This window comes from Bos indicus x Bos taurus, chromosome 8 (genome assembly GCF_003369695.1).
Source record: "Bos indicus x Bos taurus breed Angus x Brahman F1 hybrid chromosome 8, Bos_hybrid_MaternalHap_v2.0, whole genome shotgun sequence".
In the NCBI taxonomy this organism is placed as follows: domain Eukaryota; kingdom Metazoa; phylum Chordata; class Mammalia; order Artiodactyla; family Bovidae; genus Bos; species Bos indicus x Bos taurus.
Window position 1 is genome coordinate 103,060,828 of NC_040083.1, and position 243,793 is coordinate 103,304,620.

At 46.3% G+C, this 243,793-nt stretch overlaps 1 protein-coding gene across 12 annotated transcripts; it reads left to right on the forward strand.

Moving 5' to 3' along the window:
• Positions 1 to 37,466: 37,466 nt before the first annotated feature.
• Positions 37,467 to 242,793, forward strand: ZNF618 (zinc finger protein 618). Of its 12 annotated transcripts, none has more exons than XM_027550583.1 (16): positions 37,487 to 37,607; positions 148,967 to 149,010; positions 166,906 to 167,168; positions 179,947 to 180,024; positions 180,635 to 180,673; positions 185,190 to 185,279; positions 186,178 to 186,213; positions 186,305 to 186,382; positions 196,517 to 196,576; positions 197,116 to 197,205; positions 206,625 to 206,864; positions 210,598 to 210,681; positions 212,741 to 212,785; positions 213,692 to 213,769; positions 234,220 to 234,321; positions 235,018 to 242,793. In XM_027550583.1, the coding sequence occupies exons 1-16, from the start codon at positions 37,575 to 37,577 to the stop codon at positions 236,532 to 236,534; spliced, it is 2,877 nt and encodes a 958-aa protein (XP_027406384.1). In that variant the 5' UTR covers positions 37,487 to 37,574; the 3' UTR covers positions 236,535 to 242,793. The 12 variants fall into 12 exon arrangements, with proteins under 12 accessions (XP_027406389.1, XP_027406387.1, XP_027406384.1 ...); XM_027550584.1 differs by having other exon boundaries at positions 210,601 to 210,681; XM_027550588.1 differs by lacking the exon at positions 196,517 to 196,576 and having other exon boundaries at positions 37,467 to 37,607.
• The last annotated feature ends 1,000 nt before the right edge of the window (positions 242,794 to 243,793 follow it).

Below are 243,793 nucleotides of genomic sequence, written 5' to 3' on the forward strand. Positions count from 1 at the left end.
AAAACAGACTGGTTCCAAATGGGAAAAGGATTACGTCAAAGGTGTTTATTGTCGCCCTGCTTATTTAACTTCTATGCAGAGTACATCATGAGAAACGCTGGGCTGGAAGAAGCACAAGCGGAATCAAGATTGATGGACAGGGAGGCCTGGAGTGTAGTTCATGGGGTCGCAAAGAGTCGGACACGACTGAGCAACTGAACTGAGTGAGTGACGGGAAATGCATCTCTTAAGGTCCAAAATATTGTTCATAGTGCTGACTCATCTCTCAGCTTCTGCTGAGCTTCTTGCAATTAACCTGGAATTTTTATATCCCTTGAAATATTTGGATTTTTATATATTTAATTTTTATTATCAAAATTGTTTACTTATTATATTGTATTTAATCACAACAATCATTTATTTATGTTCATTTACTTTCAATCCATGGCTTTTCATAAATACTATTGTGTTTATAAACATAACTTAATAAATGAAAGGCCATGTTTTATTAAAGAAAGATAAAATAAAAATAAAAATTACTATTTGTTTCCCCTTTAGTCATTAAACAACAAATATATTCCTGATAATCTATCATTTAATATATTTTTCTCTGAATTAAAACTTTATCTTATTTGAAAGGGTATACTTTTAAAATTTCTGGAAAATCTCCATTTTCTTCTGGTTTTACATGCTCAAACATTTTTAATTTGGGGGCACTAATTGTACTCTATACTCAGTAAAGCTTTCTATTAAGCTAAATATATTATTGATGTCTTAATAAATTAGCTTAATGTAAAATGTCCTGTTTAAAATGGTTAATTTTTAAATTATTTGCTTCTATTACATAATTTTTGCTCAAATGATAAATCTGACATAATTTTTAAACTGCTTTTGTACTTATAGCATCATAGCCCAAGCATTCTACTTTTTATTGTCTCAATTGCCACATTTTCAGTTATAAATTTTTCCTGATGTTATTTGATGATAAATTAAGAAAATGTTTATAATCACTTACTTGCTTTATGCATTTTACTGCATCATCTGGGGTAATTAAATTCAGTGACTTGGATAGTGCCAAACTGAAACATCCAAAAATTTTCCTAAATTTTGGCTGAAACTGCAGACACTCCCTAACTATGCACCGGCAGTGTTTGTGTAAAATCCAATAAGATTTTCATGGAAATGGTTCCATTGAAACCATTTTTCTCATTGTCAACAATAAATTTTGATAAATTATTTCAGATGTTGTTACTTTCTGCTTCATGAGATCAACAAAACCATTAAATTATCTCCAAAGTCTTGAATTTCACATTTTAAGTAAATTATTAAAACTATTTTATATGAAATAATTGAGGCTACATCAATAATAATTGAAATTTTACTGCTTTGATTTATATATTTTCCAAAAAGTTATTTTCTCATATCAGTAGATAAATATTTGGCAACAAGCAAGTCCATAAATTTAGACTGCTACAATAAGCCCATGTAAGCAATACTAATATTGCTCTTTTTCTGAAGAACAAACTTAAAAAAAAAAAAAGTATTTTATATTTGATAATGGAAAGACTGATGCTGAAACTGAAGCTCCAATACTTTGGCCACCTGATGTGAAGAGCTGACTCCTTGGAAAAGACCCTGGTGCTGGGAAAGGTTGAGGGCAGAAGGAGAAGGAGGCAACAGAGGATGAGACGGTTGGACGGCAACACTGACTCAACGGCCATGAGTTGAGCGAACTCTGGGAGATAGTGAAGGACAGACAAACCCATGCGGTCCATGATGTCCCAGACAGCTGGACACGACTGAGCAACTGAACAGCAACAATTATTTTTAACCATATGAGTGGAATTTCTAGATGTTTTTTGTTTGTTTTATCAACATTCTGATTATTTTTTTCTGGAAGTTTTTATACTGCTAATGTTTTTACATGAAACTGATTTAAAATGTACTTATAATTTTCATCATTGATGAGAGAAATTTTTCTTTATTTAAACCATCAGTTTTAACAGAATGTAATTGCCATTTTGATGAAATATGGACCTATGATTAATTGTATACAAATTTTGCACTCTGATTATTTGAGTCACATGTACACACTGACTATAAAAAGTCACTCATTATTTTTACTGAAATAACTGGGTTGTTTTCATCTCACATATACAAGTTATTTATTTTATTTTGCATTGTTTCTACACTGTTTCAAAAGATATCCTGGGTTCTGGTTTGTATATAACGTAAGAAGCTATTCCTGGCAGAGTTCATTATTAAATAGCATTTCTTCTCTGTTCTTCCACAGTCATAAGATTTATGTTTACAATATTTAAAAAGAACATTAAGAAATTTATCCAAACTCTGCTGTATCTTCATTCTGGATTTCATCTTTAATATTTTATTATAAATCCTTAAATTTATAAACATCAGAATATTGCACAATTACTACTCACACAAAGAATTACAGCACATTAACTACAAAACCAAAGCATAAACTAAACTCAGTATTTAGTCCTCAGATGCTCAGTTGTGTCTGTGTCTTCCGCCTGCCAATGCAGGAGACGCAGGAGACATGGGTTCAATTCCTAGGTGGGGAAGATCCCCTGGAGTAGGAAATGGTACCCCTCTCCAGTATTCTTGCCTGGAAAATTCCACAGGCAGAGGAGACTCGCAGGCTACAGTCCATGGGGCTGCAAAAAGTCTGACACAACTGAGCAACTGAGCATGGAATAAGTTGTGAATTTTCCTAAAGCAGTGGTTTTCAATCTTTTGGTCTCATAATCTTTTCACAGTGTGAAGAATTACTTAAGACAGCTCTAGATCTTTTGTTTATGGCAATTACATCTATTGATACTTTTACACTATTAGAATTTATAACTGAAAATTTTTAATCCTTTGTTTTTATTCAGTTAAAAATAGCAATACTAAGCCTATTAAATATTAACATAAATAACATTTTTGTGAAAATTACTTTATTTTCCAAAATGGAAAAAATAGTGAAAAAGCATCATTGTTTTACATTTTTCAAATCTCTTTAATGTCTGGCTTAATAGAATTCAGCTGGACTCTGAAATCTGCTTCTGCATTTAATCTCTTGATATCACACATCCCGTAGCCTCAGGAAAACACTTACACTCCTGGGAGAATAAGAGTGAAAAAGGCAAAGATGTCTTGGTATTATTCTTGAAAGTTTTGTGAAGACACCATGAAGTGAGTCTCAGAGGCTCCCCCAGAGGTCAGCAACCCACAAGTTGAGAACCACTGTCCTATAGATTGTCCTAAAGTATGCGCCATGAAGCCAAGCTGCCTTCTATGAAATGGGCCACGCTGCCTGGAAATGCTGCAAAAGTGCTCGGATGTCATTCTGGTGGGAGGTTCATTTATTGGCAGTTGTTGTCACATGCTACAGCCATTAGCTTGAACTAATGGATTTATATTAGGACCCAAATTATTAACTCATCTTGCTGTATCTTGCTGCTGCACACGTGTGGTCAGTTGTGGCCAAATCTTTGCGACCCTACGGACTATAGCCCACCAGGCTCCTCTGTTCATGGGATTTTCCAGACAAGAACACTGGAGTGGGTTGCCATGCCCTTCTTCAGGGGATCTTACCCACTCAGGGCCTGAACCCACGTCTCCTGCATTACAGGCGAATTCTTTACCAATGAGACACCAGGGAAGCCCACCTTATCCGTACTGGTACACTATTTACAAACTCATATGGACATTTTTCAATATTTAAAGACCAGTAAATCACATCGGTAAGTACCACGGAATATCAGCTTTGTTGAGACTATAATATTTTAAATGGAGAGTTATATGAATAATTGTCATTATTTGTCAGTGAGGTATTGACAGAAGAAAGCCAAGAAGATAAAAAAAAATTCAAAGTAATTAGGGCACTTAGTAAAAAAAAATCTATTGCAAAATAAAAATGTATATGCTTATTTATCAACATCTGTATCCAGCTTAACTATATAGCAAGGATATTCAAACTTAATAAAAAAATATGCAGAACATGTATGGAGAAGAAACGACTCAGAATATAAAAGGAGATATAGTATTATCCTAGATGAAAGGATTTGATAATGTAACTCTCCCCAAGTTAATCTATATATTTAATATTATCTCTATCAAAATAATGCTATTATTTTTGAAGTTGATAAAATTATTTTAGAGGTTTTCATATAGTATTAAATTTGATTAAAAAAATAAATATGTAAGAATAACAAAACAAAATCTGGCAAAAAGGGTAGGGCAAAGAATATAGGGTTTGTTTTATTAAATGTTAACATGTGTTAAACATTTGCAGAATGAAAATAATGTGGTTTTAAGACCAAATAAATAGACACCTTAATGAAACAGAATAGAAAGTTCCCAAAAGACCCAAGGTGTATACCAGTTTAATATGTAACAAGTAGAGCATCTCAAATTCAAAGGAAAAAATTATTCTTCAATAAACAGTGGTGCAACTGGCTAGCCACTGTGAAAAAAATAAGTTGAATGCCTAACTCTCATCATGCTGCTGTTGTTGTTTAGTCACTAAGTTGTGTCCGACTCTTGTGACCGCATGGACTGTAGTCTGCCAGGCTCCTTTGTCCGTGGGATTTCCCAGGCAAGAAAACCGGAATGGGTTGCCATTTTCTTCTCCGGAGGATCTTCCCAACCCAGGGATCAAACCCGCATCTCCTGCATTGGTAGGCGGATTCTTTATCAATGAGTCGCCAGGGAAGCCCAAACACCAAAGCAAATCCCAGTAGTATTAAAGATTTAACTATCAGTGAGATATTCATAGAGTAATTAGACAAAAATAAAGAGAAATACAGAATCTTGAAATAGTACCAACTCTTCAAAGCATAAGAAAAAAAAAGATTTGATCACATAATGCAAAATTGCATAAAAATAATGAAGAATTGATGCTTTTGAACTGTGGTGTTGGAGAAGACTCTTGAGAGTCCCTTGGACTGCAAGGAGATCCAACCAGTCCATCCTAAAGGAGATCAGTCCTGGGTGTTCATTGGAAGGAATGATGCTAAAGCTGAAACTCCAATACTTTGGCCACCTGATGCGAAGAGTTGACTCATTGGAAAAGACCCTGATGCTAGGAGGGATTGGGGGCAAGAGGAGAAGGGGACGACAGAGGATGAGACGCCTTGATGGCATCACCAACTCAATGGACATGAGTTTTGGTAAACGCTGGGAGTTGGTGATGGACAGGGAGGCCTGGCCTGCTGCAATTCATGGAGTCACAAAGAGTCGGACATGATTGAGTGACTGAACTGAACTGAATGAATAAAGTAAAAAAAGAAAGAGGAAACAACCAATAATAAAGTTGACCATTCCAACAGAAAAGTAGACAGGAGCATATTTATGAATGAACACAGGTGGTCTAGAAAGCACAAAAAAAGAAGCTCAACTCAGTTGTAATCAAAGAATAAACATAAAAATAGCATATCCATTTTCACCTATCACATTCAGATCAGATCAGATCAGTCGCTCAGTCACGTCCGACTCTTTGTGACCCCATGAATCGCAGCACGCCGGGCCTCCCTGTCCATCACCAACTCCCGGAGTTCACTCAGACTCACGTCCATCGAGTCAGTGATGCCATCCAGCCATCTCATCCTCTGTCTTCCCCTTCTCCTCCTGCTCCCAATCCCTCCCAGCATCAGAGTCTTTTCCAATGAGGCAACTCTTCACATGAGGTGGCCAAAGTACTGGAGTTTCAGCTCTAGCATCATTTCTTCCAAAGAAAGGGCTGATCTCCTTCAGAATGGACTGGTTGGATCTCCTTGCAGTCCAAGGGACTCTCAAGAGTCTTCTCCAACACCACAGTTCAAAAGCATCAATTCTTCGGCGCTCAGCCTTCTTCACAGTCCAACTCTCACATCCATACATGACCACAGGAAAAACCATAGCCTTGACTAGCCTATCACATTAGTCAAGAGTAAAAAGAATCATGCCAACTATTGGTTAGTATATGGAGAAAGGAAAGTGTAAGCTGGAGCAATGGTTTTGGATAAGATGGAGGTAGATTTGCAAGTGTTTGGTTAAGTTGTTAAAATACCCCATAAACTTTGATGCAGCAGTTCCATTTTTAAGGAAATATTCAGGAAGTTTCCTAACAAAGGATTTCCCAGAAGCTCTTCATAATATTGTCTCTATCAGTAAAAATATCAGAAACACCTAACTGGTCAATAATAAGAATTTGCTATATTCATACATTCTCTATAATAACGGTATGGTATATTCATATGATGAACTATTATGCATTCTCTATAGTAACGGTATGGTATAGTCATATGATGAACTATTATGCTATCATTAAATATGTTATAAATACATATCTATTGACTTGGAGACAGGTTCGTGATACAGTTATAAAAAGCACCATCCCAGGAAGCACAAAGACTCTGATTTCACAGTTCTTAAAGGTTATTATTCCCATATCTGTATTATGAAATGTAGAAAGTGTCAGGCTTTGTAGTAATGACACTCATTAGCTTTTGTGGTAAGCTTAAAGATGATTTTACTTTTTTGCTGTTTGGGCTGATGTATAATTTTTTCAACACTAGGCAGGACCTTCACCAGCAATAAGTATTTTTAAATCTTGCTTAGGCTACTACCCAACTAAGTTTGGTCTTTAATACTTCGGATACATACGCTGTGTCAGCTCCACATGTGGGGAAATGGAGGGCGTTGTTCACAAAAGGACTAGATGCAGCTTTTGGAGACTGTGTTATTGGCCAATATTGATGGTATAAATGTACTAGGAGGGGAGATTGCCAAGCCACCTGGGTGCTGGGTGTTAGAGCTCAAGTGTATCCTCCTCAGGCTGGAGGCAGAACACCCTGGCAACCCCAGACTCACAGATAGCTAGGAGTGATCTGTGTGTTGAGTTGCTCCATCTCATGGATCTGTGACTTCTATCCCTTCTACCAGAAGACCAGACATCAGTCCCCTAGAGCATGGGCTCTGCATACCACTCTGGTTGCATTCTCTGTTTTCGTGATGACCAACCACCATTCCCCGTCAGATCCCACAGAGCTACTGAGAAGGGCAAATATGACCATGCTCAGTTCACCAGTCAAATCTTCCACCCTCACCAAGTGCTTTGCACAGAACACAGCCAAGTGACTTGAGTTCAGTTCAGTTGCTCAGTCATGTTCGACTATTTGTGACCCCATGGACTGCAGCACGCCAGGCTTCCCTGTCCATTACCAACTCCCAGAGTTTACTCAAACTCATGTCCATCGAGTCGGTGATGCCATCCAACCATCTCATTCTCTGTTGTCCCCTTCTCCTCCTGCCCTCAATCTTTCCCAGCATCAGGGTCTTTTCAAATGAGTCAGCTCTTCGCATCAGGTGGCCGAAGTATTGGAGTTTCCGTTTCAACACCAGTCCTTCCAATGAATATTCAGGACTGATCTCCTTTAGGATGGACTGGGTGGATCTCCTTGCAGTCCAAGGGACTCTCAAGAGTCTTCTCCAACACCACAGTTCAAAAGCATCAATTCTTCCGGCACTCAGCTTTCTTTATAGTCCAACTCTTACATCCATACATGACTACTGGAAAAACCATAGCCTTGACTAGATGGACCTTTGTTGGCAAAGTAATGTCTCTATTTTTTAATATGCTGTCTAGGTTGGTCATAACTTTTCTTCCAAAGAGAAAGTGTTTTTTAATTTCATGGCTTCAGTCACCATCTACAGTGATTTTGGAGCGCAAAAAAAAATAAAGTCAGCCACTGTTTTCACTGTTTCCCCATCTATTTGCCGTGAAGTGATGGGACCAGATGCCATGATCTTCGTTTTCTGAATGTTAAGCTTTAAGCCAACTTTTTCACTCTCCTCTTTCACCTTCATCAAGAAGCTCTTTAGTTCTTCTTTGCTTTCTGCCATAAGGGTGGTGTCATCTGCGTATCTGAGGTTATTGATATCTCCCAGCAATCTTGATTCCAGCTTGTGCTTCCTCCAGCCCAGTGTTTCTCATGATGTACTCTGTATATAAGTTAAATAAGCAGGGTGACAATATACAGCCTTGATGTACTCCTTTTCCTATTTGGAACCAGTCTGTTTTTCCATGTCCAGTTCTAATTGTTGCTTCCTGACCTGCATACAGATTTCTCAAGAGGCAGGTCAGATGGTCTGGTATTCCTGTCTCTTTCAGAATTTTCCACAGTTTGTGGTGATCCACACAGTCAAAGGCTTTGGCATAGTCAGTAAAGCAGAAATAGATATTTATCTGCAACTTTCTTGCTTTTTCAATGATTCAGTGGATGTTGGCAATTTGATCTCTGGTTCCTCTGTCTTTTCTAAAACCAGCTTGAACATCTGGAAGTTCACAGTTCACATACTGCTGAAGCCTGGCTTGGAGAATTTTGAGCATTAGTTTACTAGCGTGTGAGATGAGTGCAATTGTGTGGTAGTTTGAACATTCTTTGGCACTGCCTTTCTTTGGGATTGGAATGAAAACTGACCTTTTCCAGTCCTGTGGCCACTGCTGTGTTTTCCAAATGCTGACATATTGAGTTCAGCACTTTCACAGCATCATCTTTTAGGATTTGAAATAGCTCAACTGGAATTCCATCACCTCCACTAGCTTTGTTCGTAGTGATGCTTCCTAAGGCCCACTTGACTTCACATTCCAGGTTGTCTGGCTCTAGGTGAGTGGTCACACCATGGTGATTATCTGGGTCATGAAGATCTTTTTTGTGTATTTCTTCTGTGTATTCTTGCCATCTCTTCTTCATATCTTCTGCTTCTGTTAGGTCCATACCATTTCTGTCCTTTATTGAGCCCATCTTTGCATGAAATGCTCCGTTGGTATCTCTAATTTTCTTGAAGAGATCTAGTCTTTCCCATTCTATTGTTTTCCTCTATTTCTTTGCACTGATCACTGAAGGCTTTCTTATCTCTCCTTGCTATTCTTTGGAACTCTGCATTGGAACTCAGTCAGAGCCAAGTGACTTACCACCCCACATTACTATCTGGTTATGGACTGTGTAGGCATTACAGGTGTCCCTGGCGGCTCATATGGTAAAGAATCTGCCTACAGTGCAAGAGACCCAGGTTCAATCCCTGTCAGGAAGATCCCCTGGAGAAGGAAATGGCTACCCACTCCCGTATTCTTGCCTGGAGAATTCCCTGGACAGAGGAACCTGGTTAGCTACAGTCCATGGGCTCACAAAGAGTCCCATGACTAAATGACTAAGACTTTCACTTTCAAGTCTTACCTAAATCCAGTAACTCATTGACTACATCTGTATCTTGCATCAGACTCTGGCTTCCACCATCCCAGGAACCCACCTGATTTGTGTCTGAGGCCCTGCTGCTGCTGCTGCCGCCAAGTCACTTCAGTCGTGTCCGACTCTGTGTGACCCCATAAACGGCAGCCCACCAGGCTCCCCCGTCCTTGGGATTCTCCAGGCAAGAACACTGGAGTGGGTTGCCATTTCCTTCTCCAATGCATGAAAGTGAAAAGTGAAAGTGAAGTTGCTCAGTCGTGTCTGACTCCTAGCGACCCCATGGACTACAGCCTACCAGGCTCCTCCATCCATCGGATTTTCCAGGCAAGAGTACTGGAGTGGGGTGCCATTGTCTTCTCCGATCTGAGGCCCTAGCGCTTGGCTAAATGCAGTAACTTGTTACCAATCCTTGGATATTTGGGATAAAATTTTATTTGCCTGCTGTTCCTGAATACCACTTACCAATCAACAAGTGTTCATCCAGGAACATCTCTGTGCCTGATGCATACCTGCCTTTCTGTCTAACTAGTGCCAACCAGCAGCTGGCAAAAACCTTCCTTTTCAGTGACTGGTGAGAAACCAGAATGACTAGAGTCTTGGCACAGGCTGAGAATGAGCTGGCTGCCTTTCTCTTGCTCCTTCTGCCTGGCTCCCTCAACAAGAGAGATGAGCCAAGGCTTTGCAGAGTGTTCCAAGAGCACAGGATTGGGGGATCAAAAACAACTCAAGTGCTTAAGAGCTGTGTGACCTCAGGAAACTAACTTTACCTCTCTGAGCCTGCTTCCTCCCCTGCAAGCTTGGGTCTGATAATAATGCATGCCTCACAGAATAGTTTGGAATACAGTATTGCATGAAATAATGTATGTAAAGTTCATAGGCTCCGTAAGTGGAGCTTTCCTTGTTGCTGTTATTTTCCTCATGGTTACGATATATATTCGATGTATCAGCTCTGATGGGCCTGATGGACTTCCTGAGACCCCACCACTACCTTGCATTCCTGTCAACCTGGGTCATGGTGAAACCTGAGAACTCCCATATGACAGACAAGGCTACTGAGGCTGGAGGAGACGTGACTTGCCCAAGATGTACCAGGGAGCCTGTTGCCATGGCCATCAAGATCTAGGTCTTTTTGCCTCCCAGGCTCTTGCCTTCCACCAAACCACATGTTTTCTCTGAGGAAGAGTCGAGCCTTTAAAAAACATTAAGTTCCAAAAAGAAGAGAGGGATTGCCCCCATTCTCTTGCCTTGAGTTTCTCTGGTACAGCCAACTTTGCGCCATTCATGGGTGTGAAGCCAGGTTGCTCTTTTCTGATGTATTTTGCGCTTGCTAACTTCAGCTCAGCCGCTGTGCACTTGCATATCCTGAACAGGCTCACTAAGAAGAGCTGGCAGAGACAGGCTCTCCTCTTCAGGAAAAAAATGCCTCTTGGCTGGAAGCTGCCATTAGCCTCTTGTGGCTTATGAACCATAGCACTGCGTGCTGGGGTGTTGGATGCCAGCACCTGTTCTCAACAAGACCACTCCACCAGTTGGTAAGGATCATTGTTTCCCATCCTCTGAGGTTCCCGATCCAGCATCCTCTATCCCTTGGTGCTGAGATAGAGGATGACGTGATCAGAGTAGTTGGGAAGAAGTCAAACCACATTTCCCTTCTGGAGATGCTCGTTGAAAATTGGCGTAATAGTCCCTGAAGAATGCTCAGAAAGGGATCTGAAAACTCACACTGAACTCACTTTTTCCAAATGTATTTGATCACTTTTAAAAGTGCAAGTGTTAGTTGCTCAGTTATGTCCGACTCTTTGTGACCCAGGGACGGTAGCCCACCAGGCTCCTCTGTGCATGGAATTCTCCAGGTAAGAATACTGGAGTGGGTTTCCATTTCCTTTTCCAGGGGATCTTTCTGACCCAGGGATTGAACCCAGGTCTCCCACATTGCAGGCAAATTCTTTACTGTCTGAACCATCAGGGAAGCCCTTAAAAGTGCAAAATAACCGTTAACTTAGTTGGCTTCTTCACTTCTTTCTGGTCTCTGATGAAATGTCTTCTTAGAAAAACTTCCTGGCCCCCTGGCTAAGACAACACCCCCCAACTCTGTAAATTCACCTTGCTTTCTGTTTCTCCATAGCACTTATCATGCGACACACAGTTTGTGTCACGTGATCATTTGTCTCCTTCTTGAGAACGTGAGCTCCATGGTGGAAAATGGTGCCATTTTATGGTTATACTTCCAGTCTCCAGCACATAGCAGGGCTCCATAGATGCTGTTGAACAAATGAACAGCCCTGCAAAAGACTTCAGTGCCCAACCTCTCCGTAAGAAACTTTTCTTGGATGTCAACCAAAAAGTGGTCCGGGATAACTTCTTTAATCTCAGACAGGAATTTCTTAGGCAGTTGGTGTTAACTTTGACTTGGTTGTACAAATTAAAACGAGCTCTGTGAAAACGGAAATTAATACAGTCTGTTAAAATTTAGTAAGAGCAAACGCTGTTGTTAAAATTGAAACAGAAATACAGTCAATTTCTTTCTGTTTCCATTTTAACAACAGCATTTGCTTTTGCTAAATTTTAGCAGACTGTATTATACCTGTGGTGGATTCATGTTGATGTATGGCAAAACCAATACAATATTGTAAAGTAATTAACCTCCAATTAAAATAAATAAATTTGTATTAAAAAAAAAAGAAATGCAGTCAACTTCTTAAAATAGCTCACACCTTCATCAGAAGTCCCACCTGCATATCCCTGACTTTCTCTTCCCATTTATTGAGCTCTTGTGTGCATGCATTTTGGTCATGTCCAACTCTTTGTGACCCCGTGGACTGTAGCCCACCATGCTCCTCTGTTTGTGGAAATCTCCAGGCAAGAATAGAGGAGTGGGTTGCGGTACCCTCCTCCAGGGGATTTTCCCAACCCAGGGATTGAACCCGAGTCTTTCACGTCTCCTGCATTGGTATGTGGATTTGTTAACACTAGCGCCACCTTGGAAACTATTGAGCTTTTATTTGGTGCTAGATACTATGTCAATCACTTACTATGACATCTCTTACCTCATTTAATCCACACAGTCACTTTGTGAGGAAGAGATTATTGTGTCCATTTTGCAGATGAGGAACTAGGCCCAAAGGTTATTTGGGGAACAGGCCCAAAGGAAGAGGATGAATTTGTAGATCAATTAGGGGAGAATTGCCATGCTGACAGAATTGAGATTTCCAATCCATGAACATGGAATGTCTCAATTTATTTAGCTCTTCTTGAATTTCATCAATGATTTGTAGTCTTTCATTTACACATCTAACACTTCTTTCGTTAAATTCATTACTAGGTATTTTATTCGTTTGCATTTTATTGTAAATGAAACCACGTAATTGAATGGTTTAAGTATTTGGAAATATAATTAATTTTCATATATTGAACTTGTATTCTGTATTCTCAACTTGTTTCTTACTTGTAGTGGGGTTCTTTTGTGGAGTTCTGAGAATTCCTGGGATTCATGTCACCTGTAAATAAAGGTAACTTTACTTTTCCTTCCTAATTTCTATGTCTGATATAGGCATTTAAAGTTATACATTTCCCTCTTTTATGTAGTTACATCCTATGAATTTTGATATATTATTCCTTCATTTTCAATCAGTTAAAATCCTTTTTAATTTCCCTTGTGATTTCTGGTTTAACCAATTTGTTGTTTAGAAGTGTGTCATTTAATTTCCAACTATATGTTAATTTTCCAAATTTCCCTGTATTGTTGATTTCTAATGTAACTCCAATGTAATTAGAGAGCATACTTTCTATGATCTCAATCCTTTTAAGTTGACTGAGACTTTTTTTAATGGCCCAGCTTATGGTCTGTCTTGGAAAATGTTTCACGTGTGCTTGAAAAGCAGGCAAATTATACTGTTGTTGGTGGACTGCTCTCTACATGTTAGTAACATCAAGTTAGACGATGTTCTTGTTGTTGCTGTGTTGTTAGTCTCTCAGTCATGTCCAACCCTTTGCAACTCCATGGACTGCAGTCTGCCAGACTCCTCTGTCCATGGTTCTCCAGGCAAGAATGCTGGAGTGGGTTGCCATTTCCTTCTCCAGGAGATCTTCCCGACACAGAGATGGAACCTGTGTCTCTTTCGTCTCTTGCATTGGCAGGCAGGTTCTTTACCACTATGCCCGAGGAAGTCCTATTGTTTTGGTTACCCTGTATACCCAAGGTCTCTTATTTTAACTCATGACATATTTATCATTTCTGATGGCTTTTATTTCTTCCAATAGATTCAAATTGCCATCTGGTGTCAATTCTTTTAAGCCCAAAGGACTTCTTGTAATATCTGGTAATGTTGGTCTGATAAGCATGAATGCATGAATTCTCTCAGTCTTTTTCTTAAAAAGAAAAAGCTGAGTACATCTTTATTTAGCTTACATTCTTGAAGGAGTTTTGTTTAATATGGAATTCTTAGTTGACAGATTTTTCCCCAGTACTTTCAGTATGTCCTTCTAGGTCTCCATTATTTTACATGAAAAGTCAGTAAAGGTATTGATGCTTTCTATACATGATGAATGGAGAAGGCAATGGCACCCCACTCCAGTACTCTTGCCTAGAAAATCCCATGGATGGAGGAGCCTGGTAGGCTGTAGTCCATGGGGTCGCTAAGAGTCCAACACAACTGAGTGTGAATTTCACTTTCATGCACTGGAGAAGGAAATGGCAACCCACTCCAGTGTTCTTGCCTGGAGAATCCCAGGGATGGGGGAGCCTAGTGGGCTGCCGTCTATGGGGTCACACAGAGTCGGACATGACTGAGGCGACTTCGCAGCAGCAGCAGCATACATGATGAATCATTTCTCTCTTGTCTTGAAAACAAAAAGATCTTGTTTTCAAGATCTTCTCTTTGTCTTTGTACAGTTCAACTATGATGTGTCTAGGTATGGATCTTTTTTATATTTAAAGATTATTTATTTCAGGTTCATTGAATCTCTAGAATGTCTAAATTGATGTTTTCCTCAAATAGAGGGTATTTTGCCATTGTTATTTCAATTTTTTTTCTGCTTTCTTTCTCTTCTCATTCTGGCACTACCGTTGCATGTGTGTTAGTATGTCTGATGTTGCACCACAGGCCTCCATTCACTTTTCAGCAATCTTTTTTCTCTCTCTTCTTCAAAATGGATCATTTCTACTAGCCAGTCTTCAAGTTCACTGATCCTTTCTTTGTCCATTTTGAGTCTTCTGTTAAAGCCCTCTTGCTGATTTCTCACTCCAGTTATTATACTTTCAATTTCAGAATTTCCTTTTGGTTCCTTGCAATAATTCTTATCTCTTTATTGAGATTATTTTTTTCATTGTTGCTATACTTTAATGTTTTAAACATTATTTTCTTTAGGTCTCTGACTATATTTAAATAACTGCTACATATTAAAAAGCAAAGACATCACTTTGTCGACGAAGGCCTATATAGTCAAAGTTTTTCCAGTAGTCATGTATGGATGGGAGAGTTGGACCATAAAGAAAGCTAAGCACTGAAGAATTGATGCTTTCAAATAGTGGTGCTAGAGAAGACTCTTGAGAGTCCCTTGTACAGAAAGATCATCAAACCAGTCAATCCTAAAGGAAATCAACCCCAAATATTCATTGGAAGGACTGATCCTGAAGCTGAAGCTTCAATACTTTGGCCACCTGGTGTGAAAAGCTGCCCCACTGGAAAAGACCCTGATGCTGGGAAAGACTGAGAGTAGGAGAAGGGTACAACTGAGGATGAGATAGTTGGATGGCATCACCAAGTCAATGGACATGAGTTTGAACAAGATCTGGGAGACTGAAGGCCAGGGAAGCCTGGCATGCTGCAGTCCATGGGATGGCAAGGAGTTGGACATGACTTAGCGATTGAATGACAACATGAGATCTTTAGGGGTTCCCAGATGGCTCTAGTGGTAAAGAACCTGCCTGCTAATGCAGGGGACACAAAAAGACACAGGTTTGGTCCCTGGGTTGGGGAGATCCCCTGGAGGAGGGCATGGAAACCCATTCCACTACTCTTGCCTGGAGAATCCCATGGACAGAGGAGTCTGACAGGCTACAGTCCATAGAGTCACAAAGAGCTGGACACGACTGAAGTGACTTCGCACACATCTATGAAGTTTTTATCTGCCAAACCAGATACCTGGAGGCACTCGGAACTGATTCTTTTTGTTTTTTTGTTGCTGTTGAAACCTGAACATTCTACATAATGTATTTAACAAGTCTGGATTCTGTATTTCCCCTCTGAAAGTTATTATTGTTATTTTTGTTTTGTTTTGTTTAATAATCTGCCTGAGCTAAATCTGTCTCCCTAGTGATATGCAGCTACTGCTGCTATCTCTGCCCAGGTTTTTGGTTTTTGTTGTTTCTTTCTAAGCCTGGCTTCCTAAGGGCCATCCTGTATCTGTGTAGCTTAGTAGTCAGTCAATGATTGAACAGAGGCTGTGCTAAAATACTCAAGCTAGTCAAGGTTCTGTCTTCTGTTGAAATCTATGTGTGGGTAAAGGAGCACATTCAAAGCCAGGTCATTTTACTTTCTGTGGACCCCTTTTGGTCTCTTAAACACATGTGTGTAGCCTCAGGGTCAGTCAGGATTGTGTGATTAGCTTGTGCCCTCAGCTGCTCATAGGTGCGGGCTCAGCCAGGAATATGCTTGGCCTAACCATGACTATAATCTCACACTACTGGAGCCATTGGCCCTCTCTGCTCACTTACCACCAAAATAATCACTTTCACCAGTGTTGCTGGACTAACTACCCAAATTGAGTACGTCCTCTTTGATTTCAGCAATGCTGCTGCCTAGACTCACTGCACAGCATCTCCTGGTAGAATCTCTGCGCCAACTAACTAGGAGGACGCTGAGAGTTAGGAGCAGCTGCAGGCAGGAAGACCATACTGCCACGCTTCTCATCCAAAGTTCAGTATTTTTTCAACATAAATGCTTCTCAGACTGGTGTAGGTCTTTAGCTGGTTTCTATAGGATTGAAAAGGTTGTTTTCATCAATTGAAAAGGTTGTTTTTGTCTGTCTTTATGGTTTCTCTGTGGGAGAATACTTGCTAATCTCTTACTTGGCCATTTCAAAGCCTAAAAGATGATGCTGTTAAAGGGGTGCACTCAATATGCCAGCAAATGTGGAAAACTCAGCAGTGGCCACAGGACTGGAAAAGGTCAGTTTTCATTCCAATCCTAAAGAAGGCCAATGCCAAAGAATGTTCAAACTACCACACAATTGTACTCATCTCACACAAAGTAATGCTGAAAATTCTCCAAGCTAGGCTTCAATAGTACATAAACCGAGAACTTCCAGATGTTCAAGCTGGATTTAGAAAAAGCAGACAAACCAGAGATCAAATTGCCAACATCTGTTGGATCATTGAAAAAGCAAGAGAATTCCAGAAAAAAATCTACTTCTGCTTCATTGACTATGTTAAAGCCTTTGACTGTGTGAATCACCTCAAACTATGGAAAATACTTCAAGAGTTGGGAATACCAGACCACCTGACCTGCCTCCTGAGAAATCTGTATGCAGGTCAAGAAGCAACAGTTAGAACTGGACATGGAACAACAGACTGGTTCCAAATTGGGAAAGTAGAATGTCAAGGCTGTATATCGTCACCCTGCTTATTCAATTTATATGCAGAGTACATCATGAGAAATGCCAGACTGGATGAAGCACAAGCTGGAATCAAGACTGCTGGGAGAAATAGCAATAACCTCAGATATGCAGATGACACCACCCTTATGGCAGAAAGCAAAGAAGAACTAAAGAGCCTCTTGATGAAGGTGAAAGAGGCGAGTGAAAAAGCTGGCTTAAAACTCAACCGTTAGGAAAAGAAGATAATGGCATCTGGTCCCATCACTTCATGGCAAATAGATGGGGAAACAATAGAAACAGTGAGAGGCTTTATTTTTGGGGGCTCCAAAATCATTGCAGATGGTGACTGAAGCCATGAAGTTAAAAGATGCTTGCTCCAGCTATGACCAACCTAGACAGCATATTAAAGAGCAGAGACATTACTTTGCCAAGAAAGATCTGTCTAGTCAAAGCTTTGGTTTCTCCAGTAGTCATGTATGGATGGGAGAGTTGCACCAAAAAGAAAGTTGACCATAAAGAATTGATGCTTTTGAACTGTGGTGTTGGAGAAGACTCTTGAGAGTCCCTTGGACTTCAAGGAGATCCAAAGAAAATCAGTCCTGAATATTCACTGGAAGGACTGATGCTGGAGCTGAAGCTCCAATCCTTTGGCCACCTGAGGCAAAGAACTGACTCATTGGAAAAGACCCTGATATTGGAAAAGATTGAAGGTGGGAGGAGAAGGGGATGACAGAGGATGAGATGATTGGAAGGCATCACTGATTCGATGGACATGAGTCTGAGCAAGCTCTGGGAGTTGGTGATGGACAGGGAAGCCTGGAAAGCTGCAGTCCACAGGGTCGCAAAGTCAGACAGGACTGAGTGACTGAACTGAACTAAACTACTTGGTCATAGCCAAAATCTGTGATTAGAGGCTATAATTTTAAAGCTGAGTTAACTGATCCTGCGCATGTGTTCTTTCTATAGTACGATGTGGCTGTCATTATTTTGGTTTAGCACTCAACAGCCTTTTTTTCTTTTTTTTTTTTACGAGTATTAACTTTATGTAGTGTCCAGGAAAATTCTGTAAAAAGCTTATTTTAATTATTCTACTGTTGGAACTAAGGCAGTTGAGGTGTAAGAGATATTGCAATTAATATTTACAGGTGAGAAAGCGCAGATCAGAGAGAGGAATATAGCCAAGCATATCCAGTTGAGTCAATGACCACGAGGCCTAGAACCTGGGTCTTCCATCTCCCAGCTGAGGGTCTTTGTGTATCACCCAACTCTTTTCCTTTGGGGGATGATTTGGAACAAGACTACCCCTTCTCACCCCCCACTTCTCTTATCCACTCTACTCCACCTCACTCCCTCTGTGACTTACTCCTGTGAATAAAAAGGACAGGTCAAAGGGCATTAGATCACTGGAGATCACCGCCCCTAGAGGGCGCTGCTCTTTCTAGAACAGGCACACAGGTTACCTAGAAAGGTAATTCAAATGTTCAAGCATTTTGGATTATGTCAATTGCAAGCATTCATTCAATCTAATTATATAGGACTAATCTGTCCTTAACAGATACTATTAATAATTTATATTGTTATCTTTAATAATGTAGTTCTGTTTAAAATGTCCATTTGCCAGTTACTTTTCTCAGGAACTTCCTCTTAATTCCTGAGTTTTACTAGGCGTTTGTAGCAGTCTCTGAAAGCATCCATGAGTGGGGATTTAGCAAGGCACTTTTAGAGAAATAAAGATCAGTTTCCAATGAAAGGAGATGCCAAAAATATTATAGTATTAAAACAAGAAGATATATGTGTATCAATGTTACAATATGAAAAATAAAAATCCTTTTAAAGTGCTCTGAAATTTCTCCTAACTCATACACACAAGCTTTTGTTTTTTTTTAAATTGTTCTAAAAAACAATTCTTTTTAGATTCTTTTTAATGTTAACGGGCTTTGTTTGTTTGTTGGCTTTTGGCTTTTGGATTCCTCTGAGGGGATGATCTCTTTAGTTTGCTGCGGCTTACCTTGACTCGAAAGCCAAGTCTTTTTGTTTAAATACAAATGTCAAGTTCAAAATGGAAAGTGTAGTGGATGTTTCTGGTCCTCTCTCCAGATCTACCCTCTCTCCTTCTGTATTTTGCTCTACGCCAATGAGGTTGATCTCTGAGGAGTATATTAACCAGCTTCCTTGCCCTCTGGCTTCTGGGAGACTTGACCAATGGGAAGAACCAGCAGGAAAACCACACGGAAGAAGAGAGAAGTTGTGTTTACTCCCCAGCATTCTCCTTGCTGGCTGTGGCTTGACAGCGGCCCTGTTGCTCTGTTTGGGGCACGCTCCTCCTGTTGGTGAAAGTGTTAGTCACTCAGTCCTGTGTGATACTCTGCGACCCCATGGACTGTAGCCCACCAGACTCCTCTGTCCCTGGGATTCTCCAGGCAGGAATACTGGAGTGGGGTGCCATTCCCTTCTCCAGGGGATCTTCCCCACTCCAGGGATCGAACCCTGGGTCTCCTGCATTGCAGGCAGATTCTTTATTGTCTGAGCCACCAGGGAAGTCCTCCTGTTGGTGGCCCTCTCCTACAACTACAGTCTCACAGAGTCCAGAAAGGGTTATTTCTCTTTGCCCCTTCGACCCAGGGGTGGAAATGGCTTTACACCTTTGCTAGTCCCTGTTGCTTTTCCTTAACCCTGTCCTTACCTCTGTAAATGGACACGTGATTAACTTTCCTGCTTTTTATCTTTTGGAGTGCTGGGAACTGCTGTGACTCTGACTGATACAGAAAGCCAGCATGGTTAAGAAAAGAGGGCCAAATCGGGAGTCCTGCAGCTTTACTTCTGTGCCAAGCTCAGTTACTATTTCGCTATGTGACCTTGGGTAAATCCACCTTACTCTCTGGATTGCAAATGCCTCGTCTATAAAGAGTGGTTGGACAAAATCAGAGAACATAGCACATTTTTTTTTTTTTTTGCTCATGTACCTCCAGAAGAATTCTGAAAAACCACATAATCACATATTTTAAAAATTTGTCATCACAATTTTAAATAGTTGTAAAGGGCATAATGTCCTGCGTATTGTAAATATTAGTGTTTAAAAATAAAACTGTTACTTCACTCTTTAAAATATGTCTAATGGAATTTAAATATCCTACTGATTTTATGTCCACCATCATCCATTTAAAAAAAAATAGATGAACAAACTCTTAACAGTTAGAAATCTTACAATGTTCTTCTTTCTCCTTTAAATCATCTTTTTCCATTCCACTCCCCTCACAGAGTTTTATAGGAATGTAATATATTCTTCTGCTTGTAAGCCTCATATGGATCATCTTGGCATGGTCTCTAAATCAAAAATATATTTGTAGATGAAAATTGAAAAATATTTATATTTCCTATGATCCTAAGGCTCTAAGTGTTAAGCACTCTTCTGAATTAAGTCATCAACACAATTAATTTTAGGATACAGTTGATCAAAATTTTGATAATTGTTAAACAAAAATGAAATTAATGGAAATCCGTCTCTTAGTGGGCTGGATAGAGGAGGGACTGTAATATTGGGATTAAAGGAAACTCTCAGCATTTGGAAGCAGGCCTCTTTCTGGTGTCCTCTCCCCATCCACTCCCAACCCAGGGTGATCCACCCAGGGCAATACCCCACAGTAAGACTGGATGCAAAAGGAATGCACCTTTATTTTGTCAAATAGAAGGGCAACCAATAAAGGGAAGGTGAGCAAGGAAAACCAGACTCATGTCTTCATATTGGAGCTCTCAGGCAGGTCGGTGACAGGATGCCATACAGGCAGCAGTTGAGAATCTAGTTAGCCACGCTTTAAAAACTCTCTGTGTCGACTACTCTTTCAAAATTGGATCCCCAATAGATGTGTCCCCTACTTTACAAGACATCCCTCGATGGGAGCTTTCACAGCAAAGTCAGTTCTACTGTCAGATAGCCTCAACACTATGTGCTGTGTGATTTGGGTAAATTTTTTGCCTCAGTTTCCTCATCTCTAAAATGGGAGTACATATCAATCTACCTCATGGGGATTCTTTAAGAATTAAATGAGGTAATGTGTAAAGCTGGAGAAGGCAATGGCACCCCACTCCAGTACTCTTGCCTGGAGAATCCCATGGATGGAGGAGCCTGGTGGGCTGCAATCCATGGGGTCGCTAGGAGTCGGACACGACTGAGCGACTTCACTTTCACTTTTCACTTTCATGCATTGGAGAAGGAAATGGCAACCCACTCCAGTGTTCTTGCCTGGAGAATCCCAGGGACGGAGGAGCCTGGTGAGCTGCCATCTATGGGGTCACACAGAGTCGGACATGACTGAAGCGACTTAGCAGCAGCAGCAATGTGTAAAGCACCTGAAATAAGGTAAATGATTTATCCGGAAAGGATTCATAGGATTGCAGAAGTTCCTTCCAGCTCTGACATAGTCTAGGACGGGCCTGGGACCCATTGCATGTGATCCGTGACCTTCCGTTAAGCCTCCCACTTTAAGGCAATGAGCTATCATTGTCAATGTCCTGATGTCGCTGAACGGAAAGCGGAATACTCTAGGCTTGTCAGCTCTGCTTTGGGGGTAAGTTTTACTGTCTACTGAGGCTTTTCCAGTATTTCCAAAAAAGCATCAGTCGATATATATATCCCTAGGTCTTGACCTTTGCCCTCTCGAGGAGGGTGATATTTCCAGTTTATTCTCATGGTAGAAGAATGGGGCCATGGGGCTGTAGGTTACAGACTCATTTGACTGTCTTAATCTGTTGTTGTTTAGTTGTTAAATCATGTCTGACTCTTGCAACCCCATGGATTGCAGCCCGCCAGGCTCCTCTGTCCATAAGATTCTCCAGGCAAGAATACTGGAGTGGGTTGCCATTTCCTTCTCCAGGGGATCTTCCAGACCCAGGGATTGAATCCCTGTCTCTTGCATTGGTAGGAAGATTCTTTACCACTGAGCCACCTTAACAAGGCTCCCCTATTTCTCAGAGACATAATCATAACCCAGAAAATGTCAGCTCCTGCTTTCCAGGAGTGAGAATAAAGTATATATTCCCTCATTCCCTCCTAGAGAAATGGGTTGCTCGGGGGCCACTTTTGTAGCAGGCAGGCCAATATCTGAGCTTTCTGCCAGAGAAATAGACAGAAACACTGATATGTTAAAAAGTTGCTAACGGAGTCAGCTTCGCTGTCACCTGCTCTGATGTGACTTGGGCACTAATATTACTGCTCAGACACGGGGCCTGCAAGATGCCTACCCTGCTGACTGCCACTCTGCCACCAGAACGTGGGCCTCCCTGACGCATGGGCGGGCTGAGTTCTGAATTCTCAGTTTCATTTCCCACTGATCCAGAGGAACGCTGCTGTTTTCCCTTTAGATAGAAACTGTTTGTATTGGTGGCTCCCGGTTTGGCTTTCTTCTTTACCATCTCTCAGAGCACAGCTTTAATGTATAGAGTCTTGGGCAGCTTTATCTTAATGTTTTTTTATTTTGAAATTTAATTTTTTCTAACATTTTTGGAAAAGAAAGAAAATTGGTGATAAGTATGGTAGATTGATTGCATTGAGTTCAGTTCAGTTCAGTCGCTCAGTCGTGTCCGACTCTTTGCGACCCGATGAACCGCAGCACGCCAGGCCTCCCTGTCCATCACCAACTAAGGGCCCCAATTCTTTATTCCTGCCTGTACCCCTGTCTGGCACCATGTGACTGTGAAGTGTTCTCCTGCTTGGACTCTGGGCCCAGCTGCATGACTTGTTTGGTCCATAGGATGCTCACGGATGTGACTTAAACAGGAGTTTGCAATGTGCCTGTGCAGTTGGGCTTGTCTGCCATGGCCAAGTGAACACACATAGACTAGGCTGCTACAGGATGAGAAATGTGTGGACCGGAATCACGTGGCCCTAGTTGTCCCAGCCGTGGCCAACAGAGATCAGCCAAGAGTCAGCCCACCCCAGGTATGTGGACAAGCCCACCCAAGATTACAGGAACCTTTCAACTGATCAGCAGGCTCACAAATTAAATTCATGGAAATTATTTGAAGCCATTGAGTCTTGGGGCTGTTTACTAGGTAACATTGTTGTAATAGATAGCTTATGGCTTCCCCAGTGGCTCAGACAGTGAAGAATCCACCTGCACTGGAGGAGACCTGGGTTCGATCCCTGGGTTGGGAAGATCCCCTGGAGAAGGACGTGGCAACCCACTCCAGTTCCCTTGCCTAGGAAATCCCATGGACAGAGGAGTCCATGGGGTGGCAAAAGAGTTGGACATGACTTAGCAACAATAGATAGCTTACAGAATAAGCAGACTTGCCCTCCAGGGAAAATATTCAAGGGAGCACCCCGTCCACATGCAGCAGCTCTCAAGGACTCTGGAAATTGTGAGATTTAAAGGAAAGAGGGGCTTTTACCAGGGAGGCTCAAATGCCTCCACCTGGCAGGTAGGGCTGCACATTAGTGAGATTCAGGCTAGCAAAGGGAAGATGAGCACAGGCTCTGCAGCTGGACACCCGAGTCTAAAACTCAGATCCATGTAGGAGATCTGTGTCCTTGGGCAAGTGTCTTCACCTCTTTGTGCCTCAGTTTCATCATTTATAAAGCAGGGAAGATAATAAATAGTACCTACCTCATCAAACTGTTAAAAGAATTGACGGTTTTAATGCACTTAGAACAGCTCATTGCAAGCCCTGGGTAAGTATTTGTTAAATAAATAAATAAAACGTGACCTCATTTATACCCACAGGCTAGGAAGGCCTGGGAGACTTCCGGATTACGTTTGTCCTTCAGTAGGAAGGATACATTTAGATCATGGAGGACTGTTTTTCATTTCATATAGTCAAACATTGACTTCTGCAAAGTTGAATGCATACTCAACAGCTCTCTTCTTTGGAAAAATTCACTCTATTGCGTGAATATCCTTGGCTCAGTCAATTCCCCTAAATTCTTACTAAGATGGCATAAGTTCTGGGGCAGTGCTCAATGTCAGATTTCAGGAAGGAGAGCAGAGATGATGCTATCCACTGTTAAAGAGTCTGTGAAGGATTTCCATTCCAAAGTATTGAAATAAAAATATTGGCACATAGAGAAGTAATCTTCAACACACATTTATTATCTCACAATTTCCGTGGGTCAAGAATCTGCTTTGGGGTCTCTCATGAGGCTGCAAGCAGTGGCCGGTGTCCCACTGAAGGCTCAGCGGCAGAAGGATCTGCTTCCAGGCTTGCTTACCTGGTTGTTCACAGGAGTCAGTTCTTTCTGGGTTGTTGGACAAAGTGCTACATTTCCTGAGTGGTGTTGGCCAGAAACTATTCTCAGTTCCTTGCCACATGGAACTCCTCAATACAGCAAACTTGCTTTATCAAAGCCAGCAAGTTTGAGTCTACTGAACAGAAAGAGGTTATAGTCTTAAGTAACATAACCATGGAAGTGAGAACCCATAATTTGCAGTATTCTGCTGATTAGAAGCAAGTCTCAGCTTCACTCAGTGTGAAGGTATTATGCAAGGGCATGGATACCAGGAGGTGGGGATAAGTGAGGGCCACCTTAGAGTCTGCCTGCCTGGCTGCCTACCAGAAAGACTACAGGGCAGCTTGCATGCACGCATGCTGAGTTAATTCAGTTGTGTCTGACTCTTTGTGACCTATGGACTGTAACTTGCCAGGTTCCTCTGACCATGGAGATTCTCCAGGTAAGAATACTGGAGTGGGTTGCCATGACCTCCTCCAGGGGATCTTCCCAACCCAGGGATGGAACCTGTGTCTCTTATGTCTCCTGCATTGGCAGGTGGGTTCTTTACCACTAGAGCCACCTGGGAAGTACTCCCAGTGCAGCTTAGCTTCCTCAAAAGATGGTGGCCTCAGGGAATTTGGGTTTCCTGCAAGATGGTTCAGGGCTCCAAGTGTGAACATTCTAATGACTAAAGCTACTTCGTCTTTCATACTTCAGTCTAGAAAGCCAGTCAACATGACTTCCACAGTGGTGTATTGGTTGAAGCAGTCACAAGTTCACCTAAATTAAGAAGAGAATTAGACTCCAGCCCTTAGGAGTAGAGGCAAAGACATTGTAGAAGAGCAGTGGGATGGGAGATATGGTTGCAGCCATCTTCGAGCTCTGTCACGCCTCTGATGCTCTTCTTCTAACCCTTTAGTAAAGTCTGGAACTACTGTTCAACTTTAAGTGTGTGTGGGTGGGGGTGGGGGAGGGGAGTGGAGAATCAAGGGATGACACAGTAATCTAAGTGGAAAGAGAAACTTTGCAATCCATATTCTTGAAAGTGATCTCATTGACTTGACCTGCCATGTGATTCTTCCTGAATCAATTTGGGGCAAAGGGGATGAAATGCATGGATTAGCTAGGCCTGAGTCATTTGCTGATGGTACTCAGGTGAGTAGAGAGACTCCACCCAGGATACAGAAACTAAGCATGGTGGAGATCTTCTTCTCCAAGGAACATAACATTGAGATTTTGTCACTAAAATATGTTACAATAAAAAACAGGTGACCTCTACAGCCCTCGTTCCACCAGAAAAAAAAAAAAAAAAAGTGTGTGTGTGGGGGGGTGTTGCGTAACTTTCAAAAGAGAAGAGAGAAATAGAACTTCAGATTGTAACTGGCAGTTGCCAGACCTGGCCAGTTCTGGCATTTGTGTTAAGTCACTTCAGTCGTGTCCGACTCTTTGAGACCCTATGGACTGAAGCTCACCAGGTTCCTCTGCCCAAGGGGATTCTCCAGGCAAGAACCCTGGAGTGGGTTGCCATTCCCTTCTCTAGGAATTCTGGCATTTACTTCTCATGGTATCTCTGTAAATTCAGTGAAATCAGTCACTTCATCACTCTTCAACAGATGCAGAAACTGCAACAGATTGGCAGAGGAAGGAAGGTGTATCAGGTATCTGTTGCCACAGTAAGTCTGTATAACATACCACCCAAAACTCAGTGATATAAAACAATAAGCATTTATTTAACTCATGAAACTGTGGCTTGGGGATTTCATCTGAATGGTTCTTCTAATCTAAGTCTGGGTATGGCATTTTGTGGTCAGCTGGGAAAACCAAACTATTTGACTTTATTCTCCTAGTGTTCCAGAAGTCCAGCTTGGGGATATTCTTATGACAAAGGCAGAAATGCAAGAGCTAGTGCAAATCAGTCATATAAGCACCTTTAAAGCCTCTGCTTATGTGGGATTTGCTAATATCCCATTGACCAAAGCGAGTCGCGTGAGCAAACTCAACATCAAGGGATGGGGAAATAGACCCCACCTTTTTAGGCAGAAGAGCTGCAAGGTCATGTGTCAAAGAGGGAGAGATGCAAGGAGGCGCGCAGAATTGAGGATTTTAATGCAATCAGTCCCCCACAGAACAAAAGGGCAAGTATACGATCCTTCCAGGTTGCTAAAGATAAATTTATTAATTGTTTTCTCAATAAGCTTGGGGTAAAAGTCATAAAAGATAATCATCTTTCTACCTTTATTAAAGCAACTTTTAAAAATAGTGCTTCCTCAGCTGCTGAAGAGAACATTATAGTGGTTCCTCAAAATATTAAACATAGCATTACCATGTGATCCAACAATTCCACTTCTGGGTATACACCCAAAAGAAGTGAAAGCAGGGATTTGAACAGAAACTTGCACAATCATGTTTATAGCAGCATTATTCACATTAGCCAAAAGGTGGAAACAAACCAATATCTGTTGATGAATAAATGAATAAACAAAATGTGGTATATGTATATGATGGAACATTATTTATCCATAAAAAGAAATGAAATTCTGATACATTTGTTGTTGTTCAGTCACTCAGTCATGTCTGACTCTTTGAGACCCCATGGACTACAGTACATTAGGCTTCCCTGTCCTTCACCATCTCCCTTAGCTCGCTCAAACTCATATCCCTTGCGTCAGTGATGCCATCCAACCATCCAGTCCTCTGTCATCCCCTTCTCCTCCTGCCTTCAATCTTTCCCAGCAACAGAGTCTTTTCCATTGAGTCAGGTCTTCACATCAGGTGGCCAAAGTACTGGAGCTTCAGCTTCAGCATCAGTCCTTTCAGTGAAAATTTGGGTTGATCTCCTTTAGGATTGACTGGTTTGATCTCCTTCCAGTCCAAGGGACTCTCAAGAGTCTTCTCCAGCACCACAGTTCAAAAGCATCAATTCTTCAGTCCTCAGCTTTCTTTATGGTCCAACTCTCCCATCCATACATGACTACTGGAAAACCATAGCTTTGACTACACAGACCTTTGTTGGCAAAGTAATGTCTCTGCTTTTTAGTATGCTGTCTAGGTTTGTCATTGCTTTTCTTCCAAGAAGCAAGCATCTTTTAATTTCGTGGCCGCAGTCACCATCCATAGTAATCTTATAGCCCCCCAAAATAAAGGCTGTCACTGTTTCCATTGTTTTCCCATCTATTTGCCGCGAAGTGATGGGAGCAGATCCCGTGACCATCATTTTTTGAATGTTGAGTTTTAAGCCAACTTTTTCACTCTCCTCTTTCACCTTCATCTGCCATAAGTGTGGTATTATCTGCATATATGAGGTTATTGATATTTCTCCCTGCAATCTTGATTCCAGATTGTGCTTCATCCAGCCCAACATTTTGCATGATGAACTCTACATATAAGTTACATCAGCTGGGTGACAATATACAGCCTTGTCGTATTCCTTTCTTAATTTTGAACTAGTTCATTGTTCCATGTTCATTTCTGTTACTTCTTATACAGGTTTCTCAGGAGGCAGGTAAGGTGGTCTGGTATTCCCATCTCCTGAAGAATTTTCCACAGTTGTGATCTATACACACGCAAAGGTTCTAGCATAGTCAATAAAGAAGTGGATTTTTTTTCTGGAATTCCCTTGCTTTTCCTATGATTCAACAGATATTGGCAATTTGATTTCTAGTTCCTCTGCCTTTTCTAAATCCAGTTTGTATATCTGGAATTTCTCGGTTCACATATTGTTGAAAACTAGCTTGAAGGATTTTGAGCATTACTTTGCTAGCATGTGAATTTATGATAAAGCATCTGATACATCCTATGTCATAAATGAACCAGGTCCATAAATGAACATGGAATGTTTTCCATTCCAATACTGGAATACAGAAGCCATTCCCTTCCGCAGGGTTGAAGACATTATGCTGAGTGAAATCAGAAGGACAAAAAAGGATAAACATAGCATGACTCCTACTTATATGAGGTCCCTGAAACAGTCAACTGCACAGCGACAGAGAGGAGAAGAGTGGCTACCAGGGCTGGGAGCGGGTAACAGAGAGTTATTGCTTAATGGGTACATAGTTTCAGTCTGGGATGACGAAAAATCCTTGTGATGAGTAGCAGCGATTCACAGCAATGTGAATGCACATAATGTCACTAAACTGTACACTTAAAAGTGGTTCAAATAATAAATTACAGGTTTGTACATTTTACCACAAAAAAAAAAGTCATTCCTTCGTTTGACACTGATACTCAAGGTGTTGAATGAACCAACAGCCAATCAGCTTACATTTTTGCCTCCTAACCTAACAAATGGGTATGCTGGCCATATAGAAACCATGAACTTGGTCCTCTCCTCACAAATCTCATAGTCAAATGGGGAACTGAAATATTAAAATCATAAGGATAACAAAGCCCAGAGAGTTTACAATATTTCTTACCAATAACACAAGGCAAGTTGGGCTCCACATCAAGCAATGGCCAATAACTGCTACAGAACTTGAAGAGCTAGTTAAAAATACAGATATGGATCCCTCCTGGCCTATTAATTCAGAGTCTTAGAGGCATTGGCAGTGGGAAACATATCTTTTTCACAAGCCTCATAGGTAATTCAGAAGTATAGCCAGGTTGAAAACCCTTCTAAACTATATATGGATTAATATCAGGGGAAAAAACTAAAGAATTAAATCTTATTGGTAACATTGAAAATCGAAAAAATTTTTACTTGGTAGAAATAAGCAACAGAAAATGAAACTGACAAAGACTAATATTGCATGTAGTAAAGATTATTATTGACTAAAAATGGAAGGAAGACCCTAAATCTTCTCGACAAAATTTAGATCACAAAATTGGCCTGGGAAAATTGAACCTGGTAGGAATAAGAGTCACAAAAGAAAACTATGTTATTAGGAAAAATACCAGCAATTTTTGATGGGGTCAAGCCACTGATCAGTGAATCAAATTTTGTTGTCAGACATACATTAAAATGAGACAGTTCTGATTTTAAAAAAATGCCACTGTAGGCTTCTAATGCATTTGAACATTTCAAATGTATTACTTTTATTAATTTTTAATTTTGAAATAATTTCAAAATTATATGGAAGAGTTGAAAGAATAGTGCCAATAATTCTTGCATATCCTTTACCAAGATTTGTAATTGTTAAATGCAGTCACATATTACTACGTTATCTTAAATATATATGTGATATATGCACACATATAGGATTAGGGTAGATAGGTGTATACATATATAGATAATTTGTTCTCTTTAACCATTTGAGAGTTGCAGACACCATGTCCCTTTGTGTCAAAAGTTTGTACTTTCTAAGGGCAAGAAATCATCTTATACAACCCAGAGAACATCTATCAAGTCAAAAATTTAACATGAACAAATATTCTATCTAATAATCTTACCATATCCATATTTCACCAATTGCCCCATAATGTCCTTTATAGCAATTTTTTAAAAACTATGATCTAGGGTCCAATTCCAGATCACTCTTTGCCTTTAGTGGTCATATGACTTTATTCTCCTTTAATTTGAAACAGTTCCTCAGCCTTTCTTCGTCTTTCATAACAATGACATTTTTGAGGGAGAGGCCAGTTGTTTGGTAGAATCCTGCCTCTACCTGGGTTTGTGTGACATTTGCTCATGTTTAGATTTGGAGAAGGCAATGGCACCCCACTCCAGTACTCTTGCCTGGGAAATCCCATGGACGGAGGAGCCTGGTAGGCTGCAGTCCATGGGGTCACTAAGAGTCGGACATGACTGAGCGACTTCACCTTCACTTTTCACTTTCATGCTTTGGAGAGGAAATGGCAACCTGCTCCAGTGTTCTTGCCTGGAGAATCCCAGGGACAGGTGAGCCTGGTGGGCTGCCGTCTATGGGGTCGCACAGAGTCGGACACGACTGATGCGACTTAGCAGCAGCAGCAGCAGATTTGGGTTATGCGTTTCTTGGCAGGAACTCTATGTGAGTGCCGTTGGTTCTTGCTGCCTCACATAGGAAGAGTACATCAAGTCCATTTGTCCATTTACTGGTGAAAGATAGATTTCATTTTACTGTCTGTGCCTCACTCTCCTCATCTGTTCCTGGAGATAACTCAGGAGCATAACTGAACAGAGCCACAGCTGAATGGTCATTTCGGACATGGTCCACCCACTGGACACCTTTTGCAAATACAAGTCGTTGAGTTCGTGCCACGATTAGTTATGATCATTGTTAACATCTAGGGTAGCTAATGTGTGCTGGCACTTGTCATTTTTTTCGAACCTTCATGCAAAATATGAATATGTATGTTATTAGTCCCCTTTAACAGTTAAGGAAACTGAGGCTCGGAAACAGCTGAGTTGGGCTTTGAGCCCAGCATGATCTAGTCCAGAGTCTAAGCGACACACCATGCCACGTGCGTGCATGCATGACAAGTTGTTTCCGTCGTGTCCAACTCTTTGTGACTCTATGGACTGTAGCCTGCCAGTCTCCTCTGTCCACACTGTCAGTTAATCCCATTCACAAATGTACCTGATGGCAGAAAGGACAAATTAAAGACTCCTTTGGGGACGTCCCGGTAGCATAAGGAAAAACAGAATGGGCCAGCTCCTGCCATCTTTGTTCCTCTCCCTCCTTCCCCTGGCCTGGGTCCTTTCCCTTCTGAGATCAAACAGAACTAAGGTCAGGATTGCTCCAGAGTCAGGGGCATACCTGCTGGACACGGCGCAGCTGTCTTGAAAGTTGATTTTATTCCCTTGACTGGATAGCAAGAAGAAAGTAGAAAGTATCAGCTGCTCAATCGTGTCCAACTCTTGGCGACCCATGGACTATAGCCTGCCAGGTTATAGATGTTAGGTGAGATCTTCACCAGCATGCTAGACTTTGTCTAGGCTTCATAAGATGGCAGGCACATGGAGTAAGTTTTTGAAACATGGGGTATATTTTAATGCATTGTTTGAATCCACGGATGGGCTACTCAGATTTGGCTTTAATTCTGATTCTTGCTCTGGGCTGTCAGCTTGATCTCTTCCCTCTTGATTTGCCAGCCGCATGTCTTGGACCTTTGTTCTTTCTGGCTTTTCCTCCCAGGGGGACTGCTAGACCTCAAGTATCTGTGTCTCTGGAGACTTTATCATGACTAGGAAGGACCACTCTTAAAGAAATAAGTTGATGCCACATCTTCTCAACTTCTTCCTTTGTAGGAAGGGGGATGAAGAGGCGGGAGAGGAAGGAAAAGAAGAAAATTCTTCAGTCAGAGCAAGACGATTTAGTCAATCTGTTGATTTTGTTTTTGTTTTGTTTGGCCACACCTTGAGGCTTGTGGGATCTTATTTCCCTGACTAGAGATTGAACCCGGGTCTCAACAGTGAAAGCGCTTTGTCCTAACCACAGGACTGCCAGGGAATTCCTGGATGATTTCAATCTCCAGAAACTTTCATGGGGGCAGCCAGAGCAGAGCCTTGCCCGAGAGTCAGATGGGGCTGCCACTGGCTGGTTTGGCCAAGTACTTGAGCCTCACATTCCTCATCTTTAAAATACGGATGACTGTACCCTCTCCACCCATCTCAGAGAAATAGTGGATCAAATAAGAAAATGGTACCATCTTGTTTGGTAGATTGCTAAGAGAGTGTATAAGACTGGATTGTGTGGTTCTCTCTTGTTGTGCAGATTCAGGCAGCCCAAGTCTCCCTGACCGGGGTTTCATTGAGGATTGTTTGGGCTTAGAAAAGAAACTCAGCTTGAGGAAGAAGGCATCATTTGGTGAAGTCCTTACTTTCTGTTCCACACCCCTGAGAACCTACTGTTTCACTCTAAAGGCATTTTCTTCACCAGGATCTACCCACAAGATTTTAGCCAAGACCCAAGTTCTGTTTCAGATCCAAAGGCTATTTTTGGAGCAATTCCTATCTCCTGGTTCCCCTCACCTGCTCGTGACACAAGCTTCATCTAGCTTGCACCTCCTGACAAAATGTCAAAATCTCACCATTCTCATCCCTGATTACCTTGAAATCTCCCGATTCCACCAGGAGGAAATGTATCTTTTCATGCCAGGTCCTGAACTAAGTCCTTTAAACCCCTAATCTCAGCCAATCCTCACCATCCTCAATGACGTTCAACGTTTGAGGGGGCTGCCCACCCTACAACACCCCCTTCCGTCAGGGTTGGGTTTCCGAAGTCTCTGCACATTATGTGATGGCAGATGCCTTGTTCTTCAGTGATTGGCTCCTGGTGGCGTGAGAGTCAAGCTCTGCCAACCACATTCTCTATCCCCAAAATTCAGATTGGAACACAGAGACACCAGGCTACTGAGGAACTGAGGCTATTTTGACTGTGTGCCCGGAGAGGTAGAGAACACCCACCTGGAGAAAGGAAAGGCAGAGAGGCATGGGGGCAGAGAGAGAGAATGAATTGGAGCTGAGACGTCCAGAGACCGGTGGCACAGAGTCATGGAGACAGCAAGCCTGTTCCTGATGATTTTCTAGTTCCTGGCTCCAAACCTCTGGAGGCCTCATTTCATTTCTGCCTTTGGGTACCATGATTTTGCTTAATAAAATAACACTTTAAAAAAAAAGCAAGATTTTGTTCCTATTGATTATAACTAAAAGAGTGTTGATAAGACTTTAGTGTCTCCATTTTGCAGAGACAGAAACTAAGAAACTGAAGCTCTAATAATTTGGCCACCTGATGCAAAGAATTGACTCACTGGAAAAGACCCTGATGCTGGGAAAGATTGAAGGCGGGAGGAGAAGGGGACGATAGAGGATGAGATGGTTGGATGGCATCACCGACTCGATGGACATGAGTTTGAGCAAGCTCCAGGAGTTGGTGATGGACAGGGAACCGTGCAGTGCATGGGGTCACAAACAGTCTGACACGACTGAGCAACTGAACTGAACTGAAAACAGAAATTAAGCCAGGAGCCCAGCGTCACACAGCTAGTCCATGCAGAGGAGGGAAACACATGTCTCATAGCTGATTCCCATAGCTGATGTATATGGAGCGCTTTCTCTATTCTAGGCACTTTCTCTATATTCATTTTATATGGCTGTTCTGGGTCTTAGTTATGGCACGAGGGATCTTTAGTTTCAGGATATGGGCTTTAATTCCCCAACCAGGGATGGAACCTGGGCCCCCTGCATTGGGAGTGCAGAGTTTTAGCCTCTGGGCCACCAGGGAAGTCCCATGTACTAGGCACTTTTTCAGAAGCTTTATATGTATTATCTCATTTTATCCTCAAATCACCCCTCCTATCAGCATCATTTGAAGGACGGGGAAATTGAAACAAGGGGATATTGAGTTGTCTGCTCAAGATCAGGTAGCATTCAAGGGCCAGAGCCGGGGTAGGGACCCAGACGGCTGACTCCACTGTCTGAAGTGAAGTGAAGTGAAGTTGCTCAGTCATGTCCGACTCTTTGCGACTCCATGGACTGTAGCCTACCAGGCTCCTCCATCCGTGGGATTTTCCAGGCAAGAGTGCTGGAGTGGGTTACCATTTGGGCTCTTAGTAAACAAAGCTGGTTCTGGGGATAGAAGGGGTCAGAGGTCTCTAGAATTTGATAAACACTGGTATGTTGAATTCAATCACGAACCCTTAGGGGATGGGTAAGCCCTTGGAGGTCCCTACTGGGTTATGCTTCCACCTAATGCGTCTGTTGTCAGCAGCTCTGACAGATGGGCATCCCGCCCCTGTGATATTGTATTGCCTCTCCCATCATTGAGCAGGTCTTGCCTTGCTCACTAAATACTCCCTGTCCCCACTGCCCCCAAACTCCACTGCTGCTTGTGGTGAGTCTACTCTTAGTTAACCTCCTGAACAGGGATAAATCACAGCTGTGGGTGACTGTGTCGTATCCACTATGATTTTGGGATATATGCGAGTTCATTTAGAACCTGGATTTTGTCAGGAAGATACCAAGCCCAGTCTTCATCCCCTGAACCTATCTATATCCTTCATGACCCAGGAGAGAGAGACTAAAGAAGGGACAAATGACTCTCCAGGTCAGGACGCCTGTTGTGAACTTGCCTCCGTGTCCCAGGTGGTGCTAAATGCACTCTATGCTCACTCTGTCCAGATGTCCTCACAGAAGAGAAGGCCCGCTTCTTGTGGCCGTGGGTGGTAGAGATGCAGAAAAGGCTGGCAGTGATTCCAGAAAGAGAGGCTGAGAAGGACCCGAAGGATTTTCCAGGCCAGAGGTGCCTGGAAACAGGCGGGAAATCAGTCTAGGTTGGGGTCACTGACCATTTAGGGAAATCGGTGAAAGTCAGAGATTTTCTTTCCCAAAATGCACATGTAGAGATAAATTTGCTTAAGACGTAAAATTTCTTACTTTGTGGATCCGAAAACCTACTAAGGACACTACTGAAGAATCCCTTGATCTAGAGAGACTGCCATCCGATGTAGACCTAGAGGGGAAGGATGCCTCTATCCCGCCTTCCTGCAGGATGCTACTCCTCTCGGAATCTTTGCCGACCCCGTTGGAGCTGGGGTGGGTCCTTTCTCTTTCTCGTATGCCTGTGCACTTTCGCTGTTAACACTATGACAACAGCTTTTATTATTTTTTTAATATTTTTATTTATTTATTTGGCTGTGCTGGGTCTTAGCTGCTGCACGCAGTATCTTTGATCTTTGTTGCGGCATGGGGAATCTTCAGCTGAGGCATGCAAACTCAGTTGTGGCATGCGGGATCTAGTTCCCTGAGCAAGCTAGAACCCCAGGCCCCCTGCATTGGGAGTCTTGGCCACTGGACCACTAGCGAAGTCCTGACAATGGCTTTTAAAATGTGGTCCTCTGACCAGCAGCATTAGCATCACCTGAGAACTTGGTAGAAATGCAAATTCTTGCTCCCTGCCCCTGACCGGTTAAATTGGAAGTCTGGATGGGGCTCAGAGATCAGTGTTGGAATGGGCCCTTACCATGATGCTGAGGATCGCTCAGGGTTGAGAGGGCTGCTACAGCCAGTCCTCTTCTCGATGGCGTGGCTGCCCTACTAGACACAACACGCCTGGCACATATTAAGTCCTCATAGAATATTTATTGCATCATGTTTTCCTGACTCCCAGGGCAAGATTCCTCTTCCCCCTTGGTACCCGATAGCTCTCAGCCGTGGTGACTGAGATCTAATGTTATTTTGGATCCAGTTTCTTTCTACTCCATGGCGTTAAGTCAGGCGTGGCTCCGCTAGGCAGAGTAGGGGGTCTGGTCTTGAGACAGGTGCCTAGAAACTTTCACATAGGGATGGAGCCAGAGAGACACCAAACCAGAGCATTTCTCTGGGTAACGGGGCCTCAGCCATCTGATGGCTGAGGGGCAGATGGGCAGGGGGCTGCCTGGCCTGTACGTATGTCCCGGGTCCCTGAGAGCCCAACACTGCCAAACTCCACAGGCTGCCCTGCTCCCCTCAGTGCCTGCCCTACACCAGCCTTGGCAGAGGCTGCCAAACCCTGGCCAGGGACACACCTGCCAGGCTGGCAGGGAGAGAGAAATGGCCACTTTTTATTTTCAACGATTCTCCAGTTTTGGGGTGGTAGGGAAATGGTTTGAAGGTTCCTCTTAATCTCATGCGTGTATTTAGTCTGGAGAAGAATGTGCCTCAATTCTCTGCTAAATTCTCACTTTCATCCTTTAGGGAGAGACAGTGTCTTCTATACAATCTTTTAGTTTCTGAATATTTAAAAAATAACTTTGCTAGAGGGTGCACGGAAAAAACTTCTGTAACTCTTCCTGTCTCATATTAACCCAACTCCTTAAACATTCAAACAAACAAACAAAAAAACCCTATTTAATTTTTTAAGGTGGGTGTAGAGAAATGACACCTGTTTGCCCTTAATTTCCAATGGTTTTATTTTAAAAAAGTATTCTTCTGACGGCTTCCCAGGTGGCTCAGTGGTAAAGAATCCACCTGCCAAGGCAGGAGACACAGGTTCAATCCCTGACCCTGGAAGACCCTACATGCCAGGGAGCAGCCAAGTACATGTGCCATAATCATTGAACCTGTGCTCTAGAGCCTGGGAGCTGCACCTACTGAAGCCCCTGAGCCCTAGAGCCCATGCTCGGGAAATAAGAGAAGTCATTGCAGTGGGAAGCCAGTGCACCACAGCTAGAGAGTAGCCCTCAATTGCGGCAACTAGAGAATCGCTTGTGCAGCAATGAAGACCTGGCACAACCAAAATAAATAAATACATAAATAAATTTAAAAAATTAACATGGACAAGTGACACCAATAAAAAAAGTATCCTATTTTTCTACTAGGGAGGGGTAAACAAAGATTTCTTTCATCTCAGAGACTCGCAGTTTTTCAAATTTTTATTCTAAAAAACAATCAATTGTGGGAGATGCAGGATGGATCCATTAATCCCTTCTGTCTCTACATGGGGCAAGTCCTTCACACATAAATTTTAAAAAAATCTGGTATTTTTGGAGGGTGAGGAGGAAGGGGGGAATTCCCTTTAAATCTTACCAAGTTATAAGGATGCCCGTTCCTCAAATTTAAAAATAATCTGATTTTTTAGGGTGTTGAATAGAAATATCCTTGTTCACCATTTACTTCACCCAGAGTTTCACAAATTTTTCTTTTTAAAATCAATTTGGGGCATGTGGATGGGTGGGTGGGGGTGTTTAACCTTTCACCCTTCTTGTCCAACATGGGACCAGTTCTTCAAACTTTAATTTTTAAAATAAATATATTCTTTAAAAAATTGAGAGGCATAAAGAGAAACATTCTCTTTATCTTGCATTTCACATAAAAGCAGCTCAGATATTTATTTTTAAATCAATCTGACCGGGGGGGGGGGGGGGGGGCTAGAAAGAGTCCCCTTAACCCCTCTTGTCTGACATAGGGCTAGTTCTTCAAACTTTTATTCTTCAGTTACATTAGATTTTTTTGGAAGGGTGGCAGGGGCAATGATAATATCCCCATTGAGTCTTCCGATTCTTCCATAAGGCCAGCTCTTCAAACTTTATTTAAAAAAATCAATCTGATTTTTTTTTTGGGGGGGTGGGGGGAGCCAAAGAGTTCCCATTAACCCCTTGTGTTCCGCCCAGAGAAGGCTCCCCAAACTTTTTTTCCAACGTGAAAATGACCTCTCGGAGGGGCTGGGGAGCGGGGGCAGGGCAGGAAGGCTCTGAGGGGCGGGCGCGGGGGGCGCGGGGCGCGCGGGGCGCGGCGCGGGAAAGTTTGGGGGGCGGGTGCGCCTCGGCCCGGGGGCAGGCGGGCGGGCGGGAGCCGCGCGCCCGGGGGCCGGCCGGCTTTGTGTGCGGCGCGGAGGCCGGTGGCGCGGAGGCCGAGGCCGAGGCCCGGAGCTCGCGGGCCGCACGGCGAGGCCGGCCCGGGGGCGGGCAGGGCGGCGGGGGGCGGCCGCAGCCCCGAGAGGGGCGGCTCGGCGGCGGCGGCGGCGGCGGCGGCCGGTGCGGGCCGGGGGTGGGGGCGAGGGCCGGGCGCCCCCCCCGCGCGCCCCCAGCGCCCCCGCCCCCCCGGCCTGAGCGGGGCGGGCGGAGGAGGGAGCGGCGGCGGCGGCGGCGGCGGCATTGTGCGCGCACCAGCAGCCCGGCCCGGGAGGAGCAGGACGCGCCGGGGCCGCCTCCTCCCGCACGGACCCATGAACCAGCCGGGCGGCGCGGCGGCTCCGCAGGTACGACGGGGGGCCGGGGGCATGCACCGCGCGGGGGACCCCGGGGGGCCGGGGCCCGGGGCGCTGCGCCACTTCATTGCAAGATTTGCAAAATGCAAAGTGCCTGGGCACGTTTGCGGGCTTTTTTGTGGGCGCAAACGGGAGAGTCGGGGTCTGGTGAGCCCCCCCGGGCGCAACGGGGTGTGCGGAGGGTGGGGGTGACGCGGGGGTCTTTTCGGGCCCCCACCTGGCGCCCCCTCCAGCCCCGGGCTCGGACCGGAGCCCAGAAAACAAAGCGGCGAGAGAACAGAGCAGCCATTTCAGTTTGGACAATTCACATTTTGCAAAAATGCAACCCCTTCCAGATCTCCCCCCTCCCCTCTAAATTTACAATTTCCCCCTGACCCTCTGTGCGCTCGGGGTCCCCGATGACCCCTCGGGAGGTCTTTCCCCCCTGGCTTCCTATCTTTGCAACAATCTTTTTTTTTTTTAGGCCATATTTCCTTTTCTCAATTTTTTTTCTAATTTTTCTTCAAACGGTAGTTTTTTCCCATTAAAACGACGCCACCTAGAGGATACTATTTTGTAAATAAAAAAGAAATTAAAATTGAAAAGAAATATTTTTTATTTCTTATTTTTTCAAAAGTTTCCTCTCTAAGGCAGCGGAGAGGACAGAGATTCTTTTTTTTTCTTTTTGAGGGTGACAATTTTCACTTTGATCTTTCCAGGAGCACAGAGACAATTTTTATTTCTGAAGCCAAATCCAGATAATATGTAAATGAAAATTAAGCTAGAATTTGAATGAATTCAGGTTTTGAAGGGGAGAAGGCAAAAAGCCTTCTAAAACCAAAGTCGATTTGGCTGCCCAACTCATTTTAGTTTGAGAAAAAACTATTTGGAATGAGGAAAGGAGGGAAATTGTTGAGTTTAGGAAAAACTGGGAGAATTGGCTTTATTGAAGCAATTAGAAATTGTACTTCATTGTAATTTGGAACTTGTTTAGCTCAGTGGGCAAAAAAGACTAATTTTGCCATTTGGCAATATTTAAAGTTTTTCTATTTCCAAGAAGGAAGGATTTAAAAGAGAAATAGAGCCTAAAATGTTGGCTTTGGACACACCCAAAAATTGTAGGTCTTATTTTTTTAATTTTTCATTTACATTTTACTGTGTTTAAATCCCAAGGTTCTAAAGAAAAGCAGAAACTGGAAAAGTTAGAGTGAAATCCATTTTTTCCCTGCATTTGTTGGGTTGTGTGTTGTTATTTTTTTTTTGTTTTTTGCTTTGATGGAATAATTAAGACTGTTTTCTGATTTTGTTTGCTGAAAGGTCTAGGCATTTCTTTTTTTGTTGTTGTTTTATACAGAAAATGTCAGCAACCTTTTCTGAGCAGTATTCAGTGGGAAAAAAATGTAAATTCATTACATTATACAAATTGAGTAGTCCACAGATTTGTAGGAGAGACCGCCATTAAAATAAGATATGCATAATTAACATTATTATGAAAAAACTAACAGTGGATTCACAGAAGCTCATTTTTTATGACATGCAAGTGAATCAGTTGGTAAAGACAAGGGTTGAAGAATCCTTGGTAAGAAGAAAATTTTCCTTTCTGTGTGCTTGTTCAATCTTTCAATTTGAAAATTTTATTATTAAAAAATATATATCCAGTTTGGTTTCAGGCCTCTTTGATTGTGCTGTGGGGTTGATAGTTTACTAACATTTGGTATTTTTCACAAATTTGATTACTTTCAAAGGGGGAAAAATCCATTAAGCTTGATCATTTAGTTGGGGGGGTCTAATTTTTTTTTTTCAAAAGCACAAATTTTACTGACTTAGGAAGGAAAGATAAAAAAGGAAAGGACAGAGAAGAGATGAAAATGCTGATTTTTATCCATCTTCTGTAGTGGAATACTTACTTTGCTGAAAAAAATGGGGTAAAACACCAATTCAACTTGATTCTAGCATCAAATTTTAAATTTTTTTTTAAGGGAAAAAAATCAAAATATAAACAAAAGCCAAAACCCAAAGAGACTTGTCTTTGGATCATGAAAGCATATGTGCACATATTATTTGATGGTTTTTGGCCTTCAAAAAAGTCAAGGTGAAGCCAAAAAAAATTTTTTTTTTCTTTTGGGAAGACAAATATTGGCCAAATTGAAATTTAACAAAGGAAGATAAGGTACCTACCCAAAGTTGAAGGGTTATTTGTGATAAATTACTATCTGAACTTGCTGGGGATTTTGCATCAAAACAGAAAGTTCCAATTTTTCTCTCCAAAAGGAGGGGGAAATGTTAGCATTTGAGGAGTGGTTTCTTGGATGGGACCTGGTGGTGGGTTACACAGGGCCAGGACAGAAAATCCTATTCCCTTTCACCAGCCACCAGCTGGTCTTGGAAGAAATGATGGCCCTGGTCCATGAATTCCCAACGCCGTTTTGGGGAAATACACATTTCTAAGGGGATACAAATTCTGTGAAATATATTTGACAGTGCAGAGGTTTGACATTTCCCATCACCGCCATTGCATTTGGGAGATTTTTACTTTTTTAGTAACAAAATCCTTCAGGGCTGACTGGCCACATTCTGACATATTTGGAATGAGCTTTTTTTTTTTTTTTTTTAAAGTAGCGTAATTAATTTTTTTTCTATTGAATTATTTAGGCCGATGCCGAGGACAGCCAAAGAATTTATAATTTCCAAGGGCTCAGGAGGTCTCACGAGACAGGAGAGCCAGTTTAGCAGGTGATGGGAGGAGAACCGTGTCCTGCATTGGGGAGGGGTGGGTGGGCACCCCTACCGGGCATCTGAGAAAGACTCAGGGTTGTTGATAACAGGTTATTTCTGGTGCAAGGAATAAAAATATTGCAGCATGTTCCTTTGTGTGCCCTGGATCTCCTGACACACAACTCAAATTCCTTCATTCCATTCTCTTGAAATTTTGTTGTGTTGTTTAACAGTTTAAAGGGAACCCCTGACTAGAAATGGAAAATCATCTCTGTTCTGTAGGCTTGTTTTTTCTTTTTTTTTTTTTAAATTGGTTATTCTGATCATGTTTGTTTTAAAGGAAATAGAGGTGCATGATGGTACTGTTGGGGGCGGGGTCAGTTTTCTTTTGTTTCTATTGGCGTCTCTCAGGATTGAGACAGTGACCTGGGCCTTGCCTTTCTCACCTCCTATGGTGGATGGAAGTGTGACCAGAAATGGATATATATCAGCTGATTTTTATTAGGCCATGTCTTTTCACCAAACTCTTTTGTGGTCTTGGGCGAAAAATCTGGCAAATTGGACTTGAGTGGTAATTTGATGATGGACTGAGTTATTTTGGTGAAAGATCATTTATGCTCAGTTTCACAGAGGAGACTCTTATTAATGCTTTGCTTTTCTGCCTAAGGAGTTTTTTTTTTTTTTTTTTTTTTAATTTTCTAATAACGTTTGAAATTTCAAGGGCTTGCTTTATTGCTTGACTTCAGACCAAGCTAAGAAAAAGGGTTTGCTTATATTTTCAGCCCTGCACAGAGGTGAACTTGAACAAGGGCTCTTGCTGTTGCAGAAGGAAAACAACAAAGATGGCTGGTCAGTATGAGTGTGACCTCTCCCTGGTCCTAGGAAATAAACAACCAATGGTTTGTTTTGTTTGAGAAACAGTTTAAAAACTCCTGCATTGTCAGATACCATTCTCCCCCTCTACCTTTGACTCAGCTGTTGGCATACTGCTTCCTCTGACCTCAGAAGGCTCATGTTGTCTCCTTGGAAGGGTGATAAGAACTTCCTTGCGTGTTTCATTGGATGTATAAGCAGACTTTTCATGATCACGGTGAAATTTTGAAATTTTTCCGTGTTCTTGTAATGTTGCATGTCAGTTGCGTCTCCTCCCTGGTGATGGAAGGTGAAGAGGCTTTGTGGGTACACAGGAGGCTTAGTTTGCCCACGGTCTTGCTGTATGATCTTGGACAAACCACTTTTTTCCTTCTGAGCCCTCAGTCTTTGTGTTTGTCGTATGAGAGCTTTGGAACAGAGCAGTGATCCTAATAAGTCGTTTTCTTCTCTGATTCTGACTCCATGCGATGGGCTGTAGCTGCCTGGATCTCTGTGTTGAGAAGGATTCTGAGGTCACATCCGGACTCCGACATTGTGGAGGATGGGGTGCAGTGGTCACGTAGCAGTGCCCATCACAGGATAGGGAGTGTGCCTGTACTCGCCATACCCAGGCTAGGTTGTGAGTCACGACTCATTAGTGGGTTGTAAGATCAGTTCAGTGGATCACAGTCAGCACACACACAAAAAGAACAGAGTAGGATACAGGGGAACACACACTAGCAGAGGCATAGCTATGTATCCCAGGGAAGTGTTGTCTTAACGAAACTCTAGTTTTATTTACATATGCTGATGGGTGTGCACGATTAAGTCCTACTGTGAGGTATGGTTAAAAGAATTTGACAGTTGCTGGTCCAGATGATCGACGATGATGTGCTCCAGGAATCCTGCATATTGCTGCTTATACTTCATTTTCTTATTACCCCAGTAGACTTTCACGTGAACCCTTTGGGATCAGTGTCCTGGGTCACATTTTTTTTTTTTATTCTCTGGTTGAGCTTACCTGAAGGGCCAGCTGTGAAGAAGTCTCAACCACGTAGCTGGCAGTCAGGCACGTACCCCAGCTTGTTGGCCTTGGATGAGACGGGAAGGGCAGGTGCTGTTAGCTTGTCCTTCCAGAGTGAAGTGGCATCTTGGCCAGGTCCTCTGGCTGGGAAGGAGACTGTATAAGTAGTGTGGGATCCCAGTCTTGGTCACTGGGAGAGCAGCCCCAGTTACTTTTATTCCTCACTTACTTCACATTGCCAGAGGACTTTTTTTGGAGTTAAGAAAGTTCATGTCTGTGCTATATTTAAATACCTATCAGACTCTGAGTGAATGTCTGTGTTTTTGTGTGTATGCGCTTCCTAAAAAACTCCAGAATTGCTGTCTTGGTCTTCTCATCTTTTAAATGTGTCAGGCCAGTGCTGTCCAATCGAAATAAAATTCAAGTCACAAATGTGAGCCACATATGTCATTTAAAATTTTCTAGTCACGCTTTAGAAAAACCAAGAAGAAACAGATGAAATTAATTTTAATACTATGGATTATGTAACAGTATATCCACAGTGCTATCATTTCAGTATTCATTAATATAAAAATTATTAATGTGCAGGTTTACATTCTTTCTTTGGAGATGGATACTGAGTCTTTTCTGACTAGCCACATTTCACGTGCTAGTAGCCATGTGTGGCTAGTGGCTTCTGTATTGGACAGCATAGAACCAGACCAGTGTTCCATTTTGTTGTTACTGGGTGGCCTCAGAAGGTTAGAACACATCTTTGAAAGCCCTTGGTTTTGTTTGTGGGACTTCCTTTCTGAACTCTACGCACTGAGGCGTTTCATCCGTATAGCCTCTTCTGGCCAAAGTGGTCCATGCCTCCCTTGTATTTGCCCTAAAGCAGTCTTCTGCCAACGTTAGGCCGGAATGCTTTAGACGGAAGGACAGATGATGGCTAGAAACTCCAAGATATTGTGTCTCAGTATGTGTGCCGTTGAAGTTGAGAAGTGGAGGAGTCTGTCCTAGGAGGTTGGTTTAAAAAGTATTTCTTGAGAAAAGGATGAAGATGGAAGAAGACAGCAGGTGCGTAGGACCAGGATTGGGGGTCTGAGGGGTGGGAGGAGATCTGGATGCAAAGATGATCAGTCAGTGCAATTCATTTCTGAACTGAACATGGAACCACCAGGAAATTCCCCCCAGGGGAGGCCTTAAACACGAAGCATAGAAAATTTCTAACAGCCACCCAATTGGTGAAATGGAAAGGTGGATGTGAGGTCAGCCAGACCAGAGTTTGAAACCCAACCTCATTGCGTGGTTAGCCTTGTGTTACTTTGGAAAAGTCTCCTTTGGTTTTGGAACCACAACTTCTGCATCTGGAAGAAGGGGTGAAATAATCTTGACCTTGAAAGGTTGTTTTATGATTAAATGAAGCAATTCACGTGTTCTATCCAGCCACTCCTTAGAAGGTGGTCAGTACATGTTAGTAATCTCTTGATCCAGTGGTCTCCATTTGTGGAGGTTGAATGCCAGTGACGGCAATTTCGGTTGTTCTGCAAACTTGCTGACTTATCTTTAATAGGTAGAATTAAGTAACAACAGAAAATGTGCATTTTTTGTGTGTTGTGTTAAAACAGACTAGGATGAGACATCTCCTGGGCCCTACATGTCTTTCCTGTCCAAAGCGTTGTCAGTGCTTTCATTCCAAGGATGCTCTGGCGCCTCCAGATATTCCTGGGTTTGTTTCAAAGCCTGTGGCACACTGTTTAAAGGGATAAATCTTAATTCGTGGTGAACCGTCTACCTTTTTTTTTTGAGGATTTATTTTATTTTCTGGCTGTGCTGAGTCTTCGTTGCTGCACTCGGGTTTTCTCTAGTTGTGGTGAGTGGGGCTACTCTCTAATTGTGGTGCGTGGGCTTCTCCTTGAAGTGGCTTCTCTTGCTGTGGGGCACGGGCTCCAGGTACGTGGACTCAGTAACTCTGGCTTAGTTGCTCCTTTGCATGTGGGATCCTCCTGGACCAGAGATCGAACTGGTGTCCCTTGCATTGCAAGGCAGGTTCTTAACCACTGGATCACCAGGGAAGCCCTAAACTGTCTACCTTTGAGAGTCTGTTCACACCAGGCCTTCTGTCTCTCATGACCTTTCCCTCATTTTCCTCTGTCCCATGAGAAACCAGACCCCCTTGAGACCCACCTGCATGTTCTCTTCTCTGGAGTCCCCTGGACCTTTGTAGCCTGCAGGACTTTCCAGGTAGTCTGGACTCACAGATGGGAGTTGGTTGTTCGCATTTCTGACTCACCAGCCAGCTTGCGAGTTCCTTGAGGGCAGAGATCATGGGTTATTCAGTTTAGGGTCTGGCACAGAGCAGCAGCTCAATAAATGTTTGATGACTTAATCTTATTTTTTGGAAAGAGCTCAGATCATCTGGATTTGGGGCTAATGAAGAGTAGGTGACCAATTTGGGTTTGGCCATTTGGTCAACACCTGTATTTTGTTAGGAAGCCATAAATAGATTTCTTAGGACTGGCTCCAAAGCCCATGGCTCCCTGGGAATAATAATAAATAAATAATAATAATAAATCAGAGAGGGCTCCCTGGATGAGACTAATGCTCCTTTGACTTCGCATGTTGTGGAGATTTTTCAAAAGTTCCCCACCCCTTTTCTCTCCTGTTGTATGAACCATTTCCTTAAAATAGATGGAGAGATCCAGATTTGCATGTATTGAGAATGGGGCCCAGCATGTCCAAGGAGGTGGAAGAGGGGGAGTGCCTTGGGGTGGAGGGGACTTGATAATTCCCTGTCCTTACTCCCGGAGCTGGTCTTGGCCGTAGGCCCTGGAATTGGATGTCAGAGGATTATTTGTAGATACACGGGCCCCTTAAATGTGAAGTAGCTTAATGTGTGATTTGATGTTCAACCAGACCCCACCTTTGGTCAGATTCCCGTTTGCACCTGCTAAAGATTCAGGGAAAATTTATGGAGGATAACTGAGAATATTCTGTTTATTTGCTTAATTGTTTTTCCCTATAAGTTTTAGAAAGTGCTGTCATTGTTAACACTGTATAGCCCAGCTCAGTAAGTGAGCACAGACTCCCATATTTCCTCCATGGTCAAGTTCCCACATTTTCTTATTTCTGAAATTGGGATGTGTTTTACAGTAGATGTGTGTGTTCTGTTGCAGCACTGTTTCTCCCTTATTTTTTTTTTTTTTGGTCTCAGAAAGCTATTATAAAATCGATGGTGTATCTGACAGTCTAAGGCACCTTGGAATTGAGGATATAGAGTGTCCTGTTCCTGGTGGGTGAACTGTGACAATTAGGGACTTCCAATTCTGCCCTTTTATTTTAACCTCACTTATCTCTGGGCTTGGCGTCTCCACCTATAAGTGAGGCTGGAACTTTGCCTTTGGAAGAAGCATCTGGAACTCTGAATTAGCCTCACTTTCCTTCTGTGTCTTGCTCTGGTCCCTTTTCTGAAAGGCTGAAGCAGCCCGTGGGAGGAAGGTGAAGCCTTGGAAACAGGTGGTCCCTTCTGTATGGCCATGTGGACGAACTGTCCTGCCAGTGGCAGAACAACACCAGCTGGACATTTCCAAGGGTAGAACAAACAGATGGAAGTTGGGGGGCAAGGCTCCGCTCCCCTCCCTGCTCTGCTCCTTAATCATATTGTGAGCTTTGTCCAGGTTTTCTGCATCTGTAAAGTGGTGATGATAACAGTGATGATGATGAAGGCAGTAACAAGTGTGGCACAGGGTTCTGCTGAAAAGTTGCGAGGGGTGTGAGAAAAAAGTTACTTTTCACTTGCAGTGTGTTATTTGTGCATCTAATCCAGGGATGGTAAATAAGTAATATACATGCCACCACTCCCTATTTTTAAGCCTGTGGCAGACATTGCTAATCAGTCATGGCAGTCTTTTCCATGGAGCCTGGCCAGTGGCCTTAGAGTCCTTCTTAGTATGAAGCTACCATATGAAACCAGTTTGTCATTTCTGATTTAGGCACACACGCACGCATGCACACACGCCTGGGGGGAGAGGTGGAGTTACTTGCCCAGAACCTGAGTGGATAGGCGGAGCCACTTCAAGCCTCAGATTTCTTAACACGCACACACACACACACAGACACACGTAGACATGCACACGGACACGCACCCACCTGGGAAGAGAGGTGGAATTACTTGCCCAGAACCTCAGTGGATAGGCGGAGCCACTTCAAACCTCAGATTTCTTAACTCCTCAACCAGTGCTTTTCCTACTATTTGCACAAACACTCTGTCAAAAGGAATTAGAGTTAATTTGGTCTTGAGAAATTGTGAGAGGGTCTTGACTCCTCCCTTCCCTGTTATAATTAGATCCCCTTGGGGTTGTCATCAAAGCAGGGCTGGATGACCTGCTTCTCTGTCTGATCCCTGCGTGATCAGGTTTCAAAGGGAAGATGTGGTGGCTGGGCCACTGGGTTGGGTGGTGTTGCCCGCTTGCTCACTCGTATTGTACAGATGACGTGGCTGGCGGGGGGCGGGCAGGTGGGGTTCCTACATGAGCACCTGGGTTTGCTGTTTACACACCAGCCGTTCCTGGGAATCTTATTTTCTGCATCTGGGACCTGAGATGGACACAGTCCTTCACAGGAATGATGTGAGGTAGCATATTTGAAAATGTTTTTTAAACTCTGAAGCCCTGTGTATGGTTTATTTTGTTTTGTTTTCTACATGTTAATTTTTATAGCTAGAGCCAATTCCTGATCATCAGTGCCCTGTTGGGTAAATTGTACAAACCCAGAGTCACAGATGGGTGCACGCAAGGTGAATTGGCCCCTTAAATCTTGTTTTATTTTATTTGATTTGCCAGCCTAAGATTTAAAAAATTCAGAACTTTCAGGCCTTTGCAGTGTATGTGTTCTCCTGTTTGAGTCAGTTGCCAGCCTCCTCCCATTTCAGCCTTGTATGTGACCTGCTGCAACCCGGAAGGCACTGGCATCTGGGTGCCCCGATGCACCTCTGTTGATCTGCTACGTGGCAGAACAGTCCACTCGTATACCCCTCACAGGCTTCCTGCAAGCATCCCTTGAGTTAACAGAACTCAAAAGTGCTTCATAAACAGGGAAACGTATTGGCGACAACTCCTTTCTTTTCTTAAAAAGGAGAGGAGGGAGGCCAAGGTGAGGATGGTATTGAGTCGACAGAAAAATGATATAAATATTTTGGCTGACGAAGCAGGAGGCGGCTTCAAATATAAGCTGTGCTGTGCTTAGTCGCTCAGTCGTGTCCGACTCTTTGCAACCCGCCAGGCACCTCTGTCCATGCGATTTCCCAGGCAAAAATGCTGGAGTGGGTTGCCATTTCCTTCCCCACATATATAAGCTAAAGAGAAAAAAATGGAGTCAGGTGATGCTCCGCTCTCCAGTATGCTGTGGAAACCACACGAACACTTGCTTTCTAGTGAAGTGACGTTCTGTGTTAGGGATGGAACCTCTGATTCCCAGGGCCAGTCCTGCTCGTGGAGGGGAGGGGGATCCAGGGAGAAACCAAATCTGATGTCTCCCCCGTGGGTGGAAATGACTCCTAACAGGTGGAGGAGGTCCGAGTGGCCCTCAGCAAGCCCCTGGCTTGCAGTTTACTGGTAACATTAAAAATCAGAAGCTGTTTTGGCTCTTTTTCTGGATGTATTATTGCCTAAGACAGTATGCCCGAGGGGCCAGCCCTTCTCAGTTCAATTCAGTCCCTCAGTCATGTCTGACTCTTTGTGACCCCATGGACTGCACCACGCCAGGCTTCCCTGTCCATCACCAACTACCAGAGCTTGCTCAAACTCATGTCCATCGAGTCAGTGATGCCATCCAACCATCTCATCCTCAGTTGTCCCCTTCTCCTCCTGTCTTCAATCTTTCCCAGCATCAGAGTGTTTTCTAATCAGTCAGTTCTTCGCCACAGGTGGCCAAAGTATTGGAGTTTCAGCTTCAGCTTCAGTCCTTCCAATGAATATTCAGGACTGATTTCCTTTAGGATTGACTGCTTTGATCTCCTTGCAGTCCAAGGGACCCTCAAGGGTCTTCACACATACAGTTCAAAAGCAACCAGTTATTCGGAGCTCAGCTTTCTTTATGTTCCAGCTCTCCCATCCATACATGACTACTGGAAAAACCATAGATTTGACTAGATGGACCTTTGTTGGCAAAGTAATGTCTCTACTTTTTAATATGCTGTCTAGGTTTGTCATAACTTTTCTTCCAAGGAGCAAGCGTTTTTTAATTCCATGGCTGCAGTCACCATCCACAGTGATTTTGGAGCCCAAGAAAATACAGCCTGTCCCTGTCTCCATTGTTTCCCCATCTGTTTGCCATGAAGTGATGGGATGATCACTTTGAACGAAGATAGATCTTCATTTTTTGAATGTTGAGTTTTAAGCCATCTTTTTCACTTCTCCTCTTTTATTTTCATCAAGTGGCTCTTTAGTTTTTCTTTGCTTTCTTCGATAAGGGTGGGGTCATCTGCATATTCCGCTTTGAGCTGCCTTCTGGTCAAATTCCCACCAGCCCCAATATTCTTAAAGAGAATTGAGAATGGGAATTTTCATCTGGTGAAATTTTGCCGAGAATTTGTTTGGGCTCAGAGTTTTGCGAGATGAGGGGACATAACCAGAGCCCTTGGAATACCCAGAGACAATAATTAAAGGCATTTTGGATGCTGGAGACTTTAAAAAAAAATTTCATCAACTGGGGAAAAAATAACTATAAAAATTTCAGTGTATTTATGTGGGTTTTTTTTTTTTTAATATATGCTAGAAAAGCAGAAAATGAAACTGATCTGAAGTAAAACTGAAACTGTCCTGAAAATGAGGCCTCAGGGAAGGGAAACTTCCCTGGGGCTGCTAGCTTGAGGTGGAATTTGTTGTGAGGCTCGTCTTTTTGGATCACAGGAGTCTAGAGCTAACAAGCTCGTGGAGATGATTGAAGTCTGTGCCATCCAATACGTACTGGTAACCACCAGCCACATGTGGCTGTTGAGCAGTTGAAATGTGGCTGACCTGAACTGAGATGTGCTGTAAGTGTAAAAATTCACACTGGGTTTGTTTTATTTATTTATTTATTTTTGTTGAATTGTCATTTTTCTCTTCTCTAGATCCAGATCTTAAAGAATCAGTAGGAAAAATAAGAAATGACTGTAGAAGATCTCAGTCATCATTTTTAAAAATAAGATTAAAATGATAGTATTTTGTATGTTGTGTTAAATAAGATATTAAACATTTCACTTGCTTTTATTTTCAGTTTTTTACACGTGACCACTAGAAAATTTGAAATTACCTAATGACTTATATTCCGTTTCTCTTGGACCATACCAATCTAAGGCAACCTGAACACCCCAGACAGAACGAGTAACTTGTTCTCGAGGGTTAGGTCACAGGGCAGCTTCATTGGCTCATTGGACGGACGACAAGACTGAAGAGTTTGGGATGGAGAAGGGAAGATGATGTCGTGGTATGCTGCTAAGTCACTTTGGTCGTGTCTGACTCTGTGCGACCCCATAGACAGCAGCCCACCAGGTTCCCCCATCCCTGGGATTCTCCAGGCAAGAACACTGGAGTGGGTTGCCATTTCCTTCTCCAGTGTGTGAAAGTGAAAAGTGAAAGGGAAGTTGCTTAGTCTTGTCCGACTCTTAGTGACCCCATGGACTGCAGCCCACCAGGCTCCTCCGCCCATGGGATTTTCCAGGCACGAGTACTGGAGTGGGGTGCCACTGCCTTCTCTGGATGTAGTGGTATAGGAATCAGCATAACTGGGTGGTTAAAATGGAGGGGTCATGGGAACTTGAGAGAGGCACAGAGTGAGATACTAGTAATTTGGGGGAGGGAATTAAAATGCTTGCCACTTTCCTTATCCATTCCCCTAAACATTAATTAAACACTTTGGAAGAAAGTAAACCTAACAAGATGAGCAATAACAAATCTAAAAGACCATCCCTGACAGTTTTTCTGATTGCCAAAAGAATTTCAATCTATTTAGTCTTCTAGGGTCTTTTTGAATCAGAGTACACAATTCAGGACTGGTTTGGGCATAGAAATCCAGGTCCCATTCGGGTCTGTGGGTTTTGGGTTCCCCGGGGGCTGGAAGCCATTCTCTTACTAAGTTGGATCTGCTCCCTGTAATGATTTGGGAAGCAAGGCTTCTAGAAAACCTGGAGGGCATATTGCCTAGTGGACAGAGCTGGCAGGGTGAGAAGGTCACCTAGCTCCCCTGACTTAGGGACCTGGAGGAAGGTGACTGACCTTGTGGGAAGCAGTGAAGCTAAACTTGAACCTGGGCCCACCTTTCCAACCTGCTTCTCCCACTGTTAGTGTTTTGAAAGGAGTTTGAGCAATGCATTGGAAATTCAGCCTTACAAGTTTTTGTTCTTTCATTAAGAACTCTTTCTGTCAAAAGGCTGAAGTTCAGCATTCTATCTCACTTGATTTTTGCAAAGTAGAATTTGTCTGCCTTGAACTGTAATCACTGCACATTTATTGACTTCTTATATGCCAGGCACTGGGTTAAGCATTGAACATCTATTATCTCATTTAATACCACCACCCTGGAAAGCAGGGATTTTTCTTTTCTTTCTTTTAATATATGAGAGAATTGAGATTGCAGTAAATGGAATTGCCCAGTGCTTAGCTGTCAGTCGCGTTCTACTCATTGCAACCCCACGGACTGTGTGGCCCACCAGGCTCCTTTCTCCATAGGATTTTCCAGGCAAGATTACTGGAGTGGGTTGCCATTTCTTTCTCTAGAGGATCTTCTCAACCTAGGAACTGAACCTGAGTCTCTGGTATCTCCTGCATTGCAGACTGTTCTTTACCCGCTGAGCCATCGTTGATTCAAATTCAGATGGATGCCAGATTCCAGGCTCACAACATTCCTTTGAGGAAAGTGAAGTAACGTGGCCAAAATGTGGAGTTGGTGACTGGCTGGAACCTGAACCCCATTAGATGCTCTGCCCATGCCCTGCCCCAGACCTTACCGTGGGGGGTTGTCTGAACTCTGCTGTCATGGGAAGTTGCCCTCCCTACTCCGAGGACCTCGTATGGCACTTGCCGTCTCCTATTCCTCAGCTCCCAGCTCGCCTCGGTGGACCTGGGCTGTGTGTTTCATGCGCACAGAGCCTTTAATACCGCGTTTGAAAACAGTTGCAGAAGGTTTGCTGTAATTAATTACATTTGACATACTTGGAATCGAGGCCTCCTGGATTCAGAATGCAAATTTATGCCCAGACAGATGTAAGGTATGCTTGGAGCCAAGAGCTCTGGCACGTCCCTGCCAGGGCCCACAGCATTGCTCACTGCCCTGATGGGAATGTCATCACAGGCGGTGAGTGGGAGAGGCAGGACTCAAACTCAGGGGTACCAGGAGCCCACAGGCTTTTGGAGGAGAAATAGCGCTGAGCTTCAAGGCAGGAATTGTGGTCTCTAGTCTGAGCCCTGCTCCTAATTCAGCCGTGGTTGGGGGGATCTCTTTTCCCTCTTTGGGCCTCAGTTTCCCCCACTATACAATATAAAGACTTAGGCTAGGTGGTCCATTGGGTGCCTTCAGAAAGTATGTGCTGTTAGTTTGTTCAGGGGCAAGCAGGCAATTAATCAGAAAGTCAGAGCTTGGGATGCTCCCTTTTGAGAGTATTAACCATCGAGGTGAGAAAGGCTTGTAATTGGTAGGTAAGCAGGAGGCTGGTGGAGCAGAGCGGTGTACAAGACAAGGCACATAGAGAAGTTACTTATTCCACATCAGTGCCTCCTCCTACCCATATACGCTTATCTCACCATCTGTATTAGATAGATATCTATTACTGTATAACACATCAGCTCAAAGCTTAGTGGCTTAACAGAACAGTGGTCTCTCACGGTTTCTGTGGGTTGAGAAAGTGGAAGTGACTCAGTTGGTCAGTCTGGTTCAGGGTCTCTCAGTGGTTGTGGCCAGATGGCTGGGGCTGGGGTCATCTTAAAGGGCTCTCCACTGTCCTGTTTGGTGCCAGGGCTTGGAAGACTCAGAACGGCTGGGGCTCCTGGAGTATCCCTCCATCTATGCATCATCCCTTCACCTTCCCACCCACTGATCTCTCTATCTATCTATTTATATATGTCTTTCTCTCCATCCATCTACTTCATATATGTATATCTTTCTAATCTGTCTATCTGTGTATCCAATCTATATCTATCTAATCCATCTTTCTGCCTTTCCGTGTATCTCTGTGTGGTCTCTCTAGCATAGAGATACTTGACCAGACTTCTACATGGCACCCTGAGGCCCCGAAGGCGCATGTCCTATGAAGGCATAGAGTCAAGCAGTTGCAGCATCTCCTTGAATGATCTAGCCTCAGACCTCATGCAGCACAACTTCCATGTCAGTCTTTTGGTTGAAGCGATTGTAAAAGTGTGCCCCAGTTCAAGAGGAGAGACATAAACTCCGCCTCTCCATGGAGTTGTGTCAGCATCACGCTGAGTATGTAGGATGGGATATATATCGATGTGGCTCTTTGGAAAACACAGACTGACATTCTATCTCACCAACCCATCTGTCTGGCTGTTCACCTATCCATCCTTCTCTCCACAGACCCATTCATCCACCCATTTCATCTTTCCATCCTTCAGATGTCTGTCCTTCCTTAAGACTATCTGCTTATCCATCCATCCCATTCAGTCACCAGACAAATCTCCAGCAACCTGGTATGAGCCAGGGACAGCTCAGTTCAGTTCAGTTGCTCAGTCGTGTCCGACTCTTTGAGACCCCATGGACTGCAGCACACCAGGCCTCCCTGTCCAATACCCACTCCTGGAGCTTACTCAAATTCATGTCCATCGAATCGGTGATGCCATCCACCCATCTCATCCTCTCGTCCCCTTCTCCTCCCGCCTTCAATCTTTCCCAGCATCAGGGTCTTTTCCAATGAGTCAGTTCTTCGCATCAAGTGGACACAGTATTGGAGTTTCAGCTTCAACATCAATCCTTCCAATGAACCCAGGACTGATCTCCTTTAGGATGGACTGGGTGGATCTCCTTGCAGTCCAAGAGACTCTCAAGAATCTTCTCCAGCACCACAGTTCAAAAGCATCAATTCTTCGGTGCTCAGCTTTCCTTATAGTCCAACTCTCACATCCATACCTGACTACTGGAAAAATCATAACTTTGACTAGACGGACCTTTGTTGGCAAAGTAATGTCTCTGCTTTTTAATATGCTGTCTAGGTTTCTCATAGCTTTTCTTCCAAGGAGCAAGCGTCTTATAATTTCATGGCTGCAGTCACCATCTGCAGTGATTTTGGAGCCCCCCAAAATAAAGTCTCTCACTGTTTCCATTGTTTCCCCATCTAGTTGCCATGAAGTGATGGGACCAGATGCCATGATCTTCGTTTTCTGAATGTTGAGCTTTAAGCCAACTTTTTCACTCTCCTCTTTCACTTTCATCAAGAGGCTCTTTAGGCATTACTGACAGTTCTTCTTTGCTTTCTGCCATAAGGGTGGTGTCATCTGCATATCTGAGGTTATTGATATTTCTCCCAGCAATCTTGATTCCAGCTAATCAGCTGAATGATCTTGGGCAAGTTACTTCTTTGTGCCTTCATTTCCTCACCAGTAAATAAACATGACAGGGACAGCTAGGTACTTTCAATAATGAACTAAAGGAGAGAATGAAACTAACGTTTATTGAGACTTACTCAGCGTTAGTCCTGTCCTCAAAGTAATGCCATTACGTAGAATTATTATCATGTTTATTTACTGGTGAAGAAACCAAGGCACAAAGAACTAATTTGCCGAAGGTCATTCAGGTGATTAGTGTCTGAGCCAGAGTGTAAACCCAGGACTTCCTCATCACCCTGTCCCACATTATTTCCATTCTGAGTATGAAATGGCTGTCCAAGAGTTGGTTTTACTCTTCTTTTTTTTTTCCTAAGTAAAAATAGGTTCTTTTCCCCCCTGCTTATAGAAAAATATGTTCATTACAAAAACATTCAGGCATACAGAAAAACAAGATTATTATTTTTTTTAAAAAACCACCCCAAATCCTACCACTGTTTACATTTTGATGAACATTATTTAAATACATATGTAAATATTTATAGAAGTGAGACTATATTCTTCATGCTGTTCAGTAGCCTGCTTTCTTTTTTCATTTTAAAACTCACTGATACCTTTTTCATCAGTAAATTTGTTCTTAATTTACTGCCTGCATTGTGTTTCTACTGTGTATATGTCCTCAAAACCAGTGCCTGCAGGATTTTGGTTATTTCTGACCCTTTTGGATTTGATTTTACCTTCGTCTGTATGGTACTCTCCTTGGCATCACTTGTGAAGCGGTCAACAGCTGAATCTCAGCATGTTCACGTTTTACAGGTCGTATCGGTTTGCGTCTCTACCAGGAGATTGTGAGCGCTCTCTATGCACGCTGTGGCCGTCGCCTTCTGTTGCTAAATACCTTTGATGTCCCAGTGGACGAATTAATGAAGCTGAACATCTATTGGTGTATTTTATTAGCTGCTCGTGTTTCTTCTTTTGTGAATTGCCTGTTCAAGCATTTTGCCCTTTTTTCTTTTGGGGTATTTGTCCCCCCCCCCTTTTTTTTAAAAAAAAAAAAACTCTTTGGATTTTAGAGATATTGACTCTTTGCTATTTAAATTCTAAGTTTTTCTTTTTTGAAAAAGGTATTATTTAGTGATGGTTAAAGAAAATGTTCAGTTTTTAATATTTACATGTTGGTGTTTGGGACTCCATTTTTTGTGTATGTCACACTTGAAAAGACATTAAGATTAAGAATCTAATGAATATGGCTAAATGAATTTTATTTTAATGCATTTAACATTAATTAATTTAATTAAAAGACATTAAGAATTCATAGTGAAAAGGCAGCCTGCAGAATGGAAGAAAGTATTTGTAAATTCAATATCTGGTAATGGGTTAGTTTCCAAGATACATAAAGAACTCCTACAACTTAGCAACCACAGCAATAACAAAATCCAACTTTGGTAAAAGACTTGAGTAGACATTTCTCCAAAGAAGATATGCAGATGGCCACCAAGCATATGAAAATGTGTTCAGTATCACTAATCATTAGAGAAACACAATTTAAAAACAATGAGATATCATTTCACGCCCATTAGGATGGCCACTATCAGAAAACAGAAAAGTGTTGGTGAAAATGTTGAGAAATTGGTAACCCTCATGTATTGTTGATGTTGCTGCTATGAAAAACAACATGGGAGTTCCTTAAAAAGTAAAAATAGAATTACCGTATGGTCTAGTAATCCTACTCCTGGGTATCTATCTGAAAGAATTTAAAGCAGGATCTCATAGAAGTACTTGTACATCCATTTATTGCCACATTATTCACAGTAGTCAAGAGGTGGAAGGAACTCATCTGTTCTTTAATGAATGGATAAATAAAATGTAGGATAGACATACAGTGGAACATTATTCAGCCTTTAAAAAGAAGGAAACCCTGTCATATACTACGGTATGGATAAACCTTGAGGACATTATGTTAAAGGAAATAAGCCAGTCTCTAAAAAATAAATCTTGTATGATTCCACTCATGGGAGGCATCTAAAGCGGTGGAGCTCATAGAAACAGAAAGTAGATGGTGGTTGACAGGGGTGGGGGAAGGGGAAAATGCAGAGGGGCTGTGTAGTGGGTACAGACTTTCAGTTTTGCAAGTTGAAAAAGTTCTAGACGTCTGTTGCACAACACTGGGGATGTACTTAGCTCGACTGGACTACACACTTTACAATGTTTAAGATGGTTTTAGAAAAAATTAACATTTATTTAACAAATAAGCAATTTGTCTTGTTGGAACATACACACAAGAAATACTTGTACCTCTCTACCACTGGGAATGTGCATAAGTGCTCGCAGTAGAATTGTGTGTAATATCAAATACCTGGAAACAACACAAAAAGATTTTATAGAAATAGTCTCCATTTTTTACATTAATTTTTATTGGCGTATAGTTGCCTTACAATATCGTGTTAGTTTCTACTGTGCAGCAAAAAGAATCAGCAGAATGTGTACATGCGTGCCTGTGTGCTGAGTTGCCTCAGCCCTGTCTGACTCTTGGTGACCCCATGGACTGTAGCCCGCCAGGCTCCTCTGTCCGTGGGATTCTCCAGGCACAATATTGGAGTGGGTTGCCCTACGCTCCTGCAGGGGATCTTCCTGACTCAGGGGTCAAACCAGTGCTCTTCTGTCTTCTGCATTGACAGCAGGGTTCTTTACCACTAGCGCCACCCGGGAAGCCCGTATGTATACATATGTCCCTTCTTTTTTGGATTTCCTTCCCATTTAGGTCCCAACAGAGCACTGAGTAGACTTCCCTGTGCTATATAGTAGGCTCTCATTAGTTTCCTATTTTATACATATTATTGGGAGTTGGTGATGGACAGGGAGGCCTGACGTGCTGCGATTCATGGGGTCGCAAAGATCGGACACGACTGAGCGACTGATCTGATCTGATGTATGTCAGTCCCAGTGTCCCAGTTCCTCCCACCCTGCCTTTCCCCTTTGATAGCCAAAGGGTTCTAAGTCTGTCTCTAGAAATAGTCACCCTTATTTTTTCTATTATTTCATGTAAGTTTTGTTTTCTTACATATAAATTGTCCATCTGGAATGTATTTGTTTTAATACATTAAAGGGCATAGAGAGGGGCATAAGGATCAGGCTGTATATTTTTTTTCCAAATGGTGAGCTGCTTGCTGCAACATCAGTAATTGAATGATCCATCTTTTCCTCCCCGATGTGAAATGCCATTTTAGTCTTATATTAAATTTCCGTATACTTAGGTCTACTTCTGGACCCTTATGTTCTCTGGCTGTACAGGTATCGCACTGTTTTAATTTGATCACTTTAAAATAAACGTGAATCATATTTTAAGAACAGACTTATAAACTAGCATATAAATTGCCACCTGCAGTGCTTACCATATTGGGACAGCTTTCTGGTGGGCTGTTTGATTGGACAGGCTCTCATTGATACCCACGCTGGCATCAGTGCCATTATAGATATGGAAACTGTGGTTCATAAGGTTAGGTAACTTACCATAGGTAGGTAATTGGCTCTTTCGTTCACCACGGGGGCGTGGCAGAGTGAGGATTGGAGCCTGAGTTTGAACAACTTTAGAGCCTGTGGAGTTCTTTAACAACGTTCTGTGTCTTCGGATGCACAGATAACTTCCCTTAGAGCTCATACATACCTTGATCCCCATCGTGCCTGGCATAGAGTGGTGCTAGTATGTGCTTCTTGAATTGAAAGGGAAGCAATTCATGGCTTATCTGAAACAGGTATTATTAAACAGATTATTCCCTGGCTGCAGTTAGATGTATGCTAATGTTTGTTTTAATAAATTAGTTTTTAAATAATTAAAGTAACCTAATGATATTACAGATAAATCAGAAAGTAGAGAAAAAAAAATTGTGCTAAATATATTCCAGCCCCCATATAGTCACTGTTTTGGTACATTTCCTTCTAATTACTTAATAAGCATGTTTTTATTGTTTGAATAATAATAAATTAGAGTTCTGCCTCCGTTTTTTCCTTCTCCCAGTTTTTCTTTGTCTTCATAATCCATCATTTTTCAAGATTGCACAGTACTCACAGAAGAGAGCAAAAATAGTTTACTTAACCCATAGGCTGTTGGTGAACATTTAGGTTGGTCCTTTTTTTTTGTCTTTTATAAAATTACACTGTAGAAGGTGCTTTCCTGGTGGTCCAGTGGTTGGGATTCCACCTTGCAGTGCAGGGGATGCTAGGTTGATCCCTGGTCCTGGAAGATCTCACATGCCTCAGGGCAGCTAAGCTCATGGGCCGCAAACTGCTGAGCCCAGGTGTTGCGGCTGCTGAGGCCTGTGCGCCTTGGAGCCTGCGCTCCATAACAAGAGAAGCCACTGCAGTGAGAAACCCTTGCGCTACGACTGGAGAGTAACCCCCACTTGCTGCAGCTAAAGAAAGTCTGTAGGCAACAGCAAAGCCCTAGCACAGCCATGAATAAATAAAATTTTAAAATTGCATTGTAATAAACATATTAAATATTCTTATATTTTAAAGCCATCCCTTTTGAATATATTCCCAAAGAGAGGTTACTGGGTCAAAGGTAGATATTAGTTTTGGGTATTTATTGTCTCTAAGCTTTAGGAGCCTCTGATAATTTGGAAAAGAACCACAGTAAATTCTTCAAACACATGTTTTGTTGACCTTATTATGATAAAAGGAATTCCTGTTCAATGAGGAAACCTAGGATATATATATACAAAAAAGAAAGGATTCCATAATTTCGTACTTTTCCAAGATGATCTCTGATAATTTCATGTTTATCCTTGTTTATTTATATCAACATGTATTTTTTAGTAAATTATTTTAAATTTCATTTTATTAGCCAGAATTCTCTACTAATTATTTTTTTCTGCGTTTATGTTGATAATCCATTTTTGGATGAGATCCTTCGTCTTTTGACATCCTAAATATCTTCTGAATTATTTCAACCATCCATTAAATATTTGTTCCACCTATGGTGTTGAATCAATATGGATTCCCTTCACAGCCATCTGTAATGTGCTGTGGAAAGTGCTTAGGGCTCTGAAACTGGATACTGAGGACGTTTGGTAGAGGGAAGGATGAATCCTGTTAAAACCCTGGGCAGCTTTCTGGAGGAAGTGGCATTTGTGCTTGGCTGTGAAGGATAGATAGGGCTTTCAAGTCTAAAAAGGAATCTGTAGGAAAAAGGATAGAACAGTACATTCTGGGCCAGTGAAATAGTATGAATCACCAAAGAAGGATGAACTTAACTTTCAGTGAATTTTTAGTGTCAAGTATGGTGGTGGTTTTGGAGAAGGCAATGGCACCCCACTCCGGTACTCTTGCCTGGAAACTCCCATGGACGGAGGAGCCTGGTAGGCTGCAGTCTATGGGGTCGCTAAGGGTCAGACACAACTGAGCGACTTCATTTTCACTTTTCACTTTCATGCACTGGAGAAGGAAATGGCAACCCACTCCAGTGTTCTTGCCTGGAGAATCCCAGGGACGGGGGAGCCTGGTGGGCTGCCGTCTATGGGGTCGCACAGAGTCGGACACGACTGAAGCGACTTAGCAGCAGCAGCAGCAGGGAACAGTATTTACACTTAACCACTTGTGGTACATTGTGGTAATTCCTATTCTGTTTTTTTTTTTTTTTTTTAATTCTGGCTGTGACTCATTAAATTGATTTCGAGACCCAACAGTGGGTCATGACCTGCTGTTTGAAAACTGCTTCCATTGTGGCTCAGCTGGTAAAGAATCCTCCTGCAATGCGGGAGATCTGGGTTCGATCCCTGAGTTGGGAAGATCCCCTGGAGAAGGGAAAGGCTACCCACTCCAGTATTCTGGCCTGGAGAATTCCATGGACTGTATAGTCCATGGGATTGCAAAGAGTTGGACACGACTGATCAACTTTCACTTTTTCACTTTCACTTACATACACATATGTACTCATAGAAATAAAGCAAAAGCAGGGAACAGTATTTGTACTTAACCACTTGCAGTACATTGTGATAATTCCTATTCTGTTTTTAAAAAATACTGGCTGTGACTCGTTAAATTGATTTCAAGACCCCACAGTGGGTCACGACCTGCTGTTTGAAAACTGCTAGTCTGAAGGACCCTGAAAACCTGGCTTCAGATTCTCCTGCCGTGACCTCCCAGCTGTCCTGAGGAAGTGGAACCCAGAGCTTCTTTCCCCCTCCTGTCCAGCAGGTGAGGAATAAATCAGGTATGTCCTGCCTGCCTGGCTCACCTGTCCTCATGATGAATGGTGATTTTTGTCACTTCTCATTGAAGATGTGAATGCATGAAGCAGGCAGCTGTAGAGCTCCTGAGTTGGTGAGCTGAACTTGGTGATGAGCTTGGAGCAGTTTCCAACACTGATTAGAAGGCTCAGGGGTTCCAGTGAGCCACAAGGAGCAAAATCATTAATGGGGATTATCTCAGAGGGGTATAGGAGTATAGGTCTAGTTCTCTTCATTGAACTTGAATCTCTTTCATAATAATAGAGTGAGCTGACAAAACGCTTTTTGAAGAATTTACTATATTTCTTTTCCAAATCAACAGATTCCCAAAGCATAGTAGCAGTAATCACCTATGTAAGGAATGACCAAAACTCTGGGTGTGTGTATATATTATGGAACTGTGTTGAACTAATATCGCTCCTTGGCCCAATAATCCATCTTTGGGAATATATCCAAAGGAGAGGATTTTAAAATATCAAAATATTTTGTGTACGAAGATGTTCCTTGCAGTGTAATTTTACATAAGCCCAGCATTAGGTCTGGTAGGAGTACGCAGTGTGGGACCAAGCACAGCTCCTGGTGCTGCTCCGGTCCCAGAAGAAACAGTCATAGGTGACTGCTCTGAGAAGCAGAGTGACTAAGGATGTGCACTTTATAGTCAGGCTGTGCTGTGTTCATTAGTCCCTCAGTCGTGTCCGACTTTGCAGCCCCATGTACTGTACCAACCAGGTTCCTCTGTCCATGGGATTCTCCAGGCAAGAATACTGGAGTGGGTTGCCATGCCCTCCTCCAGGGGATCTTCCCAACCCAGGGATCAATTCCAGGTCTCCCGCATTGCACGTGGATGCTTTAACATCTGAGCTGCCAGGGAAGCCCATAGTGAGGCTACCTGGATGCAAAACCCAGATCTGCCCCTTCTGGACCACAGGCCTCTGGGAAAATTACTTAACCTTCTTTGTGTCAGTTTCCTCACCTGTAAAATGGGTCTGGTGAGAATTAGATGAGGAAATACTGACAACACTAGAACAGTGCTTGACACACACTAAGTCCCGCATAAGGCTAAGCTTGGCTAATTAATTCTGTTTGTTTGTTTGTTTGTTTCCCTTGCACAGAGGATGGAAACTTTGTATAGGCTCACTGCGTCCATTTGGGGAGTAGGACATAGTGGAAGAACCATAGGACTGGATATGAAAGATGGAACGTTGAGGGCTCTGCCCCTTATCAGACTTTAGCTGAGTTTAGGGTATTATTTTCCCTGTTGGAAACATTGTTGTCTAAAATAAAAGATAACAAGCCTTTTTCTGCTCTGCTCGGCAGAATTGTCATGAGGATTGGTGGGGGGGGGTGGTGGGGTTGGGGGGACACATCCATCAAATGAAGAGATTGAACTTTAGAGATGTCCAGTGGGCTTACTGTGAATTCTGTCTCTGGTTGGTAATGGGTTCCGTGGATAGCCCATAGTGGGAAAGAGGTGCTGAGATGGATTGGTGATGTCTGCCACTGGAAGGCAGTGTGGTGAAGGTTTAGCTTACCTTTGCTACCTCAGGGCTGCATGGCTTCCTGGGCCCCACCTAATCTGTGGCTGGGTGGTTCTGTGGTTATTGAGGAATTGAATTAACTGTATAGTGCTGTAACCAGGAGATGGGAGGCCATCTTTTCCAATTATATACATTAAAATATCTTAAAGCTGTGATAATGAAATGTGGGTGGAACTGGCATAGACATTGAACAGGGAGATAAATAGAACAGATTACAGTCCAGGAACAGACCCAATGGATCCTGCTGTGTATAAACTTTAGTTCTTGTACCACCTTATTTCGGATAACGTTGCTTTTAAAATAATTTAGTAAACATCTCTCCCAGTTGTCTCGTTTTCAAAATTCTCATTTGTCTCTCTTATATTCTACCACATGAACTTGAGAATCACTTTCTTCAAGGTAAAAATTGCCTTGTTACTTGAATCTCATTAAATATGTGTGTGCACTAAACTGAGTGGGAAGGGCGTACTCCTAGTACTGTGCTCTTCTGCCCAGTAACAGGGTCTCTATGCGTTCATGTTCCTTTATACGACCCTCAGTAAAAGCCTGTAGTTTGCCACATACGTTTTGAACTTTTATTTCTAAGTATATTCCTAGGTATTTGATACTCTTGACTACATTTATAAGTGGGGTAATTTCCCTCATTGTATATTTTACCTAATTAACGCAAGTAATAGAAAAGCTACCAGTTTTTATGTGCTGGTTTTTTTGTTGTAATGTATAATGTACTGTATTGTCTTCTTAGTTCCAGTGGTTTCTTGTGGTTTCTAGGTAGGCGATACTATATGCAAACAATACTCATTTCTCTTCTTATTCTACAATATTGTCCTTTTTTCCCCCCCAAATAGTATGCGTTGACTAGATCTTCTAGAGCCATTTACATAATTGTGGGGATAGCAGGTATTCTTGTATTCTTATTTCTTATTTTAGTGGGAAGCATTCTAGCGTTTCATAATCAAGTTTGAAGTTTTATTTTGGTTTCCGATGTATATTCTTTATCACTGAGTAAGTATCTTTCTGAGTTGCTAAGAGTTAGTTTCTCTTTCTTTCTCTTCTCTCTGTCTCTCCCTCTCCCTCCGTCCTTCTCTCTCCTCCTTTTTAAAGTTGTTTCAAGATGATGGTGAGTGGTATGATTTAGGAGTGATTTTTACTTTTCTGTGTTTGAATTTTTCCTTTGCAGTGGAGTGTGAATCATCCCCTCCCCCACTATAAAGCTATTTAGTAATAAGGGGGGAGGGGAGGGATGATGAATTTTTAACAAATGTCTTTTCATTATGTACCCAGATGGCCATATGTTTTTCTTACTTTGATCTGCTGATGTGATGAATTATATTAATAGATTTCCTAATATTAAACCATCCTAGAAGGAACCCATTTTGTTCATGGTGTTTCATTATTTTAATACATCCTGAGTCCATTTTGCAGTGTTTTGTGTCTATATTCATTGGTGAGATTGTCCTGCAGTTTTATTTTTAGTGTCTGTTTTTGGCATTTTTTTTATGCGAGATTTCCTAGTACAGTGGGTTGTAAATTGGAAAGCTTTCCATCATTTTCAATGATCTGAAACAGGAGGATAAATACATTTCAGGTTGTGTTCCTATTGGTGGTGGCTGCTGAGACTGCTGTGTTGAGAAGGATTCTGAGTCCCTGTCATGTGTAAACAATTTAGTGTTTTGGAAGAGTGTAGGAAATGAGAGTTTAAGCATGCATGCCAGATGTTTATTTGTAGTCCTTGCCAGGAATGATTTATATTGCACGGGAATTATCTATCTTTTGAAAGTTTAAAAAGACTTGTCTTTAAAACTTTCTGTCTTTTTAGGCTTTAGAGATAATTATTTTCCACTGTTTCCCTTTCTTTAATAACTTTTTGGCTTTTGCTCTTGTTGAAATAGTTTGGGTCATTTATATTTTCTTAGAAATTTATTTATTTCATCAAGAATTTGAATTATATTTGCATAGACCAGAATGTGTATGTACATATATATATATATATATATAGTGTTCTCTGTTTATATTTCTTCATTTGATTTTCTTGCATTTTTTTTCTCTTTAGTTTTTGGTTGAATACTAATATCCAGGCCTCCTTATTATTTTTGTATCCTGCCTCTTAAAATTTTAAAGTTATTTATCAATTCTAGCTACTTAAAATATTTCTAAATTATTATATACATGTGAAATAAATCCACCCTTCTACTTTCTTTAGATTTTTAAAATATGGAATCCTTAGCTCTTTATTTTTTTCTGTTTATTAATAAAAGTATTTAATCAATGAATTTTCCTCTGAGTATATTTTTGGTCACATTCCATAGTCCTTACTGTGAAGTATTCTTACTATTTTTTCCTCTAAATATTCTGTAATTTTAGTTTTGATGCTCTTTAGCCTGTAGATTATTTCAAAGTATAATTTGAATTTTTGTGTGATTCCCTTTTTTACACTGCTGTTTGTTTTGGTTCATTTTTAGTTTATTGTAAGAGAATGTTGCTAGTGCTAGTTCTGCTTTTGGTAATTTATGGACATTATGGATTCCTTTCTAAGTATTAGTTTGTGTAAATATTTCATTTGCTTGTAAAAATAATAATTTCCAGTTTTTTTGTTGTTCAGTCTCTAAGTCATGTCCGACTGTTTGTGACCCCATGGACTGCAGCACACCAGACTTCCCTGTCCTCCATTATCTCCTGGAGTTTGCTCAAATTCACGTCCATTGAGTTGGTAATACTATCTAACCATCTCATCCTCTGCCGCCACCTTCTCCTTTTGCCTTCAATCTTTCCCATCATCAGGGTCTTTTCCAATGAGTCGGCTCTTTGCACCAGGTGGCCAAAGCATTGGAGCTTCAGCTTCAGCATCAGTCCTTCCAATGAAAATTCAGTGTTGATTTTTTTTAGGATTGACTGGTTTGATCTCTTTGCTGTCCACTTTAAGGGTTTATTATTTGCCATGTTCATATATTTCTCAATTTTATATGGCATCAGCATTATTAATTACATTTTTCAGATTCCTTGTAGTGCCCCAGTCATGTTGCTTTTCTATTTATATTTTAAGAATTTGAGAATTTCTTACTGTCGTTCCTTACTATGTTTCTTTTGATTTTACTTTTTTTTTCTTTATATTTTACTTTATATTTTTATTGGTTAGATTAGGTTAACAGAAATTTACCTGCTTACTACATTTTATTAGGGATTGTACCCTTAATCTGTAAAAATCAGCCCTCCTTGACCTATTTTATAGGGCTTTACTGATAGCTCAGTTGGTAAAGAAACTACCTGCAATACAGGAGACCCTGGTTCGATTCCTGGGTTGGGAAGATTCGCTGGAGAAAGGACAGGCTACCCACTCCAGTATTCTCGGGCTTCTGTTGTGGCTCAGCTGGTAAAGAATCCACCCTCAATGCAGGAGACCTGGGTTCAGTCCCTGTGTTGGGAAGATCCCCCAGAGAAGGGAAAGGCTAGCCACTTCAGTATTCTGGTCTAGAGAATTCCATGAACTGTATAGTCCATGGGGTCGCAAAGAGTCAGACACGGCTGAGCGACTTTCACTTTCACTTTGACTATTTTATGCTTTCTACTTTCAGTTCTAGTTTTTCTGATTTTTATAATGCTTTTTCTGTTTTCACCTTTAACTTGAGCGAAATTTATAAAGCACTTCCTACTTTGTGTTGTTGGAATTTACCTCATAAAATTTTATATATTTATTTCACTTTTAACCTTTCTATGCCCTTTCAGTTCAGTTCAGTCGCTCAGTCACGTCTGACTCTTTGTGACCCCATGAATCACAGCATGCCAGGCCTCCCTGTCCATCACCAACTCCCGGAGTTCACCCAAACTCATGTCCATTGAGTCGGTGATGGCATCCAGCCATCTCATCCTCTGTCGTCCCCTTCTCCTCCCGCCCCCAATCCCTCCCAGCATCAAGGTCTTTTCCAATGAGTCAACTCTTCGCATGAGATGGCCAAAGTATTGGAGTTTGAGCTTCAGAATCATTCCTTCCAAAGAACACCCAGGTCTGATCTCCTTTAGAATGGACTGGTTGGATCTCCTTGCAGTCCATGGGACTCTCAAGACTCTTCCTCAACACCACAGTTCAAAAGCATCGATTCTTTTGTGCTCAGCTTTCTTCACAATCCAACTCTCACATCTATACACTGAAAAAACCATAGCCTTGACTAGACGGACCTTTGTTGGCAAAGTAATATCTCTGCTTTTGAATATACTATCTAGGTTGGTCATAACTTTCCTTCCAAGGAGTAAGCGTCTTTTAATTTCATGGCTGCAATCACCATCTGTAGTGATTTTGCAGCCCCCCAAAATAAAGTCTGCCACTGTTTCCACTGTTGCCCCATCTATCTGCCATGAAGTGATGGGACCAGATGCTATGATCTTAGTTTTCTGAACGTTGAACTTTAAGCCAACTTTTTCACTCTCCTCTTTCACTTTGATCAAGAGGCTTTTTAGTTCCTCTTCACTTTCTGCCATAAGGGTGGTGTCATCTGCATATCTGAGGTTATTGATATTTCTCCCAGAAATCTTGATTCCAGCTTGTGCTTCCTCCAGCCCAGTGTTTCTCATAATGTACTCTGCATATAAGTTAAATAAGCAGGGTGCCCTTTAACAGTTGCTATATTTCTGTCAGATTGCTTGTAGTTTTTACATTTAAAAACTCAGAGTCTGAATATCTGTATCTTTTGGAACTTACCCCTGTTTCTATTTATTATAATACTTAATGTGGTTTTTTAAACATCTTTTTTCTAACTATAGTTTTCTTTTTGCTAAGTATTTGTGTAACTAAGAAGACATTTTTGATTCTTTTTTATGTAAATGGCATCTTTTAGTGAATAGGGCATTTGGTATTACGTATTTTTTCTCTTAGTACTCTACGGATGTTCTGTAGTCTTATGCTGTTAATATTGAAGAAGGTAATTCAGAGGCCACGTGGTATTTCATTTTTGTGGTTGATTTCTGCACCCCATCCCCGACCTTCCTGAATGCCTGTCCTATTCTTTTTCACCCTTGAAATCCCAGGGTTATTTTGGGCAATATCTGTGTTTGGTGTCTTTTAAATCATTTGCTGGGCTTCCCTGGTGGCTCAGTGGTGAAGAATCTGCCTGCAATGCAGGAGCCACAGGAGATGCAGGTTTGATCCCTGGATTTAGAAGATCCCCTGGAGGAGAGTGTGGCAATCCACTCCAGTATTCTTGCATGGAGAATCCCATGGACAGAGGAGCCTGGCGAGCTACACTCCATGCGGTCGCAGAGAGTCGGACACGACTGGAGAGACTTAGTGTGCACACAAGCAATTCGTTAGCTAAATGCATGGTATGTACATTCAGTCTACAGACTTAGGTCTTAATAATAGAGAAATTTTTGTTCGACATGTTCCCCTGGTCTCATCTTTTTTTGAAATGACATTTAATCATTTATATCTATATATCACTGTTGTTTGTTTTCCATAGTGACCTCTTCTTTTGATGATTTTAACCTCTCTCTATTTCCTCTGAGTTTTATGAGTGCTTCTCAAGCTTATCCTTTGCATCACATACTCAGTTTTCTGTGCTGATAGTTTGTTTATTACTTCTGATGCTGGTTTTAATTCTTCAGTGGCATTATTTGGTTCCTTGTTCTTTCTTCTTAATTTGTTGAGCTTTCTTTTCATTTCACTCTGCCATTACTTTCTTTAATTTTATTGAGGGGACAAAAGAGAGTGTATCTCAAGTTTATTTCTGTTTCCTGGAGTAAAACTATGTTTTATATGTCCCGTTTCTGCGTCTTGAGTGGAAGGCTTATCTCCTCCTTTTTGTTAACACAGTTTTGTTTCATTTGCCATCCCCCATTTGTGTCATTTATTCATGTTAAATAAGGAAAGGTGTGTCTTGGTCTGGTATGTACTTTAAAATGATCTCGGTAACTGCTTCCTCAGATCTTGAGGTGAAAGGGGAGGGCCAGATGGTGAAAGCTGGTATGAAGGATGAGTGATGCGGCAGCCTGAAGTTGACGGAGCTGTAGGTTTTCTCAGTCTGGGTACCATCGTTTGGTTGAATGGAGCAACACTGTGATGTACCCAGTGGGCTATGCCCAGATTCTTTCCTGATGGGATTGGGGTTGAGTTGAAAAGCTCTACCTGGAAGAAGCTTAGCTGCCACTGGGATTTCTCTGTGGAAATGCCATCAAGGAGGGTTTTCAGTAGCTTCTGTCACAGCCCCTCCATCTAGCCCCCACCTGCCTTTGGCTTTCGTCTTAGCAGTTCTGGGTTGGAATCTCAAGGAGGGTGGCTGTGAGATGATCTGCTGGGATGCTCTGTGATTTGTTCCCACGTCCCTAACATCTAGCACAGAGTCTTCAGTAGGCAGCTTGTGTGTGTGAAATCATCTTCTAAATTTTAGGATCTCCTTTTAGTTTTTAACTGTGGTAAAATACTCATGAAATTTATCATCGTCACCGTTTTTGTGTGTGCTGTTCAGTAGTGTTAGGTACATTCACACTGCTGTGCTGTCAATCTCTGGAACTTTCTCATCTTGCAAAACTGAAACTCGATTCATTAGCCAGCTCCTCATCGCCCACTTCTCCTGGCCCCTGGCAACCCCCATTCTGCTTTTTGTCTATGAATTTGACTACTCTGAGTGTCTTATATGAAAGGAATCATACAGCGTGTGTCTTTTTGTGACTGGCTTATTTCACTTAGCAGAATGTTCTCAAAAGTTCATTCACATTGTAGCATGTGTCAGAATTTCCTTCCTTTTTCAGGCTGAGTAATATCCCATTGCATGTATATACCAAATTTTGTTTGTCTGTATATCTGTGGACCCTTGGGTTGCTTCCCCATTTTGACTGTCTTGAATAATGCATCAGTGAACATGAGTATAATATTCTCTGTTTGAGATTCTGTTTTCAGTTCTTTGGTGTATATACCCAGAAGTGAAATTGCCAGATCACATAGTAATTCCATGTTTAATTTTTTGAGAAAACCACCATACTATTTTCCTCCTATTTAAAAACATGATTATGGAAAGTTTCAAAAGTATGCAGAGCAAACGTTGTATAATGACGCTCTGTGCCCAATTGTCCAGCTTCGACGCCATCAGCATGTATTGCTATTCTTCCATCATGCGTACCGCCATCTACTCTCCCCACTCAGTGACGATGGTGGTTATTAAACTATTACAGCTGATTCAGGAAAAATTCTCATAAGTAAAATGGACATAAGTAAGTGAGAGTTTTGATAAAGGGATTTGTTGTTCAGTTGCTCAGTCATGTCTGACTCTTTGTGACTCCATGGACTGCAGCACGCCAGACTTCCCTGTCCTTCACCATCTCCCAGAGCTTGCTCAAGCTCATGTCTGTTGAGCTGGTAATGCCGTCCAACCATCTTATCCTTTGTCATCCCCTTCTCCTCCTGCCTTCAGTCTTTCCCAACATCAGGGTCTTTTCTAATGAGTTGGCTCTTCGCATCAGGTGGCCAAAGTATTGGAACTTCAGCTTCAGCATCAGTCCTTCCAATGATTATTCAGGGTTGATTTCCTTTAGGATTGACGGGTTTGATCTCCTTGCTGTCCAAGGGACTCTCAAGAGTCTTTTCAGACCCCACAGTTCAAAAGCATCAATCCTTCGGTGTCCAGCCTTCTTTATGGTCCAACTCTCACATCCATACACTCGTGTAACTCATATCCCTACTGCAGTATAGAACCTTTCCGCCTCCCAGAAGGTGTCCTTTGTCAGTTGCCACCTCCTCTCCCAGAGGCAACTGGTGTTCTAATTGCCTTCATGTTAGACTAATTCACCTGGTCTAGGTATAAAGTTTATACAAACAGTGCCTCCTGTTTTTATATCCCTGTGGTCCCTCTGTGAGTGTGTTGGTGGTCCTGTGTCACTTGCCTTGCAGGACTCTCTTCTTTCACCTTTTTGCAGGTTTGGGGTTCAAGGTCATGTTAGGTAATCACTGCCTTTGGTTTTTGTTTTTATTCTGTCTTGCTAGTGTTATAACTTAGGAACCCAATGAAAAAGCCCCAGCATTTCCCCCGCATTTAAAACTCATTGTATTTTACTCCTCTTTTACCTATAAAAACAGTTATTCATATATTAAAAACTTGAGAATTAAAGGAAAATAAATCCATCAGTGTTAACATCACTTCATAATCATGATTAGTGGTTCTCTGTTAAATTTGTCTTTTTTCTAGGTGTACTTTTTTAAAGCTATCATCATAGTGCATACAATTTTATATCCTGCTTTTTTCACCTAACACTGAAACAGCAGTAATTTTAGCCAGCTACATGGACGTCAGTAATTGTGTTTTATTGGCTCCATGGTTGCTGCAGGGGGTCTGTCATTTGAGCTCTTACACTGTCTTGCGCTGTACTAAGTCTTATTAACTCATTGGATCCTCACAACGTACCTGTGAAGTACTTACTGTTCCTCTCAATTCATGGGTTTGAAATTAGTCACACATTGGTTGAGCAGGGAAGCCAGGAACCAAACCCAGGCATTCTGGCTCCTATCCCCAACACTGAGGCACAGTAATTAACTTCATCATTCCTTTGAGTGGACTGTATAGGGGTCCTTTGCTCCATTTTACAGATGACTAAACTGAGGTACCGAAAAGTGACTTAACTGAGCTGATGCGGCAAGGAAGTGACAGAGCTGAGGCTGGAACCCAGGCTCCTACCTCCTAGCATCATCCTTTCCCACTTTTTCTGGAAATCCTCTGCTATGCTTGGGTGGGGGTAGGTTCTGCCTTGTGTCCAGTACTGCTGCACGGCAGGATCACCACCTGTTCTTCAAGCTTCTGGTTTTCCTTTCATCCTCATTCTCTGTCGTCCTTCCAGCAGCCTCCAGGTCCTCTTGCCTCTCTGGGCCTCACTTTCTTCATCTTTAAAATGGGCATCTCCTTTCTCCTTCTGCTCTCTGGGCCCTGTTGCTTCAGCCCTCCTCTCCTGCACTTGGCCGGCCCGGCGCGTTCCCAGACACTTGCAGGGAACTGTACTTGCGGCTGAGCGAGCATCTGCTTCCCCATCTGGTCCCAACTTTTTCCTTAATTACCCACTGAATTGGCTCTAACAAAACGCTGACAACTTGAATGAGACATTAGCTGATACATCAGCAGCCGTGCCAGGGCCTCACGGGCTTTTCCGGGACGTGAGGAACCCAGGCCCAGCAAAGCCCCTTGTTCCCTGGCCCGAGTCCCCATCCCAGCTGAGAGACAGGCCCAGCCAAGGCGCAGGGCCTCCCCGGGGTCCTGCCGCTCGTCAGCGCCGCCTTGTCGTGGCGGGACCCCAGGCTTTCTTGCCATCCTCTTTGGGGCTGGGTCACGAGCCTGGAGGCGAGATTTGTCCTCCCTGGCATCGCTCCCTTGGTCCCTAGCCCTTCATGTCTTTTGTTCCAAGTTACTGTTTTTCAGATTATTTTTGTTTTGTTCCTAACTAGTCTTGAAGCAGCTGGACTAAGTGTACCGCCGAGCGAGGGACGTTGGCTTGGGTTTTCTCGGCCTCAGGGTGCCTCCTGCAGAGCCTTTTTGGGCTTGCTTTTCACATTCGAGGACTTCCCAGGTGGCACTAGTGGTAAGGAGCCCCCCTGCCAATCCAGGAGAGTAAGAGACAAGGGTTTGATCCCTGGGTCAGGGAGATTCCCTGGAGGAGGAAATGGCAACCCACTCCAGTATTCTTGCCTGGAGAGTCCCATGGACAAAGGAGCCTGCAGGGCTACAGTCCATGAGGTTGAAAGAGTCAGGCATAACTGAAGTGACTTAACACGCTCATTTGCATTCAGATAAGAGGTCTGAGGGGGTGTAATATAGACATCCTATATAGTTAGAATGTATATCACATTCTAACTTCCTGAGAAGAAAAGGCAGAGCTGCCATTTTTTCATTGTAAGAAGGATAGGTAGTCAGCTACCCTGGCGGGGGTGAAGAGCGCAAGTTTGGGGGCCAACCAACCTGGATTCAGGTCTTGCTTTCACCCTGTGTGACCTTGGGCAAGTTGCTAGACCTTTCTGGGCCTTAGTTTCCTCTTCAGAAACTGGAGATCAGAGAACCCCATGAGAGCTAATTATGCAGATTAAATGAGGTAACACATATAATGCACAAACGCATAATAAGTATTCAAATGGTGCCTGTTTTTACTTTGTCCTTTTTAAACTCATGTGCAACAGGTGAAGTTTATTATGCTCAGTTTAGGGTGCATGATCATTTTTGGCTCATTATAACCTTTCCTTGCTTTATTTAGTTACTTCTTTTTATTCTCATCGGCCCCCTCCTGTTTCTCCCCTATCTCCAAGCTATTAATTCTACGTTTTTAACATTCTTTTTTGTTTTGTTTCTGTGTGTTCTTAAAAAAATGTGTGCTATTGTTTCCTGTGCGTGTTTCAAAAATTGATGTCAGTGCTTTAGTGTCTGGATCTCATTCTGTTTCTCACTTTTGTCCCTCAGCTCTGAGTTTTTGAAATCCATCACATTATTTCTAGCTGCTGGGTGCAACCACCACATTTTTCCCAACGAAGATTCCTTAACTGCCCCCTCCCCACCCCAAATAGAGTGGTGGTGAACTTCCTGTGCGTGTTCCCATGTGGATCCCCGTAAGACCTGCCATGTGTGCCCAGGGGTGGAATGTAGTATAGAATAAAATGGAGAATAGTTGAAGGAGGCAAATAGAATGGATATTCTCATGCCCTGAATTGAATAAAATCTTAATAATTGGCCAGTTAAGTTAACCATCTACTGAGTTTGCTTTGAACCCCAGCAAAGGACTCTTGTTTTTAAAGTTTTTAATTAGAAATCACATGAATACATATTCTTTGAAAACAGTTTAGATGACACAGAGCTAAGTAGAAGAAAGACTAAAAATGGAAAGGTCTCATACACCATGCCTCCCATCCTCCTGAGCCCCATATCAAGGAGTTAAGCACTGGTGATAGTGGACTAAAGCCAACTCACCGGAAAAGACGCTGATGCTGGGACAGACTGAGGGCCGGGGAGAAGGGGACGGCAGAGGATGAGATGGTTGGATGGCACCATCTACTCAGTGGATGTGAGTTTGAGCGAACTCTGGGAAGTAGTGAAGGCCTCCTTCACCAGGGAAGCCTGGTGTGCTGCAGTCCACGGGGGCCCAGATTCAGACACGACTTAGTGACTGAACGACAAATACAGGCACAAATGTGAACCTTTATACCGTTTTACAGCTTACTTTTCGCACTTAATAGGACGTCATGAGGGCATTCCACCTTAGCCGCAGCAGATCTACTTTAGTTTTTATCGTGCTCTGTATTCCATGTTAAGGATCTGTCATAGTTTATGTGGCTAGTCCCCTCCTGATTGGCATCTGGGATGTAGCCAGTTTTCTGGCTATTTAATAAAGAACCAGTGCTGCTTGTGTTAGTCTGCTGGTGATGAATTCCTTTAGCTTTGTACATTTATATTTCTGAAAGCTATTTTTGCTAGGTATTTGCTAGGTTGACAGAGATTTTTTTTTCCTTTTAGTACCTTAAGGAAGTCCTGCAGCGTGTAGATGCTGTGCTTATTTCTGTCCATCTTTTTTCCTCTCTTTGTTTTATTACTTTTAGTTTCTATGGCTGTGTCTTCAAGTATGTCAGTCATTTCTTCTTCAGTATCTAATCTCTCCTTCATGCCAGGCATTGTATTCTTTGTCTGGAGAAGTTTGATTTGTGTCTTTTAAATCAGAAGCTTGGTCACTCACATGCTCATGTTCTTCCCTTCCTTCTTGAATTTATGGAGTATGTTTATGACAGCAGTCTTAATGTTCTTAAAGTCTAACAAGCATGCTATTTTTCGGTCTCTTCCTGTTAACTGGTTTTTCTGCTTCTTTGAGGCCTAGTGAGTTTTGATTGACAGATGCTGTGACTTTTACATTGTTAAGTGCTGGATGTATTAACTTCCCTTTATCTTGTACTTTATTCTGTTATCATTTTTGTATTAGTTTACTCTTGCTGCTGTAACAAATTATCACGATTTTAGTGGTTGAAAGCCACTCAGATTTATTATCTTATAGCCCTGGGGATCAGAAGTCCAAGGTCTCACTGGGCTAAAATCGAGGTGTTGGCAAGGCTCTGTTCCTTCTGAGAGCTGTAAGAGTCAATGTGTTTCCTTTTCCATCTTCTCGAGGCTACCTGCATTCCTTGGCCCGTGGCTCCCTTTCTCCATCTTCAAAGCCAGCAATGTTGGACGAAGTCCTTCTTACGCTGCCATTTCTCTTCTTCTTCCCTCTTCTCTTTAGAAGGACTCCTTTATTGAGCCCATCCAGATAATCCAGATAATCTCTCCATCTCAAGGTCATCTGACCAGCAAGCCTCATCTCCTTTGCGTGTATCCTCACATATTCACAGGTTCTGGGGATTAGGATGCGGACATCTTTGGGAGGCCTCTCTGCCTCCCAGATGCCTTTTCTGGTGGCTCAGATGGTAAAGAATCCGCCTGCAGTGCCAGAGACCCGGCTTTGATCCCTGGGTTGGGAAGATCCCCTGGAGAAGGGAATGGCTACCCACTCCCGTATTCATGCCTGGAAAATCTCATGGACGGAGGAGCCTGGTGGGCTTCAGTCCATGGAGTTCCTAAGAGTTGGACATGACTCAGCGACTAAAACACACACATTCTGCCTACCCCGCAGTTAAATTGTTGTGAAGGACAAGAGCTGGGTTTAAAATAGAGGACCGTTTGGCAGACTCTGGTCCCGGGGGCACGTCTGACCTTTTTTGGTGGGGCCACTGGGTCTTAGTTGCAGCATATGAGGTCTTATTCCCTGACCAGGGATTGAACCTGGGCCCCCTGCATTGGGAGTTGAAGTCTTAGCCATTGGATCACCAGGGAAGCCCTTGGCCTGTTTTGGTAAATACAATTTTATTGGAACACAGGTATGCTCTTTGGTTAGCTATTGTCCATGGCTGCTTTCATTCTGCAGTGGCCCACAAAGGCTGAAATATTGACTTTCTGGACCTTTATAGACAAAGTGTTCTGAATCCTGGTCTCGTGCTAATTTTTCCTCGCTGTTGTTGTTAATGCTGTTCAGTCGCTAAGTCATGTCTGACTCTTTGCCACCCCATGGGCTGCAGCACACCAAACTTCCCTGTTCTTCACCATCTCCCAGTTTGCTCAAACTCATGTCCATGAATTGGTGATGCCATTCAACCATCTCATCCTCTGTCGTCCCCTTCTCCTCCTGCCTTCAATCTTTCCCAGTATCAGGGTCTTTTCCAGTGAGTCAGTTCTTTGCATCAGGTGGCCAAAGTATTGGGAGTTTCAGCGTCAGCATCAGTCCTTCCAGTGAATATTCAGGGTTGGTTTCCTTTAGGATTGACTGGTTTGATCTGCTGTCCAAGGACTCTCAAGAGTCTTCTCCCCACTGTTGAGGACATACCTTTCTGAGTACCCTCCCCAATGCCCTTGTGTATTGGGAGATTTCTCCCCTTTGGCTAGTGGGACCAAGACCTATTCTTCGCCTTGTTGTGAGTTCTGAGAATTGTTCAGCTGGGTTCTCTCTGTTTCTTGCTCCAGCCTTAGGTCGTTTCCTTATATGCATGTGTGATCAGCGCTAAAACAGCTGGAGAACTGGAGCTCGTTCTCTGGGCCCCTCTCTCTGCTCTGACTCTATTCTTTCTAGCTTTCTGGGCCTCCCCTGTTTTAAGCTGTCTGCTCAACTCAGGGGAACCCTTGAACTCTGCTTGAGCGCCTCCTCTCTGCACTGCAGTTGAGAAATTCTCTGAGCAGTCACCTGGGACAATTGTAGGACCCAGCCTGTTTGCTTTCCTCTCTTAGGGGCTACTGTCCTGTAAGCCTGCTGCCCAGTGTCTAGAAATAATTGTTTCAAATGTTTTGTCCAGTGTCTTGGTTGTTTAAGGTGGGTGGCAAATCTGGTTCTGCGGACTCCTTCATGAGCAGAATCCATCAGCACTTCTTATATCAATGTTATTTTACATCTGTGAGAGTACTTTGAAAAGATAGAGTACTGGAAGAGGCATCGTGGTGTCAGAGACTGTGCATTTTAAACGATATTACCAAATTGGCCCTTGTAAAGGGTGTGCCACTTTATACTTTGAGAGTCTCATTCTAATAGCAGAGGTTGTGGGAATAGAAGATGATATGAAATTGCTTTGAGTCCTCTAAAGTGCTGGGAACTTGCCAGGGCTCATGCTTCTTAAGAAAGGGCTTCTCCTAGCTGTTTCTCTTTTCACTTGTGTCCCTGGTGGCCATTTTGCCTTGCCAGACTCTCCACCAGCTTGGCATCGTAGGACTAATATCATTTCTGTAGCAAATGGGGATGCCTGCGGGGATCTACTGTTAGGCTGAGACTTGCTTTCCTGACATCTGTTGAGCACCTACAAATGCTAAATCATGTCCTAACTGTTTCCTGTAGTTATGTGATGTAATTTAAATGTCCACCACAACCTTGGGAGCTTAGGATGAAACGGAAACTGAGAGAGGTGGCATGGCTTGCTCCAGGTCCCAGGAAAGTGAGGATTTTTTCTGCCTTTAAACCAAATCTACTGGTTCATACAACTGACTATCCATTTTTTCTAAAAAAGGTCTTTAGGTACTCAAAGTGTAATCTAAAACTTGATAGCATGAAACGGGATATTTGTTGATGTTGTTGTTGTTTAGTTGTTAAATTGTGTCTGACTGTTTTGTGACTGCATGGACTGTAGCCCGCCAGACCCCTCTGTCCATGGGATTTCCTAGGCAAGAATACTGGAATGGGTTGCCGTTTCCTTCTCCAGGGATCTTCCTGGCCCAGGGATCGAACCTGTGTCTCCCAAAGTGGCAGGTGGATTCTTCACCACTGTGCCGCCAGGGGAGCTCATTTGTTGACATACTGAAAAGTCCAGGGCTGGACTCAGGTAACTTAGTTGGGGTTATCAGAAGTGTGTTGCTCTCCATCTCTCAGCTCTTGTTTGCTTGTATTGATTTGCTCTTCTTGCAGGCGTTCCCCAAGTGGTGGCAGAAATGGCTGTAGTGTCCCCAGCCTTATTTCTCACCCCACTGGAGTAGTTAATCCCAGTGAAAAGAGAGAACTTGTTTCCCAAGGGTTTCAACCAAGTCCTAAGGAAGGCTCACATTGGCCCAGCTTGAATCACAGGCATATCCCTGAACCAATCACAGTGCAGGAGGGTGTGTTGTTCTAATTGATGGACGTAGGTCATTTGACTCTTGGTGCTGGGGACTGGGACTGTAGATTCCTGAAAGGACAAGAAAGTTCTTTGTTGGAACCAGGGATGCTGAATAGGCAGAAATGAAAGTGTCCATCATCCATGGTGCTCCGTGGTCTTATTGGGCACCTGCTGAGCAACTTCTCTCATCTGGCCTTGGTTTGACAATGGCATTCCTCCTTCCAGTTTCTGTCAGTTGTTCTCTCTCACCACCTGGAGCAAGTGAGGCTTCCAGGCCATCACTCCCTCTGCCATGGGTCGGCTTTCGCCCAGAACTGTACCACATTGACACTGAGCAGATGGAGGGAGATGTCGGGCCTTGACTTTTCAGTGCTGGAGCCCCTGTTCTTCAGCCACCTGGGTGGAGGTGAGCCGCTCCCAGGGAAGGTAAAGCTGGGAGAGCAGAGGCAGTGTGTGTGTGTGTTTTGCATGTTGAGAGAAGCTCACCGTGTGTGTGTGTGTGTGTGTGTGTGTGTAGGGAGGGTGGGTGTTGCGTGTTGAGAGAAGCTCACCGTGTGTGTGTGTGTGTGTGTGTGTGTGTGTGTGTGTAGGGCGGGTGGGTGTTGCGTGTTGAGAGGAGCTCACCGTGTGTGTGTGTGTGTGTGTGTGTGTGTGTGTGTGTGTGTAGGGAGGGTGGGTGTTGCGTGTTGAGAGGAGCTCACCGTGTGTGTGTGTGTGTGTGTGTGTGTGTAGGGAGGGTGGGTGTTGCGTGTTGAGAGAAGCTCACCGTGTGTGTGTGTGTGTGTGTGTGTGTGTGTGTGTGTAGGGAGGGTGGGTGTTGCGTGTTGAGAGGAGCTCACCGTGTGTGTGTGTGTGTGTGTGTGTGTGTAGGGAGGGTGGGTGTTGCGTGTTGAGAGAAGCTCACCGTGTGTGTGTGTGTGTGTGTGTGTGTGTGTGTGTGTGTGTGTGTGTGTGTGTGTGTGTGTGTGTAGGGCGGGTGGGTGTTGCGTGTTGAGAGGAGCTCACCATGCTGTTGCCGTTCCACTCTGAGGCTACGAAACAAGAGGTCCCCTGGGGGCCTTACCCTCTAATTGACACCAGGAAACAAGAGCCCAACAGGCTGGGGACTCCCCCAAATTCTCTCTTTCATCTTTAGTAGATGAGCTCTTTTCCGAGGGAGGTCTGGGACCTCCTGCACTAAAAGCAGCTGGGACATTCAGCTTCCCCCTGCTGTTTCTGAATCATCGGGGGTGGGGGAGGTGGAGAATCTGAGGGGTTTTTGTTTTATTTTGTTTTTTTTGTTTTTTTTTTTTTTTTGGCTGCACTGTGCAGCCTGTGGTATCTTAGTTCCCCAACCAGGGATGGAACCTAAGCCCCCTGCACTGGGAGCAAGGAGCCTTAACCACTAGATTGCCAGGGATGTCCCAGAATCTGAGATTTTAACCAACTGCCCGAGTATTGCTTTCACATGCTGTGGGTTGAGGTCCTAAGGCTGATGACTGTCTTTGAATTGGCTGAGTTTCCCGCTGCCTTAGGTTTTTCTTTAAAGGATTCTCCTTTCTCCTGATGGGACTATTCACCTGGCTTATCCAGCTCAGGGATTTCCCTCCTTCAGATTTGAACTGTTCCTTCCCTGATAGCTCAGCTGGAAAAGAATCCGCCTGCAATGCAGGAGACCCCAGTTCAGTTTCTGGGTCTGGAAGTTCCACTGGAGAAGGGATAGGCTACCCACTCCAGTACCCTGACCTGGACAATTCCATGGACTGTATAGTCCACAGGGTCGCAAAGAGTCGGACACGACTGAGCAACTTTCACTTCACTTCCAGAGTGAGGAGGTGTCACTGAGCTTGGGAGTGAGTCTGAAGTGTGGAATCCCTTGTTGAAGAGATCAGCATTATTATTCTCCATCTAAAACGTTCTGTGTCTCACGACATACATTGGAAATAGCATGAAAAGGGGGAGTAATGCACGGTGAGCCCGCATTACTAAGAACCACTGCCGCCTAAAGCCTGTGGCACAGGATTGGTCGTGAGAACTGGAAAAACTCAGCGACTAACATGGCACCACATTTCATTGGTTCATAAATTAAGATCCCAACCCCTGGTTGAGGAAAATACTACTTTTACTCACTTCGAGATCTCAAAAATCTTTTTAGCCAAAGAACCTTTTCACAAATGAAGTCTTACAGAGGAGCTCAGTATATCAAATAGATAAAAGTGTTTTGTTTTTTTTAATTGGAGAGGGACAGCCACATTATGACTTTCGTGGTCCCCAGGTACTTTTGCCTTCGTGATCGGCTTCCTTCATTAAAATATATTTAAAATCTGAGGACTTCTCTGTCCATCCTGTGGTTGAGAATTTGCTTTCCAATGCAGGGGGTGTGGGTTCAATTCCTGGTTGGGGAGCTAAGATCCTACATGTCTCTTGGCCATAAAAACAAAACTTAAATCAGAAACAATATTGTAACAAATTCAATAAAGACTTTAAAAATGGTCCACATTAAAAAAAAAATCTAAAAAAGAGAGTTTAGATTACTTTTTATGACTTCATTGGTATAAATGATGATTGTGTTAATATTACATGGCAAGCATTTTCTCTGACCTGAAAGTTCAGTGCTTTATTCTGGTTTTAAAGAAATCAAAGCTTTTTTTTGTGGACCCTGAACACTGTATCTCCTCTGTCCAGTGGGGAGGTGTGTGTGGGCCCTGAGGGGACCTGGCCTGGCCACCTCCTGGGTGGCTCCTGAAGCAGGCTGGAGGACAGGGACCCATTTGGAAGACCCTTGCACAGATTCATTGCTCAAACCTTATCAGATGCTCGTCTGCCTTGGGAAGAATCAGAACATATCACAGTAAGCATGGAATGTCAAAGTCATTCTCCTCTTTGCCCCCTGCCCCCAGCTCAGTCTCTTAAGCATCATTCATACCAAGAGGTCAGCTCTCCAGCCTCTGCTTGAATCTCTCTAGGGACAGGGAGCTCCTTACTGAGCTCGCCTTCTTTCCGATCCAGTTCTGTAGGAGATCATGGTACCCAGCAGACCTCTGGGTCGATCACCATCTGCCCTCTAATCCTGTAGTGCCCATTCCCACTGCTGAACCCAGGTAGGAGTCTAGGGTTTAAGGTGCAACTTTTGCCCCTCTCCTCTCTGCTGTTGTGTGATGGTAAAGGAGACCAAGGCTTGTCCTGGGCAGGGATTGCCTGTAGCCCAGGTTCTTCTGGGATGTAGAGGGCTTGTTGGCTTTTACTCAGAGGTCAGGGGCCAGAGACTCTGTGTGTCCCTGTGCCCCTGGGTTCGGGTGGGGCACGGTTATACCACAGGAGAAAATTTGGATAAGAGGGGAAGGGTCAGGTGGTTTAGGATGACCATTCCACTCCTGGGCTCTCTGTCTGGTTGCCTTTTTCCTGAGATTTCGGGACATATGGCCACCTCAAAACCCAGTGGGCCCCCGTCCAGTGCCTCATGGTGCCAAGCGCTTGTCCGCTTGGGCTGAGGGAGAGGAGAACAAGAATGGTGATTTCTTCCCTGAGGCCTGCTGGCCTCAAAGCCTGGACTTGCCTAGAGACAAGCAGTAACTTGGCAGCGTGGGATATTTCTTTTCATCCCACCTTTCCCTCCTGGTGTCTCCTGTTTCCTGGTGCTTGGAAGAGGGGTGCGCCCCAGCCCCTATCCACAGTCCTCATGGCCCAGCATATCTTTATGAGCCCCTGATCCACCCCTCATCCCTGCCACACCAAACGGCTCTTCTGGACCCACCTATGGTTTCTCAACCTCCACGCTTGGTTCTCACTGTCCATCCCGCCAGGGCAGTTGGTATGGTGGGTGCCCACGGAGAGTGGGGTGCGGGGTGAGTCCCCACCCTGGCTTCCAAGTAGGGGAGCATCCTGCCCAGCCTGGTGTTTGCTCACCTGGCTCCTGCTCTGCCCTTTGTAATTATTGATTCCTGCCGCGTCTGCTTACCGTGAGTCAGCTGGGGTGGACTGGCCGTCCAGCTTAGAAGTTCCTGGAAACAGTGACTTATTACTCCCCTAATGAGCGTGTCTCTGCCAGCCAGGTGTGTCCAGGAAAAAGCATGAGCGTGTGAGCCGCTGGACAGGACATTTTCGTGGGCACTGGGTGAATTTTCTCCTTTCTCTTGGGTCTGGCTCTTCAGGGCTATATTCTCTCTTGCCATTACATCTTGACATTTGTACTTAAATACCTCCTCTGATTATATGCCAAGGGAAAGCCAGTCTCATAGGGCGGTTCGCCCGAAGCCACTTTTCTCTATCCCTCCATCCCCCCTCCCTCCCTGCCTCTCTCCCTTCACACCTTCTGTGAGCAGGGTGGTCCTGTCCTCTGTCCCAGGCGGCAGGGACCTCGTGGTTCCAGTGGGAGACTTAGGAAGCCAGACACAGAGAGTTTCAAGTTAGTGCAGAACTTCCTGCTTCGTCGGTAGTAACTTCTCTCAGCAACTTTCTGTTTTATTTAAAACAAAGTTTGTTTTTCCTTCCTGACAAAAAGTAGCAAATGTTTGTATAGAAAAAGTTGGGAAACACAGAGAAGTCTGAGGAAGAAAGAAGATCACCTATGGATTCCTACCTGAAGTTTACATCTTGGGCGTTTTGACTGTTTTCCTTTTTTTTTTTTTAAACCAATGAGTGCAATAGGTTCAGCTTCTTTCCGCTTAGAAGAAAAAACAGGCTCAGCTCACAGGATTTGCATTTCCCAGTTTTATTGTAAAGCCCGTGGTTTTGGCTGTACGGTGTTCCGTGAAGTGGCCGTATCCTAGTTCACACAGCAGTGCCCAGGTTGGGGATGTTGTGTAATATCCCCTGTTATAAATAATGCTGTGAAGAATATCTCGTAAGTGAATTGGTTTTCACATTTGGATCGTTTCCCAGACTTTGTCATCTAGAAGGCATCTTCATGATCACCCAGACGACTTCTCCAGCATTAGTGTGTATTAGCATCACCTGGAGGGCTTGTTAAACCCAGCTCGCTGAGCCTCACCCCCCAGAGACTCTGGCTCAGTGGGTGAGGGTGGTGCCCGAGAGTCTGGGTTTTAACAAGCTTCCAGGCGGAGCTGATGATGCTCGTAAATGGACCACACTCCAGGTGGCATCGACCAGCCTCTCCTGGGTGGTGAAGTTGAGGCTGACGAGTCAGGACAGTGGAGGAGGCGGGGGGCCAGTGGGTGGTTCCCACGCTCAGCCAGGGACCCTTACCCTTTGCTGCCCCTGCTGCCTGGGGAACCTGCCAGAGAAGGGAGCCTTCATCCTCCCAAGGATGGAGGATCTCCTCCATCCAGCCACTCAGGGCAGGCAGATCCTGGTGCAGAGGTGAGCTTAGTGTTGGGATACAGATGGGGGCCAGGGTGAGCACCAGTTTAGGAAAGAAACCGGCGGAGACCGTGGTGAATTGTCTTAAACGAGAGTGAGTGACAGCCCCTCTAGGGCGCGAGGGGTTAAACAGGCGGCTGGCACAGCCTCCCTGGAGCCAAAGGGGGAACTCGGGAGTAAGTCGTGACTGCCTAATTAATTCAATTAAACTACTTTATAAGCTCCGCTGGTGTCAGTAAATTGTTAAAGTCTATTAAAAAATCAGTGGGACGTGATGAGGGTTTGGGGTTGCTGCACCACCTTCTGGCTCTTCCCTTGTCTTCCTCCCCTGTTGTGAGTGGGGATGCTCTGTCTGCTTCACCTGATGACCTGCTGTGTGTGCCGAGGCAGGTCCTACCCCCCGCCACCCGCCCCCTCCCCGGGCTTCTCTTTCCCTCCTGCACAGTTGAGTGATGCCCTGGTTCTTGAAACACCCCTTCAGCACCAGAGTTATTAGGATTTGCCAGTTTCTTCAGGTCAGAGGGAGCTGTTACTGCAGAGGCACTGTGCTGTCTCCACTCTCCCGTCTCATCGAGTTCATCTGGGCTCTTTCCTGGGGTGGCTGTGTGGACAGGTGACCCAGAGGGGAGGTGTAGGCTCTGGAGAGAGAGTAAGCAGAGTGAATTTCACCTAACCACTAACCCTGTGCTAGGGTCAGGGACTGCTCACAGGGTCTCCTTCAGCACCCCCTCCCCAGTCTGGGACTGGTACCCACGCTCTTGCCAGTGAGGATACGGAGGTTCCCAGGTATCCATGCAAAACTACCCACGAGTACCTGGTGGAGCTGAGATTTCAAGCCGGGGCTGCCGGGCCTCGAAGTCCCTTGCTGACTGCTTGCAGTTGTTTAGTTGCTCAGTCGTGTCTGACTCTTTTGCGATGCCACGGATTGTAGCGCTGCCAGGCTCCTCTGTCCATGGGATTTTTCAGGCAAGAACACGAGTGGGTTGCCGTTTCCTTCTCCAGGGGATCTAACAACCCAGAAATTGAACCCAAGTCTTCTGCATTGGCAGGTAGATTCTTTACCACCAAGCCACCAGGGAAGCCCGCCTTCCTCTGTAGACGTATTTAAAATAAAGCTGCATCCCCTGGCCAAACCTGGTCCACACTAGTTGAGTTAGTTGCTCGTCTTTAGAAATTCAGAGTTCCCACTTGTTTTGACAGCCTGGATGCCCAGCAGCAGTGAACGCTAATTCCTACTGGCCAGCTATCAGCAGGAACAGGTAAGCGGGTTTCCTTGTCTTCCCAGCTCTGTGCCCAGCTTAGTGCCACATTGCAAGTGTGGGAAAGAATACACGAGAAGTGTTCTTTTTGTCTAGTTAGTATCCAGACAGGAGGAACTGAGCAGAGGGAGTGACAGCCCTGTTCCTAGAGGTATGTAAGCAGTGGTTGGCTGACCGCTCAGCTAGGCCTGTTACTGTAACCAAGATCCTGCAACTCTGGGCCCAGCTATTGGTTTATACTTTTTTCAGCGTTTTGTGCTAAGGGCAGACTGGGAATTCAGCAGCAGTTGCTCCCTGGCGCATGAGCACTGGATTTACTGTCTTGTTTAGCCAGACGGGTAGGCTAGATAGTGCTGGTCTTGAGTATGACTGTGGTCCTGGGTTCGAGGGAAGCATCTGTCTTAAATTAACCAACGGTGGATCTTTGGCAAGGCTTTTCTTCTCCTGGTCCCAGAAGTTTAGGTTAATTCCCTCTATCTCTGAAAGGCAGCTCAGACAGTATGCTCAATGGGTGGTCCGTAGCGAGAGGATGGAGCTGGTCCATAGGAGGAGGATGAGTTAGGGCCAGATACACTTCTAAGTGGAGCACGTACAATCTTAGAGAGTGTGTTGTGTGTGTTAGTTACACTCAGTCATGTCCGACGCATTGCGACCCCAGGGACCCACCAGGCTCCTCTGTCCATAGAATACTCCAGGCAAGAATACTGGAATGGGTTGCCATTTCCTTCTCCAGGAGATCTTCCCAGCCCAGGGATCAAACCCTAGTCTCCCACATTCCAGACAGATTCTTTACCATCTGAGTCACCAGGGAAGTAATAGCAGCCATTGGATCTGAAAGGTCCTGCAGTCAAGAAAGGAGATCAGCTTTGTTTATCTGGCTTTCGCCAACCTGGCCACTCTTTCCCTGTCCAAGCACACCTTTTGTTTAATGACCTGAATAGACATGAAGACCTAAAATATTATCCTGGAGAGAGTGGCTTTTTTATGGTGGTTCTTTTTGTCATGGACATCCTTTACGTAAATTGGATAAACCAGCCTTCAGCAAGGTGGTGTCTGACTCCCCTAAGCTGGGTTTTCTCAAACCAAAGTCCATGTTTGTTCTCAGATCCCAGAGGCTGGCCATGTTCCAGGAGCTTCTTTTGTTTCCAGGAGCCCTCAAGTAGCCAGGCCCTCCAGCTCTGGAATATCCTCTACTTGCGGTTCCCTTTGTATTAGCTATAGTATTTGGTATTTCAGAGAAACCCTCCTTCCCACTTTATACCAGCAGGCAGAGGAACCCATTGATGGGGCTCGGAAGTTGCCTGAAGGTATTTCATGATGTCCTAATAATCCGGAGCTGCCTGTTTAAGAATTTGTGAACTGCGATGGTCCTTTCCAAAAGAAGATTTGCTTAGGAAAATGCTAGTGTAAACAAGATCTTCAGGGGAAGAACTGTAAGGTGTGTAAGGAATCAGTCTATTTTTAAGCCTTTTGAAAGCTCCTGTTTGTGGAACACAAACACTATGCTAATTATAAAAACACCCTTTCTGTTCAAAACTCGGGTAAACAAGATGGGAGCTGGGTGGAGGAGGGAAGGAGTGTCGGAACAGAGGTTCAACCAGAGTTTAAACACTGTCGGTCCACACTAGTTGAGTTGGTTGTCCATCTTTAGCAATTCAGATTTCCCACTTGTTTTGACAGCCTGAATGCCCAGGCAGCAGTGGACATGAGTTCCTACTGGCCAGCTGTCAGCAGTAAAAGGTTAAGTGTGGCTTCCTTGTCTTCCCAGCTCTGTACCCCAGCCTAGTTTATTTGTGGGAATGACCTGCACCGCCCCCACCCCTTGGAATGTACTACACCCCTGCCTTTCTAACACTTTCCCCAAATATCTTAAGAGTATAGCATGTCACTGCTCTTCTCCTCACCATTAACCGTGGAGGAAGTCTTCTTCCTTGTTCAGCAAAACTTTCGAAGATAAACAGTGTCAGAAGCAACCAAGTGTCTTTTTATTGGACATCTACTAGACATCAGGCTCTGTGCAGATGTCTTATCTCAACTTGGGGTTGAGATAAACCTTCCTGTGCAGCCACCAGCCAGGTGTCACCCAGAGCTCCTGTCCTGTGTGCCTTGAATTGGGGCAGAGGATTCTCAAAGGGTGGATGAGGTCCTTACCCTTGACCTGCCTTTGTAGAGAGATGAAATGAAGGGTGAGGTGAACTCCTGAGAAGTGAGACTGTGCGGTCCCTTTGAGCTTTGGGGATGTGGGATGTGGGCGTGGGGAGAGGAAAGGGAAAGAGGGTGGAGGAAGGGAGGGTTAGGGACCTGCTGGAGGAGGTGTGTGATCTTGAGGGGTGGTTAACATTGAGATAGGCCGAGGGGAGAGGAGAGACCATCCCAGGCTCTAATGAAGAGGTAGAAAGATGATAATTAGCAGAGACTTTATATGTGAATTAGATTTGAAAATGCTTAAAAATAGCAGGAGGTCAAAAATAGCAGGTGGTCTACTTGTTGGGGAGGGAATGGGGATGGAAGGAGAGGAAGAGGAAGAGAGAGGTGGATGGATGGATGGATGGATGGATGGAGACATACCAGTTATCTTGGTGGAGGACCCTGAAAACCAAGCGAAGAATTTTGCTAACTAAGGAAATGTGTGTAACCAGTCTTAAGACCCATGAGGGCACAGTCTGTCTATTCATTACTGTGTCCTCAGTTTCCAGCAAGGCCTTGACATGATGAATGGTTACTAATTATTTGTTGAGTGAGTGAATGAAGGTACCTAGTCAGTATTTATCACATTTCTCTTTATGGTAACCCTATGAAAAGATGTTGTTACTCCTTTGAACCATTCTTAGAGGTGTGTGTTTGTGTGTGTGTTTATGTGTATGTGTGTGTATTATGGTGGGGGAAGCATGGGGCTATCAGAAAGGTTTTTTTGTTGTTGTTGCAGTACCATGAAATATTGATCAATTTGATTCTATTGTATGACACAGGGACAATTTTACTAGCGGAAAATATGACCGTGTTATATGGCCGCAATAAAAAATCACAGCCGTGAGCCCAGGCTCAGAAAGCGAAGCAAACTGACAGTGTAGGCAGGACTCGCTGACTCCCGTCTTTCTGCCAGCGTTAGGTTGCTCTTGTTCCTTCCTGGTGCCAGTGATGAGCTCTGCGGCAGGTAGGAGGTGATAGGTCCCAGCAGAAAATTTATATTAGAAAGGCTTAACGTCAGTTCAGTTTGCGGTTCTCCTGCAATTAGGAAATGTCCAGCGTTGTTTAGTTGTAGATGTAGAGAGTACCAGTCTAGCCTGAGAATTGTCCCATGGGAAGGTTTTGAAGCAGGGATGTAATTTAATGAATGGGTACCATGACATCTCAACAGAAGTGCACTTAACTCCGGAGAATATGTATTGTGCAGGTGGCAGATGTCCTGGGGTGAGAACTGGTGTTCTCGGTCTCTCTAAGAATGAGAGCATGTTGACCCACTGACTGTGATTGTTATGGTGCAAAATATGTGTTTTTCATACAATAGGGTCCTTTAATGCAGGTCAACATCTTCATCAGGTGCTCAACCAGAAAAACATTGCTCTGTTCCAACTCCAGAGGACCAACTGGACATTGGGTTTCTGGAAAAACGGGAAGATAGTCTCCCAAGGAGCAGTGCCTTCCCAAGGAGTCACTGGTTGTGAGTTTGCTGCTGTTCAGTCGCTAAGTTTTGTCCGACTCTTTGCGACCCCATGGACTGCAGCACAGCAGACTTCCCTGTCCATCATTATAACCCAGAGTTTGCTCAAATTCCTGTCCATTAAGTCGGTGGTGCTATCTAACCATCACATCCTCTGCTACCCTCTTCTCCTTTTGCCTTCACTTTTTGCCAGCATCAGGGTCTTTTCCAATGAGTTGGCTCTTCACATCAAGTGGCCAAAGTATTGGAGCTTCAGCTTCTGCATCAGTCCTTCCAATGAATATTCAGGGTTGATTTCCTTTAGGATTGACTGGTTTGATCTCGTTGCAGTCCAAGGGATTCTCAAGAGTCTTCTCTTTTCAAAAGCATTTCAATTCAAAGGCATCAGTTCTTTGGTGCTCAGCCTTCTTTATGGTCCAGCTCTCACATCTGTACATGACTGCTGGGAAAACCATAGCTTTGAGTATACAGACCTTTGTCGGCAGAGTGATGTCTTTGCTTTTTAGTATGCTTTTTAGTATTTTTAGGTTTGTCTATGGCTTCCAGGTGGTGCTAGAACCTGCCTGCCAATGCAGGAGACCTAAGAGACAAGGGTTCAGTTCCTGGGTTGGGAGGATTCCCTGGAGGAAGGCATGGCAACCCACTCCAGTATTCTTGCCTGGAGAATCCCATGGACAGAGGAACCTGGTGGGCTATGAACCTCGCAAAGAGTCAGACACGACTGAAGCAACTTAGCAGTAGGTTTGTCATAGCTTTCCTTCCAAGGAGCAAGCGTTTTTTAATTTCATGGCTGCAGTCACCGTTCACAGTGATTTTGCGAGTTTTAACGGTAAGATCTCAGGTTTATGTACTGGCTTTAGGATTTAACCTCCCCTAAGATGTCATCCTGCCTTGCCTGCTGGTGGCTGACCTGCCAGCTTGTTCAGGAAGAAATGGGATGTGTGAAGAGGGTGGAATAGAGTGGCAGACTCCCCTGGAAGCAGGGATGGAGCTGAGAGAGAGTCCTGGCTCGCTCGGGCCATGTTTTTCCTCTTTTACATTAGGCACTGCAACCTCAGGGCCTTTGCACTTGCTGTTCCTCTTCCCAGAAGGCATTCCCCAGTTATTTTCTTGACTTCTCTCTCACTTCCATTTAGTCTTCTCAGTAAGCCTCCTCTGACCTTGATATTTAAAGTTATCTCCTCCTTTTGTCCCATCGCCCTTTTTTGCTCCATTTTCTCCCATAGTACTGTTTTCTATTTTACCTTTAGAAAGAAATTATGCTTCCTTTCTGTCTCCGTCCTTTGCGTTCCCAAGGATGTAAGCTTTGTGAAGGCAGGGCTTAAAAAACACTTTTAAAAAATAACTTTTTCTTTTGAAAGCAGTTTAGACGTAAAATTTTGCAAAAGTAATGCAAAGAATTTCCATGTATCCTACACCCAGCTTCCTCATATGTTAGCGCCTTACATAACCATCGTATAATGCTTCAGTTATGTTATGAAATTCATATTAGCACAGGAAATGAATAGCAATGCAATCCTATGTACTAAGCCACAGACCTTATTCTGGTTATTCAGGTTTCACCAGTGGCCCCACCAATAGTCCAGGATTCAATCCAGGATCCACCATTGCATTTAGTTGTCACGTCCCCTCAATTGTCACCAGTCTGGGACAGATCATGGGCCTTTCTTTAAATTCTGTGCCCTTGACCCCTTTAAAGCGTCCTTACTAATTATTCTGTAGAATGCCTCTCATAGGTTTTCCAGATATTTGCTGGATCACTGAGTTGGGTTCTGTGTTTCTTTTCGTAGCTTGCCCAGAAGGGATGATACCCCTCCTGGGCATCACAGCAGAAGGTACGGGATGTTAGTATGATTTATCACTAGTGATGTGAACTTTGAACACTTAGTTATAGTGGTGTCTGCCTGGTTTCCCAGTTACTCTCTTACCTTTCGTATTAAGAAGTATCTTTGCGACTATGCGAATAACTTGATTCTCATTACACTTTCTGTCTCTGACATCCTTAGATGATTCTTGCCTGCAACAGTTATTACTTTGGTGTTTGCCAAATAGTGATTTCCTATTTCTGTCATTCTTTGTACATTTATTAGTTGGAATTCTACTGTAGAAAGAGCTTTCCTTTCTTCCTCATTTATTCATTTATTTATTTATACAGGTTTAACTCCTGGCTGTTTATTTTATGGATTATAATCCATTACTATCATATTCTATTGCTGAAATTGTTCCAGATTTGGCCAGTGACAGCCCCTTCATGCAGGCTCCTCTGTCCTTTTGACAAATGCCCATTATTCTTTGAGCTTGTCCTTACACTCAGCAAGGTATTCAGGGCTTGTCTTGTGCTGTCCCAGCCCTGGAAACAACCTTTATTCTATGAAGGCAGGCAGGGGTTTTGTCTGTGTTCTTCATTCTGTTGCATCCTGGTGCTCACAGGGTCTGGCATGTAGTAGGATCACCTCAAATAATTTTTGGATGAATGGATGAATCCTGGGAAGGAAGATTCCATAAGCTAGGTACAGAGGCGACCTACAATTCATACTTTGCCTAGTCTCCTCCTGATGAGCCTGAATGAATGATTTAGAAAGGGAGGGGTCTTTTCCCTGTTTTCCTCTCCTGTGAGCCTCAGGGGCTTTGACAGACCCGTTTTGTCACTTTCAGCCTGTTCTCCTTGCTGCACAGTGTGAAAAGGATCCCAGGGCATCCCCGATCTTGTAGAAATAGATCTTGTCGAGTAGAAAGAGCCAAAGGCGGGGAAAGCAGCCAAGAGGAGCAGGCTGGCTGGAGAGTTAGCTGGGGCTGGCAGAGCCGAGCCTGCTTGCTGCTAATGACTTGGTTGAACACCAGCCGTGGCAGGCAGGAGGCTCCAGCAGTTGACGGCAGAGGTCTGGGGACCCCCACCGGCGTGTCTGTAGCTGGGGGGCTGCCAAGAGCCACTCCTGGTCTTCTGAGACGCACAGGTCTCGCTTGAATATTTTATGAGTTTTTCTTTATGAAAGATTAAAACTCAGTCACGTTGGCTTTGGAAAAGCTTGTGATAATCAGATTTTTATTTATGAGTTAGACTGTGTATGTGCATGCCCCCAAAGAGGGGAATGGGCTGCCAGGCTTTCTTGCCGACACTTCTGGCAGATTTCTGGGCCAGGAACAGCCTTGGCAAGTGGTAGTCCCTTTTCCGAGTCAGGAGAGGCCCTGTTGGCTCCTGAGATGGCGTTGCTGGTGCCCCTGAGAACGGCGCAGACCCCTTCACAGGGTGGTGCCTTCTCCGATACCACCTCTACTCAGCGGTTCAGGTTTGCGGAACTCCGCGACGTCTTGTGTTCACGCCAGTTCTGCAGGGCGGTCCTGGAAACTGGGCCAGGCGGGCACGGTTGTCTTAGTTTGCAGGCAGAGAAACGGAGTCCCAGGAAAAGGGAAATGACTGCCTCTCCATCGTGCTTAAGGGTCTGGAAAGCATAAACATATTTTAAAATGTCTCAGTACCCAGGTGAAGTTGCCAGCTCCTCAAGGCTCTCCTGGGTTGGGGTAACATAGCAGAGGTTTATGTGGATGAAGGAGATGGGGGAAAAGCTGGAGGAAGAGTTACAGTTGCTTAGAGCAGGCCTCCCGGGAGGGAGAGGGCAGTGTCAGCTTGCTTTGAATCTGTATTTATCAAGCACGTATACCTAACAGGGGCAGGAACCCGGAGAGATCCCAGCAGGTGATGGAAGACCGCCTGTCAAGGACAGCAAGCCTTCTGTGGTCTCTGGTCAGGGATACTGGAGGCCTATTCGCTCAGCCTGGAGATGTAGCCATCAGCAAAGGCAAGCATCGGTGAGCTGTGTATGCCCCCAGCTTAGCACTCAGCATGCTCCACCCCAGGGTACGTGTGGCCCAGAGTAGCAAGGGGTCCCATTCTCTCATTCTTTTTGGTCATTTATCCATCCATCCCAGAAGTGTTTATTGAGTGCCTGATGTAGGTCGAGCACTGTACTAGATACCAGAGTGAATTAGACCACAGGACCCCTGCCCTGTGGGGTTCACTAGTAAACAAACAGGCAGGTTTCTAGTATATAGGATAAGTGCTCTGATGGTGGAAATCCAGGGGTTGGTAGAAGGCACCTCTTGTCCATGTGTCTCATCCTCAGGACAGCTCTGAAGTAGATGCTGTCGTCATCTCCTTTTTACTGATGAGGAAACTGAAGCTAGGTGTTGACTTCACCAACAGGTAGCAAAGCCAAGTTGGAGCCCATGGGCTCGACTGCCCAGTGAAGGGAGGACCTGGCCAGTGTTTAACAGTCAGTCCATGACTAAATGGACAGACTTTCCATCACCCCAGCCTCCCTGACTTATTGTGAACAAGAGTGAGTGAGGATGCTGGGGCCTGTGGCCACAATCTCATCCTATCTGAACCAGGCAAGGGCTTGATGCCTGGTTGGAGCTAGGGAACAAATGGAGCCTTGGGCTGGGCATGGAAGCCTTTGCATCATCTGAGTCCAGAACAGAGAATCTCTGTTGGAAGAGCTCCTGGCTTCCCACTCCAGCATGCTTGCCTGGAGAATCCCATGGATGTAGGAGCCTGGTGGGCTACAGTCCATGGGGTCCCAAAGAGTTGGACATGATGAGGAGAAACGAGCTTACAACATAGGGTGGTCGTGATGACTAAGTGCAGTACTGAATAGGAAGTGCTAAGCACAGTGCCTGGCATGAGAGGAGCCACAGTGGCAGTTTGTAGTAGTCCTAATAGGATTTAGCGGTGGTTTTCTGCAGATTGCTATGTGGCTGGTGGTAGCTTAGGTGTCTCTGTGTTCCACTTGGCTTGAAGGCATGAACTCTACCTGGTAGTCCATTTCACAGGCGGAAGTCGGTTGTATGATGACTAGCAGTTCTGTGGTTATTGGGCATTGCGTGATGGGATGATTTTCTCTTACTCGTGTGCAGACTCCCCAGGGACAGGGCTGGTGGCGTTCCTGTTGGTGGTCTTGGCTCAGAACCTGGCGTGGATCAGGCACTCAGTACTTTTGCCATTTTTAAAAGTTCCTTGACCATAAAGCTTCATTTATCGTGAAGCTTTCGTATCTGTCAGACTGAGATTGGAATCCTGAGCCCTGTGTCTTCTGCCTAAATGGCTGCTGCTGCGGCTAAGTCACTTCAGTCGTGTCCGACTCTGTGAGACCCCACAGACGGCAGCCCACCAGGCTCCCCCGTCCCTGGGATTCCCCAGGCAAGAACACTGGAGTGGGTTGCCATTTCCTTCTCCAATGCATGAAAGTGGAAAGTGAAAGTGAAGTCGCTCAGTCATGTCTGACTCTTAGCGACCCCGTGGACTGCAGCCCACCGGGCTCCTCCGTCCATGGGATTTTCCAGGCAAGAGTACTGGAGTGGGGTGCCACTGCCTTCTCCGCCTAAATGGCTAGGGCAGGTAAATTACTTCTCCTTTCTGGTTTGTTTCCCCACCTCTCAAACCAGGTGAGAGTTATGCACCTGGTTTCTATTCTGAGGCCAGAGAATTACTGCAGTCTTTCGCCTGTCAGGCCAAGGATGTTCTGTCTCCATCCAGTGGGTCAAAGGTTTCTTCCTGGTTACAGCAACTGAGGATCCAGTCTCTTTTCCCAGAGTCTCAAGACATCCACATCTGAAGGAAAAGCCATCCGAGGCTGATGGGGTCAGAGGTCACTGAGTTCAGAACTGATGAGTTGGAATTTGCCACGACCTCCTTTGAGGAGACAGAAGGAAACAGCACATGTCTGGAAGGAAGGAAGAACGGACAGCTTCTTTGTTTCCATTGGGCAAACAAGACTCTGAACTTCACATCATCCTGAAAAGTTTCCGGCTAATCAAACCCTTTTTTTGAATTTTCCCTGCATACAAGATTTTTATGACAGAGCTTTTTTACAAAGCAAAAAGTACCTTCTGTAACGTGAATCATCACTCCTGATATTTGTGTAAACCTGACCTTTCTTACGTTGTTTTCTTGCCTTTTTTTTCTTTTTACTTCTATTATTATTTTTATTAACCAAAGGAATGCAGGTTCACTGCTGAACAGTTAGGAAGTCCAGATGAGCCAAAAAAAAGGAATAAAAAATCAAGGTCATCTATAACCTTCCCAGAACCTGGAAATAACCCCTCTGGATGTTGGTATTTGGTGTATTGATATTTTGATGTATCAGGAGACATGTGATGTGCAGAACATAAAAGTTCACTCATTTAGGAAGTGTTTGTTGGACTTCTACCCTGTGCAGTGTTGGAGAGAAACCAGGGAGCAAAAAATAGATACCATTCTGCAGGAAGCAATTTATGTAGACAAAAGGAAGGAAAGAAATTGATATGAAATTGGGACTGGGGAAAAATCTGAAACTGATAGTGTAAGTTGTCCTAAGAGCTCTGTGAGTTTTGACCTGACTCGGGAGTGGTTGGACATGAAGTGGCTGGAAGTGGGGAGGGAGGGTATATTGACAGCTTCCAGGATCGCAGATACATGCTCCCCAGAGAAAGTGGTACTGGTTGGTGTCTGTATACTGGGGGGACAAGCATAGAACTGAACTGAGGTGGTTTTTTTTTTTGCACATTGCTATCTAGTTGTTCTATTGATAGTACATTTGTTGAAAGACTGTCCTTTCTCCATTGAATTGGCTTTTTCAAAGATCATTTAACTGTATTTGTGGGTCTTTTTCTGAGCTTTCTATTCTGTTCTGCTAGTCTATTTGTCTGTTCTTTCACCAATACCACACACTTGATTACCATAGTTTTACAGTAAGTCTCGAAGTCAGATAGTGTGTTTTTTGCCTTTGTTCTTCTTCAGTGCTCTACTGGCTACTTTGGGTCTTCTGGTCTTCCCATGTATACTTTACCGTTAGTTTGTCAACAGTCACAACGTAACTTGCTGGAATTTTGATTGGGATTGTGTTGATTCTGTAGATTAAGTTGACAACCAACATCTTAACAATATTGAGTTTTTCTTTCATGAATGTGAAATATTTCTTTATTTATTTAGAGTTTTGTTATTTTATTCCATCAGAGTTTTATAGTCTTCATGTATCATTTACATATTTTGTTAGATTTATACCTAAGTAATGCTCTCTTTTATTAGTGCCAATATAAGTGGTATTGTGTTTTAAATTTCCATTTACAGTATCCTGTTTGTAGATATAAAAACAATTGACTTTTTAAAATACTAAACTGGGATCCTGCCACCTTCTTATATTACTTATTCCAGTTTTTTTTTTTTTAATATCGAGGGTTTTCTTTTGTATTTTCTAAACAGTAGTCATGTATCTTTGAATAAAGAAAATTTTATTTCTTCCTTCTCAGTCTGTATGCTTTTAATTTACTTTTCTTGTCTTATTGCATTAGCTAGGACTTCACGTATGATGTTGAGTAGGGATGGAGAAGGGCACATCTTTGCCTTCCTTCTAGTCTTTCCATCCTTGCCTTTCTTCCAGGAGAAGGCATCTGGTTTCTCACCATTACGGGTGATCTTAGCTGTAGGTTTTCTGATACATATTCTTCATCAAATTGAGGAAGTTCCCCTGTATTCCTAGTTTTCTGAGAGTTTTTTTTTTTATCATAAATAGGTGTTGGATCTTGTCAGATGCACAGCTATTGATATGACAATATGATTTTTCTTTCTAGCCTGTAGATGTGATGGATTATGTGAATTGATTTTTCAGTGTTTAAGCCAGCCTTGCATACCTGGAATAAATCTCATTTGGTTATGGTGTATACCTCTTTTTGCTTCCCTGGTGGCCAAGATGGTAAAGAATCCACCTGCAATGCAGGAGACCTGACTTCAGTCCCTGGGTTGGGAAGATCCCCTGGAGAAGGGAACGGCTACCACTCCAGTATTCTGGCCTGGAGAATTCCATGGACAGAGGATCCCAGCAGGCTGCAGTCCATGGGGTCGCAAAGAGTCGGACACGACTGAGCAACTTTCACACATATGCTTCTTTTTATATGTTGTTCAACTAAGTTTGCTAATATTTTATTGGTGATTTATGCATCAGTGTTCAGGAAAGAGAGTCATTTGTGGTTTTCTTTTTTTTTGTATTATTTTTATCTGGTCTTGGTGTTAGAGTAATACTGACTTCATATAATGAGTTGAGAAGTGTCCCCTGTGCTGCTTTTTCTTGGAGAAGATTGTAGAGAATTGGTATCATTTCATCCCCAAGTATCAGAGTGTGCTACTGAAACCATCTGAACCTGGTACTTTTTTTTTTTTTTTGGAAGGCTTTTTTTATTGATTCAGTTATATATATATATATATATATATATATATATATATATATTAATGTATGAAATAGATTATTTGTTTCTCTTTATCTGAATTTTACTAAATTGTGTCTTTCAAGGAATTGGTCCATTTCATTTAAGTTAGATTTATGGGCAAAGAGTTCATAATATTCCTTTATTCTTTTATATCCATGAGATCAATGCTGATAGCCTTTTTCCACTTCAGATATTAGTAATTTGTGTTTCTGTTTTATTGTCTTGGTTATCATGGCTAGCCACATGACTGTGGCTCAGATCATGAACTCCTTATTGCAAAATTCAGACTTAAATTGAAGAAAGTAGGGAAAACCACTAGACCATTCAGGTATGACCTAAATCAAATCCCTTACAATTATACAGTGGAAGTGATAAATAGATTCAGGAGATTAGATCTGATAGACAAAGTGCCTGAAGAACTATGGACGGAGGTTTGTGACATTGTACAGAAGGCAGTGATCAAGACCATCCCCAAGAAAAAGAATGCAAAAAGGCAAAATGGTTGTCTGAGGAGGCCTTACAAATAGCTGAGGAAAGAGAAGTTAAAAGCAAAGGAGAAAAGGAAAGATACCCATTTGAATGCAGAGTTCCAAAGAATAGCAAGGAGAGATAAGAAAGCTTTCCTCAGTGATCAATGCAAAGAAATAGAGGAAAACAATAGAATGGGAAAGACTAGAGATCTCTTCAAGAAAATTAGAGATATCAAGGGAACATTTCATGTAAAGATGGGCACAATAAAGGACAGAAATGGTATGGACCAAACAGAAGCAGAAGATATTAAGAAGAGGTGGCAAGAATACTCAGAAGAACTATACAAAAAAGATCTTCATGACCCAGATAATCACGATGGTGTGGTCACTCACCTAGAGCCAGACATCCTGGAATGTGAAGTCAAGTGGGCCTTAGGAAGCATCACTACAAACAAAGCTAGTGGAGGTGATAGAATTCCAGTTGAGCTATTTCAAATCCTAAAAGACAATGCTCTGAAAGTGCTGCACTCAATATGCCAGCAAATTTGGAAAACTCAGCAGTGGCCACAGGACTGGAAAAGGTCAGTTTTTATTCCAATCCCAAAGAAAGGAAATGCCAAAGAATGCTCAAACTACTGCATAATTGCACTCATCTCACATGCTAGCAAAGGAATGCTCAAAATTCTCCAAGCCAGGCTTCAACAGTACATGAACCATGAACTTCCAGATGTTCAAGGTGGATTTAGAAAAGGCAGAGGAACCAGAGATCAAATTGCCAACATCCGTTGGATCATTGAAAAAGCAAGAGAATTCCAGAAAAACATCTGCTTCTACATTATTGATTATGTCAAAGCCTTTGACTGTGTAGATCACAACAAACTGGAAGATTCTTCAAAAGATGGGAATACTAGACCACCTGACATGCCTCCTGAGAAATCTATATGCAGGTCAAGAAGCAACAGTTGGAACTGGACATGAAACAGCAGACTGGTTCCAAATAGGGAAAGGAGTACGTCAAGGCTGTATATTGTCGCCCTGTTTATTTAACTTATATGCATCATGTGAAATGCCAGGCTGGATGAAGCACAAGCTGAAATCAAGATTGCCAGGAGAAATATTAATAACCTCAGATATGCAGATGACACCACCCTTATGGCAGAAAGTGAAGAAGAACTAAAGAGCCTCTTAATGAAAGTGAAAGAGGAGAGTGAAAAAGTTGGCTTAAAACTCAACATATAAAAAAATGAAGATCATGGCATCCGGTCCCCCATTCATGGCAAATACATAGGGAAACAATGGAAACAGTGAGAGACTTTATTTTTGGGGGGCTCCAAAATCACTGCAGATGGTGACTGCAGCCATGAAATTAAAAGATGCTTGCTCCTTGGAAGAAAAGCTATGACCAACTAGATAGCATATTAAAAAGCAGAAACATTACTTTGCCAACAAAGGTCCATCTAGTCAAAGCTATGGTTTTTCCAGTAGTCATGTATGGATGTGAGAGTTGGACTATAGAGAAAGCTGAGTGCCAAAGAATTGATGCTTTTGAACGGTGGTGTTGGAGAAGATGCTTGAGAGTCCCTTGGACTGCATGGAGATCCAACCAGTCTATCCTAAAGGAAATCAGTCCTGAATATTCGTTGGAAGGACTGATGCTGTAGCTGAAACTCCAATACTTTGGCAATCTGGTGCAAAGAACAGACTCATTGGAAAAGACCCTGATTCTGGGAACGATTGAGGGCAGGAGGACAAGGGGATGACAGAAGATGAGATAGTTGGATGGTATCACTGACTCGATGGACATGAGTTTGAGCAAGCTCCAGGAGTGGTGATGAACAGGGGCGCCTGGTGTGCTGCAGTCCATGGGGTCACAAAGGGTCAGACACGACCGAGCAACTGAACTGAACTGATCGTGGCTAGAGGTTCATCAGTTTTATTGGTCTTTTCAAACAACTAGTGTTTGCTTTCATTAATTTTTGCTATTGATTTCCAGTTTGAAGTTTCATTGATTTCTGCTCTTTCTTTTCTTATGATTGTTTTAAGTTTATACTGTTCTACTTTCTAGTTTCCTAAGATGGATGCATATATGAATGATTTTAGATCCAGCTTTTTTCTAATATATGTATTCAGTTCAATAAAATTCCCTCTAAGCACTGCATTCACTGCGTTCCACAAATTCTAATAATTGTGTTTTCATTTTCATTTAGTTAAAAATATTTAAAAATTTCTCTTGAGACTTCCACTTTGACCCATGTGTTATTTAGAAGACTCTTGTTTAATCTCCAAGTATTTAAGTTTTCCATCAATATTTCCAGCAAATATTTTGAAATTTAAAATACAGTTTTCTATTATTTATTTCTGGTTAAACCCATTGTGGTCTGAGAGCATGTTTTGTATGGTTTCTGGTTGTTGTTTTTTTTTTTATCTTGTTAAGGTGTGTTTTAGTCTAGAATGTAATCTCTTTTGGTGACTTTTATGTGAGCTTGAGAAGAGTGTGTATTCTGTTGTTGGATGAAGTACTCTATAAATGTCAGTTAGATCCTGTTGATTGATGGTGCTATTCAGTTTAGCTATATCCTTACTGATGTTAGGCGTCACTTTGTAGTTCTGTCAGTTTTGTCTCAGATATTCTCATGCTGTGTTGTTAGGTGCATGTATGTTAAAGATTGTTGTGTCTTGCAGAATTGACCTGTCATTGTGTAATACTCCTTTTTATTCCTGTTTTTCTTGCTCTGGTTCTTGCTTTGTCTGAAATTAATATAGCTACTCTAGATTTCTTTTAATTTGTGTTAGCATGGTATATTTTTCCCCATGTGTTTACTTTTAATGTATATATATATATGTTTTTATATCAATATTTAAAGTGGATTTTGTTTTTAGGACACAAAATATAGTTGGATCTGGAGTTTTTTTGGTTTTTTTTTAAATGTGTTCTGATAGTCTCTGTCTTTTAATCAGTGTATTTAGGCTATTCATATTTAAAGTGATTATTAATATGTACCATATTTGGAACTGTTTTCTATTTGTTGTCCTTGAGTTTTTCTTTTTTGTCTTTTCTTTTTTTCTGCCTCCTCTGGTTTTAATTGAGCATTTTATATGATTCTGTATTCTCCCTTCTCATAGCATCTGAAGTCTTTAAAATTTTTTTTTAGTGATTGCCCAAGACTCTGCAGTATACATTAACATTTAATCTAAGTCCATTTTAAAATAACACTGTTTTGCTTCAGGTGGTGCATGTATCTTATAACAGGATTCCTAGTTGTTCCCTCCCTTCTCTTGTGAGGATTTGATGGTTGGATAGCATTACCAACTCAATGAACATGAGTTTGAGTAAATTCCAGGAGATAGTAAAGGACAAGGAAGCCTGGCACGATGCAGTCCATCAGGTCACAAAGAGTCAGACACGACTTAGCAACTCAGCAACAACAACAATAATCTCTTGTGAAACTGCTGTTATTCATCTCACTAATTCACAGATTATAGTTGTCCATATATTGTTTTCTTACTACTATTTTGAACAAAGTTGTCTACTAGGTGACTGAAGAATAAAAAAAATAAAAATTTTATTTTACTTTCATTTTTTCCTTCTCCCACACCGTTCCTTGTTTTGTGTATGTTGAGTTTCTGACCTGTTATTTTCCTTCTCCCTGAAGAACTTTTAAAATTTCTTTTAGGGATCTACTGGTGACAGATTTCCTTAAATGTTTGTCTGTATTTCTTCTTCACTTTTAAAGGGGAATCTTACCAGATACAGGTTACTACGTTGGTAGCTGTTTTCTTTGAACACCATGAGTATTTCATGCCCCTGTTTTCTTGCTTGCATGGTGTTTGGTGAGAGCTCCAGGGTGATGCTTATCTTTGTTACTCCATAGGTAAGCAGGCTTTTCTTGTTGTTGTTCATTTGTTTCTAATGACTTCTGGCTGCTTTCATGATTTCCTCTTTGTCTTTGATTTTTCTGTCCTTTGAATATGATATGCCTAGGTGTAGATTTTTTGTTACTTATTTTGCTTGTTGCTCTCTGAGCTTTTTGGATTTGTGGTTTAGTGTCTTGTCATTAATTTTGGAAAACTCTGAGCCATTATTATATCAAATATTTCTTTTGTTTTCTTTCTTCTCCTGACACTCTCATTATGTATATGTTACACCTTTTGTAATTATCCTATAGTTCTTGGACATTCACCTTCTTCTTCTTTATTTTTTTACATTCTTTCATGTCTTTGCTTTATCATTTTCACTTTCTGGCATTTGCTTTTGATTCTTTGTTAGAGTTTCCGTCTCTTTGCTTACATTGCTATCCGTTTTTACGTGTTGTCCACCTTTTCCATTTTGAGCCCTTAGTATATTAATCATAGTTGTATTAAATTCCTGGCTTGAAAATTGTAAAATCTGTTTCGTATCTGAGTCTGACTGTGATGCCTGCTGTGTCTCTTTAGACTTGTCTTTTGCCTTTAATCATGCCCTGTAATTTTTGATTGAGAGCCAGACCTGATATAACTAGTAACAGGAACTGAGGTAATCAGCGTTTTAGTTTGAGGTTTTATGTCTATCTGGTTAGGAGTTAGGCTGTGCTAACAATTGGCTATAATTGTAGGTGTCAGAGGCTAAAATTTCCTCTGGTGGCCTTGTTTTTGGCTCCCCTGTAGTTTTCGGGTTTCTTTTGAGACTGCTTAAGTAGAGTCTGAACCTTGCAGGTCCTTTAGCTGTAATCCTCTATTAATTGTTCAGGAGCCCTACTGATGTGGTGGCGAGGTTTGGGGAGAGGAGAAGCATGTTAGACTCTTGTGACTAGTGTTCAGTCTTTTAGTGGGCCTGGGTCCCTGGCCTGTGACCTTAACAAGTGCGTCTCTATTTTTTTTCCTCTTTAGGTCAGACCGGAAGGTCAGAGGGGACTGGATTTGGATATTTCCCTGCCCTGATGTCAGTTAGTTCCTTGTAGAACTCACTTTGGTTAAACTCCATAAATATTTTCCCTTGAGGGTAGGCCTTTGTTAAATAGCACAGAATGTTCTGGGTATATTTAAAAATTGTTACTTTTCACCAAGAGAACTTTCTTCCATCTTAAAACCCTGAGAAGCTGGTAAGGCTCCTGGAGATAAAACTCAGGAAGGAGTTGCAACCCCCAGGAGATTTTTCTCCCTCAAACCCATCTGTGCTCAGTCTCTGCAATTACCCCCAAGTGTTCCTACCAGCTCCTGGCTGCAGGGGGCAGCTTCAGCTCGTGGTAAGCTATGAGTCTCTTTATTCACCTTTCTCTCCAGATTTCAGGGCCTGGAGATCTCTGTTCTCTGATGGCCTAAGATAAGTTATTGATTTTTCAGTTTGTCAAGCTTTTCTTCCTCTCTTTTAAAAAAAGATCTGTTTATTTATTTAGCTGTGTCGGGTCCTAGTCGAGGCCTGTGGGATCTCTTATTGCCGCGCACGGACACTAGCTGTGGCGTGCAGGCTCAGTAGTTGTGGTTGGCAGGTTTACTTGTTCTGTGGCATGTCGGATCTTGGTTCCCTGACCAGGAATCAAACCTGCGTCCCCTGCATTGAGAGGAGGATTCTTAACCACTGGACCAGCAGGAAAATCCTTAGCTTCTCTCCTGTGAACTCGTTCCAAGTTGAAGTGGAAACTGGAAGTTTTTATCATCTCATTCTTTATCTCTTGTATTTCAGTTTGGGAATTGTGTAACCTACCTTCCAACTCAGTGATTCTTTCCTCAGCTGTGTCCAGTCTGCTGAGGAGCCTGTCAAAGGCATTCTTCATTTTTGTTGCTCTGTATTTGGTTTCTAGCATTTTTTCTTCGAGTTTTGATTTCTTCTTTTATGTCACCCATTTGTTTTTACATATTATCTATTTTTTTCTGTTAGAGCCCTTAATGTATTAATCATAGTTATTTTAAACTACAATTCAAAACCTGTGTCATATCTGTATCTGATTCTGATGCTTACTTTGTCTCTCCAGACTATTTTTTCTTGCCTTCTAGCATGTCTTACAATTTTTTGTTAAAAGCCAGACATGATGAATTTAATAAGAACTGATATCGTGAGAATTTTAGTGTGAAACTTTGTTTTTATGGCTATGTGATGTTACTGGACCACATTTAATGTTTGTTATACCTATAGATCAGAGAAGGCAATGGCACCCCACTCCAGTACTCTTGCCTGGAAAATCCCATGGACGGAGGAGCCTGGTAGGCTGCCGTCTATGGGGTCGCACAGGGTCGGACACGAGTGAGCGACTTCACTTTCACTTTTCACTTTCATGCATTGGAGAAGGAAATGGCAACCCACTCCAGTGTTCTTGCCTGGAGAATCCCAGGGACGGGGGAGCCTGGTGGGCTGCCATCTGTGGGGTCGCACAGAGTCAGACACGACTGAAGCGACTTAGCAGCAACAGCAGCAGCATACCTGTAGATGGGCTTCCCAGGTGGCACTAGTTAGTAAAGAACCTGCCTGCCAATGCAGGAGACATAAGAGACTCAGGTTTGATCCTTGGGTTGGGAAGATCCCCGGTAGGAGGGCATGGTGACCCACTCTAGTATTCTCTACTGGAGAAGCCCGTGGACAGAGGAGCCTGGCAGACTACAGTCCACAGGGTCACAATGAGTCAGACACGACTGAAGCAACTTGGCACTCACACGTGTACCTGTAGATGCCAGAGGTTTCAGCTCCCTCCTTGTTTATCCCCCCCTCCCCTCTTCCTGTTGTCTTTGGGTTTCCCTAGGAACACCTCCTTAGATAGAATCTGTGTCTTGCAGCTCTCGGTTGCAATCCACTGTTGTTATGCTCTCGTCTTTATGATGTGGTGGTAAGTTGTTAAGGAGAGGATTAAATTTTAGGATTAAAGCTCTCACTAGTTTTTTTAGTGGGCCTGAGTTCTTGGGCTGGGACCTCTAGAAGAGTTTCTGAGCCTTTTCCTTCTCTCCCCTTATGTGAGACAGGATGGAGCTGATGTGGGCCCATTGCCCTTCCCCCAGGTCAGATAGGACTTTCCGGGTGGCTAAGTAGTAAAGAATCCACCTGCTTGTATGGGAGATTCAGGAGATGTGGGTTCGATCTCTGGGTCAGGAAGATTCCATGGAGGAGGAAGTACCCACTCCAGTATTCTTGCCTGCAAAATCCCATGGACAGAGAAGAGTACACAGCACAGTAGTTCAGATAAGTCTATGAGAAGTACTTCCTCTGGAGGACAGGCTTTCTGTTCTGGAGAACAGAGAGTTCTGCACTGTTTCAAAAATGGTTCCCCTTCTCTCGAAAGTATGAACCTGTTGAGGCTCCCCTTAAGACTGGGTCCCCAGGGGTCCCAAACCAGTGGACACTCAGCTTCCAGCAGTTAGGCAGTTATGGTTAAAGTGACCCACCAGTTACTGCCTGGAGCTCTGTGGCTGTTCCCAGCAAGCTGTACTTCTCTGTATTTGCTTGTCTGTCCAGTTGTCAGAGTTGATGGTTTGCTGTGTAACCTCAATTCTCCATTCACAGAAAGTTGTGGGTTTTCAGTTGGTCATCTTTTTTCTTCTTAGAAGAGTGGGAGTGATGACTTCTGTGCTCTTTACATATGGAAGCTAAAACCGAAAGCCCCCACCTGGTGGCTTTTTTCAGTCTTGTTCTCTGGTGTCATAACGGTGCTGGAGGACTTGGTGCCCTTTGGTTTCCTGGGTGATGGGGACACAGTGAGGGGCCTGGGCATGTCATAACTCTGTTGCCTTCCCTCCTCCTCTTGGCCCTGTCTGGCCGGACTAGGCAGTCACAGTCTGTGATTTGGTTAGTGCTTCTGCCTCTCATTTGGGGAATGAGTGACGGTAAACCAAGTTTGGCTGAGAGAACTGTGTTCAGGGGTTAGCTGTGCTCTCTGGGCCTCAGTTTTTCCACCTGTACAGTGGGGAGAGGGCGGAACCCCTTCTAGCACAGCATGCTCTTGTGAGAATGACACCAGCTTTTCTGAGCAGAGGGAATGATTTGTAATGACTGTGTGTTTTAAGGAAGTATTTCCAGACACCAGCTTTGCCTTTGGCGTTACTGTTAACTAGTCAAAAGGCTTCCGAACAGAGAGAGTGGAGACAGCAGTCATGTGCAGGCAAATGAATAACCAGTAACTCGGAGCAAGTTTATCTTGGACTTTTCTTTCCACGATGAGTGTTTTTTAAAAACCATTTCCTCTGATAACAGGCCTGGCTTATGGGGCTTCCACGCGTTGTGAGAGGGCTGGGGTGTTTCCAGGATATGATAAACCAGTGACCTTCATTCATTCCTTCTGATTTGCACATGAGACTTAGTGTTACACATTCTCTGTGGGTTCTGAAACCAAAATGGGGAAACTGCTTTCCATTTGGAAAGCTTAAATATGAGGGGGAGAGGAATGAAAATATATGTTAGGGTTAACGTTTGTAAATTTTCTTAGATATGATGTCACTTAAAGTCATTTAGGGTGGGAAAAACATTGCATATGTTCTCCTTGCTCATAAAAACATTCATGCATTTAAAACCACAGTTAGTTTCATTATTCCCATTCTACTCTCTATGAGCTTCCTTTAAAAAAGTTTGGACATGCACTGAACCTTATGATGGTGTAATTTCAGGGATTTCCAGTTTTTAAAAAAACTTGTTCCAAAGAAGCAGATTGGTCCTTGAATGGACAAGACATTATTGCTGTTTTGGCAGAACAAACTCAGAGGCATAGTTTTCATTCTGTATCCCAGCACCTAGCTTGGTGCATGTAAAGAGAAAGTGCACATTAATGTGTGTTGAGAGAGTTGGTGAATACAGAAACATACCCACATGTCGGTCTATCAGAACTTGACAAGAAGATGCCCACAAGCAGAGCAGGCTCTGATTCCTCGCCTTCCTTGCTCAGGCCTCTCATCTTTGGGCAACGGTGGTACCTGCTAGTATCTCTGGTGTTGGTATTGAACTGCTGCTTTCTTAAGCGGAAGATGGATGCTGACTCAACAGGATCAGTTTTCACATATAGTTATTTGTCTTGCTTGGATTTTAGTCTTGTTTGGGTAGGAAAGGGAAGTAGAGGCCAGATAATCACTGGCATATATTTGACATTAAAATATATGTCCAGCATTCCCCTCTTCTCTCCTCCAAATCAGAATCCTGGGGGAAATAGGGAATTTTGCTTTCTTAGAATAAAATTAAACAAAAATTATTAGATTTGGAAGGAATAGGGTAGGTTGTGGAGTTGGGAACACGACTCTGGCTCCCTTCTTATGCCTTGAGTAAGGACAGAGAGACGCTGAGAGATGAAGTGAGCAGAAGTAGGTGTGAGTTGTGAACTGGCTCAAAGGGGAGCCCCATTCAGTCATTAATTCAGCAGTTACCAAGCACCTGTGTGTGCTCAGCACAGTAAGCAAGGTGGTCACTTCTGTCGGGGACCACACACAAGTCAGAGTGATTGGCATTTTGGGTGCACAAACTTAGGTGTCAACAAGGGCTTCCTGGGTGAAGGAGTGTTGCAGATTGAGTAGGAGGTTTCTGATGAATAGGAAAGGAACCTTGAGGCAGCAGGAAAAGCATGTGCTAAGGCTCAGAGGCAAGTGAGCACACAGCATGTTCAAAGATCTGACAGCATGGTTGGTACAGGGGAATGTTCAGAGCCCAGAGGGGCAGGTCGTAAGACATATTTCATGCCTGGTGGAGGAGCTGGAACTTCATCCTGAGAACGGTGAGGTGTCAGGGGTAGTTTGGGTTCAAGAGTGACCTGGTCAGACCCATGGTTTAGATCTGTGCTGGCTGGCACAGCAGCCGCTCGCCGCATGTGGCTGTTAGGCCTCTGAAACGTGGCTAATCCAAGTTCAGATGTGCTCTAAGATACACACCTGTTTCCAAAGGCATAGTATGAAACCAAAATAGCACATGAATAGTTCTTTCAGTGTTGATGTCACACTCAAAAAACATTATGGATGTATTGGGTTAAATAACAAATATATTACAATTAATTCTGTTTCTTTTTAAAATGTGGCTACCGGAAGATTAAAAATCGCATGTGAGGCTCACATTATATATCTGGTGGACAGTGCTGTTCTCCACTCTCTGGGCTGATGGGAAGCTATTTAGTGTCCCCGTTGATTCGTTCATTTGTGAATTCATTTATTCAGCACATTTATATCTATTTATAGACCACCTCCTGGAGGAGGGCATGGCAAGCCACTGCAGTATTCTTGTGTGGAGAATCCCCATGGACAGAGGAGCCTGGAGGACTATGGTTTATGGAGTCGCAGAGAGTCGGACACGACTGAGCGACTAAGCACTCAGCACATCAATCACCTACTGTGGTCCAGGGATTGGTGTGGGCACTGGGAATACAGCAGTGAATGAGGCAAGGCCTTTGCCCTCACAGAGACTTAATAACTATAATAAATAAGTAATGGAATTCAAATAATGTTCAGTGGCATGAAGGTGAATGAAATGTCATACACTTGGGGTACTGTGGTAATATACAGGGAATGGGGTCTAGGGCGCTTTGAGATTGGATCAGGAAAGACCACTGACAAGCAGAGGCTTGAATGAGAAAACAGACCTTGGGACTGATGGGGAAAAGCAGTCTAGGTGGAGGAAACAGCGAGTGCAAAGGCCCTGGGGTAGGAACGAGTGTGGTGCGTTGGAGAAACAGTAAAGGCAACTGTGAACGGTTGGAGGAAGTGAGGGGTGCAGTGAGCTGACCCAGCCAGATAGCCAGGGTCAGCTGGATCCTGGAGGGTCACCCAGCAGACCACCATGAAGGGGGTGGAAGAGTTTTATGAGGTTTTGTACTGAGTTGTTGACAGGAATTAACTCACATTTTTTAAAGGATGCCCTAGGCTCCTGGAAGGGAAAGAATGGACATGAGAAGACTGGCTGGGATACTTAGAGGTAGTCTAGGTAAGAGGAGATGCTGGTTGGGAGGGTGGGGGAGAGGTGATGGGCACATGCTGAGGAGGGATCAGAGGTGGGATGAATCTTGATAGCAGAATCAATGGGACTTAGCACCAGCTGGGTGTCGAGTGGGAGGGAAAGCAGAATGAATCAAAGCTGACTCCAGCCTAGATGTTTGCTGGAGCGCTGTGTGCTGGGTAGCACTACTGCCTGGGGGTTGAGACCCGGGAAGGAGCAGGTCATGCTGGGGTGGGGATAGGAAATGGCACCCTTTAGACTTGTGAAGTGTAGGATGCCTCTGAGATAAGTAAGTGGTCGGATAGAAGAATCTGGAGTTCAGGCGAGCAGTGATCAGAGCTGAGTATTAAGTCGGTGATTCGTCAGTATGTAGATAGCATTAGACTCTGGGACTTTCTGAGGTCACCTACGAACTGAGTGTAGGGAGAGAGAGTCCCGAAACTGAGCCCCTTACTTGGGAAGGGACGGGGTGGGCGGGGGAAGCCCAGGGTATGGCCCATGAGATGGGAGCAAAACCAGGAGGTGAGGGGTCTTCAAAGCCAAGAAAAGAGTTTCAGGAAGGAAGGAAAGATAACCGTGCTAGCCAAGATGAGGGTTGACGGAGGTCCACTGGGCTTGCTGTGACAGCGAGAGGGTCAGTCACTGATGACCTTGGGGAGAGTGATTTCAATGGCATGCCAGGGGCCATGGTATCTGATTAGAGTGGTGTGGGACTCGAAAGAATGGGAGTGAGGAGGTGGAGCTGGAGAGCTTGGACCAGAGTGAGGGATTTTGCTCCAAAGGGGGCAGAGTTAGGAGGAGAGAATGTGGGCCCTGGTGCTGGTACGTGCGCCTGTTCTGTGCTGTGGGCAGATTCTGGTGGAGAAGGGAAGACCGTTCTGGGAGGGGGTGGGTACGTGGGGAATTACTGGGGCAGTGACCTTGGTTTGGGAAGAGGGGATGGGACCCAGCGTTGAATGAGGGCTCGGCTTGGGCTGGTGTAACAGGCAGGAAAAGGGGACTGTTCAGTCCAGATGGAGCAGCCTCATAGGTTTGGGGATAGAAAGATTAGTCCTTTTCTTCTGATTGTTTTTCTTTTCTCAGAGAAAGGAGTTGTGGGTAGAGAGAAAGCAGGTTGTTTGAGGTTTGAGGAGAAAGCGGAAAGTCTCACGTGCTCATCTAGAGGAGTGAATTGAGGAGGGAAATGGTTGGGCTGTAGTAAGGACCCTCTTGAGGTTTGTGGTCATAAATTTAAAGTGGGACAGTCTGCGTGGTTGCGTGCATTCCTCTAGCGCGAGGTGTGTGAGCAGTCGCCTTGGGGTTTTGCCAGGGAGCGAAAGGCTAGAGCGAGCTGGAGAGTTGAAAGATTATGCGGGAGTGAGGGTGATCGCCATGGGCCTGGTCTTGGCCGGAGAAGGATGGCAGTGAGACAGGGGAGACAGGGTGGTGGGTGGCAAGGACTCAGGGCAGGAACCCTGAGTCTGGGCCCTGGATGCTGGAGGTTAGGATGCTGGAGGTGTGTTGGTGTCATTGATGAGGGCAAGGTCAAGGTGTGAGTGAGGGGGCGGGTAGTTGGGCTGGTGGCGGGGAGGTGAACGGAAGGCCCCTGGAGGAAAAGGAGATTAAAGAACAGATTGGCTAGAGTCACAGGGGCTGTTCTGAAGGCCGAGTAATGACGGAGGGAAGACAGGGAGCCTGGGCTGATGTCTTCAGCACGAGGTGTCTGTGGAAGTGCCACCAGGAGAGCTGGTGGCAGGGGCTGTCTGAGCTGGGTGTTTCAGTATTGCTCCCAAGTTCAAAGTGGGGCTGGATGAGAGATGCCCTGGAGCTGGCCGCGTAGCGAGAGGACTCCCACAGACCGAGCCAGCCCACCCCAGGCCCGCTTTGGCTCTGCATCGGTGTTTGCCGTTGGGCAGGTGGCTTCCTCATCTGAAAAGTGGGGTTACTCCTGCACTGGCCTCAGCCGTCCACTGCAAGGATTAACTGGACGGAATACGTGCAGCATGGTTAGGCCCAGCGCTTGGTTATCGTATGTGCCAGGGACCAGTAACTGTTTTCTCCAAAACAGAACTGTCCTTAAATGAGGACAGTTTGTTCCCAGAGAGGGAGGGATCCGTCGATGTGCTCCCCCAAAGTGGGATTGTTGGAATGGGAATGCAGCCTCCCAAGGGCACTTTGAAGGTCATCATACGCCAGGCCCATGGGTGAAGCATGGTTCTCTAGGCACAGAGTGTAGATAATGATACAAGCTGGATTAAGTGAATTCCTGAGCAGCGTGTGACTCGTGCAGACAAGAGTCAGGGAGCCCTTGGCTCTGAGGATGCTCTTGGCCTTGGCCTGAGCGTGGAGAGCCTGGGGCCGCTGGGGTATCCTGTTTGTAGAGTCCTTTATGCTTTATAAGCTCATTTGCTACGGCACCTCTGTGAAAGAGCCGTGGCGGGATGAACAGAAGAATGGGGCTCGGAACGGTTGGGCCAGACTCAGCATCCCTTACCAGCTCAAGCCCTCCCCACGTGCAGGTGTGAGTGGCCTCAGACCCAGGACATGGTTTTATGAATGGCCACAAGGCTGGTGGCTGGTCAGGGCTTAGGGGACATGCGTGCAGGTGGCCTGGCTGGAGCTGCTGTGGGGCTGTCACCAACGTGCCCTGCCTGGTGGGAAGCTGCTTTGGGGCCCAGACCCTGGGATGGAGAGGCCTGCCCTGGCTCCTCAGAGCTTGCTGACCAATGCCCCTGTGGAAGCCAGTGGACTTTTCCTCTCAGCCTCCACCATGGCTGACTGGGCAGGATCACGAAGGCACGTCATTTTAGGAGCTCAGGTGGGAGCCACCAGTTCCCCGGAGGGGATAGATACAGCTAGTGGCCTCTGGCTGGCTTCCCACAAGGCTGCATTGGGATGAGGGTTGTTCACAGGCAAAGAAGCACCGCCTGCGGTCTACCTGGCTCTGGAAACACCCAATGCTGTGCCCAGGACATGTTTCCATGTTGCTTCACCCCAGAAAAGGAGCACGGCCCCAGAACTGGCGTTGGAAACCTTGAATTTCAGTCTCCCACTTCCTGGCTGCCTCACCTTTAGACAGAGAATTCTTTCTGGGCTTCTGTGTTCCTTCTGAAAGAAGAGGGGGTGTTGGGGCCTCTTGAAGCCCCCCTTACCTCCTCGCATCTCCTCCTACCCTAGTCAGTCTTGATTGGTTTCATCCATAATTATGGCTGCTCAGTTCTCTAGATCAGTGGTCCCCAGCCTCTTCGGCACCAGGGTCAAGGTGAGAGGTTGGTTTCAGGAGGATTCAAGCGCATTACATGTGTTGTGGACTTTATTTCTGTTACTATTACGTCAGCTCCACCTGAGATCATCAGCCATTAGAACCTGGAGGTTGGGAACCCCTGCTCTAGACCGCAAGCTCTTTGAGCATGGGGTGAGGTCGTACTCCCCTCTGTGTCCCTAGGACCTGGCACACATAAGCTGCTCCACAAATGTTCACTGAGTGGATCACATGCACATTACTTGTGGCCCTGGGTACTCCATCACTTGGGGGTTCAGCTGATGGAGCAGGAGCAGATGGGGCCTGTTTTGCCTAATATCCCAGGAAAGGAGGTGGTTGACTTGAAACCACAGGCTGGGATTCTTTCTCCTACTCCAGGGGAAGCCTCACTTGCAGAACCCAGCACATGGAGCACTCAGAAAAGGCAGTGCAGCTAGGTGGTCAGGGACCAGGCTCTGTAGGCAGACGGACCTGGACTCAGATCCCAACTCTGCCAGACCAGCTGTTACCTTGAACAACCCTCTTCCAGAATCTGATCCTGTTATCTCAGCTCGAAAACAGGAATAGCAAAACCCACCTCATGATGGTGGTGTGCTGATTAAGTCAAATAAGTGACATGCCTACTATGGAGACAGTAGAAAAAGATAGCTTGTTGTTGTTATGAGTAGTAAATATTTGTTGAAATATAGAATGAGAATCCTCTGGAACCTTTTGGAATCTGGCTACTCCTTGATTTTCTTTGGCTTGCTGTGTGTAAAATGCAAGAACTGGGGAGTTTTTCTGCCTTGAGCAGCATAGAAAGATGGGTATTGGTGCAGACTTTGGAGTTGGGAGGGTGTCTTGGACCTGTGACCAAAGCTTCTCTCTGAACCTCATCTGTGTACTAGGAATAATAGCACCTATGTCATCGGGTTCTTCTAAAGGATCCGTTGAGATACTATGTGTACAGAAGGCTTAGAGCCCAGCAGATTGGTAAGTATTATATTAATTCTTGTCATTGTTTTATTTTATTTTCTGAAGAGCTTCCCTGGTGGCTCAGAGAGTAAAGAATCTGCCTGCAATGCAGGAGACCTGAGTTTGATCCCTGGGATGGGAAGATCCCTTGGAGAAGGAAATGGCAACCCACTCCAATATTCTTGCCTGGAAAATCCCATGGACAGAGGAGCCTGGCAGGCTACAGTCCATGGTGTCACCAAGAGTTGGACATGACTGAGTGACTATCACTTTCTTTCCTTCTTTTTCTATTTTATTTTCTGAAGATGCTTAGAAATACCTCCAATATTATTTAAAAAAGATCTCCTGTGTTTATTTAGTATTTTCTTTTCCTGTTTTGCTATTTAATCCTTCTGGCATTTATTTTTATGTATTTTTCCAGGTGTCCCACTCTTATCTATTTCTAAATTTTATTTATTTGTTTTGGCCACATCTAATTTTATTTAATAAAACTTGACAGAGTTGAGACCCCCTTCTCCAGGGTCAGTCCACTCCCTCTCCAGAGGTACCGGGAATCTACAATTTGGTGTTTATAATTCTGAGACATGTTTATAATAATGCTGTATAAGGATGAAACCACAACTATCCCAAGGGATCTTGCAACTTAACATTTTTCTTTTTAAAAACTTATTTTGTCATAATTTCAGGCTTATAGAAAAGTTTACAACTAGTGCAAAGAATTTCTGTATCATTTTCGCTCCAGTTTCCCCAAAATTAACATTCCCATGTTTGCTTTCCCACCCCCTCACTCTGCCCACCCCCCCACTACAGCTCTCTGTTTAATCCTTTTTCTAACCATTTGAGTCACAACCTTTACCCTTAAATACTTCAGGATGTATTTCTTAAAAACAAGGATATTTGCTTGTAATATCATAGTTCAGTGATCAAAATCAGGAAATTAACACTGGTGGAATACTATCAGCAAGTCTACAAACTTTATTCCTGTTTAACCATCTGTTTCAGTCATGTCCTCTGTAGCAGTAGTCCCCAACCTTCTTGGAAGGGGGGACTGGTTTCGTGGAAGACAATTTTTCCACAGATCGGAGCGGGTGGTGAATGGTTTCAGGATGATTCTCATAGAGCAGGAAGCCTGGATCTCATGCATATGCAATTCACAGCAGTGTACGAGCTCCTGTGAAAATCTAATGCTGCCCCTGATCTGACAGGAGGAGGAGCTCAGGTGGTAATACAAGCATTGGGGAGCACCTGTAACTACAGACGAAACTTTCCTGGCTCACTCACTGCTCACCTCCTGCTCTGCCGCTGGGTTCCTAACACGGTACTGGTCCTTGGCCCAGGGGCTGGGGACCCCTGCTCTGAAGGAAAATAAAACCTCAGGGCACAAGCTGAATTTTCCATTGTCTAGTCTCTCTCGTCTTTTTACATCTGGATCACTTCTTCAGTTTTCCTTTTGTCTTTCCTTGATTTTTGTTGTCGTTGTTGTTATTTTGTAGGCTATCCCTCCATTTGGGTATGTCTGATATTTCCTTGTTCTGAGATTCAGGCCAAGCAATTTTTGCAGGAATACCTGGACATGAAGGTATAACCTTCTGAGCACTAGTATCAGAAGGCATCATTATTGTTAGTGAATAGTCTGTCCTTCTCCCACTGGTCTGGAATGACACGTTCACAACTGTCTCAGTTCTTACATGTACATGAGTCTGCCTCTGGGCGTGTTATTCTCATAAGTGATCAGTTTGTCTAATTCTGTGCAATTCTTTCCCCAGCTGTTCTATAATAATTGTTGTTCTTGTTCAGTCACTCAGTCATGTCCGACTCTTTGTGACCCCATGGACTGTAGCACGCCAGGCTTCCCTATCCTTCACCATCTCCCAGAGTTTGCTCAGACTCATGTCCATTGAGTCCATGATTCCATCCAATCTTCTCATCCGATGCTGTCCTCTTTTCCTCCTGCCCTCAGTCTTTCCCAGCATCAGGGTCTTTTCCAGTGAGTTGCTCTTTGCATCAAGTGGCCAAACTATTCTAGCTTCAGCTTTTGCATCAGTCCTTCCAGTGAGTATTCGGGGTTTATTTCCTTTGGGATTGACTGGTTTGATCTCTGTGCTGTCCAGAGTACTCTCAAGAGTCTTCTCCAACACCACAATTCAAAAGTATCTTTGCTGCTAAGCCTTCTTTGTGGTTCAACATTCACATCCATACACGACTGTTGGGAAAGACCATAGCTTTGTCTATACGGACCTTTGTCGGCAAAGGGATGTCTCTGCTTTTTAATATGCTGTCTAGGTTTGTCATAGCTTTTCTTCCAAGGAACAGGCATCTTTTAATTTCATGGCTGCAGTCACTGTCCACAGTGATTTTGGAGCCTAAGAAGACAAAGCCTGTTACTATACGATACCTTCAAACTGTACCAGGTTTCCTTTTTGGTGTTTTATAACTTAAGTTACTCATGGGAAGGGGATTCTTCCTCCCATTACATTTTCTAATTGATTATTGTTGATGCTGGAAAACCACTGACATGTGAATATTTTTCCTGGATCTGGCTGGTTTGCTGAATTCTCTTTTATTCTAATCTTTTTCAGTTGATTCTCTTGGAATATTTTTTTAAATGTAGACAGTTGTATCTGCAAATCGTGGCAGGTTTGTCTCTTCCTTTACACTTCTATTTTCTTTTTTCCAGTCTTTTCACATTGGCTGAGATGTCCAGAATAGTTTTGAATAATATGATAGTGATATTGGGCATTCTTGGTTATTCCTGACTTTAAGTGAAGTAGCTCTGGAGTTATATTAAGTGTTGGAGGGAGGTTTTGGAGAGATACCCTTCGTGTGGAGGTTTTAAAACATTCCTAGTGAATTATGTTGATCTTTAAAAAAAAAAACAACAAATGAAACTCAAAATCCAGAAGACATAGGTTGATGCTTATTTTTAGAGTTGTATTACTTTTGTAATTTAGTGCCATGTCTTATTTGCTAAGGCTTCTCTGGTGGCTCAGTGTGTAAAGAATCTACCTGCCAATGCAGGAGACACGCATTTGATCCCTGATCTGGAAGATCCCCTGGAGAAGGAAATGGCAACCCACTCCAGTATTCTTGCTTGGAAATCTGCATGGACAGAGGAGCCTGGTGGGTTACAGTCTATGGGGTCAAAAAGAGTCGGACATGACTTAGAGACTGAACAACAGCAACTTAACTTGCTAACAGTTATGTAGGATTTATCTTCACGACTCAGATAATCACGATGGTGTGATCACTCACCTAGAGCCAGACATCCTGGAATGTGAAGTCAAGTGGGCCTTAGGAAGCATCACTACAAACAAAGCTAGTGGAGGTGATGGAATTCCAGTTGAGCTATTTCAAATCCTGAAAGACGATGCTGTGAAAGTGCTGCACTTAATATGCCAGCAAATTTGGAAAACTCAGCAGTGGCCACAGAACTGGAAGAGGTCAGTTTCCATTCCAATCCCAAAGAAAGGCAATGCCAAAGAATGTTCAAACTACCACACAATTGCACTCATCTCACACGCTGCTGCTGTTGCTAAGTGGCTTCAGTCACGTTTGACTCTGTGCGACCCCATAGGTCGCTCTCCCATCCCTGGGAGTCTCTAGGCAAGAATACTGGAGTGGGTTGCCATTTCCTTCTCCAATGCATGAAAGTGAAAAGTCAAAGTGAAGTCGCTCAGTCGTGTCCGATTCTTAGCGACCTCATGGACTGCAGCCTACCAGGCTCCTCCGTCCATGGGATTTTCCAGGCAAGAGTACTGGAGTGGGGTGCCATTGCCTTCTCTGCATCTCACACGCTAGTAATGCTTAAAATTCTCCAAGCCAGGCTTTAGCAATATGTGAACCATGAACTTCCAGATGTTCAAGCTAGTTTTAGAAAAGGCAGAGGAACCAGAGATCAAATTGCCAACATCCAATGGATCATTGGAAAAGCAAGAGAGTTCCAGAAAAACATCTATTTCTGCTTTATTGACTATGCCCAAGCCTTTGACTGTGTGGATCACAATAAACTGTGGAAAATTCTGAAAGAGATGGGAATACCAGAGCACCTGAACTGCCTCTTGAGAAACCTATATGCAGATCAGGAAGCAAAAGTTAGAACTGGACGTGGAACAACAGACTGGTTCCAAATAAGAAAAGGAGTATGTCAAGGCTGTATATTGTCACCCTGCTTATTTAACTTCTATGCAGAGTACATCATGAGAAATGCTGGGCTGGAAGAAGCACAAGCTGGAATCAAGATTGCTGGGAGAAATATCAATAACCTCAAATATGCAGATGACCCCACCCTTATGGCAGAAAGTGAAGAAGAACTAAAGAGCCTCTTGATGAAAGTGAAAGAGGAGAGTAAAAACGTTGGCTTAAAGCTCAGCTTTCAGAAAACTAAGATCATGGCATCCGGTCCCATCACTTCATGGGCAAAAAATGGGGAAACAGTGGACACAGTGGCTGACTATTTTTTTGGGCTCCAAAATAACTGCAGATGGTGATTGCAGCCATGAAATTAAAAGGCGCTTGCTCCTTGAAAGGAAAGTTATGACCAACCTAAACAGCATATTTAAAAGCAGAGACATTACTTTGCCAACAAAGGTCTGTCTAGTCAAGGCTATGGTTTTTCCAGTGGATGTGAGAGTTGGACTGTGAAGGAAGCTGAGTGCCGAAGACTTGCTGCTTTTGAACTGTGGTGTTGGAGAAGACTCTTGAGAGTCCCTTGGACTGCAAGGAGATCCACCCAGTCTGTCCTAAAGGAGATCAGTCCTGGGTGTTCATTGGAAGGACTGATGTTGAAGCTGAAACTCCAATACTTTGGCCACCTGATAAGAAGAGCTGACTCATTGGAAAAGACCCTAATGCTGGGAACAATTGAGGGCAGGAGAAGAAGGGGACAACAGAAGATGAGATGGCTGGATGGCATCATCGACTTGATGGACATGGGTTTGGGTGGACTCTGGGAGCTGGTGCTGGACAGGGAGGCCTGGCGTGCTGCAGTTCATGGGGTTGCAAAGAGTCGGACATGACTGAGCGACTGAACTGAACTAATGTAGGATTTTGGGGTCTTAATTTATGTAAGATTTATCTATAATTTTATCTTTTAAATGATCATTGCCCAGTTTTAATTGGAGAAGTATTTTGGCTTTGTAGGAAGAACTGGGATGTTAGTCTCCCTGCAACAATTTAGTAAATATAAATATAATCTGTTTATTGAGGATTTGGTAGAATTTGCCAGTAAAATTATTTGAACATTCCCAATGATTTTACAATTCAAATTTCTTCATCTAATTCTTGGTTTATTCAAGTTGTCTATTTAGAAACCGATCTATTTTGTATGCATTTAAAATGTATGTTAATAAAAAGTCTTTCTTCCTCTTTCTCTCTTTCTATCCATCCTTTTGGTTCTGAGTTACTGCCTCCTTCTCATTTCTTAGTGTTTTAAATTTATCTTTTTATTTTCTTGGCCAGACATATCGAAGGCACAGGCGTGTTAGCTCTTTTATTCATAATTTCGAAGGACTTGCCCTTGCCTTTGTTGTCAAGTCTTTTGTTTTCTGTTTCTTTAACTTCTGATTATTTTTCTTCATTTTTGACTTTCGGTCTATTTCCATTTTTCGTTTATTCACTTATTTTTTGAGTGACAGTTCAGAAGTATCCCCTGGGTTTTACTGTATAATACTCTCATTGTTCATTTTTAAACAGGCTGCAGTTTATTTGAATTTCTCTTTAAAAAATATTTCTCTAAATAACCTTTGGATTACATTTCCAAGTGGTTAAATTTTTTGTGGCTCTCTCTTTGTTTAATTTTTAGTTTTATTGCTTCGTGGTCAGAGAATATGGCCTGTGTAATTTCTGACTTAAAAAAAAGATTATTGAGGTTTTCTTTGTGGCCCATCACACGATCAGCTTGTAATTGTTCCATGGATTTTTGAAAAGATGTGCATTGTTTTATAAATATATACAAAAATATATTAAACTGTTTGTGTTTTTCAAGTCCTTTATTGTCCACCCTAGTTTTTTATCTATTTATTTATTTATTTTGTACCCCCGTTTTTTAAATCCTCATAATCTGTTCATTTCTGGGAAGTATGCCACTGTCTCTTATTATAACTAATATTTTTTACATTTCTCCTTGTATTTTCACCAATTTTTGCTCTGTGTATGTAATGAATATAGTAATAGTTTTTTAGTGGTTAAATTTAGTATTAATTAAAAAATTATTTTTGCCCTTTGTGATTCTTATTTTTTACCTTGAAGTCTGTTGCCATTTCTGCATTTTATTGACACATGCCTGGTGTTATTTTGTCAATTCCTTGTTCTTTTCTAAAAAAAAATTTGTTTTAAAGTAATTTAAGACGTCATGAAGAGTTGCAGCAAGAACGCTCATAGTCTGCTGTACCCTTCACCCAGCTTTCCTCATTGATGTCGTCTCGTGTCATCATAATCCTTTCTATTTTAGCCTTTCTGGCTCTTTTTGTTTTAGCTTCTGTCCTGCCCTACATCCCCCCATCTATGATACACTGTTTTTTCAATCGGGGAATTTACGTGTAGATGCAGAGGGTGTAAATAGCTCAGTTATGTCCGACTCCTTCGACATTCTTTATACTATAGCCTGCCGGGCTCCTCAGTCCATGGGATTCTCCAGGCCAGAATACTGGAGTGGGTAACCATTCCCTTCTTTGTGGGATCTTCCCGACCCAGGGATCAAACTGGTCTCCTGCATTGCAGGCAGATTCTTGACCATCTGAGCCATCCATATTTATTGTGTTTGCTTGTTTTAAGTTTCACTTCCTTCTGCTACCTTAATTTGTTTTTGGTTTTCCATGATGTTTTTCTCCTGCTTATTGTTGGGTTGCCAAAGTTTTCTTTAGTTTCCGTTTTTCTTACTTCCATAAACCCTTGCTGCTTGAATTCCACCCCCCACCTCCATTCTTACTCATTTGGAAGTCATAATCTTATTTCTCATTTTTTTCACTTAGGCTAAGATTTTTAGCAAACATATTTAAACTTGGGCAAGAATAAATTATTATCTCTACCCTCAAAGATTCCCCTCCTACACACAAATATTTGACCTTTAAATGTACCATGCTTTCCTTATCCTCTCTCTATAATTGGTTCTTGGTTAATATGATATGGAATTTTATTTCCAGCTTAAAAAAATTCTGCATTGTGGTTTTGGAAATTATGTAAGAGCTGCCTTGAGCTTCACAGCTAGATTTTCACCCACTTTTTGTAGACTTAACTCTATTTTGTTGAGTTTCTTTCTCTTCTTTCTAAAATTTTGCTTGATGTCTTCTTTCTTATACTTAATTTCCTTTATGTTTTTCAGAAAAGGTGCTGGGATGGCTCCAGAATCTTTGTATATCTGAGAAGTCAGATATATATATATATTTTTCCCTCTACTTGAGTGATGAGTTGGTTTGCAATTGAGTTCTAGGTTTAAAGCCCTTTTGCTTAGAGCTTTTTAACCCTTGCACTCTTTATCTTTTGCCCTTGAGAAGTCTGATGCTAGACTGAGTCCTGTTTCTCTGTAGGTTTTTTTTTTTTCCCTCTATGGAAGCATTTAAGGATTTCTCTTTGTTCTTGGAGTTAGGAAATTTCATCAGGGTGTGTCTTGAAAGTCTTGTTTCATTCCTCATCCTCAGCACTTGGCTTTTGTGCTCCAAAAACTCCAGCCTTTATTTCTGTTTTGTTCTTCACTCTGGAGAAATGAGTGAATATTGGGCCTGTAGTGGATCTCTAGGGTTGAGAGACAGTGAAACCCTGTTAAATTACTTGGGATGCATGCAGTCGGACAGCTGGTCGACCCTCTACACACCACCCATTTCTCATCTGTAGAAGGCAGTGAGAACAGCTCTTGTCAATAGGGTGGTTGGGAGATAAAACAGAACACAGAAAAACACTTGGGAACGCCTGCACGGAGGAAGTAGTCAGTGGTGGGAGCTGCTGTCTATATAATCCCCTGAAGGCAGCAGAGATGGAGGAATGAATGGGCTTTTGAACTGGAGTTTGAAGAATGGACAAGATGGGAACCTTCTCTGAGGCTCAATCTCTCTACTTAAGATGATGGAACTTGATAAGTTTATAGGTAATCATTCTTCTTTTTTTTTCTTTTCTTTTAATTTCACACAGAGGAAAGTGACTGGAATCATTTTGGAATCTTAAGTCTCTTTTCTTCTTTCTCCTCTCTCCTTTCTCTCTTGTTCTTTCCTTTTAGTGATTTTATTGGGTTGGCCAAAAAGTTTGTTCTGTTTTTTTCTATAAGACTGTATAGAATTGTATAGAACTGAATAGACTTTTTGGCCAACCCAGTATTTGGTCTTTCTGGTGGCATGCATTCTAAGTCGCTTCTGTCGTGTCCGATTCTTTGTGACCCTGTGGACTATAGCCCACCAGGCTCCTCTGTCCAGGGATTCTTCAGGCAAGAATACTGGAGTGGGTTGCCACGCCCTCCTCCAGGGAATTTTCCCGACCCAGGGATCAAACCCGTGTCTCTTACGTCTCCTGCATTGGCAAGAAGGTTCTTTACCACTAGCGCCACCTGGACCCAGGGGTTCGAAGAGCCTTTAATTTGCTGAAGAGAAAGGACTTCAGACTTGCCTAGGAGAGCCTGTTTCAGTGGACTAAAGGAAACGTCAGACGTCTTTGCGCATCTTCATCTGACATGCCCTCTAGTGTCTCCTCTTTATCTGTTCCCACTCTCCTGGGCTACTTAGTTGTCCAGCACGTCCCCAGGGCTTGCACACAGTAAGTGCTCTGGAAATGCTTGTGGAGCATACGGTGAATCAGTGCTCCGTTTCTCCTGCTTGGAGACATGACTGCTTCTCACTTCACTGGGCAGGTGCCCTTGCTTTTGCTGTTTTATAAAAGATTTTATTTGTGATTGAATGACAGACAGTTCTTTCAGAAAACGAGAAGAACTGGTTTGGACCATTGTGAAACTCCATTTTAATAGCAAGAAGACAGGGCTCTGGCAGCTTCAAAAAGGGCAATCAAGAAATTCTTGTTTGCTCAACAGAAGGAACTATTTAGAGTGGTTACATGGCTTCAGAGTTGCTCCAAACTCCATATAATTCCAACTTCTAATGGTTTTTTTGGCCTCTGAGGTAATTGGTGAAAGTTAATTTACAGGAGTGTTCTAGGTTGGTTTCACCAAATTGCCTACTGTCCCAGGCATATCTGGAAACATCACAGGAGAAATTGGGCGGGGGAGGAGACATGGGTAGGGTATGATTTCCAACATGTTTTCTCTGCTCTTGACATGGTTCACAAAGCAAATATTTTTGAGCGTCTCTTCTGCCTGGCACTGATGAGACAGGAGAGGGAAGGAAGATGGGACTGAATTAGTGCAGTAGAGTGTGGTCAGTGTAAACCCTGCACCCGACTGACTCAGGAGAGCTGGAGGGATGCAGGCAGTGTTGGATACAGAGGGGCTCGCCATGGATGAGAAAGGGAAGGGCAGTCTGGACAGTGGTCACTGCACAAACGGAGCATCCCAAGCAAGTGCAGTGAGAGGTAAAGCGTGTCTGCACAGTGCAGCCTCACGTGCAGTAAGGCCAGGATCCCCTGTGTTCCGTCTAAGAGGAGCCATTGCCACTTAGCTGTACCTGCCTGTGGCCAAGTCAGACCATAGGCCCAGGGTGGCCAGAGCTTCGGATTTTTTTTTCTTTAAAGAGAAGCTCTAGATCTAGAATTTTATGTAACATTTCCTAAATTTCTAATTATAGCAACTCATTGAAAAATTTTAAAATAATGTAAACCGCGCCCCCCCAAACCCATTCCAGTCCACCACCAGCTAGTGAAACCTGTTGTGGGAGGTTGAGAGAAACAAGGATGAAGAGGGACTTGGCCCGCCATGACCTGTGCCCTGTCCATTGCCAACGTCAGGAAAGAGGGCTTGACCTTGAATTTTGAAACAGAGGCCAGGTGACTCTGGAGGGACCTGACCTTCCCCGACCTTACTTACTTTGACTCAGGGAATGGGAGTCAGAGGTTTTGGGCTTTTAGGTTTTCTCTTTATTACTACCCTCCCCCCTTTTTTTTCCTGTGCTGAAACTGCGTGGGGAATGTGATGGTGACAGGTGAAGCTGGTTTGCCTCTTAGAACTTCTAAGCCCCACTTGCTGCACGCTCCCGCCCTGCGCGGTTCTGGCCCCATGTGGAATTTCTTCCCTTCCCACCCTTTTGTTCTGTTTTGTGGGGTAATAGAGAGAGGGCCGGGTAAGTACACTCTTGAGCCTCAGCTAGCCACAGTAGCCACGCATGCTCATCTTCCCCCTGAAGTAGATGGATAAAGATTTTGTTTAAAATTCTTGTTCTTAAATTCATAACACAGAGGTGTCCAGTCGAAATATAATGTAAGCCACATATGTAATTTAAATTTTCTAGTATCCACAACAGAGGGGAAAATGACAGTTGAAATTAATGTCAGTAACATAATTTATTTAGCCCTGTACCTCCAAAATGTTATCGCTTCAACATGTAACCAATATAAAAATTCTTTTAAGCTACTATATTATTATATTTTTAATTTTGTACAAAGTCCTTGAAATGTTTTCCACAGATAGCCCATCTCACTTTGGATTCATTACAGTGTTTCAAATGTGAAGTCACATGTGGCTAGTGGCCATCATGTTGGACAAGTGTGGCTGTTACGGGGGCACATCCACAGACACAAAGGAATAGACAGACCGAGGACTTCCCTGGCAGTCCAGTGGTTAAGACTTCTCCTTGCAATGCAGGCGGTGCAGGTTCAATCCCTGGTCTGGAGGGCTAAGATCCCACATGCCTTCTGGCCAAAAAACCGAAACATAATACAAAAGCAATATTGTAACAAATTCAATAAAGACTTTTAAAATGGCCCCCCTAATAGTCTTTAAAAATATATATATACAAGTCAGCTGTGAACTAACTTCCCGGGTGATCCACGGGTTAAGAATCTGCCTGCCAGTGCAGGGGACATGGGTTCGATCCCTGGTCTGGGAAAATGTCAAATGCCTTGGGGCAGCTAAGCCTGTAGGCCACAACTACTGAAGCCCGAGCTTCAGAGCCCAAGAACCACAACTAGAGAAAGCCCGCATGCAGCACTGAAGACTCAGCACAGCCATAAATAAATAAATAATAGTTTTAACAAAAGGGCACGTATAGTGATGTTTTCCCCTGCGTGGGTTGCTCTCCCCTCCCCTCAGGATGGAATTCTGTGGGCTCTGTCCTCCCTGCGGCTCCGTCTGTCACTCTCCCTCCCTCTGTCTGACCAGACGGGCCTTCTCTTCTTCAACATGCCAGGCGCCTCCCAGCCTCTGAGCCCTCACATGGGCTGTTCCTGGTACCTGAGTTGTGCCTCCCCCGTTTCCACCCCCGCCTTGGCCTTGCTGCATCTAACCAGTCTCCAGGTTAAATGTCCATTTTTAGGGAGGTCTTTCTTCCTTGATCCTCCTGCCCCAAACTCCAGGCTAGATTATGTTTCCCTGTTTATTGCTGTCAGGAGGGGAGGCTAGAAGTCTGTCTCTTCTCGGCGCCCAGCACAATCATAATTATCCAGCTATCAGTGAGATAATCATTGAACATCCCTCTGCCCCATTAGGCCGTGTGCCCCAAGAATGCAAGGGCCGTGAGTGCTTTGTTTGCTTGTTTCATGCACAGCAGCTCCTGTGGTGGCTGCAGGAAATAGATTATTAGAAAATATAAATGATGCAAGGCTGAGATTCAGTCTTGTAGAGGAACCAGGGGCCACGGACCCCAGAGGGCACAGACCCATAGCAGTGAGGTGGTGGGCGGGGTGGGGGGCGTCCACCCCTGTGGTCAATGCTGATCTGCTTTCTCAGCGGCAGAACCCACCACTCCCTGTCCTCCTCTTGACTGGCTTTCAGTTGCCTGTAAATTATATTTTTGGTGGCTGTTAATAAAAATATAGGGCTGGGGGAAAAAAAAAGACTTCTCCTAATAGAATTTTATTAAATGGCACTAGTTTAAAAATGTCTCGTAAAAAGTTAATTAATTTGGGATTTGGGGATGAAAGGCGTGATATAAATGTCAGTTATTATTATTACAATTTCAGCCTCACGCTTATGCTCTTGATCCAGCCCCTGATCTGGAGTTTCTCCTACACCCAGGGACTGGCAGCTCTGCTGAAATGCCAGAGGCAAATTTGAGCTTTGGGGCTCCATCAGGGACAGAGGGACTTAGCCAAGTGAGGTCGTCCTGCCTTTTCATAGAGGATAATGCCAGGCCTTGAGAGCTGGCGCCACCAAGTCAGGGCCGGGCGTGCTTCAGAGCGGAATGGTCTTGGTGCTCCAGGGAGCTCCTGGCCATTGAAGCAGCCAGGAGCATCAAGGTCACATGTTTAGCCCCATCCTGGTCACAGAATCCTGTTGAGCTGTCAGACCTCTGAGAGATTAGAGCCCACTCTCACTTGACAGAAGGGGAAACTGAGTTTGAAGAGGAGTGGAGGCTTACCTAATCTGTGATCACGTAGCAGGTTAATTAAATTTGTAGAGAAAAAGGCAGTGAAAGCAATTAGTGAAGTGGGGAAAACCTTCCAAAAAAAAAAAGAATTCAGGCAATTTGTCGGTGACAGGGCTAGAAACTGTTTGCCAAGGAAACAAGGAGTCCTGGGACTTCCTGTGAGTTCAGAGAGACAGACAGCCTCTCGCTCCTTCAAGACACACACCCTCCCCCATCATTCCCCTGACTGCAGACATAGTTCCTAGAGGGAAGAGCTCCAGACCTGACCCCGTGTGTAATTACTTCCGCGAGGTGGGGGGCAAGCTGGGATGTTAATCACCATCACAGACCCTTACATTTCTCTACTGACTGTGGGCCAAGCACTGAGGATCTGTGTGCTTCTATCTCCTGTTCTCTGCAGCAGGGTGGGAAAACAGCCCTTGCAGGGGTGTGATGAGGAGCAGGTGGGTGGCAGAGTGTGTGTAAATGGCAGCTTGCAAGCTGGGGGTCTCATGCTCTTAGACTCACTTGTGCTTACAGAGCTGAAGGGGAGACACGGGTGGCTGGTTGGTTATCCAAGGGAACCTTCCCAGATGTCTGTCCCTGAGGCAGGATTCCCAGCCAGGGTGGTCCGTCTCATTTCCAGTGATGGACTTCACCCGATTCTTCCCTGCAGCCCATTCGTTCTGTTCTGCATGGCTCTGGGAGGGCCTGCCTTCTCCTGTCTGTGATTCTCTAATCCTTATTCTGTTTTCAGGATTAATCTTTTCTCTCCCAAGTGGACCCATTGTTGGTACACCCCACCCTTCCCTCAAACTGTGTAGGTTGAGTGTCTGATTAAGAGGAGGGGCTCAGAGAAGGTTTGTAGAATGAAGGAGAGAAGCAAGCTCGTGCCCACCTGGGTCTCTTGACGGTCTGTCCTGGGGCCTTTTAGTGAATCCTTATCCAGTGGGTTGGGATCTTCCAGGGTATTTGGGAATCCAGTAGAGCTGGATTTGAACCTGGGCTTATTCATGTAAAGAAGATACTTAAATCTTAGTAGTTCTGTTTCCTCATCCGGACAGTTGAGTTGTAGAATACCTACCCTGCAGCATTACTGTAAGGATTAAAAGAGGTGATGCGTGTAAAGTACTTAGTACACGCACAGTGAACACTCTGGTACCAGGGATTACCCTACACTCAGGGTGCATATGTCGGAGTTGGACCGTAAGAAAGGCTGAGTGCCGAAGAATTGATGTTTTCGGATTGTGGTGCTGGAGGGGACTCCTGAAAGTCGCTTGGACAGCAAGATCAAACCAGTCAGTCGTAAAGAAAATCAACCCTGAATAATCACTGGAAGGACTTGATGCTAAAGCTGAAGCGCCAATACTTTGGTCACCTGATGAGAAGAGCTGCTTCATTGGGAAAGACCCGGATGCTAGGAAAGATTGAGGGCAAGCGGAGAAGGAGGCGACAGAGGCTGAGATGGTTGGATGGCATCACAAACTCAGTGGACATGAGTTTGAGCTAACTCCAGGGATGGTGAAGGACAGGGAAGCCTGGTGTGCTGTAGGTCGTCCATGGGGTTGAAAAGAGTGGGGCGCAACTTAGCGATTGAACACCACCACCACAACACTGATGCAGTTTCCAGGAGACAGCATCCTGGCCCTCCTCCATAGCAAGTTCCTTAGGTGTCCGTTAAGTCCCACACAAGGCTAGACATATAGACTTCTAGAACCTTCCAATTCCTATGGCCACATGCTTCCTCTGATTATTAAGTGATTGTTCAATGGAACTGAACTGAATGAAGTTTTGGCCTGTGTTACAAAGCTCAGGGTCACATTCCTGGTTTGGGACCAGGCCTGCCACGTCTCCCTGACTGCTCTCTGCAGCTGGAACCAGCCCTGATGTGGGTGCTTTTGAGCAGGTACAAGGTCTCCTAGCCTTTTATCAAGTGAAAAGAGCCAGCAGTTGTCTCCACTCGAAAACAAGTGCCATGGCTCTATTTTTGTTTTAGAAGTAAAATTTTTATTCCTCCTCCTGCCCCATCCCCGCCCCCCCCAAAAAAGAAAAAGCCACACAGCTGCCTCAGACATTTAAAAGGCTTAAAACTGGAACCCTGGAGCAACGTGGGGGGAAAGGGTGAGTCCAGGGTGTCCCCTTAGCCAGCATCTTGTTGCCCTTGGCGAAGAGCATCCGGTTAGCTGTTTGTCTTCCCATTGGTCATTGGCAGAGCCGGGCAGGTTGCATGGAAGGAGATGCTGTGGCTCTCTCCAGGCAGTGCAGTCTTCCCCGCCTCTCATCTTTATTGGATTTCAGTGAATCTCTCTGCCCTGGGTCATATGTGCAGTGCAGCCCCATAAGCGGTGCGGGGGAATTTCTGCTCCCTTTGTATGGAGGGCCTCAAAGTGCACTCTAGCTCCATTGTGAACCCAAATGTGGAAAATGCAGAAAATTCAGCAGAACTCACTTCTCTCAGGCATCCCTGAGGTTTAGAATATGACCGTTCTTGTCTTGTAGGCACAAGCTAGTCAGGAGGTGGGGCGGGGGAGGAAGGCAGGTGGTGGAATGGCAAGCAGTCTTTGCCTGCAGACCCAAAGCCTCACACTTTTCTGTGGAATGTTTCAGGGCTCTAAAGAGGTTTGCCCCCTGGACCTCACAGCTTTGCAGTCATCAGACTCAGAGGAGGATCTGAGAATGTATGTGGCCTTGGGAATTGGAGGGTTCTGGAAAGAATCTAAGCCCTCTCCATGTTCGATCACCCGCTGGTTCGATCCCTGGGTTGGGAAGAGCCCCTGGAGAAGGAACTGGCAACCAACTCCAGTATTCTTGCCTGGGAAATCCCCTGGACAGAGGAGTGTGGTGGGCTACAATCCATGGGGTCGCAAAAGAGTCAGACATGACTTAGCAACTAAGCAACAATGACAAGAAGCCCTCTCCTCCGAATGTGAAGCTGACATGTTTACAGACAAAAACTTACTTGATTAAAAGGATGTGTCATTTCATCAGCTCTGGTTGATGCTTAAGTAGGTTGATCCACCTACTTTGAAGTGCCTACTCTGTGCCAGGCATTGTGCTGGGAGCCAGCTGTGCTGAGGTGAGCATATGGGAACCCCTGGCATCATGGCAATGCCAGGTGTAACGATTCAGAAGGCAGTGCCCTCCGCGGATGAGGTGTGTATACAGACTCAGATACGTGTGGTGGCGTTATCACTACACTTACTGGCTTGGGTTGGAAAGTGTGCTGGAGGTAGGAGTGGTTTTGGTGTGTGTGCTCAGGCTTCCCTGGTGGCTCAGACCTTAAAGAATCTGCCTACAATGCAGGGGACCCAGGTTCGATCCCTGGGTTGTGAAGATCTCCTGGAGAAGGAAATGGGAAATGGTAACCTGCTCCAGTATTCTTGCCTGGAGAATCCCATGGACAGAGGAGCCTAGTGGCCTACAGCCCATGGGGTCTTCTGTCTCTGGGGTCACACAGAGTTGGACACGACTGAGCGGCTAACACTTTCACTTTCTTTTCAGTGGTGTGCGACTGTAGCATACCAGACTTCTCTCTGTCCATGGAATTTTCCAGGTAAGAATACCTGAGTGGGTTGCCATTTTCTACTCCAGGGGATCTTTCTGACCCAGGGATTGAACCCACATATCCTGTGTCTCCTGCAGTGGCAGGTGGATTCTTTAACTACGCCACCTGGAAAGCCCATGGAGTGGTTTGTAGAGTCCCTCAAAGGCATTTGGTTCTTCCTCCGGGTTGATTCATCTGCATCCTCACCACAAGGTCATCCAACTTGAATGCCTCTGTTGTCAGGGTGGTCACTACCTTTCAGCTGTCCTCTTTGCCTGGAGGAGAATGTTCTTCTTCATCCTGAGCTTAGCGCTGCCTACCTCTGACTTCTGTTCCCAGGGCCACAAAACCGTGTGCTCTCTCTGCACGGGACCACCCTCCCATAGTGGAGGCAGGTCTCTGGCCCCACACAGCCCTGCTCAATCAGCTGTCACCACACTGGCCTCCACTGGGGAGAGCACTGCCTGCCAACGTGTAAGTGTGTCACTGCCAATAATAGTGCAAAGGCTCCAAATCCGAGGGCCTTTCTAGGATCATTTCCTGATTAATTAGGTCAGCGTCTCCAAAATCAATTTCCAGTGAAGTCGCGCCGCCCGGTAGCGCCGTTCCCTGCCCAGCCGGGCGAGTGAGTTGGCGCGGGAGGCAATTCCCCGGTCTCTGGTGCAGTTCAGGCCTCGTCTCTACCTGGGAAGAAAGTCACATTGCACGTCTCTTCTGTGATTATCCTGACTTTTTATTTTATCTGCCCTCCCTCCTCAAATCTTCCATTAAACCCCCGTAGATCCTGCTTCAAACAGGCAATTAGACTAACAACGTAATTATATCCCTCAATGCTAATTGTAACTGGTTTAGGGGAAAAACAAAGAGAAAGAGGCTTCAAAAATCTCTGGAAACTGAAAGCGGCTGTTACCATTTCCAGGTATTTCTTGTCCCCGTGTGTTTCCTCGGGAGCCTGGCTACCGGCCGGCAGCAGTCTGTGTCCAGTAGCTCTGCATTTGGTCCCCAGCACCCTTAGGACGACTCTGGCCTGTCCCCTCTCCCCTCCGCACGTGCTCGTGGCATCTTCTCCATGTCCTCCTGTACTTCCCTGTGTCTCTCTGCTCCTCTGGCTCTCGTTTCTTTGACTCTCTATCTCAACCCTTTTTATACTTTTAGAGCCACTGAGAAAAGGATAACAAGCAAGGAGTGGATGTTTTGGGGAAAATGACATTTCTTCTTGCCAACACTCCACCATCCCCAATATCTGTAGGCTGCTGGTTTGTGTGATCTTGTTTGGGGAGGCTGGACGGAGCCAGACCTGGTTCAGGGTTTGAGCCTGTCATGTGACAAGGATGCTGTAGAGAGATCTCCTGCCACCTTGCCCATCCATCCTCAGCATTTTCCAGGTCTCTTCTCCTGGCCAGGAACTCTATGTGCTCAGAGGTGAACAAGCATAGGGGGCCACCCATGGCCTGGGGAAGAAGGCAGGCTGGTAGGTAGTGGAGCAGTGGGGCCATTGAGAAGAATGTACATCAGAGGGGATCCAGCCCTGCCTAGGGTGGCTTGGGGCAGGGATGGGAGGTGGAGGAGGGCAGGGTGGGGACGCTGAGAAGTTTCTAGATGGAGGTGATGTCTAGGATGCGACTTGAAGGACGAGGAGGAGAGTTAGCCAGACAGTGAGTGTGGGGAGCAGATGCAGGAAGCCTGGTGTGGCTGGAACATTAGGTGTAAGGGTTGTGGTAACAGGAGCTGTAAAGGAGCGTGGTGTTTGCCTTGCAGGAGAAGGGGAGCCTGTGAAGGGTTTAAATGGGAGTGGTCGTATTTGGATCTTACAAAGACCATGCAGGCTGTCGGTGGAGGCTGTTGGATTGGAGGGCCGTGAATGGTGGCTGGAGGCCCATTAGAGGCTTTTGAAGAAAGTCTGGTGATTTTTTTTGAGTGCTGACTGCCCAAGTATCTGCCCGCCTTGATGTTGATCCACTAGCTGTGTTGTGTGACTTTGAGATGGTCACTTCACTTCTCTGAACCTTCTTCTTGCGAGATTAAAATGAGGCTAGTCATATTTACCTTTCCATGTTGTAGGGGGTGTGGATGAGAAATAAAGTCTGTAAAGTTTCTGGCTCTGTGCTTGACGTAGAATAAACATCGAAGTGGTACTTTTGAAAAGGGAGGATGTGCCCACGTGGCCTGGGATATTTTTCCAAAATTCAGGTACCCCCCCTCCTATCAACTTGCATTTCCAGAGGAGAGAAACTCGGGCAATTACATGGTGGTGGACTTCTTGAGAACCCCAGCAGAATGTGATAGCTCCTCAGTTATCACAACTTTTACCATTTCTGGAGTTGAGTCCCAAACCTTGGCCTCCTGCCTTGGAACAGATTCCTGGTTCTCTGCCATTTTTCTTTTCTCAGAAACAGGGTCTCCCAGTTTGATGATGGAACGTGCTGATGATGTTTTCCTTAGGGTAGATGTCACGCACAGTGCTGCTTTGAAGCCTGGAGTGGAGACTTTGTCGTCTTTCAGATATCAATGAGCTTGGAACCCCGCTTTCCATAAATATGTGCAAGCTTTCGTGACACCCAGTTTGGGCTGTGAAATCCCAGGTATTTCAGCCCTCGGTTTGCCATCAGTTATGCGGATAGGGTGTTTTCATTAAAATTTCCATTAACTGCTTTTTTTCTCATTTTTTAAAGCCAGTGAGCAATTTATAGATTCATTAACTTTTTACTACACTTGTGAAGTCGGGAAGAGGGGAAAAAAGGAAATGAAATATTTGGTAGTCCTTAAATATGGAGGATGGAAAAGCTGGGTGTTTAGAGCTGGTCTGTGGGAGTATTAGGAAGGCCTGAGATCTTCCAGAAGAATTCAGAACTGGAGCAAGGAACACCATCCCTTTCGCTCTCTTCTCCTTTTTATCCCCTCCCCCCAGAGCAGATCCATCCTTTTGTTTGTAAGATTGACTATTTTTTCTCCAGATGGCTGTCTTTTCTCTGATGATGCACCTCTCCCCCAGGAAGCCCACCACTTCTGGGAAGATTGTGCGGCTCTAAACATTATTTCCTTATTTTATTTTGTTTGCTTGCTTTGGGCCACACCCTGTGGCATGCCGAGCTTCCCGGACCAGGGATTGAACATGCAGCCTCTGTCGTGTCAGTGCAGAGTATTAACCCCTGGACCACCAGGGAAGTCCCACTGTTTCTTTGTGTTGTGTTGCAGTCTGATTATTTATAGTGCTCTTATTTCATTTGTTTTGGTGGGTGAGTTAGTTACGGCACTGTAGTTGAGTATATGGGCTTTGGGGCCAGGCAAGCTTGGGTACAGATTTGTTTACTAGCTGTGTGATTCGGGGCAGGTAACTTTACCTTTCTGAGCCTCACTTTATCTACTAGTATAAAATCACAGTAGTATTAGGGATTCTGGGAAGCCCCAGGAACGTGGCAACTGTATTCTTCAGTGTACACAAGTGGCGAGGATAAAATGAGATGGTTTACTGAAGAAGCCAGCTTCACGTTCCAGACTGTGCCATGCACTGGACAGCTCAGCTGTGAACGTTCTCACTTGGACCCGGTTCCCTACAACCTCCCAGGACCTCAGTTTCCTTGGTTCTGAAGTGAATGAATGATCTCTAGATAATGAGGATGTTGGATGATTGCTCACATATTTAATGAGCCTTTTAGAGTCATTGGCACAGCATAATATCTCCATCCACACTAGCAGTCATATAGTTTTTGTGGCTGCAATTACATACAGCATAAAAACCTCACTCTTAGGGTCTACTGTATTAAAAAGGCAATAGGCTAAGCATTACCTCCCCCAGAGCCTCTTAGGAAAAAGGTCAGTGCTTAAAGATATTCCCAGGTTGTCTTGTCTCAGCCCTGGGTGCAGCTTGGCTGCTCTGAGTGCTTCCCAGGGGACTGGTGTGTACCTGGGCTCAGCCACCGTGTCTACTCAAGTGGCTGCATCCTGAGAGGACACAGGGTAGATGCCGGTCTTCAGAGATTAACAGGTCTTTAATCTGGAGAAGGGTAGCATCCCAGGAAATTCCCTTGTCCAGATACCTGCCTTTATAGATGTGCAGGCTGGGTCTTTTAAAGTTTGGTGAGTTTTTCCTCAAAAGTAATAGTGAGAGAAAGCTAACTAGGAAGGAGAGGAAAAAAGTTGTATGTTTTTAGTCATCCAAAGCTGGTGCTTTTTGGCATATTGTATGTGTGCCTGCAGTGTTTATATAAAATCGTATACATATTTTTGACTCTGTTCTTGATATTTCGCTTTAGTACACAAGCGTTTTTCTTGTAGGTCTCCACCATTCATGCATTTGTGGGCTTCCCAGGCGGTGCTAGTAGTAAAGAGCTCGCCTGCCAATGCAGGAGACATAAGAGATGTGGGTTTAGTCCCTGAGTTGGGAAGATCCCCTGGAAGAGGGCCTGGCAACCTACTCCAGTATTCTTGTCTGGAGAATCCCATGGACAGAGGAGCCTGGCAGGCTGTAGTCCATGGGGTCACAAAGAATTGGACATGACTGAAGCAACCTTGCCAGCATGTATATAAGGGTCACAATAATGTGTTCCGTTTTTGTACACTTAAGACTTTATTTATAATGGTGTCCACTGTCATAAATAACACAGTGGGCATCTTTGTGCATGAAGCCTTTTCTTTCTCTCCTACAGTATTGATAGGATTTGTTCCCCAATGTGGTTAAAGAATATGAGAGTTGGTAAGTTGGTTGTGACAGTGAACCAAGTTAAAATTAGAAAAAGGAGACAGTGGATGTGACAGCTGAGGGCACACAGCTGCCTGGGAGAGTCTTTAGAAGAATCTCATTTGGGCAAGTTAACATGGCAGAATGCTTCCTTCTCATCCTCCATCTTACCTGAGGTTGGAAGCTGATGGCTTATTTTATTTGCCCAAAGACTTCGGATCTAGTGGCTGGAACACTGGTTTCTTTTTTTAACATCCCTAGCCTAAACATGTATGCCCATGAGTGCAGCGTCCCACACTGGGCTTAGCAGAGCACTGTGCCTGATAAAGCTAACACCTGTGAAAGGGAGTTGCAGATGGTGCTGAAATACATGTGACCTCACTCTTTTTACTTCCACTCTGGGCCCTTATTTTCCATCTGTATAACAGAGCCCTGGCTCTAAAGACTGTGCATGGATGAGAAAGTAGTATATTTTGTGCACTGAAAGTGTTCCCCACTGATGTCCATCAGGGAAGGAGATTCACGCTTAATTTTGAATAAAGTGTGAGTGGTTGCCTGGTACAGGGGAGGTCGGTGGTTTGAGTAGACTTCCGAGACTCATCAGTGTCTTCCGATGCCCCCTCTGAACTGTTCAGTCGTTTGCGCTTCTGTAGTTTTCCAGTTTTAGTTAAATGTAGGCATTTTCCGTATTCTACTGCTTTGGCTGTCAAGTTTGCTGACCATAGATATTGTGATGGGTTGACTTTTTGAAATGAGCTTATTGATGGAGAAATAATGGTGGTACCAGTGAAGTCAGGGATAACCGTTACTTACATAGCACTTAGTCTGTGCCAGGCACTGTTCTAAGTGCCTTACATTTATTAACTTTTATCACTTAATGATTTCATTTAATCAATTCATTTCATGAAAGAGAAGCAAGACAGGGGATCTTGGAAAGGAAGACTGGAGCCAGGAGACAGAAGGAGCTCAGTATTTGTCCTGGAAGAAGACTTGGATTTGAAATTCTGCCCTGCCAGTAACTAGTAACTTTGGGCAAAGTTCCTTAACCTCCACTCCCTCCTTTCTGAAGGGGAAACTGTGGCTCCTACCTTGTAAAGAATTAAACGAAGTAATGGATGTAAAAATCCCATCAATCACTAACCAGATATGAGTCACTGATAGAAAATGTTATTCCTGCCTCACCCCAGGCTCAGGATTTGGGGAAGCTGGGTCATTTTCCCCTTTAAGGATACCGTGTAGACTCTTTCTGTCTGTTGGGCTGTGTGGTAGGCTCTGGGGAATCCAGAGGCATGGCCTCTGTCGGGGAAGATGTATGGTCCAGCTGGAAAGACAGGTCATAAAAAGATGACTCAGTGTACCAGCTGGTTGATCAATACTATTTGAATGGCTCAGGCAATAAGAGAACAGGGGAGCGAGGTCAGCCTAGGAAATGGAGCCTTCGGTGAAAGGGAAGGGTCCTCTCTTTCTTTGCAGAATGTAGTGTGAAGCTACGCCTTCAGCAGTAGCTGGGACAAAGAGGGACACAGAGTCGAGTCTGTGCCCCCGGGGACAGGAACACACCTGTCTCCTATGATGCGGTTTGGAAACCACCACCAGGCCCCTGCAGTGTGGATCTGGAGTCGCCTTTGAAGATGGACGGTTCTGGGGTCTTCGCAGCCCACCCAGCTGGCATCAGACTTGATACCCCAGAGCCTCCACTCCTGATCCTTAGAACACAGTGTTCTAGATCTGGTCAGGAGATGCTTCTAGTGTCCACTGGGTGCTTGGGTCTTCCAAGTAAAGTTAAGGACAGCTGGCTTTTCAGGTGACACTCGTGGTACAGAACCTGCCTGCCAATGCAGGAGACAGGATACATGTGGGTTCGAAACTTGAATTGGGAAGATTCCCTGGAGGAGGGCATGGCAACCCCTACTCCAGTACTCTTGCCTGGAGAATCCCATGGATAGAGGAGCCTGATGGGCTGCAGTCTATAGGGTTGCAGAGAGTCAGACACGACTGAAATGGCTTAGCACACGTGCTCACAGACTTCCACATTGTGCGTTTCCTGTCAGTAGTAGATTCCCCAGCAACGGCCAGAAGCAAAAATACGTGGAAGGCCATTCGAGCACCCCTGTGTTGGGGCGCTAGGACTGGAGGGCCGGGCTCCCGTTTCTCAGACCGTCAGGGTCCTTTCGGCCCTGAGCTGTGACTGCTGGATATTGTGGAAGACAGTGCAGGTCAAGGGAAGATAGTCGTTGCCTGTGAGGAAGTTACAGTCTAAACAGGGCAGCAGGACCCAGGTGGGCCCTGGGCTAGGCTGTCAGGACCCTGGTATCAAGTGGTTTCAGCCCTCCAGGAGTTTTCCCATCTGAACTGATCAGCTGTTGCTTGGCCCTCAGCTGCATCCCTTTTGTTCCTCTGTGTGCTGTGAATTTCAAGAAGCCACATTTCTCAGATATCCTTGCTCTCTGGCCTTTGAATGGTTTAGCCGGAAGGATGCACAGCAGGAATGTTGGGAGATGGAAAGAAGGGAGAAGCCGGGGTGTTTCTCCCCACTCATTCCCTGCCTCTCTTGGTGTTTTCTGTGTAGTTCCAGCGCTTCCCTCTCTGAACCACTCCCATTGAGCGGTGCCTACTGCATTGTCCCAACTCTCTCTCTCCAGGCCTAGAGGGGGAGCAACTGCTCTTCACGTGCTAATCCTCAGTTGCTTTTCGGCCCCCATACGTCTTCTCTACCCAGAGTTGAAGTAGTTTGTGTGCTTAGTCATGTCTGACTCTTTTTGACCCTTTGAAATGTACTCTTTGCAACCCTTTGGACTGTAGCCCACCAGGCTCCTCTGTCCATGGGGATTCTCCAGGCAAGAATACTGGAGTGGGTTGCCAATTCCTACTCCAGGGAATCTCCCGACCCAGGGATCAAACCTGCATTTCCTGTGTCTCCTGCAATGCAGGTGGATTCTTCATCCACTGAGCCATCAAGGAAGAAGTAGCTTACTCTCCTCAGATCCCTGTATTAAACTCCACTTTAAAGATCTAGAGTGGCTTCTCTTCTTCTGGCCCAGACCCTGAAGAATGTACCACCCAGCTCAGACCCCGTGGGGCCTTTGGTTGCTGCCACTGTGAATAATCCCATGGAAGCCATGGTAAAATAATGGGTGCCCTAATGAATTCAAGATACCAGATTTTGTTTTCCCCTGCAAAGAAAACAGAATTGTAGAATAATTTCAAAATAGTCTGGCTGTCTTGATTTCTCAGCAGGCGCCCATGGGGATGTGTAGAATTACAATCTTTCTTTTCTTCATGGGCCTCTCATTTTGAGGGTAATGGGTGACTCTTTCCTATCCAACTGTGAGAAAAACTATTTTGATTTTTTTAAAAATTTGTGCAGTCATTTTCCCCCTCCCCCTATTTGCCTGGACTGTTGATCTTGTGATATATTTATAGAGATTGTGGTTGGCTGACCAGGAGTTATTTTGCAATAGGAATTTGTAAGATTTCTACTTTGAGCATGTGTTCCAGACTTTTCTTTCTTTAAAAAGAAATAAAAAATCTTTCGTAGAGCTTCCACTTTGCCCTTGTGTAATTATTTCTCTTTCACAACCAAAGTAAGCCTTCTGTTTTGCATAGTTTTTTAATGTGTATTTCGTTTGTCTCTGGTCTTCTCTCTCCTTTGGTGTCTCTTTTTAACTCCAGACTTTAAAAGGCCATGGTTCCTTCTTCATGTAGGAATGTTTTTGCAGATGAGAATGTGAAGACTGGAAAAAGGGTGCTTTAGGGACCAGGAGACCTCTCTTTCTCTATCTGTAAAAAAAGAGTATCGGGCTAAATTTGTGGGGGCAAGCATGCTTCTGTCCTCAGCTTTACCTCACTCACTACAGACATCAATAATCAATCACAGCACTCTTCCTAGAGGAGCGCTGGTCTGGCCCCAGAATCCTTCTCAGCACATTGCCCCAGGCAGCCACAACTAATTGTGTAGAATTGGTGCTGAACAAAAATGCCTGTTGGTCTTTCTTGGACTAGATGACCCCCTTGACCCCATTCACCATAATGGTTCTCTAAGTATTGTCAGTGTAGTTCCTTTATTCTTTAAATCAGTTGAAAGTCATGTCTGACTCTTTGTGACCCCCAAGGACTGTAGCCCGCCAGGCTCCTCTGTCCACAGAATTCTTCAGGCCAGAATACTGGAGTGGGTAGCCATTCCCTTCTTCGAGGATCTTCCAGACCCAGGGATCGAACCTGGGTCTCCCGCATTGTGGGCAGATTCTTTACCATCTGAGCCACCAGGGAAACCCCTTAAATCAGTTGACTGACCTTTATTACATTCCTGTGTGCTGCACAGCCGCTAGCCACCCTCATGGGACTTGCAGTTTGGTTGGGAGCAAGGCTGCAGAGAGTGGTGATGTTCCCAGGTATGCTCAGGTGCACCGTTGGTGCTGTAGGAGATTGCCTCTGTGGTCAGGGAAGCCTTTTTGGAGCAGTGTCAGGGGTCCAGTGGGTCAGAGTAGAATGTAGTCTAGGTGGTGGGACAGCTGGAGGAAAAACAAGTTTCAGAACTGGGAGGGTCCTCAGAGCTCACGCGGTCAGAACTCTCTAGATTATAGCTTGGCAAACTCATGCTCAGAAGACTTGGTCGAATTTTAATAAGTGATCATTATTTAGCTAACGTTTAATACACGATAAATATTTTCATAAATGATAATTATTTCTGTAGTTAATACTCATACAGCACTGTGTGTCAGGCATATTTACTGATTTTTGCTTGCACTGGGCCTCTGTTGCTCTGTGCGGGCTTTCTCTAGTTGTCATGTCCGGGGCAATTCTTCATTGCGGTATGTGGGCTTTTCACTTCTGTGGCTTCTCTTGTTGCAAAGCACAGACTCTAGGCTCATGGGCTTCAGTAGTTACAGCACCAGGGCTCACTAGTTGAGGCTCACAGGCTTTAATTGCTCCACTGCGTGTGGAATCTTCCCAGACCCGGGATTGAACCCATGCCTCCTGCATTGGCAGGCGGATTCTTATCCACTGTACCACCGGGCGAGTCCTGTCAGGCATTGTTTTGAGAGCTTTAATATATTAACTGATCTAGTTCTAAGTAGCCTTGCGAGGTGACCACTATTAAATTTCCTGTATGGACAGGTGAGAAAACTGAGTCCCAGAGGGTTAAGTGATTCACCCAGCGTCACATGGCTTGTAAGCGGTGGAGTCAGGATTTGAACCCAGGCATATCCGGCTCCAGAGTTTCTGCTGGAACTTCTGAGCCTAGTAAATCCTGTTGGGAGTCATCAAAATATGTTGTCTTATTTTTTTACTGTGTTAATCTTCCTCACCACCACCGCCAGTGGACTCATAGTGATGGCATCCTGATCTCTGCTCTTGTAGCATTGTTAGCACCAGCTGAGAGTGTTACAGACTGTGTATGTTTTAACATACCCGGCAGCTGTGGTTCATGGGGATTTTTCTCTCTTTCACATATGAAGAAACAGGCTGTGAGGGCTGATGTGACCGGAGGCAGATCACAGAGCTACGTAGTGTTCCGGGCAGAATTTGAAGTCAGGTCTGCCGGACTCCAGATGTCAGAGTTGGAAGGTGTCTGAGAGGTCGTGACCCAGCAGCCTCACTGGATGGGTGGGCAGATGGAGGCCAGACATTGCCTCTGCCAGCGGCCAGAGGCAGGGTCTCCTGGCTTTCCTCTCCAGAGGAAAGGGCTGCTGCCCTTTCCTCTGGGGTGTCCGAGCATGCGCGTGTCACCACGCCCTTTGCTTGGTCCTCTTGGAGAGGTTTGAGGTCCACTTACTTTGTTGTTGTTCAGTCTAAGTCATGTTCGACTCTTTGTGACCCCATGAACTGCAGCACTTACTTACTGCCTTATTTAAAAATACCTAAGGGTGGTGGTCATGGTTTAACGGGGTTGACTTAAAAAACTCTGTCCCCGAATCCCCCAGTTCTGGGTTCACTAATTTGAAGCTTGACACACTCTGTATTCATAATGGATTTTTCCCCCCATGAAGCAAAACAAAAATTTTTTTTACCCACCCTCCCCAAGTTCCTGCTGATCTGAAGCGAATATTTATCACGTATTTAATGAGTAATCTGAGTCTTGGCTTGGTGAGGCTGTACCAGGACATAGTTTATGGCTGATCTGGTTTTAACTCGCTCCAGGCGGTTTTCCCTGGAGTTTTCTGTAAAATCATAAACCTGGAGAGAGAATTTTTGTGGAATCCAGTCACATGACTCGCTCTTTTGTAAATTGAGAGATTAACTGTGTGACGGTAAAGAACTGAGATGCAGTTCTTTTTTCAAAAGAAAACAAGCAGAGAGCATTTGTGTACCCGGAGGAGTGGGTCCTCTCCTGAGGGTGGGGAATGTCACTCACCAAGGTCACCCCGCTGGGCCTTGGCGCAGCATGGCGCTGGGTTTGGGAATGTGAACTTGAAATTGGAGCATCTGGATTGGAGGCTGGGCTGAGGCTCTTCCTAGCCGTCCCAGCACCCTGCAAACTCTGGGTCCTCGTCTGGGCAGTGGGGGTGAACGTGGTCCCTACCGCTCAGGGTGGTCGTGGAGATGAGACGGTGCACGTGACGTCCGCACCCTGGGCTGGCATACAGCAGGTGCTCAGTAGATGCTGGACACTAGTGACTGCTGGTGCTATCCCCCTCGAGGCCCTTCATGCTGGACTAATAACCCAGGCTGACGCCCTGCGGAGTAAAGGCCTTGCTCTAAGTGTGAGACTGAGGAGCTCCGTTTGTCCTCCCGGCAGCCTGTGAGGTGGCCACTTGTATCACTCCCATTTTACAGAAGAAAGCACTGAGGCACTGAGAGGTCAAGTCACTTGGCCAGGGTGCAGCAGCTACCAAGTGGCAGGGCTTGTGCCCACCCCCACCCCCGCCCCCGCCCCCTTGCCTGACTCCCAGTGCCCAGCACCCCTGCTGCTAGGGCTCTTCTTCGTGGTTCAGTCTTAGAGCCTGAGGGCTTTTTGACTGCTGGGCCTGGGGAGGGAAACTGGGCTTCACCTTGCTTAGCTCAGGTCTCAGCTGACCCTCCCTGGGTGCTGGCATCAGCCCCTGAACTGGTCTTAATCCCTGCGTATCACCCCCTCCAGCAGCCCCATTTACAGACAGAATCCTTGTAGTTTCTCTGCAACTGTCTTATAAATGAAAAATTATTTCAGTATAAAAAGTAAGAAAGCCAAAACAAAAACTAATAATCTTGCTGGGCCTGACCCCAGGAACAGCCTCACGCTTTTTGATGCAACTTTAGAATTCTCTATGATCCAGCCCAGCTGAGCAAATAGAATTTACCCTCATTAAGCAACCAGGAACTATTCTAGATCCTTTAGGTCCAGGTAGGGACTGAGGGTTCCCAATATGGTGGCATCCGGCACCCTGGGATGAGAATGAGGCTTGTGGTCTAGGGGTGAGTCCCACACGGCAGCCCAGGGGAGGCTGTTGCCTCTCCTCTCTGAACCAGGACTCCCTGCTTCTTCTGAGGCCCATGAGTCAGGCCTCAGGGGTGGAAGTGGATTCACCTTTTACTCCCAGTCGTCTGCACGCAGTCCACGGCTGACAGTTTCTCAGCAGCTGCAATGGTGCATTTATTTTTAAACCTTCATTTATTGAGCAACTACTGCATGCTAGCTCCACCCCGGGCACTTTGCAAATGCTATCTCAGGAGATCTTTGTCACTCCCAATAGCTCTAGGTCTTGGAGCATTCTCTCTTCCACCACGGTTCCCAGAGCATCATCATCTCTTCTCTGGAAGATGACAGTGGCCTCTGTGTTGGGCTCCCTGCCTCCGTACTGTAACCAGTTGCTGCTTTCAGAGGTGCACATGCCTTCTGAGCAGGCTATGAGCCTTAGAGTAAATCTGAAACTCCTCAGCCTGGTTTACAGGTGCTCGCTCAGTAGTTACCAGCTGCTGGTGGCAATGACGAAGTCGATGCTGGTGGTGGTGGTGCTGGTGGTGATGATGGTGGTGGTGGTGATGCTGGTGATACTGACGGTGGTGATGCCAGTGATGGCGACAGTGATAGTGGTGGTAAAGATGACGATGGTGGGTATGATGAAGTCAGTAAAAGGACCCTGCTGCAGTCTGCATGGCTGCCCACCAGACAGAAGGAGAAACTTGCATAAAACAGAGGGAGCCTGTGCTGGTTCCATTCCCAGGAAGCCTGATGTATTCTTGACACATGTTTTCAGATAGCAAGGGCTTGGGGAAGAGCAAAAAGACATGCATGGTAACCTAGAGGAATAAAGACATCGGTCATTTCCTGTGGATTTCTCTAATAGTTGGAAATCTGGCCAGTCAGTGAGGGACCTGCCTGCCTCAGCCTCTAGGTTCTGGCCTGGGGTCTGGTCAGGTGCTTCCTGTGTGAGCCTGGCCATGTCAGTGGGCTGGTCCCTTCCTCCAGAAGTGGAGGCCCTCAGAGAAGGCTGTAGCCACACAAGATTCAGAGACCCAGGCTTTCTAGCTGGGCCAGATGGCACCCTTCTGCTGGCTCGCTGGCACCCAGCTTGTGTTAACGCCATTTGCGTTAGATTTTGGATTCCCGCCATTGAATGGGGGTGCTCTGTGCCCTGTTCCAGCATCTTTCCCACAGGAAAGTCCTTCCCAACTCTGTCATCTCAGTGGATCCTGTTGTCAAAGATACTCAGGGAACTCAAGCCTTTCTCTTCAGAGCAAGTCTCCTAGTTGATAACTATAAACTGAGAGTGTGAAGTAAATAATCACGGTCTGCCTCCCCCACTGTTCTTGTTGCTGTTGTGTCTGCAGTAATTATCTTGGTACCCATCACATAGTAGGCACTTAATGGGTAGTATTTTGGTGAATGAGTAAGGAGCCATGTCTGATTCATCATAGTGTCCGTCCCCCCAAGGCCTTGCTCAGAATCACACATCTAGTCTGAACTCTATAAATATCAATTGAAAAATGGTATCAGCCTCCTGGGTTCAGTTCTTTTAACTCAGAGTCTTCTCAGGCAGCCTCCACTCCATCGCTCAAGCTTCGGATCCTTAAAGCACTCAGTTAGTGGCTTTAAGTAACCGTGTTCAGTTGGGAAAATAAATAGAAAATAAAACCTCATACCACATGGTAGAAACATATCACTGATTGTGATCTAAGAAGCAGGGTCTAATTAGGGAATTTATAACATATTTAGTTCCCTGGGAATGGAATCCTCTTTTAACTTGCAAAGCTTGTTGTTCAATGCTGATACAGTCACCCTTAATGGGTGTTTTTCAGGAACACCTGGTGAGAAAAAGTGGGGACTACCTGTGTTTGAGTTGGAGCCCAGTGGTTGGATAGGAAAATAGTTCATCTACATTGTTTAGGACCAGGCTTGATTCATCAGTTCTAGAGACGAAGGGCCAAGTATGTAGAGGAAATGACCATGGACTTAGGTGAGAAGACCTGTGTGAGCCCTGCCCAAGCCTTGGGCCAGCTGTGTGACCTTGGGCAAGTCACTTGGCCCCCCTGGGTGCTTGGTTAATTCTTGGTCAAAGGGGCATAAACTGCATTGTCTTCTTCATGGGGTTATTTGGAGGATTCAGTGCGGTGGGACAATCTGTAAAATGATAGGCTGATGATTAATATTCTCATCAGCAGACGAATGCAATTCCATTTTTCTTGGTCCAAGATTTTTAAAATCTTTCCTGATTCTTCCTTTTTTTCATGTCTCGTTTCCAGTTTATCAGCAAGTCCTGTTGGTTCTACCTTTTCATGTATTCAGAACTGAGAATGCCTCCTCAGTTCCCACGCTCCCACAACCTCGTTCCAGCCACCTTCATCTTTTACCTGGATTGCTACAGTAATCTCCTTACCAACCTCCCGCCTGCCTCCATCCTTGCCCCATGGTCTGTTCTCAACAGAGCAACCACAGTGATGTTTTAAAAAATGGAAGTCAAATTATATGACTCTGCCCAAACCTTCAGTGGCTCTGCGGAGTAAAAGCCAAAGCCTTCAGTGGCTGTGAGGCTCTACACAGCTGACCTTCTCTCATCCTCGCTTGATCTGCCCTAGACACGCTGGCATCCTGTCTGTGCATTGAGCACACCATGCACACGCCTGCCCTTCGGTCTTCCACTGGCCATTCCTCTTTTCCCAGTCACCGCATGGCCAACCCCCTCACCTTCCATTGTTTTCCCAGTGACACCTACTCGGATCCACTTCAAATTGCAGCCCACAGCTCTTCCCTTGGCCCAGCATTCTGAGTACCGCCCTGCCCTTTAGTGTAATTATACTTGATTATACATGAGTATGGGCTTCTCCGGTGGCTCAGCGTTGAAGAATCCACTTGCAATGCTGGAGTCACAGGAGATACAGGTTTGATCCCTGGGTCAGGAAGATCCTCTGGAGGAGGGCATGGCAACCCACTCCAGTATTCTGGCCTGGAAAATCCCATGGACAGAGGAGCCTGGCAGGCTACAGTCCATAGGGTTGTAGAGAGTCTGACATGACTGAAGCCACTCAGCATGCACACACACACACACACACACACTCTAGAGTATGGGGCTTCCCAGGTGGCGCTAGTGGTGAAGAATCTGCCTGCCAGTACAGGAGGGCAAGAAATGTAGGTTCGATATCTGGGTTGGGAAGATCCTCCAGTATTCTTGCCTGGATAATCCCATGGACAGAGAAGCCTGGTGGGCTACAGTCTATAGAGTCGCAAAGAGTCAGACATGACTGAGTAACTACCACACATACTTGATTGTGATCACTGTGAGGCAGGGAAATAATAACAGATTCAACCACATTTGCCTAAAACAGTGTCTGGAACATAGAAGGAGCTCAGTAAATACTTGAGAGATGAGCAAACACCTTTCTCCTGACTTGAGTCATGTGACTCACTGGGACAAAAGTTCAAGTTAGATTTGAGGGATCTATTGGTGGTTGGAAAGGAAAGAGATATGTAAATGGGGCTTGAGTTGTTTCAGACCCACTTGTCCTCCTGTCCTCAGTAAATTGTAGGGGACATAGAATCATCCTCTGGGCAGGTCCTGAGGCTCTGGTAGGTTCTTCTCAAAGGTTTGGTGCCTCCTGCAGGCCTCCAGGTCAAGTGCGCTTGATTTCACTCACTGCTGAGGCTGAGCTTCTTCCTGCAGGGTCAGTTGTACCAGTTGGTAATTTAAAACAATTTTTATGTGCAAACTAAAGTACACAGACATATTTTGGACCAGTATGCATTTGGTGCTTGTGAATATAACAGTCATGTGACTTAGTAAGAAAGAAGTTGAGACTTCAGAAGGATTTGAACAATCAGGGGGCGTCCCTTTCTCCCCCAGATTCGTGTCCACTCTTCCCTTCCAAGGATGGAAGGAAGCTGAGAAGCAGTGAACACTGAGAGCATGGAATTGTCCACCAGTGGGTTTGAAGTTGTCCATCCAAAGCCAAGCATCGTACGTGACACATAGTAGGCTTTCAAGAAATATGTGTTGAGTGAATAAAGGATTGATTATTTAAGATCGATTGTCATAGCTTGCTGCTGCTGCTAAGTCACATCAGTCGTGTCCGACTCTGTGCGACCCCATAGAGGCAGCCCACCAGGCTCCTCCATCCCTGGGATTTTCCAGGCAAGAACACTGGAGTGGGTTGCCATTGCCTTCTCCAGTGCATGAAAGTGAAAAGTGAAAGTGAAGTCGCTCAGTTGTGTCCAACTCTTAGCGACCCAATGGACTGCAGCCCACCAGGCTCCTCCGTCCATGGGATTTTCCAGGCAAGACCCATGTAAAATTGCCAGTGCAATTTATCATTCATCGAAGCAACCTCAGTATCAGAAAAAGTGAAAGTGAAAGTCACTCAGTCATGTCCGACTCTTTGCCACCCCATGGACTGTATAGTCCATGGAATTCTCCAGGCCAGAATACTGGAGTGGTTAGCCTTTCCCTTCTCCAGGGGATCTTCCCAACCCAGGGATCGAAGCCAGGTCTCTGGCATTGCGGGTGGGTTCTTTACCAGCTGATCTGTATTACCTGAGAAATAGTAATTAATGGATTCAACCATATTTGCTGAATATTTGGCTTTTGCCAAGCCCTTAGCTGGGTGCTAGAGACACAACCACATGTGGGATGTGGTCTTTATCCAGGAGGGGTCTGGGGCAACACAGGCTCTCCAGGAACGGTGGTCCCCATCCCGTAGAGCTGGCGAAAGGCACTGGTGGTAGTGTGTTAGCCGTGTTGGGAGAACAATGAACCGGACTAATCAGATCTGCTGGGGGGAGGGGGAGTCATTTAAGTCTCCAGGGAGGAAGCAATTTTTGAGTTGCAGTGGGGGAGGGAAAAGGCAAGATCTTAATTATACCACCACGGAAATGTGCTGTCTCAGGTCTGTCCTGGGCTTGACCGCTGATGCGCCATCTTGGAGATGCCCACTCCATTTTCTTGGAGCTCCAGGGCCACGAGCCCCCACATTTCCAGTGGCCCCTCAGGCCCCGTGAGCCCCTGGCTCTGCTCTCTTATCGCAGAAAGGCATTTCATTCTTCCAGATCAGGCAGCCAGGACCCAAGGAGCTGTTTTCCTCCATTGTGCAAGCATGACAAATCATTAATTTTTGATTGATTTGCTTAGAATTATGGGCGCCCCAGCATTCTTTCCGCCGCTGAACAGCTGTATAACAAATGAATATATCAGTGTGCACAAAAGATCGGCGATCTAAGAGAAGCAATTACATTGGCCACCCTCCCCCACTCTCACCCCTTCCCGGGCAATGAAGGGAGGAAATTTTTACCAGAAATTCCTCAAGTGGCTTTAAAAAAAAAATGCCTTTTTATAATTGAATTAAATCTTTATCTCTTCATCTTTTGCAGCAGATTTCCAAACACACACCAGTTCCCCACGTGCTTGCTTGGGTTCCATCCATCCAGGAAGAATCTTTAATAATGAAATTTCAACTCATGAATTAAAACCAAAATGGAAAAAAGGAAAAAAAAAAAAAGGAGCAAATTCTACCCCTCCTTTTTGCTTTTTTTTTTTGGTTGCTGCTATTCCTTTAAGATTTTGGAACCGTACCAGTGCACTAAATGTGACCTCCATAACTTTTAAATTAAGAATTTATGCTGGCTTGAAATTTATGAAATATTTCAGCATGAAAGAAAGCCTTTTTCCCTCAGGAAAATTGAGCAATAAATCACAGCACTGTGGATTTACTGCCCTGGAGCCAGCGAGAGATAGGATTTTTTTTTTTTTTTTGCTTCATTCTGAAAAAAAAAAAATGTAATCATATAAGACAGCTTAGCTGCTATCCTCCCACTCTCTAGAATTTTTAATTTCAGCTGTTTCTGCTTGGATTTATTTCCAATATTCCTGCTCGGCTTTTCAATTTCCTCAGTTATTAAATTTTAATTCAGTGCATTAGCATTTAAATTAAAAAAGGGTTTATTTTATCGAAATCGTTGGCCAGCCCCCATCCCGTAGCACACGAATTGCCTGTTTCTGCCATTTGCACAAAATGTGAAATGCAGCTAATGTCTTACAACTTACATTTGCACAAATTTAGAAATAAAATTTCTGGGTTAGGAATAATATTTTCTTTCCAAGAAAATCCTTAATAAGAGAATGGAAAAGAACAACTCAGCGTTCATTTGGGAGGGAAGAGGAGGGTCGGATGAAACCAAAAATAACCTTACCCAGGCCCTGAGAAGAAGCTGGTGTGGTAAGGAGTGGGTGGGGCTGGGTGCCCTCGTGGGGAGCTGCTGGGGGGTCTGGGTTTGTGTACCTTTACCCCCACCTGCGTAAGAGGAGGAAGGTCTCTCATGAGCCCACTCCCCATCATACTTCCTTTACCCTTGAGAGGTCTGGTTAGGTTTGCGTCAACTCCGCATAGAGCGTCAGAGATGAAAGGAGGTGCGATGATCTGATTGAACTCCTGTGCCTCCTGTCCCTGTTTTTACCTGTGAGAACCTCAGGTCCAGGGAAAGGAAAGAGCATGCCCAAGTTGAAGGTGAGACCCAGACAGAGCCAGGCGGAAGCTGCGTCTTTAGGCGCACATGGTCCCCTGGTGGCATCAGCAGTAGGGTTTCCGTTTCTACACGTACCTGGCCTCTGTTTAGTACTTTACCAGCATCACTGTATTCACTGTCACTCTGACCAGCCCTTTGGAGAAAGCCTTAGGGCCGTGGGGTCTGGTAGATGCTTATGACCTTCTGTCTTGCAGCCGAGGATTCAGATCAGGCCCCTGGACAGGCTGGGAAGACATGTGGCTCGGTCCAGGACTGATCCTGCCTCTTGCCCATCTGCTCTATACTCTTATATAAGTCACTCTGTTTTTCTATGCCTCGGTTTCTTGGGCCCAATAAATGGCACCCTTTATAGCTGTATCTAGGGTTGTTAATGATGATTATTATTATTACAGCTGGGCTCACACTAAGTAGTTTTATGTGTATAGCTTATTTATCATGTTTAAGTCTCCCTCCAGTCCCAAGCAGATAGATCCTAGTGTTGGCATATTGCCATTTTGCAGATGAAGAAACTGAGGACTAGAGAGTGCAGATGACTTGCCGAGGATTGTACAGCTCAAAAATGGCAGACCCAGGACTTGAATTCAGACCCTCTGACTCTAAGTCCCTGTGCTCTTAAACTTTGGTTCAAATTGAGAATCAGATCAGATTACACTGGGTAATCTGTGAGTTTGTGGTTTGGGTCAAATTGAATGAAATTGCTGGTACTAGACCATTTGGGCCCAGGAAAATGGCAATATCAACTTAATTCAAACAGTAAGACTTGCTTTGAGATATTTGTGAGGACACAGACAAAGCCAGCCTGGCAACTTAGGGATCTCTGCAACTGAGAATCGGTGTCCTCAGCACTGTGGCTGGTGGGGGTGGGAGGCCCATAGAGGCTGTCCCATTAAAGTAGTCTGGTTCAGTTTGGTTCAGTTTAGTTGCTAAGTCATGTCTGACTCTTTGTGACCCCATGAACTGCAGCACACCAGGCTTCCCTGTCCACCATCCCCCAGAGTTTGTACAAACTCATGTCCATTGAGTCGATGATGCCATCCAACCACTTCATCCTCTGTTGTTCTCTTGCCTTCAGTCTTTCCCAGCATCAGGGTCTTTTGCAATGAGTCTGCTCTTCACATCAGGTGGCCAAAGTATTGGAGCTTCGGGTGGGTCTGGACTCAGGCCCAAAGGCTGAGATTGAGAGAGGCTGTGATATTGACACGTGCTCTCTTGAGCATCTCTCACTGGTGGTCCGTGGTCCATCTCTCTCACCTTTCCATATCTGCTTCTCATATCTGCCAATAAACAGACATTTCCCACCCTGCAGGGATGCGCTCTTCCCTCCAGTTATCCCATCCCATCTAGGCTTCTACAGAAAGATTTGCTTGGACAGCTCTTTGAACATTTTTAGCACCTTGTCTTAGTTTGATAAAAATGAGTGGAAAACGAAAATGTATGTAGGTACCAGTGATGAGAAGTTCAAATATCATGAACACAATAAAAGGGAAAATGGGAACGCACATGGAGATGGGCAGCTGTGCCAAAGAGAGACTCATTTCCCTGCCCAGTTGCATGTTCAAAACACTTGAACTGGTCAACTTTGTGTGAAATTATGTGTGAAGGAGAAGGAAAAAAAAATATGTATAACATTAAAGATAGGTATGAAATTCTATAAATACACATGTAGTTGAGTCTGAAAGGTGCGCCGGAGGTTTTACTGTGTTCAAGCTCTCTGGGAGCAGAATTTCCACCCCTCCCACTTTTGCCTTTTCTGATATGAACATTCAAACAACTCCTTGCATTCGTTTTCCTTACAAGTTTGAGGAATGCAAGATGTCGGAAAGAGGCTGTAATTGATCCTGTTCTTTTGCTCCCAGTGAAATTGTTTGCAAACCATCTTCTGCTTTCTTGTTTCTTCCATGGAAATAATACACTGGCGTCCCGTTAGCTTCTCCCTCCCAAGCCTTGTGTTTCTGCCTCCTTGTTTGTGACCTCCTTCACTGTCCGTTTCCTTCCTGTGGGCAGTGGGGGCTGTGTACACTCACCCCATTTCCCAATTGGCTCTCTTGAGTGTTGGAGGGAGATAAAATATTCCAGAGCTGAGGAAAGTGGGCATTGGAATGACCCACACCTGGGCTTGTAGCTGTGGGATGTTGGATGAAAGTGAAAGTCAAAGTCGTTCAGTTGTGTCTGACTCTTTGCAACCCCATGGACTATAAAGTCCATGGAATTCTCCAGGCCAGAATACTGGAGTGGGTAGCCTTTCCATTCTCTAGGGGATCTTCCCAACCAAGGGATTGAATCCTGCTCTCCCACATTGTAGGCAGATTCTTTACTAGCTGAGCCACAAGGAATGTTGGATAAATGACTTAAATTCTTTGACCCTCGGTGCCTCACCTGTAAAATGGGAAGACTGTGTATGTGTGTTGGGGAACCTGTCCAGAGGATTAAATGAGAGGCATTCAGTGCCCACACGTTAGGGCTGGGTGGGAAGTTGGCTGGGGGAGTGAGTCTTGGTACCCACAGGGGACTGGGTGGGGAAGTAGACAAGAGGGGGTGGTGGGGACTGTGGCTAACCAGGTATGTCCACTCCAGCTGATTGGTCATGTGGGACTGCGTGCTGCTTTTAGAAGCTGAACATCTGGCTTTGGGGGGGATGAAATCCCTTTATTTTTATATATTGACTGTTTGAATCGAAGTCCACCATCTGGTTTTGCCAGTTTGCAGCTTCTCAGAGGCACTCATTAACAGGTAGCTGCTGCTGTTTTTAAGTCCTCAGTCCTTCATTTGCAACCCTGAATTTCAAAAAGCTTGGAAACGAAAAGATGTTTTCTAACTGGTGAGGTGACAGAACGTGACCAGAAGGGGGAGCGGCTAGGTGCCGGCTTCATGTCACCCATGTGCTGACTGCATGTGTTTCACTACAGAAATGTCAACCTGCTTGAGCACAGGGTGCTCCCCAGACCCTTCCAGGGTTGTTGCAAAATATAGAACACATGCAACATATTACCATTCTAAAATTGGAAAGATTCTGAATTTGGAAACACATGTGCACTTGAGTTTTGAACTTGCATTATTCCAACTGTGGTTACTATTATCATAAATGTTCCCCCAAAGCTGGGCCATGCATCTCCAACTAGGGGTGTTGGAGAACCCATGGCCTTAGTTTTTCCCATGTCCATGGCCTTAGCATTGAGGTCTGCCCAGCATGGGCCTAGGTGTCACTGGGATCGCTGGGTATTTGTCACTCACTCCTCATGAGACTTCAGGCAACTCCCTTCTCTTCTAGGGCCTTAGTCTCTCCATCTGAACCAGAATTTCATGATTTCTGAAGATTTCATTTGGTTAGCCTTATCTCCCCACCTCCCACCCCCCAAATAAAAGCGATTACAAACCAGCATTCTCTTGCCTCCCTGTGCTTGCAGGGTTGGGGGACAGCCTGTTTTAACATAATAAGATTTTCCCCCTCCAGTCGGTAGGAATAAATCTGCGGCTACTGTTTTATTGGAAATCCCAGCTGAAAATAAAAATGGTGCAATTCAATCTCAGATTTAGCTGGTTACTTACTTTTCACTGAGTCCCAGGAGCTCTGTGGTTGCTGGGTTTATGTTGGCAGTGGGTGCTCGGCTGGATTTAAAGGGCCAAGCAGATTGGTGTTGGAGGGTGGGGTCGGGGGATGGCTGTCCTGACCTCCTCTTGCCACTGGGGGCAGATTTTTCCAGCCTGGAGGAATGGAGCAGGGGGTGGTGGCCCGCTCACCCCTCTGAAAGCTGGTGTTTGAGTGGGAGCTTGGTAGGGTACAGTGGGTAGCCTCTGTGTCTTCCTCTTGGCTGATGTAGGTGTTCTGGATTTCCTTCGCAGGCTGACGGAGCCAGTGCAGCTGGAAGGAAAAGCGCGGCAAGCAGGTATGCCCCCCTCCCTTGCCCTCTGCCGCACCCCCCTTTCCTTCATCCCTGGTCGCTTGGCTAACAACCACCTCTGTCTGGTCATCACCTACCACCTGAAAGAATGGATGGTCCAGGCCAGCCCCCTTTGCTGAGAAGTAGCCATACTTCCCTGGAGGACATGGAGCTGTGAGTAACACTTCCCAGCCCTCCTGGTGCCCTCTGTGGGCACCTGTGACTGGAATCTAAGGATGACTCAATGCTGAACTGGCCTTGGCTGCTCAAGTTAGCGGAGACTTGGGGGTGAGGTGCAAGACTGGGCAGGAGGACCTGGGGTTGAATCCCATCTCGACTGCCTCATCGTGAACTCCAAGGGTGCCCAGGCTAGTCTGGAATTCATTGGCCTGACTTCGGTCCTGTGCTCCTCCCCTAAGCCCGTCCCTCCAAATCAGGAGGGTGGAATAGTCTGCTTAGCCAGACCTCACCCTTGGAGCTGGCAGGGGATGGCGGAAGGGTGGTCCCCAAAGGAGAGCGGGAATGTTGTGACCGAAGATAGGGGGAAAGCAACCCTGGACAGGCCCGTGGAGTAGACGTCTACCACCAGGGGTGCTGGCAGACACTCGCTTGCTATAAACGTCGGTGCTGTTCCATTGGATAGAGCAGCTGGGGTGGCCAGATGATCTTTGTTTAGGGCATTGATGGCAAGAAGAAGGCAAGGGACAGCCTAGAGAGAAGGCTTCCCAGGCCACATCCACAAAATGTAGGACAGGCTCTAGGATTACCTACCTACTGGAGCTGGGTGTGCCAAGCACAGGAGTATGCCCTTCAGCTCATGGAACACTGGTTCTTTAAATGTTAATAGATTTTTATGGGGTTGGGGGAAGGGTTCTTTGGCCAAATAATTTGAAGAATGGCGAGTCAAAGTCCGCAGATTTCTTTGCTGTGGAACTTTCCAAAGCATTTCACGTGCTAGGGTGCTTGCTTGAGAGCATCGGAGAGAGAGAGAGGAGAATGACATGTTTCTCAAACTTACTTAACTGTGGCATGCTTTTATTGAAGTCTGTCTCCTGGAGCTAGTGTTCCTTGTAATGTGCTTTGGGAAACCATGGGAGAAGAAGGGGAGGGTGCTCAGCTCTGTGTTTCAGGGAGATCACCCTGGCCCCCATTTGCAGGATGGATTGGAGACGGCTCGAAAGGAGGCATTGACACCAGGCTGGAGATCAGTGTAACCCACCCAAGCCAGCATGGCCTGGCTTCCACCCACCTCCCTGGTCTTCTCGTATGTCTCCTCCTTGCTCAGTCTGTTTTAGCTACCCTGACCCTCTAACTCTGTAAACCAGGGGTTGCCCATCTTTACCTATAAAGGGTCAGATAGCCCTTCACACTCCACAGGCCACAGGTCACTGTGGCACCTCTGCCAGCATAATCCAGAAACTGCCACAGATGACACGTAAATCACGAGTGCCCATAGTTTGCCAGCTCCTGGCCTGAGAGTCTTTGCAACCGCTGTTCCTCTGCCTGGGATGCTCTTCTCCCCACTCTTTCCATGACCCTTTCACCCTCTAGGTCCCAACCCCATCCTCCCCTCTGAGACGCCTTCTCTGAGCCCCTCCAGCCCCACCTGTGGCCTGTGTCGCTTGTGGCCTGTTTCGCTCTTCACTTACTCCTCGTATTTGTGTGCTTTTCTCTGCTTCTCAAGTGCCAGCTCCAGAGGCTCAGTGAGTGTTTATGGGATGGGTACCCTGAATGAGGTGGGAGAAGCTGGGATAGTGTAGGGGCAGGGAGTGCGGGTTAGATTGAAGGGCTGAACAGTTGAGCTTGGGCTTGGAGATCCAGACAGTGACTCATGTAGCCAGTGGCTGCCCAGTGCCCTTGTATTTCTCTCCTGGGCCCCTGAGATGAGAATCTTGTGTAAGAACAGTGTATGAGGCTATGGCTTGTGGGGTAGCGAGAGTCCCTAGACTGCCAGTGCCTGGACATGCTTCCTAGATCTGAATGTCAGGACTGAAAGGGGCCTTGGGCTTTGTCTAGTCACTCCCTTCACTGAACACATGGGGAGAAGAGACCCTGCTCAGGGTCATGTGCTGAGTGAGTGGCAGTATCAGGCCTTGGCCCTCCCTAAGCTGGTGCTCTGTCCACTTATTGATTCTGTACTCAAGTGAGGGTCTAGCCAGCTGCCCCCACCGCCCTCTCTTGTTCATTGAACACCTGCTAGGTTAGACCCAGTACTCTGTGCTATGGACTCAGATGGATTAGATGCTAATTTATCCATCCAACAGACATTTGGGCACCTGCTCCATGGCAGGCACCATTCAAAGTGCTGGGTCTGCAACAGTGAACACATTTCCCTTCTTTCCTCATCGCTTGTATGTATGTGTGGCCCTTGCCCTCACTCTCTAATGCACGGATCTCTCCCAGGCCACCGTCTCTGCCTAGCGACCTGAGAACAGCAGATGGGTTTCCCCACAGTGCTCACAGGTGCCTGAAGCTCTATATTGTGTCTTATCGGCCCAAGGCTGTAGTGAGTGCTGAGATCAGCTAGAGATGCCTGGCCTGGTCAGGGGAGGCGGGAGGTGGCCTGTGTGCCGTCTGTTTGCTCTCCCTGATTAACCTATATCTGCATACACTTAGTGATGGAGCCCCCTGTGACTACCACAGTGCCAGAGCATACACCAGAAAGAGTCAGCCCAGACCTTACTGCATGACTTGCGATGCAGAGAAAAAAATTCTAAAAATAACTACCATTTAGTCAGGCTCTGAGCTAAGTGATTTACATTTATTAAACAATGTAATCTTTATGAGGCTTCCCTGGTAGCTCAGCTTGTAAAGAATCTGCATGCAATGCAGGAGACCCTGTGGCTCGATTCCTGGTTTGGGAAGATCTCCTGGAGAAGAGATAGTCTATACCCACTCCAGTATTCTTGGGCTTCCCTGGTGGCTCAGAGGGTAAAGAATCTGCCTGCAATGAGGGAGACCTGCGTTTGATCCCTGGGTCGGGAAGATCCCCTGGAAGAGGGAATGGCTACCCACTCCAGTGCTGTCGCCTGGAGAATCCCATGGACAGAGGAGCCTGGCGGGCTATAGTCCATGGGGTTGCAAAGACTCAGACACGACTGAGCAACTAAACACAGCACAGCCCGTAATCTTTATCACGGTTCTGTGAAGGATGATCTTATTATTCCCACTTTACTACCAAAGCTGCCGAGGCCCAGAGAGGTATGTACACAGTTGGAAGTGAGCGGCACAGCCAGGGTCCTACCCGGGTCTGACTCTTCTGACGCAGATGCCTCACCACCATGCCCTCCTGCTGCTGTAGGAAGTGATCAATTTACCGAGTTTAGAGGAGCCTGTGAGGGGACCAGGGCTGGGCCGTCGGCTGGAGTCTTGTCCAGAAGGTGGGGCCTCAGAAGGAGTTTATATTGATTCTGTCATTAAAGCTAATAGAGCATCTTTGAAAGACCAGAGCAGTGTTATTGTCGAGTGACCCAGCAATCAGTGTGAGAAGTGAGTTCTGCATTAAATGTCCAGAGAACATTAACATACCCCTAAGCTGATGCCGCTGGTGAATTTGACTCTTGGACAGAGGAGCCTGGTGGGCTACAGTCCATGGGGTTTCAAAGATAGTCAGGCATGACTGAGCCCAGATATTGGGTTAGATTGGCCAGATGGGGTTAAGAGTCTTGGATGCTTTGTGGAGCATTAGACTCATGCAGTCCCGGCTTCAGATGAAGAGACTAAAGCCCGAGGCTCCCTGAAGTCAAGAGTGAGGCTGGATGGTCCTGGTTGGGACTGACCTTGAAGGACCTGTGACTCTCTGACCTCCGCTCCAAGCTGTGCCATGCACGCTGTGTTATCACACCAGGGTCTGCTTTCGTCCCAGCGCCTTCCTTTTGGCCCAGAACACCTCATGTTGTTCCTTCTCCAGAGGGTCTCTGGCTAAACCCCAAAAGCAGCAGCATGGGCTGCTAAGGAATTAGTGTTAAATTGAGGGGGACAAGGAGAGGTGGTGTTTCTGATCCTAGGAGACGACTGCCGGTGGTTTGGTTTACTTCCCTGTAACCCAGCCTGGGTCGGTTTTACAAGACCAGTGATCTCAGCACTTGAGGTTAATGCTAACCTGGTGTGCAGGTTACAGATCACGTAGCCCAGTGCATTTAAACCTCATTTATTCTAAGAGGCGTGGAGGGCTATGGGGCCTTAACTGTAGAAAATTCTAACATTCTGAATGGAGTTTTCATAGTCAAATAAATGTAGCTTCAGCCTTGCTGTAATGAAGAATTAGGGCCCCCTTTTTTCTGTCAGTTGAAGGTTTTTAGTGTTGGAAGGACTTTGTCGATAATCTGGTCCAGCCCTTTCATCTGGAGATAAGGCAGGCCAGGGATAGAGGCGGTGAGGGACTCGTTTGTTTGCCATGTGTACCAGTTGCCTAACAAGTGATCCAGGCCGTATAGACAGGGAGACTGGGGTGGAGGAGAAGGTGATAAGACCAAGGCTCATTCATTCATTCCACAAACACTTACTGAGTGCCTGCTAAGTACTAGGGTCTGACCCTGGTGCTGTAAATACAGTGGCAAACAAAACAGAAATCCCTGGTCTTGTGGAGCTCACATTCTTGTGGGAATGGAGGAGATATAAATACTGAAACTACATCGCCTGTCATATGGTAAGAAGTGCTTTGGGGGAAGGGCAGAGAGGGAGATTGGGAAAGGCAGAAGGAGTATTGCATCAACAAGAAGGTGATGTTTGAACAGAGATTTGAAGGAAATGAGGGACTGAGTCAAGCGGTCATTTGGGGAAGTGCATTCTAGGCAGAGAGGACAGTAGGTGCAAAGGCCCTGGGCAGAAGTGCGCATAATGTGTTGGAGCAACCACAGGGAGACTGACATGGCTCACAGGGCCTTGGGGACTTTTGTCAGGACTTTGGCCTTTACCCTGTGTGAAATGGGGAACCATTGGGGGTTTTGAGCAGAGGAGTGACATGATTTGGTTTTAAAAGGATCATTCTGTCTGCCAGAAGAATAAACTGCAAGGGGCAAGATGTTAAAGAGGTACTGCCAAAAGCTCAGGACAGGCAGGACCTTAGACAGTAGGCTTGGAGGGGAGTGTCTGAAAGGCCATGTTTTTCAGGCCTGAGGAATTCGTTTCAGCACAGCATTTTGTGAGTCCTGCATTCAAAATGCACAGCCTTCTGCTTGGTCCTGGGAGAGCCCCAGAGTGGAACAGGATGGTCCCTGTGGCTCCCACTTTGCATGCCTGGTCTGTGGGGCATCTCACTCACCCCCTCTCTGAGCCCACACTGCCTGGGTTCAGATCCTGGCACCACCTACTGTCTGGTTGTATGACCTTAGGCTAGTTACCTGACCTCAGTTTCCTCATCTGTAAAATGGGGAGTTATATTCATACTGCCCTCATAGTGGTGTGGATGAGGATCAGGTGCACTAATGATGGTATGTAGGGACTTCCCTGGTGGTCCAGTGGCTAAGACCCCATGCTCCTAATGCCGGGGGCCTGAGTTTGATCCCTGGTCGGGGAAACAGATCCCACATGCCGCAGCTAAAAGATGCTGCATGCCACAACTTAAAAAGAAAAAAGATCCTGTATGCCGCAAGAAAGCCCTGGCACAGGCAAATAATTTTTTTTTTAAGTGGCATTATACCTTAGCCCAATGCCTGGCCTGTAGTAGATTTTCGGTAAATGCTTGTTTTTATTGCCACCGTCACTGCAGTGCTGGATTCCATTCCCAGGAGGAGGGGACAGTGGGTGGCAGTTGACTTCTCATAGAGCCTGGACATCAGAGGGAGCCTGGAGGTGGGGATGACTGTGGGTGTGGAACTTGGGTTTGAGGGCCCACCATGATCCACTTCCTGTGTCCTGCAGTTTGTGTATCTCAAGTGACCCTCCAGGGTCCCTCTGAGGCACCAGTTGGCATCTCTCCTTCTCACAGGGCCTGAGAAATAGACTTGTTCATGGTCAACCAAATAATCAGATGGCTTTGGGCCTCACTGGGTCTTGTCCTTTAAGCCAAGGCCCGCCCCCCGCCACCCCCCACCATGGACAGTTAAATCTCATAAGCACATGTGTATGGATGTGTAATTGTTTTCAAATAATAGCTTCTTTTTATTTAGCATTTTTGGCTTTCGGCAGGAAAATTAAAGTAGCCCTGAACAAATTAACCTTATTTGCCCCAAATTCTGTAGTACCAGTAGGCCTGATGCTGGTCAGTGACCAGGATGGTATTAGCAGAATGAATTATATGAGAACCAGCTCTGGGTATGTGTTAGTCAGGTGCCATCTTTATCCTGGGGGCTTCCCTGGTGGCTCAGATGGTAAAGCGTCTGTCTGCAATGTGGGAGACCCAGGTTCGATCCCTGTGTGGGGAAGATTCCCTGGAGAAGGAAATGGCAACCCACTCCAGAATCCTTGCCTGGAGAATCCTATGGACAGAGGAGCCTGGTCGGCTCCAGTCCATGGGGTCACAGAGTTGTAAACGACTGAGCGACTTCACTTTCACTTTTCAGTCTTTGTCTTGACTGTAGGTTTCTGATCCTGTAATTAGAACTCATTTGATTTCCAGAAATGTGTGTTCTCACCTTACTAAACTTGGGACCAGGGTTTGGCTATAAAAATCATAAATTGCAGGTTGGCTGTAAGGGTTCATCTACTTCCTCCAAGGGGGCTCCTTGCTTTTCTGGTGGGCAGAGTTCACTGTGCTTAATCAGTTACTGTTAACTGCACAAATAAGGCAGATGCAGGAAAATTCAGACATCCTTAGGATTGTCCTCTGGAGATGGCCACAGAAATGCAAACTACAAGTCATATGTATCAAAAATGGTGAATCCTTTTTCCAAATGGCCCTGTGGTTCTCAAGCTTGGAGTGGCCCAGCAATGGGAAGTGATTGGGGTCTCTCGGGAACCCGGACTCTTTCTAACCACCCAGCTCGAGTTTCCCACCTGTGCTCCTTGAGCATATTTAAGAAAGTTCTCATGAAGCTGCAGTTGCCAGTACAGAGCATCTGGAAGTCTTGTCTTGTCCTGAAGAAACTCAGTCTTGAGAATGGAACCAGGATGATATGACTGGGTTGCTTCTCAAAAAACTCCCCCTGTTTTAAAATTTATTTGATGGTGCCAGGTCTTAGTTGTGGCAACTGGGATCTAGTTCCCTGACCAGGGACCGAACCTGGGCCCCCTGCATTGGGAGTACGGAGTCTAAGCCCCTGGATCGCCAGGGAAGTCCCTCGAGCCCTTTAATGACAAAAGCCCTCAGTCTGAGAAAGCAACCCTGGAGACGTCCGCAGCCTTGCTGTTTATATCGTTCTCCTCACCCTCGGCTTCCGCCGCCTCCAGGTTTCACGCAAACCACGATGGTTAAGAGCGTGGGCACATCACACCCACCACCCTGATCACACCACCTTCCCTGTGAGCCTGTCCACATGTGTGCCCACCCCTCCCTCCTCTTCACTGCAGATGTGTGCAGGGGCCCCTACCCTCCATTCCTTTGGTTTTCGCAGGGGCCCCTACCCTCCATTCCTTTGGTTTTCACAGGGGCTAAGCATTCCTCTCCTACCTTCAGTTATGAGTTCTCCACCTGTGACCTAAGAGTTCCCCTTTTCCACAGTTGGACCACACTTTTCGTGTTTTGCCTGACAAGCACTTGGTAGAGACAGGAGAAGAGAACTAACAGCTACTGAGCCCCACTAGGTGTCTGGTGCCGTGCTGGGCACCTTATGAACATCTCTGTGCTTTAATCTTCTAAATAACCCTTCGAGGTTAGTGCTTACACATCAGGAAAGAGAGGTGTGTACAGGTTAGGAAGCTTGGCAACAGCCCGCACACCTAGTTTATCATCTTCAAACGCCTTGGGGAGACTGGATTGTGTATTGAGGAGTCTCGTTTGTGTATCCGGGGGCAGCACACCTCTGGACAGTGAGGGACCGGGCTTGGGTGTTCATAGTAGGGCGCATGGATGGAGCTGGCTATGCATTCCAGATCCCAGACAAGGTCATCAGCTGATCTGGTGGGTGGAGAGCAGAGGGGTGGAGGCCAGATGTAGTGCCAGGATGGGGCAAGCACGGTGGAGGGACAGCAGAGCTTTCTAAGCAGCTGGGCAGCTCCTGGCATCAGTTGTCAAGGTGGGCAGGAGAGAAGGGGTGCGGTCCTGTCGGGAGGCCTCTTTACATTTCATGCCAAGGTGAATGGCCAGGGGTGTTGGGCATCAGTGATCGAGGCTAAGTCACAACCTCGGTAGGAAGTAACGTTGATGGGAGAGGGGTGTAGTCTCTGTTTATACAGCCAGTGTGAGAGCCTAGGTGTAGCCTTACTCTTCAGGTTGAGTCACCTGCTCCCCGGGGTCTGTGTAGGACACCATGGGTGCCCTGGAAGGTACAGGACAGTGGACATAGGCTCCTATGTGGCCTCCCCTTCCCCACCTGCCGTCGAGGGCATTCTAAGTGGGTGAGAATTCCTGAGTCTGCAGAGTCCCAAAAGTCATGTAGGGAGAGTCATAGCAAGGCGGGTCTTTAGAGAGCAGTGCTCATTGCTAGCTGATATGTGTCATACCGTGGACCGACCCATTGGAAAACACAGTCAGCGCCTCTGTGTAAGATACTGTTAATAGCAACTCTTATTACTGACCTGGGCCAACCTTCCATGTGCCATGACTCCCTTGAAAGAAGCTTCCAGCTTTCCCCGGAGGGCCCCACCTGCTAAATGTTGGAGTTTGTGACTTGACAGCCGTTGCTCAAGACTCCTGCTCTTCTCTATTTTAAGTTTAAATTAACCAGGGAATTAACTCTTAATATTTAAGTCTTCACGCTGTCTTTCCGAGCTGCGGTATTACCCAGCGTTGTGGCTGACTGACAGCCATACATTGAAGAAAATTAAGTGCCTAAAAATTAATTCAGACTAATGATATATTTATGCATTGTAGGATATTTTGAATTTCTAGACTGTTAAGAGTTGTTTAATAGGTTAATAGTTTTTAATCTATTAATCTAATCTTTCCTACTTGACTATTTATTAAAATATTTCAGTGATTCATGACAGAAGTGGATAATTCTGAGGGTTATTAAGGCGTGGGTGATGCCGTGAAGATGTGGATCACGGGTGGAATAGTAAATATAGCTGCCTCAGTACTGGGGTTTGCAGCAACTGGGGTTTTGCTGTAGGTTCTTTCTCTTTTGACCCTTCCAGGTTCGTAGTGAAGCTGTGACCTTTATCCTCATGATTTCTGTTCTTGTGGCTGAAAACAGGAAACTTTTTACATTCAAAGGACAAGTGTGAACACATCCACCCTTCTGGGGCACATCAAGGAGAGCTGAAGGTCAGCGCCGAACAGAGCCCACGCACCTTTCTCTGTGGCAGAGATGGGCCCTCCATTTCTTTGTTTTCTTGCATTTCCGTGTTTTCTGTTTTTAGTGTTGAGCATGTGCCTGTTTGGCCAAGATACTAAGGATACGGTAGGAGACAAGGAAATGCACATGTTCCCCATCTCTTGGAGCTTCCGGTCATTCAGTCTTGTATTTCTTCATTCAACAAGGGTTTTTATTATTTTCTCTAGGAAAAAAAAAAAACAGAAATCATCCAGATGATATTTTAAAAAAGTCCAAGGATTGGAGTCAGACAGACCTGGTTGAATCCTGCTTCTGTCACTAGAAAGCTGTGTGACCATGAGAAAGTCACTCTGTTTCTCTGATCCTCGGTTTTTTTTATTTGTGAAACAAAATGACCTGCCGCGTAAGGCATTGTGAAGAGCAAGGAGGTGGTACTTGCGTATGGCCTGCAGCAGCGCCTGGCCCCCTGGCCCCTGCTAGACGCCTGGTGTGTCCTGGCTGCCCTGTGATTGTATCATTGCATCAGCATCTCCTCCACTCCGCATGCTGGCGTTCTTACATCTGGCTGTTTACTGCTTGCATCATTGCTGACATCTGCCAGGGTCCAGGCACAGGGGTACAGAAAGCAGTGGGGTAGAGCCACAGGGAACTGGCAGTGAGACTCGGACCCAGACCCTGTTAGAAGCAGAGTGGGTATTCCCAGAGCCACTGGTCTGAGGCTGCAGGCTCCTTTGTGGGTATCACCCTGAGACTTCAGTGCCCTACCCCTGCCCAATGGCCTGAATCAGCCAATGAAAGATATAAGAGTGCCCCTGCATCTTCAGGGGCTGGTGTCAATTTGTAATACCAGATCATCACCCTGTCCACCTTGAACTTGCATGTTATATCAGTTCAGTTCAGTTGCTCAGTCGTGTCCGACTCTTTGCGACCCCATGAACAGCAGCACTCCAGGCCTCCCTGTCCATCACCAACTCCCGGAGTCTACCCAAACCCATGTCCATCAAGTCGGTGATGCAATCCAACCGTCTCATCCTCTGTCATCCCCTTCTCCTCCTGCATCAGGGTCTTTTCAAATGAGTCAGCGCTTCACATCAGGTGGCCAAAGTATTGGAGCTTCAGCTTCAGCATCAGTCCTTCCAATGAATATCCAGGACTGATTTCCTTTATCAATAGTATCTCAAAACTGGAGGGAAAAAAAAAGTCATGGTGTCAGAGCATTGCTAAGGCTGCCCTGTTGACATTTCAGAAAGTAAGAAGAGCTTGTTGCATTCAAGAAAATTTCCACCGGAAAGGATGAAGATAAGACTGACAATTCAGGAAGAAGCTTCACTTATTCAGAACTTTGGCTCCAATGAAACATCTCCAGCTCGTGTTCTCCCGAGGGCCAGATGGGTGGGACGTTGCTGCCTTCAGTTTTGGGTGTCAGCTGAAGCAGTCCAGACATCGACAGTTCTTTTGAGGGGTGGGGAGAGGGAGACGCCTCAAAGGCCACGTTGCATTGACCTTTGCAAGGTTCATTCTTGGCTCCTTAGGTGAGCAGGTGTTGACTGATCACCTCGCCCATACCAGGCAGCACTTCGAGTGACAGCCAACTGAGGAGATAGGGTCCGTGTCCTCTTGTAGCTCTCGTTCTAGCTGGGGAGACATTGAAGAGGACGAGCAGTAACGAGTGTTAAATGAGTGCAGGGGAAATACTGAGCAGAACACGTAGGGCAGGGAAGGGATGTGGATGTTTGAGTGAAGACCTGGAGGAGGGGAGAACCGGCCAGGGGCATCTGGGGACCGGGAGAGTATTCAGAAAGAGCGAAGAGCAGATGCAAAGGCTTGAGGCAGGAGCCTACCTCACCTGCTCAGGGGACAGGGAGGAGGCTTCTGTGGCCCCCCGGGGAGGAAACAGGAGGGACAGGGTTAGTAGATGAAGTCAATGGGCACTTGAGGCATGTCTCAGAGCCCTGAGGGTTGAAGCAAGGACTCTGGCTACTACTCTGGGTGAGATTCAGAACCGTAAGTGGGTTTTGAGCCAAGGAATGATGTGAGCTGGCCCGGCCAGGATAGGAACAGGGAGACGGGCTGTGAGAATATTACAGCAAGACAAGAGAGAGGGGGAAGGCAGCTTGATGAGAGTGGTGCCGGTGGGCTGGTAAGCAGTGGTCGGCTTCTGGACATGTTCTGAAGGTGGGGTTGATAGGATCTGCGGGTAGACTGATGAGTAGGGAGTGCGAGGGAAGAGACGGATGGTCCCAGAGTGGTGGAATTGTACTAACCGAAATGGACAAGACTGCCGTTAACTGATGACTGTGTCCTTGGCTGCAGGGTTTAGCTGGAAGAGTACTGGGATTGGAGTCAGGAGAATTTCCTGACTTGGGGGAAGGGCCACAGCCGCAGCTCAGTTTGGACCTGTAAACAGGGTTGCCTGCCTGTTAGGCATCCAGGTGGAGGTGTCCACCGGGCAGTTGTTCAGGCAGGTCTGGAGCTCAGGGAGAGGTCCAGGCTAGAGATAGGATTTGCAGTTCATCATCACATAGTTCATATGTAAAAGCATGAATCTAGGTGCAATCATGCGGGAAGTGAGTATGAAGAGGCTTTCCAACTTATCCTTGGGACAGGTTGACATGGAAAGGTTGGTTGGTGAAGAGGAATCCCCAGAAGAAACAGGAGTGGCTAGAAGGTGAGAGGCCCACGGGAAGGCCCAGAGCATAGTGAGCAAAGAGTTGGAGGAGAAGAGAGGGGAGCTCGTTAAAGGCTGCCGATAGAGTTGAATTCAGTCAGGACCGAGTAGGAACTGTTGGACCTAGGAGCCTGGAGGTCCTGGGAGGCCTGGGAAAGAACTGCTCTGGTGGAATGGGGGTGGAGGGCAGGAACCTCACTGGACCTGGAAAGCATTGCTGAGGAGGAGCCTCCCAATATCTGCAGATAATGGTCATTTGTGCTCCAATTATTGGTAGGTGGGCAGCTGGGTAGAACCGGAAGACTAGGTCAGTGGTCAGCCTATGCAGCAGGGTACACACGGCCCCTGACATCATGGCTGGATGTGTGTTAATTCATTTAACACCGCATGCATTCATAGAGAGTGTTGTGTTTAAGTGCAGCTTGAGGCCAGTTAACCCTCTTTCATAATGAGTGGAGTCTTTTAATGAGGTTTTATTCTAGAGAGAGTTAACCAAGTCATTACTTACACCCTGTGATTAGAGATCCCTCCCCACCAGCTTTAGCATTATTTCAGTGGCCAAAGTACCAGAGGAAATAAGCAGTGGCCTTTGGTGAAGGTGGAGTGGCCCTGAGGCTGAGCCTTGCAGCAGAGACAGGAGACATGCACACCTGTGGGGCAGAGGTCTGGCCTCCACCAGGGCCTTAGACATCTCAGACTCCAGCTCACTCATCATCAGATGGGAAAACTGACTCGAGTAGGGGCAGGACAGAAGTCCAGTGTGCTGAGGACTTCTCATGACCCCTGAGACTTGCTAGAGTTTTAAGTGCTAGCGTTTGTGGTGGGATGATGTAGAAACTCCACCCAGAAGGAACTTTGGTTGACTCCTGGGCATCTGGCATCGCTGGGACTCTTCCTTCAACATGGCCAGAAATGGCATTTGTCTCTGGGCCTCCAGTCCACTGAGAAGTTGTTTGGTGGCTCTCTCGCAGGGCTCAGTGGGAACGACTCTAGGACAGAGTTGCAATAATTGTTCTCAGATTCATTGCTGGAGGTTGTGTGTCCTTGGGCACACCGTTCATTATACATCGTGTTGATGAGTCTGTCCTGTGCAGCACGCCCCAGGCGGGGGCTGGATGTGGAGTGGGGAGGGACAGATATGGGCCCAGCCCTCTGCTCTGGCTCCCTGTCTGGCCACAGGGCGCTCGTGAGCGCCAGATGTGATGGGGTGGATATGAGCAGCGAACCATCTGCTAAGACCCAGAGGAAGCGGTTTGTTTCTGAAACCTCCCTGGACAGGCGTGTGGGCGCATTGACTGACCAGATCAGACCCGGCCATGGGGATGAGTAAGAACAAAGCAAAAGAAAACTTTGGGACTGACGGAAGCCATGGGTTTGCAAAGTTAACTGCTTTGGGGCTGTGTCTTCTTATTTAGTCACGTGTAGTGTGTTAGTTTGGAGAAGGAAATGGCAACCCACTCCAGTATTCTTGCCTGGAGAATCCCAGGGACGGGGGAGCCTGGTGGGCTGCTGTCTGTGGGGTCGCACAGAGTCGGACACGACTGAAGTGACTCAGCAGCAGCAGCAGCAGCAGCAGTGTATTAGTTTCCTGTAGCTGCTGTAACAAATACAACAAACTGAGTAGCTTAATACAAGAGAAATTCGATCTCTCACTGTTCTGGAGGCCAGAAGTCTGAAACCAGGTCTACACCAGGGTCACACACCGTCTGGAGGTTCTGGGGGCAGATCTACTCTGCCTCTCCAACTTCAGGTGGCTGCAGCATCCCTTGGCTTGTGGCCACATCTGTCCAATCTGTGGTTCTCCTGCCTTCTCATCTTCTCTGTATTGTCCCCTCTTCTGTCTGCCAGATCCCACCTGTGTCTCTGATAAGGGCACTTGTTATTGCACGTAGAGCCCACCCAGAGAATCCAGGACAGTCTTGTCTCAAGATCCTGAAATGAATTACATCTGCAAAGAGCCCTCTCCCAAATGAGTTCACATTCACAGATTCCGGGGATTAGGTCATGGGTCTATCTTTTGGCTTCCCCAGTGACTCAGGCAGTAAAGAATCTGCCTGCAGCAGGAGACCTGGGTTTGATCCTTGAATTGGGCTATCCACTCCAGTATTCTTGCCTAGAGAGTCCCATGCACAGAGGAGCCTGGCAGGCTACAGTCCACGGGGTCACAAAGAATGGGACACCACTGAACAACTAACCCTTTCTATCTTTTGGAGGGGCCACCATTTACCCATTCCCCACTACCACCCCCCCCCACCACCACCACTAAAAGCAAAGTTGTAGGTATCAGAGACAGATAAAGTGGTGTTCCTGGAGGCCTACGCACCACCACCCTTGTAATTCAGGCCCCATGGTTGCTTTTGGGCCATCACTCTGGAACCCCTAGGCCTTCAAGGATCACACTTTGAGAACCTTCACCTTAGTGAAAGGCCAGGTCCCTTAGGGGATTCCTTGGGTAGGGACCTGCTTGGTTTGGCTCCTATCCTGGCATTCTGGCCTGAGCTAGTGACCACAGACAGCATGTACTTACTGAGAAATATCCTTTTAGTGCCTGACTTTAGATTTTATGTTGAAGTGTGACTCGGGTTAAATATAAAATTCATAGCATATCTTGAGCAACTATTTTGTAGTTATCTATATATAAATCTATTTTACAGCGACACAAATAGAATAGATTATGGAGTGTCAGCATGTAGATGGATTCCAAGTGCTTTTTCACTAATATACCTAATGATTCGTGCTGAGAATATCCAAGGGCTCCACTGTACATTTAAATGGATATAATTAAAATAATGAGCTCTATTTTAAAAAATGATATATGAAAAAAAATTTTTAAAGAAGTTTGAAAGAGCTGCACCACTAATTCAAAGTGATATAAGGACTTCTGCAATTCCATTGTTATGAGGACACCTAATTAAATGTAAAGCATCCAAGAAAAGCAACATTTGGGCTTGTAAATCTAAATTGTAAAGCCAGAGGAAGAGAAGTCCCCATGTTCTCAGTGTAGCGTGGGCTTGGGGGTGTTGCCTTTAAGGGAGTGGATGGTTGTGTGCCCTTGTGCCCATGGGCGAGACAATGGCTGATGTAGCTCCTGGTGTAAGAGTTGCTCATGCCAGGTGGCGGGGGGAGGGGTGCCTTCAGAGGTGGGGGTCTAACTCCATCCCAAGCAATCAGGGAAGGCTTCCTGGAGGCAGGGATGTCATCGTGGACCAGTGTCGTCATAATGGCAGCTGCCATCCACGCACATCCATTCTGTGCAGCTCCCTGGCTCACCACCTGCCCCACGCTGGCAAGGTTCATGGTGGTCCCCCTTTAACAAACAAGGATACTGACCCTCAGAGAGGGGAGTGTCTGACCCGAGGTTGTGGGGTTTGTGGACACCCAACCTGTCAGACTCCAACAGCCCAACTTGTCAGACTCCCAAGAGCCCTCCCTCGCACCAGGATGGCAGATGCTGTTGAGGTCCTTGAGGGCAGAAAGGGACCCTGAGTCTGCTTGGCTGGGATGGTCTCAGACCCCAGGGTGAGGGTGTTTTGGACAGGGGGCTGTCCTTCCTGACCTGTGACGTCAGCTGCAGGGACCGCTGACAGGTGGGACCCCTCCGCTCTGATGGCCTCTTCTCCAGGCCTGGGAAGCATGTCTGCTCTGAGCTTGGGACTGAGTGTCTTCTCCAGCCAGGGTCCAGCCTGGGAAGGGTCCTCAGTGGCCTGCCTGCCCAGCTGCCCCAGGACCTGTGGGCTGTGTTCTTGCCAGACTGGCCCCTGGCAATCAGACAGGATCCCTGAGTCCCATCTCTGTGCCCCATGAGCCTCAGAGTGGGCAGGACTGACCAGTGGTATCTCCTGCTAGGTCTCAGGGCAGGAATCGGGGTTTCAGCAACTTCCATCAGAAGTTTGTCTTAGTCAGTCTAGACTGTGTTCTGGTTCTGCATTTTTTACAATTGATCTCTTGAGGCCTTTTGAGTAGGTGCGGGGCTCCCTGCCTCCCTATGCAGAAACAGGCTCAGAGAGGATCAGGGCCCATGCAGGGGTCCAAGCTGGGATGGCAGTACTGGGGTTTAAACCCCATTGGTTTACTTCTACAGACCCTGCACTAAAATCAGTGCCATGTAAGGCCCTTCTCCAGTGTCCTCTGCACGCTTCCTTTCCCTCCCACCATCCTGTAGACAGTAGGTATCCTTAGAATGTCTCCACTGGGGCCATTCTTCTAGGTCCCTTGCAGACGCTGCCTTGTGTCTGCATCACAGCACTGTGGAGTAGGTGCTGTGTTTATCCCCACTGTATGGGTGTGAAGACTGAGGCTCGGGAGTGACGTCACTTTTGCAGGAACCCACAACTTGAGAATGGCAGTTCTGAGATTTGGCCCCGTGATGCTCCAGATTCAATTCCTTGCATCCTTTTCCCATCAGGCCGCCTCTGTTCCCTCTTCTTGGCTTGCAGACAGCCTCCTCTCTGTGTCCTTACCTGGTAGGGAAGGAGTGGGAAAGATCTTTCTCCTTCTTCAAAGGCCACAGTCCTATCAGATAAGGGTCCCACTGTTCTGATCTTCCTTAACCTGAATTACCTGGTAAAGACCTTATCCCCAGATACGGTCTCACCGGGGATTAGGACTTCACCATATGAAGTGGGGGTTGGGGGTGCAGTGGTGTCCACAGTACCTCCCCAGTGGCCCTCCTGTGCCCCCTCCTCATCAGCTAGGGCCTTCCTTCTCTGTCTCTGCTCAGTTCCCCAACCTGGGAGAAAGCTGAGAGCTGGGAGGGACAGTGGCCATGATAAAGTCCATGCTCTTGGGGTAGATGGAGCTGGAAGCCCAGAGGGGGAAGGGTCTTGTCCAGAGTCACACAGCAAGCCCCCAGCCAACCCAGGATGAGACCCCAGGTCCTGCCTCCCAGCCTGGACACCTCCGCTGAGCTCCAGTTGGTATACTAGCTGGCCCTGACGGAGCCTGCCTGAGTCTGGGCCTTGAAGTTCATGGTGCAGCTGCCTTTCTGGAGCAGTGGTGAGGGCTGGGCCTGGCCAAGGCAACATCACAGGCCTCGAACATGATCAGATTCCCCAGCTTGTGCACACCTTGGCTTTTACAACCAATGCCAGAAGGACGAGGGGCCCTTGTGATAAGACAGAGTCTCCCTGAAAGGAGAGTGGTTCCAGTGGATGGCGGGGACCTGGCTTCTTGCCTTGGCTGGCCACCAGTCTTGTGTGTGGCCCCAGGCAGGTCACAGCTCTGCGCAAGACCTCAGTGCTCTCCTCCATATTGAGTATATTAACTTGAGAATGGTTTCTCTTATTTGAAGAGCCACCTAGAGGCCAGAGGGTGGGGACCCAGATTGGTTCCATAGCTTCCCTGCCTTTCGGCTTATATGTTCCTGTCTATAAAGCAGGAGGAACTCTGCAGCCCTTCTGCAAAGGGTGGAGCGGACCCCGCTCTGCACACATCAAGCCGCTGACACCCCTACCACTCCAAGTGTAGCACCTACCCCCCTGGCTGCTTGCTGGAAATGCACTCTTAGGCAAGACCCCAGACCTTCTGAACCAAATCTGCGTCTTACCAAGATTCTCAGATGATTCATGGGCACATCGAAGCTTGAGAAGAACTGATTTCTTCCAGCTACAGCTTTCCTTGCAGGTCTCATGTAGCTCCAGTTATACTGGTCACATTTAGACCTCAGCTTCTCCATCAGCAAAATGGGTGGAATTGGAGCCATCCGAGCCCAGTGATTTTCAAACTGTGTTCCTCGGAGCCCCCAGGGCTCCCTAGAGGATCCTCAAGGGCATGTGGCATGTGCTTTTTAAGGAAATGGTTACATGAGAGGTGGGTCTGTAGCTGAACATTTTGCAACCTCCTGGACTGGGAGGGGGGGTTTTCCAGGTAGGTCTGGGGCGGTGCTGGGGTCCAGTCTGAGCAGACTCTCTTCTTTGCCAGGGAGCGCTTGAAGCGCAGCCAGAAAAGCAACAAGCTGGAGGGGCCAGAGCCCGTGCCAGCTGAGGCCTCGCTCAGCACCGAGCAGGGAACGATGACGGAGGTGAAGGTCAAGACGGAGCTGCCGGACGACTACATCCAGGAGGTGATCTGGCAGGGCGAAGCCAAGGAGGAGAAGAAGGCGGTCAGCAAGGATGGGACCACCGGCGACGTGCCTGCCGAGATCTGCGTGGTGATCGGCGGCGTCCGCAACCAGCAGACCCTGGGTGAGCGCCTGTCCGCAGGGTCGGGCCTGGGCCGGGGTGGGCCCGGGCCAGGGTGGGAACGTGCGGCACAGTGCTGGGGGAGACAGGCCTGGGCTCCCTGCCCCTGGCCGGCTGAAGGGGCCTTCTGTGGCTCCCCTCTGCCCTCAGGGAAGGGCCTCGGCTCCTGACACTCGCCTTTACCTGCTCAGCTCTGCTCTGGAGCGCTTGTCTTCCCACTTGACGTGGCAAAAGCCAACCTGTCCTTTAAGATTTTCAGGTCAAATGCCTGGAACTTCCTGTGGGCCTCGTGGAACCCCTCCCACTGTGCATCCAGCACAGCGCGCATCACTTAGTGTCCTAAATGCCCGTCTGCGTTTCTTCCTTCTGGGCTTCCCCGGGGGCGACTTTCAGTGTGGGTCCTGTTCAGATTAGTTGTCTGATCAGGATCGGATGAGTCGTAGTCTGGCACGTTCTTCTGCCTCTTGTGGTCTGGGCTGGGCTCAGAGGAGCTCAGAGAAATGAGCTTCTTAGAAACCATCTCTCCCCGTTTCTCAGCGTGAGCCAGGGGATACCCCTCCGAGGCTGCCTACAGTCCTGCCAGGTTTGCAAACGCAGATGCCCGCAAGGCCCAACAGATACATTTATTTAGCATTGTGGAGATGAGCCAGACAGGCAGGTGGTGGGGCTCGGGTCCAGCTGGAGAGTTACGGTAACTAACTGGGAAGATGGGCTCAGCATGGCTGGATCTCTGACAGCACGTGCCAGAAATGAGAATTTTAAGGTAAATTCTTGTGGCTTTAAATGTTGGTGACTAATTTGACTTTTAAAATCTGCCAAAGGAAACATATCTGTGGTCAGAGTCCTTCCATGGGCCACCAGTTTTGCAACCCCGGCCTGTAAAATATAGTCCACATGCCGCATCCTGGCACAGAGGCCTTGCCTGGTTAGTTCCCAGACCTCCATTTGCATCCTCGCTGTCCTCCACATTTGTGTGCTCGGGAGGCCACCTGCCTGTCCCTCCTGGGGCAGCTCTGCCCACCTCCTCCTGAATTCCAGGCTTCCGTCCCGTGAGAGGCAGGCAGGGCCTGGTAGGGGAAGGCTCCCCTGGCTCTCTTTCCCCGAGTTTAAACTCAAGTCCTGTTGCTGTTTTTCGCAACCGCTGGGGATCAGCCTCGAGCTCCCATTCCCCGCTGTGCCTCAGCTGGTTGTGGTCTCTGTCGCCCTACCTGGGTCGCTCCAGTGTCCTGCTGGCAGCCTGCTTCTGGCATCGTTCGGGTTAGTCAGGGAGCATCCTCAGGGAGGCTGGAAAATGCCATCCTCCCCCGAGACAGAAGCGGAATGAGCCAGAAATACTTGCTGAAGAGCATGAGTGACCTAGCTCGGTGTCAAGTGAAAGAAGAGTCTGCTCCAGGACTTGTGTCTTAGCTCCCTCCACCCGGCTTCACACCCTACAGCCAAGGACTGTGTCAGCCTATAAGGGACGTGTTCGTTAACAGAGGAGATATCTGCCCATGCTCAATTTTGTGGGGCGGGCGGTGTTTTAAGACTCACTGGACCCAGAAGCTATGTATGCCCTTCACCAGGAGGTGTCTGGTGAAGGGTAGTTGAATCTGAATCTTGAGATAGGGTCGGCAGTCAGGCTTCAGGGGGGAAGCCTGGAGCGGCCACGCTAAGGAAATGCTGGGGGGGTCCTCCCTGGGTCAGCTGCCTGCACAGTGAGTGGCCCCAGGGCCTCGTGCCAGCCACGGACGCTGGTCTCCGGCTCAGCTGCTTCTCAGCAGCAGGCGCCTTCCCCTTGCTGTGCCTTGCTCTCCTCTCCTGCTAAAGCAGGCATGCTCCCTGTCCTGGCTGCCCCACGGGTGTGGGAACCACACAAAGGGACAGCGGGTGGGGGACGATGCTGTGCGCGGAAAACCTCGGCTCCTCAACCTGGGAACGCAGGTTCCCTGACTTAGTGTCCGTTACAGCTTGGGCAGGCCGCTTGACCTCTCTGTGCCTCAGTTCTCACAACTGCGGATTCATGGGGCTGTGTGAGGATGCACCGCGATCACGTGTATAAAGTACTAAACATCGTACTTAGTAAATAATTCACCATTATTCGCAGTAATACTCGTGTTGATAGTATAACATACCCCTTCAAAAGGAAAGAGTAGCAATAGTTTCTGCTTTTTCCCCAAGTCTGAGAAACAAGCCAGTGTGCTGTAGAGAAGAAATAGGATGGGGAAGAAAGCCAGCACTGGATGAGGTGTCAGAAGACATGGCTTCTGGGTGGTTCTTGATTTTCTCCCCTGAGCTCCTTCTAATACTGCTCCCCGCTGCCCCACCAAAATCCAGGGACTTTCAGGATGTTTTCAGATTTCTGAGTAAACTGCTTTTGAGGACCCTGTGGAAAAGGTTTAAAAGCAATGGTTAGCTGTGGAGCTGCCAGTTGGGAGCTGGTACCAAAGCCGGAGCTGGGCACTTCCTGCTAGTGGCGACGGTTGTCTCACACCCATCAAGGCTGACCTTCCACCTTGAGGGTGTAGTTTCTGTCAAGGGTCAGGCTTGAAGGAATCTGGCTTGGCCTTTTAGCAGCAGGAAAGAAAGGCAATTAAAAAAAAAGATGATGTTAGAATGAAACCTTATGAACTCATCCCTTCTCAGAATGGCATGTAGACATTATCTTATGGTCCAAGTCCAGGTAGTTGCTGCTGGCTATTAGGAGTTCCGTGTTGAAGGTTCTGAAGGGTGGCATGATTGATTATTGATGTCTACCACGGATGTGAAAGTGAGCAATGGAGCCCCACGTGCTATAGATTTGGCACGCGGTGCCCTCATTTTATAAAGGGGCAAGCAAAGCCCTGGGAGATGGAAGAGACTTGGCAACTCTACTTCATAACACCCTGTCCCACCTGCTCCTGGAAGTAAACAAGGCGGGAAGGCATTCCCTGGGCTGTGGCCAGGGCGGAATGCTGGTTAGAGTTACTCTTTGAATGAGCTTGTGCTACAGTGTGGCTGGGCACTGTGGAGTTAACATGTTCCCGAGGCACTTGGCAGGGACGCAGAGGGCTCTGGCCAGCTCTGCCACTGAACAGAATAGTGCTCCTATTCGATCAGCCAGTGCTGTCTCATGAGGGAGCCTCCCGTTTGCGGGCTCTCTGAGCTCCATCCCCCTTGTCCCCACCCCCAGGTCCTCACTGGCCCTTTAACAGCCATCAGATGAACAGTGTTCCCAGTGGCACAAACATTATCCCAGGCACTTCCCATGGAGGAGCCTGGTCATGGACACATGGATGGTACTTGGCAGCTTCTCAGACGAGGAGCGTGGGGAGGGGCATCGATGCCCAGGAGGCTGGCTGCCAGGCTTGCAAGTAGTCTCTGCTAGTTCCCTGCTGCCCAGAAATTCTGTGTACCAAAAAGGGTACTTCTCACTCTTGAAAGACTGTCACTGCCATTGAAATCATTATGGAGCTTGGGAGCAACATATCAAGTTTCTTTTTTAGCAAGAAGAGCAGAGATAATACTGACCATGACAGTTTTGTTGGGTAAAACCAATAGTGAAAGGCATCCCTAACTGTTGGCTGCACATGTCCCAAAAGTGTACCTCAGAATCCTTCTCAGCACAGTACACTAAGAAGTCATGGCCAGTCAGCTAGAATTGAAAAATCTGAAATGGACACTTGCTGCCATCCTTGTCCTAGCTGATGAAGACAAGACAGGCTGGGTTTACAGCAAAAAAAGCATGCAGCCCATGGAGGAATGGTGCAGAAGAGATGATGGAACACTTATAGTGTTCACAGCTTACAGCATTTTGATGGGAGGGGACTGAGCAGACACATTCCAAGTAGCCGCAATCCCAGTGCAGGAAAATCACCAGGAGGTGATTGCGAATCAGTACGAGGGAGGGCTCTGTGATTACAGAAAGTGTTTGGTAACTGAAGACAGGCCTGTGAGGGAGGAAGGTCCTGTCCTGGAGATGGGTGAGCAGAAGGGGGTCCCTAGATCTGGTACAGGAGGGAGAGTCAGTCAGCTGGGAGCCTGGATCCTGCAAGGATGTTTCTAGGCAGCGAGCTTTGGGCACCAGGGCTGCCCGGGGAGGAGAGGAGGGGAAAAAGGAGGTGGGGTCTTGGCCGCAGCCCTGGAAGGAGCAGCGGAAGAGCAGACAGCCATTCAGACACATCCGTGTGGGTTTTGGTCTGTTATGATCCTGAGGGGTGAAGGTCCTGCTTCGTAGTGCCAGCTGATAGTTAGTTTCCTGTTTCAGTTGGTGTTGGCAGTGCTTTGGGCTTGAGCCTGCCAGAACCAACCCTCAGCTCTTTTGCTACAGCCACTCAGAAAGGAAGGGTTCTGGCCTCCTTCCCAGGAGCATCTTATCCCTGCTGCTGACTCTTCATCAGGTGGTCCAAGGTGGGTTGGGGGTCCTGATTGGAGGGTTTCCATGGCAAAGGATCCCTAGCCTGTAAGCCAGGAGACCTAGGGTCTGCCCCTTGTGGGGCTGTGCAAGGGCCCGTTAACCTCTCTGAGCCATAAGGTCTTCATTGATTAGGGGGTATAATAAAATCTACCTGTCTTTCTAGTAGGATTGTTGAGGTCAGAGTGTAGTGATTGGTATGAAAGTATTTGTAAGGGGGAACAAAAAATGCAAAGTGGGGCTTCCCAGCTGGCGCTAGTGGTAAAGAACCCATCTGCCAGTGCAGGTGTATGTAAGAGATGCAGGTTTGATCCCTGGGTCAGGAAGATCCCCTGGAGGAAGGCATGGCAACCCACTCCAGTATTCTGGAGACAGAGGAGCCTGGCGGGCTACAGTCCATCGGGTCACAAAGAGTTGGACAAGACCCGACTGAAGCGACTTGGCACACAAAAAATGCAAAACAGAGACCAGTGGTACTAGCCAAAGTCCTGGATGTTGACATGTTCGGGGTTACCTCTAGAAGCAGAAAGGCTGATGGCTTCAGACTTCTTTTCTTCAGTGTCTCCTAAAAGAATTTTGAGGAATCGTATTCTCTTTCACATTTTTGAGTGGACATCTAACATTTCTATCCAAAGTTTAAATAATTGCAAAGGACAGAATTTCTGGAGTACTGTGTTTTTAAAATGTGGCATTTTGGAAATAAAACTGTGGACTACTCTTTTAAATGTATCCAGGGGACTCCAAACTCCACCGTTTCTGATATCCACCATCATTCATTAAAAAATAAAAAACATAATGAACAGGCTCGTCTTCAACAGTCAGAAATTTTACATCTTTCCTTTTTCTCCTTGAACTCATATTTCCAGTCCGCTTCTCTCACAGGATTTTATCCTACTGTGATATATTTTTTATGCTTGAGAGTCTTTTATTGATCACTGTTTCACACTCATCTCCCACAACAAGATGTACGTAAATTGAAATAGAAATTTCTAAAAAATTTGTTTGGATCATAAAGCTCTACGTCTTAAAACATTTTTTCCCCTGATCGAGTTGTTATTAGCATACAATTTGTCAAAAGCAAATTTAGATAAATAGCAAACATAAAAGTAAAACTTTATGGAAAATGCACCTCTTAATGAAATGGATGGGGTTTTATTTCTTCTTCCATTGGCTCACATTTCTGTGAATTAATATTTCTTATTGTCGAGGGAGACAAGATTCAGCATTAATTTAGTTCCTTTTTTTCCACTTTCTTAAGTGTAAAAGCTTAGAAGCCTTGTTCATGTAAATAAGGAGCCAGGGATAGGATGGAATCCTGTTTCAGCAGTGTCACTCAATTCCTTGAACTCCTTCCAAGTTGTATGCCAAAAATCACACGGGTCTATCATCAGACATTATTTTTAACGGTCTCTTCACTGACAACTCCATTAGATCCTTCTTCAGTTTTGTGGAAAGCAAAGAATTAGAAATCACCCAATTTACAAAAGGAATTGTTCCCAGTCATTCGATGCACCTGCATTCTAAGTCCAGCTTCTCTTTGCTTGGAGCTCTCAGATGTCCATCCCCCCTTGTACGCCACCGTAGGGGATTTAGGGGTGGGTGAAAAGACCATCGTGTTAGCTGTGTAGAAACGGGTGGCGGTGATGAGAACCAGTTGAGCACGGCCTCCCTGCCTGCTATGTTCTCTGGCCCGTTGGCTTTAGGGTTATAGGAAGAAATGCATTGGGCAATTGATAACTGGGAATTGATCCTCTTAAAATTCCCCATGCTCCAGCACCCCCAGGGGATTTGTACTCTACATGGAGGACCTTGGCCTGAGGTCATTCGTTCTGAGTCCACGCCCAGAGAGCCTCAGGAAACCTACTTGTCCTCTTTCCAGCTTACCTCTCCTGGGTCCCTGTCCCCCAGTAGGCCGTGGGCCCAGCTCTGCTGCATATTAGAACCAAGTGGGCAGGACGCTCCCGAGCATGTGCGCTCCCGAGTTGCTTTGCGCTAAATACGGGGTTGCCTGTTGTAAGGAGCTGTCTCTCCATCCACCCGCCTTGTGTCTTTCTTCTCTCTTTCACCTGCGCCGGATTTCTGCCTTAGTGCATCTTGTGTATCCTGCAAGGCACTGGAGCTGATCAGGAGCTTGATGGGTGCAAGGCATGGTAGAGTTGAGGATTGCTGCCCACTTTGCCCCTTTACCTCGGCCTCCTACTTCTCCCCTCCATGGCTTTGGGAGCTAGACCCGCCTGCTCTCACCTGGCCTCACCTGATCTGTCCAGTGCTTCCAGGAGGGAGCGTAAGCCAGGCTGTCTGCCAGGTGGTTATAGACAGTGTTGGACAGATGCTTTTCATCAGCACTTCCTGATTTCCTCTCCCCATCACAGCAGGATGGGGAGAGGAAAAGGCTCGCATCCATGTCTGGCATCTTCTGCCAGCCACCCTCAGGCCCTTGATCGGGTGCTCTGGGGGGTTGTGTCGTGGTGCCAGACATGGTAGGAGGTTCTGCTCCCCGGTGCTGGGAAAGCTCCATGTCCAACAGGGGTTCACAGCTCCCACGGCATCTGGACCTGGCGTGAGGATGGTGGGTTGGCTCTGGATCCCCGAGGGCCAGCCTGGGGCCCAGTTGCTCACTAGCCACTAGCTGAGTGGCCCCAGCCCTGGGGCCCGAAACTTTCCACGTTAATGGTTGAAGTGGGTGTTGAGTTGTCCCAACACACAGGGACTTCTGGGAAGATGGAGGGTGGAAATGAAAAGCCTGGATATGCTCAGTAAATGGTAGCTATTAGCAGGCACCCTCTCTTCTCTGCTTGCTCCCAGGGGCTGACCCTCTGGTGATCACACACAGGCTCCGGAGCAGGACAGATCAGGCCACCTCTGGCCTGATGTGTTGCCCCGTCGTCTGAAAAATGGGGATAATAATCACCTTTCTATGCTGGATTTGTGAGGATGGATTGAGCTGATGGGTGAGAAGCCCCCGAGTTCACACCCCACCCCACTCCCACTCGCTGGCTGTGTGAAGTGGGCAGATTGCTGCTTTCCCACCCATGCAGTGGGGTGCAGTGGGGTCAGAGACCAACCCATGCAGCGATTTTGGAGAGGCACAAGTGAAGACTTGCAGTGCCTGCACTGAGTAGAGAAAGACAGAGACAGAGGACAGGAGAGTAGTTGGGAAATGGAGCAGACTGAAGAAGCGTGCGGGGCAGGGAGTCAGGCGACAGAACGGGGACCAGCTGAAGTGAGTCCCCTAGAAGGCCCTCCAGCTGCCACTGCACCAGCCTGGGGTACACGGTGGCCACGGGCCAGGGGGATACCAGGCCACAGCACACACGAGGCATATCGTCCCTGGAGGGTCATTTTGCTGGCAGGATTATAGTGAGAAATGTTGGGTTATAACCTCACGATTGCTGTAGAATTGATGCTTTTGAACTGTGGTGTTGGAGAAGACTCTTGAGAGTCACTTGGACTGCAAGGAGATCAAACCAGTCCATCCTAAAGGAAATCAGTCCTGAATATTCATTGGAAGGACTGATGCTGAAGCTAAAGCTCCAATACTTTGGCCACCTGATGCGAAGAGCTGACTCATTTGAAAAGACCCTAATGCTGGGAAAGATTGAAGGCTGGAGGAGAAGGGGACGACAGAGGATGAGATGGTTGAATGGCATCACTGACTCAACGGACATGAGTTTGAGCAAGTTCCGGGAGTTGGTGATGGACAGGGAAGCCTGGTGTGCTGCAATCCATGGGGTTGCAAAGAGTTGGACACGACTGAGCGACTGAACTGAACTGAACCTCATGATGGATAATTTTATGTTCTATCTATATTATGAGTCAGGACAGAGGAAGCACAACACTTCAGGAGCGTTTGGTCCTGTGGCTGCTTGCTGCCTTCTGCCACACCCCAGCCTCCCTTGGGGAAGCGTGGCTGCCACTTAGCCAGCACAAGCTGTTTAGTGAAAAAGCAGACAGCATGACCTTGTGCATCCATCTCATGTGCAGATGGGGAAACTGAGGTTCTGAGAGCTCAGGGGACTGGCCAGCCCTAGACTCGAGAGTCCTCCTTACCTGGCCCCTCCCAACCCACCCCATCTTTAAGGGCTCTTTCTGATTTTTCACATAATTCAGATGCAAAAGCACTGAATGGCAGCCCCCACGGCAGATCTGTGCGAGGCCAGTATTCGGACACCTGGATTTTTGACCAAGCGTTGAGATGTGCATCTGGTACGTGATGGTTGAGGGGCAGGAGGACCCGATGGGGCCAGCATGAGGGTGGAGGCATGGCTGAATGTCGGCATCAGCAGTAGACCCTTGAGTACGCAGGGCCTGTTAGTATCTGCAGAGACTGAGCCTAACCTCCTCTACATCGTCTCTGCCCCCAGTCAGCAAATCTGAGCAGGCCCGGGACCCTGGATGCTGACTGCTGGAGGGCTGGTAGAGCGTGTAGGAATCTGGGTGTTGGGAGTGTGGGGCCCGTTTTGGCAGAACTGCTGTAGACTACAGCTCTGAAATGAGCCTTGGAGAGAAAGAGATTCTGTGGTCAAATTGGTTGGGAAATCTGGGGTTAATGGTCAGTTGCGTTCCTTTACTGCAGGTCCTCTTCCAGCTGGCACAGCTCTTGGGCGTGTCTCCCCAGACGGGCCATGCCTCCCACTTGCTTGACCATGGGCCCCTCTTCCCAGGACCTATTCAGGAAGTTGGGTCCAAGAGCAGTTCGGGGAAAACTGACAGTAATGCCAGCGCCCCTTTACCGAGTGCCTGCTGTGTACTGGGCACTGTGCCGAGTGGTCTCCGTGTTACTGCTCATGTCATTCCTCCCCCGTCTCCTTCAGTGAGGTGGGCGCTGTTTTACTGCGTCCATTTTATAGAAAGGAAGCCCGAGGTGTGGGCTTTTCCCTGGCTTGTCCAGGGCCCCATCTGTTTTGTGGTGAGCTGGGATTTGAACCCGGGGTTGCTGGCGTTGCTGCACTGTAGGGCTGCCGCTCTGTTGCACTCCCCCCATGCCCCAGACCCCTCTGCCCATCCAGACCCTTCTGCAGACAGGGCATCTGCAGCCCGGGGTCCCAGGGTGAATGAGGGGCAGGCAGGGCCTTGAGCTCAGGTGTCCCTCCTGCCAACACAGTGCTCAGTCTTGAGACTCAGCATGCTGGGCAAGTGGTCCGTTTTGCTCTGGGGCCAGGAGAGGGCCCGAGGGTGGCAAACTGTGCCCCTGTGACTCTGAATGGATAGAGATCTGTGAGCAAGGCTGCAGGTGCCCTCGGCGCTCTGTGGATTGAGGGAGAAGCCTGTGGGACTGACTGATTATAAACAGTGTCAACTGGGCGGATGAGTTGGGGACATCGCCCTCGGCGCTCTGTGGATTGAGGGAGAAGCCTGTGGGACTGACTGATTATAAACAGTGTCAACTGGGCGGATGAGTTGGGGACATCGCCCTCGGCGCTCTGTGGATTGAGGGAGAAGCCTGTGGGACTGACCTGATTATAAACAGTGTCAACTGGGCGGATGAGTTGGGGACATTGCAGCCCGCAGGCTCTGTCCATCAGCCCACACTTACCGTACGGTTTGAGGAAAGACCTCAGGTCATTGAAGGCAGTTGGAGAAACTGAGGCCCAAGTCTTGTGGCAGAGAACGGCAGAGACCTCATCCGGAAGTGGGTCAAGTCTGAACAAGGCTGTGGCCTTGGTCCTTTGGGGAGAGAGACCCCTCCGCTTGCCTTCCATGGGGCTCCGGCCCCTCTACCTCCCACTTGCCTTTCCCTTCTCCCGCCTGCTCGAGTCCCCTGACTGGCCACCCTTGCTGCAGCCTTGTCAGGGCCCCACACTGTGGCCACCAGGTCCTGCACTTGGCTGTCATAGCATCATCACCCTGTGGGTCCCCTTGCACAGTGGCCTGTCTGCTTCCCATCAGACAGAGGGCAGTGATAGCAAACTCTTTAAGGTCTGAGCCACCACTGGGTGTGAACTCCAGGTATCAAGTCAAGTCGTGGCTGGGGCCTCGGTGCCTGGCCCGTTGAAGATACTCGGCAAATTCCCTATCATTGAAGGGGAATCAGCAGAAACTGTTGAGGAGCGGGTGGAAGCACGGGGAGGGAATCCAGGTCTTTATTACACAGTGACAGATGAGGAGAACAGCAGGATGCTGTGAATTTACCGAGCCCCTGCTGTGTGCCAGTCATGGGGCTAAAGACAGGGAAATATACACTCTGATCTTTGCCCTCCGTGTGTGTATATTTTTCCCAGTGAGACAAGGGTAACACATATAAAACTGTTGAATAACAGGCTGCTAAATCCCATGCTGGTTTGGAGGACAGCGTTCCCTTGAGGGACCCACGGTGGCCAAGTAGCGCTGCCCACTGGTGGGCCTGCTGACTCGTGGGTTGTAGCTCATTCATCCTGACCTTGATCATGAGACGCAGGCATCGTAGTCTTGTTTCACAGGTGAAGAAGGTGAAGCTCAAACTGGAAAAGGAGTGTGCCTGCGATCAAACAGCCAGGGAGGGGGGGCAGAGCCGAGCTCATCATCAGGCTCCAAGCCCAGTGCTCTTCTGACTTGACTTGATACCTGGAGTTCACACCCAGTGGTGGCTCAGACCTTAAAGAGTTTGCCTGCAATGCAGGAGACCTGGGTTCGATCCCTGGGCCAGGAAGATCTCCTAGAGAAGGGAATGGCAAACCTCTCCAGTATTCTTGCCTGGAGAATCCCATGGACAGAAGAACCTTGTGGGCTATAGTACATAGTGTTGCAAAGAGTCAGATACAACTAGCAACTAACACTTACAGACGGGCCCCTGCACCCGGGTGACACCCCCGGAAGTGGAATTTGGTGGCGCCTTGACTCACTGACTATCTGGTCTTGTGGTGGGAACACCACTCATTCTAAATTCAGTCTTCCATACCTTTTTTCCATAAGGAGACTGATGCCTGGCCAGTAAATGGTTGAGCTGAGACTGTATCCCAGAGCTGTTGGATTTTAAACCAGTGGTTCCCACACTTAGTTGCTGAGCATCAGAATCCTCTGTGGATACTTGGGGGAAAGGAAGATTCCTAGGCTCCCGGCCCCAGCCACTCAGGTACCCTTAGTGTGGAGTGGGGCCAGGGACTCTGCGTGTGTGTGCAGGCTCCCAGGCCGTTCTGTTAGGAAGGATGGGGCCTGGACCTAGGTCTGTGTGAGGGATGGGCAGGGCCTTCCAACTCCTGGGGCCTCTGCCAGGCTGAGTCTGATGGGCTCTGCTGGCTTCCCTGCTGTGGACCTTTACCCTGCTCTGCGTAGCTAGGCTCTTGCCTTTGACCAGTCTTTGGTGCCCACTGGGAACTCAGCCATTTCAGTCTCCCTGCCTCTGGGAGAGGGCTTCTGTAGTGACTCATATGGTAAAGAATCTGCCTGCAATGCAAGAGACCTGGGTTTGATCCTTGGATCAGGAAGATCCTCTAGAGAAGGGAATGGCTACCCACCCCAGAAGGGCCTGGAAGAGGGCTGGAGTCAGGCATTTACATCAGGTTGGTCTCTGCACATCAGAGGGAATAACATGGCACCTCAGCAGATGAGAGGGGTCCTCTCCTTGCCAGACGCGTGCGTAGTCGGGCTGGGCCCTTTCTGGGGGCTGTATGGAGCCACCTCTATGAGATAGGTACTTCTAGCCGCATTTTACAGTTGAGCAGACTGAGGCTTCGTGTGTTCAAGGAAGTTACCAAGGTCGTGCTGCTGGTGGGTGGCAGAACAGGGACAGGGATCTAGATGTGTCTGGTTCAAAGCCTGTCCTCTTGACCTCTGTCCATCCTGACAAGGAGGAGTGGTAGCTGGAGATTATTCTGTTGCAGCTAAGGGATGATTTCCTTACATGGGTGCAGTTTATTCCTTACTCTGAAATTCTTTTATATTCATCTCCTTTTTTCTTTCAAGGAATAGCCATGAGTAACCTAAGAAGTTACAGTCTGTGTCTTACAGACTTGGAAGCTGAGGCCCAGAGGTGGGAAGTGACTTGCCAAGGTCACTCAGAGAGTTGAGACAAAAACCTGAACTTGACCCCTGAACTCCTGGCCTCCAGCTCAGTGCTGTCTTTGCTGGTGCTTACCACCCTCTTGCTTGTAGGGAAGAAGATAGCCTGTGGGCGCAGAACTGGTGTTACCTGGGGCTTCCCAGGTGATACAGTGGTGAAGAACCTGCCTGCCAGTGCAGGAGATACAAGAGATGTGGGTTCTATCCCTGGGTCAGAAAGATCCCCTGGAGGAGGAAATAACCCGCTCCAGTATTCTTGCCTAGAAAATTCCATGGACAGAGGAGGCTGGCGGACTATAGTCTGTGGGGTTGCAGAGTCACACCCCACTGAGCCCACCTACTATTACCTGAAGTTGTCACTGAGGGTCCTGGGGCCTCTTGGTTGTGCACAGTAGATGCTGGCTGACCCGTCTCTCCTTTCCTGTCTTCCAGGGTCCTATGAGTGTGGAATCTGTGGCAAGAAGTACAAATATTACAACTGTTTCCAGACCCACGTCCGGGCACACCGAGGTGAGTGGTGTACCAGGGCAGAGCTGAGGGACCCCTACCTCCCCATCTGCTGCCTGTTTTTTTTTCCATGCTGACCCCTCGAGGATGACCTCAGAGCACTTTTTGCAGTGGAAGTGGGACCCAAGGCAAAGGGGAGCGGCCTCCTTGACTTGGGGGAGCACCCTGGGGTGGGGATGGAGTGGGGCGGAGTGCACAGGACGTGCCACCGAGCTTCTGCTAGCAGTGCTCTGGACTGCCGCACGTGGCCCGCATCCTCCCACGGGGCTTCGGTGCCGCTCGGTGTCAGCAGCCCTTGCCGGAAGTACTCGTGTCACCTTGTGTGATGCTCACAGGATGGCACCCTGCTGGAGATGAGGACGCTGGGGACAGGAAGGGTGGTTGCCGCTCCCTGAGCCTGACCCTGGCAGGTAGGGACGAACGGCCCCAGGTCAAGGCCTGCTGGGCGGCAGGAAACACAGGGAAGGCTTTGGGCCTGCATCTTGAGTGGAACGGGGCATCCCCGGGCGGGCAGGATCGGCCTCTCCTGGCCCCCGCCTTCTTGGCTTCTCTCCCTCTTGGCAGTGGCCCTTCCACCGTGTGGTTGGCTCACCCCCTTCTCTCTCTGTTACAGACACTGAAGCCACCTCAGGAGAGGGAGCCTCCCAAGGCAGTGAGTATTTTTCCCTCCTCTTGGGCTGCGGGGACTGAGAGGGCCAGGGGTGGGGGAGGAGGGAGAGCCAGGGCCAGGGTGAAGCTCTCAACTCTATACCCCAAGATGGCCCTGGGCAGCTTCCGGGAGGCGCCTGAGAGCACCTTTGCCAAAGTGTGCTCCGCGGCATAGTCATTCTAGGGAAGTTAACAGGCGATAAAGGGTGCTCTGGCCAGATCACCTGGGGAAACCTTGAATTCTGCTAAGAGGAACATGTTGCTTTGCTGGAGACTTCTCAGGGCCCTTCATTGGCAAAATATGTACATGCACCCCAAAAGGGACCCAGTGTGTGCACTCTGTTCTTTTGACTCCCGCTCATGGGTTTGGGGGCTTCCCCCTTTGGCTCCAGTGCTGAAGAATCCGCCTGCCAATGCAGGAGACTCGAGATCAATCCCTGGGTCAGGAAGGGAGGGAGAAATGGCACCCCACTCCAGTATTCTTGCCAGGATAATCCCATGGCTAGAGGAACCTGGCAGGCTACAGTCCTTGGGGTCGCAAAAGAGTCAGACAGGACTGAGCGACTAAGCACACATTCACGCATGGATGGGTCGGGGGTCGGTCACCGTAACTCATGTTTGGGAAATGCTACTTCAAAGAGTTACTTCAGGAACACTCACAGACATGAATCCTGGGGCGTGGTGTCCCAGCCCTGGGGATGCATGGAGCCTCAGCATCTGGGGACACTGTTCCACTTGGCTGCTTGCGGGGGCCCTGCCTGCCTTCCCTCCAGATCTGAACCCACAGGGCTGGTAGGCAGCCAGCCAAGGGGTGTAGGCGGGGGTGGAACCTCTCCCCACTTAACAGACCTGAGCTCCAGAACCCAGCAGTTCCCCTCCCAGGCGCGTGTATGCGCATGTCCACCCAAAGATGGGAATGAAGACATTCTTAGCAGGGACTTCCCTGAGGGTCCAGTGGTTAAGACTTCACCTTCCAATGCAGGGGGTGCAGGTTCGATCTTTAGTTGGTGAGCTGAGATCCTGCATGCCTCAAAAAAACCAAACAGAAAACAAGCAGTATTGTAACAGATGCAATACTTTAAAAATGGTCCACATCAAAAAAAATATTAAAAAAAAAAGATGTTCTTAGCAGCACTGTTCATAACAGCTTCAAACCAGAAACCACCCAGCACTAGCTGAATAGGTGAGTAACTCACAGCGTGTTCTCACAGTGAACTACAGGACTACAGCATAGCCGTGAGAAGTAGAGACAGCGGCTACACACTGCAGTGTGCATTACCCACAAACAGAACGTTAGCAGAAGGAGTCCGGCAGAAAGAGTTCCTCCTCTTACGATCTGTGTACAGAAAGTGTGGAGGCAGAAGGAAGCTAACTCATGATGCAAGAAGTCAGAGCCATGGTCACCCTCGGAAAGGGGCTTCTGGCTTTCAAGATTGGAGCTGGGTATTGGCTACACAGATGTTTGCAGTTTCTGACAGGGTGAGGAGTTGAACATTTAGGGTGTGTACATTTTTCTGTATCAGTGGTCAGCGTATTTTTTGGTAGGAGACCAAAGAGTAAATATTTTAGATTTTGCAGGCCAGATGTCTCCATCACATCTGCTCAGCTCTGCCATGGAACATGAAGGCAGTCAGGGACCGTATGGAAATGAATTCTTTACCAAAACAGATGCTGGGCAGGCCACAGTTTGGGCACCTCTGTTCTACTTGTTTGGTATACCACCAGAAAAAGTTTCTTAAAATAATAAACAAACAGGACTCCCCCACTGCTAGAAAATCCAAAACAGAGTAGTTCAAGGAGGTAGGAAGGACCTTAGTTCCTTTGGGTTCTAACAGGTTTTCTTCTGAGGCACTTTCTCATCCACTCTTTCTTTGGATTCTTCTTGTTGTTCAGTCGCTAAGTTGTGTCCAACTCTTTGTGACCCCATGGACTGCAGCACGCCAGGCTTCCCTGTCCATCACCACCTCCTAGCATGAGAGTTTGCTCAAGCTCATGTCCATTGAAACAGGGATGGTATCCAACCATCTCATCCTCTGTTGCCCTCTTTTTCTCTTGCCCCTCAGTCTTTCCCGGCATCAGGGTCTTTTCCAGTGAGTTGGCTCTTTGCATCAGGTGGCCAAAGTTTTGGAGCTTCAGCTTCAACATCAGTTCTTTCAGTGAACATGCAAGGTTGACTTCGTTTAGAATTGACTGGTTTGATCTGCTTGCTGTCTTAGGGACTCTTACCACATGATTCTTAAACCACAGGAAAGGCCAGTGCGCTGAGACTACCTCTCCGTTTCCTGGAGAATCTGAGCATCAGATTGGCCAGGCACCTGCCCCCAGGCCTGCAGCAGGAGATGGCGAATCCCGTGTCCACTCTTGAGCCCCACCCCGCCCCTGCCTGGCCCCTGGCTCCTTCTCCCTCAGTAGCTCCCTTCTCTTCGCCTGCCTGTAGTCAGCCGCACAGTTGAAGAACTTCCCTATTTTTCTTTCCTTCCTTGGCTTCTCTGGGCCCCCGCCTCTCCGGCAGCCCCTCAATGCCCTGTTATGCTCCATCTGGCTTCCGTCATTCCCGGAGGCTCACTGGTTGTGGAGGATTTGGGGACTGAGGTATTTTTGGTCCTTCCGTCACTTTTCCCTTCCTCCCTGCAGTATTCTTTCCCCGTGGCCAGTGTGCTCGACTTGACCCTCAGTCTTGCATTGCTGCCCGGACCCCCCGGGCAGCCACGCCTGCTCAGAAAGCCTGGCGTCCTCACACCCCGGCCTTGTGATGGGAGCCTGGCCGTGGAGTCCTGGGGAGAAGGTTCAGTCCAGCCTTGTTTTTGCAAAGGAGGATACCACGTCCCAGATAGAAGTCATGCAGTTTGTTCAGGGTGGAGGTGGGCAGAGAAACCAAGTCTCACGCCTTCTAGTCCAGGATCTTTCATGTATTTGGGAGAAAAATAGCACAGGCGTGCATAGAGGCATAGACCCGGTTACCAGTCTCTCAACTAAGAACCTCAAAGGTGAGCTCCACATCCAGCTTTCTTGCCACTGTGGCATTCGTTCCCTTTGTTCAACTATATTAGGTGCCATTTACTGCATATTTATTGCATGTTATGCCTTGTGCTCATTTATCCTTTATTACAATTCTGGGAAATGAAGAATTTATCATTCCCATTTTGCAGATGAGAAAATCGAGGTGTGGACAGTTTAGGGCACATGTCCAACGTTAATGACACCTGACTACAGGGCCTGCCTGCCTCCCAAGGCAGATTGGCAGTGGCATTCCTAGAGACGCTGAGCTCTCCTGGGGTTCTGGAGACATGGTCTCACTGACAAGAAACTCATTTTGCCCTTCTCCCCTTGGGTATAAATCTCATCCTAATTCCCTCCAGCCTTAGATGAGCCTGGGGGTGTGGCCCCATCCATGCAGTGGTTTGGGATTTGACAGAGCAGGGTGGGGGAGCTTCTTAGCGGCAGAAAGCTGGGGGTTTGCATTTTCTCAGAGGTGGCAGATGGACGTGGCCCAGTGGGTAGGAGAGGGGCAGTGTGGACAGAGATGAGACACACGGGGCAGGTAGCAGCAGGGCGACCAGCAGTGACCAGTATGGGGGGCATTGCAGGGGCAGGAACCCACCTGGAACCAGCAGACTCAGGTGGCCTTGACTTATCCACCTCTGTTCCCCAGATGTCCAAGAAGGATTATGGTCCCGATGGCACGTGATAGGGGAGGTGGTCTATGCTGGATTGCTGGCCACGGACAAAGATCATGTGCCAGGCTTGGAATTCTGGAACCGTTGGCACGGGAGAGGCCCTGGGAGTCGGCTCATCTACCACCCTCCCAAATTAGGGGGGAGATGGGGGACCCTGAATCCCATGGTGGGGTTGGTACTTGCTGGCAGACCGGGTGAGGCAGGCCAGGACCGAGACTCTCCTCCCTACCCCCACCACCTCTCCCTGCACCACTCCGTGGCTGGCTGGGGCAGAGGCTTGGAGATGGTAGGCCTGGTAAGATGGTGGATGCCTGGACCCCATGAAGGGACACACGCAGGCCCGCCTTGCCGTGGGGCTTGTGGCAGGTCCCTTCCGATCCTCGGTGCCCTTGAGTGTTAGATGGTTGTTACTTCCTCCCTTGGCTGTAGGGACAAATGCAGGAAATGCCCGCCGGCTCCTGGCCTGGCTTCTCGCAGTGCAGTGCCCCACCACCAGCCCAGTTGCTCGGCTGTGTCCGACTCTTTGCGACTCTGGGGACTGCGGCACGCCAGTCCTCCCTGTCCATCACCAGCTCCCGGGATGGTTATTCTCATGGAACTTTACAAAGGAAGGGGGGCCAGTTATGAACCCAGCCCTTAGGGACTCAGCACACATGGGGTGCCACTGGGAGTGCCTTTCAAAGTGACTTCCAGGCTCCCCGGTCTCCTTCTGGAGAAGACTCTTAACACTCCAGGGGCTCGTCTCCACGGATCATCGGTTGGGCCCAGTCTGGCCCAGACCCACCTCTCAAGGCCCTCAAGGGCCCGAAGCCCTGCTAACCCCGAGTGCTTCTGTCCCCACAGACAACTTCAGGTACACGTGTGACATCTGTGGGAAGAAGTACAAGTACTACAGCTGCTTCCAGGAGCACCGAGATCTGCATGCAGTGGATGGTGAGTCAGGCCCCTCACCCCTGGGAGCGGAGTCGTGCAAACAGACCTCTCTCCCGGGCTCTCACCAGGCCCCTGCCCCACCCTCAGCTTCCCCTCCCTCCCCAACCCAGAGACGGTCAGGCCGCAGACAGACCGCAAGCGAGTGAGCGGAGTGGCCAGCTTGAGAGGATTCTGGACGAGGGAAGGTCCCCATCATGCTCCCTCTGTATATACTTCTGATTAGGGTAACCCAAGTGAAATTGCCGTTTTTGTAGGTCAAAAATCAGTCGAATATCAGCAGTTTTATATCAGTTCGTTTTACGATTTCATGTTGAGTATTCACATGCTCTGGTGAAATTAAACCAATTTTTTAAAATGAATGATGATATTTTAGCATCTTAGATTATAGAGTTAGAAATTAGAACGATAAATTTAGGTAATTTATTTTTGGAATCTTAAGAATCCTGGAAATAGGGTCTTCGCCTGGGAAAGGATCCTGGAAGGTTCCCTCTCCAGTCCCACACCCCCAGCCGGAGTCAAGCCCTGACATCCAGACCCTATCCCTATAGCCACTGGCCCACCCGTCCTCTCTCCTCCTCTTTCTCTTCCCGTCCCCTTATCCCTTCTTTTTCTGCTGCCCTGGCCCCTCCAGTGAATGGCCGAGATCTAAAAACAGGCCAGCCAGAAAGCATCTTCCTGCCCTGGGGTAGTCCCAGCCCATGGGGAGGGTCCCAGCCCCATGGGGAGAATGAGGAACAGAAGGACGTGCCCTCTTGGGGCCCCTGGCTGTCTGGGGCATCCACAATGGTTAAGGCAGGCTCGTGGGACCTAGGCCGGGGGCATTGGGCAGAGGCAGGGACTAACAGGGCTCCTGTTTGCTTCTTTTCTTCTGCGGCTGCTGCCTCCCGCCCGGGCGCAGTGTTTAGTGTGGAAGGGGCCCCTGAGAATCGGGCAGGTAAGTCCTCGGTGGCAGCCCACCTCCCTGTCCCCAGCTGAGCTCCAAGACCTGGTTACCAGGGTGCTAAGGGCCATGTGTTCTCCCACAGACCCCTTCGACCAAGGTGTCGTGGCCACTGACGAGGTGAAGGAGGAGCCCCCGGAACCATTCCAGAAAATCGGGCCAAGTATGCAGGCCTCTCTCGGGCCGGGGCTGGGTGGGGAGACAGGCAGGGGGTGGCCGCGGGCAGCAGGGCAGGTCCCACTCCTGGAAGGGGTAGTGTTGGGAATCCTGCAGCAACTGGCTCTGGCCAGTGAGCCGCTGGCCTCCTTGTACCTCACTTTGCCCACCTGTCAAATGGGTCAGTCACTCTTAGGACTTTAGTTTTTGAGAAGCAGCAGGACAGCACAGGGTCCAGGTCAGAGCAGTGAAGGTAGCACAGGCTTGGTGGCTGGTCTGTTAGCCATCCGGAGCCCTGGCTCCTCACCTGTGGAGTAAGGGGGACACTTTGCCGCAGGTTTGTTGGGGGATTAAATGAGATCATGGCTGTAAATCACCTATTCATTAGCACAGTGCCTGGTACATAGTAGTGCTCAGAAAATACTGTTGTTATTTTTGTCGAGTGGGTTTATTAGCCAGTGAAGCTATCCAGGGGAGCCACATGCGGACACTCTAGTCCTCACCCCAGTAAACCCCTGGGGGGCAGGAGCCATTCACTTGACCTACCTGTTAGCAACACATGTGTTGAGTGTCGTAGGGACACAGCAGTGAGCAGGATAGATGCGGCCGTGTTTTGGGTAATTTACACGGTGGGGACAGGAGGCAGGCATTCAGTCAATAAGCAAGTAGTTACAACATTAGAAGCGTGGGGAGCAGCAAGGCCAGGAGGTGACTGACCAGCCTTAGGAATCCAGGAGGCTTCCGTGTGGGGCTGAGAGTGGGGACGAGCCCCTGCACCCCATGTGAAGGCAGGAGAACTGCACTTGTCCCAGAAACTGAAAGCCAGGTTGGGTCTGAGTTCAGATCTTAACAGAGCCTTGGAAACCAGAAGGCAGTTAGACTTCATCCCGAGGGGACTGAGCCAGCGTTCACCCAGTGGAGAAGGGACTTGATCAGACTGGCATTTTAGGAAGGTATTTTGGCTGCTGCAGGGAGTATGGATTGGGGTGGGGCGCGGGGGCGGGGTTTTCACAAGTGAGACTGGTCCAGCCCTTCAGGATTTTGCGTACTTGCTCCTTCCTCTCTGTTTCCCAGGCCTCTCTTACTACTCAGCGAGAGGAGACCTCCGCTGGCGCTGCTTGTGGCAGTGAGGATTAAGGCAGCTTGTAAAAATATACACACATACATAGATTGAAGGGATGAGGAAGTTTAGCAAAGGAGAATCAAGGAAGCTGGGACAGCGAAGCCAGAGACAAGTCTCAGAGGGTGGGGCCAGGTCCTGGCCCTGGGAAAGTGCTGGATGGACCTCTGAAGAAGGACCTTCCTCCTTCCTCTCCTTTTCTTTACCTCTTAAAACACTCAGGGAACTGGAGATGTGATAGCATCTGTAAAGGGGTTCCATGGTGCCTGTCGTGTGCATGGTAAACATCTGATAAACAGTGACGTTAGTATTCTTGAAGAAAATTATGAGATCCCTCACACTGGAACTGTTGGGAGTTAGACTGTGGGAAAACCCAGATGTAAATCAGACATGCCCCATGACAGACATTCGTAGACCAGGACAGGACAGGGGCATTGGGATCTCTGACCCTCCCCTCCCACTGCTCCAGTTCCATCTAACAGCAGCCCCAGCACAGTACCCCCACTTCATCTGTAGCATCATAATTAGGAAGATTGAGTGTAGACTACATAAGCTGTAGAATCACACAAGCCCAGGTTTGAACGCTGACATCCCCAATTTACTAGCTGCTTACCCACTTTGAAAGTGGCTCAGTTGTGTCTGACTCTTTGTGAACCCATGGACTATAGAGTCCATGGAATTCTCTAGGCTAGAATACTGGAGTGGGTAGCCTTTCCCTTCTCCAGGGGATCTTCCCAACCCAGGGATCGAATCCAGGTCTCTCACATTGCAGGCGGATTCTTTACCAGCTGAGCCACCAGGGAAGCTCAGGAATATTGGAGTCGGTAGCCTATCCCTTGTCCAGCAGTTCTTCCCAACCCAGGAATCGAACTGGGGTCTCCCAGATTCTGCCTGCAATGGGGGACACCTGGGTTCGATCCCTGGGTTAGATCCCTGGGATCAAAGGGAAGATCCCCTGGAGAAGGGAAAGGCTACCCACTCCAGTATTCTGGCCTGGAGCATTCCATGCACCATATAGTCCATGGGGGTCACAAAGAGTCAGACACGACTGAGCAACTTCCACTTTCTTTTACTCCTTCTCAGTGTCCTTTGACTCACGTGTAAGTGGGAACAAGAACATCTGTCTCAGAACTTCCCTGTGGTCCGGTGGTTAAGACTTCATGTTCCAGTGCTCGGGGCGCCATAGTTTAGTCTCTGGCAGGGAGCTATCCCACATGCCTCAGAACCAAGACATTAAACAGAAGCAATGTTGTAACACATTCAGTAAAGACTTTTTTAAAAAAAGAACATCTATTTCTTCTTCAGTGCTGTTGGAGGATGCCCACATCAGGTGTCTAACCCAGCGCCTGGATCATGTTCCGGGCTTAACAAATGAGTGATGTTGCCGAGAGACAGTCGAGAGTTTAGAGCCATCCCAGAGATGAACCCCAGCTCTACACTTAATGCCTGCGTGACATCCTGCGAGTTTTATAATCTCTCTAATCACAGTAGTGACAGTAAAACTCACCTCTCAGGATTGTTGTGCTGATTAGATGAGATTATATTTGTAAAGGAATTAGCATAGTCCTTGACATTGACATGGAAAGCATTAAGTACGTGGTACCTGTTAATTACCCAGAAAGGTACAGAGCAAGCTGAAACTTGTTCTTTGTGTCAGTATCCACATCTGACAGCCAGTTGCTGGGACCTGGGAGGAATTATCACAAATTATATGGAAGAGAAGTACATTGAGAAAACTGAACTGACTTTGGCTCCCAGCTTGACGCTGTGGAACTGAGATGTCTGTGTAAGAGTTACAACTCATGGGCTGCCTTGAGAGATAAGAATCCTGCTTCTTGGGCTTCTGCCACTTTTTGTAGGCTGGCTGATGCTACAGAACCATGATGGTGATGAGCCACAGAATAAGGGGAGCTGGTAGACCTACAGTGCCCTGTGGAGAGACTGGTTCTCGTGGGTAGAGCTCTGTAGGTTAAGAGAAGAGGAGAAGCAGCAGCAGCAGTGCGTGCTGGGAAATACACCTTCCACATCCATGTCAGCTGTGCAAATCAGAGAGCTAGGTACTCGACGAGCAGGAAGCCAGAGCCAGAACAGAGCAGAGGAGTCCTGCCAGAAAGACGGAGCTGGTCTAAGAGGCCCCCTGTGTGTCAGCTTGCTCTTCAGCTGCAGATCTGAAAACTGCTCCCTTGGTGATGGTCTGCCATGATAATGGGATGATCAAGGACAATTCATTCAAGTCTGTTGAGACAGAGTATATCTGGATTTAGACGTTACTTGATTTTTATACCTAGATAAGGAAGCGTCCAGTCCCAAAGAAAGGCAGTGCCAACGAATGTTCAAACTATCGCACAGTCACACTCATCTCACACGCTAGCAAAGTAATGCTCAAAATTCTTCAAGCCAGGCTTCAACAGTACATGAACCAAGAGCTTCCAGATGTTCAAGCTGGATTTAGAAAAGGTAGAGGAACCAGACATCAAATTGCCAACATCCATTGGATCGTCGAAAAAGCAAGAGAGTTCCAGAAAAACATCTATTTCTGCTTTAGAAACTATGTCAAAGCCTTTGTGTGTATCACAACAAACTGTGGAAAATTCTTTAAGAGATGGGAATACCAGACCACCTGACCTGCCTCCTGAGAAATCTGTATGCAGGTCAAGAAGCAACAGTTAGAACTGGACATGGAACAACAGACTGGTTCCAAATCAGGAAAGGAGCACGTCAAGACTGTTGTCAGTATTGTCACCCTGCTTATTTAACTTCTATGCAGAGTACATCATGCAAAATGCCAGGCTGGATGAAGCACAAGCTGGAATCAAGATTGCCAGGAGAAATAACAACAACCTCAGATATGCAGATGACACCACCCTTATGGCAGAAAACAAAGAAGAGCTAAAGAGCCTCTTGATGAAAGTGAAAAAGTTGGCTTAAAACTCAACATTCAAAAAATGAAGATCATGGCATCTGGTCCCATCACTTCATGGTAAATAGATGGGGAAACAATGCAAACAGTGAGAAACTTTATTTGGGGGGGGGGCTCCAAAATCACTGCAGATGGTGACTGCACCCATAAAAATTAAAAGATACTTGTTTCTTGGAAGAAAAGCTATGACCAACCTAGACAGCATGTTAAAAAAGAGACATTACTTTGCCAACAAAGGTCTGTCAAGTCAAGGCTATGGTTTTTCCAGTAGTCATGTTTGGATGTGAGAGTTGGACTATACAGAAAGCTGAGTGCTGAAGAATTGATGCTTTTGAACTGTGGTGTTAAGTCCCTTGGACTGCAAGGAGATCCAACCAGTCCATCCTAAAGGAAATCAGTCCTGAATATTCATTGGAGGGACTGATGCTGAAGCTGAAACTTCAATACTTTGGCCACCTGATGTGAAGAACTGACTCATTTGAAAAGACCCTGATGCTGGGAAAGCTTGAAGGCCGGAGGAGAAGGGGACGAGAGAGGATGAGATGGTTGGATGGCATCACTGACTCGATGGACATGAGTAAGCTCCAGGAGTTGGTGATGGACAGGGAAGCCTGGCGTGCTGCAGTCCATGGGGTTGCAAAGAGTCAGACACCACTGAGTGACTGAACTGAAGGAAGAGTGACTTAAAAAGTTTTTGGTTTTTGTTTTTAAAAAAAAAAACTTGGGAATTATGAAAATTCTGCATGACGAGAAAAGGAATTTAGGAGACCTAGAGGAAGAGTATGCCTCTGAAAGTGATACCAGCGAGCCCGGGAGGAAATCCTACTGGACAGCCACAGTTGAGTATGAGAAAATATGACCTTAGTTCAGTCTGGTTGCCATAACAAACTACCCCAGACCGGCCTACATAATAGAAATTTATTTTTTTTCACAGTTCTGGAGGCTGAAATCTGAAATCAGGGTGAGAGTATGGTTGGGTTCTGGTCCAAGGACCCTCTTTCTGGCTACACTCTCACATGGTGAGAAGAAAAAGAGAGCAAGCTCTCTGGTGTCTCTTGTTAGAAAGATACTAATTCCATCATGAAGGACCCCCTCACCCCCACCCCCTGCCTCCATCCTCATGACCTCATCTAAACCCAATTACTTCCCAAAGGCCCCATCTCCAAATAGCATTGCATTGACATCTATTTTGGAGATAGGGCATCAGCCTCTAAATAAGGGGGCGGGGGGCGGGGGGCGGGGGGCGGCAGGAAACAGTTCAGTCCATAACATGACCTGCGTGAGAAAAGAAGCTGCATCATGGAAAAGCAACAAGATGAAAAGGCAAAGAGAGAGGAGTGAGATGAGAAGAATGGGAGAGATAAAGGAAACAGAAGAACAGAATTGGTATGTAATTAAAGCCTTCATTATAGATAGTAAAGAGCAGAATTGGTCTGCAGAGACAGAATTAATGATGTGAAGGACAAACTTGAACAGATGAGCATCGTAAGAGGAAAACATGATAAATACAGAGAATAGGGAACCTGTTCCAGATCATTGGTGTTCCTCTACCAGTGGGCCGGAAGCAATACGCCAAAGACTCAATAGAAGAAACAATTGCTCAGCTAAAGGAAGACCTACGTATGCAGATTCAAAGGCTTGTCATATGTCAGGGAGTCAATATAAAATACCATAACTAAAAGATATTAGTGACTCCTTATGAATGCAGGCACCTGGAGATAAAAAAGCAAGTTATTTTCAAGTGACTCAGTGACTCCAAGGCGGATTTGCCTTGGATTTCCCTACAGTACTAAATACTGAAGTATCATGGGGTATGTTCTAAAGGGGAAAGGTTGCAATCTTAAAAATTTTATATCTAGACAAATTTTTATTTATGTGTAAAGAAAAAAGCAAGGGCTCAAAATCAGGCTGTTTCTCCTGTGAACCCATCTTCAAAAAAAATTACTTGAAGATATACTCCAATGAACTGACTGGTTGAATAGATTTAAGGGCTCAATTATGAGGCATTAATTCATAGTCCCATCACTTCATGGCAAATAGATGGGGAAACAGTGGACACAGTGGCTGACTTTATTTTTCTGGGCTCCAAAATCACTGCAGATGGTGATTGCAGCCATGAAATTAAAAGATGCTTACTCCTTTGAAGGAAAGTTATGACCAACCTAGACAGCAAATTAAAAAGCAGAGACATGACTTTGTCAACAAAGATCCATCTAGTCAAGGCTATGGTTTTTCCAGTGGTCGTGTATGGATGTAAGAGTTGGACTATAACGAAAGCTGAGTGCTGAAGAATTGATGCTCTTGAACTGTGGTGTTGGAGAAGACTCTTGAGAGTCCCTTGGACTGCAAGGAGATCCAACCAGTCCATCCTAAAGGAGATCAGTCCTGGGTGTTCATTGGAAAGACTGATGTTGAAGCTGAAACTCCAATACTTTGGCCACCTGATACGAAGAGCTGACTCATTTGAAATGAGTCAACCTGATGCTGGCAAAGATTGAGGACAGGAGGAGAAGGGGACGACAGAGGATGAGATGGTTGGATGGCATCACTGACTCGATGGACGTGAGTTTGAGTGAACTCCGGGAGTTGGTGATGGACAGGGAGGCCTGGCATGCTGCGATTCATGGGGTTGCAAAGAGTCAGACACGACTGAGCTACTGAACTGAACTGAATTCACAGTACAGGAGGACTTGCGGTGAATACCAAACCCAGGTAAACTAGAAGTAAGTTTAAAATGTTGCAAATCTGATTATAAAATTAAATGAGGAAGACAGAGATTATTCTAAAATATTAAGAATGAACTTTCAAACCCGAGAAGGAACCAGTGAGGGATACGATGAAGTCGGTTAAGCCAGTCCTCATAGTGAGGTCCCCAGACCAGCAGCATCAGCATGTCCTGGAGGCCTGTTAGAAATGTTAACTCAGGCCCGACACCAGACCTGCGAAATCAGAATCTCCAAGGTGGGGCTCAGAAATCTGTTGTAACAGCTTTTCTGCTGCTGCTGCTGCTGGTAAGTCGCTTCAGTCGTGTCCGACTCTGTGCGACCCCATAGACGGCAGCCCACCAGGCTCCCCCGTCCTTGGGATTCTCCAGACAAGAACACTGGAGCGGGTTGCCATTTCCTTCTCCAATGCATGAAAGTGAAAAGTGAAAGTGAAGTCGCTCAGTCATGTCTGACTCTTAGCGACCCCATGGACTGCAGCCCACCAGGCTCCTCTGTCCATGGGATTTTCCAGGCAAGAGTACTGGAGTGGGGTGCCATTGCCTTCTCCGAACAGCTTTTCTAGATGATTCTTATTCAGGCTAAAGTTTGAGAGGTACTGACTTGAACTGTCTTTCTCAATGGTAAGAGATATAAAAATAGCACATCTTGCCTGAATATAAAAATTAGAGAAATGTATCTTTTCTCTAAAAGCAAATGAGACCATCTAAAAGCAATGGAGAATATTGGAAAATGATGGAATACCAGAGAATAATGGAAAGGCAAAGAAAAGGGTTCATACATCAAACAACCAAAAGCTAAGGGAATAAACCAGGAAAAAAAAAAATCATAAAACCAAGTCAATAATAGCAATGAAAGCAGATGTCATAATTTCCTTTATTAGAAGACAGAGATTCTCTGGTTAATTTAAAGTAATCCATGGAAGTCCAGTCGTTAAGATTCGATGCTTTCACTGCTAGGGCCTGGTCTCAATCCCTGGTCAGAGAACTAAGATCCTGCAAGCCACATGGTGCAATCAAAAAAAAACCCCAACATCCAGTTGTTACTAGTGTATTAGAGACATAACTAGTTAATTCCTTATTTTTTACACTTCTCTTTCCCAGGGAGCACTTCCCTACTGTCTTAACTAAACTGAATTCCCTGCTAGCGTTTCCATAGCACTGTTCTCCTTAAGAACACCTGTTGTGCTTCAAATTTTAAATTTGTTTGTGTCATTATTTGTATTTCCTTTCTCTATTTCTAGACTGTCATGACTGTTTTTGCTCAACATTTTGTACCAGCATTTAGCAGAATACATGTTTGATAAATGAAAGTACAAAAAATTTTAGGATAATGGCTTTAGACACATGTGAACAAGTAGCAGGAAGAATCTAACACAGTCATTATCAACAATTAATAATACTAATGTGAATACCAGGCAAACTAACAAAACAATGTAATTAAAAGTTAGAGCAGTAGTTCTTAACTTTCCCATACTTGAGGATTCTCTGTAGGACCTGTTAAAACAGTTTGCCGGATCCCATACCTAGGATTTTTCTTTTAGAAAATCAAAAAGTCCCAAGGATTTGCATTCCTAACAGGTTCTCAGGTGATGCTGAGGGACCACCATCATTTGAGAAGCAGTGTTAGAAAATAGAGCTTCCCCCGTGGCTCAACGGAGAAGGCGATGGCACCCCACTCCAGTACTCTTGCCTGGAAAATCCCATGGACAGAGGAGCCTGGAAGGCTGCAGTTCATGGGGTCGCTAGGAGTCGGACACGACTGAGCGACTTCACTGTCACCTTTCACTGTCATGCATTGGAGAAGGAAATGGCAACCCGCTCCAGTGTTCTTGCCTGGAGAATCCCAGGGACGGGGGAGCCTGGTGGGCTGCCATCTATGGGGTTGCACAGAGTCGGACACGACTGAAGCGACTTAGCAGCAGCAGTGTGGCTCAAAGGTAAAGAATCCACCTGCCAAGGCGGGGACTCAGGTTCAATCCCTGGGTCGGGAAGATCCCCTGGAGAAGGAAATGGCAACCCACTCCAGTATTCTTGCCTGGGAAATCCCATGGACAGAGGAGCCTGGTGGGCTACAGTCCATTAGGTCACGAAAGAGTCGGACATGACTTAGTGACTAAGCAGCAGCAGCAGTGTTAGAAAATTGTGTGATATTAATAAAGGATCCGGTTCACAGTGGAGGTTTTGATCTTATGAGCCTGTCTGCATCAAACAACATTATATCTAATATACAAAATAATTTTAGAAACACAATCAAATGGAAAAATTGATCACAACACTTAGTCTTTGACAGAGCGAGAAGAGAAACAAGATTATATAGAGTCTGAATAAGACAATTAATAACAGTTGATCTAACAACTTAAAAGCCTACAAAGAGCAAATAATATATCTTTCCCAGTGTTGGTGATTCAGTTACAAAAATTATTTAGCTACTAAAATTTTTAAAGCTTCTGTATGCCAAGAAAAAAATGTAAACAGACTAAGAAACCAATGAAGAAAAAATACATGTAACTTATAGAACAAAATGTTGATGTCCTTAATCTATAGAGTTCTTAGCGATTTTAACAAGGTAAACATGCCTATAGAAACATTGACTGTAAATTCAAATAGGAAAGCCAAAGAAGAAAAACCGTAGTTCATTAATCCTGAAAAATAGCTTCCTGAGAACTCAGAGAAATGGAAAATAAAATCAGCAGTGCAATATATTTCTCCCTCTCAGGCACACTAAGAAGATGATAGTACTTAACTCTGGAAACAGTCATTTTCATATTTTTCTTATGGGGATGAAAATTGACCCAACCTTTCAATAAGTAGTTGGTGCTTTGGTGATCAAAAGCCTTAAAAACACACACCCTTAATTTATCCTGAAGAAGTATTGTGCACAGATTATGAGGGATAATCTTTATTTTGCAGTGATGTGCAAAAATAATGAGCAGATATGCAAAAATTTCTACGAGGATGGAGATCGCAGCATTTTTTTTATAAGGAAGGAATTTTGAAACAATCTCAGTGTCCTCTGGCTTAGGAGACTGGCTCAGCAAATTTCAAAGTCCAGTGGGAACCAGGCAGCCAATAAATGTAATGGAGATCAATGCTTATTGATTTGAGCAAGATGTCCACAAAATATTGTCCATTGAATGTGCCAGGTTACCAAGAGCATATAGATCAGGGCCGGTTAATTCAAGGCCCGTAGAAGACTGACGGCTGATGTCACTGAGAGATGAGATGGGAGTGAGAGGCCGGATCTAGGGCAAGTGGCCAGGTGAACGCTCCACCCCATGGGGTACCTGCTACTTTGGGGGATTATAGATGATTGAAGTTTCTCTTATATTTAAAATTTTGTATTTGTATTTATCAGTATTTTATAATTTTCCCCCAGTGAACAATATTACATCAGAAATTTTTAAGAAGAAAGAAGTTAGGCAGTGCCAAAAGAGAGGTAAAGATGAAGTCCGGTGGGACCCGAGAGGAAGAGGTGACCCCTTCTGCCAGGGGGTGGGGGGTGTTTGGGGGCAGGGAACGTCCTGGAGATGAGGGGGCCCAGGTGTGGCTGTTGCAGAGGGCAAGGCTTGAACAGGGGGTGATGAAGAGGTTAGCACTGGAGGACAGTCAGTTCACCACACATTTCCTGAGCACCGGGGTCTGGGGGTGGAGCAATGGAGGAGGACAGCGTGTGCCAGGTACTGTTCTAAGCATGTGACACACAAATTTAATCCTCACAGCAACCCTATAAGGTGGGCCTATTGTTATCCCCATTTTGCAGATAGGAAAACTGAGGCTCAGAGAGGTTAAGAGATTTGCCTAAAGTTGCACAGCTTGAAATAGAGGAATTGGGATTTGAACCCAGGCAGTCTGACTCAAAGGGGCTGCTGATTCTACCTGGTGGTCCCAGAATGAGGAGTCTGGGGGGAGGGAGCACACTGCTGCTTCTGGATGGGAACCAGGCACCCATTCCCACACTTCTCTCTTCTTGGACAGAAACCGGCAATTACACCTGTGAATTCTGCGGAAAACAGTACAAGTACTACACGCCCTACCAGGAGCACGTGGCCTTACACGCCCCCATCAGTGAGTACCTTCTCTGCTTGGGGGAGGGGCGAGCCAGCCACAGGCTGAGGCTCTGGAGTTTTGCCAGGGGAGGGCGAAAGCAAGGATCAACTTGTGCTGGTGGGCCAGTCTCTCGGTATCCGGGTCCGACCTGGAGCCACCTGCCTGCAGGAGCTGGAAAAGTCCCACCCTTAAGCTAGGAAAGCCTGAGACCTCTCCCGAAGGTCTCAGAGGCCTGGGGCCCACGGGGATCTGGGCTGCGGAAGGGTGGGCATCACTTGCCCGAGTCCTCAGGGGCCTTGTCCTCACCTCGTGTGTGTTGTTCAGTTGCTAAGTCGTGTCCGACTCTCTGCACCCCATGAACTGCAGCACGCGGGCTTCCCTGTCCTTCACTTTCTCCCGGAGTTTGCTCACACTCATGTCCCTTGAGTCAGTGATGCCATCTTCTAAGCACCGGCACATCATGTGGTTCCTGAGTCCCCACCCCTGAAGCCAGCACCTTCAGTCTGAACCAATGCAGGGCCTAAATGCAGGCTAGAGCATGGTTGGCCAGATGAGACAGCTTTGTCCTTGGAGGTAGGAAGGGTGTGAAGTCAGAAGGAGTGCCAGGCCAGGCCTCAGAAGCCCCGGGTATCAGTTCCAGTGGGGTCACAGGCTTGTGTGTGGCCTTGGGCAGGCCCCATCCTGCCTCTGGCCCCCAATCCCCACCTCCTCCCCTGGCCTGGAAGAGAAAGTGTTCTAAGGACCCCTACCACAGGGACATCCTGGCTTTCCATTCCGATTTGCCAGCTTCCTTACTGGGTGTCAGAGGTGCTATATCCTTAGATCCCTAAGTAGATGAGCCCTCAGTTCTCAACCAGAGTCCTGATAGGGTGGGGCTTAACCAGAATTGCAGGGCAGTAGGGGGGAATGTTTACGAGGTCTTTGGGAGTATCTCTGCTTTTGTTTGTCCCAACAGAGCTGTGGGGATCTCCCTCCACAGTCAGTGGGTGGAAAGATTTCAGGAAGGGGGAGGGATTGTGCAAGGTCATCAGGGTTCAAGGTGTCCACAGTGTGGGAGGCCCGACCCTCCTTGAGCCCTGATATTGGCACAGGCACGTGACCCCTTGAGGGCCTTCAGGTGGGCAGGGAGAGGTGTTCAGAGCCCCTGAAGGTGGTGGAGCCAGCTTCCCTAAGATTCTTGTCTTGCTTGGCCCCTGACTGCTGCGTGACCTTTGAGTCTGTCACTTCCCTTCTCTGCGCTCAAGTTTCCCTGCTGTGGGAGCTCTCAAGGTCTCTTCAGCCCAGGAGCCTGGGTTCAAGTCATCTCTTCCTTAGGGAGACCCTCAGGCAGGCGTCTGCAGTGGCCCAACTAGAGGAACATGTCCCACCACCCGGGCTAAGGATGTGTGGGTTGCCTGGCAAGGTCCTGCGAGTGGGGGAGAGAGGACCCAGTTTCCGCTTGATGGGCACTGACCCATCCATTTTGCCCATTTGTGTTGCTGCTGCTGAGACATCAGGGCTGTGGCTTGAGCGCCACCACTCAGAGCCTTCTGAGGTCCCCGCTTTCCATGGGCGGGGAAAGGGGCCGCTGTCCACGGATGCCTGCTTACCTGCGCTCTCCTGGGCGCACTTACAATTACTCACCCAAAGTGCACTTACGGTGCTGGTAGTTACAAAGCCAGTCTGCCCCTTGGGTGTCAGCCTTTGGAGGACCCTGTTTCTTCTCTTTCCCCCAAATGACTCTTGGAACAAGTTGAATAAGATCATGGAGTTAATAAGAAGAAGGACTTGGCTTTGAGCCCTGACAAGCAACCTCCAGGCCCATACTTGTAACTAGGAAGTTCCTCTGCATCACGTGTCGGGTGGTACGATGGGAATGGGTACTTCATCTGTTCCCTGATTCTTTTCCCCCGAACATCCAGGTACTTCTCTCCTGAAGGGCTGTCCTCTCTTTCTCCGTTCCTCATTTTGTTGTTCTGTCCATTGTGGACTCTCTCTGTCTTTCTGCATCTGTTTGTTGAATGCATCTCTTTATTGCTGAAGTCCAGAGACTCTAGGATCATCTGTGTTTAAAATACAGAGTGAGAGATTTAGGCTAAATGCAACAGAGGACTAATTCTTAAATCTGACCAAGAAGTAGCCCCTCCAGTGGCCTTTGGATCTAGTGATTTGTATGTCCATAGGTTCTGTGTGGAATTGGAGGCTGTACTTGATGGCTTCATCAAGGGTAACCAGGGCCAGGCCTTGAGAGCCCCTGGGTCTGGTGAGGGCATCCAGAGGGATGTTGGCTGACTGTGGGTGGAAGAAGATTCATACATGTTGTTATATCAGTTCTTTTTTTTTTTACTTCTTAGCAATATTCTGTTGTATGAAAATACCAGTTTGTTTAGCCATTTGTTTGTTCATTTGAGTTGTTTCCAGCTTTGGACAATTACAAATAAAGCTGCTATGGAAATGCTTGTACCAGGCTTTCCGTGGACATATGTGTTCATTTCTCTTGGATAAATTCCAGTGAGTAGAATTGACAGGTCATAGGGGAGAGCGTGTTTACCTTTTTAAAAACTGACAAACCATTTCCCAAGATGGCTATAGCACCTTACACTCCCACCAGCCGTGGATGGGAGTTCCACTTGCTACGAATTCTTGCCAACATTCGGTGGTAGGAAGCAATTTAATTCGAGCTAGTCTGGTGAGTGTGTAGTGGTATTTCACCATGGTGTTAATTTGTGTTTTCTTGATGACTAATGATGTTGAGCGCTTTTTCATTTGCGTGTTGGCCATTTGTATATTTTACTTTGGGAACCGTTGCAGTCTTTTGACCATTTTTTTGGTTGGGTTGTTTTTATTGTTAAATTATGCCAGTTCTTTTTTTTTTTTTTTACCATGCCACACACTCCATGGCATGTGGGATCTTAGTTCCACTGAGGGATTGAACCCATGCCCCCTACATTGGAAGCTGGAAGTCTTAACTATTGGACCAGCAAGGAGGTCCCTAGGAGTTCTTTATATATTCTAGATCCAGGTTCTTTACCACATATATATATATGTATATTTTGTTGTTCCGTCACTCAGTCGTGTCTGACTCTGTGTCCCATGGACTGCAGTATGCCAGGCTTCCCTGCCCTTCACCATCTCCTGGAACTTGCTCAAACTCATGTTGATTGAGTCAGTGATGCCATCCAACCATCTCGTCCTCTGTCATCTCCTTCTCCTCCCGCCTTCAATCTTTCCCAGCATCAGGGTCTTTTGTAATGAATTGGCTCTTTGCATCAGGTGACCAAAGTATTGGAAATTCAGCTTGAGCTTCAGTCCTTCCAGTGAATATTCAGGGTTGATTTCTTTTAGGATTGACTCATTTGATCTCCTTGCAGTCCAAGGGACTCTCAAGACTCTCCTTCAACACCACAGTTCAAAAGCATTGGTTCTTTGGCTCTCAGCCTTTATGTTCCAGCTCTCACATCCATACATGACCACTGGAAAAGCTGAAGCTTTGAGTATATATACATAATGAACATTTGCTGTTAGTCTTTGGTGTGACTGTTGATTTTCATTCAGTGTCTTTTGATGAGCAGCTGTTTTTCATTTTTAATGATCTAATTTATCAATTTTTTATGACCAGTGTTTTCTCAGTTCTGCTCAGGATATCCTTGTCTACCTTGGTAGTGAAGATATTCTCCTTTATTATATTTTAGAAGCTTTCTACTATCAACTTCTGCATTTTAGTCTCTGATCCATTTCAAGTTAATTTTTGTGAATGATGAGAGATATGATTTGAGATTCACTTTGTACCATATGGATATCTGGTTGTTTCAACACCATTTGTTGAAAAGAGTGTCCTTTATATATTACATAACATTGGGACCTTTGTTGAAAATCAGTTTAATACATGAGTAAGTGTGAGTTTATTTCTGTTCCATTGAGCTGTTTGGCTGTGTTTATGCCAACATGGTCTTATTTACTCTAAGTCTTAGATCAGGTGCTTCCAGTTTTTCAACTTTGTGTATTTTTAAGAAACAAGGAACTTTGCCTTGCAATATAAATATTAGTCTTCTAGCCAATTGCTACAACAAAATTACCTCTTGGATTTTGTTTAGGATTATGCTGAATCTGTGGACCAATCTGGGGAGAATAGACCTCATAATATTCGATCTTCCAGTTCATGAACATAGTGTGTCTCTGCATTGGTTTAGGTCTGTTTAAATTTCTCTTAGCAATAATTTATATTTTCAGAGTAGAGGTCTTGCACATATTTCATTAAGTTATATCTAAGTTTTTTATGGTTTTTTCTATGCTACTGTGGTTTTTTTTATTTTCAGTTTTGTTGCTATTACATACAATTAATTTCTATATATTGAATTTGTATCCTACAATTTTGTTAACTTTGCCTACTAGTTCTGTTAGCTTTTTTGTAAATTTCTTGAAATTTTTCTTGTACATACTCATGTCATCTACTAATAAAGACTGCTGTACATCTTTTTTTCTAATCTGTATTCCTTTTATTATTCTTTCCTATTATGCTGATTAGGACCTTCCAGTTAGCTGTTGAATAAATGAAATGAGTGTATGTCTTTGCCTGGTTCCTAATCATAGGGTTCAGGTTTTCATCATTGAATCTGATCATTTTCATCATTAAGCACTGTATTAGCTGAAATAGGTTTTCATAGATACCTCTTTATCTGTTAAGAAAGTTACCTTCTATTTCTAGTTTATGAAAGTTTTTGTCATAAATTGGTGTTACGTGTTTTTTCTACATCTGTTGAGCTGATTCTATGATTCTTATTTTTTATTCTGATAATGTGGTCAATTACATGGATTGATTTTTTTTTAAGTTATCATGCCTTTTCTTTATTAAAATACATTGATTATCAGAAAACCATGGAATGAACTAAAAAACATTACAGAATTGGAATGCTGCTTCTCCAGAAGAATGACTTCTGTTTTTAAGCTTCTTTTTCTTGGAAAGGCATCTAAACTACTCTGAGACCTAGGATAGTTTGTAGAGTTAGTCTGTTATCAAGCATGTGTTTTCTGATTACTTCTATCTAAAATTCCCTAGGGTTGTACCTGGCTTTTACTGTCATTGCCAACACTGACCCTTCAACGGTGGGAAACTGCAGTTCTAGGATTAGGAGAGTGCCCCAGATTCAGTCACTGGTCCATTAATCATGGTCATAATCAAGAAAGTAAATATTTCTGGTGTTTTGAAGATACCAGAGGTGTTAATATGTCATCATCCAATAAAGTACCTTATTTAAAGGAAGTAATTTGTTCTGTGTACGCGTCCATGAAACCATCACCACAGTCAAGATGGTGGACATGCCCATCACCCCCGGAAGTTCCCTCGTGTCCTCTTATATAGCCCCTCACTCACCTCTTCTCTCTTTCCGGCAAGCACTGCGCTGCTTCCGCCCATCACCCCCGGAAGTTCCCTCGTGCCCTCTTATAGCCCCTCACTCACCTCTTCTGTCTTTCCAGGCAAGCAGTGCGCTGCTTCCGCCCATCACCCCCGGAAGTTCCCTCGTGCCCTCTTATAGCCCCTCACTCACCTCTTCTGTCTTTCCAGGCAAGCAGTGCGCTGCTTCCGCCCATCACCCCCGGAAGTTCCCTCGTGCCCTCTTATAGCCCCTCACTCACCTCTTCTGTCTTTCCAGGCAAGCACTGCGCTGCTTCCGCCCATCACCCCCGGAAGTTCCCTCGTGCCCTCTTATAGCCCCTCACTCACCTCTTCTGTCTTTCCAGGCAAGCAGTGCTCTGCTTCCGCCCATCACCCCCGGAAGTTCCCTCGTGCCCTCTTATAGCCCCTCACTCACCTCTTCTCTCTTTCCGGCAAGCGCTGCTCTGCTTCCTGTTACTACAGATCAGGTTACGCGTGTTCTGCAGTGGTGGCTTAGTCGCTCAGTTGCGTCCAGCTCTTGCGACCCCATGGGCTGTTGCCTGTCCATGGGATTTTTCCAGGCAAGAATACTGGAGTGGGTTGCCATTTCCTTCCAGGGGATCTTCCCGACCCAGGGATCGAACCCTTGTCTCTTACATCTCCTGCATTGCAGGTGGATTCTTTTACCAACTGAGCCACCAGGGAAGACGGCCCATAACATTTTCTAGAATCTTGCAAATATGGAATCTTTTCTACTATGTGTGGTGGGGTCTGGCTTCTTTTGTTTAAAGATTCATCCATGTTTAAATGTATCAGTAGTTCATTCCTTTTGATTGAGAAATAGCAGTGCTCCGTTGTCTAGATACGGATACCATGTTGCCTTCATCTGTTTATTTATGAATTGACATTTAGCTTGTTTCCAGTTTGGAGCTAATACAATTAAAGCTGCTGTGAATGTATCTTACTATGGACAAATGCTTTCATTTCTCTTGTATAAGTACCTAGTCTGGATCATATGATAGGTGTATGTTTAACTTTTAAGAAACAGTCAGACACTGTGCCATTTTGCATTTCAACCAGCAGTGTACTTTACTTCTCTTGTAATCAGTTCAGTTCAGTATCTCCGTCATGTCCGACTGTGACCCCATGGACTGCAGCACGCTAGGCTTCCCTGTTCATCACCAACTCCCAGAGCTTGCTCAGACTCATGTCCATTGAGTCGGTGATGCCATCTAACCATCTCATCTCATCACTCTTGTAATGTCCTTGTCTTGATTGGGTTTTAGAGTAATGCTGGCCTCATAAAGTGAGTTGGGAAGAGCATTCCCTGAGTATAGTGTCAATTAGGTTAAGTTGGTTAATAATGTTGTTCAAATCTCTTAGTTTGGCACTTCCTGTGTGTCAGGGAATGAGCCCTGGTTGGGCCAAACTGGTGGAGTCCCTCCCTCACAGAACATACAGGATAATAATCGGGGGAAGAGACATTGGTTGAAAGATCACACCATGTGTCTCCATTGGTGGTGGTCAGATCTTAGAAGGGAAGAGGAGAGGGGGACTGAAAGATACATGACCAAATAGGGCATGAGGGAGGGCTTCCAACGGAAGTGATGTTTAGGTGGAGCTATGTAGGACCAGAAGTAGTGATCCAGGCAGAAACGAGGGAAGAACATTCTAGGCAGAGGGAACAGCATAAGCAAAGGCCATGAAGCTTGGAAGATTGAGGGGGCAGGAAGTGGGCAGGTCCCAGGCCAAAGCAAGCAGGTGATGCCCTAGGGTTCATTGTAGCAAGTGTTTCTGGGTGTCGTGAGCTCCCTGCTTCAGGGGAGCAGGGGCGCTCGCACATGGATGCCAGGGTTTTGACAGCAAGATCGAAGACCATGAGATCTGACCCAGAGGGTCTCCTAGAAACCATTCTGCATGTGGAGATGGGGCCTAAGACGGGAAGCAGTGTGCTCTGCTCTTTGCTCAAGAATTCTCTGTCCCTTGCGCAAAGGTGCCCAGAGTATGTGTTAGTGCCTAAGGGGACCACATGGTCTTGCTCAAAGGCTTCCGTGGGAAGCTGGCAGCATTGGGCCCCGTCCCATCTTGGCCCTGACTTTCTGTGTGGCCCTAAACTTATTAACCATTCTGGGCCTTGATTTCTTTAATCCTAAAAAAATATCGTTAATACCTGTTTACATTTGAAGAGTAGTTTATTCAAGGTGCTTCTGTGACTTGTGTGGATTCTCATTAAATCCCCGTGAGGTTGGTAGTGCAGAAATGGGTGTCCCACTTTTATCGGTGGAGTTGAGGTAGGGAAACTGAGGCCAAGACCACGGAGGTCAGAGGTGACTGACCTGAAATTCAAAGGTGGGCTGGGCTCACAGCACACTCAGTGCTGGTTCCATTATAGAGAACCACGAGCTGTGGTCCCCAAACTGTGCTTCAGGGAGGTGGGGGAGAAATCAGAGATGGGACACTGGACATCTCCCTCAAGGTTTGATGTGTAGATTTATTCTGTAGCCAAAAAAAAAAATTGGGAAGTGTGAGATGAGCCGCCTTCCAGTTGGATTCAGGGCCTTCAAGTTCCTTTTCTCTGGAAGGAAAGGAGGAAAGAGAGGACCTATGTAGGTGTCCTTCCCCACTTGCCCCTCTCCAGGTCCTGATTGAGAAAGTTAAGAATCCAGACGTGGGGCAGGGGCTTGGGGAGAGAGTAGTGGAGGACAATCGTGTTCTCCACAGTCTAAGCCTGGGGGGTTTCTTTCCGAGTTCAGGGGGGCAGGTGAGTTCTTGCTTAGGGGCCATGACTGAAGGACTCCCCACCCGCAGCTCTTGGCATCCGGCCACTGCTGTGCTCGGAAGGCAGTGACTCCGCAAAGGGATGGGGGGCAGCCTGAGTCCTGTGAGCGACCTCAGGGCCTTGAGTCCTGTGCAGCCTTGAACCTAGCCCTGCCTCCTGCTTCTCCAGACCTGCGCTTCACCTCCGGCCAGGGATGGGCAGAGGTGGAGGAACAGAGAGCGCCCATTTGCTCTTTGGCAGTGAAAGCAGCGAGCGCAGCATCTGTGCCCAGGGTGGGCACTGCCCTGGGAGCGGGGGTAAGGAGGCCTCTCCTCTCCCCTGAGGCAGGCTGCAGGGCAGGGTCCTTCTCAGGCCCCAGCCAGGCTCTGTGGCAAGGTGGTGCCCTCGAGATGTTCCCACTGCTGTGGGCCCTGTGGCCCCGGTCAGCCCCAGAGGGGTCCCTTCTCTTGCCGCCTGACCTGCTCTCACCTCAGCGACAGTTGCAGTGGACTAAAGCCACTGCCTCCCCTCTTGGTTTGGAGGTGGCACTGTGGTCGCATTCGGGGCTTGCCAGCGCTAGTAACCATGTCTCCGGACCGTGTGAAGGAGGCAGACTGCTGCCACCCGAGACCACCAGAGCTGGAGACCACCTGAGGATCAGCCCCCCAACACACCCCTGCCCTCAGTAAGCCCAGCTTCTGCAAAGGATGCCAGCCAGGGAGGTAGGGGATCTGGGAATCGGCGACACAAGCTGCCCTTCAAGGAGCTGCTGCACTTAAGCATCGGTCGTCGGGTTGAGCACTGACCCCTGAGAGCACCCACCCCAGGCAGTGTCCAGGAGCACCACCAACCCCTGCCCCTGAGACCACGGGGCGACAGCCGCCCCCTGCTCGTCCCTTCTCCCAGCCCCGCCCCAGCCAGCCGGCCCTCCTAGCCTCTGCCTCTGTTGTCTGCTGTATCTGCTGAGCCAGCCTGCCTTAGGAAGAAAAGAGGCTTAGGGACCTACATTTTAGAAAGTGCATTTGACCCTGGGTTGACTCATCCATGCCCCAAGCATGGGTCCCAGAGTGAGTTCTTAGACACTCAGAGCCTGGACTGTTCAAGGGTTACGGATGACCCACCCTGTGGACTGGTCAGTGGCCTCCAGGTAATGGTGAGTGTAAGCTGGCGATCAGGTTTTGCTCAGGGAGAAGCTGGAGAAGGTTCTAGACTCCCAGACTTTCTTGGGCTCCAGGTGGTAGCCAGAGAGGAGTTTCGACCCTCGAGCGTAGGGGTCTGTGGCCCAGCTCCAAGGGCCCTCGGCAACTGAGAGCGTGACCCTCTCAGGTACCGCCCCCGGGTGGGAGCCACCGGACGATCCAGACACAGGCTCTGAGTGTTCGCATCCAGAGGTCTCCCCGTCTCCACGCTTCGTGGCAGCGAAGACCCAGACGAACCAGTCGGGGAAAAAGGCTCCGGCCTCCGTGGTCCGATGCTCCACCCTCTTACACCGCACCCCTCCAGCCACCCAAACCCAGACGTTCCGCACTCCAAACTCGGGATCTCCAGCAAGCAAGGCGACCGCAGGTACCAATGGCCTCTGTTCCCTTCACGCTGCCTCCGCTCCCCGCCCCTCTCCCCCGGCCTGCCACAGCTGTGCCCGCGGTCATTGTTCCCTTGCAAGAGCGAGGGTGGAGGGCCCGTGGCTCTCTGGGACGGATCTGGGTCCCTGCTCTGCCTCCTGCCGGCTCTGTGATTCTGACGAGCCACCTAGCCTCTCTGAGTCTGGGTTTCCTTACCCTAAGTCAGAGGGTTGTACAAGATGGTTTGCAAACGAATTTTTTTAAGCAGGAGAGTGTTTTTTCGTAAGTCATGGCCTACGGGGTTTTAAATTTTTTTTAATTATTTGCTAACTTTTGTACGTTAGATGTTCTTGTGAAACTTGATTTCTCACTGACATGGAAAAGTCAGATCTGGCAGTCCTGGGCTCACTTTCCTGCAGGGCAGCCAGTTGCCTTGAGGCTGAGTCCCAGAGCGCGTGCTCTCCAGTTTTCCACAGTCCCCACCACTCCCTCCCGCCTCCCCAGCACAATGGCCATGTGGCAGGCGCCATTTCTCGTTGTGATCATGCTGTTGTCTGTCTCGCATCCCGCCCAGTTCATCCATTTACCTCACCTGCCTGGAACTCCTTGGCATGAGTTTGCACCTCCTCCCCCATCTTTCAGAAAACCCAATTGAAAGACTCATTTCTCTGAAGAGCTGCTCTGCATGAGGAAGAGTGGTTCACTGGGAGCTCTGCTCTCCTGGCCTCTCTCTACCGGGTACTACTCGTGAAACCCCTCTCTGAATCATAGCCTAGCAGGAAGCCAATGGATGTCTGCTCCAGTGTTGTCTGAGTCTATGCAGGAAGGGCTCAGACTGCAGAAGGGTGAGCAGGCAGTGAATGGCACACCCCAACCGTTTCTTACCAGTCATCAGGGAAAACTGCTGAGACACATTGTATCCTGAGAACCGGGAATCCTGATTCATGCCTGGATGGAAGGAGCCTTGGGCCGCCTGCCTAGATATGTGGCATGTAGGATGGAGTGGTGACATAGTCCTTCTGGGACTTCGGGCCTTTCAGGTCACCCATGAAATGTACAAGCAAGTAAATGGAGAGCTCGCTTACATGAGTCAGGAGGCTGGACCGGAGACAGCCGAGGAATGAGCTGTGCTGCTCTATTCTGGTTCAGAGGGCTAATCAGGAGCAAGGATGTGGTTCTTAAAAATGTACATCTCCACATTGGCAGGTGGGTTCTTTACCATTAGCACCACCTGGGGAGCCCCCCGCCCCCCGCAAATTTTGAAGCTATGCTTATGTGCTTACATCTCCCGAAAGGAGAGTAAGTAATCAGCCTTGAAGGTAATGGTTTTCAGGTACTGTGTAGAGAAGAGCTGGGGTTTGGCAGCAGTAGTCATAAATGAGTTAAACAGGCTGGTCATCACAGACTTACTAGTGGTAGATACCAGCTCAACTAAGGATCATGGCTTTCATATCTTGCTTTTACTCTTGATCTTGTGGCTGGGAGTTTTTGTACCTGCAGTTTCTGCAGAGAACTGCCTATAGGCTTTGTGTGGTTTGTGGCAGCTCTTGGAACCCAGTGTCACCATGGAAGCTTCCAGCGAGCCATGGGGATTGCCTCTGGCTGCCTTTATGTGACGTACAAGACTTGTGGTGGGTGTCACACGTGGGTTACCAGCTGCACAGGACGTGAGCTACAGCCCGGCATGTTGAAGCTGGAAGTGACCACTGCAACTCTCATGCTAGAACAAGACAGGTGGCCCCTCCCATGCCTGTGTGTGTACCTGCGTGGGGATGTCCCCTGCAAAAGCACTCAGTGGTTTCCAGGCATAGGTGCCCATAGCAGGAATAGCTGATCAAAATCTGCATCATCAGCTGAGCCATAGGTGATTGATTATAATAGTTTGTAACCTCAGTTGTGCTAAATGCTACCGATATATTGGTCAGGCTGCATGAAAATCCTCCACAGGTGGGTAACCATTCACTGCATACATGAGAAGGTGGGGAAAGGAGTCACTCCCCTGGCCCAGACCTTTTTAAAGAGGAAGGCTGTGTCCCAGAAATGAAATCTCCTTATTCTACCATCTTCGGGGGTTAGGAACGTAGCCCCAGGAAATCGACAGCCTCACTTTCTCTGGGTTTTCACCTGTAAAATGGGAGTGACAGCGTGATCTCACAGAGCTCTTGGACGGTTAAGGGGGGACCATGAACATAAAGCATGTGGATCAGTGCCTGGCTCATAGCAGGCCCTTTTCCCTAGATAAAGAATCGAGGGGCTTGCTTTGCCGATTTACAGATGGTATCTTGAAGCGGGCAGGTGTGTAGCTCTCAGCCTAGGCATTTTACAGACAATTTGGAAGAGAGGGTCTTGCCTACGATGTTCTTGACAGCCTCTGGAAAAAGGAAGCTGCATCAGAGGGCATTGTCAGGGTCAGGCACAGGGGAATTGAGTGGGGCCTGTAGGAGCCATCTCTGGCTTTCTTTCCCATCACCCCAGTGATTGCCTGGAACACTGGCCCCCAACAGTCTGAGCACTTGCCTTCCTGGTGTCGGGCGGCCTGGGGACAATGACGCTTCCCAAAGTGGGTTCCCAGGATTACCATCTTTGAGAGATACTAAGAAATCTCATATTTCTACTTTTTTCCTTTATTTTTTTTGGCTGTATATGGGATCTTAGTTCCCCGACTAGGGGTTGAATCCATGCTCCCTGCATTGGAAGCGAAGACTCTTTAACAATTAGACCACCAGGAAGGTCCCTCATATTTTTTAAATGGGTTTCAGTTGCCAATTATGTTTGAGAAGGTTGGGTTTTAGACAAAGCTAGACAGGTCTCTCTCTGGTCGAACTTCTCAGAGCCTTTGCTGTCCTCACCCGAGTTGCTGGTCAGATGTTCGTCCCAAACTGACTTGCTCCCAGAAGCCTTTGCCCCCTGGCGCCTCCAGTGTCCCTGATGAGCGGCTTGGAAACGCCGCGGCCGCTCAGACACCCTCTCAGTGCCTCCTGCGGGGGGATGGGTGCGAGTTGCTGTTCCCCACCTGGTTGGGCCCTGTCTCTGACTCCAGCATTCCCAGGGAGTTACGGGAGCCACTCAGGAAGGCGCCCCTTGTCCGTGGGGACACCCCAGAAATCACTCGGGGAGCCAGTCCCTTTCCCTGGGTGAACCCTGACCAGACCGACCTCCCCTGGTCACTGGCCTCCCCGGTTTGGGGCTGTCCCGGCTCTGCCTGTCACGACTTCTCTGCCACCCAGGGGCCCCGACAGCCACCGGGCCCTCCTGCTCTGCCTGAGCCACCGCCAGAAAGCAGTCTGTCACCCTCCCCGCTCTCTGGTGGGTCCACATCACGTAGATGTCACCTGTGACTCCCCAGGGGCCAGAGACGGGAGACCCTGGCCCATTCGCCATCTGTTCCATCAGCTTTACCTCATGTGCGTGCCTACATCCCACATATACCCCACGGTGCCTGGACCTCCACCCACCCTGGGCACTCCTGGGGGGTCTCCTGGGGTCCCGAGGCGGTGTTAGGCAATTCAGGTGAGCCTGAGAAGCTGGAAGTATGTGGTTTGGGGTTCTGGAGCCCCTCACTGTGCTGGTTCCCAAGCATAAGGCCTCAGGCAACTCACCCAGCCCAGGGTCTGGGGCAGGTCCCACGTCCCTGGCCTCCGAGCCACCCCCTCTCTGGCATGCCCCCTCTCTGGACCTGGTACTGACCAGTCACTGTGGTTTTTTTTTTTTCTTGCTCTCTCCCCTCCCCTACCCAGCAGAAAGCGCTTTCAGTCGGCGGGTAGAAGGCAAAGCACAAAACCACTTTGAAGAGACGAATAGCAGTTCCCAAAACTCCAGCGGTGAGTTGGTGAGCGGTGTGCCCCGGGACTGCCGTCCTGTGCTCTGGGATCTTTGTGGTCTGTGCTGGGCTAGGGCGCTGGGGGGAAGCTGGGGGCAGAGAATTAGAAGGCAGCCAGGGCCAGGCAGAAGTGGAGGGTCCCTTTCTTCCAGGCACGTCCCTCTAGGTCCCAAGAGCATCTTGGGGACTATGGCTCCTCTTTGTCTTTGCATGGAGAGAGCAACTCCCCTGTCTCCACAGCCTGTGACACTGACCCGGATGGCCCCCTTGGAGCCACTGCTGTGTTTATAGGGTGAGCGCTGCAGCCACTTTTCCCAGGAGAAGCAAAGTGGGTGCAGTGGACAGAGCTGTGGCCCAAGAGCCAGAGGCCCCGTGTTCTGGCCCCTCTTTGGGCCTGGGAACATCCGGAGGTTCCCTTCTAGCCCTTAAGCAGCCCAAGTAGGTTTGCTTGAGGTTCCTGGTGGTGTTTTGGCGCCCCCTGGTGGCTGCCTCTTGCCAGACCCTGACAGAGCCGTAGCTCCTTAGAACCGAGCGACCCTGAGGCCACTGTCCCCAGACAGACCTGGGGCAGCCTGGCAGAGCCATGAGCAATCACAATCAGCTTCTGTCTGAAAAAGGCACAGCAGGCTGGTCTGCACAGTGCCAGCCAAGGCTGAGTGTGAAAAGGATTCTATTCCGATACTTCCTTTACACTAAGGTAAGGCATCGCTCCCTTGCTTGCTCAAAGTTTTCACTCACCAGATTAGTTATTGGTCTCTGCTCAGCACTCTGCTGAGCCCTGGCTGGGTGTGGACAAGTGATGACCGCGACTTGACCATGAGTCAGGGGCTTTATGAAACACGAGGAGCGCAGGCTTGCACACGGAGTCCTCCTCACAGTGCCCAGAGCTCCAGCTGAGGCTTGACCCCAGCTCCACCATCGACAAGCTGGTGGCTTGGGCTCGCCCCTTGTTTCTCCTCTGCTGTAGAGTGGAAATGGCACACACATCCTTGTGGTGGGGGATCATTCAGTGGGGGCCCTGCAGAGACACACATCCACATGGTAGGCTGTTTGGGGGTGGTGGCGGGGGGGTTAAGTAAACCAAGTGATTTCATGAGTCAGTGCCCGAGGCAGGCAGTGAGGTGTGCCGTGGGGGCCCTGAGTATGTTGACGTGGTCCTTTAAATTAGAGAGAACATCAGCTGTTCCAAACTGCTTCATCCTTTTGAAAACTGTAATGCCTCTCCAAAAGGTGGGCCTTAAAGAGACGGAGTGACTGGTCCAGGCCGTGCAGGGGATGAGCAGCAGAGCCGGGACCAAAACCCCAGTCTACTGCTAGCCTTTGCTGTCAGCCAGCCAGGCCATAGCCCCTGCCTCTCCTTCCATCAGAGTCCATGTTCAGAATTGGGATGCTCCTGCTGGCAGCCACCATTTATTGAGCGCTTACTGTGTGCCTGGCACCTGTTCACAGCTGTATGTGTCTTACCTGTCTTCACCCTTGCCACACAGCCAGCGAGGGTCAGTGTTACTGTTATCCCTGCTTCTCGGATGAGGAAATCGAGGCTCAGGAGAGATCGATTGTCGCCCTGGGCCCCTAGCTTGTAAGTGGTGAAGCCAGGATTCCCCGGGGTAGTCTGTCTGCCCCATTCTGCTGTCCTCTGCCCATGAGGCTCAGCTGACGATACCAAGAGGCATGGGTAGCTGCCAGCAGACATTTGGCAGGATGGAGACACACAAAGGGAAAGCGCAGCGCTCCCTTGGCTGCCCTGGTGTTTAGTATCAAACGTGTCCACCCCGGGTGCCCAGACCTAGCAGCCGTCCCAGCTCCCTGTCCTGAGATGGGCAGCTGCATGTGGGTATGTTCTCATGGTGTTCTGTGGGTGCACTGTGTGAGCTGGGGGTGTCCTGGAAGGATGGCCCTGCCCGATCTCGACCTGCCCACGCCCAGTCCCACCCAAGACACCACCTCCCCCTCATCTGAGAGCCCATCTGGCTCACTGCTGCCCAAGACCAGAAATCATGACAGTCAGCCCCGAGCACCAGAGCTGGAAGAGACTTAGCTAAACTGTTTCTCTTTTGCAGAAACTGCAAGTCCCCTGATTTCCAACCCTTTCCCTCTCCTACAGAGTAAGTGAGGGTCCCGTCGGGGGGCTGGAGAGGGCGAGACAGGGCAGGGAGTGAACTCAGCCCGCCACACACTCCAGACCCCTCCCAGGCAGAGCCGGCAGCTGGTGGAGGCAGGGGGCGGCCCAGCCCAGGTGGGTGGAGGAGTGTGGACAGCCTGCCTCTGCCACCCCCAGCCCTGCAGAAGCAAGGCCTCCCCTTCCTGCCCACGGGGCTGGCCTCACGACGCCGCTCCCAAGCCCCACCTCTGCCGTCATCCTGCTCTTTTCCTTACTCATCTTTGCTCTCTTCCCTTTTCCGTCCGTGTCCCCTTGCCAGGCGCACAGAGATGAAAAGACAACAGGCCCTGCACACGAGCTCCCATTTTTATACGCGCTCATCGTTCCCACCGTCCGCCCTTTCCCCTCCTCTTCCCTGTCTCATCCCTGCTTCTCTGGCACTTTGCTGTTTCTCTGCTTCCCACCCTTTCTGTCATCCCTTCCCTCCTTCTCTGTCCTTCCCTCCACGTCCATCGTCTTGTCTTTGGTTCATTCATACCTTCGTTCAGTCGTCCGCTCAGCAGACTGAGCCGTCTGTGTGCCTCCCCCAGCCGAGAGAGAGAGGCAGGCTGTGGAACCGAGAAGGTGCGGTCTCTGCCCTGTGTTGTCCCCAGCGCCCAGAACAGTGCCTGGCACACAGTGAGCCCTCGATAGGTGCCCCGTGGCTGCACCCGACGGCCTGTTACCTGCCGTCTTCCTCTCTCCGTCTCTCTTTCCTCCCCAGCCTCTCCCTCACTAGCTAGTGCCAGGGGAGCCCCGAGGGCACCGCCCCCTGTGTGTCTGGGTGCCCAGCTCCAGAGCTGCCCGCGGCCCTGCAGAAAGGCGCTGCGGTTCATGCAGCCCTTCAGACGGCCGCTCTTTCTCCCCGCAGAGCCCTACACGTGCGGCGCCTGCGGGATCCAGTTCCAATTCTACAACAACCTGCTGGAGCACATGCAGTCTCACGCAGGTAAGGACCCTGCGGCCCCCCTCCCCTCCCTTCCTCCCACATCCTCCAAGGGGCAGGGCCAGCCGGGGGCCACGCCCCCAGGAGACAGTCACAGGACCTGGTCAGTCCTTGGTAACCCAGGGTAGTGTGGAGCTGAAGAAGCTTCCGGAAGCTGTGGCTTCTGCCTGGAGCCTGGTAGCCACATAGGTGCTGAGCAGGACAGAGATGTGGAGGTGTGTGGTTTGAGGTCCAGGGGAGCGGAGGTGGGGAGGGCAGTGGAGCTCAGCCCAGGGCAGCCTGGGGTGAACTCTATCGCTTTCAGGGGAAAACCCTGTCACACGAAGCAGCTGTCGTCAAACCTGAGGCTGCCTCAGTCACTAGGAGGGCTGGTAGAACCACGGGCTTCTAGGCTCCTCCCTGAACTTCAGACACCTGGGTCTGAGGTGGGGCCTGGACATGCATTATTGGCAGGTCCTCACGCCACGCACCCCCGGCTTGTCCAGGGGCCATGCTTTGAGAACCCCTGCCATAGAGGTAAAGAATCTGCCTGCAGTACAGGAGACCTAGGTTCAATCCCTGGGTCGGCAAGGTCCCCTGGAGAAGGAAATGGCAATTCTCTCCAACACTCTTGTCTGAAGAAGTCCGTGGACAGAGGAGCCTGGCAGGCTACAGTCCGTGGGGTTGCAAAGAGTCGGACGTGGCTGATCAACTTTTACTTTCACTTCAGTGGCAAAGCTAGGAGTCTGCTTCTCCATCTGCCCAGCTTATGGTGTCAGCTCCCTCACTACACCATCCGGCCTCCAATTTTAGGTTTTTATCATAGTAGCACTGATTTTTTATCTAGTCAGGGAGACACTCTTCGCTGTAACAAGAAATCCCAAATTCTCGGTGCTTTGACATAACCACTTACCGTCTCAGCCCTAGCACAGCCTCATGCAGATGACCTTCCACGTGGCCACTCGGGGACCCAGACTCCTTCCTTCATGTGTCTCCATCCTCCTCTGGGTCGCAGAGTCCTCTTTCTCTGACTGGCGGGCACCCTTCCTTCTTTACCCGTTAGACCACAAATGACACACAGATGCTCCAGTGCCAGGGGAATTCTGGGAAGCACACCAGAGCCCTGCCCAGGGGCAGCCCGACACTCCACAGAGGGAAACGGGAATGTGAGGGAAGCAGCTCGCTGACCCCACCGCCCCTCCTTCAGAGTGACCCTCTGGAGGCACTGGAGGTGATGTGAGAAAAGCCCTTGATGGTGGTTCAGTTCAGTTCAGTTCAGTTCAGTTCAGTGGCTCAGTCGTGTCCGACTCTTTGCGACCCCATGAATCGCAGCACGCCAGGCCTCCCTGTCCATCACCAACTCCCGGAGTTCACTGAGACTCACGTCCGTCGAGTCGGTGATACCATCCAGCCATCTCATCCTCTGTCGTCCCCTTCTCCTCCTGCCCCCAATCCCTCCCAGCATCAGTCTTTTCTAATGAGTCAATTCTTCGCATGAGGTGGCCAAAGTACTGGAGTTTCAGCTTTAGCATCATTCCTTCCAAAGAAATCCCAGGGCTGATCTCCTTTAGAATGGACTGGTTGGATCTCCTTGCAGCCCAAGGGACTGTCAAGAGTCTTCCCCAATACCACAGTTCAAAAGCATCAATTCTTCAGCGCTCAGCATTCTTCACAGTCCAACTCTCACATCCATACATGACCACTGGAAAAACCATAGCCTTGACTAGACGGACCTTTGTTGGCAAAGTAATGTCTCTGCTTTTGAATATGCTGTCTAGATTGGTCATAACTTTTCTTCCAAGGAGTAAGCATCTTTTAATTTCATGGCTGCAGTCACCATCTGCAGTGATTTTGGAGCCCAAAAAGATAAAGTCTGACACTGTTTCCACTGTTTCCCCATCTATTTCCCATGAAGTGATGGGACCAGATGCCATGATCTTCGTTTTCTGAATGTTGAGCTTTAAGCCAACTTTTTCACTCTCCACTTTCACTTTCATCAAAAGGCTTTTTAGTTCCTCTTCACTTTCTGCCATAAGGGTGGTGTCATCTGCATATCTGAGGTTATTGATATTTCTCCCGGCAATCTTGATTCCAGCTTGTGCTTCTTCCAGCCCAGCGTTTCTCATGATGGTTCAGTGTAGGCCAGATAGAAGCTGACCAGGAAAAAGATACGAGGTAGAGAGGCAGTGTTTGTTAAGCTGCTGTTATTTCCACTGTTACTGTCACTGTCAGTTATTGTCTCTCTCTTAGGGCTTCCCTAAGTGGGAAAGTGGTAAAGAGCCCGCCTGCCGATTCAGGAGACGGAGGAGAGGCAAGTTCGATCCCTGGATAGGCAAGATCCCCTGGAGGAGGGCATGGCAACCCACTCCAGTATTCTTGCCTGGAAAATCCCCCTGGACAGAAGAGCCTAGTGGGCCACAGTCCGTAGAGTTTCAAAGAGTCGAACACGACTGACGCGACTTAGCACACACGCTGGTCTCTCTTAGGTTTATAAATCTTTCATATCATCTTCCAGGTTGGGCCTGACTAACAGTATTACAGGGCTAGATGCTCTTGGACAGGTACTGTTCTGTTAGTGTGACCTCTCTTCATTGGTTTACTTACTCAGCATATATCTGTTGGGTACCTGCTGTGTGCTTCAGTTCAGGTCAGTAGCTCAGTCGCATCCAACTCTGCCACCCCATGAACTGAAGCACGCCAGGCTTCCCTGTCCATCACCAACTCCCGGAGTTTACTCAAACTCACGCCCATTGAGTCAGTGATGCCATCCAACCATTTCATCCTCCATCGTCCGCTTCTCCTCCCACCTTCAATCTTTCCCAGCGTCAGGGTCTTTTTCAAATGAGTCAGCTCTTCGCATCAGGTGGCCAAAGTATTGGGGTTTCAGCTTCAACATCAGTCCTTCCAGTGAATATTCAGGACTGACTTCCTTTAGGATGGGCTAGATCTCTTTTCAGAGCTCCAGTACTCTTGCCTGGAGAATCCCATGGAAGGAGGAGCCTGGTGGGCTACAGTCCATGGGGTCGCATCTGCTATACACTAGGTACCAATTCATATGATTTTAGGTGGAGAGGGGAGATACTTATTTCTATTGTACTCATCAAATCAGTTCAAAGCAGGATTGGCTTCCATGACATGTGAGTTCCAGTCCTCTCCAGCCCGTGGGTCTCCATACCACATACCGAGCAGGAAACCTTGTCCTCCTCTCTGAGACTCCATCTCTAAAAGAAGGGCTCACAGATCTCAGCTGTCCTCTTCACACCCAGGTTCCATCTCCATGTGTCTCTCGCCTTCAGCTTGCCTTTGCCATCAGCTGTCCTGCAGCAGGGAGGGCCTTCACAGCATTTAGACTTGACCCTGGGCAGCCAGTGGCCAAGATTGGAAGGCTGCTGGGGACCCCTGCCTGAGCACAGCACTTGGGTCCCTTGGGCCTGAGACCCCCATGACCCAGCCCCTGCTCACTCCTCCCCTGAGGCCTTCTGCCCCCCTGCCACCTCTGGAATGCGCTTAGTCGCTCAGTCCTGTCTGACTCTTTGTGACCCTTTGGGTTATAGCCCGCCAGGCTCCTCTGTCCATGAGTGGGCTGCCACTTCGTCCTCCCGGGGATCGGCCCTAATCAGGGATTGAACCTGCATCTCCTGCATCTCTTGCACTCCCAGCGGATTCTTTACCGCTAAGCCACCTGGGAAGCCCGCCACCTCTGGAAGCTGAGCTCTAATTAGGGAAGAGTCTGGGTGCCAGGGCTTCTCTGACCCTCAGGCAGTTGGGCGGAGGCCATTGACATGCAAATCAAGGATGCGCCTGTGGGGCCCCGCCTCCCCCAGGCATCCCAACGTGTTTTCCCTGAGAAGAGCTTTGGGCTGCTTTGTTCTGGTTCAGTGCCAGCAGAGAATGCCTCGCCGGCAATCCAGTGCAAAGCCAGGCTGAAGCCCAGCCAGGCTGAGTCGGGATTAAAGGATTGACTCCATAGAGAGAAATTAAGCGTCATGATCTGCGCAGTTCACAGTGCTGCTGATAAGGGGGATCAACCTCGAATAACACCAATCTCATTAAGAGGCTGCTGAATGGCATAGAGTAATTCCCGCTAATAAACTTCCTTTCTGTGCGGTAGGAAAACCTGCCTGGTCCCTGGTGACAGTTTAGGAGTGGGGTTTGGCAGCAGTGATACTGACGGTAGCTAACACTTAGTGAGCAATTACTGTGTGTCGGGCCTGGTTGTAGCATCAAGGCTCCCCAGTAAGCTGGCTAGCATTATCATCCCCATTGTACAGATGAGGAAACTGAGGCTCAGAGAATGTAATCGCTGGCCCAGAGTTGCATGACTCATAAGAGTAATACCTAACATTGTTTGAGTTCTTACATATTAGCTCATTTGATCTTCAGAAGTCCCGGAGTTAAGTGTTCCAATTAGCTCTCCTTCATAGAAGATGGAAGCACCTATTGTGGGCAGGAAAGTGTCAATTAAAAAATATTTATCAGGGACTTGCCTAGTGGCCCAGTGGTTAAGAATCCATACTTCCACTCCTGGGGATGCAGGTTTGATCCCTGGTTTGGGAACTAAGATCCCCCATGCTGTTCAGCACTGCAAAGAAAAAAAAAAAAGCACAATTTATCAATAAGAAAATTGTTAGCCCTGTCCAACAGCTAATGATTTAAATAATGATACAATATTTAATAAGCATAAGCTATTCCCATAATGTTTTGCCTCCAGAATGCAATAGGTCATTCCCTCGACTGCTATCAGTAGGGGAGATGCTCTGCTTTTTAAAATTTTTCCAAGCTGTAGTGCTGTATTGCTTGTTTGTGTTTAGAAGTGTGCATTATGCAGTTCATTTTAGTATGCTGTTTCTATGTGGTTTATTTTTTTGTTCTTTTCATAAAATGTGTGAATTATAAAATAAAATGACTAAGTAACTTGCCCAAGGCTCTGCAACCACTGAATCAGACTATGATTCTGACCCTCTCATGAACTCAGCAGCCAGGTGCCCTCTTCAGCAGGGCGGTTGGGGTGCAGGATTAGGGATGGGGAAGCCTCTCAGAGGTCATCCCTTCTAGCCTCTTTTCAGCTAAGTATGGCCTGGGGACTTTCCTAGCAGGCAAATATACTGGCAGCTCAGAGTGGTAGGATGTGGGAATGGCCACACTGAACTTATGGGCCCTTTGAGGGATTACCTAATCACCTTTCTGGGTGTCAGTCTTCTCATCTGTAAAGTGGATTCATCACCATTCTCCAGAGCCTGGGTGAGGGTTCTGGAGATGATGCATGTAAAATATTGAGGACTGTGGCTCATTCTAAAATAAGACCAAATAATACAAGTTTTTCCTTTTCCATCCGCTGCTGGAAACAACTGCTTTCTCCTTCCGGCAACTGGTCCCTCCCTGGGAGACATTCTTTATTCCAGCTTTGCATCCAGTCCTTTGCAGACGTGTACATCTGTTCATGTGTGAACATGTGTATCTGTGATACATGGGAATAGCCACACTGAATAAACCTTGTTTCCAGCTCAAGCTGTAAATCAGACCATTCACAGAGCATTTACCGAGTGCCTCACCCATTCAGCAGCATTATCTATGACATAAGGAGAAAAAAGGTTTTTAATCAACCATACTAGACATCGTTATCAAATTTGAGGTTGAGTAATACGGGCTTCCCTGGGGCTCAGAGGGTAAAGCGTCTGCCTGCAGTGCAGGAGACCTGGGTTTGATCCCTGGGTTGGGAAGATCCCCTGGAGAAGGAAATGGCAACCCACTCCAGTACTCTGCCTGGAGAATCCCAAGAACAGAGGAGCCTGGTGGGCTATAGTCCATGGGGTTGCAAAGAGTCGGACACGACTGAGTGACTTCACTTTCACTTTCAGTCCCGATTCCAAGACTTGCAGAAAGGCAGAGAATGAGGACACCACCCTGCAACCATAATCTCACTACTCAAAGCTAACCACTGTTCCTCTTTTAATGGTTTCCTTTCAGTCTATTTTAAAATTAGATTTATTTATAATTTACAAAAATAAGATTCACCAGTTTTAAGAGTTCTGTTTGATAGGTTTTGATAAATGTATGGTCATTTAACCACCATCATAAGCTGTATAATGTATAATGTTACTATTGACCCAAAAAGTTCCCTTTGCAGCAGGTCCCTTTCCCAGACCCCCACGCTGGCACACTGTCTGCTTTCTTTTGTTACAGTTTCGGGAATTTGTGTGCATGTGCTCATCGTTGCTTAAGTCGTGTCCGACTCGGTTGGACCCTACGGACTGTACAGCCTGCCAGGCTCCTCTGTCCATGGGGTTCTCCAAGCAAGAATACTGGAGTGGATTGCCAGTTCCTCTTCCAGGGTAATCTTCCTGACCCAGGGATCGAACCCATGTCTCCTGAGTCTTCTGCATTGGCAGACAGGCTCTTTACCACTAGTGCCATTTGGGAAGCCTGCAATTTTGTATAAATAGATTATATATTTATTCTCTTGTGTCTGACTTGGGTGTCTGACTTCTTTCACTTAGCATACTTTTGAGACTCATTCATATTCTATGATACTCGTCCTTTAATTTCTGAGTAGTATTTTATTGTCTGGATATACCACAGTTTGTTTACCTGTTCCCAGGCTTCCCTGGTAGCTCAGAGGTTAAAGCGTCTGCCTACAATGCAGGAGACCTGAGTTTGATCCCTAGGTCTGGAAGATCCCCTGGAGAAGGAAATGGCAACCCACTCCAGTACTCTTGCCTGAAGAATCCCATGGGCAGAGGAGCCTGGTGGGCTACAGTCCATGGGGTGGCAAAGAGTCGGACACAACTGAGCGACTTCACTTCCCCCAACTAATGGACTTTTTTAGGCTGTCTCCAGTTTGGAGCTATTACGAATAAAGCTGCTGTGAATGTCCAAGTGCAAGTCCCTATATAGACGTGTTTTTAACTACTACGTAGATACCTAGGAGTGGAAATTCTGGGTCATACAGTCAGTCTACAGTTAACCTTTTGAAGAGCTGCCCCATTTTACTAAAGTGTCTGCACCATTTTCACATTCCCACCAACAGTGTATGAGGGGTCCAACTTCTCCACATCCTTGATAATGCTTGTTATTATCTGACTGGTTATAGCCATTCTAATGTATTAAGTCAGGGTTCCCCAACCTCTAGCATCTAATGCCTGGTGGTCTGAGGTGGAACTGGTATATATAATAATAGAAATAAAGTGCACAGTAAGTGCAGGGTGCTTGAATCATCCTGAAACCATGCCCCCACCCCAGTCCATGGAAAATTGTCTTCTATGAAACTGACCCCCGGTGCCCTCTCACTACATTAAGTGAGAGGTTTCCCCAGTGGCTCAGTGGTAAAGAATCTGCCTGCAGTGCAGGAGCCAAAGGAGATGTTCAATCCCTGGGTCGAGAACATCCCCGGAGGAGGGCATGGCAACCCATTCCAGTATTCTTGCCTGGAGAATCCTGTAGACAGAGGATCCTGGCGGGCTACAATCCATGGGGTCACCAAGAGTCAGACATGACTGAAGCAACTTAACACACACACACATTAACTGATATCTCATTGTTATTTTAATCTGTGTATTATTGTTGTTCAGTCGCTCAGTCATGTCTGACTCTGCAACTCCATGGACTGCAACACACCAGGCTTCCCTGCCATTCACCATCTCCCAGAGCGTGTCCAAACTCAACTTGCATTGAGTCGGTGATGCCATCCAACCATCTCATCCTCTGTCGTCTTCTCCTGTCTTCAATCTTTCCCAGCATTGGGGTCTTTTCTAATGAGTAGGCTCTTCACATCAGGTGGCCAAAGTATCGGAGCTTCCAATGAACTGAAGCTTCCACTTGCATTCTAGTCCTTCCAATGAATATTCTGGATTGCTTTTCTTTAAGATTGACTAGTTTGAGCTCCTTGCAGTCCAGGGGACTCTTAAGAGTATTCTCTAACACCACAGTTCAAAAATACAAGATCTGTGGTGCTCAACCTTCTTTATGTCCCACTCTCACATCCATACATGAGTACTAGAAAAAATATAGTTTTGACTATAGGGATCTTTGATGGTAAAGTAATGTCTCCACTTTTTAATATGCTGTCTAGGCTTGTCATAGCTTTTCTTCCAAGGAGCATCTTTTAATTTCATGGCTGCAGTTACCATCTGCAGTGATTTTGGAGCCCAAGAAAATAAAGTCTGTCACTGTTTCCATTGTTTCCCCATCTATTTGCTTTGAAGTCATGGGACCAGATGCCATGATCTTAGTTTTTTGAATGTTGAGTTTTAAGCCAGCTTTTTCACTCTCCTCTTTTACCTTCATGAAGAGGCTCTTGAGTTCCTCATTGCTTTCTGCCATAAGGATGATAGCATCTGCATATCTGAGGTTATTGATATTTCTGCCTACAATCTTGATTCCAGTTTGTGCTTCATCCAGCCCAGCATTTCACATGATATATTCTGCATATAAGTTAAATAAGCAGGGTGACAGTATACAGACTTGGCGTATTCCTTTCCCAGTTTGGAACCAGTCCATTGTTTCATGTCCAGTTCTAACTGTTGGCTTCTTGACCTGCATACAGATTTCTCAGGAGGCAGGTAAGGTGGTCTGGTATTCCCATCTGTTTAAGAATTTTCCACAGTTTGTTGTGATTCACACAGTTAAAGGCTTTAGCATAGTCAGTGAAGCAGAAGTAGATGTTTTTTGGAATTCTCTTTTTCTGTGATCCAACAGATGTTGGCAATTTGATCTCTGGTTCCTCTGCCTTTTCTAAATCCAGCTTGAGCATCTGGAAGTTCTCAGTTCAGGTACTGTTGAAGCCTAGCTTGGAGAATTTTGAGTGTTACTTCGCTAGTGCGTGAGATGAGTGCAACTGTGCGATAGTTTGAACATTCTTTGGCATGGCCTTTCTTTGAGATTGGAATGAAAACTGACCTTTTCCGGTCCTGTGGCCACTGCTGAGATTTCCAAATTTGCTGGCATATAGAGTGCAACAGTTTAACAGCATCATGTTTTAGGATTTGAAATAGCTCAGCTGGAATTCCATCACCTCCGCTAGCTCTGTGTGTAGTGATGCTTCCTAAGGCTCACTTGACTTCCCACTCTAGGATATCTGGCTCTAGGTCAGTGATCACACCATCTTGGTTATCTGGGTCATGAAGATCTTTTTTGTATAGTTCTTCTGTGTATTCTTGCCACCTCTTCTTGGTATCTTCTGCTTCTGTTAGGTCCATACCTTTTGTCTTTTATTGAACCCATCTTTGCATAAAATGTTTCCTTGGTATCTCTAATTTTCTTGAGATCTCTGATCTTTCCCATTCTGTTGTTTTCCTCTATTTCTTTGCACTGATCGCTGAAGAAGGCTTTCTTATCTCTCCTTGCTATTGTCTGGAACTCTGCATTCAGATGTGTGTATCTTTCCTTTTCTGTGTATTCCTGATGACAAATGATGTTTAACATTTTTTTAATGTGCTTATTGGCCATTTAAGTATCTCCTTTGGAGAAATGTCGGTTCAAATCCTTTGCCCATTTTTTAATTGGGTGTTTTGGAGGTTTTTTATTACTGAGTTGTAAGAGATCATTTTATCTCTGTAGATACGTGAGGCCTCTATAGATAGATGATTTACAAGTGTCTTCTCTCATTCTGTAGGTTGTCTTTCCACTTTCTTGATGCTGTCCTTTGAAGCACAAAAATTTTTGATGAAGACTTTTTTTCATTATGCTTCTGATTCATGTGTAAGAAATCATTGCCTGATCGAGGGTCACAAAGGCTTAACTCCTGTTTTCTTGTATGAGTTTTCTAGTTTTGGCTCTTAGATTTAGGCCCATATTCCATTTTGTGTTAATTTTTGTATGTGGTGTGAGGTAGGGGTCAAACTTCATTCTTTTGCATGTGTATATCCAGTTTTCCCAGCTCAGTTTTTTGAAAAGACTATTCATTTCCCTGTTGCATTGTCCTGGCACCTTTGTCAAAAATCAGTTGATTGAAAATTTGAGGGTTTATTTTTGGACTCTAAATTCTGTTTCATTGGTCTGTATGTCTATTTTTGTGCCAGTACCACACTGTCTGGATTACCATGGCTTTATAACAGCTTTGAAATCAGGAAGTCTAAGCTCTCCAGCTTTGTTCATTTTCAAGAGTGCTTGGCTCTTCTGCATAAACTTTTTAGGATCATCTTGTCAATATCTGCAAAAAAAGACAGCAGTATAGGGATTGGGTTGAATCTGGATCAATTTAGAGAGTATTGCTATTTTAACAATATTGTCTTCTAATCTATGAAAATGGAATGCCTTTTCATTTAATTAAGCCTTCTTTGAATTCTTCAAACATATTTTTAGTTTTAAGTGTACAATCTTATTTTATAATTTATTTGTGAGTATTTTACTTTTTTAGAAGCTATTGTAAATGGAATTATTTCCTTAATTTAATTTTTGGAGTGTTCATTGCTAATGTACGGAAGTATAATTTCTTTAATATGTTGATCTTGTATCTTAAAATCTTGATGAACTTATTTACAAGTTCTCATAGTTGTGTGTGTATCTGTGTTTTCCATAGGATTTTCTGTACACACAGTGATGTCGTCTGTTATCTATAGAGATTATTTTACTTCTTCCGTTCATCTGGATGCCCTTTCTCTTTGTTTTTCTTTCTTTCTTTTTTTATAATTGCCCTGACTGGAACCTCGAATGCATGTTGAATAAAAGAGTGTTCATTTTTACCTTGTTCCTGATCTTAAGAGGAAAATTTTTAATGTTTAACCATTAAGTATAATGTTAGCATATTGAAAAGCAGAGACATTACTTTGCCAACTAAGGTCCGTCTAGTCAAGGCTATGGTTTTTCCTGTGGTCATGTATGGATGTGAGAGTTGGACTGTGAAGACAACTGAGCGCCGAAGAATTGATGCTTTTGAACTGTGGTGTTGGAGAAGACTCTTGAGAGTCCCTTGGACTGCAAGGAGATCCAACCAGTCCATTCTGAAGGAGATCAGCCCTGGGATTTCTTTGGAAGGAATGATGCTAAAGCTGAAACTCCAGTACTTTGGCCACCTCCTTAGAAGAGTTGACTCATTGGAAAAGACTCTGATGCTGGGAGGGATTGGGGGCAGGAGGAGAAGGGGACGACAGAGGATGAGATGGCTGGATGGCATCACCGACTCCATGGATGTGAGTCTGAGTGAAGTCCGGGAGTTGGTGATGGACAGGGAGGCCTGGCGTGCTGCGATTCATGGGGTCGCAAAGAGTCGGACACGACTGAGCAACTGAACTGAACTGATAATGTTAGCAATGGGTTTTTCATAGATGCCCTTTATCAGGTTAAAAAATTCCCTTCAATTCCTAGTTTGTTGAGTGTTTTTATCATGAAAGAGTATTGAAGTGAAGTGAAGTTGCTCAGTCGTATCCGACTCTTTGCGACCCCATGGGCTATAGCCTACCAGGCTCCTCCATCCATTGGGTTTTCCAGGCCAGGTGTACTGGAGTAGGTTGCCATTTCCTTCTCCAGGGTTTCTTCCCGACCCAGGGATTGAACCTGGGTCTCCCGCATTGTAGGCAGACTCTTTACCATCTGAGCCACCAGGGAACAGTAAGTATTGCATTTTGTCAAATAATTTCCCAGCATCAATTAAAATGATCAGGTAGTTTTTATCCTTTATGCTATTAATATGGTATTGATTTCTGTATGTTGAACCGACCTGTATTCCTGGAATAAATGCTGCTTGGTCATAGGGTATAACCTGTTGTATGTGTTGTTGGATTTGGTTAGCTGTATTTTATTGAGGATGTTTGTATCTATAGTCAAAAGGCATAGTGGGCATTGTTTCTTTTCTTGTGACTTCTTAGTCTAGATTTGGTATCAGAATAATACCTGCCTCATAGGATGAATTGAGAAGTGTTCCCACCTATTTTCAGAAGAATTTGTGAAAAGTTCTTTAACATATGATAGAATTCGTCAGTGAAGTTATCTGAGCCTGGGCTTTCCTTTGCTTTTCTTTTTTCCGGTCAATACTTTTTGATTACTAATTCAGTTTCTGTATAGATATATCCAGATTTTCTGCTGCTTAAATCAGTTTTCATAGTTTATGTTTTCTAGGAACTTGTCTATTTCATCCAGGTTGTCTAATTGGTTGGAATACTACTGTTCATAGTATTTCCTTATAAATAATCCTTTTTATTTCTATCAGATCAGTAAACTTAAGGGTTCTTTTAGATGTCCTTTATCAAGTTGAAGAAGTTGCCTTCTCTTCCTAGCTTGCTGAAATTTTGTATCATGGGTGGGTATTAGATTTTATCACCTTTATAGTGCATTGTATCTATGGAGATAAAATGATTTTTCTTAATTTTTTTTCTCTCTTAGTATAGGAAATTACACCGATTGTTTTCTTTTATTAACTATCCCATTTCTGGAATTAACTTTGCTTATTCATGATGTGCTATTATTTTTATTTTTTATTTTATCCCATATGGCTTGTGGGATATTAGTTCCCAAACCAGGAATTGAACCCAGGGCACAGCAGTGAAACTCCCATGATGTGTTATTATTTTTATATATTGCTATATTTACTTTGCTCATATTTTGTTAAGCATTTTGTGTATATGTTGAGGGATATTGGTCTGTAGTTTCTTTTCTTTTTTTAAAAAAAAAAAATTTATTTATGTACTTATTTGGCAGTGCCTGGTCTTAGTCGAGGCAAACAGGACCTTCCAGCAGGATTTTGTAGTTGAGGCATGCAAACTCTTAGTTGCAGTAAGTAGAATCTAGTTCCTTGACCAAAGATTGAATCTGGGGTCCCCCTGCACAGGGCATGTGGAGTCTTAGCCACTGCCATCAGGAAAGTCCCTGTACTTTCTTTTCTTATAATTTTTTCTTTAGTTTTGGATTGAGGTAATGACAGCCTTGTAAAATGACTTGGGAAATGATCTTTCCTCTTCTGATTTTTGGGAGAATTTGTTTGGAATCTGTATTATTCCTTCCTTAAATATTTGGTCAAACTTTGCAGTCAACTCATGCGGGACTTTTCTTTGTGGGAAATTATGTGAGCTATGATCTGAATTTCTTAATAATTACAGAACTTGAGATATTTAGGTTACCTATTTCTTCTGAAGTGAACTTAGAGCCTTTATATTTTTAGGTTTGTTTTTTGCCTCTCTTAAATGGTTGAATTTATTGGCAGAAAGTTGTTCATAATCATTGTTTAAAATATTTATTTGTTTGGCTGCATCAGGCCTTAGTTGCAGCCCGCAGGCTCTCTAGTTGTGTGCAGTCTCAGAGTGCTAGAGCTCAGTACTCACAGCGTGCAGGGCTTCCCTAGGTGCAGTGCTTGGGCTTAGTTACCCCATCGCATGTGGCATCTTACTTCTCTGACCAGGGATCAAACCTGTGTCCCCTGCAGTAGAAGGTGGATTCTTAAGAACTGGACCATCAGGGAAGTCCCCATAATCATGTCCCCATTAATCCCTTTAATATGTGTAGCATCTGTAGTGATGTCTCCCTCTTTTATTCCTACTACTAATAATTTACATTCTTCTCTTTTCTTTTTTTAATCCTTCTTATTAAAGGGTTATCAATTTTACTGATTTCTACCAAGAATTAGCTTTTAGTTTGATTTCTATTGTGTTTATCCATTTTCTGTTTCATTCATTTCTGCTTTTGTCTGTATTATTTCCTTCTGTTTATGTTAGACTCAACTTACTCTTTAAACTTAGTCTTTATATCTCTTTGTGTTGAAGCTTTGTGGCACTGATTTTAAACCTTTATTCTTTTCTAATAAAACTTTTAATGTTATAAGTAACATTCATTTACATGTATCCACAAATTTTGAAACCCGAGGTTTGCATGTTTTAGTATTCAGTTCAAAGCATTTTCTGACCTCCCTGATATTTCTTTGGCCTCTGAGTTACTTACAAGTGTGATGTTTAATATTCAAATAGTTGAAATATTTCCAACTATCTTTTTGTTATTGATTTCTAATTTAATTCAGTTATAGTCAGAGACTATACTTTATATGATTTCGGTGTTTTTCTGTCCTGCCTCCTTTTTCTGGGAATCCGACTGTGTGTACATTGGGCTGCTTGATGCTGCCGCTGTCTGTTCATTTGTATTCAGTAGTTTCTTTTCTCCTGAGAGTAACAATCACTGAGAGAAGACAGCTTGAGATTTCCAGGCGTAGGTTTGGTCTGCTGTTTCTTGTCCAGTTTTCTCAGCTTTTGCTTCATGTGATTTTGATGCTCCGTTACCACTTGCACACAGCATAGGATCGTTATGTGTTCTTGGTGATTTGACTTCTTTACCATTATGCAGGGCCTCTCGTTACCCTGGGTCATATTTCTTGTTCTGAGGTCTGTTTTCTCTGTAATACTACCACATGCATGTCCTGCCTTCTCTTCATTACTATTTGTGGAGTATGCCTTTATTTAACCTTTTACTTTCAACTTACTCATGTCTTTATATTTAAATACATTTCCTATAGATAGCATAGAGTGGATTCTTGTTTTTTTTTAAAGTATGACATTCTCTAACTTTTATTTGGAATGTGGAGATCATATCATTTACATTTAATGTGATTTCAGTATTACTGGGTTTAAATCTACCATTTTCCTATTTGTTTATTGTTTCATTTGTTCTTTCTTCCTTTTTCTCTAATTTTTTTTGCTTTATTTTGAAGTGAGAATTTTTTATTATTCCATTTTTATCTCTACCATGGATTTATTAATGGTAACTTGGGTGTTTTTAATGACTTATTTCAGTTTTACACTATATATTTCTAACTTATTGAGTCTACCTTCAAAGGGTATTAGCCCCCTTTGTATATTGTGTGAAAAACTTTCAACAAAATCTTCTATATCCCCTTCCTAATCTTTCTATTATCGTTGCCATACAGTTTATTCTACTTGTAATTACCACATTTCATTGTTACTATTTTCCAATGAGCAGTCAGTTACCTTGTTAAAGAGATTAAAAATGAGAGAAAACATCTTTTATGTTCATATATATACAGTTGCCGGTACTCTTCTTTTCTTTCTGTATATCCAGATTCTTATTTGGTATCATTTTTTTTTATACCTAAAGAACTTCCTTTAGCATTTCTTTTTTTTTCTTTTTTCTTTTTTTAAATTTTATTTTATTTTTAAACTTTACAATATTGTATTAGTTTTGCCAAACATCAAAATGAATCCACCACAGGTATACCCGTGCTCCCCATCCTGAACCCTCCTCCCTCCTCCCTCCCCATACCCTCCCTCTGGGTCGTCCCAGTGCACCAGCCCCAAGCATCCAGTATCGTGCATCGAACCTGGACTGGCGACTCATTTCATGAAGCAACTGACAAACAACTAATCTCAAAAATATACAAGCAACTCCTACAGCTCAATTCCAGAAAAATAAATGAACCAATCAAAAAATGGGCCAAAGAACTAAATAGACATTTCTCCAAAGAAGACATACAGATGGCTAACAAACACATGAAAAGATGCTCAACATCACTCATTATCAGAGAAATGCAAATCAAAACCACTATGAGGTACCATTTCACGCCAGTCAGAATGGCTGCGATCCAAAAGTCTACAAGCAATAAATGCTGGAGAGGGTGTGGAGAAAAGGAACCCTCTTACACTGTTGGTGGGAATGCAAACTAGTACAGCCACTATGGAGAACAGTGTGGAGATTCCTTAAAAAACTGGAAATAGAACTGCCTTATGATCCAGCAATCCCACTGTTGGGCATACACACTGAGGAAACCAGAAGGGAAAGAGACACGTGTACCCCAATGTTCATCGCAGCACTGTTTATAATAGCATTTCTTATAGTTGCAGGTCTGATTTTTTTCCCCTTATTTATTTCCATTTGCGAAAGATAGTATGACTGGATTTAAAGTTTTAATTATTTTATTTTTAAAATATTTTTGTAGTTTTTTAATTGAATTATAACCGATTTATAATGTTGCTTTAGTTTCAGGTATGCAGCATAGGGATTCAGTTATACGTACATACGTATCTATTTTTAGATTCTTTCCCTTATAGGTTATTATAAAATATTAAATATAATTGCCTGTGTTATACAGTGGGTCCTTGTTGTTTATCTACTTTACATATATTAGTGTCAGATCAGATCAGATCAGATCAGTCGCTCAGTCGTGTCCAACTCTTTGTGACCCCATGAATCGCAGCACGCCAGGCCTCCCTGTCCATCACCAACTCCCGGAGTTCACTGAGACTCACGTCCATCGAGTCGGTGATGCCATCCAGCCATCTCATCCTCTGTCGTCCCCTTCTCCTCCTGCCCCCAATCCCTCCCAGCATCAGAGTCTTTTCCAATGAGTCAGCTCTTCCCATGAGGTGGCCAAAGTACTGGAGTTTCAGCTTTAGCATCATTCCTTCCAAAGAAATCCCAGGGCTGATCTCCTTCAGAATGGACTGGTTGGATCTCCTTGCAGTCCAAGGGACTCTCAAGAGTCTTCTCCAACACCACAGTTCAAAAGCATCAATTCTTCGGCGCTCAGTTGTCTTCACAGTCCAACTCTCACATCCATACATGACCACAGGAAAAACCATAGCCTTGACTAGCCGGACCTTTGTTGGCAAAGTAATGTCTCTGCTTTTGAATATGCTATCTAGGTTGGTCATAACTTTCCTTCCAAGGAGTAAGCGTCTTTTAATTTCATGGCTGCAGTCACCATCTGTAGTGATTTTGGAGCCCAGAAAAATAAAGTCTGACGCTGTTTCCACTGTTTCCCCATCTATTTCCCATGAAGTGGTGGGACTGGATGCCATGATCTTCGTTTTCTGAATGTTGAGCTTTAAGCCAACTTTTCAATCTCCACTCACTTTCATTAAGAAGTGTATTATTAGTGTATATATGTATATATGTGTATATATTAGTGTATATATGTTAATCTCAAACTCATAATTTATCCCTCCTTCCTTTTTCCCTCTGGTAACCATAAGTTTGTTTTATATGTCGTGGGTCTATTTCTATTTTGTATATAAGTTTATTTGTATCCTTTTTTTTGTTTGTTTTTTTAGATTCCACATGTAAGTGATACCATATGGTATTTGTCATTGTCTGGCTTACTTCACTTAGTATGATCATCTCTAAGGCCTTCCATGTTGCTGCAAATGGCATTATTTCATTTTTTTAATGTTTATTTATTTATTTGGCTGTACAGGGTCTAAGTTGCATGTGGAATCTAGTTCCCCGAGCAAGGATTGAACTTGGGCTCAGGAGCATGGAGTCTTAGCCATCGGACCACACCACAGGAAGTCCCTCATTCTTTTTTATAGCTGAGTAATATCCCAATAAATATAATTTATATCAATTGCATTATGATATCTTCTTTATCCATTCATCTAGGGCAGCCCTTAGAGTTTTAGATTGACATTCTCCTCTAACTTTGTTCTGTTGCCTGCTAGGTCTTTTGTTATTCTTATTTCTGTTCACCTGGACTTAATTTTTTCTCTCCTCCGGCTGTTCCTGCCATTGGTTTTCAACAATTTTATTATGATACTGTGCCTTGGTGGTGTTTTCTTTGAGTTAGTTGAGCTTTTAGAACTTGATTTTATGGTTTTCATCCAATTTGGAAAAATTCTGGCCGTTTCTTCAAATATTATTTCTGCCTCATCCCCTTTTTCTGGGACTCCAATTTATATGTGTGTTAAACTGCTTAATATTGTCCATACTCCATTTATTTATTTACAACCTTCTACCCAGTCTGGTTTTCACTGGATATTTTTTTTTGCTCTGTCTCGAACTTCACTGATTTTTTTTTTCTTCTGTGGCAGCTAATTAGTTTTTATCCCATACAGTGTATTTTTCCTATAGCACTTATTTTTATATTCAGAAGTTCCACATGAGTGTAGTTTAGTTTGCTCTTTTATACATCTCCCATTTCTCTCCTTATGATATTCATGTTTCCCTTCATATCTTGAACGTATTTATGATGTTTACAACTGCTGTTGTAAGATTCTTATTGGTAAAATATATCATCTCTGTCCTTCCTAGGTCTGTTTCTATTGATTAGGTTTTGGTTTTTTTTTTCTGGTTATGGGTCATATTTGCCTACTATTTTGAATGTCCAGTACTGATTAGATGAATGACATTGTGAATTTCATATTAGGTGCTGGTTTTTTTTTTTTTTTTTTTTTTTGAGAGTATTAAACTTGGCTTGCAGTTTGTTAAGTTTGGAATCACTTTAATACATTTGAGGCTTGTTCTTAAAATGTATTAGGGCAGATCTAGGGCAGTGCTTAATCTATGGCTAATTTAGCTGCATAATAAGGGGACTGTCCAGGGCTTCTCAGGTGGCACCAATGGTAAAGAAGCAGCCTGCCGATGCAGGAGGCACAAGAGACGTGGGTTCAATCCCTGGGTTAGGAAGATCCCCTGGAGGAGGGCATGGCAACGCACTCCAGTATTCTTGCCTGGAAAATTCCATGGACAGAGTTGCTGACTGAAGTGACGTAGCATATACACACGCATACAAGGGGACTGTCCAGTTTCTCGTGCATTGAGGTTGGTCTCTCCATTCTGGTTGAGGGGGCCCGGGTGACTTCCCCAGCTGGGTAACCCTAGGAGTTATCATCCTGCTGCATGTTAATGATTCTTCCCCCATTCCTGTGGAATTTGGTCATACGTATTGGGCTTCCCAGGTGGCTCAGTGGTGAAGAATTCACCTGTCAAGGCAGGAGATGTAGGTTTGATCCCTGGTCAGGAAGATCCCCTGGAGAAGGAAATTGGATCCCACTCCAGTATTCTTGACAGGGAAATCCCATGGACAGAAAAGCCTGGCAGGCTACAGGCCATGGGGTCGCAAAAGAGTCAGACACAACTTATCGTCTAAACAGAAATAGGCAGATTAGTTTCATCAAAGACTCCAGGGAACCCCCTACAATCTCAAGAGCTCTCTCTTTCTGACACGTCCTGTGCCTTAGTACTTTTCCCTGTAAATTCTAGCTGTCTCTGCCTGAGTTTTGATCTCTGTCTCTTAAAGGTGACCACTGTGCTTGTTCAGTTCCCTGCCTCCAGGCAGTAAGCAGGGCAGTCAGAGAGCGCACCACATTTGCTGCTTTTTCTGGGCTCACACCCCGGGTTGCCTGTTTGAAAGCAGTTGTATCGTGATCACTAGTTGTTTGCAGCTGGAGAGCAGTTCCTATGGTAGGGCATCCCTAATAGGCAGAAGTGAAAGTCCCCTCCCCATAGATTTTGATGCATAAATCTGTTCATTCTTTGACTTGTGAGCTTAAAGTGCATATCTCTAAAAATACATATGAAATTCTGATTAGGTGTGCTTTTTATTATGTTATGCATTTTCACGTTTCTCCAGGGTACACAGCCACTTTTCTAGTGGCTGCAAAATATTCCTTGAATGCCCATCCCAGAGTCTTCTAGCTGGCTGACTGTGAATATGTAGAAGTTGGAGAAGTCTCTTTTCTAGGTATGGAAATTATGGCCTTGACCTCTAAGGTCTGGCATCTTAAATTGAGAAGAAAGGAAGAACAGTGTCTGGCAATGCTGAACAGAGGCTGCTGACCCACTGATAGTCTCAGGTTGTGGATTCTACCTGTCAGATGATGTCTCAAGGAAGTACACCCACAACAACAATATAAGAGCACAGAAAAACAATATTAGAATATTGGGCAAACAGGTCCATAGCAGAATAGTCATACTGGAAATGGCACAGCCCTGAAACTCAGGACCTAGGGTGTAGTTAACAATTGGTAAAGTATGGTGCAGTAAAAGATGGGGTGGTCATTTCTGATGGCAAATATGTAACTCAGATAATTTCTACTCAGAAACACCTCTACAAAAATGTCAAGAATTGACCGTGCATAGGAGAGTATGGCGTGTGCCCATTACTTAAAACTGAATACCAATGTAAACGTACAGGTTAATAAAAATTAGGGGGATTCATGGAGGACACACCCAGGACAGCGCTGCTGCTGGTTTTCTGTGTGATCCCGAGCAAATCCTTTCCTGCGTGTGCTCTTCAGTTTCACCTTCTGCATGTAACGAGGGGGCTGCGAATTGTATACTTGATGTCACACAGGGCTTTGCTTTTGTTGTGTTCATCTAATTAAGTTTCTAGTAAATACACTAAAAAGACACACTTCAAAGAAGCAAGAGTGTGAGATGCTTTCTGCCTCTTGGGGTGTAACGGGCACCCCCTGCCCAGTCTCAGAACTTTGTGCTTGTGGGTGTTGGGGAGCCTCCCATCCAGACTCAGAACACAGCGCTTCCCATTCCCCGAGTGCTTACTCCATGCTGGGCACTGTGCCCACTGCTCTTTCCCTATGTTATCTCTTATTAGTCCTTCTAACAATTGTGGGATTATCTTCATTCTTCCCAGTGATGAAAATGGTGCTTTGCAGGCATCAGATAGTTGTCTAAGGAGCCAGAATTTGAACCCAGGCCCGAGTCCCAGAGACCAGTCTCGTCTTCACTTGCGTGCTCTAGTTCTCTCCTTGTTAGCTGACAGGCCTCTGGCACTTCAAGGAAATACACTGTCCCCTTTGTGCCCACAGCGGACAACGAAAACAACATTGCCTCCAACCAGTCCCGATCGCCCCCTGCTGTTGTGGAGGAGAAGTGGAAGGCCCAAGCCCAGAGGAACAGCGCCAACAACAGTAGGTCTTTCCCAGGCGGACGCCGCGGACTGGAGGAAGTCTGCTCCAGCCCCTCCCGCTGCTTCTCTGCCCCCCTCCCCACCCCCGTACCTCCCATGGTGATGCAAGACCACGCATAACGGTTTACCAAGCACTTTCACACCTGAGACCTAGTTGATGGGAATTCCGACCTCACAGGATGGAAGAGGAGGCCTGGGGAGACCTGATCTCTTTGTGATCAGAGAACACAAATTCATGACAGAATCAGAATTAGAATTCACCCTGCACAATTTCTCTGGTCTGCTTTTTCCTGACACTGTGGCCTCAGGTATCTTATTCACTAACGCCTTCTGTATCAGAGGCTGTTTCTGTTTTGAGGAACTGGTTAGACTAGTTAGCTTCAGAGGTCGAGGTGAATGGCACATGCAGCAAATATTTGCACACATACCACTACCCTCTGTTCCCATGCCCATGGCCGGCATTTCTAGTCAATCACAGAACTTCATGGCATGGCAGGCATTTCTAGTCAATCACAGAACTTCATTCCCGGGAGACTGTCACATGTTAAAGAGTTGCCGCCACCATCGGTTTGCACACAAGATGAAATCACTTCGTAATTCCTAATACTAGATGCTTGAGTATTAGGCTGCTGCCAGACCAAGAAGCCTAGAATGCCAGGATTAATCACGCCTCTCTTTGTGTCCCCCCACCCCCCAGCCACGACCAGTGGTTTGACACCCAACAGCATGATCCCCGAGAAGGAGCGGCAGAACATCGCAGAGCGGCTGCTGCGGGTCATGTGCGCCGACCTGGGTGCTCTGAGCGTGGTGAGCGGGAAGGAGTTCCTGAAGCTGGCCCAGACGCTGGTGGACAGCGGCGCCCGCTACGGGGCCTTCTCGGTCACCGAGATCCTGGGCAACTTCAACACGCTGGCGCTGAAGCACCTGCCGCGCATGTACAACCAGGTGAAGGTGAAGGTGACGTGCGCCTTGGGCAGCAACGCCTGCCTGGGCATCGGCGTGACCTGCCACTCGCAGAGCGTCGGCCCCGACTCTTGCTACATCCTCACGGCCTACCAGGCCGAGGGCAACCACATCAAGAGCTACGTGCTAGGCGTGAAGGGTGCGGACATCCGCGACAGCGGCGACCTGGTGCACCACTGGGTGCAGAACGTGCTGTCGGAGTTCGTGATGTCGGAGATCAGGACCGTGTACGTGACGGACTGCCGGGTGAGCGCCTCCGCCTTCTCCAAGGCCGGCATGTGCCTGCGCTGCTCAGCCTGTGCCTTGAACTCGGTGGTGCAGAGCGTGCTGAGCAAGCGGACGCTGCAGGCCCGCAGCATGCACGAGGTCATCGAGCTGCTCAACGTGTGCGAGGACCTGGCGGGCTCCACTGGCCTCGCCAAGGAGACCTTTGGCTCGCTGGAGGAGACCTCACCGCCGCCCTGCTGGAACTCGGTCACGGACTCGCTGCTGCTGGTGCACGAGCGCTACGAGCAGATCTGCGAGTTCTACAGCCGGGCCAAGAAGATGAACCTCATCCAGAGCCTCAACAAGCACCTGCTCAGCAACCTGGCCGCCATCCTGACGCCGGTGAAGCAGGCGGTCATCGAGCTGAGCAACGAGAGCCAGCCCACCCTGCAGCTGGTGCTCCCCACCTACGTCAGGCTGGAGAAGCTGTTCACGGCCAAGGCCAACGACGCGGGCACCGTAAGCAAGCTGTGCCACCTCTTCCTGGAGGCACTCAAGGAGAACTTCAAGGTGCACCCAGCGCACAAGGTGGCCATGATCCTGGACCCGCAGCAAAAGCTGCGGCCCGTCCCCCCCTACCAGCACGAGGAGATCATCGGCAAGGTGTGCGAGCTCATCAATGAGGTCAAGGAGTCCTGGACTGAGGAGGCCGACTTCGAGCCTGCAGCCAAGAAGCCCCGCTCCGCCCCCGGAGAAAACCCTGCCACCCAGGAGGACGACCGGCTCGGGAAGAACGAAGTGTACGATTACCTGCAGGAGCCCCTCTTCCAGGCCACCCCCGATCTCTTCCAGTACTGGTCGTGCGTGACCCAAAAGCACACGAAACTCGCCAGGCTCGCCTTCTGGCTCCTCGCGGTGCCGGCCGTGGGGGCCAGGAGCGGGTGTGTAAATATGTGTGAACAAGCACTTCTCATCAAAAGGAGGCGACTGCTCAGTCCAGAAGATATGAACAAACTCATGTTTCTGAAATCCAACATGCTTTAAGACTTCCAGATTGAAAAAAAAATACGAAAGAGAAAAAGAAAAGAGAACGTTCAAAGAGGAAGGAAAAAAACCCACACAACACTGTCGCAAACAAAGAAGAGCAATTTAAGTTCTAAACACTGTGGACCTCATTATAAATGCCCCCTGGAAACTTAAGTGCTTTTTTTCAGTGTGAGTGTGCATGTGTGTGCACGGGCAGCTCTGTGCTCATCTGCGTGGCTGCCGAAGTGTTGCACACACGTGCACACACATACTCCCCTGGTGCATGCATGCATGCTCCCTTGTGGGCACGTGTGCATTAAACTGGGCGTGTCAGGAAAGCTGAGTGTTTGGGAAAGAGGGAAGACGCTTCACTTCCTTTTCTCAGTGAGGGGGCTTTAAAAGACTCCATTTTCAGGTGTGCAGATTGTACAAACTGATGTTGTAAAATGTTCAGGCAGCTGAGATCTGAAGTGACTTGACGCTCTCTATCCTTCACCCTGTGGTCCCCCTACTGCCCGTCACCCCTGCCCCTAGTCTTCCTGACCCTATCACACCCCACTCCTCCCCAGCTGCCCTGCCATGGATTCTCCAAACTGCATCAGATGGACAGCTTCTGCACTGGACTTTGTTCTCGTTCACCTTCAGGGCATTGAGCTGCTGCCTTTACGATACCCCTGGGTGTCAGGGGGCAGCCGCCTTAGAAACACACCTATCTATTTCCCCAAATCAGGAAAGGAGACTTTTAAGAATATAAAGCTGACCTTTTGCTTTTTAATATAAGAGAGGGAAAAAAAGACATTTTCAAAGAAGTATAAGATAACTGTCTCCACTCCTTAATAATTTTTTCCTAACATTTTAGCAGTTTTTGCCTTTTTTTTTTTTTTTTCAAATTTGATTTAGACTCTGCTAGGAGGCACTGAATGTCTATAACTTATATTTTGGAGGGTTTTTTTGTGTTTTTTTTTTTGATTGCCCTTTTTGTTCCTCGAGTCACACTGTAAACTAGCTCATCTCAGTGGTGTATTCAGTATCCTGAGGTTTTTATCAGCCTTCCCTGTACAGTCCAGTTTTCCTGTATTTGAAACAGCCAAGACCGTGAACTTGGCTGTGCTGTTTGGAGACCAGGAGAGGTGTTAGAGTCACAGGTCTCGCAGATGTGGGATTTGGTGGAAGCCACAGAGAAACGTGGCTTAGGAGTGCTGACTGTAAGTGGAAGACCGCCCTCCTGGCTCGCTGCGTCTGGTCCTGCGAATGTCTGATTTCTGTACCCAGAGTGCATTACACTGCTTGCCGCGTCACTGACCCTTCGGCTCAGCAGGGAATCCTGAGTTGATCCATGTTCGCATCCATCACACCTCAGACCCACAACCTCCTCTTCCTCCCCAGGACCCCTGAGATTCTGGGAGTTCCACTGCCCACGGCCCTGGGGGTCCCCCACATGAGCCTCAGCCCTCCTTCCAGGACGGTGGTTGAGCACGGTGCCTTGCGGGCCAAATGACGGATGTTTGAGGGTGGAATGGCATTAGGCCACATTCAACTTGATGCTGTGAAAGATGGTTTTAGGCTTTTCTTCCTCTGTGAGCGGTTTAGGTTCCACACACTTAGCCTAAATGCCAACAGGGTGACCCTTTCCCCTCTCAAGAGGTGGTTTTGTTAGGATCAGTGCTCAGCCTCCCACCCCACCTCTCAGTGAATATGTACTGGTGATCCAGTATCCCCTCGGTGCCCACCATCGCGGGGGGCACCATTTGCAAAGGCACATTCTACCATCCTGGGGGGCTGACCAAGTCCACCACATCCCTCCTTAGTAATAAAACATTGTTCAACTGCGAGATACCTCGATTTCAAAAAGCACTGTACAACAGCCCTCTCCCCGCTCCCCGGTCCATGGCAGTAACGTTGGGGAAGTTAATTTAAAAACTCAAGGCTTAGGATCATGGACCAGAACACTGTCCCGGGTGCCAAGCCTGCTCAATTTGCCTCATGAGAACTAACCCTCCGCATCTTGGACATACTGAAATGCATCCCAGAGGGTCGTTTCCACGTTCACTGCAGCAAGCCATGGTCTCAGGAACCATCATGCCATTTCCTCTCCTGGAGAAGTTCTGGGCACTTACTCCACGTTTCCAAGGGGTGTCACACCATCAGAAGAGCCTCTTACCTGCACTGGACAGTCACCGCTTGTCACATTCTATAGTATATGGGAGCATTGACAGGCTATTTGATGAGACTTTGGGAGACCTTCCAGAAGGTGGCTGCAGGCTTGCTGGTGGGTGAGATGCCTACAGCCAAAGGCCTCCAGCCTTGCTGCCGGGGAGACCTGGCACTCTGAGCCACACAGGAGGGTGGAAGCTGCCTGTGTTGTGTAGTTGGTAGGAGTCAAGCCTCGGAGCCCATCCTCTCTCTGCTTTTGAGCGGGGAGCTGTGCTGGTCTTGCCTCATTTTAGGGGCCACTCCACAAGTCGGCATTTCACTGTGTTGCAAAGCCATCAGGACCAAGCCCAAGTATCAGCGTCCTTCTCCTTGGAACTCGGGGATGTCTGCCCTCCAGCATGAAATTTCTAGGAAGTCTTACTAAATTCCAGGTATCTAGTTAAACGTGTCACCTCCTGTTCTGTCCCTCCTTTCCACCTTAGTTCGATCCTTAGGGCTTGGCTTACTCTGCAGAGATGACGTGAGTGCCACTCGGTTTCTGAAGGCTGTCTCCTGGGACTGCCTCATCCAGATAACAGGCATAAGGTCGCAGGTAGTCATTTCTCTCTTCCAGTCTTTCGTCCTTCAGACACTCTTGTTGCCAGTAGGAAGGGCTGTACCAAGGTGCCCCTCCTCTGTCTGCTTTCTCACGCAGGCAGCTCGCCTACTGCAGATCCCCTTGCAGTGAACAGCTTAATAAAACCCAAAGATCTCACAGGCCTAGCCACTGGCCCCTTGTCTCCAGCAATATCCACCCTATCCAAATTCTAGCTCAGCCAAAGGATTGAGGTCGGCTCTTCCAGCTCATCTCCTGGTGCCTGCCCTGACATGGACCTTCAGAAAGTTTCTGTCTTCTGGCTCCCCGTTCTGTGGCACTGACCACTATGGGACTCTACAGCTCAAGGCAGTCAATTGCCTGCTGACTTGGACACAGTTTGCCAGAAGTGTGTGATTCCCAGGACATAAGGGGCCTTGCTGCTGACATGCATGGACCCCAGCAAGGAGGCAGAGAAAACACACGTCCACTCTGCAGGGTTTTCCTGCCTCCTCTGAGGTCAGTCAGCTTCGCCACCATAGCCCAAGCCAAGGACCATAGCCTTATGGGTGGTGCCACAGATGTGGAGTAACCAAGGGGTCTCTGCTCCAAGAGCAGGCGTGCCATCCAGTTGTCATGAATGGATGCCTGGACTTGTGCCAACATGGTTCTTCTTCCCTCTGCCCAGGTCCACCAGCCAGGCCTCCCTCCAGATGGTAGCTAGAGACCAGGAAACAGAGGGGCCATCAGATGAAGCTCCTTATGGCTACTCTTCATTTCAGGGTTCATGGCATAGAAAACCACCTACTGTGCCTGTGAGTGAGGACACTGCCATCACTCTGCCTGGCAGCTTCATGGTTGGCATCCAGGCTTTGGCTCTTGGCTGGAAAAAGGGTGCTGTGGTTTCCTGGTGAGGAGAGAGCAGTCCAATGATGTAGTTGAGAGGTTCTGCGTCTCCTGATTTCTGGGAAGGACTCTCTCGGACATCAGCTCTGTAGGCTGGTGAGCCTCCTGTCCTTCAGCTTGCTCTCTTCTCTCCTGTACTTTCAAGAAACACCAGAGAAAAACTCTGCAAGGCATGTTTTCCACCGTGAAGCTGACCCTCTGCCCTTAGGGGTCACCCAGGCTTGTGCTTTAACTTGGACTAAACTCTTTGGAAAGTGGGAGCCCAAAGAGCTGTTGGGGATGCCTCAGGCACTCTGGGAGGCCACAGCTTCACAGGGAAGGTTTGGAACTAACCTGGGATGCCGATGGAGAAGGGAGGTCCCGTGAGGAATGACCCAGAAGGGGACAGTACTGGGATGTTGCCATGACGACAGGTGTGCTGGCAAAGATGGAGTGAGGAGCATCCAGGGCACAGCTGGAAGTCTGCCCGCATGGAGCTGGGCAAGTTCATAGCTCTGCCCTTGCCTGGGGAGCAGTGGTAGCACCTCTGTGCCTGGGATGTACCTAGAGGAGGGCTTCTAGAAAGGCCGCTGCTTAGATGAAACCAAGAGGTAAGGAAGGCTCAGGCTGTCCCCTGGAGACAGCAGGTGGGGAGGGGGGCTCCTGTCTGGGCCCCACCGGCCCCGCCTCTGCCCACTCGTCACTGTGGCTCATGTTTGCTAGGCCAGTTATGGTGAACCAATGAGACAGTGTTTTCCCTCTTGAGTTTCCCCTCCCACTTCTCCCTTCTCTGGGTTTTTGGGAGGAACTTGTTGTAGTTGTTTCCCTTCCTCTCTCGTTTGGGTTTGAGGATCGTAGTCCGTGGAGCCCCACCGTTCTCTAGAGGGGCCCTGTGGTTCTGTGCAAAGAGGCACCTGCTCCCGCTTTGGTGACGGTGAAGGGCATCGGGTTGCTATTGTGTATTCATGGCCCCACCGCTGCCACCACCATGGGCGTTGCTTTAAATATTCGACTCCGGTACCGAGAAGGATGTGCTAGGTCTTCAGTTGGGTGTCAGCATCAGGACCCACCAAGGCCTCCCGACCCACATGTCCCACCAGGCACCTTCGACTCTTCGAACCAAAGTTCCTTTTAGGGGCACAGCCCAGCCTTGTCCGCAACCTCAGGGGCCTGGGATCCCTATGGCGCTTCCTGAAGTCCAGGTTGGCAGAGACCATGGAGTCTGAGGCCAACCGGAAGGGGGGCTCTTCCCACAACCCAGGTGCCAGCCGGTCCCCGCCTAGGACCCTTCCCTCCCACCCAAACGGGGTCCCAGATGGGGTAGCCGGGTTCCAAAGCAGTGAGCAAGCTCGTGGACTGGCACAGGGCTGGAACTCGCCAGCCAGGAGACAGAGGGCCCCATGGGGCTGCAAGCTCCCAGACCCACTGGACAGCGTGTCCAGGGCCATTCAGATTCCAAGCATCAGGAGGTCATTTTGTACAACCACCGGAAGCAGAGATATTTTTTAAAGAGCATAAATTATTTTCAGTTGTTCTCTGATGACCCTATCTTTTTTTCCCCCCATAACTTCATGTTGGTGATTCTTTCACATCAGGTAAATCTTATGAAAGCCTTGGTGCCCCCTCCCTCCCAGGCCCCGCTCAGTAACCACGTGTGTGCACCCCCATCCTTTCTCAGTAGTTAAAGACGTTCTAGGCAATACCATGGGCACATCTGACTGTGTCTCTCTCTTCCAGTGCAAGAAACTCAAGTCATCTTAAAAAAATACAAAAAAAAAAAAATTTACAAAAAAAAGAAACACACAAAAAAATATCTTTTTTAGGCCAGAGTTTTCTACAGGTATTAATGAATATTTTTCTTAATCCTTATAAGTTTTATGTGTTTAATATTTCTTAATACCGGTAGCATTAATTTATACTTTTGTAGCAACACAATATTTTTATAAACAGCCAGTGCTTGGCTCAAGTCTCCACAAGGGGTTTGTGCAGGGTTTTCTTGGGACCCTGTGTACCATGTACTGTATTTAAAAAAAAAAAGTTACCTAGTGTCACCCTTGCTGTGTTAATTAACAAAAGACGTTGTTTGCGATCTCCTGTGTCGTTGGTGTGGATCCAACAGCTCTGCAAGGAGTCACGTTGCATGGGGGTTGAGTTGATGGTTCTTGTGATTTGTAAACCCCCGAGACCAAACTTGAGGGTTTATTTAGGGTTTTCTGTTTGTCCTTTGGGTTTTCGGTTTCATTTTGGTTTGGGTACCGTTTCTCCATTTATAGCCAAATCAGTTTTGTGGTGTTTAAAACTTTTACTGATGTCAAATGGAGGAAAGGAACAGAAAAAAAAATTTTTTTTACAAAGTAATAAAATTTAAAACTGAGCTGTTTAAATGTTGCTGTTTTTACCTGTCTGTTCTTGTCCAAAAGTGGGACATTCCCAGGGTGAAGAGGAAGGGTCCACTTGGTTCCTTAAATTGCCAAAAGCCCCAGCCCAGAATTCAACACCCCCTACCCTCCTCCCCTGAATTCTTGCAACATTATTTCCCAGTTGGTTGATGCCAAGGCAAAAAGACATCCTTTTAATGGTTAGAGAGAATCAGTTGCTTAAATAAATGATTTCATGTCAGTGTTGTATTTATGGTTTTACAATAAAACGACCTTTAGGAAGATGGCAGTGCGTGGCGTTATTTCTTGGGCTTGGGGTTGGGCCGTGTCATCCAGGCAGGAGCAGGGCACTGGAGAGTAGAGATGGACAGAGGCAGACGTCGCCTGGGGGTGATGGAGCTGGAGTCCATCCCGAGGGGACATCAGATGAGGTCAGGGTGACCCTGGACACCAGAGCCGGGTCAGAGATAGCTGACGAATGAGGCCCAAGAGCACGTGGCCCCCGGGGCCTTGCTCTTGAGCGCTGGCCCAGGGGAGGAAGGGTGGCCCAGGCCCCAAGGAGCACACCCAGGTTTGCCTGGACTGACGTCATTTATGTGATGTCATGGGTTGTGTGTACCATCCGTTTTCTGAGGAAGGGTGCCCGTGGCTTTTGCCAAGTTCCAGATGGCATCTGTGACTCTGAAGAATCAGTGGGAGCTGTCAGAGACACATTCAAACCCCGTGTCTGGACACACTGTCTCCAGTGCAGTCCAGAGTGGAAAGCCTTCCTGGGGAGGGAAGGCACTCTCCACCCCAGGAGAGGTGCAGACAGAGCCCAGACACTACACTGGGGGCCTGCCAGGCAGCCAGGCCAGCTCCCTTGGGTGCCCTCCTCTCTCTGTCCTTCTGAAGCTCTGAGCAGCGCCCTGATGCGGCAGCCCACCCAGGCTTCCCAGTGGCTTTCTTGCAGCACCCCCTTTCCTAAACCTCCCTCCCCATTCGCTGACTGCTGAAACGCTGCCATGCTCCGAGCCAGCTCTCCACTCCTCCAGGACGGGTGACTGTCCTCCCCTACCTGCCCAGAGTTAGTGCAGCCATCTCCTAGGTGAAGCACACGCCCACGTTACCCTTGCCCTGTGGTCATTTGCAGGCCTTGAGCTCCTTTGCCCCCCAGCACTGGCCTCCTGGATCATGTGTGTGGAGTTCGAAGTGTCTGCAGAAGGGTGCTGGCCCTGCCAAATTTCCCAGGTGGCCATCACTCTAGCCAGGTTAAGAATCAGAGTCCTTCACGAGGGCCCAGCCAG

Coding starts and splice junctions, on each gene's coding strand:
- ZNF618 (XM_027550583.1), top strand. CDS start 37,575: ATGAACCAGCCGGGCGGCGCGGCGGCTCCGCAG. Junction 37,608..148,966: donor GCGGCGCGGCGGCTCCGCAG/GTACGACGGGGG, acceptor TTTCCTTCGCAG/GCTGACGGAGCCAGTGCAGC. Junction 167,169..179,946: donor CCGCAACCAGCAGACCCTGG/GTGAGCGCCTGT, acceptor CCTGTCTTCCAG/GGTCCTATGAGTGTGGAATC.